This window comes from Microcaecilia unicolor, chromosome 3, assembly GCF_901765095.1.
Source record: "Microcaecilia unicolor chromosome 3, aMicUni1.1, whole genome shotgun sequence".
Taxonomy (NCBI): domain Eukaryota; kingdom Metazoa; phylum Chordata; class Amphibia; order Gymnophiona; family Siphonopidae; genus Microcaecilia; species Microcaecilia unicolor.
Window position 1 is genome coordinate 426,171,744 of NC_044033.1, and position 285,949 is coordinate 426,457,692.

At 45.6% G+C, this 285,949-nt stretch overlaps 1 protein-coding gene and 1 long non-coding RNA gene across 2 annotated transcripts; one reads left to right on the plus strand and one right to left on the minus strand.

Moving 5' to 3' along the window:
• Positions 1 to 8,063: 8,063 nt before the first annotated feature.
• On the minus strand, positions 8,064 to 231,707 carry DDX1 (DEAD-box helicase 1). Its single transcript, XM_030198848.1, has 26 exons — positions 231,594 to 231,707; positions 210,363 to 210,414; positions 198,894 to 198,957; positions 193,864 to 193,893; positions 179,701 to 179,797; positions 175,344 to 175,391; positions 152,257 to 152,340; positions 133,947 to 134,030; positions 108,938 to 109,014; positions 90,235 to 90,307; positions 90,081 to 90,157; positions 80,259 to 80,373; positions 73,913 to 74,051; positions 57,945 to 58,005; positions 55,260 to 55,358; positions 53,610 to 53,699; positions 40,699 to 40,887; positions 32,084 to 32,135; positions 29,079 to 29,225; positions 19,480 to 19,571; positions 17,893 to 17,965; positions 17,674 to 17,746; positions 17,524 to 17,566; positions 12,892 to 12,987; positions 9,146 to 9,266; positions 8,064 to 8,404 (listed from the first exon to the last, which is right to left on the minus strand). The coding sequence occupies exons 1-26, from the start codon at positions 231,607 to 231,609 to the stop codon at positions 8,274 to 8,276; spliced, it is 2,223 nt and encodes a 740-aa protein (XP_030054708.1). The 5' UTR covers positions 231,610 to 231,707; the 3' UTR covers positions 8,064 to 8,273.
• A 54-nt stretch (positions 231,708 to 231,761) lies between these two features.
• On the plus strand, positions 231,762 to 234,221 carry LOC115467131. The gene is made up of 4 exons (XR_003941646.1): positions 231,762 to 232,580; positions 233,139 to 233,327; positions 233,429 to 233,485; positions 233,628 to 234,221. It is a non-coding gene; the product is annotated as an uncharacterized LOC115467131 (long non-coding RNA).
• The last annotated feature ends 51,728 nt before the right edge of the window (positions 234,222 to 285,949 follow it).

The window sequence follows — 285,949 nt, forward strand, 5'->3', positions numbered from 1 at the left end:
TGCGCAAAACCCATGCCTACAGTACCGTGAGTCATTTTTCAGCGCACTTTAGTAAAAGGACTCCCTAGTCTAGAGGTAATGATATGTCAGCTGTCTGTTTTGAATTCTGGGAATATAATAGGGTTACCAGTAGTCTACAAACCACCTGGAACTTGGTCTTCAACATCCCTGTGCTTTATACTCAGATTTTAGAAGCTAGTGCTCAATTTCAAAGTTAGTGGTAGTGGGTGATTTTAATTTACATTTTGAAGATGATAAAGAAAAACCTGTGTGAGTTTTTGTCTTTTTTATAGGCTTTACAATTTTATATACCACCAATGGCTTCCAACTCATGAAAAGGGGCAGGCATTAGCTCTTCTCTCTCTGCCAATGATTTTTTGTAAATGGGAACCAGTGATTTGGTCTGATCATTTTTGCTGTAATTTTATGCTGAATGTTAATACTTCTGATAGTATGCAAACTTGTTTATGGAGTAGCAGGATGAAGGGGGTAAGGCTGATAAATCTGTTTACTGGTCTAGGGTAATTCCTCTGATGGACACATCTAAGGTACATCCAGATGTCTTTTTATCTAATTAGAAGCATGCCACCCAATGACATAGAAAAACATCCAGAAAGATGAAATCCCCTTGATTTCTAATGAGTTACTATAGCTTAAAAAGAAATGTCAAAGATTAGAACGTTATTGATGTAAATCTAAGAGTGAATTTGAGAAGGTTTGCTGGAGGAGTACTCAGACTAAGTATAAAAGTGGCATTGATTTAGCTACACGGACAAATTCCCCCAGATTCTATATAGCATGCCTAGAGATCCACACTAAAATCGGCGCAGATTCTATAGCAATGTGCATAACTTACCAATCTTAACAAGCTAATGAGCACTGATAACAGCACTTAAGCAATAATGTGCACTAATCTGCATTGATTTGAATTTGCACACACAATTCGCTAAGTGTATTCTGGAACAAAGTGCGCTGAACTTCTAATGTGTGCAGGCAAAAGGGGTGTGGTTATGAGCAGGGAAATGGGCGTTTCATGGGTATTCTGAAAATTTACGTGCATGGTTATAGAACATGGCCCCGTGTGCCTAAATCCTATGTGCTTAGATTTATGCCAGGTTTTCGTTCATGTAAATGGATGCAGATAGATTTAGGCACTGATGTATCAACAAAATGTATTCTATATACTGTGCCTAAATCTAGGCACCGATTGTAGAATACACTTAGTCTGCACTTATTTTGGTGCCAATTTGTTAGGCACCATATATAGAATCTCCCCAATTCTAAGTTGGTGGGAATAGAGAGGCCTAATTTAAGGAAGTTATTTGGTTTGTTACAAGAAAATTTATCACTACCAAATTCTTTTGTTTCAGCTCAGCCTTCTATAGAGACTTTGGCTAGCCATTGTGCTTCTCAAGTAAATAATATTCATCAATCATTTAAGATCTCTCTGGAATTTGATTATTATGATAAATTGGATTTGGATAATATGACTCTTGCAAACATTCTGATAGATTATGGACTACATTTGAACCTGTTTCTCACTCTTTTTTGAGTCCTTTAGTGACCAGGTTGTCTAGATCTGGTTGCCCTTTAGATGTAATTCCTCCTTATTTGTTGAGGGATCCAACTGCAGAGCTATTGAAATAGCTTTTTTGGTTGTTAATTCTGCACTGAAATTGGGATGGTGGTCTCCAGATATTGGACACATTGGGCTAGATTCTCTATATGGTGCCTGAAAAATCAGCACAGAAAAAAATTACGTCTAGGCCTATTCTCTACAGTATGCCTAAATTGTATAGAATAAACTTAAATTTCTGCATAGTATATAGAATATGCTGAGTGGCTCACCATGTGAACAAATTTGGTCGCATCCATTTACGCCATGTTTTACTTGGTGTAAACCCCAACACCTAAATAAGGCACAGATCGAGTGTATTCTATAATAATGCCCTTAGATTTTAGAAATGCCCATGCTCCGCCCATGGCCACACCCCTTTTCAACTATGTGACTTAGGGGGGATGCACTAAAGTCCTTGTTAGAGCCGTTCCGTACCGAATTCCATAACGAATCGGTACGGAACAGCTATGCACGAAGGAAAGGGAATGCAAATGAGCTGCCCGTTGCAGCTCACTTGCATTCTCTAACCCTTCGTAAAACCGTCATAAAATCGGCCCATAGAGCATGCGCACAGCAGCAAAGCGTTATGCTAGCTGCTCTGCGCATGCCAAGGACGTCAGAAAACAAACAAACAAACACGTCCTTTATGGATGTCCTTGCCCCCCCCCCCCCCCCAAGGTTGCTGCTGCTCCCCGCTCCTCCCTGCATTTAAATCATAACTTTAGGCAGCCCCGACCCCCTCCCTTCTCCTCCTTTCTTTGAAATGACAGCTCCCACCATCCTCCGCCCCCGTGCCCCCCCCCCCCCCCGAGGTCATCGCCGCCACTCCCCCCCTCCGTCTGATACCGGGCCCTCACAGCGCCTCTCACCTCTGTGTGAAGGTGCTGCACGGGCAAGAACAGCTGATCACCTCTTCGGACGTCCCTCCTTTCCTCCTGGGCCCACCCTCGTCTGACGTAAGTAACCTCAGCTGTTCTTGCCCTGGCTGAGTTGTTTCATGAAAAGGTTCACAAGATTAAACTTGAATTCTCAACCAGGTCACCTCCATCTCTCCTTCCCTTAGTCCATTCTCCCAACCCTCCAACCCCTGCCTCCTTTTCTGAAATCACTGAAGAGGCAACTACACATCTTATTTCCTCCTCGAAACTAACTACCTGTTCCTCTGATCCGATTCCCACCTGTCTACTTAACACTCTCTCTCCTACTGTCATCCCTATTATCTGACATATCCTCAATCTTTCACTGTCCACTGCGACTATTCCTGATGCCTTCAAACATGCCGTAGTCACACCACTCCTTAAAAAACCTTCATTGGACCCTACCTGTCCTTCCAACTATCGCCCCATCTCCCTCCTCCCTTTCCTATCCAAGATACTTGAACGTGCTGTTCACTGCCGTTGTCTTGAGTTTTTCATCTCAAGCTATTCTTGATCCACTTCAACCTGGCATTTGCCCCCTTCATTCAACTGCTTGCTAAAGTCTCCAATGATCTGGTTCCTGGACAGATCCAAAGGTCTCTATTCTATCTTCATCCTTCTTGATCTATCTGCTGCTTTTGACACTGTTGATCACAGCCTACTCCTTGATACGCCATCCTCACTTGGATTTCAGGGCTCTGTTCTTTCCTGGTTTTCTTCTTATCTCTCCCAGCTTACCTTTAGTGTATACTCTAGTGGATCCTCCTCTACTTCTATCCCACTGTCAGTTGGTGTACCTCAGGGATTTGTCCTGGGACCTCTACCTTTCTCCTTATATAATTCTTCCCTTGGTACTCTGATCTCATCCTATGGTTTTCAGTATCATCTTTATGCTGATGACTCCCAGTAGTAGTAAGTGCTTGGTAAAATGGAAGTGGTTTTGCAATTTTCACCATGTTTGATCCCCCAAAGCAGGTCATGAAGACTGAAAACGCCTGGGATAGGCAGTGGGCGGCAGGAGCTCTTTAAGATCTTGCAGTGCTGTACTCACAGAAGTGGTTATTGATTTATAGTTCTTTATTTTATTGCTGGTGTGTAAAGTGTTAGATGTTGACACACAGCTTGTTATTTTATGGCTTTAGAGGCAAATGATTGATGAAAATTAAAAAAAGAGCTCGGATTTGAAATAGCTGTGTGCTATAGGAGATATCTGATGCCCCTAGGCTTTATCTCTGCTACTGCTTGAGTCCTACTCCTCTTTCTTTCATATTATTTTGTGGGAGTATGATTTTTTTTGTTTCTCCCCCCCCCCCTTTTTTTTTTTCTTGGAGTATACTAATTGGGTTTATTCCAGATACTTCTGACCTGGATTGGACACTGTTGGAAGCAGGATACTAGGCTAGATGGACCACAGTCTGACCCAGTATGGCTGTTCTTATCTGTTTTCAGAGGCTTTTAAGAAGCTGACTGTAGCTGTCTGAGGGTCTGTTTGAGTTATTTTAAAATGTGGCAATTACTATGGTAAAAAATATATATTGTATTAATTGTTGTATACCATAGTATCTGCTTTTAGTACAATTAAATGATCTAGTGTTTCTCAGCTGTTCTCCCTCAGCCTTCTCCAGCTTTATTCTACCTCTCTGACCATTATTTCATAGACCTACCATCCTTCTCCATCTCAACCAGTCGTCACCAAAAGCTTCAGAAAGTTATCTGACTGATACACCCTCTTCACCATGGTATCGTCTTTCCCTTCTACCACTAGCTTACTGGTCTGTTGAAGAGGTATTTTATTCTTCCAACACAATGCTCTCCTCTGTCTCAAAACAGCTTTGCCCCACCCATCTCCCTGCTGTAAAATTTATCTAGTCCCAAACCTAAACCACTTCCATGATTTGCTCTCTACATTCCTGTATGCGTTCTGCAGAAATATCTTTGGTAAAAATCTCATCCTCATTCTCCCTTCACAAATCTCACATTCATGCTAACCATCATCCAGTTGCCTATTACAATGGCAAAGCAATCTTACATTCATACAATAAACAACCTTGACACTGATCCTCAGCCTCACTTTGCTACATAAAGGATAAACGCAAAGGATTCCTATATGGGAAGAGAACGGAACCAAAACAACTTAGCCGTTCTTAAGCATCAAATCCAGAAGGGAAGTAAGGCTAGTGCCGGCAGACTTCTACAGTCTATGCCCTGATAATGGCTAGATATGGGCTGGAGCAGGCTTCGACAGCAACTTCAGTAGTTAGAAATTAAGCCAGTGTCAAGCAGACTTTTGTAGAATGCCCTGAAAATGGCAAGGACAACTCAAGAGGAGTGGCCTAGTGGTTAGGGTGGTGGACTTTGGTCCTGGGGAACTGAGTTCGATTCCCACTTCAGGCACAGGCAGCTCCTTGTGACTCTGGGCAAGTCAACCCTCCACTGCCCCATGTAAGCCACATTGAGCCTGCCATGAGTGGGAAAGCATGGGGTACAAATGTAACAAAAAAAAAAAATATGAATGTGTTATTTCTTGTTGGACAATTCCTCAAACCCCCCTCCACCCAGACTTTGGCTATTCAATAAAATTCACCAGATCCATCTTGTGTTCAAAAGCAAATCACCCAGCTCCACACACACACAACCTTTGCTTATACCACCCCTTCTTCTTTACTAAGATTTCAGGAAATATATCTTCTTGGCTCTTGTTCTTTTGATTCCATTCCCACTAAACTACAAAGTTTGCAATCTCCAATTCTGCCTACAGCCTTTAAGGTAATAAATAAAAAAGGATTTGAGTGCAATAGTCTGTTTTCCTTAGAAGTGTCTGAAAGCTTGTCTATTTGCCCAAGCCTATTATGTTAATGACTCAACAGGGCTTCATTTTTTTCTTTATATTAATGCTTTTATTTATGATTGTAAACCATTTTGATTGTATTTTCGATATAAAAATGGTAAGAAAACCTTAATAAATAAATCCTTGTTAGATCTCCATACCCTGCTCCCTCCCTCCTTTCACATCCAAAATCTTTCAATGTGTTGCTCAGGTATGGTGTCTTGACTTCATGACACCTCAAACTATGCTTGATCCATTCAGTCTGGCTTTTGCTCTCTTCATTCTGAGAAATTTTATATGATGTCTTCATGGCAAAAACTAAAGGCCACTAGTCAGCACTTATATTTATCAACTTATCCCCATCCTTTGGCACTGTTGAGAACCACCTACTCTCGGGATACACATTCCCTTTCTTGTTTCATGACTCAGCTTTATCCTGGTTCTCTCCTCTTATTCCTTTCATTATACATTCAAGTGTTACATCTGAGAGAGAGAGAGAGACAGCACTCCTCCATAATTATTTTACTTTCAGTCCTTGTCCCTCCTTAGCCTTTTCCTGTTCTCTCTGCTCAATCCTTTAATGACTTCACCCCCACCCCCTTCCCCAGGGATTCTGGAACCACCTTTATAATAATGATACCAAGATTTAATTCTCTCACCTAAATTCTTAACCAACACTTATTCACAAATCTCAGCTTGCCAGTCTAACACTGCTGCTGAATGCCCTGCTACCACCTAAAGCAAAGCAGTTTCTCACTTTTTACACCAAGCCCACCCTGTCTTACTCCTCCTCCTCCACTTCTGCAGCTAATGCTACATCCCAAGTTCCCTCAACCCATAACCTCAAAGTCATTTTCTATGTCTCTCTCTCCTCTGTTCATATCCATAGCAGAATAAAATCACATTGCTTCATTCCTATTAACACTTTCAAATTCTGCTGCTTTCTCTCTCAGCATACCACGCAATCCCTTATCCACTCCCTCATCATATTCCTACTTAGACTACTAAACTTAACTCCTAGCAGGACTCCCTACAATTTAGTCTGGTTTACTATGATGCTTATCTTCTGTCTTCATTGTTACAACCACAAACTTCTCAGGTCACAGCTTTAGCTCTGTATCCACTTCCTCATCCAGTTCAAGCTTCTTATCCCACGTACATAAGAACAGCAATGCTGAATCGGGCAAAGGTCAAGGGAGCCCAGCATCTGATTTTTGACACTAGCCAGTCTGAGTCACAAGTAGCAGAGAAGGGGGCAGCCCGAAGCATTGCAGCTCATTGTGACCCTGGGCAAGTCACTTAACCCTCCATTGTCACAGGTACAAATAACCTTAGATTGTGAGCCTATAAGGGACAGAAAAGTATCTGCAAAAACAGTATATGTAAACCACTTTGACTGTACCTACAGAAAGATGGAATAAACAAACACTTCTGCTCTTGTCCTCCTGAAAAACTGATTAGGCACTGGATAGGTAGTATTAGTAGGAAATATGGGAAGGACCATCATCACTGCACCTTCCACCTGCCCAATGAATATAGGAAAAGCCAGATTTCTGCAGACCTTCCCATGGCATCGCAGGAGTCCAGGGGCAGTGCAATAGTCATATCTTCACAACAAAACTTAAGGTGACTATTGCTTATTTTGGCTTGGCAGTTTATTTCTGTTCATCTTAGGTCTCAAAAAACTGAATTAAACCCAGGTCTGGGATCTGACACCGTAGGGCTTTGTTCACAATAGCCGTGAGACTATGCCACTACCTCCCACGCCACAATTCACTTAGCTCACTCACTGCACTAGTGGTAACAGGTGAACACGGACAAGGGCTCCTTCAGAAACCCTGTAATCATGGGCCCCAAATCATAGCCTTTATGGCTGCTGCTGTGCAGTGTCTGGACTCCTCCCTCCCTTCCAGGATCTGTAAACACTGCTTCAACAGCACCCTCGGCACTAGCCAACCTAGTCAGAAGATCTTACTCAGAAACGGACGATGTATAATCTTTTATATCCATAAGCATCAGTGCTGAACATTTAAGTATTACTGTTAAGTCCATTAAGATGTCTAATTTGCCAGTACCTCTGATAGTTATTCCTTTATATACAGCCCCCTTTATGCTAGGCCAGTTTGGGCCATTATTTGCCAGCCCAGGGACCATAAGTACAGATTGGGATAAGGGAATGACTAGTGACAGCCTGTTCAAAAATGCTCTTCCAGGTATACATCATTTTTAAACTTTACTTTTAAACAATATTCTTGTCCTCATAGTCACTCAGCCAAAAGGTCAACACAATAACTACTATTCTAATACAAAGCTTTTTCAGGATACCAATAGACTGAACAGCATGTTAATTTTGTATTGCCACCACCTCGGTTGTCAATAGTATTAAAATAATGAATTAGGTCAATTAAACCGAGGTTTACAGACCACAGTTCTACCAGTTGCTGAAATCAAGCAATTGTTATTTCATCACAAATCATTTTTCTGTTCAGCAAAAGATAGTCTCCAGACTGTCTTAATACAGTGACAAAATTCTTCCCTAAAATGGGACACCAAAGATTACCACAAATGAGGGAAAAATTTAACATTCCAATTACATCTGGGATCAATGCTAAACAGATTGTTTTTTCAAAAAGTTTCAGAAGCTGTGTGACAAACTATCCGTAAAGCAGATTCAGTAGGAATAAGTAATAGGGAAACTATATTGGCAGAAAACCCCAACTTTATTTAATATTTCAGTTTTCAAAAACAGCTAACATCACAGTTATCCTATTATTGACTGTTTAACATGCTTGAGTAGAGTACAAATTTGATGTTAATACAACTAAAAACACTACTACTGAGCAATACACCATTTCTTTGAGTTTCACACTGTGCTTCTAGTAGCTGTATTTATGGTTGTGAGTTGTAGGATTCAGAATGTTCTGAAGAGCTGATTGGGAAGGTAGCCAAGATGTAGGAAAGATGTCTGAGCTTCTTTTTCAAGGGAAGACAGCTCTTGTACAGTGGGTGCCAAAACATCTACATGACCTTTGTAAAGTCCACCTGTCAAAGAAGACATATGCTTGAAGTTTTCAACAATAGTTTATGTTCAGCTGCAACAAGAGAGGAGGCACATTACTCAAAGTAATGGCTACAACTAACTGCTGTACTTTAATGTGAAATGGAAATGTGCCTTTTCTTAGGACTAGATCTTATATACAAAAAAACAGATAGCCATTAGTTTAAAACACAATCAAAAAAACAATTGTATGCCAACACAGAAAACAGCAAATCCTTATTAAAAATGTGATCAATAAATATATTGGAAAGGGAATTAGGACTTGATACCGCCTTTCGGTGGCTTTTGAAACTACATGCAAAGCGGTTTACATAGTATATACAGGTACTTATTTGTACCTAGGGCAATGGAGGGTTAAGTGACTTGCCCAAAGTCACAAGGAGCAGCAGTGGGAATCAAACCCAGTTCACCAGGATCAAAGTCCGCTGCACTAACCACTAGGCTGCTCCTGTGTAAGCTCTAGATTTACAATGAAGTCCAGAGCCACACATTACAAATTAGTACGCATTCACTTATGACAGTGGGAAAAACTGGCACACTACACAGCAAGAAAATGTGCCAGCCAAGGTGTCACATTTACGCATCCACAAATACAAAAATATAGAAAACAAATTTAGAGCCAAAATCAAATGTCAGTGCACTTATTCTCTCCCTTATTTACCTTTCAATTCACCTTTAAAAAATGAGCAACCTGAAAGACAGTGTGTTACTGAGCTTCAACTTACCACCACCAGCTCTTCTTTGTCCATAGACCACCTTTCCATCAAAATCGTCCAATGGTACTTTCAGATCGGGTTCCACTTGAGATATGGTACAGGTCAGATGTTCCTCAATCTCCCCTAGTAGCTACAAACAATACCATGATAAATAGAAAGCTATTTTTATTAAATATGTTTGGAAAAATCCTATACCTACTACTACTACTACTTGACATTTCTAAAGCGCTACTAGGGTTACGCAGCGCTGTACAATTTAACATAGAAGGACAGTCCCTGCTCAAAGGTGTTCTGCTTACATTCTACTACTACTACTTAACATTTCTAGAGCGCTACTAGGGTTACGCAGCGCTGTACAATTTAACAAAGAGAGACAGTCCCTGCTCAAAGAGCTTACAATCTAACAGACAAGTGAACGGTCGGTCTGATAGGGGCAGTCAAATTGGGGCAGTCTGGATTCACTGAACGGTAAGGGTTAGGTGCCGAACGCAGCATTGAAGAGGAGGGCTTTAAGCAAAGACTTGAAGACGGGCAGGGAGGGGGCTTGGCGTAAGGGTTCAGGAAGGTTGTTCCAAGCATAGGGTGAGGCGAGGCAGAATGAGCGGAGCCTGGAGTTGGCGGTGGTGGAGAAGGGTACTGAGAGGAGGGATTTATCCTGTGAACGGAGGTTACGGGCGGGAACGTAAGGAGAGATGAGGGTAGAAAGATAGTGAGGGGCAGCAGGCTGAGTGCATTTGTAGGTAAGAAGGAGAAGCTTGAATTGAATGCGGTATCTGATCGGAAGCCAGTGAAGTGACCTGAGGAGAGGGGTGATATGAGTATATCGGTTCTGGTGGAATATGAGACGTGCAGCAGAGTTCTGAACAGACTGAAGGGGGGATAAATGGCTAAGTGGGAGGCCGGTGAGGAGTAAGTTGCAGTAGTCCAGGCGAGAGATAATGAGAGCGTGGACGAGAGTTCGGGTGGTGTGTTCAGAGAGGAAAGGGCGAATTTTGCTGATGTTAAAGAGGAAGAAGCGACAGGTCTTGGCTATCTGCTGGATATGTGCAGAGAAGGAGAGAGAGGAGTCAAAGATGACTCCGAGGTTGCGGGCAGATGAGACGGGGAGGATGAGGGTGTTATCAACTGAGATAGAAAGTGGAGGAAGAGGAGAAGTGGGTTTTGGTGGAAAGACGATAAGCTCGGTCTTGGACATGTTCAGTTTCAGGTGGCGGTTGGACATCCAGGCAGCAATGTCGGATAAGCACGCCGATACCTTTGCCTGGGTCTCCGCGGTGATGTCTGGTGTGGAGAGATACAGTTGGGTGTCATCAGCATAGAGATGATACTGGAAACCATGAGATGAGATCAGGGAGCCCAGGGAAGAGGTGTAGATTGAGAAGAGAAGGGGTCCAAGGACCGATCCCTGGGGAACACCAACAGATAAGGGGATGGGGGTGGAGGAAGATCCATGAGAGTGAACTTTGAAGGTGTGGTGGGAGAGATAGGAGGAGAACCAGGAGAGGACAGAGCCCTGGAACCCAAATGAGGACAGTGTGGCAAGAAGTAAGTCATGATTGACAGTGTCAAAAGCGGCGGATAGATCCAGGAGGATGAGGATGGAGTAGTGGCCTCTGGATTTGGCAAGGAACAGGTCATTACAGACTTTAGAGAGTGCCATTTCTGTCGAGTGAAGAGGGCGAAAACCGGATTGAAGCGGATCGAGGATGGCATGAGAGGAGAGAAAATCAAGGCAGCGGCTGTGGACTGCGCGCTCAAGTGTCTTGGAGAGGAAGGGTAGGAGGGAGATGGGGCGGTAGTTGGAGGGACAGGTAGGGTCTAGTGATGGTCTTTTGAGGAGTGGCGTGACTACAGCATGCTTGAAGGTGTCGGGGACAGTTGCAGTGGAGAGAGAGAGGTTGAGGATATGACAGATGGAGGGGGTGATAGTAGGAGAGATGGTGTTAAGTAAGTTGGTGGGGATGGGATCAGAGGAACAAGTGGTGCATTTTGAGGAGGAAAGAAGGCGGCCGGTTTCCTCCTCGGAGATATCAGGAAAGGAGGAGAAGGAGGTCTGGGTTGGTTGGTTGAGGGAGAGGGTTGAAGGGTGAAGAGGAGGAGGTGGCTTGGTAGTGAACTCAAGGTTGATCTTTTGCACCTTGTCGCGGAAGTAGTCAGCCAGTGATTGAGGAGTGAGGGGGGGGGGGGGGGTGGGAGCGGAGGGCACTTTGAGGAGGGAGTTAAGGGTGGCGAAGAGACAACGAGGGTTAGAGCTGAGAGAATTAGTCAATTGGGTGTAATAGTCCTGTTTGGCAAGGAATAGTGAGGACTGGAAGGAGGATAGCATGAATTTGTAGTGAAGGAAATCTGAATGGGTGCGAGATTTCCTCCAGAGGTGTTCAGCAGATCGGGCGCAGGAGCGAAGGTAACGGATACAAGGGGTCAGCCAGGGCTGGGGATTAGTACGCCTTGTGGGACGGGAGGTGGATGGTGCACTATTAATCACTTCTATAGTGCTACTAAATATAAGCAGCGCTGTACACATTATATGCAAGCACTTTCTCTGTCCCTAGATGGCTCACAATTTAAGTTTTTTGTACCTGGGGCAATGAAGGGGGTTAAGTGACTTGCATAAGGTCACAAGGAACTGCAGTGGGAATCGAACCCAGGTTGCCAGGATCAAGGCCTGCTGCACTAACCATTAGGCTACTCCTCCACATTCAAATCATGGACCCAAGGTGATACTACCATGTAAGAGTTTTTCTTGGCAGTCTTTATTCCCATCACCTGGAGTCTAAGCAATAAAGCAAAACAGTGCTTATGCTGTTGGTGGATCATAATCATGCCTTGTGTCTTCAAATACCCGATAAATATCAACATCCCAACTGAACATGCACCATGGAGAATACACATACACGCTCTGTTTAGGTCAACTTTGCAGAATCTTGGGCAACAAGTCAAAATTTGGGATTCCAACTGTTCTACCATATTAATTAAAGCTTCGAATGAGAGGTAGATTAAAATAGGTACAAAAAACAGAAATAACCTTTGCTCCAAGACTGGCTGCTTAAAGTTCTGTCCCATACTACTGTCATAACATAACATAGGGTCATGCCTTACACCCACATAAAACAGGACTATAGTATTTTTTTTTAAAGATTACTACTCTAAGACTATAAAAGAACACGAGCAATTTTGAAAATCTTATTTTATTTTTATTTACTGAATTATATAAATTATAATTCAAGTAAACAGAACTTGGACAGAATAATCATATTCTTTTTAAGACTTTTTAAAAATATTTTTAAGGCAACATGAGCATGGCTTTTAATGTAACTGGAGCAATTAAATGTCTGCAGTCACATTCCATACATGGAGTTGGCATCTCAGTTTCAACTACAGCAAAGCTACTGGGAAACCTTTCAGAAACAGGATGCACCGAATGCAAATTTCAAAAAAACCTTTGAAAAATGCCCCCCAAAATGTACCTGCAGACATTTCCACCTGTTTTTATACAGGCACTTTATCTGTAAAAAATGTGTAGTTTTAAAAATACAGAACTGCATACATTGTTGCCTCTTCCAGCCTAACCTGGAAATACCTCCACAACATGCAAGCAAAAAGTATGGCACAAACAAGGTAGGCAACTTTCAGATTGCCATTTACTCTGGTAAATGGTTTTGAAAATTTATCCTGAAAACGCACAAATTATTAGAGGCTACAAACTCATGCTTCTGACTGCTCAACAAGTCTTTCCTTAAAAAACGGAAAACTACCTGCATCTCATTGTACCATATGGTACAACCCCCTTCTTCCTTCAGTCTGGTGTTATAGCAACCCTTTCCACGACTACTGCATACATGATACCAAACCTGTAGCAAGAGAAAATATTAACATCTGTGATGATATCAAGTCAAGGCCTGAAATCTCCATACTACCACTAAACTGTAGAAGTAGATCTCTTCATAAAGGCAGTTAATAAACTCAAATCAATCATGATGCATAACAAATTTGAAGCATTATACAGATCTGGAAAACTGAACACTTTCGGATACAGCTAAAAGAAAATGTGAAAAGTATGTTTCTTTAATGCAGTACCTATTGGTTGCCATCAGTTTGAAACTTGGTGCACGCCACCAATCCACAATTAGCTAGAAAGTTGGTGTGTTCAACACCCATTCTCCTGAGTCCAGTTCCCAACTACTGAGATAGCTGGCTTATATATTGTCTACCCCCACTATGTACATGTCCAAATCCCTGTGAGAACGGCTCCACCCAACAGCACAACCAGTGGATCTTCTATACTGCTCATTTCTACCATGACAGTAGACATATACAACTGCAATTACGTTGTTCATGAGCACACATACTGCTTTCCCTTAAGTAGAGGGAAAAACTCTTGCTGAATTAAGCAAATAGATCTCACTTCCACACGACTGAAGGCCCAAGTGGTTTTTGGTTTTAGCCATGTTCCTTGTAAGTTTTGACTTCTGCAATGAGTTCCTCAGTCCCTGAAGCTGGCATCAGTTGTCACTCCAGGGCAAGCAGGGAGACACCTTTCAAGAGCTGAGTTGGGAGGTCCTACCATCCTAGCTGAACACTGAAGGATGCTAGCAAGGTGTGTGTGTATGGGGGGGGGGGGGGGGGGGTGGGGGGGCTCGAAATCCTGTATCTGGGGCTCCAAACTTACTAGAGTGCTCTCCAGAAACTCACATATGCTCTTGCCTAGGATGGTGACCATCAAACCCAGGAGCTGCATATAATTCCAAGCTCTTGGAGCTGACTGCAGAATTCCCTTTTGGGACTGCAACTTGACCATCTTCTACTGTGTTAAAAACACATGCCCCTGTTCAGTGTACAAACAGATCCCAAGTTACTCCAGTTCTTGAAGGAGGAAGGGGGAGGGGGGAAGAGTGACTTCAGGTGGTTTATCATCCAGTCTAAAACCCTCTAAGGTCTGAATGACCTCGTTTGTAATGGTCTGGGGCTCCTCTGCTGAGAACGCCCAGATAAGCTAGTTGTCCAGATAGGGATGTACCCAGACACTATCCTTGGGAAGAGAGGACACGACCACCATCAGGACCTTAGAGAAGGTAGTGGGGGCAGTGGCCAGACTGAGTGGGAGAGCACAGAACTGATAGCCTTAACCAAGCAGCAGAACAAACTGCAAACCTAACTAAGTTAGAAGTAACAAGAAGGCATTAATTAGACCAAAGACATACTAAGCCTGATGTGGCCACATTTCACCTACAAAGGCTGCGTCAGGGGCATTGACTGTCAATTGAATACAATAATAAAAATTTAAAACATACATATGAATAAATAAAATCTCAAAAATGAAAAATGAATACATAAAAACGTGCATATCTTTAAAAAACCCAAACATTCTACACATTTTGAAAAGTGCACTTTGTATTGTGACTCTTCCAATGGAGTATATGAGCACAGCTACTACTGTAAATGTTTCTGACACTGCTTTATCAGTTTTGATTATGTGAGACATTAATTTTGCATGTTTGTTTGAACCTTTTTGTGTTTTACTTTATAAGGTTTTAATCTATGGTACATTATGCATGTCTACAGTCTTAACCAATCTCCAAAAAGGATAAGCTGAACTTATAACTAATGTTGGCTAAGGATTCCAATGTTTAGCTATCTGATAGGAAAACAGACTAGAAAAAATTAGTTTCAACCACAAACTCTTAATTCCTGAGCCCAAAACTTTAATCAGAGAGAACATATAAGCTGGTGCATATCCCTGAACTATTTTATAAATAAAACACCACAATTTAAAAATTATTCTGCCTTCTATTTACCAGTGTCAAACATAATAAGAAGAAACTGTGCAATTTCTTCAAAGAACAGATGAGCCGTATCACAGTGTTTTGAATAGTCTGCAGCTTTTTCAGTTTGTTTCTAGTATAGCCCAAATAAATTATATTACAGTAGTCTAACTTAGCCAAAATTAGGGCTTGCACCACAAGCCTAAATTTATCTTTTGACAGGTATTTCCTAATGAGTCTAAGATTATACATTATCCAAAAGCATGTCTTGGCAAGGCCTTTCACTTGATAATCCCAAGTAAAATTCTGACCTAACATAATACCTAAAATCTTTAAAAAGACGATTCCAATCTGTAATTTATAATATTAACAGAAAAAGTGTAGTCCAGAGGTATTGATTCTTTTTGACCTATAAGAACAAATTATGTTTTATTGCCGTTCGACTTAAGACGGTTATTGGCCATCCAAGCAGCGATTATGGAAAAGCGAAGATAACTTACCTGTAGCTGGTATTCTCCGAGGACAGCAGGCTGATTGTTCTCACAATTGGGTCGTCGTCGTCCACGGCGGCCCAGGAACCGGAAGAAAAATTTTGCCAGCAAAAATGAAGATTTTCGGGAACATTCCGTCGCGCGAGCAGGATGGACTGCGCATGCGCGAACAGCTTCCCGACTGCCGAACAAGCGTGTCTCCTTAGTCTTTTTTTCTCCGCGGTTAGTGTTTTTTCGCTCCGATCGGCCCAGGATGAAGACTTCTTTAGCGATCCTTGTTCGCTTTCTTTTTCTTTTATTTAACATATCTCAAAAAAAAAAAATTATTAGTTTCCCGTACTTTCTTAGTCTTTTTATTTGCCATTTTAAAGTTTCCTTTCTTTTTCTCGCGGCCGACCTTTAGGTCGCTCGGTTGAGTTTTTCCCTTTTTGTGCCCTTCCTTTTTGGCACAATCGCGTCGTTTGATTTTGCCGAGGCTGTGTTTTCGTCCATGTCATCAAAGACACCCAGCGGCTTCAAACGTTGTACTCGGTGCAACCGGACCATCTCAGGTACCGATACCCACGCTTGGTGTATCCAGTGCCTTGGGCCCGACCACAACCCAGCAGCTTGTAGTCTGTGTCTTCGTATGAAGAAACGGACCCAAGCGTCTCGAGAGGCTCAACGGGAAAACATTTTGGAGCCGGGCCTGGTCCTTCAACATTGACAACAATGACCCAATTGTGAGAACAAGCAGCCTGCTTGTCCTCAGAGAATACACCTTTCAATATCTTATCAAACTGAATATTAGTAGGGGTTGTAATTTGGTAATATCATTCGCATAAACACCCAGAAGCCTGCTGCCTCAAGTTCAAATCCTAATGAAGACCTAAGCACCTTAAACAGAGCCCCTGTGGAACTCTGCAGAATGCTGTCCATTTATCTGAAAAAGATCCGCTTATTTTAACCAGGTATGACCTCCTTGTCAAGAAACCCCCTACACCAATATAAATCGCAGCCTGTTATACCAAGATTAATGTAATCAATAATAATTCAGTCTACTACATCAAACACGCTTGACATCACCGAGGCTAACCAATACAACCACAAGGCAGGAAAAGGACTCCTTCACTGTTCTTCAAAAATGCACCTGCTCCCACCCGATGGCAGGAGCAGGTGCATTTTTGTACTCTTCAAGATGATGTCACCAAGGCCGACCAATGCAACCACAGGGCAGGAAAATCCTCTTGAGTCAAGACTCCTTGCTGTTGCTCACAGTTACCACATTCTCTCCTTCCCAGTTATGTATACTGATTTTTGCACCTTCATCTGATGATATGTTCTTGAGCAGCAATCTTTTAAGCAGGGAAATATGTGCACCCCCCAGTCTGTGTAGAGGTGCCAAAATGACTGCTTGGCCATTTTGTAAATAATCTTGATGCTACAAGACCAAATGGCAGAAAGTGATATGAACCTCAGACACTTCCCCAACTTGGTTTTATCCGAATATAAACATCCTTTAAGTCCAGAGAGCATAACCAATTCCTTTTTTGAAGCATGAGAATGAGGGTGCCTAAGGAAACCATACTGAATTATTTGGCCAGATGTTTGTTCAGAGCACTTAAATCTCCCTGTCTTCTTTGTAATCAAGAAGTTCTTGGAATAAAATCCTTTCCCTCTTTCCTATGATGGAATGGGTTAGACAGCATTGGTCTGTAAGAGAGAAGAGTTCCTTGGTAAACAATTCCTGATGCTGAGAGCTTAACTTTAATTCTCTCAGTGCACAATATGGAGGATATTTTTTTTTTTTTTTTTTTTTAAATTATGGAGCATAACCTTCCGGACAGTTTTTGGAACCCACAGGTCTAAGGTTATAAGGGGCCACAAGCTATAGAGATATGCAATCAACCTAAACTGATATCCAAGAAACGAAGGTGTTGCAAAGGACAAAATACCGACTGACTTAAGCTGCAAAATATCACAATGAAAATACTAAGACAATGTAGAATCAATGAACAATATTACCATATTGTTGGGACTGCTAAAGGACAAAAGGTTAAGGCCTAGCTCATTGAGCCTTAGTGAAATCAAGCTTATAAGGGTGATGTGAATTCCTAGGTCAAATGAGGTGAGGTACACGAGTGCAATTGCTTACCTTCTCTTTTTCTGCTGCCACAAGAGAAATAGCCAGACCCATTCTGAAACAATCCAAAAACAAAAAAATTCATGAAATGCATTTTTTCCAAATGGTTTCTAACACCATAAAGACCATAAAACTAACAATGGCTTAAACTTCTCAACATACCTTTCAGCTCTGCCAACTCGTCCAATGCGATGAACATAGTTTTGTTTTTCGTCAGGAAGGGTGACATTGATAACTGCATAGAAATGAGAAAATTCACTTAACAAGCTTGGATATGGCACATGCTGGTCAAATTATGAATCTGGTGTACATAGAATATAAAAGTATAGCTATTTCTTTGGCAAACTCATGATCACTCAACCATACAAAGAGTTCTCTTACCATAGGGGACACCACGGATATCAATCCCTCTGGCAGCTACATCAGTACAGATAAGGAACCTTGCCTCTCCTTTCTAATGAAAAAGGAATACAATTTTTGTCAGTGAATAGCATAGAGCTCTAAATGGAAAATATTACACATGCAGATATAATGAGCACCAACTCCTCACTGCCAGATTATGCTATTTTATTTACATGTTTAGAAGCTGCCTATCTTGTGAAATGATAGGCAAAGAACATTTATAGAACTCAAAATATTAAAAAAAAAATCACCATCAAAAATGCACATCACCACAAAAGACATATAACAAGCATTAAAGAATCAAATGACCTCTAAAGGAGTATATCACAGCAAACAGATGTAAACAAGATTTCAGTCTCTTCCTAAACAGAATCACATCAGTCTCTAAATGGTCATGAAGGTGTAAATGCACGACACCCCCTTGAACCAGCTATTGACAGGCATGTGATTACTTAACAGTGATGCAAGGTTCACTGACACTGTAAAAATATAACTCTGGCTCAATCCTAAATCAATTGATATTGCTAGGCTCTCATCCTATGAAACCTTGGAAGCTAAGCCAAGTAGGGTATGGCCAGGACTCAGATGAGAACCACAAACAACATAGGGTACTGGCAACAGCTTTTTATTTCCTCAAATTTATGTTGAGAATTCATGTAGCCTGATGTTATGATGTACTGTACACTACTGAGTGGGATATATTTTGCATAATATATTAAAACTAAGGTCTTCCTGTTTCATGGACACTTAGGGCCAGATTATATATATGGTGCCCGAAAACTCCACATAGGAAAAAAAAAATACACATAGGCATATTCTCTAAAATACGCCTACATTTTATATAATAGGCTTATATTTCCATGCAGTATACAGAATACATCAAGCGTCTCTCCACACAACCAAATTTACTTGCGGCCATTTATGCCAATTTTATTTGGCATAAATCCTGATGACATTGGGTGCAGACAGGTGTAGTCTATAACAATAGGCATAGATTTTAGAAACACCCACGTCCCCTTTTCAACTATTCGACTAGAATTTACACGTATCATATTACAGAATATGCTTAGTGAGTTGTACACGTAAATCTTAATGCCAATTAGTGCTGATAATTGCTTAACATCCAATTGACAGCGCTGATTAGCTACTTAACCAATTAGTTTACACACATTGTTATAGAATTCACTGCTATTTTCGTACGGAAATTAAGGCGCGTTATATAGAATCCAGCAGTTAATCCAAATTTTGCAATTATACACACACAAAATATATGCATACTTTGGTAAATTTGCAATGCTGAAGTGTACACTACTTAAAAAAATCACCTCACAGAATTTCTGCAATTACATTTATTCCTACTCTTTGGTACACACAAATTCCCTAGGTTAATTTGCATATCTGTAAAGTATAGGCATAAATGCAACCCCTCTCCAACCCCACATAGAAACTCCCACATTATGATCAGAAAACAACAACTTCATTATAGTACCGTCACCTCCCACTTACGGGACTGATTCATTCTGCTTGTCAACAGAGAATGCCCTATCTCACATATTAACCAATTACCTTAAATCTTTCCAAATTTTGTTTTCTTTCATGGGGTTTTCTGTCACTATGCAGGCATACACATGAAAACTGATGCCCTTTTCTATCAGGACCTGCAAAGAAATGTCAAGCAACAATTAAAGGGAGACAGTAGGGGAAAAAATTCATTTCTAATACAAACTGAATAAATTTAGAGCCAAGATGTCTTTAACCAAACAAAACAAGCAAAATACACACCCAGAGTCACTCTACCTCTAATTGTTAAAGATTCTTTCCTTGCAGAAGGAAAAATTATGTCTTGCCTGATAATTTTCTTTTCTTGAACCACAGCAGATGAATCTAGAGTCTACTCACTAGTGGGTTGTGATCATCTACCAGCAGATGAAGATAGAGAGCACTGAACTCTGACTTATAGGCATTAACAGTAGAAAACAGCAAAAATGTTTAACACCTAAACTGAGAAATGAACAAACCGTGAGAACAGAGCACTGAAGAAGGCTGGGATTCTGGATTTATCTGCTGCGGTTAAAGGAAAAAAAAATTATCAGGTAAGAATTTCTCCTTCCTTAAAACCTGCAGCAGATGAATCCAGAGACTTGTGGAATGTAGCAAAGCAGTCCTCATGTAGGGTCGGAATCCGAAATTCCCATGGACAGAGCACCAAACTGCGTCTGCTTGAGCCACAGCATACAGATGATGCTTAGAAAAAAGGATGCAATAAGGACCAAGTGGCTGCTTTGCATATGCCTTCAAGAGAAAAAAAACTCCTGATTCCATAAGTACATAAGTATTGCTACAATGGGACAGACCAAAGATCCATCAAGCCCAGCATCCTGTTTCCAACAGTGGCCATTCCCAGATATTCTACAGTCTGTGTTGGGATCAGATGACTTGTGCAGATTTGACAACCCAACCTCAAGACTGCAAAAGTGCCATGACCCAGGTAATCACTTAACCAATCGTCTGCTCCGCAAAGCCTTAAGTAGCCAGATGTTCAGAAGGGGATGCACTCTGACACAACCCCAGTGACGTTCCAGGGACATGTCTGCTGGGGGAGGGGGTGATATGGTTCCGCTACTTAGGGAGGGCCGGCTGTTATGCCTATCAGCGGGGAATTTTTTTTATGTTTAATTTTTCATTTATTTCTCAATGAATTGCAAAAGGATTCCAACTGCCAGTGGAACAGTGTGATTGTGAGAGAGCAATGTAGCCATTTTTGCGCTGAAAGGGGGAGGGGGGGAAGAAGCAGTACTTATAAAATGCTCACTGAGAAAAAGGCAGACAGATTGAACGAGCCACATTTACACCCTAGAAAAATAAGCCAGTACCCCCGCTCAGCTGCTGGCTCTGAAGGCCAAGCAGCATGTGTTGTCAGCATGCCCTACCCCATGGCAGACGCACACTGGCCTGCCTGTTACTACCAATTATTTTTATAGCGCTACTAGATGTACGCAGCGCTGTATACTTGAACATGTAAGAGACAGTCCCTGCACGACAGAGCTTACAATCCAATGAGGACAGATAAACAGGCCAAATAAGGGATAATTGAATTACTTAAGGTGGGAATGATACAACAGACACGGGTACTGAACAAGTGAACAGGGATTAGGAGTTAAAAGTAGCTTCAAAAAAAGGGGGGCTTTTAGCCTAGATTTGAAGACGGCCAGAGATGGAGCTTAACATACTGACTCAGGAAGTCTATTCCAGAAATATGGTGCAGCAAGAAAAAAGCAATGAGTCTGGAGTTGGCAGAGGAGGAGAAGGGCTAAATGCTAAACTTTTATATAAACTTCAATTAATCCAGAGTACGGCTGTCCAATTGATTTTCCATCTGAAGTAATTCGACAGCGTCTAGTCATACTCTGAGAAACTTCACTGGCTTCCTATTAGAGAATGGATTGTTTTTAAGTCAGTTTGCATAATATACCTCCGTTATACTTATTCAAATTTTTTCCAATCTCTTCTTTTCCTCATCCAGATTATGCGATATACTCCAGTTAAAACTTCCCACAGTTAAAAGTATTCGATTTAAACAACATTTTAATGCTCTATTATCGAGCAATTTTAGCTTGGAATGCTCTTCCAAGACAAACTCATGATGAACAGAATTATATGTATTTACGAAGAAAACTAAACTTTTTTGTTAGGAAAATTTTTGGTATAATTTTTATTTATTTTTTTTTATATTGTAATGCTTCATTAGTTATGAGTTTCTTAATTTGTAAACCGCTTTGAATCTCCAGCTGGGATCTGTGTGGTCTATAAATTGCAGAGTAGATTAATTAGAATAAGAGAGATTTACCCAATGAACTGAGTTCCTGGGGAAGAGTGTAAGAAGTGATAAGAGTGGAGAGGTACTGAGGAGCTGTACAGTGAATGCACTTGTAAGTCAGTAAGAGGAGTTTGACTACCCTAGCCTACTTTGGCTTGGGGCTGCAGCATCTCTGCTGTCCCCAGCCCTCTGGGTGCACAAAGAGGGAAATGCCCTACTGAGTACATTACAATAGCATTAGCCCTGACAAAGGGCATGAAGCTAGCCAAGTAATTGAATTAATTATTGTAAGTATTATCATTATTATTTGATATCTGTGCTGCCAAAGTGAGCATTTTTGGAATGCCTGGGAGCTACAGGGGGAGCCTATAGGGAATACACCCAAACAGGGTGAACAGGCAAGAAGGGTGGGGTAATAGGGACCCACACCCCTCAGCCAAGGCCCTGCAAGACCGAGATAAAAAGCCACACACAGCAACACTAAGAAATGCGACTGGGGGCTGTGGAGCCAAGCTCTGAGCTCAAACAGGTATGGCCCTTAGACTGTGATCTGGGAGCAGCTGTTAAGCTCAACCACACCATGCGGCCGTGGTCAGCAGAGTGGGGAGAGCCAGGCAAGGTCAAGAAGACTCCAATGTCCCATCCTGTATATCCTTTAAAGCCATTCCACCCTCCCCCAGCAAGGTTGTTGTTTTTTTGTGCCTGCAGCCACCAAAGAATCAACTTACGGTAATGTAAGCCTCCCAAGCTTGTACTGAGCAATAGAAGAAAAGTGAGTTGTGGCCCAGGCTGCCCTAAGACTGGAATCTGGGGTGGTCAACAGAGTCAAAATGTGCATGTGCATAGCCTCATGTACAGAGAACGCTTTAGGCAGCTTCCAGTGCGCTAGCCACCCCAGGAGTGGAAACTGAGGTTTTGTGACTCTGACCAATAAACATTCAGAGCCTTTGCTATAAAGGAATTTAAGTCCTCCTTGGGGAAAACAAATGTTGCAAGTATCAGTCATAATCCCAACCCTTCTCAACTCCCACAGAAAAACAGAAGGTAGTGAAGCTCCTGCCAAGCCTGATGTACACTGAGGGGAAGATAGAGGAGCCAAAGAATCTGCTTCAGAGATGGGTTCAAAACATCTTTTTTCACTCACAGAATCCAACTGCAGAGGCTAAGAACCTTACAAGGACCCAGAAACCTTCAATTGCCACTGAGAAAGGCAGGTATGCTGAGGAGACCTTTGCAGAATATAGGCTTGTGTTATGACCCGGTAGTAGTGAGCCCCTGTGCCCCGACTAAGCACGGCAGAGATGGAGTGACACCGCACTCGGTCAGGCAGCCAGATAACCCCTAGCTTCACCTGGGAAGCGACCACCGTTCACCGGGAGTTGAGCTCCCAGCTGCAGGTAGCCACCAGGAATTCTGGAACCGGCGGGGTTGCACAGCCACTGACCAGGATAGCAGGAAACAGACACAGTCCAGAACCAGAACTCCAATAGGCAAAGAGTAGTCAATTCAGTCCAGGGTCAAGGCAGGCAGCAAACAAGCGTAATCCGAGAAGACTAGCCAAGGTCCGGTACACAGGAAAACAAAAACAGAAGAAAGTCGGTGAACAGCACTTCGACAGCAACTCCTCAGAACAAATGAGGACGAAGGACTGAAGGCAGGGCTTAAAGTAGTGGAGGAATTAGGCTCAATTATGTGCAGCTGATTCAAGATGGCTGCCCCCATCAGCAGAGATGCCTTCGTCCAAATATGGGCTTCCTTCCTGACCTTGTTACTCCAAGATGGCTGCCCCCTCCTGAGCTAACCAAGATGGCTGCTTTCCTTGATCCAACCCGGATGACGGCTACCAGACTTAGGAAACTGAAACAGACCCTCCTAAGATTGAACCTTGTCCCTCTTGAACGAAGCTGAGGAATGACTTAGCCGGGAGGAGCATCGAACAGGTGAGGGACGTAACAGTATCCCCCCCCCCCCCCCCCCCCCCGAAAAGCCCCCTCTTCTCCCTGGCCCGGAGCATGGACATTGGTTGGTGGCTCCCAGGAGTTGTCTTCTGGTCTGAAGTGCTTCCAGGACAGCAGGTAGAAAAACTTCCCACCACGCAGCTTCGAGTCCAGGATCCGGTCTACTTCGTACTCGGGGCCAGGATCACTCTCTGGCGCAACCACCTTCTTGGGCTCCGGATGCCACTTGGACCTACGGAAAGGTTTCAGCAGAGACATGTGGAACGCACTGTGCACTCTGAGCTGAGTGGCTAGTTGCAAGCGGTAAGTCACCGCTCCAATCCTGGAGCGTACCGCAAACGGGCCGATGAAGCGGGGAGCAAACTTGAGTGATGGTAGCCGCAGTCTCAGGTACCGGGTACTGAGCCACACCTTTTCTCCTGGCTGGAACGTGGGAGCAGCTTGTCTCCTGCGGTCGTATGTTTCCTTGGCCTTGACTGCTGCCTGACGCAGCTGCTCCTGAACCTTCTTCCATGTCTCTTGTATAGTTCGGACTGTGGGCTGTACCTGAGGTGGGACCTCTGCGGGCGAAATGGGTGGAGGCAGACATGGATGACGCCCATAGATGGTGCTGAAAGGTGTAGTCTGGAAAGCTGAATGTAGACTGTTATTGTAGGTGAACTCAGCCCAGGGTAACAAGGAGGACCAGTCATCCTGGCGCTGGTTCGAGTAAGCCCGGAGGAACGCCTTCACCGTCTGGTTGACCCTTTCCATCATCCCACTGGTTTGCGGATGGTACGCCAACGAGAAGAGCGTGGTTACCCCAAAGGCTGAACACAATGCTCTCCAAAAACGAGAGGTGAACTGGGAGCCTCAGTCACTTATGATCCTTTGGGGCAATCCATGGAGCCTTAAGATGTGGGTGATGAAACTGGAGGCAAGCCTGGCAGCCGTGGGTAAGGTCTTCATAGGCACAAAGTGGGCCATCTTGGAAAACCGGTTGATCACCACCCAAATGACAGTGTAACCCTGGGAGGCCGGCAGATCAGTGATGAAATCCATGGACAGGTCCTCCCAGGGTTGCTGCGGTACCGGCATGGGCTGCATCAAACCCCACTGCTTCTGATGAGAGCTCTTAGTTCGGGCGCACACTGGACAGGTGGACACGTACTGCAGCACATCCTGTGCCATCCGGGGCCACCAGTATGCTCGGGAGATCAGATGGAGAGTCTTGCGGAACCCAAAGTGTCCGGCGAATTCGGAAGCATGCCCCCAGCGTAGCACCCTCCTTCGAAGACTCACGGGTACTGCCTTCTGGCACGTGGCACTAGCCCCGGGTATAGCGGGAATGCAGGTTGGGTTCAGCAAGGGATAGGGCTCCTCCTGGTCCCCAGGAGCCTCAAAACTGCGGGACAGGGCATCCGCCTGGACGTTCTTCTCCCCCGGCCTAAAAATCAGGCGGAAGTCGAATCTAGCAAAAAACAGAGACCACCGGGCCTGGCGTGGATTCAATCTGGTGGCATTTTGGAGGTAGAGTAGGTTCTTATGGTCAGTGATCACCCTCACCGGATGTGCTGCTCCCTCCAGCAAGTAGCGCCATTCCTCAAACTTTAACTTAAGCGCCAGAAGCTCCCAATCCCCAACCGTATAGTTCTGCTCCGCGGGGATAAACTTGCGGGAAAAGAAGAAGCAGGGATGCTTCTTCCCGGCAGCAGATGTCTGGGAGAGCACGGCCCTACCCCCAAGGCTGAGGCGTCTACTTCCACCACGAAAGGCTGGGTAGGATCCGGACTGCGGAGAACCGGTGCGGAAAGAAACGCCTCCTTCAGGGTGGAAAATGCAGCAACCGCCTCTGGCGTTCAGTTCTTAACATCCACACCCTTCAGTGTGAGGGCCGTTAAAGGAGCCGTGATAAGGGAGTAGTCCTTGATAAACTGCCGGTAGTAGTTGGCGAATCCCAGGAACCTCTGCAAGGGCCGCAGACTCTGGGGAGCCGGCCAGTCACGGATTGCAGCCAGTTTCCCAGGGTCCATTTGCAATCCAGTGGCAGAGACAATATATCCCAGGAAAGGCAGACTCTTCTTATCGAAAGAACACTTCTCCAGCTTGGCATACAGCCGGTGCTCCCGAAGGCGCTGGAGCACCGTGCGGACGTGGTCAACATGCTGTGACAGCGAGGTGGAGAAGATCAGAATGTCATCCAGGTACACGATCACGGAGGTGTAAAGCAGATCCTGGAAAATGATGTTGACAAAATTCTGAAACACCGCGGGAGCATTACATAGGCCAAACGGCATCACCCGGTACTCGAAGTGACCCTCATGAGTGTTAAACGCCGTCTTCCACTCATCCCCCTCCTGGATCCGCACCAGGTTGTAGGCCCCGCGCAGATCCAGCTTGGTGAAAATCCAGGCTCCTTGGAGGCGATCAAACAGCTCCGGAATGAGAGGAAGTGGGTACCGGTTTTTCACCGTGATCTTCTTCAGGCCCCGATAGTCGATGCAGGGGCGAAGTGACCTGTCCTTCTTTGACACGAAGAAGAACCCGGCCCCTGCAGGTGAAGTAGAGGCCCGGATAAAGCCCTTGAGGAGATTCTCTCGGATGTATTCCCTCATAACACGGGACTCTTCACGGGACAGGATGTACAGGCGCCCTCGGGGCGGATCGGTTCCCGGCAGGAGGTCTATGGCACAGTCAAAAGACCGGTGAGGCGGTAACATGTCAGCCGCCCGTGCACTGAACACGTCCCGAAAATACTGGTAGTCCTTGGGCAGCCCGGGCAAGCCCTCTTGCGGTGCTTGGAGCGGAGCAGAGCAGAGCGGCAGAGGGGGCTTGACCTGCTGGAGGCAGTGCTGGACACATCGGGAGCCCCATTGCCCGATCTCTCCGGTGGCCCAATCGATCACAGGGGCATGCAGACGGAGCCAGGGCAATCCCAAAATCACCGGATGGATGGCTCGGGCGAGAGCCAGGAACTGGATCTTCTCCTGATGTAAAGCCCCCACCTGCAGATGTATAGGTGAGATAATCCGAGTGATAGTCCGGGGAAGACTATCCCCCTGGATGGAGGTGACCCGAAGCTCAGGCTGACAGGGCACCGTGGAACTCCCCAACTGCGCCAGGAACTCTGCGTCGATAAAGTTCCCTCCGGCCCCGGAATCCAGTAGGGCCCTGGTATAAACCTGATGTTCCTCGTCTTGGAGCAGGACAGGAACGGAGAGCAAATTGTCCAGAATGGAGGCCAACCGGCCCAGAGCCACTCCCTTCATGGGGCTCGGGCCGGGGCATTTCCCGACCTCTCAGGCTTGTTTGGGCAGCTGCCCGAGAAATGACCGGCCTCCCCACAATACAAACATAGATGGTTTTGGAGTCGATGATTCCTCTCCTCCCCGGACAGGGTTCCTTCTGAACCCTCTTCGAAGGATCTGGGCATCTCTGGGCGGCGGGGAAGGCCTCTGGATCTCTGCGGTGCCGGCTGCGTGGCCCTCTCTTGGGCTCGCTCCTGGAACTGGATATCGATTCGTGTGCAGAGTGCAATAAGGGCATCCAAAGTAGTGGGAATCTCTCTGCCAGCCAATTCATCTTTTATCTGGCCGTCCAGACCCTGCCAGAAAATGGCTGTTAAGGCCTCCTGGTTCCACCTGAGGTCCGCGGCCAGGGTACGGAACCGGACGGCATACGCCCCAACTGACCCGGAGCCCTGCTGGATCCGCAGCAGCTCCCCTGAGGCAGAAGAAGGTCGGCCAGGAACGTCGAATACCATCCGGAACTGCCGCAAGAACTCCTCCAGGTTTGCCAGAACCGGACTCCGCTGTTCCCACAGCGGGGACGCACAAGCCAGCGCGGCACCGGAAAGCAGGAAGATGATGTAGGTCACCTTTATTTTGTCAGACGGGAAAGCCTCCGGTTGCAGCTCAAACAGGATCTGACACTGGTTCAGGAACCCCTGGCAAGCTGCGGAAGTACCGTCAAAGCGAAGTGGCTCTGGAAGTCGCAGACGTGCAGCGGAAGCCTCCGCTCTAGAGCCTGGAGGGGCCACAGCTGCCTGCCGCTGGAGTCCTGGTAGCTGACTGCAGACCTCCTGCAAGGCGCTGGATAGGCGGGTTAGTTGCTCCTGCTGCTGGTGGAGAACCTGAGCCAGGTGAGACAGCTCGGACCTGTCTGGCGAGCTCATGGCTTCGGCCTACTGTTATGACCCGGTAGTAGTGAGCCCCTGTGCCCCGACTGAGCACGGCAGAGATGGAGTGACACCGCACTCGGTCAGGCAGCCAGATAACCCCTAACTTCACCTGGGAAGCGACCACCGTTCACCGGGAGTTGAGCTCCCAGCTGCAGGTAGCCACCAGGACTTCTGGAACCGGCGGGGTTGCACAGCCACTGACCAGGATAGCAGGAAACAGTCCAGAACCAGAACTCCAATAGGCAAAGAGCAGTCAATTCAGTCCAGGGTCAAGGCAGGCAGCAAACAAGCGTAATCCGAGAAGACTAGCCAAGGTCCGGTACACAGGAAAACAGGAACAGAAGAAAGTCGGTGAACAACACTCCGACAGCAACTCCTCAGAACAAATGAGGCCGAAGCAACGAAGGACTGAAGGCAGGGCTTAAAGTAGTGGAGGAATTAGGCTCAAGTATGTGCAGCTGATTCAAGATGGCTGCCCCCATCAGCAGAGGTGCCTTCGTCCAAATATGGGCTTCCTTCCTAACCTTGTTACTCCAAGATGGCTGCCCCCTCCTGAGCTAACCAAGATGGCTGCTGTCCTTGATCCAACCCAGATGGCGGCTGCCAGACTTAGAAAACTGAAAGAGACCCTCCTAAGACAACAACGAAGCTGAGGAATGACTTAGCCGGAAGGAGCGTCGAACAGGTGAGGGACGTAACAGCTTGATGCACTGAAAGAACAAACGTTGGAGAAAAAAAAGGCACCTGTGGCCCAGGAGTTACAATACAGTCAGAAACCTTACCAACACATATATATGGTCCAAAATATGCCCAGCTTGAAGAGGCTGCATAGATCCCGCAAAAAATGGAAAAAAAGAAAGAGGGGGCATACAACAGAGATATTAAAACACCTCAGCAGCCAAATGCACTGAAGGCGAGCCTTCTTCAATTGAAAGGAAGCTCTGGAATAAAGGGGCATGTGCTGAAGGATAGGAGATAAGACTCAGGAGTAATCTACTTCTTTAGAGAAGTGTGGTGGATGAATGAAACAGGCTACTACTACCTCTTCCTCTCCGTTAGAGATCCTCTGTGCTTGCCATGCCTTCTTGAATTTTTTCTCCACCACTTCCATGGGGAAGAGATTTGATGGTATGGAGAACATACTAGACAGGCCACATGGTCTTCATCTGCTATCCTTTTCTGTTTCCAAAATAAGTAGTACATTTTAAAGCAGAAGAAAAATAAAACTTACCTCCTCCTTGTTGGATGAGATATTGTTCCATATTATCACAGTCTAGTTTTGTTCTGCAAAAAATTATTGCTTGATCCATCTTGTGTTCTTTGATTGCTCGAACAGTATATTCTCCCTTCAGAATTTTAATGGCTTCAGAATACATTTCTGAAAATAAATCAGAAAGGATTTTCAGCCCTATAATCAAGTTAAGGTTACATGTACCTACAACATAAATTTGAGAGAAGTATTCATAAAATTCTCCGTGGCCAATTCACCTCTACATATACAAATTATGTGCTCAAGACTACATATGTGAATACTGTTACCCGCCTTGGATAAAGACAGGATATAAATGTAGTAAATAAAAATGTAGTTTGAATATTTACCCTTCCCCCTACTACATATACAACTATGCACACGGCTTCACCAGTTATGAAAAGTGGGAGTTAGGTGAAGGGAAGGAAAGACACACAAATTAATTTTATTTCGAAATTCCCAAGGTGACAACGTACATAGCTTTAGAACCTTTGAGTACAAAATTATATGCAAATTCTACCTCTGGTCAAATTATGGGCCCTGTTTACTAAGCCATGCTGTAGGCGTGCTAACATTTTAGCATGCGCTAACGCTAGAGACACCCATAAGAATATATGGGTGTCTCTAGCATTAGTGCACGCTAATTTTTAGCATGCTAAAAATTTAGTTAGTGCCCCTATAGTGCAGCTTAGTAAACAGGGCCCTATGTTTCAATGACTAAACTTGGTCTCTCCATCTTCAAGGGTCACCAATAGATCAGGTTTTCAGATTATTCCTAGTGAAGATGCATGAGAGATTTGCATACAATAGAGATAATGAGCATGCAAGTCTTTTCATACATAATCGTTAGGGATATACTGAATATTGCCACTATATGGTGATCTGTGATTCCTGCCCATGCTTGCCTTAACTCCACCACAGCCTTATATGTAAAGGGGGGGGGGTCCCTTGGTTTGAGGTAGCCTACCAATTGACCTAGAATGGAAATGAAGCGATGCAAGGACCTTTTTCTGCTCAGCCAGTAACAATGTACATTCTGGAACTTAGATCAATCTGCTGCACCCCAGAAGGCAGTATTGGGCTTATCTTTCAGAAACCTCTTGGGCTTTGCTTCCTCCAGATACTTAACCAACTTTCTTGAAGGCCATATCTACTGCCCAGTTCTTGACCTATGGCATGTGCCTAGCTGAGACCACAACCACTGTAGGTCTGGCCAAGGTTCTAATAAGATCATACAAAGCATCTACAACATATACCAAGCTTACCTCCAGGCAAATCTGTCTTCTCAGACTTCCATCTTCATTGCCTCAGGTACAAAACTTCCAGGGACAGAAAAATACCTACTACACCTGCATGAATACCTGGTTCCACACGAGGCCACTTAGCTTGCACAAACTCCTGTGTGTCCAGCCCTGGAACCTTCAGAGTGCCCTAGACGAACTCCATTTAGAGTCCTTTCAGACTGTAAAAACTCTTAAGGGAACAGTAGAACAAACTCTAGGGGCTTGCCTCAAGCAGACATTTTTCCTGTGTCATAGCCATAGGTCTTGTAATGGATCCTCCCTGGAACAACAAACTATCCCACAGAATCTGCACCCAGAAGAGCAGGGGCTGCCAGCCTGAGTGATAAAGGTTCCAAAATGGCTACATTCCCACATTTTCAGCCCCTTCTATGCCACCCTGAGAGGCAGTTAGGTCCCACCTCTGCAATTGTCAGTGCAGAGAGACCTTCCTTTCTCCTGGAACAAACCTTTTGGGGCTTTTACTCATCCCCAGATGCCGACAGACCTCGATCTGCCCATGACGCTGCTCCCCCATGGCAGGCCTGCATTCTATCCTTATGGACAGGGCCCACTTTAACTGCTATACTTGTGGCCTGCTCCCAATGCAAAACAAATAAGTAGTGCCAGCTCCAGAGACAGCTGCAAACAGGAGCTCCCTCTTGTTGTCCCAAGGCACGACCGGAACAATACTGTGCCCTCTTACTGCCTGTACCACAGAAAACAAGGGTGTAGACAGAAGTCCATTTTTAGAGGTTCTCAAAAGTGGACTGAGGTGACCCAATATACTTGCCCACTTCCCCCCCGCCCCAACTGCAGTAAAATATTATCTTTGCTGGTGGGGATTCCAAGCCCCGCCAGCCAAAGATGTCTCGTGCTCAAGTCACATCTGTGCTGAATGAGCAGAACTTAATTCATCAGGTGTAACTGAGCAGGTGTGGGAGAGCCAGCCTAACAGTTGAAGCACACCTGCTGAATTAAGTATTGCTAGTTCAGCACAGGTGCGTCTCAGGCCTGGGAGACATCTTCAGCTGGCAAGACTTGGCAATCCCGCCAACCATGAAAGCAGAGGGAGTCCAATCCGAAGGTAAGGGGACCCAGGACCCCCCCCCCCCCAATGGCTACACCACTTACAGAAAGGCGGTATATCAAATGCATGACCCTTACCCTTCTCCACATGGAAGACACTGGTCCCCACAGCCTTCTTACCTTCAAATGTATTTATTTCTTTAAATTGTGGCTTGGTGGTGGGAGCTATGGAAGAGGAAGAAGGCAACAGGCCACATTTGAAAGACTGAGGGTAATATCCCCAAAACCTACAGGGAGCCTGGCAGGATCATGGGCTTTTCCCTCTCAAGGACCAACTCTCCTGCTGGGCCCAGCAGCAACCCCCACTGGATGAGTTCAAAGCCAGCTGCATTTTACATGGATCATCTTCTGCTGGAGACAGACTATACTGGTGAGCGCAATCTACAAGGTGCTGTTATAGGGGTGTGGCTCACAAAATCTTGCCATCTGTCCTTGTCTGCTGGTTGGGGACATAACCCATTGGTCCTGGACCAATCTGGGGAACAAGGAACCTTATTTTTCATTAAAACTTCTATTGTAAATAGGTCTAGTTTGGTTGTAGTATTTATGAATGCAAAAAAAATATTTTACCACATCATAATGTGCCCTATGTATGTAGCAATGCATTATTATTGTTACCTGGACTATTAGCACCAGGTCTTGTGTTATCCTTTGCATGAACGTCATCGGTCTAAAAATAAAAACCACAATTAGCAACCTGTAGGCAAAATTAGAATTAGCAGCCATTTCACTGATCACTTCTGCTCCCTCCTCCACCTCTTTCTGTCGCTGCTTCATTTAATTTAATGTCAGCATTTCTAGTCGGCTTAACCTTTAAGTTCAAGGTGGAGTACAGACCAGTTGGAAACTATATTTTACACCAGTACATTGCAACATGCTCATACATAGCACAAATAGATGTACAAGGCAATTAAGAAACAAGTGTGTGTGCGCTTTCAGACACAGTAAAAGCAATTAAGGCAAGAGTAATCACAAGGATTAAGAGTTTGTATTCATGATCATATAGTACCTAAACATTTAAGTGGCTCCAGCGAATGTGGGATGAGGGTGTTAGTGTTAGTAGTATGACAGTTGTACAACTAGTCCTGGGGGTCAGTGGGATTGCACATTCACTACACTGTCCACCCAACTCCCTTCAAATAAGAAAAACGTTGCAGGCAATTCATGTTGGGACAAGAAAAAATGGGCACAAAACACCAAGCTAACTTTTATCCACCCCAAACCACACAGTAAACTGCCTGTGTTAGAAAACTAGGCATTAAAGACTCCTGTTTGGGGTGGGGGGGGAGAGACAAATATAACAAAGGACAAATTTTCTGCTTCCATTGAAAACACATGGTCAGTTTCTGCCTAAACCAAAATGAAGGCCGTAGCCTTTCAACTGAAACTGGGAAGAAAAAGAACTTTGGCCAGATTTGGTGCTGAAACTGACCAGAAATCTTGTAAAGGCCCTGGTCTAGTAGTGATTTTGGGGCAGGAGAGTCCCGAGTTGCAGCCAGAACTGGAACAGAGACTGTCCCCACAGGCCAGTCTCTCCCCACTCCCTCTGATAGAAAATATGCTCCTCCCCCCTCAGGCCACCCACCACTGTGCCCTCCTTTCTCCCCCCCCACTTGAGGGTAGGCCCTCCCCAGGCTTACCTTGTAAAGGTCCTGGTGGTCTAGCAGTGTCCTCAGGGCAGGAGAAGATAAAATTATGTATCATACCTGATAATTTTCTTTCCATTAATCATAGCTGATCAATCCATAGACTGGTGGGTTGTGTCCATCTACCAGCAGGTGGAGATAGAGAGCAATCCTTTTGCCTCCCTATATGTGGTCATGTGCTGCCGGAAACTCCTCAGTATGTCGATATCCAAGCTCCATCCGCAGCACTCAGCACTTAGAGAATTACACCCACAAAGGGACACTCTGCCCAGCTCACCACCGCCGAAACGGGGGAAGGGCATTAACCCAGCTCATCCCCACACAAGTGGGGGAGGGGAATCCGTCCAGCTCATCCCCGCGGAGCGGGGGAGGGACACCACCCTGCTGATGCGGGGGGGATCTGGCTTATCCTGCAACCGCAACCGCGGGAGGAGCTGACTGACCCTAACACCGCCGAAGCGGGAGGGGTACAAAGCTGCCCTACAGCCGCACGAAGCGGGAGGGAGCGCCGGCAGAATTTATGTCTCAATCCAGCCCCGTAAAACGGAGGGGAGAGGAATGCAGCAGCTCACTGTAACACAAACTCGTCTCAACTCTTGAAGAATCCTCCTGAACAGGAACTGAAGACTAAACTTGAACCTGAAATGCAACCAGAATATAAACAGTACAGATATCTGGGAGGGGCTATGGATTGATCAGCTATGATTAATGGAAAGAAAATTATCAGGTATGATACATAATTTTACCTTCCATATCATCATGCTGATCAATCCATAGACTGGTGGGATGTACCGAAGCAGTACTCACCCAGGGCGGGACATTAAAATCCCTGACCGCAACACTGAAGCTCCAAACCGGGCCTCCGCCTGAGCAGCCACAGTCAAGCGGTAATGCCTGGAGAAGGTATGGGCCGATGCCCAAGTTGCCGCCTTGCATATCTCATCCAAGGAGACGGACCCGGCCTCTGCCATCGAGGCCGCCTGAGCTCTAGTGGAGTGAGCCTTCAGCTGGATAGGCGGCACCTTCCCCGCGGCCACATAAGCCGCTGCAATGGCTTCCTTGATCCATCTTGCCACTGTAGGCTTAGCAGCCTGCAGACCCTTACAAGGACCTGCAAACAGGACAAACAGATGATCCGACTTCTGGAAATCATTGGTCACTTCCAAGTATCTGATGATGACTCGTCTCACATCCAGATATTTGAGAGCAGAGTATTCCTCTGGGTAGTCCTCCCTACGAAAGGAAGGGAGACAGAGCTGCTGATTCACATGGAAGCGAGAAACAATCTTGGGTAGGAAGGAAGGCACTGTGCAAATAGTCACTCCTGCCTCAGTGAACTGCAGAAAAGGCTCTCGACATGAGAGTGCCTGGAGCTCGGAAACTCTTCTGGCTGAAGTGATAGCCACCAAAAAGACTGCCTTCAACGTCAGGTCTTTCAGAGATGCCCTCGACAAGGGTTCAAAAGGCGGCTTCTGCAAGGCTCTTAGCACCAGGTTGAGATTCCACGCAGGCACCACTGAGCAAAGGAGGGCGCAGGTGATTAACTCCCTTGAGAAAACGCACCACATCTGACTGCGAAGCCAGGGAAGCACCCTTCAGGCGGCCCCTGAAGCAAGACAGAGCCGCTACCTGGACTTTAAGGGAACTGAGCGACAGGCCTTTCTCCAGACCTTCTTGCAGGAACGCCAGCACTGAAGAAATTGGAGCAGTGAAGGGAGAAAGTGAGCCTGCTTCACACCACGCTGCAAAGGTACGCCAAACCCTGGCGTAAGCAGTAGAAGTAGAGCGCTTCCTCGCTCTCAGCATAGTGGCGATGACCTTGTCTGAGAAGCCCTTCTTCCTCAGACGCTGCCGCTCAATAGCCAGGCCGTAAGACCAAAGGGGGAGGGATCCTCCATCACCACGGGACCCTGATGCAACAGACCCTGCTCCACTGGCAGTCGCAGAGGGTCGTCCACTGAGAGCCTGATCAAGTCCGCATACCAGGGACGTCTGGGCCAGTCCGGACCCACCAGGATTATCCGGCCCGGATGCTTTGCCACCCGGTCTAGCACCCTGCCCAACATGGGCCAGGGCGGGAACACATAGAGAAGCTCCTGTGTCGGCCACTGTTGGAGAAGAGCATCTACTCCCAGAGATCGAGGGTCCCGTCCTCTGCTGAAAAAGCGCGGCAGTTGGCAATTGGCCGATGACGCCATCAGATCTAGGCTCGGCTGGCCCCAGCGCTTCGTGATGTCCAAGAACGCCTGAGCTGATAACTGCCACTCTCCGGGATCCAAGGTATGGCGACTGAGAAAGTCCACCTTGACATTCATGACTCCGGCAATGTGGGCCGCTGACAGCTGTTCCAGGTTCGCTTCCGCCCACTGGCATAGATCCATGGCCTCCTTGGCTAGAGGGGCGCTCTTGGTACCTCCCTGGCGGTTGACATAGGCCACAGCCGTGGCATTGTCCGACAGGACCCGTACTGGCTTCAACGCCAGTACCGGGAGGAACTCCAAAAGCGCCAACCGAATGGCTCTGAGTTCCAGGAGGTTGATAGACCACTTTGCCTCCGCAGGAGACCAGAGCCCCTGCGCTGTCCTTCCCATGCAGTGGGCTCCCCAGCCCGTCAAAGAGGCGTCCGTCGTGACGACAAACCACTCCGGGGGCACAAGAGGCATCCCTGCAGACAACTTGTCTGTCTTCAGCCACCAGCTCAGCGCCTTGCGCACTGCTGGGTCCAAGGGAAGGCGCACAGCATAATCCTCCGACACCGGAGTCCAGCGCTGCAGCAGAGAGTGTTGCAGTGGTCTCATATGAGCCCTGGCCCAGGGCACTACTTCCATCGTGGCCATCATAGAGCCCAACAGCTGCACATAGTCCCAAGCCCGAAGAGGAGAGGCTACTAGGAACTGGTCCACCTGAGCCTGAAGTTTGACAATCCGATTGTCCGGCAGGAACACCCTGCCCACTTGGGTGTCGAATCGAACTCCCAGATACTCCAGGGACTGAGTCGGGCGCAGCTGGCTTTTCTCCCAGTTGATGATCCACCCCAGGGAGCTCAAAAGAGCAATCACCCGGTCGACAGCTTTGCCGTACTCTGCATAAGAGGGGGCTCGGATCAACCAGTCGACCAGGTAAGGATGGACTTGTACTCCTTCCTTCCGCAGGAAGGCCGCGATGACCACCATTACTTTGGAGAAGGTCCGCGGAGCAGTAGCCAACACGAACGGGAGGGCTCTGAACTGGAAGTGTCGGCCCAGGACTGCAAAACGCAGAAAGCGTTGATGAGGAGGCCAGATGGGAATATGCAAGTACGCTTCCTTGATGTCCAAGGATGCCAGGAACTCCCCTGCCTTCACTGCCGCTATAACAGAGCGGAGAGTCTCCATGCGAAAGTGCCGAACTTTCAAGGACCGATTGACCCCTTTGAGGTCGAGGATAGGCCGTACAGAACCTCCTTTCTTTGGTACCACAAAGTAAATGGAGTAACGTCCCTTGCCAAGCTGATTTTCTGGCACCGGAACGACCGCACCTAGGCGGATCAGATTGTCCAAGGTCTGCTTCACTGCCACAGCTTTGACCGGAAACTTGCAGGGAGAGAGTACAAACCCGTCTCTTAAGGGTCGGCAGAACTCTAGCTTGTAGCCGTCTCTGATGACTTCCAGCACCCAAGCATCTGAAGTTACCCTGGTCCACTCGCCCAGAAACGAGGACAGACGTCCTCCAATCTGCACTGGGCCAGGACCCCGTCATTGGGTACGAGACCCTGGGGGAGGACCGGAGGGTGCACCTCCGGGACGGCGGTCTCTGCGAAAGGAATGCTGCTTGGGGGAGAAGTTCCTCTTGAAGGAAGAGGGGGCAGAGGAGCCCGACTTGCCCGGGCGGTACCGACGGGCTTCCTGAAACCGTCCTCTGGAGTTACCGGGGCGAGCACTGACCCGAGCCCTGACCTCTGGTAACCTCTTGCCCTTAGACGTGCCGAGATCGGTCACAATTTTGTCCAGCTCAACCCCAAAGAGCAGCTTGCCTTTAAAAGGCAACTTAGCCAGGCGGGACTTAGAGGCATGGTCAGCAGACCAATGCTTCAGCCAAAGCCACCGCCGCGCAGAGACTGTCTGAGCCATACCTTTAGCCGAGGCTCTCAAGACATCATACAGTAAGTCTGCCAAATAAGCCAAGCCCGATTCCAGGGCCGGCCAATCAGCCCTCAAGGAAGGATACAAGGGGGAAGCCCGCTGCACAATCGTCAGGCACGCCCTGGCCAAATAGGAGCCGCAAACTGAGGCCTGCAAACTTAAGGCAGCCGCCTCGAAGGACGACCTTAAGGCCGCCTCCAATTTTCTGTCTTGGGCGTCCTTTAGGGCCGTGCCACCTTCCACCGGCAACTCCGTTTTCTTAGTCACCGCAGTGATTAAAGAATCCACGGTAGGCCAAAGAAAAGCCTCCCGTTCACTTTCAGGCAAAGGATAGAGGCGGGACATAGCCCTAGCCACTTTGAGGCTCGCTTCCGGGACATCCCATTGAGCCGAAATTAAGGTGTGCATGGCATCATGCACGTGGAAGGTTCTAGGCGGGCGCTTCGTCCCCAGCATAATGGCGGAGCCAACAGGGGCTGAGGGAGAGATGTTCTCCAGAGAGGAAATCTTCAAAATGCTCATGGCCTGCACTAACAGGTTGGGCAAATCCTCTGAGCGAAAGATCCGCGCTGCAGAGGGGTCATCCGCTCCATCCGAGCGGGAATCCGTCTCCTCCAACGAATCCCCAAAGGACCGTTGGGAGAACTCAGATACGCTGCCCTCATCTACATCAGAGGAGACAGAGTCCTCTAAGGCCTGGGAATCCACCTGAGGGCGTTTACTTCCGGGGGCCTCAACCCCTTTATCGGACAAGGGAGCAGGGGCAGCGTTTTGCATAAGGAAGGTCTGATGCAGCAGCAAAATAAACTCGGGGGAGAAACCCCCCCCCAGACTGTGCACTTCAGCAGCCTGGGCCACAGCCCTAGACGCACCCTCAACCGGCGCTCACAAGAGCGGGGGAGAAACATGCTGCGCATCCAAGATGGCGTCCGGCGCGACACTCCGCGAAGGAGCCGCGCGGGAAGAACGGCGCTTAACTTTAGCCGCTTTTTTGCCGTCGCCCAAATCAAGGGCGGCCATGGCATTAACGTCTCCCAGCTCAAGGGCAGCCCAAGAAGAAGCCGTCCGAGCAGAGTGGCCTGCCAAGATGGCGGAGGCGAGCAGTGGGGGATGGGCGTTTATGGCGGGAAAAACCGCCGCACCGGAGGAAGAACCGGGACACTGACCGGCCTCCAAACTGACACCCAACAAGGGCAAATCAGACTTTAAGACCCCCGCATCCCCGCTAGAAGCGCACACGCGGTCCGGGGAGCGATTCTTCACGCCCTCGCCCTCCGACGCCATAGGCCACGTGGAGATCGATCGGGGAACCCCCTGCCCGCTACAAAAAGGTAAAAATTACCTGCTTCTCGCTCCGAGCTGTAACGAACCGGTGTCCCAGTGAGTAGCTGCAATAAATGTTTAAATAAACGTTGAAATAAACGCCCTTAAGGACGTCCAAAATTTTTTTTTTTTTTTAAACAGAGCCAGCGGGAGGGGGGAGAAAAGGAGGGACCTGGCACCACCAGGTTTGCACTTGCTCAAGAAGAGCCCTCAACCCCAGGCACTCAACAAAACCTAAAAATTAGGCTTGGAGACCTAGCCAGTGCTGCTGCTGTGTGTGACCACCACCTGCTGAGATAGAGAACATACTGAGGAGTTTCCGGCAGCACATGACCACATATAGGGAGGCAAAAGGATTGCTCTCTATCTCCGCCTGCTGGTAGATGGACACAACCCACCAGTCTATGGATTGATCAGCATGATGATATGGAATCCCGAATTGCTCCTGCTCCCTTCCTCTGTGCTGAAAAAATAGTGGCTGCAATTTCCTGCGGCAGTCTCATAAGGCTACTGTGGGAAGTTGCAACCACTATTTTTCCAGCACAGTGGACAGGGGCAGGAGCAACTCGGGACTCTCCTGCCCCAAAATCACTAGTAGACCAGGGCCTTTACAAGATTTTGGCACCGAATCTGGCCAAAATTCTTTTTCTTCCCAGTTTCGGCTGAAAGGCTACGGCCGTGGTTTTGGTAGAAACTGACCCTGTGTTCTCAATGGAAGCTGAAAATTTGTGCTCTCTTATGTTTGTCTCCCCCCTCCCCCCCCCCCCCCCCCCCCAACAGGAGTTGCCCCCCATGTGCCTATCTTACAATCCCTGGCAGTTAAGGGGTGTAGTCAGGGCAGGCGTGGTCCCCAGTCGTTCTTGCTCATGTCTGCTCTGCTTTCAAAATGGCTGCCATTACTTCTAGTGGCAATCTAAAGAGTGATTGTTTTCAAGCACAAGTACTGGTCAGCTTATAGTGTTAGTAGGGAAATTATATTACAATGAAATCAAGTGTGTATATTTATTAGGATTTATTTTAGAAAATAATTTGAGAAATGTATTGCTCTTGATTGTAATTTTTCAGAGCATATAGTTCTTATATTCAGTAACATCAAAGGGCTTTTGTCCATAATCAGTTTTACAACTAAATACAAAACGGGAAACATCTCAATGCTACTTTCTCTCGTTACTTGTGCGCAGTTTGGGTAAGCATAAAAACCTGGTGATGACTGATGATTTTTGTTTTGTTTTTTTAACACCTTCTCACAAAGTTTCAGTCTCAGAAGATATTTAACAACATCTGCATTGACTTGGGAACCTAAGTGTGCCAGACTTGTTGAGAAGTCCTTGTTAAAATTGCTCTTGCAGTTGTCAGCCTGTGTTTGCAGCTCCTAGGTCTGGAGGGTAATCCTAGCTCTGGCCTGCAAGCTCTGACAATCCCCAGTGAACTCATTGGTTATGTGAACCAATCTTTACTTTTGAAGTCAAAACCAGGTGATACGTTTCAGCTGCATTTTTGGTAACGGTTTTAGTTTGGTTTTTGCTGAAACTGAAAAGGACAAAAAAATAAACAACAATACTACTACTACTACTATTAAACATTATACAGTTTCGGTCAGCCTCTAAATCCGAAACCTAACTTCAGACAGCCTCTACCTACAGGTGGGCGGGGAAGAGGAAACAGACAAACAGGACAAAAACAAAAATTTTGGCTTCCACCAAAAACAGTGTCAGTTTTGGCTGAAATCAAAACCATGACCGTAGCCTATTGGCCAAAACCAAACAGGCAGAAAAAAGATTTTGTGCTAGTTTTGGCACAGTAACCAAAACCAAAATTTGGTAGGCCTCTAACTGGATTTAAATGAATAATGTGATATCCATACAATGTTTTGATATTTTCTGCATTAAACTTGTAGACATAACAATGCAGGAAACTGTGTGGAGAACCCATGCTAAGCTGTGCACCAAACCTTCCATGCTTTACATTGGCTCCTGTGTTGTGTCAACATTAGCATTATTATTTAAACACTAATCTTTCAAGGCAAAATTCATAGTCATAAAACAGAATTCAACAGAATTCAAACGCAATAGTCCACTTAATTAAATGAAGACATAACTCAACCACCCCATCTTTTAACACAGACTAGCCATATAATGCTTACTTTCACGTGATTTCTGCCAAGCCGTTCCCACAGTTTGTCAGTTTTGGGATTCACAGGAACAACAACATGGTGTACAGTTTCTGGCACTGAATCCTCGCCCTTTAGATCCACCCATGTTGGGAAATGCATAATCTTCTCTGACAATTTCTTCACATCAAAGGAGTGGAGAGTTGCAGAGCAGACAATCACCTAAAAACAAAATTCTGCCTGTATTTTTGATTTCTAAAACAGGAAATGTTATTCAGAAGAATCACCAAAACACTGCTGCTTTTCTATGTGAAAGTAGCATAATTTTTGATCTCACAATGTTTTGTTTTTCAGTTGCAAGCATTACAGAAATCAGGAAGCCATATAACATATTTTGGAATTAATTTGCAGACATGATTAGTGACAATACTAAGCAATACTATCTTGAAAAACAAAATTGGATTCTTTGGAAACATATTTCTTTATCCACAGATGATGTGTATGAGCTTCTGAGACGAGATATATTCGAAGACTGAGCTGACTCGTATAATTTTTATTTGTTACATTTGTACCCCACATTTTCCCACCTATTTGCAGGATCAATGTGGCTTACATAATACCGTAGTAGCGTTTGCCAATTCGGTTGATAACAAATACAAAGTTATATTGTGGTTAGATGAGTTAGGTGTGGATGAGACATCATGGGGTCGAAGGAAGTGAAGATTATAAATTGTCCAGTACGATCGTTAGTTATGCTGTGTTGCTGGGTGTGAGGATTTACATTGGATCTGTGGGATAGGCCTTTTTGAAGAGGTGAGTTTTTAGTGATTTCCTGAAGTTTAAGTGGTCAAGAATTGTTCTCACAGCATTTGGGAGTCCATTCCATAGTTGTGCGCTTATGTAGGAGACGCTAGACGCGTAAGTTGTTTTGTATTTTAGGCCTTTACAATTTGGGTAATGTAGGTTTAGGTATGAGCGTGATGATTCGATTCTGTTTCTGGTTGGTAGATCTATGAGGTCTGTCATGTAGCCTGGGACTACGCCGTAGATTATTTTGTGGACCAAAGTGCAGATTTTGAAGATGATCCGTTCTTTTATTGGGAGCCAGTGCAACTTTTCTCGTAGGGGTTTGGCACTTTCGAATCGAGTTTTGCCGTATATCAATCTGGCTGCTCTATTTTGGGAGGTTTGGAGTTTTTTTGTGAGTTGTACTTTACATCCCGCGTAGATTCCGTTACAGTAGTCTGCAAGGCTTAGGAACATTTATTTTATTAGGTTTCTAAAAGTTTCCCTCGGGAAGAAAGGTTTTATTCATTTTGAGTTTCCACATTGCATAGAACATTTTCTTTATTACAGTATTTACTTGGTTCTCGAGAGGTTGCGATCAATCGTGACGCAGAGTATTTTTAAGCTGTCTGAAGTAGGGAGTGTGTGTCCTGGGGTGCTTATGGTTGCGGGTTTGTAATGGGTTATGTTGAGATGAGAGGATGAGGCAGTGTGTGTTTTCAGTGTTCAGTTTCAATTGGATTGAGTTTGCCCAAGAGTCCATGATGTTCAGGCCATCATTGATTATTTCTGTCACGTCATGTCTGAAGGGAATGTAGATTGTTACATCATCTGCATAGATGAATGGGTTGAGACCTCGATTGGACAAGGACTTTGCCAATGGGATCATCATCACGTTGAAGAGTATTGGTGATAATGGTGATCCTTGAGGTACTCCACAAGGTGCTTTCCACGGTGGTGGTATGTTTGCGTTTGATTTTACTTGTGGTAAGTTCTGGTGGTTAGAAAGCCCTTGATCCAATTAAGTACGTTTCCATCCATCCCGAAGTGGCCCAGGAGTCTCAGTAGTATGTTGTGGTTTACCATGTCGAATGCGCTCGACATGTCAAATTGAATAAGCTGATGTATAATGACTCATATACATCAGCTTTTGATAATTTTCATATTGATTCAATATATGGTATCACAACAAAGCACAAGGGTAGGCAGAAAATTTGAGACAAATGATACAAGACATGCTTGCAGACCACACAATGTAGGGGAAAGAAAAATATAGCCATACCTCCTCTCTTGGATTACGAAGTGCTGCCTCTAGTGTTGACAGTGCCTGTGTTCTTTCAAAGACAAGTTCTGCACATGCTCACCCTTGTTTAAACAGAATTTAGCACGAAAGGAAGATCCAACGATTGCACAAAACTTATTTCTCTACACTGTGTTTTATATTGTCAGCAAGCATGTTTTGTTCTTCTTGAACCGTACGCAGATAGCAAAGTTACTTAACTGTAGCAGATGTTCAAAGACAGAAGGCATATGTTCTCACATGTGGGTAATGTCAACCACAGAGCCCAGTGCAGACAATGCCATAGTGCACCGTCACTTTAAAACAGTGAGGCAGTGCCCCCACCGTGCAAGCATGGGGTGCCTGACGCCTGAGCATGGGACAAGCAATATAATACTAAAGCTAAGACAACTCCAAGGGGGGGCAGGAGGGATGTGAAAATATATGACTGAGGTCCTCAGAGAACACCTGTAACAGGTAAGTAACTGTTTTCTCCGAGGACAAGCAAGCATGATATTCTCACATGTTGGACTCACTAGCTGCCAGACTCACAAATATAATCATCATCTTGGGAACTAACAAGCCTGGTGGAAAAAAGGGTGACATTGAAGTAGTAAAAAGATTTTACAGGACTACTTGTCCAAACCAGCTATCCCGCCTAGAATGCTACTCCAGACTGTAGTGAACAGTGAAAGTGTGGATAAAAATCCATGTCGCCCCCTTACAAATTTCTTCAATGGAGGCAGAGTGGATAAAAGTCCATGTCGCCCCCTTGCAAATTTCTTCAATGGAGGCAGAGTGGAAATCGGCTACTGGAGCCACCATGGCTTACATTGCAAGCCGTGAAACAACTATCAAGGGTTGGCCCAGCCTGAACACACGTGTAGGAGATATAGAGGGGCATTTTCAAAAGAAATGTCTGAGTGTGGATTTGGATGTCTTTGTAAAACGTCCACATCCGGAGGCGGGGAAAACCGTATTATCGAAAAAAGATTAATGTCCATCTTCCGTTTCGAACATACCATCAAAGACATCCTTAAATTTGGACATCTTTGACTTACAGCGATTTTTGAAACCAAAGACGTCCAAGTCAAAAATGTCCAAATGCAAACCATTTGGATGTGGGAGGAGCCAGCATCTGTAGTGCACTGGTCCCCCTGACATGCCAGGACATCAACCGGGCACCCTAGGGGGCACTGCAGTGGACTTCATAAAATGCTCCCAGGTACATAACTCCCTTACCTTGTGTGCTGAGCCCCCCCAAAACCCACTACTGTACACCACTGTACAGAGGGTTTGTGGTGGGTTTTGGAGGGCTCGCAGTTTCCTCCACAAACAGGTAGGGGGGGTATGGGCCTGGGTCTGCCTTTCTGAAGTGCACTGCAGTACCCACTAAAACTGCTCCAGGGACCTGCATGCACTGTCATGGACCTGAGCATGACATCTGAGGCTGGCACAAAATATTTTTAAAGATATTTTTTTTGAGGGTTAGAGGGGGTTAGTGACCACTGGGGGAGTAATGGGAGGTCATCCCTGATTCCCTCCAGTGGTCACCTGGTCATTTTGGGTACCTTTTTGTGCCTTATTTGTAAAAAAAAAAAAAAAAACACGTCCGGGTGAAAATGTCCAAGTTTTACTTTAGGACGTCCTTGCTTTTTTTGATTATGGCTCAAAGACATCCAAGTCTTAGGCACGCCCAAGTCCCACCTTCACCATGCCTCCGGCACGCCCCCTTGAACTTTGGCCGTCCTTGCAACAAAGTGCATTTGGGGATGCCCTAAATCGGCTTTCGATTATACCTAGAAGAAGGACATCCATCTTCCGATTTATGTCTAAAGATGGACGCCCTTCTCTTTCGAAAATGAGCCAAACAGTGGAATTAGAAAAGGTACAGAGAAGGGCGACGAAAATGATAAAGGGGATGGGACGACTTCCCTATGAGGAAAGGCTGAAGCGACTAGGCCTCTTCAGCTTGGAGAAAAGACGGCTGAGGGGAGATATGATAGAGGTAGAAATGATAAGTAGTAGTAGTAGTGGTAGGTCTATAAAATAATGAGTGGAGTGGAATGGGTGGACGTGAAGCGTCTGTTCGCGCTTTCCAAAAATACTAGGACTAGGGGGCATGCAATGAAGCTACAAAGTAGAAAATTTAAAACGAATCAGAGAAAGTTTTTCTTCACTCAGCATGTAATTAAACTCTAGAATTTGTTGCCAGAGAATGTGGTAAAGGCAGTTAGCTTAGAAGAGTTTTAAAAAGGTTTGGACGGCTTCCTAAAGGAAAGTGCATAGACCATTATTCAATTGGAGTTGGGGAAAATCCACTATTTCTGGGATAAACAGTATAAAATGTTTTGTACTTTTCTGGGATCTTGCCAGGTATTTGTGACCTGGATTGGTCACTGTTGGAAACAAGATGCTGGGCTTGATGGACCTTTGGTCTGCCCCAGTATGGCAATACTTATGTATTTATGTAAGTCTGCAAGGAGATTATTCTGTATTAGAAACTTGAAGTAAACTGTGGAATAAAGTTGATAATCTAATATGTGCTTGGTTAGCATAGAGGCTTGCAATATTCTCCTGCCAAAAGAGTCTAATGTTCTAGATTCTCTACCTGGAGGGGCAGAAATATGAGATCTTGAACAGCAAGTATGTTTCAAAGCAGACTCCACAAATAAGCAATGATAAGGTAATTGCATTTTTTCAAACCTAGTGCAATTCTATATCCTATACATTGTATCAATTTTCTTTTTTGGAGCATGGAGTCTCCCAGTTTTTGAACAGAGTAGTCCTCATGACTGTATGAAGTGGAACAACAATTATCACTCTAGGAGGAGAATCATAATCTAGAATGGCTTGGGCCATCTCATGGATAAAGCCAGGAATGGATATACTTTCTGGAAGAGACTTATCTCAGGCGGTGCAGAAGAGTCAAATGGGATACCACAGGACTCCTCAGCTGGAGGTCCTGTGAGTCCTGCTCCATCTCCCAGGAGAGGTCTCACTATTGAAAGTACAACTCTTAGGAAGTACTTGGAGGTGTGTGTGTTGAGGCAGATGAGTCCCAGAAGCTGGAGAAAGCTCCTCTGCCAATGTCAACACATGCGTCAGCCGGTTTCGCAGTGACTCCGAAGGTCAACGTCAAGCCCGTGTGTAAGACCTCTCCCGTGACCATCTCTCCAATGAATCTATCGGCTGAGCTAAGGCTGGCGCAAGCACCCTGTAAACCTGAATAGACTGTGTATACAATAGTCCTGAGACCTCCTCTTTGAGCATAGCCTAGATTTCCTCCTGTAGGAGTAGGAATCGGTACCAGCTGAGAAAGTGGTGTGCCGGCATAGGAGATCTCGAGGACCTCAAAGGCTCTCATTCAGAAATATGTTGTAGAGAACGAGAGAAATCACTGCCGCATGGATGATTCCCATGCATCGAGGATGTTGATGTAAGGGAGGTGTTGGCAGAGTGTCTGAAGGGAAAACAATGGCCAGTTTTTATGTTATTTAGTTTTTATTGTAAACCGCCCTGACTTGCTTGTTCAGAGAGGGCAGTACAGCAAAATGTAAAATAAACAAACATCTTAGACCTAAGAAAAAGGCCTCAACTGTGTGAACACCAATTTAAAAGGAGAGTCTAGCTATTCCCGGGAGAAGGGTGCAACAGGGAGAGCAATCATCTCTTGTGGAGACTGGGGAAAGGCAAGTTGGAGGTGGCTGTGAGCAACTCAAAGTAAGTTTAGTGGCAGGAGCACTGCTGGGAGCTGGAGTGACCTGTCCCTGCAGGAGAGTCACTGTATCTTGGACAAACCTAGATCACAATTAGATTACAGTTAACTGCTCCTGTTGAGAAGAGACAGTAGAAAGATGAGGAGATAAAAAAAAAAAAAAGAGGCATTAACAAGTTTACCTCATTTCTCCTTAATTATTTAAGAGGAGATACAGAATGAGAAGATAAGAGCTGAAGTACTATGAGGCAGATGCACTAAAGCTAAATGAGCCTTTAATGACTCTCCAACGAGGAAAATTTGATCCGTTGCATGCATCAAAGGGCTTTTACCGAGGAAGCCAGCAGCTAACGAAAACGGAATGGAGATGAGCAATTAGTGTGAAAACCCCATTGAAACGACATGCACTAACCTTTTCCGATTGCCTTTACGCAGGAAAAAGGCAGGAAAACTAACGAGAGGTCTGGACCTCTCGTTAGGACAGCTCTGTGCCAGGAAAAAGTGTTAAGTGAAAAAATAAACAAACTTTGAGCCAATCCCAGCGCATTAGCAGAGCTAAAAGCGCTGTGATTGGTCCAAAGGACCTCAGAAAACACATAAAAAAATAAAAATAAAAAAAGGATCGGGAGGGTCCTGTACGGACGGCCTTGCCCCCCCCCCCCCCCCCCCCCGCTGCTCCCCACTTTCCGCCGCTCCCCCACCCCGAAAAAGCAAACTTCTAGAAGCCCCTGCCCCCCTCCCTTCCTCACTACTCTCTCACCTCAGCTCCGCCTCCCGACATCCTCCGTCCGTGCCCCGCCCCCTTTTGGGGTCGTCGCCGCCATTCCCCTCCTCCATCGGGCCCCCCTTCCTCTTACCGGGCCCGTGCAGCGCCTCTCTCCTCTGTCCGAAGGCGCTGCACGGGCAAGAAGAAAGCTGAATCAGCTGATGCCTGCCTTCGCGATGGCGCGTCTTTCGCCTGCTGCGCCCGCCCCTGTCTGACGTCAGTAACCTACGTAGGTTACTGACGTCAGACAGGGGCGGGCCCAGGAGGAGAAAGACGCTCTATCGAAGCTAGGCGAAGGCAGGCATCAGCTGATTCAGCTTTCTTCTTGCCCGTGCAGCGCCTTCGGACAGAGGAGAGAGGCGCTGCACGGGCCCGGTAAGAGGAAGGGGGGCCCGATGGAGGAGAGGAATGGCGGCGACGACCCCAAAAGGGGGCGGGGCACGGACGGAGGATGTCGGGAGGCGGAGCTGAGGTGAGAGAGTAGTGAGGAAGGGAGGGGGGCAGGGGCTGCTAGAATTTTGCTTTTTCGGGGTGGGGGGAGCGGCGGAAAGTGGGGAGCAGCGGGGGGGGGGGGGGGCAAGGCCGTCTGTACAGGACGCTCCTGATGAGCGCCCTTGCCCCTCCCGACCCTTTTTTTTTTATTTTTGTTTTTATTTGGGAGCCATGTGCTTGCGATTTGACTGTGTTTTGACTGTTTGTGGCATGCGCAGAGCAGCTAACATAACGCTTGGCTGCTCTGCGCATGATTTGGGGGCCGATTAACGATGTGTATTGTGATTCTTTGATACATTGTACGTTTCACTACCGATCTCAGCATGTGTGACTTTTTTTTTTGGTGCATTTTTCGTTATTTTAAAATCGTTAGGGACTTTAACGATTTAGAATTTTTTACGTTTGGTTGCTGCATCTGCCTCTATGTCGCTTTCATTTTTTCCCACTGGAAGAGCTGCAAAGCTGCATTTACAATGATGTGAGGAAGGTTCCCTGCCTCCTGATTTCCCCTATCATTGCATATATGTTAAAAATCAGAAACCATTCCATGTAACAAAAAGTAATATTAAGTCAAAGGGAATCTGAGAAAAAACAGATTTTAAATTATTTCCTAATTTATGGCAACCTTTATCCAATACCCATATCACCCATGTCAAAAATTAACTGCCCACTTATTCAAATGACCAAGTGTAACTGATATTAAAGTCAGCTGACTGAACACAGCCAGGCTTGATTGCAGCAAGTCCTATTGAATGTAAACCTCACTATATACTGATTCCATGGGAGTGAACTAGTCACCACAGGTTCTAAACAATGCTATGAAATAAACAAAGGAAGTTCTAGAAGAAATAAGAAAAAAAAAGTTTTTAAAATATCAATTTGGAAAGGGTTACAAAGCCATTTCTAAAGCTCTGAGACTTCACCAAACCACAGTGAGAGCTATGATCTCCAAATGGCAAAGACATGAAACAGAGGTGCCTATTTCCAGGAGTGGCTGGCCTGGAAAAATTACTCCAAGTGCGCAATAACAACTAATCCAGAAGTCATAAAACTTCCAAGAAGATCCAAACTACTGCAGGTCTCTCTACCCTCAGCTAAAATCAGTGTCCGTAATTCCACAATAAGACAGACTACACAAAAACAGGATTTTTTTTTTTTTTTTAGGATAATGATATACGGACAGACAGGTTAAAATTTAATTTAATTCTGGAATTTATAAATCTGCTTAACCATCAAGTTCAAGGTGGAAGACAATCGGATATTATAAGCAGGTACTTCTCTGCTCCTAGAGGGCTCACAAAGCAATGGAGGGTTAAGTGACTTGCCCAAGATCATAAGGAGCTGCAATGGGAATCGAACCCAGGAAACTGGGATCAAAGTCCACAGCACTAACTATCTGGCATAAAACAAATACAGCATTCCACAGTTAAACACACTGGTTGTAGTGTGATGGTTTGGGGATGCTTTGCTACCTCAGGACCTGAAAAATTTGCCATTATTAAAAATACCATGAATTCCGCACTGTACCATAAAATTCTTAAGAACATCTGGATCATCTGTCCATGAGCTGAAGATGAAGCAGCAAGAAACAAAATAAAAAATTTTTGGTTTGGCCTTGTCAACGCTCTGACGTGCTGTGGCAGGATCTGAAACAAGCAGTTCATGCATGAAAACCTACAAATGTGTCTCAATTAAAGGAGTTCTACAAAAAGTGGGCTAAGATTCACATAAAGACAGATCAAATTATATGAAATATTGGGTTACAATTATTGCTGCGAACAGTGGTGCAATCAGTTATTAAGTTTAGGTGGCAGTTACTTTTTCATATGGGTGACAAAGTTGTTGGAAATTTGCACCTTAAATAAATGTAATATAATAATTTGCTATGTGAACATTCTAAAGTGTCTCACTGGGATCGTAACCACCTGCTGACGTCACTGGCCAGCAGTAGAACCCTGCTTTACTGACGTCAGCAGGGGGTTACGATCCCAGTGAGAGATGCGCGTTGAAGAACAGCGGGAGCGGGCAGAGACGTCCCTACGTGCACATTGCCAACCCCCCTCTGCAACCCTCTCCTCCCCCCTCTTACCGGGGTCCTGGCGGCAGCAGTGAAGAGCCTCACGAGTCTGCTGCCTTCCCTTCCCTTCGCTCTCAGCTCTGACTCTGGTCCCAACCTTGCGGAAACAGGAAATGAGGGCGGGATCAGAGTCAGAGCTGAGAGCGAAGAGAAGGGAAGGCAGCGGACTCGCAAGGCTCTTCACTGCTGCCGCCGGGACCCCGGTAAGAGGGGGGAGGGGAGGGTAGCAGAGGGGGGTTGGCGATTTTGGAGGGGGGGGGCACCGTGCACGTAGGGGGATGGGCGGGGCCAGTGTCGGGGAGGGGAGGGCCGCGGGTGGAGGCATCGCAAGGACGTGTCTGTGAGACAGAGAGGAGGGGGGACTGGAACTCGGGGGAGGGACAGAGGGAAGGAGAGAGGGAGGGCCTGGACATCGGAAGGGAAGAAAGGGGGCCATGGGACTTGGAGGGGACAGAGGAAGACAGCGAGGGAGGGAGGGAGGGAGGGATAACCTTGCTAGCGCCCATTTCATTTCATACCGAAACGGGCCTTTTTTACTAGTGAAGTAGTAATTTAAAAACTGTGCTGTGTGATTATTATTCAGGTTCCTTTTCTGCGATATTAGATTTTGTTTAGAAATCATTCAGTGTGACATAAGGTAAATCAAGAGGGGGAAACTTCACACATCACTTCACTGTTTAAAAATGTATTTATTTTTTTTAAAAAGAGTTATGGGCATCCTTATACTTAGAAAGTGATATAGCTCCAGAGTCTCTATAGAATTAGGCTTGTACTTCTCTTTCTTTTTATGAGAAAACTGAGGTGCTGTTCTGTGTCTTTTTCAGCAAGATTAGTGGAAGGAGATATGCCCGCAAGATACAGGGTTGGGGTAGAACTCTGGCCCCGGTGAAGGTACAGCTTAGCTTTCACAGACACAGCTGGCCCTGACAGAATAACTGCTACCAAAGACTCAGTGCAAGCTGCTACATCTAGAGGTATCCCTGTGTAGCGTGATATGTCAGTTCAACTGTCAGAATTAAAGATGCAGCAGAATTATTGAAATATGTAGAATTGTGCTGAATCAGGTACCAATATAAAAATGCAGCAGAGAAACTGGTCTGGCTTTCTGGCCTGGCTTTCATCTCCCTCCTTCCTCCCCCTCAACAAAAGACTACTGATCAAAACCATTGTGGGTGTAAATATCAACACAGCAAAGGATCAAAGAGGGATAGCAGAAAAACAGACCTAGGAGCTACTACAATAAACTCTCTGCTAGGATGCTTGCAATAAACCAACAGGAAGCCATAAAACCTTTTTGCCTGCTTGCTGGCTACAGACAAAGGACCCAGCACACATGTGCAGAAGATAAGGACTTATCATGTTACAACTACACACCAACCAATGAAACCAGGACCATAATGCTTTGCAAATACCCAGAGCCCAGTACAAACCAGGAAGCAAATGATCCAGGACTTGCACTCATTTCTCCCTGCAAACTAAGAATATAAAAGGAAGAAGTGTTCCACACAACGCAGATTTCTTCTCTTCAAACTGCGACTCAGATCCATCTCTGCAGAAGCTGTGAGGATGTCCAGCCTCCTGCTATGCCTCTGCCACCTGGCTCATCACTCAGCTGAATAATAGAACTTTTCCAAAAGACTTTTTCCGCTCTCAGCTGCCATAACATGGACTTGTAAGTAACTGGTGATTTAAGTCTGTTGTGTTGTTTCCTAAGCACAAATTCTTCTGTTCTAAGATCCCTAAAGTAGCTCTTGCTTGTAGCAAAACTAATTTTGTATTATAAATAAAACTTTTGAAGTTAAACGAATGGTCGTTTGTTACGTCCTGAGCACAGGTGTTTTTAAAACTTGTTATGCAGCAAGATCGCCTTAAAACTCAGAGGTAGATGCACTAAACGTTTTTCATCGTTAAATGAGCCCTCAGGGAAGAATTTCCTATCCTTTCCATGCACTTAAGCCTATTTTCCGACAACAGTAGCAGCTAACGAAAACGGAATGGAGATGAGCAATTAGTGTGAAAACCCCATTGAAACGACATGCACTAACCTTTTCCGATTGCCTTTACGCAGGAAAAAGGCAGGAAAACTAACGAGAGGTCTGGACCTCTCGTTAGGACAGCTCTGTGCCAGGAAAAAGTGTTAAGTGAAAAAATAAACAAACTTTGAGCCAATCCCAGCGCATTAGCAGAGCTAAAAGCGCTGTGATTGGTCCAAAGGACCTCAGAAAACACATAAAAAAATAAAAATAAAAATAAAAAAAGGATCGGGAGGGGGCAAGGGCGCTCATCAGGAGCGTCCTGTACGGACGGCCTTGCCCCCCCCCCCCGCTGCTCCCCACTTTCCGCCGCTCCCCCCACCCCGAAAAAGCAAACTTCTAGAAGCCCCTGCCCCCCTCCCTTCCTCACTACTCTCTCACCTCAGCTCCGCCTCCCGACATCCTCCGTCCGTGCCCCGCCCCCTTTTGGGGGTCGTCGCCGCCATTCCCCTCCTCCATCGGGCCCCCCTTCCTCTTACCGGGCCCGTGCAGCGCCTCTCTCCTCTGTCCGAAGGCGCTGCACGGGCAAGAAGAAAGCTGAATCAGCTGATGCCTGCCTTCGCCTAGCTTCGATAGAGCGTCTTTCTCCTCCTGGGCCCGCCCCTGTCTGACGTCAGTAACCTACGTAGGTTACTGACGTCAGACAGGGGCGGGCGCAGCAGGAGAAAGACGCGCCATCGCGAAGGCAGGCATCAGCTGATTCAGCTTTCTTCTTGCCCGTGCAGCGCCTTCGGACAGAGGAGAGAGGCGCTGCACGGGCCCGGTAAGAGGAAGGGGGGCCCGATGGAGGAGGGGAATGGCGGCGACGACCCCAAAAGGGGGCGGGGCAAGGACGGAGGATGTCAGGAGGCGGAGCTGAGGTGAGAGAGTAGTGAGGGAGGGGGGCAGGGGCTTCTAGAAGTTTGCTTTTTCGGGGTGGGGGGAGCGGCGGAAAGTGGGGAGGGGGCAGGGGCTGCTAGAATTTTGCTTTTTCGGGGTGGGGGGAGCGGAGGAAAGTGGGGAGCAGCGGGGGGGGGGGGGGGGCCAGGCCGTCTGTACAGGACGCTCCTGATGAGCGCCCTTGCCCCCTCCCGACCCTTTTTTTAATTTTTGTTTTTATTTGGGAGCCATGTGCTTGCGATTTGACTGTGTTTTGACTGTTTGTGGCATGCGCAGAGCAGCTAACATAACGCTTGGCTGCTCTGCGCATGATTTGGGGGCCGATTAACGATGTGTATTGTGATTCTTTGATACATTGTACGTTTCACTACCGATCTCAGCATGTGTGACTTTTTTTTTTGGTGCATTTTTCGTTATTTTAAAATCGTTAGGGACTTTAACGATTTAGATTTTTTTACGTTTGGTTGCTGCATCTGCCTCTCAGTGCTGTACTTGGAGCAATTTCCCCTGTTCTTAACTTCATATTAGAACTGTGACATTTTTGTAACATTTTAATGGATATTAAGAACTGCTCATAATATTTTTTGTAACAGCTGAAGGAGCAAAAGCCACACTGTTTTGACCATTCATGTTGCAATTTGTGTCTTATGAATTTTCCTTTGCTACTTTCTATATGTGAAGACTTTCTCCCACAATGTTTTATGTTAGTAGTGGGATACTGTTACTACCTTTTGGCTTTTTGTTTCCTTGGGTCTGTAGTTTGTTGTCCACTTACTATGTGCGCTATAATACTGATTTTTTAATTAAGCTTATTCCTTTGCTGTATTTTTTGGAAATGTAATTAACAAAATTAAAAGAAATGAATCATACTACTCCAATTTGAAAATCATACATTACCATACTGAAGTTTATACCTGCAGCCTCTTCCCATCTGACGTGATCTGAGGAATCTGGGTATGCATCCTGTTGATAAAATCTGAATAACCTTGAGAAAGAAGGCCATCCTATTGTTTAAAAGAAAGAAAAAAAGTTTCAAAGTTGGTGAAATACTTTCTTAAATTTTAAACATGTAATTTTGCTCATCTAAAAGCATACAAAGAAAACTACAACAGCAGCAACAATCTATATAAATAAAATCCCCCCTCAGACGTTCTGAAGCTCACTCCATCTGTCCTGAACTCCTGTCCTCCTGGTAGGCTAGGCTATTCGGACTACTCACCCTCAGTCTCAGCCACGCCCATCTGGGCCGTAGGCCACGCCCCATCTGCACATAAAAAGCACCCTCAACGTTCTAAAGCACACTCTGAGGCTTCAACAGTTCATATGTTCGAAGTTCTGTAACCATTTTTCAGCACACTACATCTCTGCCCCGCCCTGACCTATCAGAGAAGGGAGGAGTGTCACAGCTGCACCGCTCTGACCTATCAAAGGGAACTGAAACAGGAAAAGGGAGGAGTGTCACACCGAATGACGGACCTATCAGAGGGAAGTCAAATAGAAGAAGGGAGGAGCGTCAGAGGCCAAGGGGACGGCCGTATCTACGTCTCATAGGTTTCCTTGCTTTCTTTTCAGTGTATTGCAGCTGCAGCCACTTAGGTAAGTCTAGCAAGCCTGTCAGCTACTGAATACAGAAAGCAAAAGATAGCATGTGGGAACTTGCTCCATTTTGTTCTCTGGAATGCAGTGATTATTATACAAATGGTCTTGCTTTCATTATTTTGGTAGGGGCTGCCTTCATGACTGTCCACAGTCCCCCCAGTCCTGACACCTGACAGGGGGGACAGGGAAGAACACTCACTGTCTCACATACGCACTCGCACACACTCATTCTCACATACACAAGCTCTCTCACAGACACACTCACACCCACTCTCTGTCACACACACACACTTGCACATTCTCACTCTCACACAGTCACTCTCACAGACACTCTCTCAAACATACACACTCCGCGCAAAACATTGCTAGCGGCCGTTTCATTTCAGCCAGAAACGGGCCTTTTTTACTAGTGTGTATATATATATATATATATATATATAAAGTATGTGCATACTTTATATATATATATATAAAGTATGCACATTTGAGGCTCAAAATCCAAACATTAGCATTTCAATTTCCAGGGATATAAGGGCTTCAAATTCTACAAATAACTGCCATATTACCAGTGAATCTCTCTCTTATAATACTAGCCTAGTAAAAAGATGTAAACTAGTTCAGTATATTTTTCGTAAGATTTTCACTGTAAGCAATTTATTTTAAAAAGCCGGAAAGGCAACATTATCTCAGACGTGACAACTTCAAACTTTAAAGAAGGAAATCATAGCTCAATCACAAGATGTGTGTATAAAGAAAAATGAAGCACAGGTATTGATCATGTAAGATTTGTATTTCAAAGACATTTATCTGATTCACACTTTGGTAGCTCTAACCACAGCAGTGTAGCAAGATTTACAGTTTACTGAAAAACATTCTTCAGGGCTCAGTTTCTCTTATCTCATCTCTCCCCACACAACAGTCAAAACACCATAAAATAAAAATTGTCAATATAATTTTCAACGTACAGCTTCATCAAGAACCAGAAATCTAACTTGAGACAAGTTGAGCTTTCCCGTGGACACTAGGTCATCCACTCTCCCAGGAGTTCCCACAACAATATCTACCTGTGAAATACAAAAATAAACACAGAGAATTAATCTACATACTGTTCCTTAATATTTTCTGTTTACGCATTTTAGGTCTGAAGAACTTATTATTTTGGATTTAGCTCACACCTTTTCAGTGGTAGCTCAAGATGAGTTACAGGGGTAGTTCCCTGTCCTCAAAGGGTTTACAATCTAATTTGGTACCTGAGGCAATGGTGGGTTAAGTGAGTTGCCCAAGATCACAAGCAGCAGTGGGATTTGAACCTGGCTCTGCTGTGTTAGCCTGTTACTCTAGGCACTGGGCTATTCCTCCTTTCATTAGAAAAAGTAATGCAAGGTTAAGGCTAAAATCAAGATCCTCATATTTTCATAAGTTCCATTCTCAACAATAAAAGTTAGACAAGAGAAAGATTTTCCATAACAGTGATCAACATTTTAGCTGTGGGGTACAGATTCAGAAGAGACTGCCAGATGCCTAATTTGTTAACTGAAAGCTAGCATTTCACCTATATAGCAAACAAATTAAGGCTCACTCACAACATCTTCTGCTAGTCAGATCCCAAGGGTTATAAATATCTCCTTTATGTAGCAATGTAATAAATGACGACATAAGCAGACTAGTGAAATCCATTCAGCCTGCCCAGTAAAATGATCAGGGTTTTTAACTGCCACTCTGTGCTGCTACCTCTCTCCCCATCCCATTCCTTTATTTATGATTGTAACAGAAATTCCATTCAGGTTAACTTGCCTCTTATCCCCTATACCATTTATAATGTGCAAAGAAACATTACTTTTGCTTTCAACAGAAATGATCTATGTTGGGACTACAACCTCTTACTACTTAGGGATGTACTCAGTTTACCTACATATATATATTTTTTTAATTCCACCACTATTTTTGTCTCCACCATTCTTTGTATGAAAAACGTTTCCTGCTCTTTAGCAAGTAAACGAGAATTCCCTTAAATTTTCCTCAAACTGCTGAAATATATCAACCCCCCCAAAAACAATCAACCTTACAAGATGATTTTCACCAAATCTACTCTGAAGATTTGTTTATCCTTGATGTCTTTCACTTATTTATATTTCTAAGACTTATTTATATTTCTAAACTCCCAATATTATCCCCAGTACAGAAATATTGCTAAATCCTTCCCCTGATATATTCCAAAAGGAATCACAATTATAGAACTCTTCTTTGTATGAACAGGCTGTTTTGTTAGAAAGATATAGTGGAAATAAAATTATAATTTTTTTTTGGGGGGGGGGGTTAAGATGTAGTATTTTTATGTCAGAAGAACTGTTCTAGATTTAGGCTTCTTATATTAAGTTGTTTGGTTTATGAAATATTCCTGGGTTCTATAATACATTGGGGTCCAGTGAATGGCTCCCAAACCTACCCTGGGGAATCCCCAAGTCAGTCAGGTTTTCAGGATATCTATAATGAATGCACATGAGAAAAAGGATTGGACCCTAGGACATTTTGGCAACCACTGGTCTACTGGGTTCCAGTATCCAAGTTAGGTGACAGGGCTTGTACAAGACACTAAACAATTTTGCCCACATGTGATTTGAATTGGTTCTAAGCAGCAGCATCTTTCTAGTCCATTAATTTGAGAAACAAGGATCTGTAGACAAAATATAAAGGCCCAGGTGGGATGATGAATATAAGATCAGCCAGGGATAAAAGGTCCTTTTATCAGCAAAGTTACAGAGAATTTTAAGTTAAATGCATTACATTAACCCATTAGTGTTCAATGTTCCCAAAATAAGCCATATGGGAACACACTGATTTGCTGAACAAAACTTGAGCTTGTAGAAGGGGACGATGTAGGGTTATCAGCAATATGCCCCCCTCTCCCACCAAGCTAACTCTCAGGTATGTTCCTAGTTTGTCAATGCTTTATTTAGCACTGCCCATGACAACAAATATTAGCAACCAATAAACACAGTATGATTCAGACAGAAATGTAAACAGTAGAAATTATAAAGAAAGTGAAATATATCTTATATGAATAAATTAAAACTCAGTACATTGCAGCTAGATAATCAGAATAGTTTGTGAAATGGTGGGTCAGATGGAGGAGAAGAAGGCTGTTTTCAGGGGTGATACAGATTGCAGGGTAGAGGGAGAGTTGCAGATGTAGTTTTTAGGGGTGGGGCAGTTTATAAGGTAGTAGGGCAACAATGGGGTGGCATGGGGCAGTGAAGGGAGATGGAAGAGTAGAGAACAGAAGTTAGGTTGTTTGAAAAAATGACTTCCCCAACTGTTAAGTTCCAGTGTATGTAAGTTTCTATGCTAGAGAAGTTGGAACTCCTTCTCCCATAGGCATGGCCATATTTCTATGGAGCTTATTTCTCTGGAACCCCCAGCACAATTTGGCTCATTCCATGACATTTTCAGAGAGTTACTTTGCCCCCAAATGGCTATACATTCACAACCACTTTTATATAATTCTTCCCCACTTCCACTGAATTGGAAAGAATAAGAAATAGTAGTGCCATTTTTCATTTCATAATTGTTAAAAAAATTTTTTTTTTAAAAACACGAAATTTACGTCAAGATTTAAAACAAGATAATTCAACCATTACAATAAGACTTACTCCTTGCTCCAAAGCAGATAGTTGCTCTTTTGCAGCCACACCACCAATTATCAAGAGTTCCCTTAAAAAAATAACATAAAATAAAAAATTAAAATCCAATTAAAATTAGTTACACAAAGTAGAACTGTATCAAACTAATTAGAATAAATCTACACTAAAGTTTTTCATTAGGATATAATTTTATAACAGCTCTCATTGGAAATCTGCCAAATTTAGATTCAGATAACTATTTGCAAGTCAATTTTCCATATGTTGGGGATGTGAAATGGAATTATAGGTTTATTGATCAAGACAGCTTGAATTTAAAAACAGCAAACTTTATAAACTAGTTTCCATAGTGTACAACCCTTTTCCCCATATGGTATTAAATTGAAACTTTCTGCCATAGCCTACAATGCACAGTAGGGCCTAGTTCAGTCTATATACCCACCCATCCCTACCCCCAACTACCACCAACCCCTAGCACATTTCTATTTATAGTCTTAATTTATAATCAATTAATCTAATTAGGATAACAAAAGGAGAGTTTTCATTGCAGAGTTTTAATTACTTTTCATTACTTTCTGAGAAGCAAACACTAAATAAATCACACAATATACCATATAATCTTAAAGCTCTTTATATTAGTCAAATATCTCTAGAACCTTTACAAGTTTTATTAAAAAAAAAACCCCTGAATAATACTAAGACGCAGACAGCAGTCCAGCAGCAAGAGGGGTACTAGCCAATCTTCTACACTGAGTGTCACATGTATGATTATCTCCCAGTTTGTAAGAGGTTATGTGTGTGTGTTCAATGCAAAAAGCTCTAGCACTCAGAGAAAAAGTCCCTTCTCTTGAGGTTAAATAGCAGACTTGAAGGAGCTAAGAGACAGAGTTACACAGAGAAGATCTACAGGGATGTTTTAGAGAAGTCCTACCTCCAGTCTGGCAGCTCTTGTGCTGCCTTAAAATAAGGGAAGTCTCCTAAAAGGAGAGCACCACACTGATGAAGTAGGAAGTAATCCTTTAGCCAGGACCTGCCCACCAGGTGATGAAATATCCTCTCACACCGAGGATGTGTGTCCAAGAACTTCTGTCCAGGATGGAAGGGTTAAAACAGCTGTTGTAGCTGGTGATTTGATCATTAAGCATGTAGATAGCTGGGTGGCTGGTGGACATGAGGATCACCTGGACACTTACCATAATAATGGTGCCAAAACTGAGCCCTGCAGAACTCCACACGGAGTGGCATAGGGAAGAGAGATGGATTCATTACAGTGAACTTGACTTAGTCTGTTCTGCAGAAATGACTACATCTGTCTGAAATTGGCATTCAGGTAAATACTCTAGCTTGGATGCGGAGTATGGTCCACAGTATTGAAGACCATAGTAAGGTCAAACGAGTTTAGAAGCACTGACTCGTTCCTGTCATAACACTCGAATATGAATGTAATAAGAACCAATAGAACTGTTTCTGTACTTTTTGAACTTCCTAAACCCAGTCTGTTGGGGAGTGAAGGACTGGACACTGTTCTAGATGACGTTCAAGTTGAAAGCGAAACTGTGCAATATGATTATGATTGGTGACTAGTGTAGAGCCTGTCTCTCTCTTTCTGTTTCAGCATGATAAAGGTATGTTTACAGCCCTGAGGTACGTTGCCCTGGGTTGATGAAGTCACAACTAGCAGATGAAGAAAAGGAAGTAGAGTGATCCAAACCATTTTATGAATATATTTAACATGGGGCGAACTCTGGCAGAAGTGATTGCTACTAAGATTAATACTTTACACTAAAAATTCTAAACCTAGTCCTTAGTGGAGCACATGATCTGTTGCGGGAGGTAATGGTGCTGGGGCCACTTGATAACAGTGATATGATATGATCAGGTTTGATATTAGCTTTGGAGTAAGTACACACAGGAAATTCAATAACATTAGCATTTAACTATCAAAAAGGAGACTATGAGAAAATGAGAAGAACAGTGGGGGAAAAAAAAAAAAAAAAAAAAACTTTAGAGCAGCCGCCGCAAGGTCAAAATTTTACATCAGGTATAGATGCTGTTCAAAAATACCATCCTGGAAACCCAGGCCAAATATATTCCACGTATTAAAAAAGGAGAAAGGAAGACCAAACGACAGCCGGCATGGTCAAAATGGGAGGTGAAGGAAGCTATTAAAGCTACAAGAAAATCCTACAGAAAATGGAAGGATCAGACTGAAATTAATAAGAAACAGCATAAGGAATGGCAAGTCAAATGCAAAGCACTAATAAGGAAGGCAAAGAGGGACTTTGAAAAAAAGATTGCGTTGGAGGCAAACACACACAGAGGGGAATAATCGAACGTCGCCAGCGAAATAGATCACCGGCGATCTATTTTGGCGGTGGCCCAACAGCTGGCCGGAAACGTATTATCAAAAAGATGGCCGGCCATCTTTTTTTTTTTTTCAATAATACAGTTTAGACCAGCCAAATGCCTTGGATATCGCTGGGTTTGAGATGGCCGGTTTTGTTTTTCAGCAATAATGGAAAAAAATGTTGGCCATCTCCAACCCGGCGACATCCAAGGTATTTGGTCGTGGGAGAAGCCAGCATTTGTAGTGCACGTACATGCCAGGACACCAACTGGGCACCTAGGGGTCAGTGTGGTGGACTTCAGAAACAGCTCCCACATGCATAGCTCCCTTACTGTGGGTGCTGAGCCCCCCCCCCCCCAACCCACAAATGTGCACCCAATAAAAGTGCTCCAGGGACCAGCACACACTCAGGCCTCTAGGACTTGTTACTGCTGTATAACCTTGGCACACCAGTTGACACCTGAAGACTAATGTCTTTGAAAAAGTGCTTTATTTGAATAAGCACCTTTACTCACAGTTAACTGCAGATCAGAGGTTGTGCCCCACTGGCAAAGAGTCTCCCTGATAACGAGATTAGCAGTAGGTCCGAGCTGGCAGAATGGTGTACAATGCCCTCTTTCAGCCACATTCAAGGTAAGAACTAAGTTCTGTAACGTGGCTAACACGTGAAAGGGATCTAAAACTGGCTTACAAAAGGTAAAATTATGTATCATACCTGATAATTTTCTTTCCATTAATCATAGCTGATCAATCCATAGACTGGTGGATTGTGTCCATCTACCAGCAGGTGGAGATAGAGAGCAAAGCTTTTGCCTCCCTATATGTGGTCATGTGCTGCCGGAAACTCCTCAGTATGTCGATATCAAAGCTCCATCCGCAGGACTCAGCACTTAGAGAATTACACCCACAAAGGGACACTCTGCCCAGCTCACCACCGCCGAAACGGGGGAGGGGAATTAACCCAGCTCATCCCCACACAAGTGGGGGAGGGGAATCCGTCCAGCTCATCCCCGCGGAGCGGGGGAGGGACACCACCCCGCCGATGCGGGGGGATCTGGCTTATCCTGCAACCGCAACCGCGGGAGGAGCTGACTGACCCTAACACCGCCGAAGCGGGAGGGGTACAAAGCTGCCCTACAGCCACACGAAGCGGGAAGAAGCGCCGGCAGAATTTATGTCTCAATCCAGCCCCGTAAAACGGAGGGGAGAGGAATGCAGCAGCTCACTGTAACACAAACTCGTCTCAACTCTTGAAGAATCCAATTGAAAAAACTTGAAGACGAAGTCCTCCTGAATAGGAACTGAAGACTAAACTTGAACCTGAAATGCAACCAGAATATAAACAGTACAGATATCTGGGAGGGGCTATGGATTGATCAGCTATGATTAATGGAAAGAAAATTATCAGGTATGATACATAATTTTACCTTCCATATCATCATGCTAATCAATCCATAGACTGGTGGGATGTACCGAAGCAGTACTCACCCAGGGTGGGACATAGAAATCCCTGACCGCAACACTGAAGCTCCAAACCGGGCCTCCGCCCGAGCAGCCACAGTCAAGCGGTAATGCCTGGAGAAGGTATGGGCCGATGCCCAAGTTGCCGCCTTGCAAATCTCTTCCAAGGAGACGGACCCGGCCTCTGCCATCGAGGCCGCCTGAGCTCTAGTGGAGTGAGCCTTCAGCTGGATAGGCGGCACCTTCCCCGCGGCCACATAAGCCGCTGCAATGGCTTCCTTGACCCATCTTGCCACTGTAGGCTTAGCAGCCTGCAGACCCTTACGAGGACCTGCAAACAGGACAAATAGATGATCCGATTTCCGGAAATCATTGGTCACTTCCAAGTATCTGATGACGACTCGTCTCACATCCAGATATTTGAGAGCAGAGTATTCCTCTGGGTAGTCCTCCCTACGAAAGGAAGGGAGACAGAGCTGCTGATTCACATGGAAGCGAGAAACAATCTTGGGCAGGAAGGAAGGCACTGTGCGAATAGTCACTCCTGCCTCAGTGAACTGCAGAAAAGGCTCTCGACATGAGAGTGCCTGGAGCTCGGAAACTCTTCTGGCTGAAGTGATAGCCACCAAAAAGACTGCTTTCAACGTCAGGTCTTTCAGAGATGCCCTCGACAAGGGTTCAAAAGGCGGCTTCTGCAAGGCTCTTAGCACCAGGTTGAGATTCCACGCAGGCACCACTGAGCGCAGAGGAGGGCGCAGGTGATTAACTCCCTTGAGAAAACGTACCACATCTGGCTGCGAAGCCAGGGAAGCACCCTTCAGGCGGCCCCTGAAGCAAGACAGAGCCGCTACCTGGACTTTAAGGGAACTGAGCGACAGGCCTTTTTCCAGACCTTCTTGCAGGAACGCCAGCACTGAAGAAATTGGAGCAGTGAAGGGAGAAAGTGAGCCTGCTTCACACCACGCTGCAAAGGTACGCCAAACCCTGGCGTAAGCAGTAGAAGTAGAGCGCTTCCTCGCTCTCAGCATAGTGGCGATGACCTTGTCTGAGAAGCCCTTCTTCCTCAGACGCTGCCGCTCAATAGCCAGGCCATAAGACCAAAGGGGGAGGGATCCTCCATCACCACGGGACCCTGATGCAACAGGCCCTGCTCCACTGGCAGCCGCAGAGGGTCGTCCACTGAGAGCCTGATCAAGTCCGCATACCAGGGACGTCTGGGCCAGTCCAGACCCACCAGGATTATCCGGCCCGGATGCTTTGCCACCCGGTCTAGTACCCTGCCCAATATGGGCCAGGGCGGGAACACAGAGAAGCTCTTGTGTGGGCCACTGTTGGAGAAGAGCATCTACTCCCAGAGATCGAGGGTCCCGTCCTCTGCTGAAAAAGCGCAGCACTTGGCCGATGACGCCATCAGATCTAGGCTCGGCTGGCCCCAGCGCTTCGTGATGTCCAAGAACGCCTGAGCTGATAACTGCCACTCTCCGGGATCCAAGGTATGGCGACTGAGAAAGTCCGCCTTGACATTCATGACTCCGGCAATGTGGGCCGCTGACAGCTGTTCCAGGTTCGCTTCCGCCCACTGGCATAGATTCATGGCTTCCTTGGCTAGAGGGGCGCTCTTGGTACCTCCCTGGCGGTTGACATAGGCCACAGCCGTGGCATTGTCCAACAGGACCCGTACTGGCTTCAACGCCAGTACCGGGAGGAACTCCAAAAGCGCCAACCGAATGGCTCTGAGTTCCAGGAGGTTGATAGACCACTTTGTCTCTGCAGGAGACCAGAGCCCCTGCGCTGTCCTTCCCATGCAGTGGGCTCCCCAGCCCGTCAAAGAGGCATCCGTCGTGATGACAATCCACTCCGGGGTCTCCAGAGGCATCCCTGCAGACAACTTGTCTGTCTTCAGCCACCAGCTCAGCGCCTTGCGCACTGCTGGGTCCAAGGGAAGGCGCACAGCATAATCCTCCGACACCGGAGTCCAGCGCTGCAGCAGAGAGTGTTGCAGTGGTCTCATATGAGCCCTGGCCCAGGGCACTACTTCCATCGTGGCCGTCACAGAGGGCAACAGCTGCACATAGTCCCAAGCCCGAAGCGGAGAGGCTACTAGGAACTGGTCCACCTGAGCCTGAAGTTTGACAATCCGATTGTCCGGCAGGAACACTCTGCCCACTTGGGTGTCGAATCGAACTCCCAGATACTCCAGGGACTGAGTCGGGCGCAGCTGGCTTTTCTCCCAGTTGATGATCCACCCCAGGGAGCTCAAAAGAGCAATAACCCGGTCCACAGCCTTGCCGCACTCTGCATAAGAGGGGGCTCGGATCAACCAGTCGTCCAGATAAGGATGGACTTGTACTCCTTCCTTTCGCAGGAAGGCCGCAATGACCACCATTACTTTGGAGAAGGTCCGCGGAGCAGTAGCCAACACGAACGGGAGGGCTCTGAACTGGAAGTGTCGGCCCAGGACTGCAAAACGCAGAAAGCGTTGATGAGGAGGCCAGATAGGAATATGCAAGTACGCTTCCTTGATGTCCAAGGATGCCAGGGACTCCCCTGCCTTCACTGCCGCTATAACAGAGCGGAGAGTCTCCATGCGAAAGTGCCGAACTTTCAAGGCCCGATTGACCCCTTTGAGGTCGAGGATAGGCCGTACAGAACCTCCTTTCTTTGGTACCACAAAGTAAATGGAGTAACGTCCCTTGCCAAGCTGATTTTCTGGCACCGGAACGACCGCACCCAGGCGGATCAGATTGTCCAAGGTCTGCTGCACTGCCACAGCTTTGACCGGAGACTTGCAGGGAGAGAGTACAAACCCGTCTCTTAAGGGTCGGCAGAACTCTAGCTTGTAGCCGTCTCTGATGACTTCCAGCACCCAAGCGTCTGAAGTTACCCTGGTCCACTCGCCCAGAAACGAGGACAGGCGTCCTCCAATCTGCACTGGGCCATGGACCAGGACCCCGTCATTGGGTACGAAACCCTGGGGGAGGACCGGAGGGCGTACCTCCGGGATGGCGGTCTCTGCGAAAGGAATGCTGCTTGGGGGAGAAGTTCCTCTTGAAGGAAGAGGGGGCAGAGGAGCCCGACTTGCCCGGGCGGTACCGACGGGCTTCCTGAAACCGTCCTCTGGAGTTACCGGGGCGAGCACTGGCCCGAGCCCTGACCTCTGGTAACCTCTTGCCCTTAGACGTGCCGAGATCGGTCACAATTTTGTCCAGCTCGACCCCAAAGAGCAGCTTGCCTTTAAAAGGCAACTTAGTCAGGCGGGACTTAGAGGCGTGGTCAGCAGACCAATGTTTCAGCCAAAACCAGCGCCGCGCAGAGATTGTCTGAGCCATACCTTTAGTCGAGGCTCTCAAGACATCATACAGTAAGTCTGCCAAATAAGCCAAGCCCGATTCCAGGGCCGGCCAATCAGCCCTCAAGGAAGGATCCGAGGGGGAAGCCCGCTGCACAATCGTCAGGCACGCCCTGGCCAAATAGGAGCCGCAAACTGAGGCCTGCAAACTTAAGGCAGCCGCATCGAAGGACGACCTTAAGGCCGCCTCCAATCTTCTGTCTTGGGCGTCCTTTAGGGCCGTGCCACCTTCCACCGGCAACGCCGTTTTCTTAGTCACCGCAGTGATTAAAGAATCCACGGTAGGCCAAAGAAAGGCCTCACGTTCACTTTCAGGCAAAGGATAGAGGCGGGACATAGCCCTAGCCACCTTGAGGCTCGCTTCCGGGACATCCCATTGAGCCGAAATTAAGGTGTGCATGGTATCATGCACGTGGAAGGTTCTAGGCGGGCGCTTCGTCCCCCGCATAATGGCGGAGCCAACAGGGGCTGAGGGAGAGACGTCCTCTGGAGAGGAAATCTTCAAAATGCTCATGGCCTGCACTAACAGGTTGGGCAAATCCTCTCAGCGAAAGATCCGCGCTGCAGAGGGGTCATCCGCTCCATCCGAGCGGGAATCCGTCTCCTCCACCGAATCCCCAAAGGACCGTTGGGAGAACTCAGATACGCTGCCCTCATCTACATCAGAGGAAACAGAGTCCTCTAAGCCCTGGGAATCCACCCGAGGGCGTTTACTTCCGGGGGCCTCAACCCCTTTGTCGGACAAGGGAGAAGGGGCAGCGTTTTGCATAAGGAAGGCCTGATGCAGCAGCAAAATAAACTCGGGGGAGAAACCCCCATACTGTGTATTTCAGCAGCCTGGGCCACAGCCCTAGACGCACCCTCAACCGGCGCTCGCAAGAGCGGGGGAGAAAACATGCTGCGCATCCAAGATGGCGTCCGGCGCGACACTCCGCGAAGGAGCCGCACGGGAAGAACGGCGCTTAACTTTAGCCGCTTTTTTGCCGTCACCCAAATCAAGGGCGGCCATGGCATGAACGTCTCCCAGCTCAAGGGCGGCCCAAGAAGAAGCCGTCCGAGCAGAGTGGCCTGCCAAGATGGCGGAGGCGAGCAGCGGGGGATGGGCGTTTATGGCGGGAAAAACCGCCGCACCAGAGGAAGAACCGGGACACTGACCGGCCTCCAAACTGACACCCAACAAGGGCGAATCAGACTTTAAAACCCCCGCATCCCCGCTAGAAGTGCACACGCGGTCCGGGGAGCGATTCTTCGCGCCCTCGCCCTCCGACGCCATAGAACCCCCTGCCCGCTATAAAAAGGTAAAAATTACCTGCTTCTCGCTCCGAGCTGTAACGACCTGGTGTCCCAGTGAGTAGCTGCAATAAACGTCGAAATAAACGCCCTTAAGGACGTCAAATTTTTTTTTTTTTTTTTTTTTAACGGAGCCAGCGGGAGGGGGGAGAAAAGGAGGGACCTGGCACCACCAGGTTTGCACTTGCTCAAGAAGAGCCCTCAACCCCAGGTACTCAACAAAACCTAAAAATTAGGCTTGGAGACCTAGCCAGAGCTGCTGCTGTGTGTGACCACCACCTGCTGAGATAGAGAACATACTGAGGAGTTTCCGGCAGCACATGAGGGGAGATATGATAGAAGTGTATAAAATAATGAGTGGAATGGATCGGGTGGATGTGAAGCGACTGTTCACGCTATCCAAAAATACTAGGACTAGAGGGCATGAGTTGAAGCTACAGTGTGGTAAATTTAAAACGAATCGGAGAAAATTTTTCTTCACCCAACGTGTAATTAGACTCTGGAATTCATTGCCGGAGAACGTGGTAAGGGCGGTTAGCTTGACGGAGTTTAAAAAGGGGTTAGATAGATTCCTAAAGGACAAGTCCATAGACCGCTATTAAATGGACTTGGAAAAATTCCGCATTTTTAGGTATAACTTGTCTGGAATGTTTTTACGTTTGGGGAGCGTGCCAGGTGCCCTTGACCTGGATTGGCCACTGTCGGTGACAGGATGCTGGGCTAGATGGACCTTTGGTCTTTCCCAGTATGGCACTACTTATGTACTTATGTACTTATGACCACATATAGGGAGGCAAAAGCTTTGCTCTCTATCTCCACCTGCTGGTAGATGGACACAACCCACCAGTCTATGGATTGATCAGCATGATGATATGGAAATGGCTACTACCTCATGGACTACCGGAAACAAAACAGGGCACACTCTGACCCAGTAAGCAGAGGGAAAAGCACCATGGGAGTATAGCCCAGTACGCTACACCCACCACAATGCATTGCTGATGTGACTCTGCAGGGCACCTAACAGAAAAGGTGTCACACTCACCCGAGAGCTACATCGCAACCACGGAAAGGCTGTCAGACGATACAACACATTCTGCTGTCATGGAGGTGGGTACGGGATTTGAGGCTGGCATACAGGCTGGCAAAAAAGGTTTTCATTTTAACTTTTGTAGTATGGGAGGAGGGTTGGTGACCACTGGGGGAGTAAGGGGAGGTCATCCCCCATTCTGTCCGGTGGTCATCTGGTCAGTTGGGCCATCTTTTTGAGACTTAGTCGTGAAAATAAAAGGACCAAGTAAACCCAGCCAAATACCGCTTAACGCCGCTTTTTTTTTCCCCCATTGTCGCCGAAAGCTGTCCATCTGGTAGCCACGCCCATGCCCTGCCTTCGCTTCGCTGGCGACACGCCCCCTTGAACTTTCGCCGGCGAGGCGACAGGAAAGCGGCGATGCTGTTAAAAAGCCAGCCTTCGATTATACTCTTTTAGCCGGTTTTGCGAAATCACCGGCGATCTCCCGATTTGTGTCAGAAGATTGCCGGCGAAAAGTTTCGATTATAAGCTAGATAGTAAACATTTTTTTTTAGGTATATTAAAAGCAGGAAGCCGGCAAAAGAATCGGTTGGACCGCTAGATGACCAAGAGGTAAAAAGGGGCACTCAGGGAAGACAAAGCCATAGCAAAGAGATTACATGAATTCTTTGCTTCGGTCTTCACAGAGGAAGATTTGGGACAGATACTGGTGCCAGAAATGGTATTCAAAGCTGATGAGTCAGAGAAACTGAATGAAATCTCTATAAACTTGGAAGATGTAATGGCGCAATTTGACAAATTGAGTAGCAAATTGCCTGGACCGGATGGTATTCATCCCAGAGTACTGGATAGAATTGAAAAACAAACTTGCAAAACTATTTTTAGTAATATGTAATTTATCTTTAAAAATCAAGCATGGTACAGAAGATCGGAGGGTGGCCAAAATTAAACACCAATTTTTTAAAAAAAGGTTCCAGACGTGATCTGGGAAATTATAGACCACTGAGCCCGACGGTTGTGCCAGGCGAAACGGTAGAGACTATTATCTGTTCTGATTTGCTGTGTTTTCTAACTTGTTTATTGTCTATTTTTATTTGATATCTGTTAATCTGAGCACTAGATTTAAAAACTGCTATAACTCTTTATTAGATCTTTTTTCTTTTTCCTTATAGTGTGTTGAGCCCTCCTCGACAGCTTGTATAGCTTAGGTGTGGCTAAAACTTCTGCTTTGAGAGTGCTGAAGGCTACCACAAGGTCTCTTGTCTCCTGCCTGAAGTGCTGAAAGCTCACAGATAAGACTTTTTCTGGCATTATTTCTGGTTATCCCTACCTTAGAGCTGTGGGTTTGGGGCATTTCTGCTGCTTTTCTTAACCTTGTCTTCCCCTAATCCCAACCAGCTGTGTAGATAAGTGGCTTAATACAGCTTTAGAGATAGGTTTTACTGCAAACACATTCCACAGTTTGGCACAAATGATACAGCTAAATATCCCACTGAACATATCATACGAGAATTCGTGGCTTTGGGTCAGAGGGTGAAGCATCTAGGTGCGCAGGCAGTGTTCTCATTGATCCTCCCTGTCAAAGGTAAAGGTCGAATGAGAGAAGCTCGCATCTTGGAGATAAATGCGTGGCTGCGTGGTTGGTGCTGACGAGAGTGCTTTGGTTTCGTAGACCATGGGATGACTTTCCAAGAGGTACTGAGTGGTGATGGTGTCCATCTGTCAAGGAAGGGAAGGAGTATCTTCAGCACCAGTGTCTTCAGCAACAGGCTGGCTAAAGTACTAAAGAGGGCTTTAAACTAAGATGGGGATGGGTATAAAAGGCCACAAAGCCATAATTAACCCAAGGAAGGTAGGACATCTAATGCCTCTATAGAAGAAAATATAAACAGTAAAATCTGGAGAGCCTTGTATACCAATGCCCGTAGTATGGGAAACAAACTTCTATATCTTGAGGCTACAATGATGGAAGCAAACTTGGATTTAGTGGCGGTCACAGAGACGTGGTTCACAGAGAACCATGACTGGGATGTTGCTATACCTGGCTATAATCTATTCAGGAAGGACAGAGTAGGAAAAAAGGGTGGAGGAGTGGCATTATATGCTAAGAATGATATCCAAGTGACAGAACTGCAGGACATGTGGGGTATGGCAAAAGCACTGTGGGTTAAACTGGAAAGAGGGAAATGAAAAGGAAAATTTATCTATATCGGAGTGATATACAGACCACATTCACAGTTGGAGGAAATGGACAGGGACTTAATTGAAGACATCCGCAAGATAGCTAGGAAAGGGGAAGTACTACTGATAGGTGACTTCAATATGCCGGATGTTGATTGGGGTGTCCCAGCTGCGGGGTCGTCTACAAGCAAAGAGATCTTAGATTCCCTACAGGAAGAATTGTTCCAGCAGTGGGTAACGGAACCGATGCAGGATGGAGCTATTCTGGACCTGGTGCTTACGAAAGGGGAGTATGTTTCTGACATCAAGGTGGCGGACCATTTGGCATCTAGTGATCATCGTATGGTATGGTTCAATATTAAAACAGAAGAGAGGACTCATTCGAGATTGAAGGTCCTGGATCTCAAAGGAACTAACTTTGCAGAGCTGGGGGAATTTCTCAAGGAACAGTTAGCGGGATGGGAACAGCTGAAGGATGTAGAACAGCAATGGACATGACTGAAAGGAGCTATATTGAAGGCAACTAACCTTTATGTTAGAAAATTACATAAAAGTAAGAGGAAAAAAAGGCCTCTCTGGTACTCTAATGTAGTAGCTGAAAAGATAAGGGTAATGAGGTTAGCCTTCGCACGTTATAAGACAACTCAGAAAGATGAAGACAGGAGAGAATACCTGAATAAGCAAAGAGAAGCTGGAAAAGCTATCAGGAATGCAAAGCGGCAAATGGAGGAAAAGATAGCTAATATGGTAAAATTGGGGGATAAGACCTTTTTCAGATATATAAGTGACAAGAGGAAGTGCCACAATAGCACTGTGAGGCTCAAAGCTCAGGGAGAGAAATATGTGGAAGATGATAAGGATAAAGCTGAACTGCTTAACAATTATTTTAGCTCCGTGTTCACAAATGAAAGACCGGGGGTAGGGCTGCAGAAAACAAAGGATAAAGGGGATGGGTGTAAGGTAGACCAAGACCCGTTTACGGAGGACTGTTCGTGAGGAGCTTGCCAAACTAAAAGTAGACAGAGCGATGGGGCCAGATGGGATACACCCGAGGGTGCTTAAGAAACTTGGAAAAGTTCTGTTGGCTCCGCTGACAGAACTCTTCAATGCTTCTTTAGAAACTGGAGTGGTACCGGTGGACTGGAGAAGGGCGGATGTGGTTCCTTTGCACAAGAGTGGAAGTAAGGAGGAGGTTGGGAATCACAGACCTTTCAGTCTGACCTCGGTGATAAGCTAATGGAAACGCTTCTAAAGAGGAGGATTGTGAGATTTCTTGAACTAAATGGAATGCGGGACCCGAGGCAGCATAGCTTCACTAGTAGCAGGTCGTGCCAGACGAATCTGTCTTCTTCGACTGGGCGACCAAACAGCTGGATGTGGGAGGGGCGTTTGATGTAGTTTACTTGGATTTCAGCAAAGCCTTTGAAACGGTTCCGCACAGGCGACTGATAAATTGAGCGTCCTCGGTATGGGACCTAGAGTAACTGATTGGGTTGAAAATTGGTTAAATGGTAGGAGACAGAGGGTAGTGGTAAATGGAGCTTGCTCTGAAGAAAAAGGATATCGTCAGTGGAGTACCGCAGGGATCGGTCATAGGGACGGCTCTTTTTAACGTCTTTGTGAAAGATATTGCAGAAGGGCTGTCTCTTTGCGGATAATACTAAACGCTACAACAGGGTGGACACCCTGGAGGGTGTGAATGACATGAGGAAGGACCTAGCGAAGCTGGAGAAATGGACCGATATTTGACAACTAAGGTTTAATCCCAAAAAATGCACGGTCAAGCACTTGCGTCGCAAGAATCCAAGGGAACGGGGTGAAGTGCTTCAGTGTACGAAGGAAGAGTGGGACTTGGGGGTGATTGTGTCTGATGACCTTAAAGCTTCCAAACAGGTAGAAAAAGTGACGGTCAAAGCCAGAAGGATGCTAGCATGCATAAAGAGAGGCATGACCAGCAGGAAAAAGGAGGTGACAGTGCCTTTGTATAAGTCTCTAGTGAGGCCCCATTTGGAGCACTGCGTGCAGTTCTGGAGACCGCACCTACGGAAAGATATAAACAGGATGGAGTCGGTACAGAGGGCGGCTACAAAATTAGTAAGCGGTCTTTAATGCAAAAATTATAGGGACAGGCTTATGAACCTCAACATTTATATGCTGGAAGACAGGAGACATGATAGAGACGTTTAAATATCTCAAGGGCATTTCTGTACAGGAAGAGAACCTTTTTCAAATGAATGAGAGCTCTGGAATGAGGGGGCATATGACAAAGTTAAGAGGGAATAGGCTTAGAAGTAATCTAAGGAAGTACTATTTCACAGAAAGGGTGGTGGAGGCATGGAATGGCCTCCCGGTGGAGGTTGTGGAGTCGAGGACTGTTCCAGAATTTTAAAAAGCATGGGATAAGCATGTGGGAACAGGAAGAATTAGCGGTTACAGAGGATGGGCAGACTGGATGGCCTTTTTCTGCCGTCATGTTTCTATGTTTCACTATTTCTATAAATAACAAAATTATTCAACATATTCAAAAAAACAGACTAATGAGACAAAGCCAACATGGATTTAGTAAAGGGAAATCTTGCCTCAGTATTCTATTACATTTCTTTGAAGGGGGTGAACAAACGTGGCTAAAAGTGAGCCAGTCCATATTGTGTATCTGGATTTTCAAAAAGCATTTGACAAAGTCTCTCATGAAAGCCCCCAGAAGAAATTGGAGAGTCTTGGGATAGGAAGTAGTGTTCTATTGTGGAATAAAAACTGGTTAAAAGATAGAAAACAGACAGTAGGGTTAAATGGTCAGTATTCTCAATGGAGAAGGGTAGATAGCAGGGTTCCCCAGGGGTCTGTGCTAGGACCGGTGCTTTTTAACGTATTTATAAATGACCTGGAGATGGGAGTGAGGTAATTAAATTTGCTGACGACAAAGTTACTCAAAGTTGATAAATCGCAAGAGGATTGCGAAAACTTACAAGAGGACCTTATGAGACTAGGAGTCTAAATGGTAGATGACGTTTAATGTGAGAATGTGCAAAGTGATGCATGTGGGAAAGAGGAACCTGAATTATAGCTATGTAATGCTAGGTTCCACGTTAGGAGTCACTGACCAAGAAAGGGATCTAGGCGTTATCATTGATAAGTTGAAACCCTCTGTTCAGTGTGCTGTGGCGACTAAGAAAACAAATAGAATGTTAGGTATTATTAGGAAAGGAATGGAAAACAAAAATGAGGACGTTATAATGCCTTTGTATCGCTCCATGGTGCGACTGCACCTCAAATATTGTGTTCAATTCTAGACGCCGCATCTCAAAAAAGATATAGTGGAATTAGAAAAGGTACAGAGAAGGGTGACGAAAACGATAAAGGGGATAGGATGACTTCTCTATGAGAAAAGGCTGAAACGGCTAGGGCTCTTCAGCTTGGAGAAAATACGGCTGAGGGGAGATATCATAGAGGTCTATAAAATGAGTGGAGTGGAACAGGTAGACGTGAATTGTTTGTTTACTCTTTCCAAAAATACTAGGACTAGGGGGCATGTGATGAAGCTACAAAGTAGTACATTTAAAACGAATTAGAAAAAATATTTCTTCACTCAACGTGTAATTAAACTCTGGAATTCATTGCCAGAGAATGTGGTAACGACGGTTAGCTTAGCGGGGTTTAAAAAAGGTTTGGACAGCATCCTAAAGGAAAAGTCCATTGACCATTATTAAAATGACTTGGGGAAAATCCACTGCTTATTTTTCAGATAAGCAACACAAAATGTATTGAACTTTTATGGGATCTTGCCAGGTATTTGTGACCTGGATTGGCCACAGCTGGAAACAGGATGTTGGACTTGATGGACCTATGATTTGCCCCAGTGTGGCAATATTTATGTAGTTATGTAGATTACAGCTCTGGTTCTGATTCAGATGAAGTCCAAAAGGAGCTGCTGTTAGGAACACACAAAAACAGAACTGTAGCTATCCACGGAAAGGACCAAAAACACATTCAGAAATATACTTAGTGGAAGGCTTTGAAGGTATTAAATGCCACCCAAGTGGGTAGATGCATAACTCCTGCTGGGTTGGGTTGGAAAGGGAGCACTACTGGCATGTCTGTTATACCACCTCATGCATTCCACACTTTTCTTTTCTAACTGAGCCAAATATGTTTTGATCAGTTTTATATTTACTACAAGTAAACACATGACACAATCATCAACAACAACAACAAAAACATCTGGTACTACTTGCCAAGTGAACCACACTTCAGGGAGTCAACTGGCCTCTAATTATTATTTACCTATAAATATGAGTATATAGTTCACAAAATGTTTACTGTACCTTATTTTAGGATTATCCACATCTTTTTTAAATTGCTTGATGTTGTTCAAGGTCTGCTCTGCTAATTCTCTGGAAGGTTCAATGATCAGTGCTTTTGGAGCATTAGGAAGATTCTTTGTTTGACCCACTTGTGCACTTCCTAATTAAAAAAAAAAGTTAATATCTGTTTTACCACACCTGAGCACACAAGTGGGGCAATATTATCAGATGGTGTCAGGACAGAACAATTCTCCCAGAGCTCAAAACTAGCGTAAAAGTTCTAAACTTGCACGGCCCTCCATATAGGCAGCAGTCCCCCTCAATCTCCTGCTACTATAGGTAAGCAGCCTTGCTTTCTCTGTTGACAAGTGGGCGAATCTGAAGCTCAGGATTGCTCAAGTCTCATAAGAAATTAAGAATAGCCATACTGGGTCAGACCAATGGTCCATCTAGCCCAGTATCCTGCTTCTAGCAGTAGCCAATTCAGGTCACAAGTACCTGGCAGAAAACCAATTAATAGCAACATTCCATGCTATCAATCCAAGGGCAAGAAGTGGCTTCCACTTATCTATCACAATAGACTATGGACTTCTCCTCCAGGTACTTGTCCAAACCTTTTTTAAACCCAGATATACTAACTGCCACTAACACATCCTCTAACAAAGAATTCCAGAGCTTAACTATTATTCTGAGTGAAAAAATATGTCCTCCTATTTTTGTTTTAAAAGTATTTCCATGCAATTTCATTGACTGTCCACTGGTCTTCGTACTTTTTGAATGAGTGAAAGGTTGATTCACCTCCACCTGCTCCACAGCATTCAGGATTTTGTAGATCTCAATCATATCCCCCCCCCCCCCCCCAAACAGTCTCTTTTCCAAGCTAAAGAGCCCTAATCTCTTTAGCCTTTCCTCATATGGGAGAACTTCCACCTCCTCTATCATTTAGTAGCTCACAAGTACGTAAGTATTGCCATACTGGGACCAAAGGACCATCAAGTCCAGCTTCCTGTTTCCAACAGTGGCCAATCCAGGTTACCTGGCAATATCCCAAAACAGTACAATACATTTTACGCTGTATATCCTAGAAATAAGCAATGAATTTTCCCAAAGTCCAGAATGGCTTATGGACTTTAGGAAAATATCCAAACCTTTTAAACCCCGCTAAGTAACTACTTTTATTACATTCCCTGGCAACGAATTCCAGAGTTTAATTACACATTTGAGTGAAGAAATATTTTCTCCAATTTGTTTTAAAATTACTACTTTGTAGCTTCATTGCATGCCCCCTAGTCCTAGTATTTTTGGAAAGAGTAAACAAGAAATTCACGTCTACCCATTCTATTCCACTCAATATTTTATACACCTCTATCGTATCTTCCTTTAGACATCTTTTCTCCAAGCTGAAAAGCCCAAGCCGCTTTATCCTTTCCTCACAGGGAAACTGTCTCATCCCCTTTATCAATTTTGACGCCCTTCTCTGTACCTTTTCTAATTCCACTATACCTTTTTTGAGATGCGGTGAGCAGAACTGCACACAATATTCGAGGTGCGGTCGCACCATGGAGTGATACAAAGGCATTATAACATCCTCAATTTTGTTATCCATTCTCTTCCTAATAATACCCAACATTCTATTTGCTTTCTTAGCCGCCACCGCATACTGAGCAGAGGGTTCAACACATCATCAACAATGACACCTAGATCCCTTTTCCTAGTCAGCAACTCTCAGTGTGGAACCCTGCATTACGTAGCTATAACTCGGGTTCCTCTTTCCCACATGCATCAACTTTGCAATTGCTCACATTAAACATCATCTGCCATTTGGATATCCAGTCTCATAAGGTCCTCTTGTAATTTTTCACAATCCTCCTACCAAAAGAAAAAAGCAACACTGGGCCTTCAGAACTAGGACAACAGGAGTACTTTATTGATCAATGACCCGACACGGGCCGTGTTTCGGCGCCAACAAAGGTGCCTGCCTCAAGGGTCTTTTCCTCCTTTGCTAGTTCTTGCTTTGCTTTGGTATCTGTGACCTTTCCTCCAAGGCCTCTTTGTTGAAGTTTTGCATGGACGGTTTTCCAAGCCACTAGAACTCACACCTGGGGTAAGTTCTGACATCCATTGAGCACGAAACATCTGCAGTTCTGCCTGAAGGTTAGCTTCAGTTGGCCTGTCATTGTCATCAGCTTTCAAGATGTCAGGGTAACAATCTTCATCACCTTCTGCATGAGACTAGGGTCCTCTCCATAGTCCAGCACGTCATCCCCATCCAAGGCCAATAACACCTTTACCTCAATAATCTCTAACTTCCTACCTCCCCTCCCGTCCTACCTTCAAAATCGTATCTAAAGTCGCCCGCCCCGCCAGTCACCACCAGCCTCTCAGTTTTCTTTCTCAGAAATACTAGCCTTCGAACAACCTCCACACCCTCACATATGTCATATGCATGAGCCTCATGCTAGGTAGCACGGTTCCTCCATGAGCACTGGAACTTGCTTCAGTAGGCTGTGTACTGTGGAAGATGGAAAGGATCCCCATCCAGCAGTCAAATGAGGTCCGAATACCACAGCCTAGCCAATCCAGTGCTATGATAATTATTTGACCCAGGTGCAATATGATCCTTTTCAACACGCGGTCTACCATGTTCCAGTTCTTCAGGGTCCAAGGAGTGCATGCTGAGAAAGTTCACCTCCACATTCAAGGACCCAGTGATGTGAGCTGCCGACAAGCTGGGAAAAGTTATTTGTTCAGCTCATAAGGGAGCTGTGACTTTCTATGTCAGTTAAGAACTGGGATTGCTGTTGGTATAAGTTTGTTTTTAAGTACAGTAAAGCTTTTTTTGTATAAAATAATGAAGTTAGTGTCAGAGGCAGATGATTAAGAAACTCAATAGTGCTGCAGATCTGGAATGGCTGTGCGTCATAATTGATCTCATAGCCAATTAAACAGTTTTATGACGACTCTGTCCTAGCCCGAATGGTCTATAGATAGAAATAAGAAATAAAAATTAAAGTAATTCGTTTTTTGTTGAATGGAATATGAGACTCATTTAATTTTGGCTGTTCAGTTTTAATACTCCATTGTTCCTTTTTGATATATTGTTGTGGAGTATTTCTATTTCCCTGTTACATTTTTGACTATTTGGGTTTCTGCCAGGTACTTATGACCTGGATTGGTTACTGTTGGAAACAGGATACTGGGCTAGATGGACCACTGGTTTGACCCAGTATGGTTATTCTTACGGCTCTTCCAACTCTCAGCCCCGGGTCCGGTAAGACCCATTCCACTGTAATCATGTCTTGAATGTCTGGATGCATCAGGAAGAGCTTAGAAGGACCTCTGAGCCCACTTAATGAAGATGGAACTCCTGACACAGAAGCAGAAGGCTCCACAATGGAAAGCACTGCCAATGCCTCATAAGAGTACCAAGCTTCTCTTTATGAAAGAACCTCAATATTTTTGGTTCCTCCCTATTCAGGAGGGAGCTCTCCCTCTTCTAACAGCTCCTTCAATGATGGGTCCTCTGAATAGACCGAGGATATATCAGGTAAGGAGAGAGAAGCAGAGACAGACCTCCAAGAGTGGACAGATGAGGATAACAAGATATAAGAGCCAGTGGGTGAAAAACTGAAGCACCTTGCAGCAACTCCGACTGTCCCTGTTTCAGTAAATAGGCAATATAAAGTACGGAGAAAACAGATTCCTGTGCAGCTAAATGCTCTATTGGGCCCTGAGGTTGTAAAACAGCAGATGTGCCCTGCACATGATCAGGGGTTGTTCCTCATTGCCAGTCAGCCCTGACAAAATGGTGTCCGTTCCCGTGCTCTCCTGCAAAAAATCTGCACACCAGCCTTGCCAGAGGGCCTGAAGTCCCTGGCCTATTTGGATGCTGTGCCAAGTCTGAAGACCTGCTGCCGCCATTGCCCCCATTTACTGCAGGATTCCCGGCTTGCAAGCACAGCAATGCCCCGATTCTGGCTGATGGGTCCTATAGCAAGAAAACTGCTAACCTGCCTCTGCAATTCACCCAGACTGGTACAAGTGCAGCACAACACAATCCCAAGAGGTGAGTCAGGATCCTTCCCCTCCACCAGGTAGAACTTGCAGCCCTCCAAACGGTTCTAAGTCAAACTTTAGTTGGGCTTCCACTGCCCGTTGCACCACCCCCACTAAAGCTCACAGTTTCCACATGTCTTAATCCAGATGAGAAAGAATCAGGACTGATAATCTGCTCTCCAGCAAACCTCTTTCCTTCTCCCTTTTTTTAAGGTTCTGCTGGAAAAGGAGAGATCCACAGGAAAAGGGCATAAAAAGACAAGGATCTGAAGACCTCCAGATGTGACTGCAGACTCAAAACCACCTGCAAAGCTCAACTACTGACCAGCTGACCAACTGGACCAGGAGCAAATCACTCAGAACCAGAAGCTGAAAAGTGTGTCCATCCACCTGCTGGAGACGGAAAATATTGAGGAGCTGGACTGGATACCAAGAAAGTTATGTCAAAGCTCAGTTTTCATTTCTCTATCTCCACCTGCTGGTTGATGAATAGAACTATCCCCACAGGTTCTCAAATACTGAAAACCTATGTAATGGAAGCATGCTTAGGAAACCCTGTGCAAAGGAAAACCAAAAACTCGTTTAAAAAGTAGGTCTCAAGATTTTTGTAAAATGACAAAACTTTTGAGCGAAGCCCTCATGCAGAGGGTTAGAGCCATTTCATTACACATGCTGTCACCATCAATCAGATTCCATCTGGGTAGAAAAGATTGGGGTGGGGAAGAGGATCGAACTTGAAAACTAACAGACCATCCCTGAACATATAACATAGTAGATGACGGCAGAAAAAGACCTGCACGGTCCATCCAGTCTGCCCAACAAGATAACTCATATGTGCTATTTTTTGTGTATACCTTACCTTGATTTGTATCTGTCTTTTTCAGGGCACAGACCATATAAGTCTGCCCAGCACTAGCCCCACCTCCCAACCACCAGCCCCGCCTCTGCCATCCAATCTCCGCTAAGCTCCTGAGGATCCCTTCCTTCCAAACAGGATTCCTTTATGTTTATCCCACGCATGTTTGAATTCTGTTACCGTTTTCATCTCCACCACCTACTGCAGGAGGGTATTCCAAGCATCCACCACTCTCTCCGTGAAAAAATACTTCCTGAGTCTGCCCCCCTTCAATCTCATTTCATGTCCTCTCGTTCTACCGCCTTCCCATCTCCGGAAAAGGTTCGTTTGCGGATTAATACCTTTCAAATACTTGAACGACTGTATCATATTACCCGTTTCTCCTTTCCTCCAGGGTATACATGTTCAGGTCAGCAAGTCTCTCCTCATACGTCTTGTAACGCAAATCCCATACCATTCTCGTAGCTTTTCTTTGCACCGCTTCAATTCTTTTTATATCCTTAGCAAGATACGGCCTCCAAAACTGAACACAATACTCCAGGTGGGGCCTCACCAACGACTTAAACAGGGGCATTAAAACCTCTTTTCTTCTGCTGGTCACACCTCTCTCTATACAGCCTAGCAACCTTCTAGCTACGGCCACCGCCTTGTCACACTGTTTCGTCGCCTTCAGATCCTCAGATACTATCACCCCAAGATCCCTCTCCCCGTTCGAACCTATTAGACTCTCCCCGCCTAACACATACGTCTCCTGTGGATTTCTACTCCCTAAGTGCATCACTTTGCATTTCTTCACATTGAATTTTAATTGCCAAACTTTAGACCATTCTGCTAGCTTCCTGAGATCCTTTTTCATGTTTATAGAAAAAAAAAATCCTGTTCAAAAACTGAAGAAAAATAAATCTTAAGAATAGAAACAAATACAGATATTACCTTAAAATCTTTGCCACCGAGTTCTAGCCAGTCCTTGTGACAAAAAAATCTCCTCGTAATGGAGTGAAATTCAAAAATAGCAAAAATGAGAACATTGCCAAGATTACTGCTAGGTCTAAAGAGGCAACAGAAAAATAAACACAGATTTCTAAACTTGCTCAAGAAGGTAGGAAATTTTAGAAAACTTAATAGCCAAATATTTATAAGGTGCCAGAACATTTTTTTTCTTTTATCCCTTTTTTATTCTTTATTATTGCTTGTTATTTTGTTTGTTGGTTTTCCGAAATTTAGGCACCCAGGTGGCCTATCACCTAGGATGTTTCCAGCTCTATATGCTCAGAAGCTTCATTCTAAAAGATGTGGAAGATCATGTACCCAGGTGTGGATTGCTGCTCATTTCTATAAAAGAACATACCTTAAAGGAAACAAATATGTTAACAATGTTTACTCTTACATCCACACTTATGCTTTAATATGTAAATTTTAAAAAGCCGACAGGATACATCTCTCACCATTACATACCTGTCTGCTGTGACTTCACAACATGACCATCAGGAGCCTTAGTGAGTGCAACAAAATCATCTTTTGGTGGAAACTTGAAGTCTTCATCACCGAAGTTGAATTTCAGTTCTGCATTCTAAAGGACAAATACACTAATTGGTGTGCCTGCAAGTGGTACACAACTTGCTACTTTATGAAGAACAAATCAAAATCCAATGCCCTGCAATTAGATCTGTTATTTCTTCCAATGCTCATCTGAAGATAACTAAAACAAGCATCAAATCATCCTATGAGCAAGTGATTTGAGCTCTGGCACACTCATCTCAAGTAGGGCTTAGCACTATAAAATTAAACAGTATTTCATCCCCAAAAGCAATCCAGAGATGTGGCAGCTGCACTTTCAGGGCACCAATATGGCTAACAAAGCATAGTGGTTAACTTGAATGAGTTTACTTAGTCAATGACGACTCCACAATGGCGGAAGGCCAACAAGATGGTGGGTGTTGAGACCATGAGGCACAAAATGAAGGAGAAACATGAGGTCCGTGAATCACCTGCATTTCTGATTCTGATGATCACTACTTACCAGGCAAACTCTGCAAACTGCTTTTCAGTTTAAGAAGTGATTGTCGTGGCGGTTCCAGATGAAATTTAATTAATGGTAGCAGATCTCTGCTTGGACAAAGCACATGTGGGCCACCAGCTGAAGGACACTGAAGCTCAGGCTGACAAACATGCAGACACCTTCAGCGATGGAGAGCTTGGTACAGGAATTGTGAAATGTGAATATGGACTTTAATGTTTAAATTGAAAGACCTGGAGAACCTACAGCAATCTGCAGTTCCACAGGGTGCCTAACACTAAGGGGTAAGGAGATGTGGAGACTGTGGTGCAGAACATGACCAGGGTAGTTCTGTCTGGAGAAGAGCAGCAGGAGGGTGAGATCAGCATTAATCTGAATCAAGTGCATAGGTCACTGGCACCAAGGACAAATTTCCCCGGAGACATTATTGCTTATTACCATAATAAATCAATTAAAGGATCGAGTGGCACCCAAAATGAAAGCAATGGTCTCAGTAACTTGGGAAGGTCATAGGATTGAGGAGTTTGCAGACCTCACCCTTATTACCTTGAAGAAGTGTCAGGACACTTAAGGGCATAACTGGGAAACTGAAGGGGATTTGGGGGGGGGGGGGGTCTGGAAATACAAAACAGCTCCACCCTTTTGGATTGACCCTTACTATCCAAGAACATATAGGGTCCATACCAAGGAGGCAACCCTCATGGACATGAAAGAGAAGGTCCAGCTAGCTAAGCAGTCGCCAGTCCAGGTGCAGACCCAGTTGCAGAGAGTGCACAAGGGAAAGAGAAGTCAACATTATTATTAAAAAGAGCCTGCTTCTTAGAGGCCAAATGAGTGGCAGGGGTTGCCCTGACTGGTGAGGATTTTCTCTGGTCATGTGTGGACTGTTGTACAAACAGGCTCACCCAAGGATGTTTAATTGACAGGAAATGGTGTCATGTGTCAAGGCTGAAGCCATAGCCGCCACCTTGATAAACTCACAGCAAGGCAAACTAATGGTCCACACCAAGGTGGTTGGAGAAAGAACAGGAGATGACATGATGCCACAAAGCTGAAGCCAGTCTACCCAAGGTGGTTTTCATCCTCTCCAAAGCAGCTGCTGCTATCTTGGTACATCCAACACAATCTAATTGATAGGGCGGCAAGCCTTGCCCACTGACTTCAGGCCAGATAATGGGCCAAGTACGCTCCCGCCAGCTCCTGTCAATTAAACCTCCTTCGGCTCACCCCCTCACAGGGGGAAGAGGATGAACAATGGCAATCTGGCGTAGTGTGCCAGAACAGTGTGTTTTAAGGCTGTGATAATTATTTTGATATTTTTCTGCAATGCAATTCTCTAGTTTGGCCAGCAGGTGGTGCAACTTTAAGCTTAAACCTGTTACAAAGAAATGACCTTTCCTTATTTAGTTAACACAGAGAAAGGGGAAATGCCTGCAGTGATGCAGCCAGCTATTTTCAAATATTATTGTTCTGAGCTCTGATTGGCCTGGAGTTTGAAATTACTCAGGAGTTACTGGCTTTTGCTCCTACTACTACTACTTAGCATTTCTATAGCGCTGCACAATTTTAGCATGGGGAAGGACAGTCCCTGCTCAAGAGAGCTTACAATCTAAAGGTTACAAACTATGTAGTCAATGTAGGTAGCTTACAATCTAAAGGTTATAAGCTATGTAGGGAAGGTGGTTAGGCGCCAAAAGCAAGGGAGAAGAGATGGGCTTTGAGTAAGGACTTGAAGATGGGCAGGGAGGGCGCATGGCGTGTGGGCTCGGGAAGTCTGTTCCAGGCATAAGGTGATGCGAGGCAGAAGGGGCGGAGTCTGGAGTTAGCGGTGGTAGAGAAGGGTACAGATAGTAGTGATTTGTCCTGAGAGCGGAGGTTACGGGTGGGAACATACGGGGAGAGGAGGGTAGAGAGGTAAAGGGGAGCTGCAGATTGAGTGCACTTGAAGGTCAATAGGAGAAGCTTGAACTGTATACGGTAGCGGATCAGGAGCCAGTGAAGCGACTTGAGGAGAGGGGTGATATGAGAGTATCGATTCACGTGGTAGATAAGACGTGCGGCGGAATTTTGGACAGATTGAAGGGGGGATAGATGGCTAAGTGGGAGGCCAGCGAGAAGAAGGTTGCAATAGTCAAGACGAGAGGTAACGAGCGAGTGGACGAGGGTTCGGGTGGTCTGTTCAGAGAGGAATGGGCGAATTTTGCTAATATTAAAGAGGAAGAAGCGACAGGTCTTAGCTGTCTGCTGGATATGGGCAGAGAAGAAGAGGGAGGAGTCGAAGATGACTCCGAGACTGCGGGCTGAAGAGACGGGGAGGATGAGGGCGTTGTCAACAGAGACGGAAAGTGGGGGAAGAGGAGAAGAGGGTTTGGGTGGAAAGACAAGGAGCTCGGTCTTTGCCATGTTCAGTTTCAGATGCCGGTTGGACATCCAGGCAGCGATGTCTGAGACGCAGGCCGAAACTTTGGCCTGGGTTTCGACTGTGATGTCGGGAGTGGAGAGATAAAGCTGGGTGTCATCAGCATAGAGATGGTAATGGAAACCATGTGATGAGATCAGCGAGCCCAGGGAAGAGGTGTAGAGCGAGAAAAGAAGCGGTCCAAGGACAGATCCTTGAGGAACCCCAACAGAGAGCGGGATGGGGGTGGAAGAAGAGCCATTAGAAAATACTCTGAAGGTGCGTTGGGAAAGGTACGAAGAGAACCAGGAGAGGACGGAGCCCTGGAACCCGAATGAGGACAGTGTGTCAAGAAGTAAATTATGATTAACGGTGTCAAAGGCGGCCGATAGGTCGAGGAGGATGAGGATGGAATAGTGACCTTTAGATTTGGCAAGGAACAGGTCATTGCAGACTTTAGAGAGTGCTGTTTCTGTCGAGTGTAGTGGGCGAAAGCCAGATTGAAGCGGATCGAGGACGGCCTGAGAGGAGAGGAAATCAAGGCAGCGGCTGTGGACAGCGCGTTCAAGTAATTTGGAGAGGAAGGGTAGAAGAGAGATGGGGCGGTAGTTGGAGGGACAGGTGGGATCAAGTGAAGGAGTATTACTCTCAACTAACCAATTCTCTTGGCTCCAACCCTCGTCGCCTCTTCGCCACCCTCAACTCCCTACTTAAAGTGCCCTCCACTCCCACCCCCCCTTCACTCTCTCCTCAAACACTAGCTGACTACTTCCGCGATAAAGTGCAGAAGATAAACCTTGAATTCACTTCCAAGCCTTCTCCTCCCTGTGACTTCTTAACCCACTCCCTCAACCAACCCAACCTGGCCTCCTTCTCCTCCTTCCCTGAGATCACCGAAGAGGACACTGCTCGCCTACTTTCTTCCTCTAAGTGTACCACCTGTTCCTCTGATCCCATTCCCACCAATCTGCTTAACAACATCTCTCCTACAGTTATCCCCTCAATCTGTCACATCATCAACCTCTCTCTCTCCACTGCTACTGTCCCTGACACCTTCAAGCATGCTGTAGTCACACCACTTCTCAAAAAAAAAAAAAAAACTACTGGCTTTTGATCCACTCTTAGCCAGTAAGAAAAGGGAGTAGGATCTATATACTGAGGCTCTGTAAGTTTAAAACTTTATGTCTGATCTTCAAGGCCCTCAAAGGAAATGGCCCCAAGTACCTGAAGAATAGATGATCCTCTACACACCGCCAATGACACTAAGGTCCTCTCAAGAACTATCACTAACCACACCCTCTCCACAAGACATTACATGATGTGATACCTGCAAGTGAGCCTTCTCCAGAGTAGCCCCCACACTCTGGAATGCACTGTCTGAAGTGCTCTGCTTAACACAAGACTATCTCTACTTCAGGAAACTTGGCTTTCCAACCAGGCCTTTAATGGAAGAAATAACTAACTTGTTAGTCTCACTCACAAACACAAGAGTGACTCGGGCTGCACATACTGCAGCAAGACATTGATCACAGCCTACTTCCTTGGCACGCTGTCCTCACTTGGATTTCAGAACTCCGCTCTTTCCTGGTTTTCTTCTTATCTCTCCCAGCGTACTTTTAGTGTATACTCTGGTGGATCCTCCTCGTCCTCTATCCCGTTGTCAGTGGGTGTACCTCAAGGATCTGTCCTAGGACCTCTCCTTTTCTCCATCTGTACTTCCTCCCTTGGTGCTCTGATCTCATCCCACGGTTTTCAGTATCGTCTTTACGCTAATGACTCCCAGATCTACCTCTCCACACCAGAAATCTCAGCAGAAATCCAGGCCAAGGTATGTGCCTGCCTGTCTGACATTGCTGCCTGGATGTCTCACCGCCACCTGAAAGTTAATATGTCCAAAACTGAGCTCCTTATCTTCCCACCTAAAGCGACCTCTCCCCTTCCCCCATTCTCTATTTCTGTGGACAACACGCTCATTCTTCCTGTCTCATCCGCTCATAACCTTGGGGTCATCTTCGACTCCTCCCTCTACTTCTCTGCACATATTAAGCAGATTGCTAAAACATGTCGTTTCTTCCTCTATAATATCGCCAAAATTCACCCTTTCCTTACTGAGCACGCTACCAGAACCCTCATCCACATTCTCATTCACCTCTCGCTTGGACTACTGCAACTTGCTTCTCACAGGTCTTCCACTCAGCCATCTCTCTCCTCTTCAATCTGTTCAAAATTCTGCTGCATGACTAATATTCCACCAAAGTCGCTATGCTCATATCAGCCTTCTCCTGAAGTCCTTCACTGGCTCCCTATCCGTTTCCGTATACAATTCAAGCTCCTTTTATTGACCTATAAGTGCATTCACTCTGCAGCCCCTCACTACCTCTCCACCCTCATCTCCCTACACTCCTTCCCATGAACTCTGTTCACTAGATAAATCTCTCCTAACTGCACCCTTCTCCTCCACCGCTAACTCCAGACTCCGTTCCTTTTATCTTGCCGCACCTTATGCCTGGAATAGACTTCCTGAGCCGCTACGTCAAGCTCCATCTCTGGCCGCCTTCAAATCCGGGCTAAAGGCCCACCTGTTTGATGTTGCTTTTGACTCCTAACTTTTCACTTGTTCGTAACCTTTATCTTGTCTTCCTCTCTTCAATAGTCCCTTATCCCTATGTGTCCTGTCTGTCCTACCCTTATCCCTTATTTGTCCTGTCTGTCCTGAATTAGATTGTAAGCTCTCTTGAGCAGGCACTGTCTCTTCATGTTCAATTGTGAAGCGCTGCGTACGACTGGTAGCGCTATAGAAATGATTTAGTAGTAAGACATGTTTATCCACTCCTACCCTAGCTGAGATAATATTTAATTATCTCTCTGACCTTATGTACAACTTCCTTTAAATCAGTCACCTTACTTTCTAACTCTTCTTATTCTCTTACCTACCTATATGTTCCATCTTTGCTTTACCCTTCACTATCAATTAAAATGTTCTATTACGTATTGTGTTGACATTGTAAGTAGTATACTGTCATACTTTGTACTGTTATTTGAATATTTTTACTGCTGTAATTGCCTATTGCTCATGTTTAATCTATTCTTACTGTATACCGCCTTGAGAGAATTCCTTCAAAAAGGCAGTAAATAAATCCTACTAGATAAATAAATAAATAAAATAAATAATAAGTGCAAGAACAAAGTGTAAACGGTTTTCTATGTATCTTTACTTTTTTTTTTTTTAAGAATTGATATAACAACTGCCTCCTTAAGTTTATCTTGAACCTCATCATATTGAAAAGATTATATTACCCATAACATTAGGGCAGATGTATAAGTCCCAAGCACAAGCACTTAGGATAATAACATGAAGAGAAGTTCAATGGAACAACATATACACACACCGTACAGGCAAAAGCAAACTAAAAAACCCAGCTAGTAGCGATCACAGAACTTCAACTATCATACAGCCTCAGTCTACTGGTATCAAGTCGTTTCCTCACATAGGCAGCTGGAACAGAAGGTGCAAGGCGGTGGTAGTCTTCTGTTATATCAGTGCACGTCATGGTTGTTGCAACATTGATGAGTTGATGGTGAGTGTCTTGTACCTTTTTGCAGGTGCATATTATATATGCTTTCTAAGAAGTGGTCTTCACTTCTCGATATCATCACGATAGGCGATTGGTTGGTGCCCTACAGCTATAGTTACGGCAAACTACAAGAATGTTTGATGTCATCTTGACTATCTCCTATAATTTCTGGGGCACCTAGTAGTCTGGGACTGCATTACCAAGTCCTTATCCAAAGCTTATCTGTATGCCGCGGTGGCGGCGTCGGGCTATTACTTTCGCCCTCCTGCAGTTTTCAACCTCTCCTCCTACCACAGTCTCACTGCTTCTCATCCTTCGAAGTCCACTCCATCCGTCTATTCTACCCGCTGCCACTCAGAGTTGCAGTCATTTACCGCCCCCCTGATAAGTCCCTCTCTTCCTTCCTTACCGACTTCGATGCCTGGCTCTCCGTTTTTCTTGAGCCCTCATCCCCAACCCTCATTCTTGGTGATTTTAACATACACACTGATAACCCTTCCGACTCATACGCTTCTCAATTCCTCACTCTAACCTCCTCCTTCAACCTCCAATTGAGCTCCACCACCCCTACTCACCAATCTGGCCACTGGCTTGACCTAGTCCTCTCTTCTACCTGCTCACCCTCTAATTTCTGCGCCTCAGCTCTTCCTCTCGCTGACCATCACCTGATCACCTTCACACTTCATCACCCTCCCCCTCAGTTCCGCCCAATACTAACCACTACTTCTAGGAATCTCCAGGCGGTCGACCCTCCCACCTTATCCCTCTAGTATCTCTGATCTCCTCCGAGACTGTCGACAAGGCTGTCTCCACATACAATGCCACCCTCTCCTCTGCTCTCGACGCCCTTGCACCGTCCATCTCCCGTCCCATAAGGCGTACTAATCCCCAGCCCTGGTTGACCCCTTGCACCCGATACCTTCGCTCCTGCGCCAGATCGGCTGAACGCCTCTGGAGGAAATCGCGCACCCAAACCAATTTCATTCATTATAAATTCATGTTATCCTCCTTCCAGTCCTCCCTATTCCTTGCCAAACAGGACTATTACACCCAATTGACTAACTCACTCAGCTCTAACCCCCGTCGTCTCTTCGCCACCCTTAACTCCCTCCTCAAAGTGCCCTCCGCTCCCACCCCCCCCCCCCCCTCACTCTCTCCTCAATCACTGGCGGACTACTTTCGCGACAAGGTGCAGAAAATCAACCTCGAATTCACGACCAAACCATCTTTCTCCTCCTCCTCACCCTGTAACACACTCCCCTCAACCAAACAACCCAGGCCTCCTTCGCTTCTTTTCCCCGATATCACCGAAGAGGAAACCGACTATCTTCTCTCCTCTTCGAAATGCACCACCTGTTCCTCAGACCCCATCCCCACCAACTTACTTAACACCATTACTCCTACTGTCACCCCCCCCCATCTGTCATATCCTCAACCTCTCTCTCTCCACTGCAACTGTTCCTGACACCTTCAAGCATGCTGTAGTCACACCACTCCTCAAAAAACCATCACTTGACCCTACCTGTCCCTCCAACTACCGCCCCATTTCCCTCCTACCCTTCCTCTCCAAGATACTTGAACGCACCGTTCACAGCCGTTGCCTTGATTTTCTCTCCTCTCATGCCATCCTCGATCCGCTTCAATCCGGCTTTCGCCCCCTACACTCGACGGAAACGGCACTATCTAAAGTCTGCAATGACCTGTTCCTTGCCAAATCCAAAGGTCATTACTCCATCCTTGTCCTCCTCGACCTATCCGCCGCTTTTGACACTGTCAATCACAACTTACTTCTTGCCACACTGTCCTCACTTGGGTTCCAGGGCTCTGTCCTCTCCTGGTTCTCCTCTTATCTCTCCCACCGTACCTTCAGAGTACATTCTCAGGATTCCTCCTCCACCCCCGTCCCGCTCTCTGTTGGAGTTCCTCAGGGATCTGTCCTTGGACCCCTTCTTTTCTCAATCTACACCTCCTCCCTGGGTTCCCTAATCTCCTCCCATGGGTTCCAATATCACCTTTATGCTGACGACACCCAGCTTTATCTCTCCACACCAGACATCACTGCAGAAACCCAGGCTAAAGTTTTGGCCTGCTTAACCGACATTGCGACCTGGTTGTCCAACCGCCACTTTGAACATGGCCAAGACCGAGCTTGTCGTCTTCCCTCCCAAACCCACTTCTCCTCTCCCTCCACTCCCTACCTCTGTTGATAACACCCTCATCGTCTCCGTTCATCTGCCTGCAACCTCGGGGTCATCTTTGACTCCTCCTTCTCCTTCTCTGCGTATATCCAGCAGATAGCCAAGACCTGTCGCCTCTTCCTCTATAAAGTCAGCAAAATTCGCCCCTTCCTGTCTGAGCACACCACCCGAACTCTCATCCACTCTCTCATTACCTCTCGCCTTGACTACTGCAACCTACTCCTCACTGGCCTCCCACTTTGCCATCTATCCCCCCTTCAGTCCGTTCAAAACTCTGCTGCACGTCTTATCTTCCGCCTGAACCGGTACACTCATATCACCCCTCTCCTCAAGTCACTTCACTGGCTTCCGATCAGGTACCACATACAGTTTAAGCTTCTCCTTTTAACCTACAAATGCACTCGATCTACAGCCCCTTCCTAGCTTTCTACCTCATCTCCCCTTACATTCCTACCCATAACCTCCATTCTCAAGACAAATCCCTCCTGTCAGTACCCTTCTCCACCACCGCCAACTCCAGACTCCACCCTTTCTGCCTCGCCTCACCCCATGCCTGGAATAAACTCCCTGAGCCCATATGCCAGGCCCCCTCCCTGCCCATCTTCAAAGCCTTGCTCAAAGCCCACCTCTTCACTGTCGCCTTCGGCACCTAACCATCATACCTCTATTCAGGAAATCTGGACTTCCCCTACTTGACATTTCGCCCATTAGATTGTAAGCTCCTTGGAGCAGGGACTGTCCTTTATATTAATCTGTACAGCGCTGCGTAACCCTAGTAGCGCTCTAGAAATGTTAAGTAGTAGTAGTAGAACTAGTACCTGCTCATAACCATGTGGTGCAGGATAGTACAAAATGTTAAATACAAAGGTCATACTATAAGAACGAACTGTCATCTATATAAGGAGTAGAAAAAGCATTAAGGAAAACAACACGAGTGTCTATTAATACAAATGTTGTGTATTACTACAAACATTAAATAGCACCTGTAAAGTTAAAAAAAAAACATTAAAACATTAAAATACTGTTAACCAGCTAAAAAGGAATTATGTATTTTACAAATCTTCCCAACAAAGATTAAAACACACCTACCTTCAGCACACAAGATGCAAAAAACGTCTGGTCTTTCAAATGTGATGGAATATCAAAGGCATGACCAAGATCTTTTCCTGAGGGAGAAAACATATACAAAGAATTATAATAAACAAACTTAACATTATAATCAAATAAAAAGAGCTCAGCTTACCATTTTTGGAGAACTTGACTGTGCTTTTGTCGAAATCTAAATAGCAGCCAATAGTATCATGCATAGTGAACTCCTAGTAAGAGAAAAACAGTGAAACAACTTAACATACAGTACTAATTTTATAAAATATTGTGATTGGTGCTATGTGGATCAATTCTCTTCAAGGTGACCTGAACTCAAGATGAAACCAAATGTAGCCAGGCACTGCATATATATAGAAAGGGTTCTCAACACATTCTTTGGGATACACCCAGCCAGTCAGGTTTTCAGGAAACCCACAATGAATATGCATGAAATAAATTTGCATACAATGGACATGGTGCATACAAATCCTGAAAACCAGACTGGCTTGGTGTGTCCAGAGGACACAGAAACAGAGAAAAATATGGCAGATAAAGACCACATGGCCTATCCATGCCATCTACTCTCCCTATCACTCCCTTAGAGATCTTATGTACTTATCCCAAGCTCTATTGAATTCAGATACTATTTTCATCTTCACCATTTTCACTGGGAGGCCGTTCCACAAATTCTGTGAATAAGTATTTCCTCAGGTTATTTCTGAGTCTATCCCCTTTCACCTTCATCCTATGCCCTCTCACTCCAAAGTTTCCTTTCAATTGAAAGACTCATCTCCTGTGTACTTGCACGACGTAGGTATATGTCTCTAAATCTCCCCTCTCCTGCCTTTCTTCCCAACTATACATATTGAGATCTAAGTCTGTTCCCATACGCTTTAAGACAAAGACCACTGACCATTGTAGTAGCTGGCCTCTGGATTGACTCCATCCTGTTTACATCATTTTCAAGTGCAATCTCCACAACTGTAAACAATATTCTAAATAAGGTCTCAGAGTCTTATACAGGGGCATCATCATCATCTTTTTCCTACTGGTCATTCCTCTCCCTATGCACCCAAGCAACCTTCTATCTTTCACTGTCACCTCTTCTACTTGTTTGGCCACCTTAAGATTATCACATATTACCATACTCAAGTCCCGCTCCACTTTTGTGCACAATAAGTTCTTCAGCCCCTGAACTGTACAGTTGCTTCAGGTTTTTGCAGCCCAGATGCATGACCCCTACATTTTTTAGCATTAAATCTTAGATGCCAAATTCCAGGCCATTTCTCTAGCTTCACAAAGTCTTTCCTCATGTTATCCACACCACCTGGGGGTGTCTACCCTTTTGCAAATTTAAGTATCACCTGTAGAGAGGTGTGGTAGCCGTGTTAGTCCACTCTTAAAGGTTATCAACAGAAATCAAACAAAATAAAACATGGAAAAGAAAATAAGATGATACCTTTTTTATTGGACATAACTTAATACATTTCTTGATTAGCTTTCGAAGGTTGCACTTCTTCCTCAGATCGGAAATAAGCAAATGTGGTAGCAGATAGTATATATGAGAGAAACATCAAAGCATTACTTTGACAGTCTGACAGAGTGGGAGGGTGGGGGTATGCATGGGGACATCAAAGCATTTCATTGATATTCTAACAGAATGGGTGTTGGTAGGTGAGAGGAGGGTAATAAACAGAGAAATACAGCTTCATGTTTTATAATGAGTTAGAAAACCCAGATCCTTATTAAGTCCTGTTTGTTGGGGGTCAAAATATTCAATCATTCTTATTTCACCTGCAAAGAAGCAAACCTTACCAGATTTTCCTCATTGCTTCCACACATTTGCTCGCAGTGACTTTCTGAACTCACCTGCTCATTTGCCACCCACATCATCTAATTTAAAAGTCTCTCTATATATATATAATCTGAATTTTTCACCAAGGACCCTCTTCCCTGCCACAGAAAGATGTAGCCTGTCATTACAGTATAGCCTTTTATTTTTCCATATACTTCCCCAGACTCCTATGTATCTAGAATCTTTCTGATACATTGAGCTTCTCTGTTTATGTGTTCTCCACCGACAAGCAGGGGAGATGCAGGCACACTTGGTGGTGCAATCATCTGAGGAAGATCAGTGTGCGGTGCTCTATCTAGCTCAGGGGAACCCCGTTTTGTTGTTTTTGGTTTTTTATAAAGGATCCCCCAAGTATGTGCAGGTACTGCCACACAGAATTGGCTTCTTCTTGCCTCAGACTTTCTCCACTGTGCAGCTCTCCTCTCCTTTACAAACCAAAAGGCATACTAAGCTAGCCCTATTTAATTTTTCTCATTATTTTCTCCTCAGATGGCTACGCTTACTCTCTCATTCTTGCAATAACCTCTACTCAATGGGAGCTGAAGAAAAGTTTATAACTGGCGAGAAGAGTAAAATGCCTACTTCAGTGTTCAATGCAAGGTCTGGGGGCCAATGGCAGCCTCATCATCATTGGGGTTTTTTGGTTTTTTTTTTTGCTACTATCTGCCTCTCTATCTACACAGAAAGGGGGAAATGGATGTTGGAGGAGGGGGCAGAAAAGACTAACACGCTTGCTTGAAGGAAAAGACATTTCTCAATATAAGAGAATGCACTTGGAGATGCCGACCTCTTTGAGGATATAATCCCAATAAAACGTTTGAAAGTGGGCTGGTGGGAATGGATATCATAGACACACAGTGGTCAGCCATGCCGTGGCCTCATTCAGGAAGATATCTGGTGGCTGTCCTTCAGCTCACTTGGATCCAAAGTGGCCCCAACTTTAAAATTAGTGAAGACCATTGGTCTAGTCAAGTACCTCCTGGAAGATAAGAAAGGCAGGTATAAGTGGCTACAGAGAAGATCTGAAGCAACTTCCTTGACCTCATTTCTAAAAAAAAAAAAAAAAAGGAGATCATCTCTCATGCATTAGCCCCACAGCGATGAGAGTCTACTACTACTAAGGACCAAAACTCACAGCAGAGGGTGTCAATGCCAATTCAAAATTATCACAGGTCCATCTGACCAAATGTTTCTCACATTCCTTTCTCCTCTCATTACTGACCTCAGATTATCTCGTATGTCTTGAGAAAGCAAACTAGATATATCTGCTAGCTTGTGCAGAATGTTTTGCATGTCTGTCTATGAAGAGCTGGTAAGAACATAGTAACATAGTAAATGACGGCAGAAAAAGACCTGCTTGGTCCTTCCAGTCTGCCCAACAAGACAAACTCATATGTGCTACTTTTTGTGTATACCCTACTTTGATTTGTACCTGCCCTCTTCAGGGCACAGACTGTATAAGTCTGCCCAGCACTATCCCCGCCTCCCACCACTGGCTCTGGCACAGACCGTATAAGTCTGCCCAGCACTATCCTCGTCTCCCACCACCGGCTGGCTCTGCCACTCAATCTCGGCTAAGCTCCTTAGGATCCATTCCTTCTAAACAGGATTCCTTTATGTTTATCCCACGAGTGTTTGAATTCTGTTACCGTTTTCATTTCCACCACCTCCCGCGGGAGGGCATTCCAAGCATCCACTACTCTCTCCGTGAAAAAAATACTTCCTGACATTTTTCTTGAGTCTGCCCCCCTTCAATCTCATTTCATGTCCTCTCGTTCTACCGCCTTTGCACCTCCGGAAAAGGTTAGTTTGCGGATTAATACTTTTCAAATATTTGAACGTCTGTATCATATCACCCCTGTTTCTCCTTTCTTCCAGAGTATACATGTTCAGGTCATCAAGTCTCTCCTCATACGTCTTGTAACGCAAATCCCTTACCATTCTCGTAGCTTTTCTTTGCACCGCTTCAATTCTTTTTACATCCTTCGCAAGGTACGGCCTCCAAAACTGAACACAATACTCTAGGTGGGGCCTCACCAACAACTTATACAGGGGCATCAACACCTCCTTTCTTCTGCTGGTCACACCTCTCTCTATACAGCCTAACAACCTTCTAGCTACGGCCACTGCCTTGTCACACTGTTTCGCCACCTTCAGATCCTCAGATACTATCACCCCAAGATCCCTCTCCCCGTCCGTACCTATCAGATTCTCCCCGCCTAACACATACATCTCCCGAGGGTTTCTATTCCCTAAGTGCATCACTTTGCATTTCTTCACATTGAATTTTAATTGCCAAACCTTAGACCATTCTTCTAGCTTCCTCAGATCCTTTTTCATGTTTTCCACTCCCTCCCGGGTGTCCACTCTGTTGCAGATCTTAGTATCATCCGCAAATAGGCAAACTTTACTGTAGTGGTCAGCAGTTCAAAGGTGAAACCCTATAAGATTTGAAAAACTAAACAAGCAGCTTTGAACTTGAGTCTTCCTGCTATGGGAAACCAGTGCAGCTTGTTAAGATGAGCTGAAACACTAGTATATCTATTCAATCTGAATATTAGTATAGCAGCCATATTCTTTATTATTTGCAGTTTTTTTCTGATATTGACACTTAATACCAAGAAACAGAACATTACAGTAATCCAAGTGAGGTAGGACTAACATTTGGACTAGTAGTGAAAAGGCTTTTTTGTCGAAGAATGATCTGACTAGACATAGCCTATGAAGGGCATGGAAGTAAACCCCTTGACAGGAGAAGACAAACCACTGAGAAAATCTTGCGTTCCTCAGGTATTTAAGCTTAGAACCAACAATAAAAATCTAGCTAGCCCCTCAGCAGGAGGACATCCTTGCATCTAATCAGGCCTGGTTTGAGAAGTTGCTAACAAATCACTGGTAATCTTAAACATTTCTCTACATTTATGTCCCGTCTTCTTGATCCAAGCAAAAAAAAATTTTTTTCCTTCTGCTTCAGTCCAGATTAGTGTGGTATGTCTCCCTGTCAGCAGCAGGAGACAGAAAAATAAAAAAATCACAGTCAACTTCACACCCCTTATAGATTCTGGTGCTACCTTTATCTACTCAGCATTTACCTGCCTCCAGCAGACAGCGTAAACATGTGGCCTAATGCAAACAGCTAGAAGTAGGCCTTTTCTAGGAAGGCTGTAAGTGCCAATTTTCTTGGTGAAGCATAGACAGTCTGGGGTCTCTCCAGGCAACATTCCTGTTGGGACCAATTTCTTTTACTCCTTGGAAATTGACAGGTCCCATGCACCTGCATTGGATGAGCCCAGCATTGGATAGTCCATGACGACATTTTACCCTTGAGGAGTCTATCATCAGGAGTTACTGATAGCACACTGCACACACTCGCTTAAAGGGAAGACAATGAGGCATATTTTCAAAGCACTTAGCCTTCCAAAGTTCCATACTACTACTACTACTTATTTCTATAGCGCTACTAGACGTATGCAGCGCTGTACACTTGAACATGAAGATACAGTCCCTGCTCGACAGAGCTTACAATCTAATTAGGACAAACAAGAGATAAGGGAATATTAAAGTGAGGATGATAAAATAAGGGTTCTGAACAAGTGAACAAGAGTTAGGAGTTAAAAGCAGCATCAAAAAGGTGGGCTTTTAGCTTAGATTTGAAGACGGCCAGAGATGGAGCTTGACATACCGGCTCAGGAAGTCTATTCTAGGCATATGGTGCAGCAAGATAAAAGGAACAGAGTCTGGAGTTAGCAGTGGAGGAGAAGGGTGCAGATAAGAGAGATTTACCCAGTGAACAGAGTTCCCGGAGAGGAATGTAGGGATAAATGAGAGTGGAGAGGAACTGAGGAGCTGCAGAGTGAATGCACTTATAGGTCAATAAGAGGAGTTTGAACTGTATGCGGAAACGGATAGGAAGCCAGTGAAGTGACTTGAGGAGAGGGCTAATATGAGCATAAAGACACTGTAGCACATAAGTCCACTTAGGCACCAATATCATGTTATAAAGTGCAATTCTTCCTGAGAGGGACAACGGAAGCAAGTGCCAACCCCGCAGTGCGTGCTGTGTACTTTGCCGAAGCGGTTCAATATTCACGTCGTACAGATCAGATAAATCAGCAGGGATTAGTACTCCCAGATATTTTAAGGGCCCCGTAGACCACGTAAGGGGGAACTCTCCCTCCCACGTCTCCCTAATTGAGCTCTGCACTGGAAACGCCACTGACTTCTGTAGATTAAGGGTAAACCCCGAAAAGAAGCTAAATTCTCCTATGGTATCCAGAAGGTGCGGCAACGACCGGCAGGGGCGTGTCAAGGTCAGCAGAATATCGTCTGCAAATGCCAAAGTTTTCACTGGAAGGGAGGGCATCTCAACTCCCGCAATCCCAGGGTCTCTTTGAATCGTACGCAATAGAGGTTCCAGATAAAGCAAAAACAACAACGGGGAAAGTGGACACCCCTGCCTCGTCCCCCTCGCTATTGGGAACGTGGCGGAACGAGTTCCATTTACTAATATAGCAGCCTGGGGGTGGAAATACAGGGCCGCAATTGCGTTTGCAAACCAGCCCCTTAAGCCCACGTAGTTGAGAACTCCAAACAAGTAATCCCAGCATACTTTGTCAAACGCCTTTTCGGCGTCGAGGCTCACCAAAAGCAAGGGTTCTTGTGACAGTTGACTATAGGCCACAGCCATGCAAACTTTACGGACATTAATAGAGGAATGTCTGCCCCTCACAAATCCCACCTGTCCTTCTCCCACCAATGTGGTCATATGTGGGCTTAGCGTCTCCGCTAACACCCTAGCTAAGATTTTGAGATCCACGTTAAGGAGAGAGATCGGTCTGTATGACTCTGGACGTTCTGGGTCTTTCCCCGGTTTCGGTATCAGTGTGATCCACGCCTCGTTGGAGTTCCGTGGAAACCCACCTCCCTCCACCGAGGCGTCAAAAAAGGAAACCAGGGCGCTACATAGTTGTGGCCACATACACTGATAGTATTCTGTCGTGTACCCATCGGGGCCTGGGGCCGTACCCCTTTTCAGCGCTTTGACCACTTTCTGAATTTCCTTAGCTCTCAAAGGGGAGTTCAACTGATCTATTACCTCCGCTGATAATCGTGAGATACCCGAATCTTCTAAATAGTCTACCAAAGCGGGTCCACTCCGCTCGCCTGGAGTGCTATAAAGGGATGCATAGAAATCATGTAGAATCTGTACTATCCCCTCAGGTCGGGCTCCATGCGAGCCATCTGGCTTTATCAAAGATGGGCCGAACCTATTACCCCCCCCCCCCCCAATTCCTTACTACTTTTGCCAGCAATTTCCCTGATTTGTTGCCAAATCTATGGAAGGTGAATGATCGGTGAAACAGCTGTTTTTTTAGTACGCTCGTGGATTAGAGAATTCAATGCTGCAAGCGTCAACACCATCTCTTCCCTACTCCTAGGTGAGGGGGCCGCTAAATGTTTACGTTTTGCTGCCTGGAATTTACGCTCCAGCTGGACAATACCCTGTGCTAACCTCTTTGCCCGGGCATACATGTAGGAGATGACCTCCCCCCCTCATAACTGCTTTTGACATTTCCCAATAGAGAAGGCCTTCATCCTCATGCTGTACATTGGTATCCGCAAACAACTGCCATTTCTGTCAAAGATGTTCTTGAAAGTGTACATCCCCCACCAAATGTGACGGGAATTTCCACTGGTGTCCTCTAAGTCTACCGCTCCTAGATCCATATCCACCCATATCATAGCGTGGTCTGAAATCTCCATTGGCCCCACCTCTGCTTTCGCGATCTGTGGGAAAAGGGTACCCTCAGCTAAGATATAGTCTAACCTAGACCACGTGCCGTGCGCTCAGGAGAGGTGGGTATAATCGCGCGCAGTAGGATTGACCAAGCGCCATGGGTCAACTAAGTTCAGTGCCCTACACAGGTGTTGTATGCCCTTACCCCTACCCAATGCCATCCCCGCTGAAGGCGCCGACCGGTCTAATTGCCCGTCCATCACCTGGTTGAAATCTCCCACTAAGAGCCAGGGGGCAGTTGTGTGTTGGAGACCCAGACGAATTATGTGCTGAAAAAATGTATGATCGTATACATTTGGCCCATAAATGTTAAGCAAGAATACTTCCTGTCTCATTATGTTCAAGTGTAAAAGTATATACCTCCCCTGTGCATCCCGGGCTACTAACCGGGCCTTAGATTGTAGAGTTTTGTGGATCAGGATTGCCACTCCCCCATTCGCCCCTGTGCTGGTGAGAAAAAGCATTCCCCCACCTACCTTTGCTTAAGCTTTTGACTTTCCTCCTCAGACAATTTTGTCTCCTGTAAACATGCTATGGAGGCTTTGTGACGCTGCAAGACTGTTAAAATTTTTGCTCTTTTTATTGGTGATCCAATCCCAGCCACATTCCACGATATTAATCTAGGCGGATGCATGTAACCCGGATCCCAGGACTCCATCTCAGCTTCCTTCAAATTCAATGGTGATGTTAAGGCCCCCGGGTGCCCAGCCCCCACCCCGGAGCCATCCTCTCCTGACCACTCCACATAGTGCATAGTTTCCCCTTCCATCAAGTGCAAATTTCTGTGCAACACTCTCGTACCCCATGCTCCCCAAATAAAACCCTCCTTCCCAGCCCACCCACCCCCCTCCCCCCTCCTTCCTCTCCCCCTCCATTAACCCACAACTGAGAAACCCCCATGATATTTGAGTCACAACATGCTGCGATCCCCACCCCACCTCCCGCCCGTCAACCGCACTTTTTAACCAAATGGAATTTTCCTGAACACAAACTTACAAAACAGTGCATACTTGCTCCTGTGTTCTGCAATTATATAATTTCTTTCATGTCCGACTGACCCAGCAGTCCAATGCTTTCTTTCAAGTAGGGGTCCCAGTTGTGTTCAGTTCTCTATTGATAAACTGCATGGCTGCTTGATCTGATACAAAAGGGATCCATTTCCCCTCATGTTGGATCTTTAGAGTGGCTGGATACAACAACATAAAGCGCTGATTTCTTTCCACCAGCGAGGCGCAGACTGGATGAAACTTCCGTCTCCTCTCTTGCAAGCTGGTTGAATAATCCTGAAAGATTCGTATTTGTACTCCAGCGTATGTCAGGGATTCCCTTTTTAAGCGATATCCCCTAAGGATCTCTTCTTTATGAATATAGTTCAGTACTTTAATGATAACGACTCTGGGGCGCTGGCTGTTCTGGTGCTGTCTCCCGATCCTGTGTGCTCTCTCTAAACAGAGCAGCCCCCGGCTGTCTGACAAAGCAAATTCTTTCACGAGCCACTCCTCCAAAACCGTGCTCAAATTTTTCTCCGGGATAGTTTCTGGCAACCCCACTAACCGGAGATTACTCCGTCTAGCCCGTTTTTCTAGCTCGTCCAGCTTCTCTGCCTGCTGGTTCAGTTTTTCTTTAAGGCTCTTCAACTCCGGGTTACACTGCTGCCATGCGTCCTCTAGCGCGGGCACCCTCGTTTCCACCTCCGTTGCGCGGCTCACTAGCGTTGCCATCAGCCCATCCACCTTTCCCAAGCGGTCATTCAGCGACGTGAACCTGGGTTCCAGCGCCGTTTCCACCGCCGCTACCAGCTGTGACAGTTGGCGGGCCAAGAACTCCGCTTCGTTTCTTGGCGTTCCGGGCACCATCTTGGATTCGCCGCTAGCGCCAGCCGTTTTTTCCTTCTCTGGCTTTGCATTTTTACGCGATGTTCCTGGCGACATGGACACCAGATATTGGTCCATGCACTCTCAGCCAGCTATAGTTGACCAGGTCAGTCGATTTCGGGGCTATTTGCAGGCAGTATTGGGCGGGAATCGGGCAGGGATCCCGGAGCAGTGCGAAACCGTGGCTACTGCTCCCTCAGCATCACGTGACTCCTTTTTTTTTTTTTTTTTTTTTTTTTTTAATCAAAGAGACTAAACTATAACAGATGTTAACAGCTACACCTCGCAGCCAGAACCATGAGCAGAAACAGAAAACCTCACCTTCCACCAAAGCGTCCACAGCATCAACCGTGCAGAAATAAGGACAAGGGTGGGGCTCTGTCCTGGTCTGGAGGAACTAAATGAAAATTAGTAGGTAAGATCTAATTTCTCCTTCTACAGCATCCCTCCAGATAAGCACACATGAATGGGAAGTACCAAAGCAGTGACCATTCAGGATAGGACCTCCAAAGCCCTGCGCACAAGACACTCACTCTGAAAACTGCATCCTGCCTTCTCTGCACAAAGTAATGATACATAAAGATATGGAAGGAAAACCACCACCACACTGCTGCTTTACAAATGTCCTGAGGTGGAATCAAAGAACTTTTCCAGAGTCAGTCAGACAATATCCTAATGTGTGCCGCTTAGTAATAGTGAAAAAAAGAGGGTACTCTCATACCCCCCCTTAGCCTGCAGCTGGTATAATACATCCCGGCGAACCCAAAGCAGCCTTCTCCACCAGATAAATGCAAAAACCTTATGGTGCAAACCCAAAGAGAACTTTTTTCGGATGAAAGATAGGAAGGGACATTTATTTATTTATTTTATTTGTTGCATTTGTATCCCACATTTTCCCACCTATTTGCAGGCTCAATGTGGCTTACATAGTACCAGAGAGGCATTCGCAGACTCCAGTGTGAACAAATACAAATTGATGTTGTGGTACAGTCTCGTTAGGGTGTCATAATGCGGAAGGATTGCGTTGTGACCATTACGTTCTTTGGTTTTGATGTGTTGCAGAGTTTGAGTATTTAGGTTGGATCGATAGGGTATGCAATTTGGAACAAGTTAGTTTTTAGTGATTTCTGGAAGTTTAAACAGCCGTGCTGTTTTCACAGCTTTCAGTAGTGCATTCCACAGTTGTGTGCTTATAAAGGAGAAACTGGATGCGTAAGTCGATTTGTATTTAAGTCCTTTGCAACTTGGGTAGTGGAGATTTAATATGTTTGTCAAGATTTGGATATGTTTCTAGTTGGCAGGTCTATGAGGTCTGTCATGTATCTCGGGGCTTCGCCGAAGATTATTTTATGAACTAGGGTGCAGATTTTGAAAGCGATACGTTCTTCGATTGGGAGCCAATTTAGTTTTTCACGGAGGGGTTCTGCGCTTTCAAATCACGTTTTTCCAAATAAGCCTGGCTGCCATGTTTTGAGCTGTCTGAAGTTTCTTTAGGATTTGTTCTTTACATCCCGCATAAATTCCGTTACAGTAGTCAACGTGACTTAGTACCATTGATTGTATCAGGTTGTGAAATGTTTCCCTTGGGAAGAATGGTTTCAGTCGTTTGCGTTTCCACATTGAGTGGAACATTTTCTTCGTTGTGGATTTCATTTGGCTTTCTAGTGTTAGGTTGCGGTCTGACACCAAGGATTTTCAGGCTGTCTGAGATAGGGAGGGTGTGATCTGGGTTGTTGATGCTTGTAGGGTTGTTTTCATTATATTGGGATGAGAGGATGAGGCAATGTGTTTTTTTCTTTATTGAGTTTTAGTTGAAATGCGTTAGCCCATGAGTCCATGATGTTCAGGCTGAGCTTGATTTTGTTGGTGATTTCTGTCAGATTATGTTTGTATGGAATGTGTATTGTGACATCGCCTGCATAAAAAGGGTTAAATGAGTATATCAATTTCAGAAGCAGCATCATTTTAATTGCATAAATACGACATATCCAAGTTTAAGCCTTCCAAACACTCCTTAGGGGGAAAGTTTGCCACAGAGACCATCCAGTCTATTGGTCAAATTGACCCCTAGGTAACGGATATAACTGGGTGCCCAACGAAAGTGAAAGCGAGATTTTAAACTAGACACCTGGTGATCAGGGAGGGTGATATTCGAAATCTCAGACTTGCTCATATTAATTTTAAACCCCGAGATGCAGCCATATCTCTGCAATTCTGTCACCACGGCAGGAAGGGCAAGCACCAGGTCAGCCAGAGCCAGAAGAACATCGTCAGCAAAATCTTAACTCAACAGGGCACCAACGTAAGCCCTGAATATCCAGATTCTCATGAATTGTACTAGCCAATGGCTGAACTGATAAGAGCAAAAGAAAAGGCAAGACTGCACCCCTGCCAAGTACCCCAGTGTAATGTAAAAGAGGGAGCATATTATCCATTTACACATATTGAGGCTCAGGGAGCAGTATAGACGAAGCCAGCTAAGAAAATGTCCTAAAACGCCCGCTCAGTCTAAAACTGCAAACAAAAACGGCCAATGCACCCAGTCAAATACTTCTTCCACGTCAACTGACAGAAAACAAAAACGGATTTCTCTAGACCGGGAACTATACACATGATGTAATGCTTTCCACACATTGTGAAATGTCTGGTGACCATGAACAAAGCCAGTCAGAATTTTTTTTTTTGTTACATTTGTACCCCGCGCTTTCCCACTCATGGCAGGCTCAATGCGGCTTACATGGGGCAATGGAGGGTTAAGTGACTTGCCCAGAGTCACAAGGAGCTGCCTGTGCCTGAAGTGGGAATTGAACTCAGTTCCCCAGGACCAAAGTCCACCACCTTAACCACTAGGCCACTCCTCCACTCTGGGTCCACCTGCCTGAAGTGTACTGCACCCATTAAAACTGCTCCAGGGACCTGCAATCAGAACCTAGCAACAAAATGGAGCAGTAAGAACTACAAAACTGGAGTCTCTGCTCAGCTTTGATTAAACAGTTATATTCACCAGAGACGTGGACACTGGTGATGGTTCCCCCTCATCAAACAAGTTAAACACTCACAAAAGCACAGGAGCCACCAGGCCCCTGAAGGTCTTATAAAACCTATCAGTAAAACCTTCAGATCCTCGTGACTTAGAAGTAGGTAGATCTCGAATCGCCCGATGGATTTCTTCTACATCATTGAGATTAGAACGCATTCGTTGTTCTGCTTCTATAAGCTGCAGTAACACCACCCTTTCTAAATAAGAGGAGACACTATCTATAGAGGGATTAATATCTGGAGTATAAAGGCTATCTAAGAAATGAACAAACATGCTCTGCAAGATATTAAGATCAGTAAGTAGAGCACCCTGGTCATCACGAAGACAAAGAATATGAGTACGAACTACTTGTTTTAAGTTTATGGGACAGAAGCCTATTAAACTTATCACCAAATTCAAAGTGAGCCTGGAAGACCCATAGCAATCGCTCTGAGATATCCGCCAATTCTAGATCATGCAGCTCAAGCTGAAGCTTATGTGCCTTACCCTCTAGCTGTGACAGACCTTCCCCCTCCTAATTTGAGGTTCCAGACTTGTCAAGGAGTGGAGGAGTGGCCTAGTGGTTAGGGTGGTGGACTTTGGTCCTGGGGAACTGAGGAACTAAGTTCAATTCCTACCTCAGGCACAGGCAGCTCCTTGTGACTCTGGGCAAGTCACTTAACCCTCCATTGCCCCATGTAAGCCGCATTGAGCCTGCCATGAGTGGGAAAGCGCGGGGTACAAATGTAACAAAAAACAAACAAAAAAAAACAAAGTATGTCCAAAAGGTCTCATCTGCCGCAAAATGTGTTTTTCCTCAGGTAAGCTTGCAAAGCTACCAGATGACCTCTCATGACTACTTTAAGAACCTCTCACAAAATTCCCAGGGAAACCTCCCCAGTATCGTTAAATCGTGGAGGTGGCGCTCAAGCCAAGTAATATTATTCACATCCAATAGCAAATAATCATCTAGACACCAACTCACACGGTCTTGCAAACTGGGCAGATTCAGTTCTTTATCTGCCATCACTTACTAAGTTACTATCAGGCTTATTTTCGAAAGAGGAGGATGCCCATCGTTCGACACAAATCAGGAGATGGGTGTCCTTTTCCCAGGGTCGCCCAAATTGGCATAATCGAAAGCCGATTTTGAGCATCCCCAACTGCTTTCCGTCACGGGAACGACCAAAGTTCCCGGGGGCGTGTCAGAAGCGTAGCAAAGGCAGGTCTTGGGCATGCCTAACACATGGGTGTCCTTGACCCATAATGGTAAAAAAAAAGGGCATCCCTGACAAGCACTTGGACGACTTTACTTTATCCTTTTTTTTTTTCTTACGACCAAGCCACGAAAAGGTGCCCAAACTGACCAGATGACCACTGGAGGGAATTGGGCATGACCTCCCCTTACACCTCCAGTGGTCACTAACCCCCTCCCACCCTCAAAAAATTTTTTTTTTTAATATTTTTTGCCAGCCTCTATGCCAGCCTCAAATATCATACCCAGCTCCATGACAGCAGTATGCAGGTCCCTGGAGCAGTTTTAGTGGGTGCAGTACACTTCAGGCAGGCGGACCCAGGTCCATTCCTCCCCTACCTGTTACACTTGTGGTGGTAAATGTAAGCCCTGCAAAACCCACCACAAACCCACTGTATCCACATCTAGGTGCCCCCCTTCACCCATAAGGGCTATGGTAGTGGTGTACAGTAGTGGGTACTGGGTTTGGGGGGGGGCTCAGCACACAAGGTAAGGGAGCTATGTACCTGGGAGCAATTTCTGAAGTCCACTGCAGTGCACCCTAGGGTGCCCGGTTGGTGTCCTGGCATGTGAGGGGGACCAGTGCACAACAAATCCTGGCTCCTCCCACGACCAAAGGGCTTGCATTTGGTCATTTCTGTAGTTTCCGTTATCGCCGAAAATCAGAAACGACCAGGTCTAGGGACGACCTAAATGTTAAGATTTGGGCGTCCCCGACAGTATTATCGAAACAAAACATGGATGCCCATCTTGTTTCGATAATACGGGTTTCCCCGCCCCTTTGCCGGGACAGGAAAACTTGGGCGCCCCTTTCGATTATGCCCCTTTACGTATCACTATATCTAACCCATCCTCTTAATTATTCTTCAATTTTTTGAGAAGCAGAATAACTGAACTTAGAGATGCCAATATTGATACACTCATGAAAATCCAAGACCTCGGGAAAATTTCTTAAGCAGTCTTAGGAAAATTGAGGAAATGAAGACTCTTCAACCTCACCAAATTCTCCAGAGACGCCAATGGATTGTAAAGTTTGAACCCAAAGCTCCATTTGGAAAGCAGAGCCTCCATCTGGCTCACTTTCCTGTCCATTTCAGATAGCAGGACAACAGTCTTGTTAGATGCCCAGTTTCCCAGTCTCGTAAGATCGTCTTGTAATTTTTCACAATCCTCATGAGATTTAACAACTTTGAGCAACTTTGTGTCGTCAGCAAATTTAATTACCTCACTAGTTACTCCCATCTCTAGGACATTTATAAATATGTTAAAAAGCAGCGGTCCCAGCACAGACCCCTGGGGAACCCCACTATCTACCCTTCTCCATTGAGAATACTGATCATTTAACCCTACTCTCTGTTTTATATCCTTTAACCAGTTTTTAATTCACAATAGGACACTAACTCCTATCCCATGACTCTCCAATTTCTTCTGAGGTACTTTGTCAAACGCCTTTTGAAAATCCAGATACACAATATCAACCAGCTCACCTATATCCACATGTTTGTTCACCCCTTCAAAGAAATGTAATAGTTTGGTGAGGCAAGATTTCCCTTCACTAAATCCATGTTGGCTTTGTCTCATTAATCAATACTTCTGAATATGCTCTGTAATTTTGTTCTTTATAATAGTCTCTACCATTTTGCCCGGCACCGACATCAGACTCATGGGTCTATAATTTCCCGGATCCCCTCTGGAACCTATTTTAAATATCAGCATTACATGGGCTACCCTCCAATTTTCTGGTACCACAATAGTTCTGCAAGTTCATTTTCAATTCTATCAGTACTCTAGGATGAATACCACCCGGTCCAGGAAATTTGCTACTCTTCAATTTGTGAAATTGCGCCATTACATCCTCTAGGTTTACAGAGATTTCATTCAGTTTCTCCGACTCATCAGAATTGAATACCACTTCTGGCACAGGTATCTCTCCTTAATCTTCCTTGGTGAAGACCAAAGCAAAGAATTAATTTAATCTCTCCGCTATGTCTTTGTCTTCCCCGATTGCCCCTTTTACCCCTTGGTCATCTAGCGGTCTAACCGATTCTTTTGCCAGCTTCTTGCTTTTAATATACCTAAAAAAAAATTTTTACTATGTGTTTTTTTGCCTCCAACGCAATCTTTTTTTCAAAGTCCCTCTTTGCATTCCTTATTAGGGCTTTGCATTTGACTTGACATTCCTTATGTTGTTTCTTATTATTTTCAGTCGGTCCCTTCTTCCATTTTCTGAAGAATTTTCGTTTAGCTGTAATAGCTTCCTTCACCTCACTTTTTAACCATGCCGGCTGTCGTGTGGTCTTTCTCCCTCCTTTTTTAATACACGGAATATATATTGGCCTGTGCTTCCAGGATGGTATTTTTGAACAGCATCCATGCCTGATGTAAATTTTTGACCCTCACAACTGCTCCCTAAGTTTTTCTTTTCACTTTTCTTCTCATTTTATCATAGTCTTCTTTTTGAAAATTAAACGTTAAAGTATTGGATATCCTGTTTATACTTATTCCAAAGCTAATATCAAATCTGATCAAATTATGATCACTGTTATCAAGTGGCCCCATCACCATTACCTCCCGCATCAGATCATGAACTCCACTAAGGACTAGATCTAGAATTTTTCCTTCTTTTGTCGGCTCCTGTACCAGCTGCTCCATAAAGAAGTAGTCCTTGATTTTGTCAAGGAATTTTACCTCCCTAGCATGCCCTGTTACATTTACCCAGTCAATATCAGGGTAATTGAAATCACCCATTATTATCGTGTTGCCCAGTTTGTTAACCTCCCTAATTTCCGATAACGTTTCTACATCCGTCTGTTCATCCTGGCTAGGCAGACGGTAGTACACTCCTATCACTATCCTTTTCCCCTTTACACATGGAATTTCAATCCATAGGGATTCCAAGATATGTTTTGTTTCCTGCAGAATTTTCAATCTATTTGATTGAAGGCCCTCCTTAACATACAATGCTACCCCCTCCACCAATTCGATCCACCCTATCACTACGATATAATTTGTACCCTGGTAAGACAGTGTCCCACTGGTTATCCTCCTTCAACCAGGTCTCAGAGATGCCTATTATATCTCATCTTTCATTTAGTGCAATATATTCTAACTCTCCCATCTCATTTCTTAGGCTTCTGGCATTTGCATATAGACATTTCAAACTATGTTCATTGTTCCTATTTACATCATGGTCAGTACTTGACAGTATTAATTTGTAATCTTTTGTCTGATTTTTTTTTTTTTAAGGACACCTGATCTACTATGGTCTCTTTTGCAACCTCACTATTGGGATATCCTATCTTCCCTGTTTTGGTGATATCTTTAAAGGATACTTTATTCCGAACCATGCACTTTTGAGCAACTGTTGGCCTTCCCCCAGTCTCTAGTTTAAAAGCTGCTCTATCTCCTTTTTAAATGCCGATGCCAGCAGCCTGGTCCCACCCCTGGTTAAGGTGGAACCCATCCTTTCGGAATAGGCTCCCCCTTCCCCAGAATGTTGCCCAGTTCCTAACAAATCTAAAACCCTCCTCCTTGCACCATCGTCTCATCCACACCTTGAGACTCCAGAGCTCTGCCTGTCTCTTGGGCCTGTGCGTGGGACCAGTAGCACTTCAGAAAACACTATCCTGGAGGTTCTGGATTTGAGTTTTCTACCTAAGAGCCTAAATTTGGCTTCCAGAACCTCTCTCCCACAGTTTCCTACGTCACTGGTGCCCACATGTATCAAGACAGCCGGCTCCTCCCCAGAACTATCTAAAATCCTATCTAGGTGGCGCGTGAGGTCCACCACCTTCACACCCAGCAGGCAAGTCACCAGGCGATCCTCAAGTCCACCTCCCACCCAGCTGTCTACATGCATAATAATCACCAACAACAACAGCTGTCCTAACCCTTCCCACCTGGGCCCAGCTATCTCCTCCACCTGTCCATCAAGTCAGCTTTCCAGAGCCCCAAATGGGCTCCTCAACCAAAACAGAGTATTGAGATTCTATCCTTTCAGGTAAATGCCTGTATGGTCTAACCATTAATCACCAAATTCCCACCCATGACACCTTTTGGAAAATTGCTAACATAGATAATTCATGGAGTCCAAGACACATCATGAGTGTATGTAAAGACGTTATCTCTGGGCACTTGCTACATCCTCTGAAGCCAATGACATCTCATTTTCATTAGGCCATCACCATAAAAACAGTCAAAGCAAAATCAAAACAACCCGATGATAAATTTTCCTGACTAAAGCTATTTGATGCACCAATACTAGTGTAGATCACAGCCATAACAAAGGAAAAATTAGGACAATCATAAAACTGGGAACTCTAAGCTGGGACAGATTTAAATAAAATAAAATGAGTCAACTCACTATAAGTACAGCAACTGTGTCCTCTAGGATGCACAGATAAAATGAAATTGAGCTGGTCCCCTTCAGAGGCATCAGGATGGGAACCAGTCCATGCACATAAGTGATAAACAGCTCTCAAAAACTTCCGTATATAATAGTTTTGATTTATGGCCCAGGCTCCATCAGATGACATCACCTATATGTGAGGGCTTGCTATTCTTCTCCACAGAAAATCTAAATTATTTTCTTTGAAGTAACAAGGGTGGCAATGGATGAGGCATAACTCTTACAGCATTACTTGGACACTAAACAGCCAGCACTGGCAATATAGCAGGCTAAAAATATCCAGAAAAAAACTTAACCTTTAATAGATTAAACATTCAATAAATTACAATGAAAATAATGTTGAGTACTTTTACTAGCCTTCTCATTGCCAGATAATCTGCTTTTAGGCTGCACAAGGAAGTTGTCCCACCACCTGCTGAAGACTGAGAAACAGTGAGCAGCCAAGCGGCTGCACAGAATTCTTAGAAATGACATCACAGTTTAGTTCTCAATTTCCACCCGCAGGCAGGAAAGCATAAGTGAAACAACTGGACTGGTCTGGTGGGATGATGAGGAAGATTAGAGATTCAATAAAATACAAATAAAATAATATTTAGTGCTCTTACTAGCCTTTTCATTGCCAGATATTCTACCTAATTTGCTTCTAACTTACCTCTCCATAGCTATCAAACTGCTTGTTGTGAGATTTCTTTCCAGTTCCACCAAAGCCAAAGCCAAATTTGTCAGTACCTGAACAAAAACAGTATTTTCACAGAATGAGAAAATGATTATGTCTCTTCCAATATTTTGTGTGAACTGAAAATAGTTATATAGCCAGAATCTAGATACTAAAACATTTTAAAAGGTTTTAGGAGTCTTAACTTTTGGATGTTAAAATAAATTTACTTTTTTGAATACTGAACAGGGCTGAGTTCTCAGGACAGATTTAGTTTGCAAAATGTTATTAGCTCAGTACTAGGTACTGATGGGACAGAGCAGAGAGCCCCTCGACCAGGAAAGAGGGGCATCACCCAGAGGGGGATCGATAATCCTTCAAACCGGAAAATGAAGATACATACCTGTAGCAGGTATTCTCCGAGGACAGCAGGCTCAATATTCTTACTTATGGGTTGTCGCCTGCGACGGCCCAGGAGTCCTGAACTTAAAAATCAAAAAGAATTCTCCAGAATGCACAATCACGCAGACTGAACGCACTGCACATGTGTGAATGGGTTCCCGCCTGTGACGCGAGCGTGGCTCAATTAGTTAGTAAAAAGCAAAGTATAGAACTGTAACAACTCCAACGGGGAGGAGGGAGGGTTGTAACAATATTGAGCCTGCTGTCCTCGGAGAATACCTGCTACAGGTATGTATCTTCATTTTCTCCAAGGACAAGCGGGCTCAATATTCTTACGTATGGGGTATCCCTAGCCCCCAGGCTCACTCAAAATAATAAACATTGGTCAAGGACATAACAGAGATTGACCTGGAAAGAAACACAACTAGAAGAGTGCAGCCTGGAACAAAACAGAAATGGGCCTAGGAGGGTGGAGTTGGATTCTAAACCCCAAACAGATTTTGCAGCACTGACTGCCCAAACTGACTGTCGCGTCGGGTACCCTGCTGAAGGCAGTAGTGAGATGTGAATGTGTGGACTGATGACCACGTTGCAGCCTTGCAAACCTCCTCAATGGAGGCTGACTTTAAGTGAGCCACTGACGCAGCCATGGCTCTAACATTATGAGTCGTGACATGGCCCTGTAGAGTCAGCCCGGCTTGGGCGTAAGTGAAGGAAATGAAATCTGCTAACCAATTAGATATGGTGCGTTTTCCGATGGCAACTCTCCTCCTGTTGGGATTAAAAGAAACAAACAGCTGGGTGGACTGCCGATAGGGCTTTGTCCGCTCCACGTAAAAGGCCAATACTCTCTTGCAGTCCAAGGTGTGTAACTTGTCCTCAGCAGGGCGGGTATGTGGATGGGGAAAGAATGTTGGCAAGACAATTTACTGGTTCAGATGGAACTCCGACACCATCTTCGACAAGAACTTAGGGTGAGTGCGGAGGACTACTCTGTTGTGATGAAATTTAATATAAGGTGCATGTACTACCAGGGCTTGGAACTCACTGAAACTATGAGCTGAAGTAACAGCCACCAAAAAAATTATCTTCCAGGTCAAGTACTTCAGATGGCAGGAATTCAGTGGTTCAAAAGGAGGTTTCATCAGCTAGGTGAGAACGACATTGAGATCCCATTACACTGGTAGAGGTTTGACAGGGGGCTTTGACAAAAGCAAACCTCTCATGAAACGAACTACTAAAGGCTGTCCAGAGATAGGCTGACCCTCTACACGTTGATGATAAGCACTAATTGCAGTAAGATGAACCCTTACGGGGCTGGTCTTGAGACCAGACTCTGAAAAGTGTAGAAGGTATTCAAGCAGGGCCATTGTAGGACAAGACAAAGGATCTAGGGCCTTGTTGTCACACCAGATGGCAAACCTCCTCCATTTAAAAGAATAACACTTTTTCGTGGAATCTTTCCTGGAAGCAAGCAAGACTCAGGAGACACCCTCTGAAAGGCCTAAAGAGGCAACTTCTAAGTTCTCATCATCCAGGCCGTGAGAGCCAAAGACTAGAGGTTGGGATGTAGAAGCGACCCCTCGTTCTGAGTGATGAGGGTCGGAAAACAGTCCAATCTCCACGGTTCTTCAGAGGACAACTCCAGATGAAGAGGGAACCAAATCTGACGGGGCCACAAAGTGCAATCAGAATCATGGTTCCACGGTCTTGCCTGAGTTTCAGCAAAGTCTTCCCTACTACAGGTATGGGAGGATACGCATACAGAAGACCTGTCACCCAATGTAGGAAAAAGGCATCTGACGCTAGTCTGTCGTGGGCCTGAAGTCTGAAACAGAATTGAGGGACTTTGTGATTGATCTGAGTGGCAGAAAGATCCACCGAGGGGGTGCCCACGCTCGGAAGATCTTGTGGACAACGTCCATGTTCAGAGACCACTCATGAGGTTGCATTATCTTGCTCAACCTGTCGGCCAGACTGTTGTTTACGCCTGCCAGGTATGTGGCCTGGAGAAACATACCGTGATGGTGGGCCCAAAGTCACATCCTGATGGCTTCCTGACACAGAGGGCGAGATCCGGTGCCCCCCCCCCCCTTGCTTGTTGGTGTAATACATAGCAACCTGATTGTCTGTCTGAATTAGGATGATCTGGTTGGACAGCCGATCTCTGAAAGCCTTGAGAGCGTTCCAGATCGCTCGTAATTCCAGGAAGTTGATCTGAAGATCCTTCCCCTTAAAGGACCAAGCTCCCTGAGTGTGAAGTCCATCTACACGAGCTCCCCACCCCAGGAGGGATGCATCCGTCATCAGCACTTTTTGTGGCTGAGGAATTTGGAATGGACGTCTCAAGATCAGATTGGATCGAATGGTCCACCACTGAAGGGATTTGCAAAACACGGTGGAGAGATGGATTACATCATCTAGATCCCCTGTGGCCTGGCACCACTGGGAAGCTAGGGTCCATTGAGCTGATCTCATATGTAGGCGTGCCATGGGAGTCACATGAACCGTGGAGGCCATGTGCCCTAAAAGTCTCAGCATCTGCCGAGCTGTGATCTGTTGGGACGCTTGAGCCAAAGACATTAGAGCCAAGAGATTGTCTGCCCTTGCCTGGGGAAGATAAGCTTGAGACGTCCGTGTGTCCAACAGAGCTCCAATGAACTCCAATTTCTGCACTGGAACAAGATGGGACTTGGGATAATTGATTACAAACCCTAGTAGCTCCAGCAGTCGAATAGTCATCTGCATGGACCGTAAAGCCCCTGCCTCCGAGGTGCTCTTCACCAGCCAATTGTCGAGATAAGGGAACACATGCACTCCCAGTCTGCGTAGCGATGCTGCGACAACTGCCAAGTATTTTGTGAAGACCCTGCGCGCAGACGCGAGGCCAAAGGGCAGTACACAGTACTGAAAGTGCCAAGTTCCCAACTGAAATCGTAGATACTGCCTGTGGGCTGGAAGTATCGAAATGTGAGTATAGGCATCCTTTAAGTCCAGAGAGCATAGCCAATCGTTTTCCTGAATCATGGGGAAACCATCTGAAACTTTCTCAGACTAGGAATTTGTTCAGGGCCCTTAGGTCTAGGATGGGACGCATCCCCCGTTTTCTTTTGCACAAGGAAGTACCTGGAATAGAATCCCAGCCCTTCTTCCCCTGGTGGAACGGGTTCGACCGCATTGGCCTTTAGGAAGGCAGAGAGTTCCTCTGCAAGTACCTGCTTGTGCTGGGAGCCGAAGGACTGAGCTCCCCAGTGGGCAATTTGGAGGCTTGGAGACCAAAGTGAGAGGGTATCCTAACCGGACTATTTGAAGAACCCACCTGTCGTAGGTAATAAGAGGCCACCTTTGGTGAAAAATATCAACCTCCCCCCGACAGGCAAGTCGTCCGGTGCGGACACGTTTTCCGAGGCTATGCTGAACTGGAGCCAGTCAAAAGCCCATCCCTTGCTTCTGCTGGGGAGCCCTAGGGGCCTTAGGTGCATGGCGTTGACAAGAATGCACATGCTGGGGTTGAGCCTGAACTGGCTGCCGAGAAGAAGGAGTGTACCTATGCCTGTTATAGGAATAGGGGGCACTCCTCTCTTCCCTCCAAAAAACCTCCTAGAAGAGGAGGCAGTAGCAGAAGTCGTCCGGCAGGAGAGAGAATACATGGCGTCATGATGCTTTTTGATCTGATCGACCATGTCCTCTACTTTTTCGCCAAAAAGATTATCTCCCCGGCAAGGAACATCCACCATTCGCTGCTGGGTCTTCTGATTCAGGTCAGAGACACGCAGCCATGAGAGTCTGCACATCACTATACCTTGAGCAGCTACTCGGGATGCCACATCAAAAAAGTGTCATAAGACCCCCTGGCCAGGAATTTGCAACACACCTTCTGCTGCATGACCACCTGGTGAAAAGGTTCAGCAAGCTCCGGAGGAAGTGCTTCAACTAAACTGGACAGCTGCCTCACCGAGTTCCGCAAGTGGATGCTCGTGTAGAGCTGGTACATCTGGATCTTGGCAGCGAGTATAGCGGCCTGATACGTTCATCTACCAAAAGAATCCAAGGTCCTAGACTCTCTGCCTGGGGGTGCCGAGGCATAGCCTCTAGTACTCTTGGCTCTTCTGAGAGCAGAGTCCACCTCCATGGAATCGTGAGGAAGTTGGGCCTTCACCATTACAGGCTCTCCATGGACTCTATACTGGGACTCTGATTTTTTGGGGACAACTGGATTAGATAGAGGGCACGACCAATTTCGCATAAGCACTTCCCTCAGTGTATTATGCAAGGGGGCTGTAGCAACCTCAGCAGGCGGAGAAGGATATTCAAAGACCGCGAGCATCTCGGCCCTGGGCTCATCCACAACCTCCATAGATAATGGAATGTCCTTAGACATTTCCCTAACAAAAGATGAAAAGGAAAGACTCTCAGGTGGTGACATTCTACTCTCAATTGGCGGAGTAGGATCAGAGGGAACCCCACATGACTCTTCCTCCGAAAAGTATCTGGGGTCTTCCTCCTCTTCCCACGAGTGCTCCTCATCGGTGTCGGACAAAAGCTCCCTAACAGCTGCCCGAACCCGAGCCTTTGATGTCGAGGATCGACGACCTCGCAGGGGGGTGTCGAGAAGTCGACCCTGCCTAGACTCCAGCGAAGCTTCCTTCACCGACGTCAAGGGGGAATCGACCCGCGTGGCAGCCGACGCCAGTACTGCAAGCAGCACCGAGGACGGGGACCTCCTCATAGGCGATGGCTCAGATGGCAATTCTTCAGTCTGTACGGAAAGCGCAAGAACCCCCGACACCGAGGCAGATTGGCGCAGCAAACCTTCCAGGAGCTCTGGAAGAAGGGCCCGGATGCGCTTGTCGAGAGCTTCCATCGGAAAAGGCTGGGGGGCCAGTGGAGGAGTCGGTTGCAGAATCCAAGGGGGCTCGAGAACCAGTACCAGGCTGGCAGGTGACTGACACATCGGCACCTCCTGAGTTCTCAGTACCGTGCATGGAAGGAGATCGATGACGGTGCTTCTTCATCTTTGCCCGTCATCAAGACTCCTCGGTACCGAAGAGGAGGACGTGGAATCCTCACGCCTCCTCGGGCCGGGTCCGACGAAGGTCCGTCCCGGGGGGACTGCATAGCAGTAGGCCTCGAGACAGGTGGTGACCCGCTCGATGCCTCGCTGCTCCCAGCACCTTGTGATCTTTCGGCAGCCATTACCTGAACTCCCAATGTCAATGCTTCCCTCGACGCTGACATCGAAGCCGCCGACCTCGGTACCGATGTCGATGCCAATGTCGAAGGATCGGACCGATCTGGAAAAAGTTTCTCACACTGAGCCTCTCGAGCCACCTGGGTCCGCTTTTTCATCAACTTACACAGCTTACAAGAAGCTGGCAGATGGTCGGGCCCAAGATACTGGAGACACCAGGCGTGGGGGTCGGTACTTGAAATTGTCCGGTTGCACCGAGTACAACGCTTGAAGCCGCTGGGTGTCCTCGATGACATGGAGGGAAAAACAGCGGTCGCGAAATCAAAAGGCTCGATGGTGCCAAGAAAAAAGGGCACAAAAAGGGGAAGACAGCCCGACAGAGCTGCCTAAAGAACGGTCGCGTCGAAAAAATAAGGAAACTTTAAAGAGGAAGAAAACCTAAGAAATAAATAACCGGGACAAAGAAAAAAAAAAAAAAGAAGAAGAAAAATAAAGCGATAAACGCCAAAACCACGGTTCTCCTGAGCCAAGAAGGAACGAGGCAAAAAACAACTTTCCTCAATCGCGGATAAAGAAGAACTAATTGAGCCACGCTCGCGTCGCGAAGCCATTTGCACATGCACAGTGTGTTCGGTCCGCGCGACGGCGCACTCTAGAGAGTTCTTTTTTTATTTTTACGTTCCAGACTCCTGAGCCGTCGCGGACGACAACCCATACACAAGAATATTGAGCCTGCTTGTCCTCGGAGAAAGAAGGATATCCTAGAAACCAACCCTGCGTGGCGCCAAATGGTAACCGGTATCCCTAGGCAATCTAAAACAGTCCATGTCAAAGCCTCCAGATTCCCATCCATTAACACTTTTAAAGAACTAAATAACCAGTTCCCATAGCATTATAAGAAAGTGTTTGTTTCAGCACTGACAGAGACTCAATTAGATTGAGTCTCTGTCAGATTTGCCGTTAAAACTACAAGCTTAACATTATACCTTATATAGTGTTACAATACTGTGATTTCCATAAGTAGAACCCAGGATAATATATACATGGCTTGTTAGTATATAACTGTAGTACTGATCAGTAACCTAACACTTGCAAATCTTTTTGAATGTCTCTCGCTAATGGGGGATACCCCTTTAACACTACCTTTTTGGCAGAAGATGCATAAAATGACAAGTCAGACGTGTATTTAACAAAATAAAGTCAGGGAATAACTTGAAGAGGTCCAAAGTCTGACCTCTCATCTTCACACACTTCTGAGGAAAACAAATTCTGCTCAAAACCAGTTTACACATGTATGATAGTGCTATTATGTGGCATGTATTTAACATATTTTACAAATTTAGGAGCACAGCATATCTTGAGTAGGCCTCAGGCATCGACAGCTGATCACTTCTGTACTAGAAAGTTATTGATAAGACAAACATATTTTTGTATTCAGAGAGCCAACCCCAAACTTCTCAAAGAAGCGAAACCAATACCAGGAATTTCAAACACTAATATAAGATTCCAATCAAACCGATTTTCTCTTGAAACAGGCTACAAAAAAAAAAAATTTTAAATACGGATGAAAGTACTGTTGCTACTTAAAATTAAAATATGAGTCTAAACCATTTTTGACACCTTATGCGTCGTGGGGGGGGGAAATTTAACAAAGAATCAGAAGTCAATTTACTCTTAATAGCTCTCAAATACAGAAAAATCACACATTTAAAACTCCACAATGACTGAAACTGAAGCCATAGGTTAAAATGGAATATACTAATTTGATGTATTACATACAGGATTAAACCATCATAAAAGATAATGGCAGATAAATATCTGAAATTGATTTAATTTGGGGAAAAGCACATACAAAAATCCCTTATGTAAACTAATACCAACTCCACCCCCCCGCCCCCCCAAACAGTCCTTCACTCTGCTACCTCTTTTCAAAGCCCTGTGCTCCCAGGCATGTCCAAAACATTTCTCAGTGATGACCTCCACTAATATTCCATTCAGGCTTTGCCATCAACTTTGCTTAGAAGACCAAGTGCTTAAGCAAAACACCCAGGCCCCTCTCCCTGACTTGTTATCAAGTTTTGCAATAGTCCACCAAAACAAAGGTCAGTAAAACTGTAGTAGTAAACATGCATACTTTCCATGCTCATAAAGTCTGGGTTTCTTTTTGCAGATCACACCAGCTTTCTTGGAAATATGTTTTAAAGCTGCAACCACTGCTCCTTGCAGATTTATTCAAATGCTTTCTCAAAGGTGCTGCATAATCATACCACTGCTGCTTATATTTGTAATCACCACTGTATGCAGTTTATTTTAGCATACTCTGCTAGTTACACTCATGTTGTATTTTCACCTTACTTCAGGGATCCACTGTTTGTGGTCTTTTTTGTGCTAGGGGAGGAAGCGATTGACTGACCATGTTCTAGGCCCCTGGGCAGAGGTGATCACTGGGGCCCTCTTGGCACCCCACCACCTCCCCCACCTTTGCTTCCAGCACCCCCTCTGCACACTATAGCCCCTAGGCCTACCTTGAAGAGCCCTAGCAGTCTAGTGGCTCTTTGGGGGCAAGAAAGAACCCCACTCTTTCCTGCCCGCTAATCTACTCGGCGCTGCTACATCTTAATGGCTGCCGAAACTTCAAACTTCATGCGGTCTCGGCAACTATTTTGAAGATGCAGTAATACCAGGCACAGCAGCGACGGCAGGCAGGGAAGAGTTGTGCTCTTTCCTGCCACAGAGGCCACTAGAACACCAGGGCCTTTCAAATGCCCACTGAGGCTCAGGGGGGAGGGGGCTATAGTGTACAGGGAGAGAGAGGAACTGGGCCCCCTCAAAGCCTCTGGACCCTTAAGCAGACACTCCCAGTTGACCGTATAATCAGTCCGCCCCTGGGGGGGAGGGAAGTGGGAGTTAATTATCTTAACTAGGGGTGGAAAGAACAAAAACTAAGTTGGAAGAGTTATCCAAAAGGGGTTCAGAATATGCATCTTGGGGCAAAATCTCTCTGAAAATGTAACGGAATGGGATAAAACTTAGCATAGGCAAAAAATAAACATTAAAAAGACATGAATTCAACAATAGGCCAAATCAGCCTGGAGTTTCCAGAGGAATAAGCTCCCTCCACAATAGCTCAATGTATTTCTATAAGAGAAGGAGTCTGCAAAGCATCCCAAATTGAGTCCATCTTGACAACTTTTGGTCTAACTAGCTCTGGCAGCACAGCATCACCTAGCAGCAATACCCCTCCCTATGGTTTTTTTTTTCCTACTTTTAAACCATATTGAAACTGAACTCTGCCTTTTGTACAGCTTTTCAGAACACATCCCTTGACTGCTCATATATAGTGCTACATGATACATCTATTAAAACACATTACTTCAGTATTTTGATAGAGGCAAGGCGGTTTAATAACAGGAGACGGCATGAGCCTATCTGGCCCATTATCTGGGCTGAAGGCAGTGAGTGGAGCTTGCTGCCATATTGGTGACACCAAAACAATAGAAGTCACTACTGAAAACAATAGCAAAATTGTGAGGTTTATATTGTTCTATTAGACCTCCTGAGTTCTGCATTCTCTCTGTTAGGAGGGGGATCGGGGAGTGGGGAGGGGGAAGATATAAGGAGAGTTTGAGGAGTCTGAGTGGGGGGGGGGGAGAGAAGAGCTATATTCAAAATGTATTTGTCAGTGCTACAGAGCTTACTTTGTTATTTGCAATGCTGTATTATGGATTTCAATGCTGTACTATAAGCCTTTATTTTTGCTTAGGATGATAATAAAGATAAAAACACTAGCAATGCTTATGACTGTCTATGTGCATTACTTTTATTTGAAAGCTTCCAAAACGTAGATATATATCATGAAATAAAACTGAAAATCAACAAAACAGCATTAAAAATTATTGTAGCTTGAAGAAACAGCAGTAATAAACTCTTTGTATTTTTCTGGCTCAACTAGCACAACTGCCCGGCATTAAAGCCACCTCTCCATCTGTCTTCTACCTCCAATCACTGAAATAGCTCTACCTCTCAGATCCAAGGGAAAAATATCTGAACATCTAGTCATTTTTAACCAATTAGCCCGCTCACTAATATTATAGGGCCTCAGAGCCACTTCAGACCTCCATAGATAACATCCTAAGAATAAAGCCCAACAACATAACCATCAAACACTGTCATCCAGCAGCCCAAAGCGAACCAACACCAGAATGAACACCGTCAAATTGCTCCTAATAATTCACTCAGTATCCCTGATCCACCATACACTAACCACCCCTATCACAGAAACCAACATCATACCCAAAATACACAATTTCAATAGACTGTCCACATACAATACATCCCACCAAACTACCAACCAAAATAATGGAAGATCTCCAATACGCGGGAAAATCAACACAAAGGAAAGAAAGGTCATAACAAGCCCATACTACAAGAGAATAGACAACTAACAAACATCAACACAACTTCGAACATAGCTGACCCCTACCAAAAAATTCAAGTGGGATACATAAACGCCAGATCAGTAGTTAACAAAGCAACAATAATAACAGATTGGACTATGTCAGACAACCTTGACCTACTATTCATCAGTGAAACCTGGATCCACAATCAAAAGGACCCCAATAAGGGAAAATTAGGTTCTTACCCTGGTAATTTTCTTTCCTTTAGTCACAGCAGATGAATCCATTAACTGATGGGTTGTATCCGCCTACCAGCAGGTGAAGATAGAGAACACTGAAGAACCACAGTGACCCTGGGAAGGCTAACCCCATCTGCCTTCAGTATTTGAAATTTCCAAAGCAGAGTGAATCATAAAGGTAGAACAACAAAACCTTTCCTCATAGCGAACGAACGCCCCAGAACCGGAGCAATAACCACACAAAGGAGGGACGAACTCAACCTCCCGTAATAAAACAGCATGTAGAAGCTCTGAGAGCTGGTCTTCAACTCCTCCTAATGAGATACAATATCTTCATGAAAGATCTGAACAAAAAACAAAGTCAGACAGGGAGGGATCATGGATTCATCTGCTGTGACTAAAGGAAAGAAAATTACCAAGGTAAGAACCTAATTTTCCCTTCCTTGTCATCAGCAGCAGATGAATCCATTAACTGATGGGATGTACAAAAGCACTCCCTACTTAGGGTGGGAACTGGCCACTCTGCGAGCAAGCACTTGCGCTCTAAAATGCGCGTCCTGCTTCGCTGCAACATCCAGCCTGTAATGCCGGACAAATGAGAGCTGAGAAGCCCAAGTAGCCACACTACCGATCTCTTGACGAGAGAGTGCACCCGTTTCAGCCCATGAGGAGGAAATCGCTCTCATGGAATCCGCCCTAAACGCTTCAGGCGGAGACCGTCCTGAAAGCAGATATGCAGAAAAAATGACTTACTTGAGCCAACGGGCTATAGTGGCCTTAGGCGCCGGACACCCGCGTCGAGGACCTGACAACAATACAAAAAGGTGATCAGAAGTCCTGAAGTCATTTGACATCTGTAGATACTGCAACAGAGCCCTGCGGACATCCAAAAGATGTAATTGTCCAAAGGAATCTGGAAAATCTTCCCTAGAAAAGGAAGGAAGAAAAATGGGCTGGTTCAGGTGAAACGCTGAAACCACTTTGGGCAGGAAGGAAGGCACTGTACGTACCGCTACTCCAGACTCCGAGAATTGTAGAAAAGGGTCCCGACAAGACAGCACCTGAAGCTCAGACACGTGTCTAGCCGATGTCATGGCCACCAAAAAGACTGTCTTGAGAGTCACATCCTTCTCCGAAGCTCGCTTAAGCGGCTGGAGAGCCTTCAACACCTGCCCCAGGTTCCAGGCAGGACAAGGCGACCGTACAGGAGGACGGAGCAGAAGCGCCCCTCTGAGAAATCGGGCAATGTCCGGATGAGCCCGAGACTTTCCCTCGACGGCATGCCAATGCTGCCACTTGAACCCGCAAGGAATTGTAAGCCAGACCTTTTTGTAAGCCATCCTGCAAAAAGTCCAGCACCGGCGAGACTGTAGCCTGCGTGGGTGTGATCGCCTTTGAAACACACCACGCCTCAAACTTGCGCCAGATCCGAGCATATGCTGCGGAGGTAGACCGCTTGCAGGCCTGCAAGAGAGTGTAGATGACTTTGTTAGAGTAGCCCTTATCTCTCAATTGCACCCTCTCAAGAGCCAGGCCGTAAGACCAAATCAGCAGGGATCCTCCATAGACACCGGACCTTGAACCAACAGGTTCGGCACCAGAAGAAAAGGAAATGGAGCCTCCACCATCATCCGACGGAGATCCGCATACCATGGACACCTTGGCCAGTCTGGAGCGATGAGAATCACCAATCCCCGGTATAGTCGAGGGCCAAGGAGGGGACACATACAGGAGGCCTGTGGGCCAGGGTGAGCAAGTGCATCCAACCCCGCCGAGCGAGGATCTCTCCTTGTGGTAAATCACGGCAGAAAAAGACCTGCACGGTCCATCCAGTCTGCCCAACAAGATAACTCATATGTGCTACTTTTTGTGTATACCCTACCTTGATTTGTATCTGTCTTTTTCAGGGCACAGACCATATAAGTCTGCCCAGCACTAACCCCGCCTCCCAGCCACCAGCCCCGCCTCTGCCATCCAATCTCCGCTAAGCTCCTGAGGATCCCTTCCTTCCAAACAGGATTCCGCCACAATGACGGACCACAGGGTTTCCATGCGAAAATGACACACTCTTAGAGCCTCGTTGACTCTCCGTAAGTCGAGGATCGGTCTGAAAGACCCGCCTTTTCGAGGCACCACAAAATAAATTGAGTAGCAGTCGCAGCCTGCTGGTAGGCGGATACAACCCATCAGTTAATGGATTCATCTGCTGATGATGACAAGGAATTCTAGATCTATGCCCCCCAGGTTACAAAATCACACACTGGACAAGAAAAGAAAAAAAAAAAAAAAAAAAAAAAAAGAGGCGGAGGTATAGCACTAATCCATAGATCCCACTTCACAGTAGAAACCGTAGCCGAGTCCATAACACCCCAACTTGAAATCGCCTCAGTTAGAATCCACCATACAACCTTGCTTGACCACCTAAACTATGTCTTGTTTTACAGACCACCAGGGAACTGGTACGAATGCCAATCACACTTCAAGGATTTCATATCAAACACCTGTGTATCTAACTCCAATCTACTTATAATAGGTGACATAAACCTACACCTAGAAGACCCTAACTCTACCAATGCACGTGAATGCAAGGAATTCCTCCAATTATGGGGCCTTAATTGGCCACATATGCAAGCAACCCATGTCAGAACCTTATCACACACAAATTGTCCTCAGACCTGAACCTAATACTATCAGATATAAAATGGACAGACACACCATGGTCAGACCACCACAAATTAAGCCTATCCCTACAATGGCAAAAAAAAGGCACACACCACACACAAGAACACACAACCTACACCATGAGAGGCCAAGTAGACTGTAAGATTCTGGCAACAGATATACAATAATGAATGACAGCACAAACGGACTCGATACACTATCTCCTAGATTGGGATAACAGATGCAAAAGCATATCAGACAAAATAGCACCACTACAAACAAGAACCTCACGAAGACACAACTCGATACCATGGTATAACGAAGAACTGAAAAAAACTAAAAACACAAGCTAGGAGGCTTGAATGAGCATGGAAAAAAATAAAAGATGTACACACACTCAACGCATGGAAACAAATGCAAAGAAAATACAAATATGCAACAAGACAAACCAAAAGATCTTACTACAAAACCAAAATAAGGCCAGACTACAAAGACACAAATAAACTATACCAACTCGTGAATAAATTACTAGATACCACATTGGTTACCACAAGCAACACAGACACCCTATCAGCTGACAAACTTGCTAAATACTTTAACGAGAAAATTGTACACCTACGCAATACGTTACCACAGAACACCACATCGAAAAATTCATTGACTGTATGGACCCAATCCTCAGTGAATAGCCAGCAGACCGAATCTGGACAAACTTCAATCTCCTTACCGATGAAATCGTCACCCAAGTGATTAACAGGTTCACCAAGTCCCACTGTAAACTGGACACATGCCCCAACTACCTAATAAAATCCGCCCCTCAACGCTTCATAGCAGACTTCACATCACACCTAAACTACATGCTGCAACATGGACTCTTTCCTAAGGACAAAGGCAACATACTACTCACCCCAATACGTAAAGACTCAAAGAAAACGAAAAAAGCAAATGAAATCACCAACTACCGCCCGGTAGCATCTATCCCTCTGGTAGTCAAATTGCTGGAAAGCATGGTAACCAAGCAACTAACCGACTACTTAAACGAATTCTCAATATCACACGAATCACAATCAAGATTTTGCTCCAACCACAGCACCGAAACAGTACTAATCACACTACTAACCAAATTCAAACAAGAAATTGCAAATGGCGAAAGTGTACTTCTCCTACAATTCGACATGTCTAGTGCGTTCGACATGGTAAACCACAAAATACTACTAAGCATCCTAGAATACTTTGGGATCGTTGGAAGAGTTCTTAGTTGGATCAAGGGTTTCCTAACCACAAGAACATAGCAAGTGATATCAAATTCGAATATATCATCACCATGGAAACCAGAATGTGGAGTACCCCAAAGATCACCGCTATCACAGACCCCTTTCAACCTAATGATGACCCCACTAGCCAAATCCCTATCCAACCAAGGCCTTAACCCTTACATCTAAGCAGACGATGTCACAATATAAATCCTGTTCAAATACGATCTAACAGAAATCACAAAGGAAATCAAACTCAGCCTGCATATCATGAACTCATGGGCGGATGCATTTCAACTAAAACTCAACGCAGAAAAAACACACAGTCTCATCCTCTCATCACAATACAACTCGAACAAACTCACCAACATAAACACCCCAGACTACACCCTTCCTGTTTCAGACAGCCAGAAAATTCTCGAAGTTACAATCGACCGAAACCTCACACTAGAAAGCCAAGCGAAAACTACAACAAAGAAAATGTTCCACTCAATGTGGAAACTCAAACGAGTAAAACCTTTCTTCCCGAGAGAAATATTCCGCAGCCTGGTACAATCAATGGTGCCAAGTCAATGCAATCTATGCCAGATGCAAAGAACAAATCATTAAGAAACTCCAAACTGCCCAAAACACCGCAGCCAGACTCATATTTGGAAAAACGAGATACAAAAGCGCCAAACCCTTACGAGAAAAACTACACTGACTCCCAATCAAAGAACGAATTGCATTCAAAATCTGCACCCTGGTCCATAAAATTATTCACGGCGAGGCCCCGGTTTACATGGCAGACCTCACAGACTTACCAACCAGAAACACAAAAAGTTCAGCACGCACATACCTAAATCTCCACTATCCAAGCTGCAAAGGACTAAAATATAAATCAACATATGCATCCAGCTTCTCCTACATAAGCACACAACTATGGAATGCACTACCAAATGTCATGAAAACAATGCACGACCTAACAAACTTCCGGAAATCATTAAAAACCAATTTGTTCAAAAAGGCATACCATAACGATCTAACCTAAACACCTGAACCCTGCAACACAAAGCGAATGCTACATACCTGTAGAAGGTATTCTCCGAGGACAGCAGGCTGATTGTTCTCACTGATGGGTGACGTCCACGGCAGCCCCTCCAATCGGAAACTTCACTAGCAAAGGCCTTTGCTAGTCCTCGCGTGCCGATGCGCACCACGCACGCGCAGCCGTCTTCCCACCCGAACCGGCTCGTGTTCGTCAGTCCCATATGTAGCAAGACAAAGACAAGGGAAGACACAACTCCAAGGGGAGGCAGGCGGGTTTGTGAGAACAATCAGCCTGCTGTCCTCGGAGAATACCTTCTACAGGTATGTAGCATTCGCTCTCTCCGAGGACAAGCAGGCTGCTTGTTCTCACTGATGGGATATCCCTAGCCCCCAGGCTCACTCAAAACAACAACCATGGTCAATTGGGCCTCGCAACGGCGAGGACAGAACTGAGATTGACCTAACAATTTATCCAACTAACTGAGAGTGCAGCCTGGAACAGAATAAACATGGGCCTAGGGGGGTGGAGTTGGATTCTAAACCCCAAACAGATTCTGAAGTACTGACTGCCCGAACCGACTGTCGCGTCGGGTATCCTGCTGCAGGTAGTAATGAGATGTGAATGTGTGGACAGATGACCACGTCGCAGCTTTGCAAATCTCTTCAATAGTGGCTGACTTCAAGTGGGCTACCGACGCTGCTATGGCTCTAACATTATGAGCTGTGACATGACCCTCAAGAGCCAGCCCAGCCTGGGCGTAAGTGAAGGAAATGCAATCTGCTAGCCAATTGGATATGGTGCATTTCCCCACAGCCACTCCCCTCCTGTTGGGATCAAAAGAAACAAACAACTGGGCGGACTGTCTGTTGGGCTGTGTCCGCTCCAGATAGAAGGCCAATGCTCTTTTGCAGTCCAATGTGTGCAGCTGACGTTCAGCAGGGCAGGAATGAGGACGGGGAAAGAATGTTGGCAAGACAATTGACTGGTTCAGATGGAACTCCGACACAACCTTTGGCAAGAACTTAGAGTGAGTGCGGAGGACTACTCTGTTATGATGAAATTTGGTGTAAGGGGCCTGGGCTACCAGGGCCTGAAGCTCACTGACTCTACGAGCTGAAGTAACTGCCACCAAGAAAATGACCTTCCAGGTCAAGTACTTCAGATGGCAGGAGTTCAGTGGCTCAAAAGGAGGTTTCATCAGCTGGGTGAGAACGACATTGAGATCCCATGACACTGTAGGAGGTTTGACGGGGGGCTTTGACAAAAGCAAACCTCTCATGAAGCGAACAACTAAAGGCTGTCCTGAGATCGGCTTACCTTCCACACGGTAATGGTATGCACTGATTGCGCTAAGGTGAACCCTTACAGAGTTGGTCTTGAGACCAGACTCAGACAAGTGCAGAAAGTATTCAAGCAGGGTCTGTGTAGGACAAGAGCGAGGATCTAGGGCCTTGCTGTCACACCAGACGGCAAACCTCCTCCATAGAAAGAAGTAACTCCTCTTAGTGGAATCTTTCCTGGAAGCAAGCAAGATGCGGGAGACACCCTCTGACAGACCCAAAGAGGCAAAGTCTACGCTCTCAACATCCAGGCCGTGAGAGCCAGAGACTGGAGGTTGGGATGCAGAAGCGCCCCTTCGTCCTGTGTGATGAGGGTCGGAAAACACTCCAATCTCCACGGTTCTTCGGAGGACAACTCCAGAGGAAGAGGGAACCAGGTCTGACGTGGCCAAAAAGGAGCAATCAGAATCATGGTGCCTAGGTCTTGCTTGAGTTTCAACAAAGTCTTCCCCACCAGAGGTATGGGAGGATAAGCATACAGCAGACCTTCCCCCCAGTCCAGGAGGAAGGCATCCGATGCCAGTCTGCCGTGGGCCTGAAGCCTGGAACAGAACTGAGGGACTTTGTGGTTGGCTCGAGATGCAAAGAGATCTACCAAGGGGGTGCCCCACACCTGGAAGATCTGGCGCACTACTCTGGAGTTGAGCGACCACTCGTGAGGTTGCATAATCCTGCTCAACCTGTCGGCCAGACTGTTGTTTACGCCTGCCAGATATGTGGCTTGGAGCACCATGCCGTGACGGCGAGCCCACAGCCACATGCTGATGGCTTCCTGACACAGGGGGCGAGATCCGGTGCCCCCCTGCTTGTTGATGTAATACATGGCAACCTGGTTGTCTGTCTGAATTTGGATAATTTGGTGGGACAGCCGATCTCTGAAAGCCTTCAGAGCGTTCCAGACCGCTCGTAACTCCAGGAGATTGATCTGCAGATCGCGTTCCTGGAGGGACCAGCTTCCCTGGGTGTGAAGCCCATCGACATGAGCCCCCCACCCCAGGAGAGACGCATCCGTAGTCAGCACTTTTTGTGGCTGAGGAATTTGGAAAGGGCGTCCCAGAGTCAAATTGGACCAAATCGTCCACCAATACAGGGATTTGAGAAAACTCGTGGACAGGTGGATCACGTCTTCTAGATCCCCAGCAGCCTGAAACCACTGGGAAGCTAGGGTCCATTGAGCAGATCGCATGTGAAGGCAGGCCATGGGAGTCACATGAACTGTGGAGGCCATATGGCCCAACAATCTCAACATCTGCCGAGCTGTGATCTGCTGGGAAGCTCGCACCCGCAAGACAAGGGACAACAAGTTGTTGGCTCTCGTCTCTGGGAAATAGGCACGAGCCGTCCGAGAATCCAGCAGAGCTCCTATGAATTCGAGTCTCTGTACTGGGAGAAGATGGGACTTTGGGTAATTTATCACAAACCCCAGTAGCTCCAGGAGGCGAATAGTCATCTGCATGGACTGTAGAGCTCCTGCCTCGGATGTGTTCTTCACCAGCCAATCGTCGAGATAGGGGAACACGTGTACTCCCAGCCTGCGAAGCGCCGCTGCTACGACAGCCAAGCACTTCGTGAACACTCTGGGCGCAGAGGTGAGCCCAAAGGGTAGCACACAGTACTGGAAGTGACGTGTGCCCAGCTGAAATCGCAGATACTGTCTGTGAGCTGGCAGTATCGGGATGTGCGTGTAGGCGTCCTTCAAGTCCAGAGAGCATAGCCAATCGTTTTCCTGAATCATGGGGAGAAGGGTGCCCAGGGAAAGCATCCTGAACTTTTCCTTAACCAAATATTTGTTCAGGGCCCTTAGGTCTAGGATGGGACGCATCCCCCCTGTTTTCTTTTCCACAAGGAAGTACCTGGAATAGAATCCCAGCCCTTCTTGCCCGGATGGCACGGGCTCGACCGCATTGGTGCTGAGAAGGGCGGAGAGTTCCTCTGCAAGTACCTGCTTGTGCTGGAAGCTGTAAGACTGAGCTCCCGGTGGGCAATTTGGAGGTTTGGAGGCCAAATTGAGGGTGTATCCTTGCCGGACTATTTGGAGAACCCACTGGTCTGAGGTTATGAGCGGCCACCTTTGGTGAAAAACTTTCAACCTTCCCCTGACCGGCAGGTAGCCCGGCACTGACACGTTGATGTCGGCTATGCTCTGCTGGAGCCAGTCAAAAGCTCGCCCCTTGCTTTTGCTGGGGAGCCGAGGGGCCTTGCTGAGGCGCACGCTGCTGACGAGAGCGAGCGCGCTGGGGCTTAGCCTGGGCCGCAGGCTGTCGAGAAGGAGAATTGTACCTACGCTTACCAGAAGAGTAGGGAACAGTCTTCCTTCCCCCACAAAAACGTCTACCTGTGGAGGTAGAAGCTGAAGGCTGCCGGCGGGAGAACTTGTCGAAAGCGGTATCCCGCTGGTGGAGCTGCTCTACCACCTGTTCGACTTTCTCTCCAAAAATATTGTCCGCACGGCAAGGCGAGTCCGCAATCCGCTGCTGGATCCTATTCTCCAGGTCGGAGGCACGCAGCCATGAGAGTCTGCGCATCACCACACCTTGAGCAGCGGCCCTGGACGCAACATCAAAGGTATCATATACCCCTCTGGCCAGGAATTTTCTGCACGCCTTCAGCTGCCTGACCACCTCCTGAAATGGCTTGGCTTGCTCAGGAGGGAGCTTGTCCACCAAGCCCGCCAACTGCCGCACATTGTTCCGCATGTGTATGCTCATGTAGAGCTGGTAAGACTGGATTTTGGCCACAAGCATAGAGGAATGGTAGGCCTTCCTCCCAAAGGAGACTAAGGTTCTAGAGTCTTTGCCCGGAACTCTTAGCCTTCTTTAGGGCCAGATCCATAACTCCAGAGTCATGAGGCAACTGAGTGCGCATCAGCTCTGGGTCCCCATGGATCCGGTACTGGGACTCGATCTTCTTGGGAATGTGGGGATTACTTAGAGGCTTGGTCCAGTTCGCCAGCAATGTCTTTTTTAGGACATGATGCATGGGTACTGTGGACGCTTCCTTAGGTGGAGAAGCATAGTCCAGGAGCTCAAACATTTCAGCCCTGGGCTCGTCCTCCACAACCACCGGGAAGGGGATGGCCGTAGACATCTCCAGGACAAAGGCCGCAAAAGACAGACTCTCGGGAGGAGAAAGCTGCCTTTCAGGGGAGGGAGTGGGATCAGAAGGAAGGCCATCAGACTCCTTGTCAGAGAAATATCTGATGTCCTCCTCCTCCTCCCACGAGGCCTCACCATCGGTATCAGACACAAGTTCACGAACCTGTGTCTGAAGCCGTGCCCGACTCGACTCCGTGGAAACACGGCCACGGTGTGAGCGTCGAGAGGTAGACTCCCTCGCCAGCACCGGCGAAGCTCCCTCCGCCGACGTCGTCGGGGAGCCCTCCTGGGAGGCGACCGCAGTCGGTACCGCAAGCGGCACCGATGTCGGAGACCTCACCCCGGGCAAGGGGCCAGCCGGCGCCTCACTCGACAGTACCGGTGGCACAAGCACCCCCGGTACCGGAGGGGAAGGGCGCAACATCTCTCCCAGGATCTCTGGAAGAACGGCCAGGAGACTCTCGTGCAGGGCGGCTGTGGAGAAAGACATAGAAGCCGATGCAGGCTGTTCCGGGCTGTCCAAGGTGGAGCGCATCGACACCTCCTGAACAGAGGGTGAGCGGTCCTCCCAGTGCCGATGCCTACTGGGTGCCGACTCCCTCGGCGACCCAGAGCTCTCGGTACCGATGCGGGAAGGAGACCGGTGTCGATGCTTCTTTGACTTTTTCAAACGAAGCATGTCACCGGAACTTCCCGGTACCGACGAGGAGGACGTAGAATCCATCCGTCGCTTCCTCGGGGCCGAGGCCGAAGAAGGTCGGTCTCGGGGGGGCTGTACCGCAGGAGCCCTCAGGGTAGGGGGAGACCCACCCGAAGGCTCACCGCCACCAGCAGGGGAATGGACAGCCCTCACCTGCACTCCGGTCGAAGCACCACCGTCCGACGACATCAGCACTAGTGGAGGTCCCGGTACCACCGACGCCGACGCAGCCTTCCGATGTCTCGGTACCGACCATGCAGAGGGTCGATGCCTCGATGCAGTCGATACCGCCGATGCCGAGGTCGGAGGTCTTGACGCTGTCGACGTCGATGCACTCGATACCCCCGGTGCTGTTGCCGACGAAGAGCCCGAGAACAACACGTTCCACTGGGCCAATCTCGCTACCTGAGTCCTTTTCTGTAAAAGGGCGCAAAGACTACAGGCCTGTGGGCGGTGCCCAGCCCCCAGACACTGAAGACACGACGCGTGCCTATCAGTGAGCGAGATTACCCGGGCGCACAGGGTGCACTTCTTGATGCCGCTGGGAGACTTCGATGACATGGGCGGAAAAATCACGCCGGCGAAATCAAAACTCGTAATTGCGCTAAAGGCACCAAAAAGAGGGAGAGAAAAAAACTCGAACCGAGGCCTCAAAAGGGCCTACTCCGAAAACGAAAGTAAACTTAACTGGGCAAAAAACTGGAAATACGGGAAGGGAAAAAGACCGAAAAGGTCTCTCTCTAAAATCCCTTTTTTAATTTTTTTACAGTAGCGAAAAGCCAAAAGACGCACGAGGGTCAACTTAAGGGGCGCGAACGGCGTAAACACGACCGTCCCGAGCGCGGACAAAAGAAGACTGACGAACACGAGCTGGTTCGGGTGGGAAGACGGCCGAGCATGCGCGGTGCGCATCGGCGCGCGAGGACTAGCAAAGGCCTTTGCTAGTGAAGTTTCCGATTGGAGGGGCTGCCGTGGACGTCACCCATCAGTGAGATCAAGCAGCCTGCTTGTCCTCGGAGAATGAAACTTATACTAGAATTGGACAAAACCTAACTCTTTCTCCTTGTCTACCTAATTTACTCTGTCACTCCTGAACTTTAACGCAATACTCCTCTGTATTTCTTATACTGGAACTGGCAATCACCATCATGGAATTATGTAAGCCACATTTAGCCTGCAAATAGGTGGAAAAATGTGGGATACAAATGCAACAAATAAATAAATAAGCACAGGAAAAAAAAAAAAAAAAAAGATTTTAAATGCTGCCGGGTTTCAACCTAATTAAAGTTTTTTTTACAAACCTTTGTATTTTAAAACACTAACTCAATGTTGAGCACCTGATTCTCATAACATGATCTCTGTTTTTGCGGCCCTTTATTAGGTGAAAACATCTCAGCACCAATACAATGCATGCAAGGGTGTCCCTATAACCAGCCCCTCGAAATACACAGTGATTGATTTAGAAGTAATTACTACTCTAATTGATGCAAGGTTATTCTGTTTTGACAGTTCCTATGTGTTAATGTGCATAAAAGTTGACTGAAGAGAAGCTAATTATCATCCAATCTTTACTGCTATATTTGACTTCACATTGCTCAGTTTTAACCAGAAGAAATTTTCAAAAGGAAATCAATGGAAGGAAAAAGCCTCAGAGTCCAGCCTCTTAATATAATCACGATGAAAGAGCTCAATGGGCAATTACTTCATCAGCATAAAAAAACCTTACATGATAAAATAAACTTTTAAAGTACATGGCAAGTGTTTTGAACCCATCTGTGCTGAAGGTGCAATGCAGACATTAATCCAAAAGTATTGACCTCACCAACGGCAGCCAGCGTTTTGCTCTACCTCTGCATCAAGGTGTTACAGGACCATTCTGATGCAGGACTACAGAATGAAGCAGTTCAGAGGAAAGCGTGATTATGTTAAAGAGGCTGGGCTCCAGGCCTTTTCTTTCCATTGACTTCCTCTTTGAAATTTCTTCTGGTTAAAACTCAGCAGTGTAAAATTCAAATACAGCAGTGAAGTATTGATTGGATAAGCCTCTGTGTTTATCTCAGGTATTTGGATTTCTTCATCATTTCCAACACCTCTATTCTAGTTTTCAAAACATATTTCCTGATGTTACTCCTAAGCAGTAACATGACACTGGGTCTTCCCTCGCCATATCCCGCCCACAGAAAACTGCATTCGAGGATGCAGGATGCAGCCGAGAGAAGATCCAGGGGCTGGCCAAAGGCAGCCTATCATGCTAATGCTGAAAGCCAGTGACCAATGTAAACTTTACAGGACCATGAAGAAGTGAGAAAGTGAGGGAGCAGTGCCAGATCTATGAGGAGGGGGACAGAGGGGGTTCTAGAAGCGATGCAATTGGGGAGGGGGCACACTGCCAAAGAAGTTGGCTCAGGGTGCCACTATACCTTGAGCAGACCCCTAGGATCACGTCTTCTCACTTCTCTTATGTCCTCCCAATGCATGAGCTCTTTCTTCAAGCACTGCCTCATCATCCTATGTATCTAAAACATTCTGACATCAAATTTTTAACAACCTACCGAACTTCTCTGTATTATGTGGAGGGGCATAATCGAACGGAAATGCCTATCTCCATGGGCGTTTATCGCCGAGAATGGGTCCGTGAAGGGGCGGGCCGAACCGTATTTTCGAAAAAATGGACGTTTTTGAGCTGGGCGTTTGTTTTTTTTAGCAATAATGGAAACTAAAAACGCCCAGCTCAAAAACGTTCTAATCCAAGCCATTTGGTCGTGGGAGGGACCAGGATTGGTAGTACACTGGCCCCCCTGATATGCCAGGACACCAACTGGGCACCCTAGGTCAGTGCGGTGGACTTCAGAAAAAGCTCCCACATGCATAGCTCCCTTACCAAGGGTGCTGAACACCCAACCCCCCTCCCCCAAAACCCACTACCCATAAATGTACAACACTACCATAGCTCTTAGGGGTGAAGGGGGCACCTACATGTGGGTACAGTGGGTTTTGGAGGCCTCCCATTTACCAGCACAAGTGTTACAGGTGGTGGGGGGAGGGGGAATGGGCCTGGGGCCACCTGGCTGAAGTGCACTGCGGTACCCACTAAAAGTGCTCCAGGGACCTGCATACACGCAGGCCTCTAGGACTGGTTGCTGCTATATAACATTGGCACACCAGTTGACACCTGAAGACTAACCTCTCCGAAAACGTCCTTTATTGGAATAACCGTGTTTACTCACAGTTAACTGCAGATCAGAGGTTGTGCCCCACTGGCAACAAGTCTCCCTGGTACTGAGATGAGCAGTAAGTCAGAGCTGGCAGAATGCTGTACAATGCCCTCTTTCAGCCACATTCAAGGGAAGAACTAAGTTCTCTAACGTGGCTAACACAGGAAAGGGAACTAAACCTGGCTTACAAAAATGGCCACTACCGCATGGACTACAACAGGAAACACAACAGGGCACACTCTGACCCAGTAGGCAGGGAGAAAAGCACCATGGGAGAAGAGCCTACCAACTACCAACATTGTGAGACTGTAACACAAGCTAATGAAATCACGGAGCCCAATACCCTACACCCACCACAATGCAATGCTGATGTGACCCTGTACTGCACCCGAGAGCCACATCTGACCCAGGAAAAGGCTGTGACAGGATCGAACACATTCTGCTGTCATGGAGGTAGGTACGGCATTTGAGGCTGGCATACAGGCTGGAAAAAAAGTTTTTAAAGTGGGGTTTTTTTGGTGAGAGGGGGTTAGTGACCACTGGGGGAGTCCGGGGAGGTCATCCCCGATTCCCTCCAGTGGTCATCTGGGCAGTTTTGGTGCACCTTTTTGGGACTTCGTGAAAAAAAAAAGGGTCCAAAAAAAGTGATCCAAAATCGCGGTAAAAACGCCTCCCCCCCCCCCCCCCCCCCCGATTATCAGCTAAAGACGCCCATCTCTCCTCGGCTGTTAACCACGCCCCAGTTCCACCTCCACCACGCCTCCGACACGCCCCCGTCAACTTTATTCGTTCCGCGACGGAGTGCAGTTGGAAACGCCCAAAATCGGCTTTCGATTATACCGATTTGGGCGCCTTTGCGAGACAAACGTCTATCTCCCGATTTAGGTCGCACTATAGGCGTTTTTCTCTTTCGAAAATAAGCTGGATAGTTTCTCATTTCACAAAGGCAAGTAATATTTCACATAAAGTTACAGTCCACACCTAAGACTTTACCCCTCCCTCAAGCTTCTAGAAAAATGTCTGTACACAAGTGTGCTATTTTTGGCCAGGTCATTTGTGTCCAGATGGATTATCAACTTTAGAATCCATATTCTTTTCTTTGATCATATGGGGGGGGGGGGGGGGGGGGAGAAAAAAAAAAAAAACAAGAATTACCTCCATTTTGAGTCAAGGGTGATGGGTTTAACCCTTTAGGTCAGAGCTGATACAAAAAGAGCCCCCACTTCCAGGAACTGCAAAACCTTGACGATGTCAGGTCTCATATGAAAACAAAGAGTTTGCAAGGTGGAAGAAATCTGAGGCAAACAAGTCTAATGCTCAAGTAATCACAGTGCAATTTTAAAATGTCTCCATTTCACCAAAATTATATGCACAAACATTATGGGGACATTCACTTGAGCTTTAGGAAAAAAAAAATCTTACAGCATTTAAGTGCAGAGCTAGGGTTTTTTTTTTTTTGTTTTGTTTTTAAAAATTAACTCACCTAGGTCCAAGGAAGCCTGCGAAGTAGACCATCCAATTCTGCACAATCCTTGGTCATGACAGGACACTTCGTAATAGTATTTACCTAAAGTTAACATTGAATAAAAAGTACATTCATAATGCACATCAAGGACTTAGAATTCATCCACAGATCACTGATTCACAACCAGCAGTCTATATTTGATATGCAAATATATAACAAATGAAAATTATATCATCAAAGGTTGAAGATTGGACGTAATATTACTACAAGAATCCTTTCGGCATCCTCACTAATCCAGAAGAAAATAAAACAGTGGATGCATTGATTAAAGATAAATTATACTTAGAAAATTAGAAAATATTGAACATTTCTTGAGATCTTAATTTGAGAGTTTTGGATTTTCCTCGAGTCACTGGTCAGGATCCTATAACAAGGAAAAAAATATTTGGTTGAAGTTCTGGGTTTACTCTATTCATCTATCCCTTCTTTCAATAAGGTTTATTTTCTTCCTGCGCTCAAACCTAGAGATTAAGGGATCGATAGTTAAGATTTGGATATTTCAGCTATATTAGAGACCTCAGCAGATGTGATACAAGAAAGAGCCACTTTACTACTGAAATTTGTGTTTGAGCAGATCTGAATGCAACACAGACTTTAGGAAATCAACGGCTCTATTCTTGGGCCAGAGCATGCGGATTTATCCAGATGTGTCTTGTCCTATACAAGAAAGAAGGAAGTTATTACTGTAGATTAATCTTTTTTCCTGCAATATCCTTGTAAATGTTTGGTTTAAAAAATCCCCTTTTACTAAGGTGCACTGAAAAGTGACCTGCGCTGGTGTAGGCGCATGTTTTGGATGTGTGCTGGTCCATTTCCTGAGCATGCCTAGAAAAAAAGGGGATTTTTTTTAATGTGCCGGTAAACGGACATGCGGCAAAATGAAAACCAGCACGTGTCCATTTTTGGCCTGAGACCATAAGGTCACCAACTGACTCAGCAGTAAGGTCTCACATGCTAACCGGAAGGTAAATATGCAGTGCACTCCTACTGCCGGATAAGAGCCCCACAGTAGAAAATATAAAATATTTCCTACCGCGTTTTGGGCGTGCGCCAAAAATGGAATTACCACCGGAGGCAAGAGGTAGCTGGGCGGTAGTGCCAATCTGACGCACATTGGATGCGTGCAGGCACTTACGCACCTTTGTAAAAGGTCCCCTTAATGTTCAGTACATATTCTTTGTCCCTGAACACTTACATTCTTTTCTTGATATTAAAAAGTTGTCCGGACCACCGGCAGTACCAAATGGCTGAATTTTGTGTAGTAGTGAGTTTTATTTAAGGGAAATTTAAACCATGAAGCTTATTTCTTTTTTTATTCTTCACCGATAGTTCTCAGCACCCTCTTATTTGAGCTCTGAGAGAACACTTAAGGCATTACAATATAACGCAAAAATAACATAAGAAAAATTAACCTTATTTCTATTCTCTGTTTCTGTAAGCATATGGATACTTGTGAAATGTATTTAAAACTACTAAAAATAAAAAAGGTTTGGTCTTTCCAGTTAATCAATCAGCAGATGGAGACAAGAGTTAACTATGAACTGTAAGCTCTGTGTATAAGAGGCAATATACAGCATTAGGTATCTGAGAATAGAGACCATTACCCACCTCCTAACATTTCTACAGGAGAAAGGGGCCCAGAGTCCTTCAACAAAACGTACACTCATCCAGGAATCCCCAAGATCCCCTTGGCTCCTCCCAAACATGTAGAAATATACTAATTACTCAGAATTATCACACACCAGGTAATAGGGTGGCCCTCTGGACTGGTCTCAGACTCCAGAAAAGAAAGTAAAGGAAAAAATTTGGTCTTACCTACTAATCATCCACTAGACCAGTCGAGAATACATGAATGTAGCAAAGCAATCAATCATTTTACTAGGCAAGATATTAAGAACCCTGCCACCAGAACTCAAGCACCAAAAGTTGCATCTTCCCTAGTATCCACATCCAACCTAAGCTGTTTCGAGAAAGAATGCAAGGAAAAAGAACAAGTAGCTGCCTTGCAAATCTCTGCCGGAAAAAACGAGCATGATTCTGCCCAGGAAGCCACCAAACCCTTGGTTAAGTGTGCACAAAGACCTTCCAGTGGCTCACAACCTTTGACTTCATATGCCAAACTCACTGTTCTCTTGAGCCAACAAGCATGTCAACTTTGGTAGCTGCCTCACCATTTTACACCACCGACAATAAACAAGCAGTCCAACCAAAATGAATTGGTCACCTCCAAATACAGAAGCAGCACTCTACGGACATCCAAAAACCACAGAAGACGAAACTCATCACCTCAGTACTTCAACAGAAGGCAGCCAACACCGTCATTTGATACACATGGAAAGCAGAACACAACTAATGGCAGAAAAAAGGGAACAATCCTAATGGAAACCTCTACATTAGTAAACCACAGAAAGGGCTCCTGACGAGATAAGGTTCGTAATTTTGACACATGCCTTACTAAGCAAATTACTACCTTCATGGTGAGATCCTTCAAGAAGGATATATTTAGTAGCTCAAAACAGCACAACTGTAAATGTCCTTAACAGCAAATTAAGTCAGAATTGCAGCCACAAACTATGCCTTTGGAGGAACCTTATGATATCTGGGTGATAGCCTAACAGAGTGCTTTCCAACCGATTCTTGTAACAAGCTAATACTGCCACCTGAACTCTTAAGGAGACCAAGGCTATGGCTGTCCTTAGGCCAACTAGTAGAATCATCAATACTTGGGCAACAAAATCCTGAAATAAGCAATTACACCACTCTGTAAACCATCCTTCACATATTGTGCAGACCTTTACCTACGTTAACAAGGTAGACCTTTTCCTAGCCTACAAGAGAATTATAATGATCCCGTCCATATAGCCCTTATGTGTGAAATGTACCTTCTCAAGGGATAGGTCATTAAGACAAACATGAGAGAGGTTGTTCATGAGTACTAACACCTACCCAAGAAGGCGGAACCTCTCCTGTCTCTAAGGATCTATTAAATAAATCTTTAAGAGGTCCAGCCAGGACCTCTCCGAGCTCCCTCAGTATCCTGGGATTTATCCCACCTGGCCCCATAGCTTTGTCCATCTTCATATTCTCAAGCGGTTTATAAACTCTTTTTACCATAAAGAGCACAGTATCCACTCCATTCCCTGATATTCCCTCAGCAGCAGACCACGGTCCTTTTCCAGGATTTTCCTCCGTGAACATCGAAGAGAAGTAAATGTTTAGCACATTCGCTTTATCCTTATCGCACTCCCCATAGCCATTCTCATTATCTTTCAGTCTTGCGATTGCATTACTATCTTTCCTCCTTTCTCCAATATATCAGAAAAAGGTCTCAGCAACTCTTTACATCTTTAGCCATTTTTTCTTCCATTTGTGCTTTCGCTAGCCGTATTTCCCTCTTCGCTTCTTTGAGTTTAATCCAATAATCTTTTCCGTGATTCTCTCATTGCGTTCTTCTGTATTTCTTGAACAAAGTCTCTTTTGTTCTTATTTTTTCAGCTACTTGGAGAACCATATAGGCTTCCTGTTTCTCTTGTTTTTGTTTACTTTCCTTACGTAAAGATCAGTTGCCATATTTATAGCTGCCTTTAAGCTTTGACCACTGATTCTCCATTTCTCCTACGACCTTCCATGCCAACAGATCCTTCTTCAGGAATTCCCCTATTTTATCAAAACCAGTACGTCTGAAAAACAATACTTTGAATTTTATGCATCTGCACTCCGCCTTTGCCCTTATATTTATTTGTTACATTTGTATCCCACATTTTCCCACCTATTTGCAGGCTCAATTTGGCTGCAATATATCAAACCATATCGTGTGATGCTCACTATTACATAGGTGGGCACCCACCTGGATACTGGAAAAACTTCCTCTATTTGTGAGCACTAGATCCAGCATAGACCCTTCCCTCGTGGAGTCCGTCACCATTTGTTTGAGAAAGGCACTTTTGACAGGCATTCACAATCTCCCTACTTCTTTCTGATTCTGCAGACAGGACGCTCCAATCCACATCAGACAAGCTGAAATCTCCCATCAGTTGCACCTCCCCTTTCATACCAATCTTTTGAATATCTTCTATCAGATCCCTGTCTAGCTTCTCCGTTTGTGCCGGAGGTCTGTGTGGATACAGGTTCCATCTTCTCTTTCTAGGACGATCCATAAAGATTCTTCCTTTCCCCAGGTTCCTCTCATTTTAGCTGCTCTGATACGGTCTCTCACATACAGCGATACTCCTTCACCTCTTCGGCCCTCTCTAGCCTTCCTAAAAAGATTATAGCCCAGTATGGTTACATCCCATTCATGGGAAATCACTGAACCACGCCTCTGTAATAGCAACAATATCCAAAACACCAGGGCTTGCAAGTCTTGAACCTTTTGTGCTCATTGCTTTCCATGTGTTTAGTGAGTTTAGGTGCTTTTCTATATTTAGACGACTTTTCCCTCTGTTAGGTGACTTTCTGAATTCCCTTCTTTCCTTTTGTCACCCCACCCTCTAGTTTAAATGTCTAGAAACATTACTGTCTGAATTTCTCCCCAAGGATCCTTTTCCCCATCATAAAAAGATGTAGCCCACCATTACAATACAGTCTGTTATTTTTCCACATATTACCCCATGCTCCTATGAATCTAAAACCTTCATCTTTACACCAAGACTCAAGTCACTTATTTTATTCCACTGTTTTGTGTAGTCTTTCATCTCCCTTCCCCCATGTAGGAATCACTTCAGAAAAAGCCACAGTCTGACCCAAAGATTTCAGTCCCTCCCCAAGCGTCTGGAACGCTCTCTGTGCTGTAAACTTGCTATTATTGGCCTGGTCATTTGTCCCAGTATTTTAAGCCTTGCTCTCTTCTTCAATCACTTTCAGTATTTGGTGGGTACATCTGGTAGCTAAAGATCCTGGAAGGCTTTCCACTAGTTTGGAACCCTTTAATTGTGTTCCTAAGTTAATGCCTCTGATAAAGGAGTATCTGAGCAGTAAGAATTTTCTGCTTTTCACCAATCTCTCATTGTTTGGGGGATGTTCTTGGTTTGTGCTACTTTCAATGCCACTGGTTCCACCACAGTACTTCTTTTTTCAGCATCAAAATAATGCAGCGCAGCAATAGAATTTGACATGGGCAAAGGTTGAGAGGATGAGTGCTTCTGTGTCACAGATCTTAGTCTATCAGAGCCTACTGTAATTCATTTATTCCTCTGTTTCATTCTCTGTGGCAGTGGTGAATTGGCTGGAAATTGAGTAACCCTGGATACTTCTAAATTGTAGCTAATTCCTTCTTGAGTTTGTTGATCTCATCTTTCAAAGCTGATATTTGGAGACAGATAAGACAAGCTCTAAGGTTCCAGATAGTTTGCCTTAGGCTTAAAGCAGAACATGTATTGCACTGAATGAAGGTCATATTGAGGTGATTCACAAGTCTGAAAAGATGAACTATAATAGGGGATAACAAGGAGTAGAATTGACCAATTATGGTGTAATGAAGATACTTGTCCCTTGATTGCCCTATATAAAAGGAGTTCAACTAGGGGTGGGTGGGACTATAAAGCCAGACCCTCTGCAGGTTTTTTTTTTTTTTAATAGGCTAGAATAGAAGGAACTAGAGTCAGCAGTTTATCAGGAAGATAATTAGGAGGAGGAGAATGGTAGTATTGGGCAGATACATTTAGCTTTGGTAACGCAATAATGGTGGGGCTGTGAGCTGCACAGGGTTCACTTTGAAACTAGTAGTTCTCAGTCTCCGTCTGTTGGTAGTCCGTACGTCTGGACTAATTAAAGGAAATAAAATTAGCAAGTAAGATCTAATTTCTTTATCAAGCGTTGCTGTAGTGGGTACCTTTTTCTTTTTTTCTCGCCCTTCTTAAAAAAAAGGGGGGGGGGGGGGAGAGAGAAAATTCATCCAAGATATTAAGAGCAGGACATACATAAAATCAGTTTACAATCAAACCAAGTCTGAAAATGCCCAGCTTAGCTCAGACAGCTGTGCCATGCTAGATGCCACAGAGCGCACTTCCCAGTCTCCAGGACCCTCCAAACGAGGTCTTTTCAGCACTATGGTCCCCCTTTGAAGACCATGGCCTTTCTCTGGCATTCAGATTCCCTCCAGTCCTCTGCACTTGCTTCAACAAAAACATTTTATGAAGCAGGAGTACAAACTAAAGAAAAACCTCTGTTCTGGTTCAAACTGAATCTGTAACAGTATTCCCTGGAACATCCTGCATGAAGGAGCTAACCCTCAATTCCTATATGGGAATATTTATGAACATGTGAAAATACTTTGTGTGAGAAGACTGCAAATTGCGTTGTGTTTGGATGAATTTTCTCTCTCCCCCCCCCCCTTTTTTTTTTAAGAAGGGCAAGAAAAAAAGAAAAAGGTACCCACTACAGCAAACGCTTGATAAAGAAATTAGATCTTACTTGCTAATTTTATTTCCTTTAATTAGTCCAGACGTACGGACTACCAACAGACGGAGACTGAGAACTACTAGTTTCAAAGTGAACCCTGTGCAGCTCACAGCCCCACCATTATTGCATTACCAAAGCTAAATGTATCTGCTCAATACTACCATTCTCCTTCTCTTAATTTTTTTTTGTTAAGGGGAACATCCCACTTCCCCGTTACCTAAGGAACAGAGAGCAATGGACAAAAACCTCACCCAACCAGAGCAGCAGAAACAACCATGCCTTCCAAATGCTTCCCAAATCTCTGCTGACTACATCATCCTTCTTCCTCCCAACTTATCTTGCCCAACACCAATCCTTAACACAGACAGGTTCCCGACTAGTCTAGAGGTAGTAAAAGTAAAGAAAATTTGCAGGTATGATTTAATTTCTCCTTCTTATTATCCATCTAGACCAGTCCAACATGTGGGAAGTACCTCAGCAGTAACTACGGGTGGGCTACCATTAATCCCACATCAAATATATGTGTTACAATTTCAACATTGGGGTGGCTTACAGACTAAAGAAAAAGAAAGAAGAGGGAGGAGACACGGACAGGGAAAGAGAGAGGGGAAGTGGGGAGGAACTACAATATCAGAAAGGAATGGGGGGAGGGAAAGAACAAAAGGGCAGGTAGGTTGGCAAATTCCGAGTTTCCCCACTCCAAATGATAATGCTTCACAAAGGAATGCAAAAACAACCAACTAGCTACCTTACTAATGTCCTTTGGTGGAACAAGACTCCGCTTCACCCCGCCCAAGAGGCCACCTGTCCCCTGGTCTAACACAGCTTTAAGACTGAAAAGACCAAGACACCCCTTAAGAATATATGCTGAAGCAATTCCTCTTGTTCCTTCAAGCTATTGTAGCTTTAGAGGCCACTTCTCCCTTTTTCTGGCCCCCAAGCAAAACCAAGAGGCAATCTGACCAAGAAAAGTTTTATTTCCACTTAAGATATATGCAGCGCTATTCTGATGTCCAAACTATTTAGGCAGGTCTGCTCCTTATTCCATCTTGCCTCTCCCAACACTGGAAGAGTGATGCACTGATTAACATGAAGAGATAACCCCATCTTTGAGAGCAAAGAGGAAACCAGCCAAAGAACCACCCTTTTTTCAGAAAATACCAGAAGATGATTTCTCTCTATGACAAGGCCTTTAACTCCCAGATTCTTCTCGCTGAGGAATTTGCTGCCAAAAATAGTGCCTGCAACATGACATCTTTCAAAGTAGCCTCCCTTAAGAACTCAAAGGAAGAATGCACTAGAACTGAAAAAAGTAGATTCACATTCCACAGAGGCACACTTGGTGCTATGGTGTCTAAATACTTTAACTCCTCTCCAAAAAAATTCACCACATTCAAATGAAAAACCAACAGCTTACCTCTAATGAATCCTCAACACCAAGTTAAGGCTGAGGATTTACATTTTATAGGAGAGGGCCAACCCTCCGTCCAACCCATTTTGACAAGAATTCTAATCCCTCCATTACAGAGGCCTGTTATGACGCTCTGAACAGTCCAGACAAAAAGTATACAGGACTCTCAAAAATGGAACAAGTGTGCTTTATTAAAGACCTGACACAGGCTGTGTTTCAGCATAACTAACACCTGCCTCAGGAGTCAGTTTAAACAAAACTATGTAGGGAAAGAACCCTGCATAAAGAACTACCATGAAGCACTATTCTACGTTGTAAACTTTACTTTTACAGACTTGGGCCACTGTCAACTCTCATGCAGAGGCTTGATACTGTAAGAAGCCTCTAAGACAATGCAGAGGCATCCAGTCTGACAAAGGTAAAACAACTGTTTGCAACAACTACTTTTGTTTACTGTACTTGGAACAGAACAAGAACATACAGAACACTGGGGAACATCCTGACATAGTATTCCTGTCAACCTGACACTAAGATCTGAGGAGAGGGTATAAGATCCCCTTCCTTGAAGCTGTTATCAGCTAGCTGTTATCTAATTTGGCCGAAACAACTGCCACCAGCTAGCTCCAAGCCTGCCACAGGATGAAGGCTCGTTTATCTGGGGCATCACTTCTATGCCTACTCTTGACCGGATAGAAGAGCTACCTGCTGCCCAAGTTCCAGGTTGTGTTTCATCATCAGCTCCTGACTACTGGGGATCCACTGTTTTTGAGATCATCTGTCTGGTTGAACGGCTATCTCCTTTGTTCCTGGTAGTGCTTGGGGTGTAAGACATCTTATTGATTTCAGGATTAGGCTAGTGTGTGCTATCTTAGTTCCCTTGACAAGTACTGACATCCTGTACCATCCTTTTGGGTGATTTTGCATAATCTACTGTCTCTAAATATCTGCCATTGCGGCCAATTTTGTCTAATAAACAGCTTTCCCTATTTTTTATAACAACATCTGAATTTTGTGCTTGTTTTTCTCAGTATAAGTATAGATATAAGGTATCTATAATGTGGACTGTGAATAAGGACTGTGAGCAAGACGTTTGTGAGGTAATCCAGAGTGCTAAGATAAATTTGTTATTTATTTTATTTAGTTATTATATTTGCATCCTGCTTTGCCCAAAGCAGGTAACAAAAACACATAAATCAATAAAACACACACACACAAAAAATAATCAATACATTCATCAACTAAAAAAAAAAAATTGCAATACTCCTCATTCTTATGTGATTTGTCCCCACAACTAGATCAGTTAGATTTTACTCAAAATACAGCAACTCAACACTAACCATTTTCTTAGTGTTTTGTTCTGCAACCAGGCATTATTTTCCTTCTTCAAGCGGAAAAAACTCATCTAGTGTTGCTTGAACTGACCCGAGGCAGACGTTAGTTACGCAGAAACATGGTCCATGTCGGGTCTTTAATAAAGAACACTTGTTCCATTCTTGAGAGCCCTTTTCACTTCTTTCTGAACTGCTTATGCTGTGTACTTTGACCCTCTTCATTGCATGACACTCTGAACACCATGGCGAAAAGCACATACAGAAGACCATAGGAGAGCCAAGGATGAACTAATGCATCCATTCCCTCTGTACGGCTCTCCCTTCTACGACTTAAAAACCTTGGGGCATGATGCCATCAGATCCATCACCAGCCCACTCTAGCAATGAACTATCACTGCAAAGGCTTCCTCTCCAGGTTTCATTAGAAAATGGTCGGACCAGGCCAACTTCAGAAAGTCCACCTGAACACTCTTCTCAGCAACATGAGCTGCCAAGAGGTCCAACAGATGCTTTCTGCCCAGTCTATCAACAGAGCTGTTTCCCATCACCACCCGAAGACTCCTTGGACCTCCGTGGCAATTCATATAAGGTACTGCTGTGGCACTGACCCCTGGACAGCTTTGCCCTGAACCAAGGACTAGAAGATCTGCAGTATCAAACTGATTGCCCTGGTATCCAGATGGTTTGTTGACCACATCTTTTCTTCCTGTGACCACAGCCCTTGCACCACTTGCCCCAGTCAATGCGCCCATTACCCCCACCCTCCCAGCCCTTTTAGGCAGGCCTTTGGGTTAACACAATCCACTTTGGTGCTATTCACCGCATTAGAGTGGGGAACCGGGTTCTATTCCACTGCAGCTCTTTGTGGCTCTGAGCAAGTCAATTAACCCTCCACTGCCCCAGCTACAAAATAAGTACCTGTATATAAACCACTTTGATTGTAACCACAGAAAGGCAGTACATCAAATCCCAACCCCTTTCCCCTTCTCCAAATTCATCTCTCGCAGCTACCAGACTAGACTCCTCCTTGCTTCCCAATGCAGAGGGAGCCACGCCTTCAACTCTTGTAGTTGCAAGGCCCACTGAGACAGGAAGGCTCTGTGAATGGGATACATGGGTGCTCTGGCACAGGAGAACACCTCCAGTATCACTGCAATGGAGCCCAACACCTGCAAATGTCTTCTGAGGAGATGGTAGAGACTTGAAAACACAGGTTCTGTGCCCTCTCTTCCATCATGAAATCCTTCTTCTGACCAGTGCTGAGGCAAACTCCCAGGTATTCTACCACTTGCAAGGGCCTTAGTTGCCTCTTGCCAGGATTGGATACCCAAGAACTGGACCATCTGAGATGTAGCCAAAGTACTTCCTTGAAAATATTTTGCTTGAATTAACCTATGTCCAGATAAGGGTAAACCAAAATACTCTCCTTGTGCAGGGCTGCAACTACCAACGTCACCTTGGAAAAATTTCTTGGAGAAAATTCTTGGAGTCATTGCTAACACAAACAAACCCAAAATTGGAAATGCTGCTCTAAAATAGCAAAATCAAGATACTTTGTCGTCCTTCATACTAGAATATACAAATATGTCTCCGTTAAGTCCAGATTGCCACAACTACTAACTGCAAGATTTCTGTGTGGAACTTGAGGATCCTTAGGGCCCTGCCGACGCTGGAGATCTAGGAAAGGCGGAAAAGCTCCCTCCTTTTTGGGAACTATGAAGTAGACTGAGTATCTCCCTGCACCACACCCTTCCTGCAGTATGGGTACTACCACTTGGGGTTGCACTACTACTACTACTACTACTACTTAACATTAGAAGGTACAGTCTTCCTTGACTGCTGCCACCTTCAGACAGGACCGACAGGGGAACTCAAGGAGGCATACACCTTATCTCCATAACCCACTGGTCCTATGTAATCTGGCCCCACCTTCATAATAACATACAGTAACATAGTAAATGATGGCAGATAAAAACCTGAAGTCCATCCAGTCTGCCCAACAATCATACTCAATATGAATTCAAGTTAAACCTACAATTAAAGTGATAAAACAGTTGATCAGTGTCTTTCTTAGAAGTTTACCCGCCTTTGTCCTTACATTCTGTAGTGGAAGTGAATTTTAAAGATTGTTTTTCAACTTTGCCTTGACCAACATTGCACTCAGGGTCTGTATTTTTGATTAGAAGTAATTCTGTTTAAAAATGATTATTTATTTATTTTAATTTATTTATTGCATTTGTATCCCACATTTTCCCACCTTTTTGCGGGTTCAGTGTGGCTTATAATACGAGTTGAATGTTGGAAATACAATTTGTTACAGATAGTTATGGATTACATTCTGCAGAGTTATGCGAAACAATTGAGGTGTCGTTAAGGAATGTAATAATGAAACATAGACATTGCAACTTTGGAAGGAAACAATGGGAGCTTAGAGGGCGATAAAAAGGCATGAAGGCGTATGGTATATATCTTTCTGTGAGTAAAGGTATGAGTGATGTGATTTAACTTTGATTGTGTGAAAATAAGTTGGAATGTAGAAGATAAGATACAGCTCTAATTAATTTGGTACGTGAAGGGAGAGGTGGAGCCTGTTTTGAGTTCAGATTGGCCACCTGGACTGAGAAACATGTGACCACATTCCCACAGTATGGTTTGTTTACCAAAACAGAAATTCTCAAGCATTCTGTAATTTTCCTTAGCTCTGAACATGAGTTCTATGCCTAATAAAAAAAAGGGGGCCTTTTACAGTGAAGCTGGAAGCTCATCTATGGGTGAACATATCGCATAGAACCAGACTCCTGGTCAAGATACTCCGCCTTCGCTAAAAAAAAAGGGGCTTCTCAGCTGATGTAAAAAGCCTGGATTTAGAGATTAAGGACCAGTGATGATGTATGTATAGTGTATTATTGCTTCTTTGCCTGGTCTAGAAACTCCTAGCATTGATTAGATGTAGGGACCAGTGATGTAATCACTGTTTATAGGTATTGTTTTTCAGTTATATAGCTAATCATTGTGTATATAGCTTAATCATTGTATAGATTTTAATCACTGTGTATTTTAGAATCTCTAATAAAAGTCTCATTTACCTAATACAAATCCAAAAGAATCCACAGTAATTACTGTGTAGTCTGTGTCAGTAAAGCAGGCTGTAAAACCAGATCAGAACACATTCCAACAAAAGTTCCTTAGCTTTCCTCCCACTGATACCTGCCAGCCCCCTCACCTTCATTGAGCTCTTCTGGTCTGTCCTGGGATGACTGCTCCGCTGTCACAGACACCTCTGTGACTTCCTTGAAAGGACTGGCCCCTCTTGAGTGCCACTGGATCTTCCTGGATGATCGCGCTGGGCCTCCCAAAAACATCCTTTAATCATCAAACCTCATTCAACACATATTACTTGATCCTCTAGCAGGCCCAGGACCTTAGATTCTCCTAACCAGCTTGTCCAGATCCTCCCTAGAGAACGTACCCTGGAAAAGAAGCTTACTCAACTTCACCTATGAGGCCACATCGGCCGACCAGCTGCACAATCACAAAGATCTATGGGCAGTGACCACTAGTGCCAACCCCACTGCCAAGGTTCTAATGAGGTCAATCAAAGAGTCTGCCAGGAAAGATGAGTCCATCTCTTGCTTTGCTCACCTCCCTGATAACCACACTAGGGGACTCTCTCAGAGAATCCAGCACGTGTTCCATCCAGAGGAAGTACACTCTAGCTAGATAGCCCCTACAGACTGCAATATGAAGAGCCAGGGCCAAAACATCAAAGCCTTCTTCAGCAGAGGTCCTGAGGATTCTTCAAAGAAGCACTGCCTTCTACTAGAACAGTAGTCTTCTTGGTCACCGCTGGTACCACAGCATCCACTTTAGACAGTTCAAGTTTTCCATGTCCTCTATCGGTAGAGGATACTGTCTCCCCATAGACTGACTTACTGACTTTAAACCCCAAATCTGGGATTTCCCATTCTACTGAAATAATCTCCTGGATGGTTAGATGCATGAAGACTTAGGGGGCCACTGAATCCCCTAAAATCAGGGGATCTGTGTATGCTTGCTGTGCTCTTGCAGACAGCTTAAGACCCACTACTACCTGGGAGATCAGATCCTAAAGCTCATCTCTTTAAAAGATCTACAAAATAGAAGGGTCTTCTCCTGGGGGCATCTCCCCCCACCCCCCAGGGCTTCTCCCTAGCCCCTAAAGCATTCAGCAGGTCCAAATCCTCCAAAGAACTCCCTGAACTGTCTTATGCCAACTCCTTAGAACAATCCAGCCTCTAGAACTTTAGAGCCAAGGTCCTTCTCAGAGTCTTTCCTGCTCCAATAACAGTTGATCCCTGGAATGTTTAAGGAATAACGCCTGATAAACCAAAAGAATACATTCTCGGGGAAGCCAACCCCTCCACGGAATCTTCCCCCATATCACCATCCCCAGTAGCCTAATGGTTAGTGAAATGGCTTGGGAACCAAGTTCGATTCCCGATGCAGCTCCTTGTAACTCTAGGCAAGTCACTTAACCCTCCACTGCCCAAGGTACAAAATAAGTACTTGTATATAATATGTAACTGTTTTGATTGTAACCACGGAAAGGCAGTATATCAAGTCCCATGCCCTTTCCTTTTCCCTTTACTGGGAACAGAGACACTATTGGGTCCAGACATGGTAGAGTTTCTGACACAGCTTCCCAGTTTAGGCACATTTAGAACACATAATTACCCTAATTATTGGTTATAGGCTAACTCGCTTGTCTAGAGGATGATTTGCACTTACGTATTCATCAGCTTCTTTGTAACACTGGCATAAAGGTCAGGCAAGGACCACATTCTGGAAAGTATATATTTTGGTGATAGTAACATAGTAGATGATGGCAGAGAAAGACCTGTATGGTCCATCCAGTCTGCCCAACAAGATAAACTCATATGTACTACTTTACATTATACCTGACCTTGATTTATATCTGCCATTTCAGGGCACAGACCGTAGAAGTCTACCTAGCCCTAGCCCCGCCTCCCAACCATTGTTGTTGCCATCCAATCTCTGCTACGTTTCTGAGGATCCATTCCTTCTGAACAGGATTCCTTTATGTTTATCCCACACATTTTTGAATTCCTTTACTATTTCATCTCTACCACCTTCCGCGGGAGGGCATTCCAAGTATCCACCACTCTATCTGTGAAAAAATATTTCCTGACATTGAGCCATGTCTGCGTGATTGCAACAACGTCTAAGTCTGCCTCTAACATCAGAGCTTGCAGGTCATGAACTTTATTGCTTAGACTGCAAACATTTGTGGTCATTGCTTTCCATCTACATTTCAGTGGCATTTTTATCTTCTGTTCAGTTTTTTGTTTAGTCTCACTTCCTGCTGTGTTGGTAAGAAGAAATTTTGCTAAGATTGTTGTTTACATTGCTTTCTTTTCTACTGTCACATCTTGTCTTTAGCTGAGGGTGAGCACTTGAAGTGACCTGCCTCCATATGCCACCCCCGCCTTTTAGTTTAAATGCCTAGAAATATATTGTCTAAATTTCTCCCCAAGGATTTTTTTCCTGCCACAGTGAGATGCAGACCATCATTACAATATAGTCTTTTGTTTTTCCATGTATTTCCCCATCCTCCTATGTACCTAAATCCTTCTTGGTGACACCAGGCTTGGAGCTAACTACTGAAATTTTCAGTACTTCGCAATCTTCTCTCCCATTCCAAAGGTAGGTAGTACTAGAGCTGCAAGTGGGGTATTACTGTTGTTCCCAGGTGGATAACAATATATCTATATCTATATCTATATATATAATTATTAGTCGTACTGCTATCACTTCCTCGCTGTTCGGACAACTACTGAAGTTTATATACAACAAAGCAATTATAAAACTTAGCAGCAAAACTTCTCAGTAGTTGTCCGAACAGCGAGGAAGTGATATCAGTACGAATAATAATTATTCCTAATACACAGCTAGTATTTCCCAACAAAACAGTGATAACCTAAGGAACCACATGCCAAAGGTCCTGAATCACACTTGGAACTTAGCAATGCTTTCTAACCCCCTAGACCATAGGAAGGAAAACACTGGCCTCACCCAAATTAGGAGATGCACGTGGAAGAATCCTTGACTACCTCTTGGACTTCAAGCTGATGTTTCATAGCTGGCTCCTGGATCAGATGTAGCTGACTGCACAAGATCATGTAGATAGGATGCCTCTGCTGAACAGTGTCTGGTCTGTGTTCCTGGTGGAAACTATTTCAGCAATGAAGTTGGAATGACCACAAACTTTCCCTGAAACTAATCTTAGATGTAACCAAGATGACAACTGGTACTGGTTCTTACTAAGTACAGCACATTCTCGTAGGTCAGGTTCATTTATGAGCCCCGAGTGCTTAGGCACTCAAATGAATTTGGATGATAAAATAACACCCATTAGAGAAAAGCATCAGCCCAGAAGATCCACAGCGAAGATCCACATCAAGTGTCTCTCTATGGTCTTACATCTGCACTCTTCCTTTGCTCACACTCTCTCCCCTTTGCTTCCTATGTGTCCACAAGCTCTCAGCAACAGTCCATGACATAGAGGACATCGTACTACACAAAGAACAGTTCTACGACTGGATGAGCTGGGCCCACAACATCTGGCTTGCACCAAGTGGGTATGTGGAGAGTAGATGAGGTAAGGCCTTGGCTAATGAGGACTAAGCTAGCCAGATGGTTACCATCAGATTGGTACAAGATGGCTAACGAGCATTACCTCAGATCTGTATCTCCTTGAACCCCTCCCCCCCCCCCCCCCCCCACACACACACACAACATATCACAGGGGGTTAAAACTGCAAAAACTGTTCTTTCTCAGAAAAAAAAATATATAATTGGATGATGTTAGTGTCCCAGGTGCAGTGCACAAAGGAATCCATGACAGGATGGTTATGTTGCAATCAAGAATTTGATTCATAGGCCTCAGTTAGGCTAATGCAGGCCTTATGCTCACAAACAGGTATGGGCAGTATATATTCCTACAGATTCCAAGATGGTAGAGGTTCCTGCCTAAATCAGAACCACCACCTCAGTCACACAATGATCCCCTCCATGCCCAATACCATCTGGGACCATGCTGTTCTCTGCTCCCTATACCACAACTACCATCACAGCTGCGGAGCATACAACTTTACATCTACCGCCAGCCACATCGACTCAGTGGTAGCCAAAAGACCCTCAGCACCTCAATTTCTCTGCCATGTGAGACCTCAGACAGCCAAACTAGCAGTGCACGTCCTGTCCTTGCAGATATCTCCCCCCTCCTTCTTGCTTCCAGCATGCTCACCAGCACTCAGAAAGAGTTGATTGTCAGAAAGTCAACCAAGCTGATTTCCCCGATCTGGGAGGGGGTGTCTGTCTTTTTCCGCCAGTCTGTCTCAACCAGGCACCAAGTTTTCTCCCTCCTCGGTCTGGAAAGAGATGCTGAGGCACACACTCGCTCAACCAACAAAGCTGGAAAGGGTGGAAAGATATGCAACACCAGGTGTAACCATCCCAAGGTCTTACGTGGGTCATACCGACCCTTGTCTTCTCCACACTATGTTTGCCCAACTCTTTAGATAACACCAAATCTTAAGACCCCATGGAAGACTGACCTATTTCTACCAGACTGGGCTGCACAGGTTTACCCATGTTTACCATCTGCTGGAGACGGAGAACCACTGGGTAGGTGTGGGCTGCACAGAGTTCTTATAGAGTCATTTTGAAGCCAGTAGTTCTCAGTTTTCATCTGCTGGTAGGAGTGCATAAACCCATGAGCTTGGCAGATCTAGAGGGATACTAAGTAGGGTTTAATCCTGAGATCCTTTTTCTCCTCAAAAGTGATAGTGATAAATTACCAAGCTTGTTCTTTGGATGAGATTTTTTTCTTCTGTAATTTCTTAACAAAGACAATTATTTGTTTAGGAGCAAAATGTAGACCGAGAGGACATGAAATGAGATTGAAGGGGGGCAGACTCAAGAAAAATGTCAGGAAGTATTTTTTCACTGAGAGAGTAGTAGATGCTTGGAATGCCCTCCCGCGGGAGGTGGTGGAAATGAAAACGGTAACAGAATTCAAGCACGCGTGGGATAAACATAAAGGAATCCTGTTCAGAAGGAATAGATCCTAAGGAGCTTAGCCGAGATTGGGTGGCACAGCCGGTGGCGGGAGGCGGGGATAGTGCTGGGCAGACTTATACGGTCAGTGCCAGAGCTGGTGGTGGGAGGCGGGGCAGACTTACACGGTCTGTGCCCTGAAAAGGACAGGTACAAATCAAGGTAAGGTATACACAAGAAGTAGCACATATGAGTTTATCTTGTTGGGCAGACTGGATGGACCATGCAGGTCTTTTTCTGCCGTCATCTACTATGTTACTATGTTCTCTCTCCCACCACTACCAACAACCTGGAAATGGAGAGCAATTGTGCATTCTTCCAATTCAGCTTCACCTTTTCATTATAATCCAGGTGAAAAAATTATCCCATACAAGCTGTAACCTCATACCGTCACTGCCCTATGTTCAATTTTAACAATCTTCAATGACCATCTATCAGCATATTTTCTACTGGCATAACTATTCTGAACATAACCATATAATAAGAAATAACAATACTTGTATGCATCACGTTAAGAGGCTGATATTTAAAAGCTTTGCCTAACCAAACTTCTCCCCCCCCCCCCCCCCCCCCACTCAGCTAAATTCTTTCTGGACTAATTATTGCTTCCATAAAATATATCCCAAAAAATAAAAAGCAAGCAGCGCTGAGGCAGAATGTGGTTCAAGTTAACTGTTCAGTGGTAATATTCATTGCTGGCTAGCTAAAATTACCTGGGTAATTATGGTTAATGATTAACCAACAGCTGTTCTAAAATTAACTAGAGACATGTGACACTAAGGAAGGAAGTTATCAAAGTGGGCTACCGATAAGATGAGTTATTAGTAACTAGGTCCTCACTGCATAAAAGAGAGATATGTGCTAAAAACAGAACAAGTCATTAGTAAAATAATCAGTTTTTAACAGTAGCCCACGCTACTAACTTATCAAATATAATTAGAGGGGAAGTTATCAGAATGATTTGTTGTACCTTCAAAATTGTTTTACAGCAAACATTGATGAATTTTACCTTTATTCACTCCTCTAGTTGATCTACATCCATGCCACTCCTTAACTTCTCTGCTTTGGCAAGAAAGGCCATCGGAATCAATTGCTGGGAAGAAAATAAATAAATAAAATACACTCAGGTCTTGTTAGTCATACTTGAGATTTACTTCTGTTTAAGCACAAAACAGCTCATTCATATTTTCAGTTACCACTATCATGAAGGGCCACCTTTGGTGTGAAAGCTGGTACTTATGCTGTGCCAATTTTATGCTCAACTTTAGTATGGTAAAATTATGTATCATACCTGATAATTTTCTTTCCATTAATCATAGCTGATCAATCCAAAGACTGGTGGGTTGTATCCATCTACCAGCAGGTGGAGATAGAGAGCAATCCTTTTGCCTCCCTATATGTGGTCATGTGCTGCCGGAAACTCCTCAGTATGTCGATATCCAAGCTCCATCCGCAGGACTCAGCACTTAGAGAATTACACCCACAAAGGGACACTCTGCCCAGCTCACCACCGCCGAAACGGGGGAGGGGAATTAACCCAGCTCATCCCCACACAACTGGGGGAGGGGAATCCGTCCAGCTCATCCCCGCAGAGCGGGGGAGGGACACCACACCCGCCGATGCGGGGGATCTGGCTTATCCTGCAACCGCAACCGCGGGAGGAGCTGACTGACCCTAACACCGCCGAAGTGGGAGGGGTACAAAGCTGCCCTACTGCCGCACGAAGCGGGAGGGAGCGCCGGCAGAATTTATGTCTCAATCCAGCCCCGTAAAACGGAGGGGAGAGGAATGCAGCAGCTCACTGTAACACAAATTCGTCTCAACTCTTGAAGAATCCATTGAAAAACTTGAACACGAAGTCCTCCTGAACAGGAACTGAAGACTAAACTTGAACCTGAAATGCAACCAGAATATAAACAATACAGATATCTGGGAGGGGCTATGGATTGATCAGCTATGATTAATGGAAAGAAAATTATCAGGTATGATACATAATTTTACCTTCCATATCATCATGCTGATCAATCCATAGACTGATGGGATGTACCGAAGCAGTACTCACCCAGGGCGGGACATTGAAATCCCTGACCTCAACACTGAAGCTCCAAACCGGGCCTCCGCCTGAGCAGCCACAGCCAAGCGGTAATGCCTGGAGAAGGTATGGGCCGATGCCCAAGTTGCCGCCTTGCAAATCTCTTCCAAGGAGACGGACCCGGCCTCTGCCATCGAGGCCGCCTGAGCTCTAGTGGAGTGAGCCTTCAGCTGGATAGGCGGCACCTTCCCCGCGGCCACATAAGCTGCTGCAATGACTTCCTTGACCCATCTTGCCACTGTAGGCTTAGCAGCCTGCAGACCCTTACGAGGACCTGCAAACAGGACAAACAGATGATCCGATTTCCGGAAATCATTGGTCACTTCCAAGTATCTGATGATGACTCGTCTCACATCCAGATATTTGAGAGCAGAGTATTCCTCTGGGTAGTCCTCCCTACGAAAGGAAGGGAGACAGAGCTGCTGATTCACATGGAAGCGAGAAACAATCTTGGGCAGGAAGGAAGGCACTGTGCGAATAGTCACTCCTGCCTCAGTGAACTGCAGAAAAGGCTCTCGACATGAGAGTGCCTGGAGCTCGGAAACTCTTCTGGCTGAAGTGATAGCCACCAAAAAGACTGCTTTCAACGTCAGGTCTTTCAGAGATGCCCTAGACAAGGGTTCAAAAGGCGGCTTCTGCAAGGCTCTTAGCACCAGGTTGAGATTCCACGCAGGCACCACTGAGTGCAGAGGAGGGCGCAGGTGATTAACTCCCTTGAGAAAGCGCACCACATCTGGCTGCGAAGCCAGGGAAGCACCCTTCAGGCGGCCCCTGAAGCAAGCCAGAGCCGCTACCTGGACTTTAAGGGAACTGAGCGACAGTCCTTTCTCCAGACCTTCTTGCAGGAACGCCAACACTAAAGAAATTGGAGCAGTGAAGGGAGAAAGTGAGCCTGCTTCACACCACGCTGCAAAGGTACGCCAAACCCTGGCGTAAGCAGTAGAAGTAGAGCGCTTCCTCGCTCTCAGCATAGTGGCCATGACCTTGTCTGAGAAGCCCTTCTTTCTCAGACGCTGCCGCTCAATAGCCAGGCCGTAAGACCAAAGGGGGAGGGATCCTCCATCACCACGGGACCCTGATGTAACAGGCCCTGCTCCACTGGCAGCCGCAGAGGATCGTCGACTGAGAGCCTGATCAAGTCCGCATACCAGGGACGTCTGGGCCAGTCCGGACCCACCAGGATTATCCGGCCCGGATGCTTTGCCACCCGGTCTAGCACCCTGCCCAACATGGGCCAGGGCGGGAACACAGAGAAGCTCTTGTGTCGGCCACTGTTGGAGAAGAGCATCTATTCCCAGGGATCGAGGGTCCCGTCCTCTGCTGAAAAAGCGCGGCACTTGGCAATTGGCCGATGACGCCATCAGATCTAGGCTCGGCTGGCCCCAGCGCTTCGTGATGTCCAAGAACGCCTGAGCAGATAGCTGCCACTCTCCGGGCTCCAAGGTATGGCGACTGAGAAAGTCCGCCTTGACATTCATGACTCCGGCAATGTGGGCCGCTGACAGCTGTTCCAGGTTCGCTTCCGCCCACTGGCATAGATTCATGGCCTCCTTGGCTAGAGGGGCGCTCTTGGTACCTCCCTGGCGGTTGACATAGGCCACAGCCGTGGCATTGTCCGACAGGACCCGTACTGGCTTCAACGCCAGTACCGGGATGAACTCCAAAAGCACCAACCGAATGGCTCTGAGTTCCAGGAGGTTGATAGACCACTTTGCCTCTGCAGGAGACCAGAGCCCCTGCGCTGTCCTTCCCAAGCAGTGGGCTCCCCAGCCCGACAAAGAGGCGTCCGTCGTGACGACAATCCACTCCGGGGTCACCAGAGGCATTCCTGCAGACAACTTGTCTGTCTGCATCCACCAGCTCAGCGCCTTGCGCACTGCTGGGTCCAAGGGAAGGCGCACAGCATAATCCTCCGACATCGGAGTCCAGCGCTGCAGCAGAGAGAGTTGTAGTGGTCTCATATGAGCCCTGGCCCAGGGCACCACTTCCATAGTGGCCGTCATAGAGCCCAACAGCTGCACATAGTCCCAAGCCTGAAGAGGAGAGGCTACTAGGAACTGGTCCACCTGAGCCTGAAGTTTGACAATCCGATTGTCTGACAGGAACACTCTGCCCACTTGGGTGTCGAATCGAACTCCCAGATACTCCAGGGACTGAGTCGGGCGCAGCTGGCTCTTCTCCCAGTTGATGATCCACCCCAGGGGGCTCAAAAGAGCAACCACCCGGTCCACAGCTTTGCCGCACTCTGCATAAGAGGGGGCTCGGATCAACCAGTCGTCCAGATAAGGATGGACTTGTACTCCTTCCTTTCGCAGGAAGGCCGCGATGACCACCATTACCTTTGGAGAAGGTCCGCGGAGCAGTAGCCAACCCGAAAGGGAGGGCTCTGAACTGGAAGTGTCGGCCCAGGACTGCAAAACGCAGAAAGCGTTGATGAGGAGGCCAGATGGGAATATGCAGGTACGCTTCCTTGATGTCCAAGGAAGCCAAGAACTCTCCTGCCTTCACTGCCGCTATAACAGAGCGGAGAGTCTCCATGCGAAAGTGCCGCACTTTCAAGGCCCGATTGACCCCTTTGAGGTCGAGGATAGGCCAGACAGAACCTCCTTTCTTTGGTACCACAAAGTAAATGGAGTAACGTCCCTTGCCAAGCTGAATTTCTGGCACCGGAACGACCGCACCCAGGCGTATCAGGTTGTCCAAGGTCTGCTGCACTGCCACAGCTTTGACCGGAGACTTGCAGGGAGAGAGTACAAACCCGTCTCTTAAGGGTCGGCAGAACTCTAACTTGTAGCCGTCTCTGATGACTTCCAGCACCCAAGCGTCTGAAGTTACTCTGGTCCACTCACCCAGAAACGAGGACAGGCGTCCTCCAATCTGCACTGGGCCATGGACCAGGACCCCGTCATTGGGTACGAGACCCTGGGGGAGGACCAGAGGGTGCACCTCCGGGACGGCGGTCTCTGCGAAAGGAATGCTGCTTGGGGGAGAAGTTCCTTTTGAAGGAAGAGGGGGCAGAGGAGCCCGACTTGCCCGGGCAGTACCGACGGGCTTCCTGAAACCGTCCTCTGGAGATACCGGGGCGAGCACTGGCCCGAGCCCTGACCTCTGGTAACCTCTTGCCCTTAGACGTGCCGAGATCGGTCACAATTTTGTCCAGCTCAACCCCAAAGAGCAGCTTGCCTTTAAAAGGCAACTTAGCCAGGCGGGACTTAGAGGCGTGGTCCGCAGACCAATGTTTCAGCCAAAGCCAGCGCCGCGCAGAGACTGTCTGAGCCATGCCTTTAGCCGAGGCTCTCAAGACATCATACAGTAAGTCTGCCAAATAAGCCAAGCCCGATTCCAGGGCCGGCCAGTCAGCCCTCAAGGAAGGATCCGAGGGGGAAGCCCGCTGCACCATCGTCAGGCACGCCCTGGCCACATAGGAGCCGCAAACTGAGGCCTGCAAACTTAAGGCAGCCGCCTCGAAGGACGATCTTAAAGCCGCTTCCAATCTTCTGTCTTGGGCGTCCTTTAGTGCCGTGCCACCTTCCACCGGCAACGCCGTTTTCTTAGTCACCGCAGTGATTAAAGAATCCACGGTAGGCCAAAGAAAGGCCTCACGTTCACTTTCAGGCAAAGGATAGAGGCGGGACATAGCCCTAGCCACTTTGAGGCTCGCTTCCGGGACATCCCATTGAGCCGAAATTAAGGTGTGCATGGCAGCATGCACGTGGAAGGTTCTAGGCGGGCGCTTCGTCCCCAGCATAATGGCAGAGCCAACAGGGGCTGAGGGAGAGACGTCCTCTGGCGAGGAAATCTTCAAAATGCTCATGGCCTGCAGTAACAGGTTGGGCAAATCCTCTGAGCGAAAGATCCGCGCTGCAGAGGGGTCATCTGCTCCATCCGAGCGGGAATCCGTCTCCTCCAAGGAATCCCCAAAGGACCGTTGGGAGAACTCAGATACGCTGCCCTCATCTACATCAGAGGAAACAGCGTCCTCTAAGGCCTGGGAATCCACCCGAGGGCGTTAACTTCCGGGGGCCTCAACCCTGTTATCGGACAAGGGAGAAGGGGCAGCGTTTTGCATAAGGAAGGCCTGATGCAGCAGCAAAATAAACTCGGGGGAGAAACCCCCCAGACTGTGAATTTCAGCAGCCTGGGCCACAGCCCTAGACGCACCCTCAACCGGCGCTCGCAAGAGTGGGGGAGCAACATGCTGCGCATCCAAGATGGCGTCCGGCGCGACACTCCGCGAAGGAGCCGCGCGGGAAGAAGGTAAAATTATGTATCATACCTGATAATTTTCTTTCCATTAATCATAGCTGATCAATCCATAGACTGGTGGGTTGTGTCCATCTACCAGCAGGTGGAGATAGAGAGCAAACTTTTGCCTCCCTATATGTGGTCATGTGCTGCCGGAAACTCCTCAGTATGTCGATATCAAAGCTCCATCCGCAGGACTCAGCACTTATAGAGAATTACACCCACGAAGGGACACTCTGCCCAGCTCACCACCGCCGAAACGGGGGAGGGGAATTAACCCAGCTCATCCCCACACAAGTGGGGGAGGGGAATCCGTCCAGCTCATCCCCGCGGAGCGGGGGAGGGACACCACACCCGCCGATGCGGGGGGATCTGGCTTATCCTGCAACCGCAACCACGGGAGGAGCTGACTGACCCTAACACCGCCGAAGCGGGAGGGGTACAAAGCTGCCCTACAACCGCACGAAGCGGGAGGGAGTGCCGGCAGAATTTTAAGTCTCAATCCAGCCCCGTAAAACGGAGGGGAGAGGAATGCAGCAGCTCACTGTAACACAAACTCGTCTCAACTCTTGAAGAATCCAAGTGAAAAAACTTGAACACGAAGTCTTACTGAAGTAACTGAAGACTAAACTTGAACCTGAAATGCAACCAGAATAAAAACAGTACAGATATCTGGGAGGGGCTATGGATTGATCAGCTATGATTAATGGAAAGAAAATTATCAGGTATGATACATAATTTTACCTTCCATATCATCAAGCTGATCAATCCATAGACTGGTGGGATGTACCGAAGCAGTACTCACCCAGGGCGGGACAGTGAAATCCCTGACCTCAACACTGAAGCTCCAAACCGGGCCTCCGCCCGTGCAGCCACAGTCAAACGGTAATGCTTGGAGAATGTATGAGCCGAAGCCCAAGTTGCCGCCTTGCATATCTCTTCCAAGGAGACGGAACCGGCCTCTGCCATCGAGGCCGCCTGAGCTCTCGTGGAGTGAGCCTTCAGCTGGATAGGCGGCACCTTCCCCGCGGCCACATAAGCCGCTGCAATGGCTTCCTTGACCCATCTTGCCACTGTAGGCTTAGCAGCCTGCAGACCCTTACGAGGACCTGCAAACAGGACAAACAGATGATCCGATGTCCGGAAATCATTGGTCACTTCCAAGTATCTGATGATGACTCGTCTCACATCCAGATATTTAAGAGCAGAGTACTCCTCTGGGTAGTCCTCCCTACGAAAGGAAGGGAGACAGAGCTGCTGATTCACATGGAAGCGAGAAACAATCTTGGGTAGGAAGGAAGGCACTGTGCAAATAGTCACTCCTGCCTCAGTGAACTGCAGAAAAGGCTCTCGACAAGAGAGCGCCTGGAGCTCGGAAACTCTTCTGGCTGAAGTGATAGCCACCAAAAAGACTGCTTTCAACGTCAGGTCTTTCAGAGATGCCCTCGACAAGGGTTCAAAAGGCGGCTTCTGCAATGCTCTTAGCACCAGGTTGAGATTCCACGCAGGCACCACTGAGTGCAGAGGAGGGCGCAGGTGATTAACTCCCTTGAGAAAGCGCACCACATCTGGCTACGAAGCCAGGGAAGCACCCTTCAGGCGGCCCCTGAAGCAAGCCAGAGCCGCTACCTGGACTTTAAGGGAACTGAGCGACAGGCCTTTCTCCAGACCTTCTTGCAGGAACGCCAACACTGAAGAAATTGGAGCAGTGAAGGGAGAAAGTGAGCCTGCTTCACACCACGCTGCAAAGATACGCCAAACCCTGGCGTAAGCAGTAGAAGTAGAGCGCTTCCTCGCTCTCAGCATAGTGGCGATGACCTTGTCTGAGAAGCCCTTCTTCCTCAGACGCAGCCGCTCAATAGCCAGGCCGTAAGACCAAAGGGGGAGGGATCCTCCATCACCACGGGACCCTGATGTAACAGGCCCTGCTCCACTGGCAGCCGCAGAGGATCGTCGACTGAGAGCCTGATCAAGTCCGCATACCAGGGACGTCTGGGCCAATCCGGACCCACCAGGATTACCCTGCCGGGATGCTTTGCCACCCGGTCTAGCACCCTGCCCAACATGGGCCAGGGCGGGAACACATAGAGAAGCTCTTGTGTCGGCCACTGTTGGAGAAGAGCATCTACTCCCAGGGATCGAGGGTCCCGTCCTCTGCTGAAAAAGCGCGGCACTTGGCAATTGGCCGATGATGCCATCAGATCTAGGCTCGGCTGGCCCCAGCGCTTCGTGATGTCCAAGAACGCCTGAGCAGATAGCTGCCACTCTCCGGGCTCCAAGGTATGGCGACTGAGAAAGTCCGCCTTGACATTCATGACTCCGGCAATGTGGGCCGCTGAAAGCTGCTCCAGGTTCGCTTCCGCCCACTGGCAAAGATTCATAGCCTCCTTGGCTAGAGGGGCGCTCTTGGTACCTCCCTGGCGGTTGACATAGGCCACAGCCGTGGCATTGTCCGACAGGACCCGTACAGGCTTCAACACCAGTACCGGGATGAACTCCAAAAGCGCCAACCGAATGGCTCTGAGTTCCAGGAGGTTGATAGACCACTTTGCCTCTGCAGGAGACCAGAGCCCCTGCGCTGTCCTTCCCAAGCAGTGGGCTCCCCAGCCCGACAAAGAGGCGTCCGTCGTGACGACAATCCACTCTGGGGTCACCAGAGGCATTCCCGCAGACAACTTGTCTGTCTGCATCCACCAGCTCAGCGCCTTGCGCACTGCTGGGTCCAAGGGAAGGCGCACAGCATAATCCTCCGACATCGGAGTCCAGTGCTGCAGCAAAGAGTGTTGAAGTGGTCTCATATGAGCCCTGGCCCAGGGCACTACTTCCATCGTGGCCGTCATAGAGCCCAACAGCTGCACATAGTCCCAAGCCCGAAGAGGAGAGGCTACTAGGAACTGGTCCACCTGAGCCTGAAGTTTGACAATCCGATTGTCTGGCAGGAACACTCTGCCCACTTGGGTGTCGAATCGAACTCCCAGGTACTCCAGGGACTGAGTCGGGCGCAGCTGGCTCTTCTCCCAGTTGATGATCCATCCCAGGGAGCTCAAAAGAGCAACTACCCGGTCCACAGCTTTGCCGCACTCTGCATAAGAGGGGGCTCGGATCAACCAGTCGTCCAGATAAGGATGGACTTGTACCCCTTCCTTTCGTAGGAAGGCCGCGATGACCACCATTACTTTGGAAAAGGTCCGCGGAGCAGTAGCCAACCCGAATGGGAGGGCTCTGAACTGGAAGTGTCGGCCCAGGACTGCAAAACGCAGAAAGCGTTGATGAGAAGGCCAGATGGGAATATGCAGGTACGCTTCCTTGATGTCCAAGGAAGCCAAGAACTCTCCTGCCTTCACTGCCGCTATAACAGAGCGGAGAGTCTCCATGCGAAAGTGCCGCACTTTCAAGGCCCGATTGACCCCTTTGAGGTCGAGGATAGGCCGGACAGAACCTCCTTTCTTTGGTACCACAAAGTAAATGGAGTAACGTCCCTTGCCAAGCTGACTTTCTGGCACCGGAACGACCGCGCCCAGGCGGATCAGATTGTCCAAGGTCTGCTGCACTGCCACAGCTTTGACCGGAGACTTGCAGGGAGAGAGTACAAACCCGTCTTTTAAGGGTCGGCAGAACTCTAGCTTGTAGCCGTCTCTGATGACTTCCAGCACCCACGCGTCTGAAGTTATTGTGGTCCACTCGCCCAGAAACGAGGACAGCCGTCCTCCAATCTGCACTGGGGCGTGGACCAAGGCCCCGTCATTGGGTACGAGACCCTGGGGGAGGACCGGAGGAAGCACCTCCGGGACGGCGGTCTCTGCGAAAGGAATGCTGCTTGGGGGAGAAATTCCTCTTGAAGGAAGAGGGGGCAGAGGAACCCGACTTGCCCGGGCGGTACCGACGGGCTTCCTGCAACCGTCCTCTGGAGGTACCGGGACGAGTACTAGCCCGAGCTCTGACCTCTGGTAATTTCTTGCCCTTAGACGTGCCGAGATCGGTCACGATTTTGTCCAGCTCGACCCCAAAGAGCAGCTTGCCTTTAAAAGGCAATCTAGCCAGGCGGGATTTAGAGGCGTGGTCAGCAGACCAATGTTTCAGCCAAAGCCACCGCCGCGCAGAGATTGTCTGAGCCATGCCTTTCGCTGAGGCCCTCAAGACATCATACAGCAAGTCTGCCAAATAGGCTAAGCCCGATTCCAGGGCCGGCCAATCAGCCCTCAAGGAATGATCCGAGGGGGAAGCCCGCTGCACCATAGTCAGGCACGCCCTGGCCACATAGGAGCCGCAAACTGAGGCCTGCAAACTTAAAGCAGCCGCCTCAAAGGACGACCTTAAGGCCGCCTCCAATCTTCTGTCTTGGGCGTCCTTTAGGGCCGTGCCACCTTCCACCGGCAACGCCGTTTTCTTAGTCACCGCAGTGACTAAAGAATCCACGGTAGGCCACAGATAGGCCTCACGTTCACTCACAGCCAAAGGATAGAGGCGGGACATAGCCCTAGCCACTTTAAGGCTTGCTTCCGGGACATCCCATTGAGCCGAAATTAAGGTGTGCATGGCATCATGCACGTGGAAGGTTCTAGGCGGGCGCTTCGTCCCCAGCATAATGGCAGAGCCAACAGGGGCTGAGGGAGAGACGTCCTCCGGAGAGGAAATCTTCAAAGTGTCCATGGCCTGTATCAACAGGTTGGGCAAATCCTCTGGGCTAAAAAGCCGCGCTGCAGAGGGGTCATCTGCTCCATCCAAGCGGGGATCCGTCTCCTCCAAGGAATCCGCAAAGGACCGTTGGGAGACCTCAGACACGCTGCCCTCATCTACATCGGAGGAGACAAAGTCCTCCAAGGCCTGGGAATCAACCCGAGGGCGTTTACCTCTGGGAACCTCAACCTCTTTACCAGACGAGGGAGCAGGGGCAGCGTTTTGCATGAGGAAGGCCTGATGCAGCAGCAAAACAAACTCGGGGGAGAAACCCCCCAGACTGTGCACTTCCGCAGCCTGGCCAACAGCCCTAGACGCACCCTCAACCGGCGCTCGCAAGAGCGGGGGAGAGACATGCTGCGCATCCAAAATGGCGTCCGGCGCGACACTCCGCGAAGGAGCCGCGCGGGAAGAACGGCATTTAACTTTAGCCACTTTTGTGCCGTCGCCCAAATTAAGGGCATTCATGGCATTAATGTCTCCAACCTCAAGGGCGGCCCACGAAGAAGCCGTCCAAGCCGCGTGGCCGGCCAAGATGGCGGAGGCGAGGAGCGGGGGATGGGCATTTATGGCGGGAAAAACCGCCACGCCGGAGGAAGGACCGGGACATTCATCGGTCACGAAACTGTCACCCAACAAGGGCGAATCAGGCTTTAAGACCCCCGCATCCCCTCTAGAAGCGCTCAAGCGATCCGGGGAGCGACCCTTTGCGCCCTCGCCCTCCGACGCCATATGCCACGAGGAGAAGAATCGGGGAACCCCCTGCCCGCTATAAAAAGGTAAAAATTACCTGCTTGCCGCTCCGAGCTGTAACGACCTGGTGTCCCAGTGAGTAGCTGCAATAAACGTTTAAATAAACGTCGAAATAAACGCCTTTAAAGACGTTCAAAAAAAATTTTTTTTTTTTTTAACGGAGCCAGCGGGAGGGGGGGAGAAAAGGAGGGACCTGGCACCACCAGGTTTGCACTTGCTCAAAAGAGCCCTCAACCCCAGGCACTCAACAAAACCTAAAAATTAGGCTTGGAGGCCTAGCCAGAGCTGCTGCTGTGTGTGACCACCACCTGCTGAGATAGAGAACATACTGAGGAGTTTCCGGCAGCACATGACCACATATAGGGAGGCAAAAGTTTGCTCTCTATCTCCACCTGCTGGTAGATGGACACAACCCACCAGTCTATGGATTGATCAGCTTGATGATATGGAACGGCGCTTAACTTTAGCCGCTTTTTTGCCGTCGCCCAAATCAAGGGCGGCCATGGCATGAACGTCTCCCAGCTCATGGGCGGCCCAAGAAGAAGCCGTCCGAGCAGAGTGGCCGGCCAAGATGGCGGAGGCGAGCAGCGGGGGATGGGCATTTATGGCGGGAAAAACCGCCGCGCCGGAGGAAGACCCGGAACACTGACCGGCCTCCAAACTGACACCCACCAAGGGCGAATCAGACTTTAAAACCCCCGCATCCCCGCTAAAAGCGCACACGCGGTCCGGGGAGCGATTCTTCGCGCCCTTGCCCTCCGACGCCATAGGCCACATGGAGATCAATCGGGGAACCCCCTGCCCGCTATAAAAAGGTAAAAATTACCTGCTTCTCGCTCCGAGCTGTAACGACCTGGTGTCCCAGTGAGTAGCTGCAATAAACGTTTAAATAAACGTCGAAATAAACGCCCTTAAGGACGTCCAAAAATTTTTTTTTTTTTTTTGTTAACGGAGCCAGCGGGAGGGGGGAGAAAAGGAGGGACCTGGCGCCACCAGGTTTGCACTTGCTCAAGAAGAGCCCTCAACCCCAGGCACTCAACAAAACCTAAAAATTAGGCTTGGAGGCCTAGCCAGAGCTGCTGCTGTGTGTGACCACCACCTGCTGAGATAGAGAACATACTGAGGAGTTTCCGGCAGCACATGACCACATATAGGGAGGCAAAAGGATTGCTCTCTATCTCCACCTGCTGGTAGATGGACACAACCCACCAGTCTATGGATTGATCAGCATGATGATATGGAAACCTATGTTTCCAGACTGTTGCCATTTTATGTCATCATCCAGACCTCTCTAAGTGCATTCCTCTATTTTGCCTTCTACCATGTCCTCCACTATTAGAATAGCTAATCTGCGTTGACATACAAAACAGCAATTCTAAAATGTATGCCTGCAGTTACACATGCCTTGAGTGCTAAGTGCCAAGAAAATTAGCACTTGTGCACGTAATTGAACTATACACTATTCTATAAGTGCAAGTGACTTAGCATGTAACTGCAATGGAGATGCTCATGTAGGCAAAGCGTGAGAAAGGCATGGCAGTGTCTCCAACATATGCCCATAACTTGTACAATACTATGATTTGTACGCTTTGTTTGGCACACTTAAGTGCTCCCATTTATACCTGTCATTGACCTGGTGTAAATGATCTTGCCTAAATGAAGACACACCAATAAAGTTTACACTATTTTATAATGGCATCTTGGCACATATATGTCGTTATAGAATTGGAGCACCTAACTAGAGGCACCAAGTTATACAATTACCTCCAAAGTGTTAAAACGTAGTTAAGAACTTATTACATCTTAATTATAGCTTAAAAATTTGTGCTGAAGACGCTACAAGACTGGAATTTTATAGTTCATTACACGTTTCCATTAATTCACTCATATTAGAAACCTTTATGGCACTTAAAAGCTAAAACGCTGAAAGAACTTCTCCAAGCATTAAACTTTTTCCCATTCTGTGCCTACAGTAACAGGATTACAACATAAGTAATTTAAAGCTAGCAGGTGATTTCTCCTGTGGTAGCTGTTCATCTTCCCTGAAGCCCATTTACCCAAAATCAAACAGACCTTTACCACGTGCAGGAACACCCCAATGGCCAAGAGGGCATAAAAAGTCAAATTATTAAAAAAAAAAACCAGTAAAACAGGCCCGTTTCTGACACAAATGAAATGGGCGCTAGCTAGGTTTTCCTCGGAGTGTGTACGTTTGAGAGAGTGCGAGTGCGTGTGTGTGACAGAGAGAGAGTGTGAGACTGCTGGGTGCGAGTGCGTGTGTGTTTGTGACACAGAGAGTGTGAGACTGCTGGGTGCGAGTGCGTGTGTGTTTGTGACACAGAGAGTGTGAGACTGCTGGGTGCGAGTGTGTGTGTGTGTGACACAGAGAGTGTGAGACTGCTGGGTGCGAGTGTGTGTGTGTGTGACAGAGAGAGAGTGTGAGACTGCTGGGTGCGAGTGTGTGTGTGTGTGACAGAGAGAGAGTGTGAGACTGCTGGGTGCGAGTGTGTGTGTGTGTGACAGAGAGAGAGTGTGAGACTGCTGGGTGCGAGTGTGTGTGTGTGTGACAGAGAGAGAGTGTGAGACTGCTGGGTGCGAGTGTGTGTGTGTGTGACAGAGAGAGAGTGTGAGACTGCTGGGTGCGAGTGTGTGTGTGTGTGACAGAGAGAGAGTGTGAGACTGCTGGGTGCGAGTGTGTGTGTGTGTGACAGAGAGAGAGTGTGAGACTGCTGGGTGCGAGTGTGTGTGTGTGTGACAGAGAGAGAGTGTGAGACTGCTGGGTGCGAGTGCGTGTGTGTGTGACAGAGAGAGAGTGTGAGACTGCTGGGTGCGAGTGCGTTTGTGTGTGACAGAGAGAGAGTGTGAGACTGCTGGGTGCGAGTGCGTTTGTGTGTGACAGAGAGAGAGTGTGAGACTGCTGGGTGCGAGTGCGTTTGTGTGTGACAGAGAGAGAGTGTGAGACTGCTGGGTGCGAGTGCGTGTGTGTGTGACAGAGAGAGAGTGTGAGACTGCTGGGTGCGAGTGCGTGTGTGTGTGACAGAGAGAGAGTGTGAGACTGCTGGGTGCGAGTGCGTGTGTGTGACAGAGAGAGAGTGTGAGACTGCTGGGTGCGAGTGCGTGTGTGTGACAGAGAGAGAGTGTGAGACTGCTGGGTGCGAGTGCGTGTGTGTGACAGAGAGAGAGTGTGAGACTGCTGGGTGCGAGTGCGTGTGTGTGACAGAGAGAGAGTGTGAGACTGCTGGGTGCGAGTGCGTGTGTGTGACAGAGAGAGAGTGTGAGACTGCTGGGTGCGAGTGCGTGTGTGTGACAGAGAGAGAGTGTGAGACTGCTGGGTGCGAGTGCGTGTGTGTGACAGAGAGAGAGTGTGAGACTGCTGGGTGCGAGTGTGTGTGTGTGACAGAGAGAGAGTGTGAGACTGCTGGGTGCGAGTGCGTGTGTGTGACAGAGAGAGAGTGTGAGACTGCTGGGTGCGAGTGCGTGTGTGTGACAGAGAGAGAGTGTGAGACTGCTGGGTGCGAGTGCGTGTGTGTGACAGAGAGAGAGTGTGAGACTGCTGGGTGCGAGTGTGTGTTTGTGACAGAGAGAGAGTGTGAGACTGCTGGGTGCGAGTGTGTGTTTGTGACAGAGAGAGAGTGTGAGACTGCTGGGTGCGAGTGTGTGTTTGTGACAGAGAGAGAGTGTGAGACTGCTGGGTGCGAGTGTGTGTGTGTGTGACAGAGAGAGAGTGTGAGACTGCTGGGTGCGAGTGTGTGTGTGTGTGACAGAGAGAGAGTGTGAGACTGCTGGGTGCGAGTGCGTGTGTGTGACAGAGAGAGAGTGTGAGACTGCTGGGTGCGAGTGCGTGTTTGTGTGACAGAGAGAGAGTGTGAGACTGCTGGGTGCGAGTGCGTGTTTGTGTGACAGAGAGAGAGTGTGAGACTGCTGGGTGCGAGTGCGTGTTTGTGTGACAGAGAGAGAGTGTGAGACTGCTGGGTGCGAGTGTGTGTTTGTGACACAGAGAGTGTGAGACTGCTGGGTGCGAGTGTGTGTTTGTGACAGAGAGAGAGTGTGAGACTGCTGGGTGCGAGTGTGTGTGTGTGTGACAGAGAGAGAGTGTGAGACTGCTGGGTGCGAGTGTGTGTGTGACAGAGAGAGAGTGTGAGACTGCTGGGTGCGAGTGTGTGTGTGTGTGACAGAGAGAGAGTGTGAGACTGCTGGGTGCGAGTGTGTGTGTGTGTGACAGAGAGAGAGTGTGAGACTGCTGGGTGCGAGTGTGTGTGTGTGTGACAGAGAGAGAGTGTGAGACTGCTGGGTGCGAGTGTGTGTGTGTGTGACAGAGAGAGAGTGTGAGACTGCTGGGTGCGAGTGTGTGTGTGTGTGACAGAGAGAGAGTGTGAGACTGCTGGGTGCGAGTGCGTGTGTGTGTGACAGAGAGAGAGTGTGAGACTGCTGGGTGCGAGTGTGTGTGTGTGTGACAGAGAGAGAGTGTGAGACTGCTGGGTGCGAGTGTGTGTGTGTGTGACAGAGAGAGAGTGTGAGACTGCTGGGTGCGAGTGTGTGTGTGTGTGACAGAGAGAGAGTGTGAGACTGCTGGGTGCGAGTGTGTGTGTGTGTGACAGAGAGAGAGTGTGAGACTGCTGGGTGCGAGTGTGTGTGTGTGTGACAGAGAGAGAGTGTGAGACTGCTGGGTGCGAGTGTGTGTGTGTGTGACAGAGAGAGAGTGTGAGACTGCTGGGTGCGAGTGTGTGTGTGTGTGACAGAGAGAGAGTGTGAGACTGCTGGGTGCGAGTGTGTGTGTGTGTGACAGAGAGAGAGTGTGAGACTGCTGGGTGCGAGTGTGTGTGTGTGTGACAGAGAGAGAGTGTGAGACTGCTGGGTGCGAGTGTGTTTGTGTGTGACAGAGAGAGAGTGTGAGACTGCTGGGTGCGAGTGTGTTTGTGTGTGACAGAGAGAGAGTGTGAGACTGCTGGGTGCGAGTGTGTTTGTGTGTGACAGAGAGAGAGTGTGAGACTGCTGGGTGCGAGTGTGTTTGTGTGTGACAGAGAGAGAGTGTGAGACTGCTGGGTGCGAGTGTGTTTGTGTGTGACAGAGAGAGAGTGTGAGACTGCTGGGTGCGAGTGTGTTTGTGTGTGACAGAGAGAGAGTGTGAGACTGCTGGGTGCGAGTGTTTCTCCTCTGTCCCCTGCCCCCCCCTCCAGCCACCCAGCGATTCTCCACTCTCCCCTGCTCCCCCTCCAGCCACCCAGCGATTCTCCTTTTACCCTTACCTCCCCCCCTCCAGCCACCCACCGATGCTCTTCTCTCCCCTGCTCCCCCTCCAGCCACCCAGCGATTCTCCTCTCTCCCCTGCCCCCCCTCGTCACCCAGCGATTCTCTTGTGTCCCCTGCCCCCTCTCCAGCCACCCAGCGATTCTTTTTCCCTTGCCCACCCCTCCAGCCACCCACCGATGCTCTTCTCTCCCCTGCACCCCCTCCAGCCACCCAGTAATTCTCCTCTCTCCCCTGCACCCCCTCCAGCCACCCAGCGATTGTCCTATGTCCCCTGGCCCCCCCCCCCTCCAGCCACCCAGCGATTCTGCTCTCTCCCCTGCCGCCCCTCCAGCCACCCAGCAAGCGAATGATACATACCTGTAGCAGGTGTTCTCTGAGGACAGCAGGCTGATTGTTCTCACGACTGGGTTGACGTCCACAGCAGCCCCCACCAACCGGAACAAAACTTTGCGGGTGGTCCCGCAAGCAGGGCACGCCCACCGCGCATGCGCGGCCGCCTTCCCGCCCGTGCGCGACCGTTCCCGCTCAGTTGAATGACAAGCAAAAATGATCAAAACGCAACTCCAAAGGGGAGGAGGGAGGGTAGGTGAGAACAATCAGCCTGCTGTCCTCGGAGAACACCTGCTACAGGTATGTATCATTCGCTTTCTCCGAGGACAAGCAGGCTGCTTGTTCTCACGACTGGGGTATCCCTAGCTCTCAGGCTCACTCAAAACAAGAACCCAGGTCAATTGAACCTCGCAACGGCGAGGGTATAACAGAAATTGACCTACGAAGAACAACTAACTGAGAGTGCAGCCTGACCAGAATAAATTCGGGTCCTGGAGGGTGGAGTTGGATTTAAACCCCAAACAGATTCTGCAGCACCGACTGCCCGAACCGACTATCGCGTCGGGTATCCTGCTGGAGGCAGTAATGTGATGTGAATGTGTGGACAGATGACCACGTCACAGCCTTGCAAATCTCTTCAATAGTGGCTGACTTCAAGTGAGCCACCGACGCTGCCATGGCTCTGACACTATGAGCAGTGACATGACCCTCAAGAGTCAGCCCAGCCTGGGCGTAAGTGAAGGAAATGCAATCTGCTAGCCAATTGGAGATGGTGCGTTTCCCCGACAGCGACCCCTTTTCTGTTGGGGTCGAAAGAAACAAACAATTGGGCGTACTGTCTGTGGGGCTGTGTCCTCTCCAAATAGAAGGCCAACGCTCGTTTGCAGTCCAATGTGTGCAACTGACATTCAGCAGGGCGGGTATGCAGTCTGGGAAAGAATGTTGACAAGAGAATTGACTGGTTAAGATGGAACTCCGACACCACCTTTGGCAGGCACTTAGGGTGAGTACGGAGCACTACTCTGTTATGATGAAATTTTGTATATGGAGCATGAGCTACCAGGGCTTGAAGCTCACTGACCCTACGAGCTGAAGTAACTGCCACCAAGAAAATGACCTTCCAGGTCAAGTACTTCAGATGGCATGAATTCAGTGGCTCAAAAGGAGGTTTCATCAGCTGGGTGAGGACAACGTTGAGATCCCATGACACTGCTGGAGGCTTGACAGGGGGCCTTGACAAAAGCAAGCCTCTCATGAATCGAACGACTAAAGGCTCTCCAGAGATGGCTTTACCCTCCACACGATAATGGTGAGCACTAATCGCACTAAGGTGATTCCTTACTGAGTTGGTCTTGAGGCCAGACTCTGATAAGTGCAGAAGGTATTCAAGCAGGTTCTGTGCAGGACAAGAACGAGGTTCTAGGGCCTTGCTCTCACACCAAAAGACAAACCTCCTCAACTTGAAAAAGTAACTCTTTTTAGTGGAATCCTTCCTAGAGGCCAGCAAGACACGGGAGACACCCTCAGACAGACACAAAGAAGCGAAGTCTACGCCCTCAACATCCAGGCCGTGAGAGCCAGAGACTGAAGGTTGGGGTGCAGAAGCGCTCCGTCGTTCTGCGAAATGAGAGTCGGAAAACACTCCAATCTCCACGGTTCTTCGGAGGACAACTCCAGAAGAAGAGGGAACCAGATCTGGCGGGGCCAAAAGGGCGCTATCAGAATCATGGTGCCGTGGTCTTGCTTGAGCTTCAGTAAGGTCTTCCCCAACAAAGGTATGGGAGGATAAGCATACAGGAGGCCGGTCCTCCAATGGAGGAGAAAGGCATCCGACGCTAGCCTGCCGTGTGCCTGTAGTCTGGAACAGAGGCAGCTTGTGGTTGGTCTGAGAGGCGAAAAGGTCCACCGAGGGGGTGCCCCACTCTCGGAAGATCTTGCGTACCACTCTGGAATGGAACGACCACTCGTGCGGTTGCATGACTCTGCTCAGTCTGTCGGCCAGACTGTTGTTTACGCCTGCCAGGTATGTGGCTTGGAGGAGCATGCCGAACTGGCAGGCCCAACGCCACACCCCTACTTGTTGATGTAATACATTGCAACCTGATTGTCTGTCCGAATTTGCATAATTTGACAGGACAGCCGATCTCTGAAAGCCTTCAGTGCGTTCCAGACCGCTCGGAGCTCCAGGAGGATGGATCTGAAGATCTTTTTCCTGGAGGGACCACAGACCCTGGGTGTGGAGCCCATCGACATGAGCTCCCCACCCCAGGCGAGATGCATCCGTCGTTAGCACTTTCGTGGGCTGAGGAATTTGGAATGGGCATCCCAGAGTCAAATTGGTCCGAATGGTCCACCAGTGCAGTGAAGTGCGGCAACTGATGGAGAGGCGGATGACATCTTCTAGATTCCCGGTGGCCTGGCACCACTGGGAAGCTAGGGTCCATTGAGCAGATCTCATGTGAAGACGAGCCATGGGAGTCACATGAACTGTGGAGGCCATATGACCCAGAAGTCTCAACATCTGCCGAGCTGTGATCTGCTGAGACGCTCTGGTCTGGGAAGCCAGGGACAGAAGGTTGTTGGCCCTCGCTTCGGGAAGGAAGGCCTGAGCCGTCTGAGTATTCAGCAGAGCTCCTATGAATTCCAGAGATTGGGCTGGCTGGAGATGGGACTTTGGGTAATTTATCACAAACCCCAGCAGCTCCAGGAGTTGAATAGTGCACTGCATGGACCGGAGAGCTCCTGCCTCCGAGGTGTTCTTGACCAGCCAATCATCGAGATATGGGAACACGTGCACTCCCAGCTTGCGTAGATATGCCGCGACCACCACGAGGCACTTCGTGAACACCCGTGGGGCAGAGGCGAGCCCAAAGGGCAGCACACAATACTGAAAATACCGTGTGCCCAGGCGGAATCTGAGATACTGTCTGTGAGCTGGCAGTATCGGGATGTGAGTGTATGCGTCCTTTAAATCCAGGGAACATAGCTAATCGTTCTTCTGAATCATTGGCAGAAGGATGCCCAAGGAAAGCATCCTGAACTTTTCTTTGACCAGATATTTGTTCAGGCCTCTCAGGTCTAGGATGGGGCGCATCCCCCCGTTTTCCTTTCCACAAGGAAGTACCTGGAATAGAATCCCTGCCCTTCCTGCCCGGGTGGTACGGGCTCGACCGCATTGGCACTGAGAAGGGCGGAGAGTTCCTCTGCAAGTACCTGCTTGTGATGGGAGCTGAAGGATTGAGCTCCCGGAGGACAATTTGGTGGAGGGGAGGCCAAATTCAGGGCGTATCCGCACCGCACTATTTGGAGAACCCACTGGTCGGAGGTTATAAGAGGCCACCTTTGGTGAAAAAATTTTAACCTCCCCCCGACTGGCAGATCGTCCAGTACGGACACTTTGATGGCGGCTATGTTCCCGTGGATCCAGTCAAAAGCCCGTCCCCGGCTTTTGCTGTGGAGGTGCAGGGGGCTGCTTAGGCGCACGCTGTTGACGGGAACGAGCGTGCTGGGACTGTCCCTGTGCCTGATAACCTTCGGGCCAGCTGGGTGTACCTACGCTTGTTGTAGGCGTAGGGCGCAGCCTGCCTGGCCCGGGAAAAACGTCCACCTGCAGAGGTGGATGCTGAAGGTGCCCGGTGGGAGAGCTTGTCGAGGGCGGTTTTCCGCTGATGTAGTTGGTCCACCAACTGCTCGACCTTCTCACCAAAAATATTATCCCCCCGGCAAGGGACGTCGGCCAGTCTCTGCTGGGTGCGGTTGTCCAGGTCAGAGGCACGCAGCCATGAGAGCCTGCGCATCACTATACCTTGGGCCGCAGTACGAGATGCCACGTCACAGGTGTCATATATACCCCTGGACAGGAACTTTCTGCACGCCTTCAGCTGCCTGACCACCTCCTGAAAAGGCCTGGACTGCTCCGGGGGGAGCTTGTCGACCAGGTCCGCCAGTTGCTTCACATTATTCCGCATGTGGATGCTCGTGTAGAGCTGGTAAGACTGGATGCGGGTCACGAGCATGGAAGATTGGTAGGCCTTCCTCCCAAACGAGTCCAGAGTGCGAGACTCCCGCCCCGGGGGCGCCGAAGCGGTATCCCTCGAACTCCGTGCCCTCTTGAGAGCAGAGTCCATGACCGCCGAGTCATGAGGCAATTGGGGCCGCATTAACTCTGGGTCCGAGTGGATCCTGTATTGGGACCCCACTTTCTTGGGGATGGTGGGATTAGATAATGGTCTCAACCAGTTCCGAAGCAGTGTCTCTTTGAGGACATTGTGCAACGGCACCATGGAGGACTCTCTAGGTGGTGATGGATAGTCGAGGACCTCGAGCATCTCAGCCCTCGGCTCATCCACCGAGACCACGGGAAAGGGAATGGAAATGGACATATCCCTGACGAAGGAGGCAAAGGAGAGGCTCTCAGGTGGTGAGAGCTTTCTCTCTGGTGAAGGAGTGGGGTCGGAGGGAAGGCCCACAGACTCCTCTGAGGAGAATTATCTAGGGTCCTCCTCCTCCCCCCACGAGGCCTCTTCCTCGGTGTCGGACATGAGCTCCTGTAACTCAGTCCTCAACCGGGCCCGGCTCGACGTCGAGGCACCGAGGCCTCGGTGGCGTCGTCGAGTGGTGGAGTCCCGTGCCGGCGGGGGTGAAGCTCCCTCCATCGACGGGGACTCCACCTGCGTGGCGGTCGAGACCGGCGCCGCAAGCGGCGTCGAAGGCCTTGGCACCGGGCTAGAGCACGCCGGCGCCTCCATCAACGGCGCCGAGGGCGCAAGCACCCCCGGCACAGTCTGGCGCATCAGCCCTTCCGGGATCCCCGGAAGGATGGCTCGGAGGCACTCGTCCAGGCCCGCTGTCGGGAAAGACGAGGGGGCCGGTAGAGGTGTCGGTGCCGGAAGCTGCTCGGGTCCAGGAGACTGCACCGAAGTGCTGGCACCCTGACGTGCTGATACCTCTACTACAGAAGGGGACCTCTCCTCTCGACGCTGCCGCTTCCTCGGCGTCGACTCATCCCTGGCGCCGGGAGCCGGATGCGTCGTGGGCGACCGATGACGGTGCTTCTTCGCTTTTTTACGGTGCCCGTCATCGGCGCTCGGTGGGACAGAAGAGGAGGAAGTGGATCCCCCTCGGCCTCGAGGAATCGGGTCCGACAGGGTTCGGTCCCGAGGGCCCTGGGTAGAGGGAGTGACCGGGGCCGATTGCCCACGCGGCCTCTCACCCCTGCCGTCTCCGGAGGACCGGCGGGCCGACGGGACCTGTGCTCCTGGGGTCGGTGCCGTCGGTGCCGATTTCGTGGACATCGATACCGGTACCGAAGATCCGGCCGTCGATACCGATGCCGTCGAAGTCGACGTCGAGGGGCCGGCGCAAGTTCCAAAAAGACGGTCCCGAAGAACTTGCCTCGCTACCTGTGTCCGTTTCCGGAGACCGAGACAAAAGGTGCACGTCTTGGTATCGTGCTCCGGCCCGAGGCACTGGAGGCACCAAGCGTGGGTGTCGGTCTGCGAGATATGCCGGCCGCACCGACCACACTTTTTAAATCTACTCGGGACCTTCGAGGACATCGACGGAAAAATCGCGTCGGCGAAGTCAAAGTCGTCGATGGTGGCGGTAAAATCACACCTCGAAAATAAATCGACCGCACGCCCCCGCTAAAAAACGAGGGAAAAACAAAGTTCAGCGTTTTGTTTTGTTTTTTTTTACACAAAATAAAAGATAAAAACGGAGAACAACGAAAGAGAAAAAAGTTCGCGGCGAAAGCGCGATTCGGTTTCCGGGGCTGACAGAGAGAGAGAGACGAACGCGGCTCTCTCCAGCGCGGAAAAGAAAAGACTGAGCGGGAACGGTCGCGCACGGTCGGGAAGACGGCCGCGCATGCGCGGTGGGCGTGCCCTGCGTGCGGGACCGCCCGCAAAGTTTTGTTCCGGTTGGTGGGGGCTGCCGTGGACGTCAACCCAGTCGTGAGAACAAGCAGCCTGCTTGTCCTCGGAGAAATTCTCCTTCCCCTTACAGCACCACAAAACACATGCAAACAACGGCCGCGCCACAGCCCTACTCAGTGGTTGGTTTCCACAGCGCCTGCACACGCCCACCTTAGCAGCTGGGCGCGCGCATTACACAGCAGCCCCACCCATCGACCTCTCTGGGCGCACTCTGCACAATGAACCAGCCTACCCGTCAACCTGCCAATCGGTGCTATGTACACTGCTCAGCGCCCTGCCCACCAACTGCCACAGCGTTTTGGGTCTAACGATACCGCCCAAATCTCTGCCCCTCCGCCAACCGCCCAACCTCCACTGCTGTGCACAGCTCAGCGTGCATGCCCACTGAACGATAAACCCAATCGCCGCCGTGCACCCACCCTCCCACCTGTGGTTAGTCGGTGCTGCGTGACGTACCCGGAAGTAAGCTGACGTCAATTCAGGAGATGGATACAGCCTTACAGAGAGCACAAATGCTTCAAGGCTTCACTGCCACGGAGTCAGCTTCAGAATGTTGGAGGTGCTTTTTATTATATAGGATATATGCTATGCCATATCATCTCACAGCAGGGTATTAGATAGCTTAACACATCTGAATATAATCAGAAACTAAAAAATTATTATAAATATTATATAAACATTTAGTACATGCCCTCCAAACCCAAAATTAAAAATCTGAATTTCAGCTCAGTTTCATAGCACTAGTACACAGCAGCAGCCAGTCTGATTCTAACTACCTGAATAATGTTCAGTAGCAATTTTATACTAGCTTACCAAATGCTGATCCTCTGTCATAAGGGTTCATCTGCCACTTGTTGAAAACTACAAAACATGAAGAGGCAAAGAAATTGTTTTAGGACTGCTAACCAGAAACACCACATTACAAGGCTAAAATTGTTTGACCTCATGACTCGTACATGAAACACTAAAAACTGGTTAAAAGATAGAAAACAGAGAGTAGGGTTATGGGGATGTTAAATTCCTGCAGGTAGTGATCTCACGAGATGAGGGGTGATGTGGTTCATCATGAGTGTTTCGGGACAAAGATGGCATCTAATTAATGTCCATATCCCCCCCCCCCCTCCAAACACTCCCCAACTCAATCCCCAGTCTTCTGCTCTGTTCCCCTAGCCCTTTCTTCTGCTCTTTCAAGGGTCTCCAGTCCAATGGACATTTCTTCTCTCCCTATGTCCATTATCAGTCCCTCTGTGTCCTGTCCAGCACCTGCCTACTGTGTCCCCACTCCTCCCTGCCCCTTCTAGTGTCCAGCTGTTCTCCCTCATCGAGGGGCAGGAATATCTCAAATTTTTCTGTTTTCATTTTTGGGTTCAGTGTCTTTCTCACTCTTCCCTCTGCCTTCCCCCCTTGGCATCTCTCTCCTTCCCTCCATTACTACAGCCTCTCTCACTCACTCCTGCATCAAATCTCTCTTCTCTCCAGGTCACCTCCCCCTCCCCTCTCTCTCCATCCCTGCCTGCAGCATGGTTAGACATCTTTGTTTCCTCTCCCCCCCCCCCCCCACAAGGTCAGGCATCTTCCACTCGCATGTGCCCCCCTGAGAACCAGCATCTTCTACTCACCCCCCCCCCCCCCGAAGAACTATCATCTTCCACCCGCACCTGCCCCTCCCCAAAGAACCGGCATCTTGCACTCATGCACCCCCCCTCCCCCGAGGTCCATCAACTGTTTTCATGCCTTTCCTCCTCCCCCCCAATGCTCTTCCAACCTTCTCTTTCAATGCCAGCCAGCAGTGTCGGCGATCGAGGCAGGCCAGTCCCTGAAGATTTTTTCTGCAGCTCCCACCTACGCAGGAATAGGAAGTTGCGTCAGAGAAAGTGAGTGCTGCAGAAAGAAAGCTTCCAGGATTGACCCTGCCTTGATTGCTGACACTGCGGTGCTGGCACTGAATACAAAGGTTAGAAGAGGTGCAGGGTGAGGAAGAGAGGAATAAAAACAGTTGGCGGACCTCAGTGAGGCGTGGGTAGAAGATGCCGGTTCAGGTGGGGATGCAAGGCATGGGTGAAAAATGCAACTTCATATCTCTAAGAGGAGATCCACATGGGATTCCCGCAGTACACCGGTTGAAAAACACTGATTTTAAATCAACCAAAAAATATACACCTCGCATACCTTCCTTAAACTCAAATAATTAATCAACCGTAAAAATGCACACAATGTACAAATCAATAATTCAGGAACACGCTACAAGTACCGTAACCAGACCTAACAGACATACCACTACAGACATAAACCAAAACCGACCCACACCTATATGGAGAAGAAAAGGATCATATAGACACACACCAATGATCCAACATCCAAACATTGAACTAAGTATTAACTATCATAATCTGACTGTGGCAGAAGAGCAGTAACCTAATCCCAACCATAAGAGTGGACTGCAACAACAGAGACAGCAACCTGATCCCAACCATTATAATAGAAAATAATACAAGGATGGTACAAAATTTAGGAGGGAAACACTCATCACACCACCCAGGCTACCAAAACAACACGCACAGGAACACACATGCACGGCACTGACTTCTATCACACAACTATTTCAATACCAGATCTGCAAGAAATAAATATATTATAAGAGATCTCATAGAAGTAAAACACTTTAATCTGCATTGTGGAAACTTGGATGGCCAAAGAGGACACAGTCATACATCAACTGTGCCTCCAGAGCTATTTAATACATTCTATACACAGAAGTGAGAAAAAAAGTAGTCGTCTCTGTAATCCACCACTCTAACCTCTCACTTGAACTAATCGACACTACAACAAACAAAAGCATTGAAGGAATTTTTCTAAAATTTAAATCATGCCTCCACTCACATACCCATGGACTGATAGTACTATACCAACCCCAGGACCACCGCTGTGGGTGATTTCAACCTCCATCTAGAAGATGCTGAATGCTTAGAGGGTCTTTCACTGATTAACTTCCTTTAGGAACTAGACCCTCAGACTAGTGAACATTGGCCCATCACACAAATGATGGGCCAGTATTCACTAGTCTGAGGTCTAATTCCTGAAGGATTGGAGATTAAGTTGGGGAGTGCTTAGGGGGACTATGGATGGGGAGAGACGTTTGAGGATCTGGCAATTTAATAGATAAGAGTGAAGGTGTGTTGATGGGTTGGGAGAATGAGTGAGAGTGTGAAATGAAAGGGGGGGAGGGAATAAGAGAGAGGGGATGAACTGCGGGGGAAGGCCGAGACATAATGTGAGTGACCTGGTAGACTGGAGAGAAGATGAGAGGCATTGAAAAGGGTTCAGGGTCCTGAGGAGGTATATCGGAGGAAGGGGATAAGTTTCTGGAGGGGTTCATTGAGGGTGGAAATTGGGTTAAAAAGGTGGTGAAAGAGGAAATACGAGTGGAGGTAGAGTGTAAGAGATTAAAAGCATAGCATGGAGGCAAGAGAAGAACGAAGAGACAGGGATGGAGCTGGAACTGGTGAGGGAATGAGATCTAGTGCAGGGTAGGTGAGGGCTGAGAGGGAATGTGCAGAGGATATAGAGCAGACTGGATGGACTGTTCATGTCCTTATCTGCTGTCATCCACTGTGTTACTATGAAATGGAGGACTAGGGAGAAAGAGACAAAGGAAGCAAGGGGAGTGCTGGAGAGGGGATGAAAGGGAGATGAAAATAGTCAGTAGGCAGATGAAAAACGAAAAGGAGGCATCTAGAAAGAGTGAGAGAATTAAATACGTAAATAAAGGCAGAAAAAATATAGATCAGAGGCAAACAGATGTACAGAATGAAAAGAAAACAGGAGAGAAGACATGGAAATAATTTTGAAGACTGACACAAGGGGTCAAGAAAGGAGAGGTTCTGCATGAGGGGCAAGGAGGTCAGTTAGGGAAGAGATCCAATAACGTAAGGGAAGAGGGGAGACATGCTGCACGTAAGGAAAGGGAAGAGGGGAGACATGCTGCACATAAGGAAAGGGAAGAGGGGAGTAGTAGTAGTAGGAGACATGCTGCACGTAAGGATAGGGAAGAGGGGAGTAGTAGTAGTAGGAGACATGCTGCACGTAAGGATAGGGAAGAAGGGAGACATGCTGCACATTACGGAAGGGAAGAGGGGAGACATGCTGCACATAAAGAAAGAGAAGAGGGAAGACAGGATGAACAAGAAGGGAAAGGAAAACAAAATAGATTTGAGGAGGCGGCAGAGAAATTGGTGAAACCTGAATGCGACAGATCAGTGCCAAAAAGACACAGGACAGGAGGTGAGAAAAGAAATTGCAAATGGAAAGGAGGCCCTGGAAACAGAGTTAAGAGGAAAGCAGAACCAAAGATTGGGAACAAGATAATTGAAATATCACCACCAGACCACAAAGGTAGGGAAAATAATTTTATTTTCAGTTTAGTGATTGAATTATGGCTGTGGTGTGGAGAATTTACATCTGTCAGCTTTATTTTGCACTGTACGGGAGGATATGCATATCTTTCTGTTTTTCTGGTGATGCACGACATGCCGAGTGGAATCTCTGCTTTTAGTTTCTGTCTGCATATTTTTTGCGGTTCTCCATTTTGTATCAGGTGAGAGTCATGTTCTGCATCTGCAACGGAGGTGAAGGATTCTGCTGGCATGTGGTGTCTGTGTAGGGATCTGTAATAGTTCATCTTGCTCCAGTTTCCCAGTGGCAGATATATTGGTGCTCTAATGTATTTCAGTAGCACAATTAAATGAAATAACTACTTCTGAAGTTTACTGGTACGGGTAGAGATGGAGACGATTACTTGAGGGGATGGAATGATCTTAGCAGGATGGGTGGGTATGGGTTAGATTCCAGTGGTGTGCCTTGACAATTTTTAAGCCTTGTAATTATTCCGCAAGTTGAAAAAGGTTGAAAATCACTGATTTAGATTTATGTTGCTTCTCAGGTTGTGCCTTAGTACCCCCTTGGGCTCTTACAGCTTTCCTCCTTTGAAGTTCAATGCAGCACCAGGAAATATACAATCTCTTTAAGCTGCCATTCTTCCAGAGGGGGTTGTGCAGCTTTAAGCTCTATAGCTAGTATTCAGCATAGGAAAATGCTTACTTAAATGATACACTTCTGAGGTCGAAATCTGATAAACAGTTCAGTTCAAAAAAAAGATCAAACACAAATTTACCTGCACCACCAGTCTTGACTGTGGCTTTGCCCTTTTTCCCTTCCTGATGGTCCTTGAGTGTTTCATAAACTATCTGAATAATAGGGATACTGAAAGCCTAAAATATAAACATAAAATTCATTATAAAAAATATTTTAAAAGGCATTACCCATGCCAAAAATTTGTAAAGTAACATACAATGTGCTTTTAACCATATTCTCTATTTTATAAACAGGTTGCCTAAAGTTAGACGCCAACTGCACAACTGCTAGAATTCTAGCACTTGTGCATATAACTGTAACAAGTTCTTGTTGCCCATTAGGCAGTATTCTATAAACTAAGCATGCAACTTGTTTAGTGCGTAAATATAAGGGGGGTGCATAGGGAGAGGTGCATGGGTGGGTCCCACATTTACGCACGTATCTTACAGCACAGTGTACCGTATTTTTCGGACTATAAGACGCACCGGACCATAAGACGCACCTAGGTTTTATAGGAGGGAAATAGGGAAAAAAAAAAAATTTTCCTTTTTCCCTCCTCTAAAACCTAGGTGCTCCGGTGCATCTTGTCCGAGTTCGGGATCGCCCTCCCCTACTCACGTCACGCGATGTTCTCTGGTGGTCTAGTGACGTCGGGGCAGGAAAGAGCCCCCTCTTTCCTGCCCAGCGCGCTGCTCTCCGTCCTCCTGTATGTTGCCTGACGGTCTCGGCGAGATTCAAAATGGCCGCCGAGACTTCAATTCTCGGCGGCCATTTTGAATCTCGCCGAGACCGTCAGGCAGCATACAGGAGGACGGAGAGCAGCGCGCTGGGCAGGAAAAAGGGGGCTCTTTCCTGCCCCGACGTCACTAGACCACCAGGGAACATCGCGTGACGTGAGTAGGGGAGGGCGATCCCGAACTCGGGGGGAGGGCGATCCCGAAATCGGACCTCGCTACCTTCGGACTATAAGACACACCCCCCATTTTCCTCCCAAATTTGGGGGGAAAAAAGTGTGTCTTATAGTCCGAAACATACGGTATGTTACAGTACTGCGTTTTAGGCACCCACACTTACACCTACTAGTGATATATATTTGCATTATTTATACCCCACCACAACCTACGTGGTTTACAATAAAACACTCAAACACGCATATAATAAAGTTACAAGCTACACACTTCTGACATCCCACACATAGCAGAAACACACAATAGACCAGCGTTTCCCAAACTGTGCGCTACGGCAAACTCACAGGGTAGCCGCGGTGCACAGACGGGAGTTCATGCCAAGTGGCGTCAGAACAAGTGTTGGCAGCCAGGGAGTGCAACTCCTCCTCCACAACCCCCCCCCCCCCCCCCCCCCGCAATAATCCCCACTACCTTTGTAAAGGCACCGATGTGAGCTACACATGGCTGGGGCAAGCTCAGCTATGATTGGTTACAGAGCCTGTCTGGCGCCTAAAATAGTGATCCTGATTGGGAAACAAAGAGCCCCATTCCTTGCTTCCCAATCAGGATTGCTCTTTTAGGAGCCAGACAGGCTCTGCAACCAATCACAGCTGAGCTGTGATCAGTAGCTTTACAAGTGTGATTCTGAGGAAGGCAGCTGACGTACTGGTAGACGAAGGAAGCCTGCAGGGCTGGTTAGGCTGGAATATCTGTCGGTGATGGCTTGCAGGTACACCGGAGAGGGAGAGAGAAGCAGATGCCAGAAAGCGAGTGCAGGCAATCAACAACACTGGATATTAAAAACTACTGCAACAGCCTCAAGTGCAGGCAACAATCTTTGCAGGCAGAAGGCTGTGCAATGGAAAGATTTTTGAACAAGAAATGCACAGCTAAAGAAAAGGAAGATGAACCACAGACCAGTGGTAAATTTGTGAAAAAATGAAAATATTGGAAATATGACGATACTTATCTACATTTTGGTTTTACTTGGTAAATGTCAATCATACAGAACATCCGCAGTGTGTAATATGTCTCAAAATTTTGGCTCTAGAGTGCATGATCCCAAGTAAACTAAAACACCACTAGAGATCAAACATCCAAACATGGGTAGCAAATCCCATGATTATTTCACAAGTTAAAAGAATTAAAAGACAAAAAAAAAAAAGTGTGAAGATATGAGATCTGAGCACACATCACTATTGTACTACTGTAGCTCATGATGGCTCTCCCATGGCAATATATTGCCTGTGTGTTCGATTTAAGGCAGGAACTTTATTCTCATCTCAAAGAAGAAGAACATGAGTGTGCCAGAAACTTCTTGGATACTGATTTTTTTTTGTCAAAATTAGGATACCTATGTGATTTCAAAAAACTGAATATGTTCAATCTCTCATTTCAGGGAAACAACACACATATATTCTGAAACTCACAGTGAAGGTCTCGGCCTTCAGAAAAAAGTTACTACTATGGAGAAAAAAATTAAATGAAGATGGCTGCAAAGACTGTTTCCCCTTGTTGGAGCACTTTTTTACATCCAAAGATGTTTACTTGACCAACAAACTGAAATATGTTTTTGAGGAGCACCTAACAAAGCTGAGCCACTGGTTTTAAAAATACTTTCCTGAAGATATGGAGAAGTTTGCATGGATCCAAGACCCATTCAGTGCTAAGGCCCCATCTGAATTTACTTCTACAGAAGAAGAAAATCTTAATGAGCTATCTTGTGACAAGACCTTAAAAACAAAATTTGGCAGCATGGAACCAACTTGAGTTTTGGATATTAATAAAAAATGAATATCCTCTGCTAAGCACTAAAGCTCAACGAATTCTAATTCCATTTGCGACATCATATCTTTGTGAAGCAAGGTTTTCAGCAGTTGCTGTGATAAAAACCAATTATCGCACAAAATCAATGTGGAACAGGAAATGAGGGTGGTGGTGTCCAATCTGATTTCAAGGTTTGAGAAGTTGTGCAGTGCCCAACAGGCATATACGTCCCATTATAAAAACTAAATATGTTGAATCTTTGACTGCATGGTTGCAAAGATTGCTTCCCTCTGTTGCAGTAGTTTTTACATTCAATGATGTTTATTTGACCCATAACTTAAATCTGTTTTTGAGGAGCACCTACACAGTTTGAATGGATCTTACTGAGCTGTCTACAGACAACCGTAAAAAAAAAAAAAAAATTGGCAGCATGGAACAAACAGTTGGTATTAATAAAAAAAGATAAATATCCTCTGCTAAGTGGCAGGGTCCAATCTGATTCCAAGTTTAAGAAGTTGTGCAGACTGCAGTGCTCAACAGGCGCATACGTCTCATTAGTAAGTAATTATGGTTATTTAAGAATAAAATATTTTTCTTTCAGTTTAATTGTTGGACCTAACTACTTTAATAAGAACTGTTATGATTTGTTACAATATTTTTTTAGACTTAGGAGTGCCGTGAAAAATTACTCATACACTAAGGGTGTCTTGGCCCAAGAAAGTTTGGGAACCACTGCAATAGACAACTGTCTCACCAGAGTAAATAATACACAATAATATGTATCTACTCCTCCAACCTATCCCATTAAATAATGTAATCTGCCTCCCACAGGCAATACAGTAAGTAAAAAAAAAAATCCCTGACAAAGAGCCCCGTTGTTTTGTTACGCTGTGTCAAGAAGAAACTCTGAATTATTCTGGCACAGCGTAGCAAAACAAGGGGACTCCTTGGGGCTTTTTTTTTTTTTTTTGGGGGGGGGGGGGGTTTACTGTGTTGTAGCAATATGCTCCAGTTGAAGATGGATAGACCCAACCAAACATGGAGAATAAAAGATTAAAGAAGTCACTTCAGTTAAGTGTTTTTGGATTTTTGCTGTGCACAGCAAAGTATTACTGCCACAGGGACCGATCAACAAGGCTGTTAAAACTTCTCAAAGCAACTGAAGACCTGTGTTAAAGCTGGGGGTGGACACTAAGAATGCACAGTGATTGCGAAATTCAACTGTATCACTTGAATAACGTTAATTTTACTGTTTTAGCTTGAATATTTTTAAACTGCAAAAATCATTAGGTAGCAATGCTATAAAAACATCAACACAGCTAAAGATAGTTAAATATTATTAAACAATATTTAAGTATGATGACTAAGTATATAAAAGTTCTAATTAAAATTCAAAGTGTTTGCTAATAAAAAAGCATTAAAAAAACTCTAGGGTGTTAGCTTTATTGTCTCACAGTATAGTTTTGACAAGACTAAACTTTGTAGTAACATTCAAAATTAATAGCGAGTATATGTCTTCAATCTTCACCCTTCAACCCTCTCCCTCAACCAACCAACCCAGACCTCCTTCTCCTCCTTTCCTGATATCTCCGAGGAGGAAACCGCCCGCCTTCTTTCCTCCTCAAAATGCACCACTTGTTCCTCTGATCCCTTCCCCACCAACTTACTTAACACCATCTCTCCTACTATCACCCCCTCCATCTGTCATATCCTCAACCTCTCTCTCCACTGCAACTGTCCCCGACACCTTCAAGCATGCCGTAGTCACGCCACTCCTCAAAAAACCATCACTAGACCCTACCTGTCCCTCCAACTACCGCCCCATCTCCCTCCTACCCTTCCTCTCCAAGATACTTGAGCGCGCAGTCCACAGCCGCTGCCTTGATTTTCTCTCCTCTCATGCCATCCTCGATCCGCTTCAATCCGGTTTTCGCCCTCTTCACTCGACAGAAACAGCACTCTCTAAAGTCTGTAATGACCTGTTCCTTGCCAAATCCAGAGGCTACTACTCCATCCTCATCCTCCTCGATCTATCCGCCGCTTTTGACACTGTCAATCATGACTTACTTCTTGCCACACTGTCCTCATTTGGGTTCCAGGGCTCTGTCCTCTCCTGGTTCTTCTCCTATCTCTCCCACCGCACCTTCAAAGTTCACTCTCATGGATCTTCCTCCACCCCCATCCCCTTATCTGTTGGTGTTCCCCAGGGATCTGTCCTTGGACCCCTTCTCTTCTCAATCTACACCTCTTCCCTGGGCTCCCTGATCTCATCTCATGGTTTCCAGTGTCATCTCTATGCTGATGACACCCAACTGTATCTCTCCACACCAGACATCACCGCGGAGACCCAGGCAAAGGTATCGGCCTGCTTATCCGACATTGCTGCCTGGATGTCCAACCGCCACCTGAAACTGAACATGTCCAAGACCAAGCTTATCGTCTTTCCACCAAAACCCACTTCCTATCTCAGTTGATAGCACCCTCCATCCTCCCCGTCTCATCTGCCCGCAACCTCGGAGTCATCTTTGACTCCTCTCTCTACTTCTCTGCACATATCCAGCAGATAGCCAAGACCTGTCGCTTCTTCCTCTTTATCAGCAAAATTCGCCCTTTCCTCTCTGAACACACCACCCGAACTCTCGTCCACGCTCTCATTATCTCTCGCCTGGACTACTGCAACTTACTCCTCACCGGCCTCCCACTTAGCCATCTATCCCCCCTTCAATCTGTTCAGAACTCTGCTGCACGTCTCATATTCCACCAGAACCGATATACTCATATCACCCCTCTCCTCAAGTCACTTCACTGGCTTCCGATCAGATACCGCATTCAATTCAAGCTTCTCCTTCTTACCTACAAATGCACTCAGTCTGCTGCCCCTCACTATCTTTCTACCCTCATCTCCCCTTACGTTCCCGCCCGTAACCTCTGTTCACAGGATAAATCCCTCCTCTCAGTACCCTGCTCCACCACCGCCAACTCCAGGCTCCGCTCATTCTGCCTCGCCTCACCCTATGCTTGGAACAACCTTCCTGAGCCCTTACGCCAAGCCCCCTCCCTGCCCGTCTTCAAGTCTTTGCTTAAAGCCCACCTCTTCAATGCTGCGCTCGGCACCTAACCTTTACCGTTCAGTGAATCCAGACTGCCCCAATTTGACTGCCCCTATCGGACAGACCCTTCACTTGTCTATTAGATTGTAAGCTCTTTGAGCAGGGACTGTCTCTCTTTGATAAATTGTACAGCGCTGCGTAAGCCTAGTAGCGCTCTAGAAATGTTAAGTAGTAGTAGTAGTAGTAATCTACTCAATAATTACAGTCTGAAATAACAATTCATCATATTATTCACGTAAGATTTTGTAGCCAAAGGTGGAATCTATCTTAACTCCTCAACCACACTTTTGCTTTGCGAAAGATACTCTGATCAAATCTCAACACGAATATATAGATCACTCAAATCTGTCTCCTCTACTTGTTCCAGTTGTAAAAGCACAGTCCTTTGCTCCCTTCGGGTCTGTGACCTCTTTCTACCTGCTGCCTGTAACTTGCATGTTCCTGTGGCCCAGAAACTATTCACATAGGCCAGCTCTGTGGCCTTCGTTCTGCCACATCCCACCCTCTCTACTGCAACTTCTTGTTTAATGATCAAAACAGGAAGTTGCAGTAAGAGGGCGTGATGCAACAGACGGAAGGCAATGAAACTGGCCTGTGTGAATCAATGCCGAGCCACAGAAACATGTAAGGTACATGCAGCGGGTAGAAAGATCACAGACCTGCAAGGAAGAGGATGAGAAGGGAAGTGCTATCTAGACCTATAGGGGGAGAAAGGTGCTGAACCCATGGGGAGGGGAGCTGGAGGGAAAGGAGAAAGATGCAGGACCTGTGGTAGGGAGGACGGAAAGGAAGAAAAAGAGATGCTGGACCAAGGGGGTGAAGGGAGAGGGAGTCAAATACTGAACCCATAGCAAGAAGAAGAAAGGGAAGGAGAGCAGGAAGGTAAGCCAAATGCTGGGAAGAGGGGGGAGGAAATAGAGGGAGAGAAGTTGGGGGAGTTGGATAGGAAGACGACACATTGGTGTGGAAGAGAAGGGAGATGCTAGACACAGGGAGGTAACAGAGAGGAACCAATGTACATGGGTGGGGGGGGGGGGGGCAGATGAAGCGTGAAGATGATATATGGACACAGAGGCCGCATCAACCCAATGACTGAACACAGAGTCTCCATCCAAAAGTGGCTGGACTTGAGGCAAGCCTTGATCCCTTTGAGGTCCAAGATGGGCCAAAAGGAGTTGCCTTCTTTGGGACCATGAACTAGATAAGCCATATCGGTTCCACCGCTCTAAGAGTACATAGGTGTTGCAGACTGGAGGCAACAGCCTGCTGCTTCAGAGGCAATCTGCACGAAGAGGCCATGAAGGCATCATATACCGGCTGGGCAAACTTTAGAGAGAACTGCCATCCTGACCACCTCCAGGACCCACTGATCTGAGGTGATACTGGTCTGCTTGTTAAAGAAGAGACAGCCTCTCTCTCACCTGGATGAACGAGGGGTCCGGCGCACCCTCACTGGGAAGGATGACCAGTCACTGTTCCTTCCAAGGAGCTTGCGACACAAGTTCTTGGAGGACCATGAAAGGAATCTTGCTTGAATGACCTGCCTTGGCTAGCCCTGAGCTGAGAAGCGCAGACCGGCACAGCAGTCACTTTCATGAACACAATAACCAGGGCATCCACCTTAGAGAATGTGCAGTACCTATTAATCTCCCCTGGAACGAAGGAATAAAAGTGCTCAAGAGCCATGGTATCCCAAAAGGGGCCATAAAGATTCTACCTCTCTGCCAACATCATGCAGACAAGAGCCTTGAGTAGGGAAAAATGCTTCAGGATGTCCTGCAAGGTCCTCCAGTAGAGGATCCCCCTCGAAAAAGTCCCCAGCCAAAGTACTGAGTATGGAAATGGCCCTCATAACCTTGTCAATCAGACAAGATAGCTCCTCTTTCCAGAAGACAATTACATGGGACTGCTCTTCATCTTCCCAACATGGCGGGGGGGGGGGGGGGTTCCTTCCAAATCCGAGTCCGCAGGGGACCAGGAATCCGAGACGACCTCCGAGTTGAGCAGAGCCTCTGGTGTTGTCGCCTCTGTCATATGCCTTTTAAAACCCAAACCAGGACCCCTCCCTGTCAGACTAATTGCACCAAGCTCTGAAGCCAAAGAGCTCCTGGAGCCCTCCACAAAAAAAAAATGGGGGTGGGGGGGGGAGGAGGAGAGAGAAAAGGAAGACTCCCAACCAAGTCCCACTGTCACACCAAAACATGCATCTTCCCATGCCACCACGTCAACTCTGTAATGTTTAACAAAAGAATGCCGAGAAGCCCAAGTAGCTGCTCAACAAATGTCGTCCAAAGAAAGGATGCCAGTTTCTGCCCAAGAGGCTGCCTGCGCTCGAGTTGAATGTGCATGCAACACCTCTGGAGAAACCTGACCTTTCATAAGATATGCAGAGAAAATGGCCACCTTAAGCAACCAGGCAATGGTCGCTTTGGATGCAGCATAACCTTGCCTGGGACCCGACAACAGCACAAAAAGATGGTCCGAGCAACGGAATTCATTAGACATCTGCAGATACCAGAGAAGAAATCAATGAACAACCAAAGCCAAAACACAGAAAAGTTCTCTGGAAAATCCAACCTCCAAAAAGAGGGAAGAAAAGTGGCCAAGTCAAATGAAAAGCAGACATGACATTTGGCAAAAAGGACAGAACTGTCTGCAGAGTAATACTCGATTCTGAAAATTGAAGAAAGGGCTCCCAACACGACGGAGCCTGAAGTTCAGAGACCCAGCATGCTGAGAAAATATCTACCAAAAACACTGTCTTCAGTGTAAGATATTTATCAGAAGCCAGAAACAACGGTTCAAAAGGTGTGCCCTGAAACGCACTACGCACAAGATTCAACTTCCAAGAAGGGAACGGACGATGTACCGGAGTTTGAAGGTGAAGAGAACATTTCAAAAACCGTGCCACATCCAAATGAGCTGCAAGGGAGAAGCCTGACACCCAACCTCAGAACAGGCCAGGGCTATGACTTGTACGCCAAACCATTCTGCAACCCTTCTTGCAGAAAAGCCAAAACCTGCAAAACAGACGCCTCAAAGGGGGACCAAGCGTGATCCGCACACCATGCCTCAAAGGTACAACAGACTTTGGCATACACCATCATTGTGGAATGTTTCCGGGCTCAAAGCAAAGTGGCGATAACCGCCTCATCATAGCCCTTCTTCCTCAGCCTCGCACTGTCAAGAGCCAAGCCGTAACACCAAAGTGGACGATGTCCTCCATCTGTACTGGACCCTGATGGAGGAGTCCGGGCATGACTGGCAGTGATAGAGGAGGTTCTACTAGCAGTTGAGCCAAATGGCACACCACGGATGGTGTGATCAGTCTGGAGCTACTAAAACCACCAGTCCTCGATGAAGTCTAATCTGATGCACAAGACGCCCGATTAAAGGCCAAGGGGGGGAAGACGTATAGAAGGCCTACCTTTGGCCAGGATTGCAAGAGAGCATCCAGTCCTGCTGATTCGACCTCTTTTCTTCTGCTGAAGAACTTGAATACCTTGGCATTCACCCTGGTCACCATCAGATCCATCTCTGTTGTGCCCCACTGTTGACAGCTCAAATGGAACACCTCCATTGCCAGTTCCCACTCCGCCAAATCAAGGAGATGATTGAGAAAATCAGCTTGAACACTGGACTAGCCTGCAATGTGAGCCACTGACAAGCAGAGAAGATAAGTCTCCACCCACTGCAGAAGGAAGGTCACCTCCATGGCCAACGCCACGCTCAGAGTACCACCCCGGCGCTTGATGTAGGCCACAGCTGTGGTGTTGTGCGAGAGAACCCGGATCACCTGACCTTCCAAGGAACTCCTGACAGGATTCGAGGGCCATCACCACCGCTCTCAATTCCAGCTGGTTGATGGGCCAAGTCACTTCCGTCTCTGACCAACGGCCCTGTGCCACGCGATGAAGACAATGAGCTCCCCACCCCGTAAAGATGGCATCTGTGACTATCATCAAACACTGTGGTGACACCAAAGGAATTCCCTTCCGAAGACTGGAGGCACACAGCCACCAGGCCATGCTATCCCTCACAAGAGGAAGCCAAGGCAGGTGACGTTGATAATCCTAGGACACCGGAGACCAGCAACACAAAAGTGCGCACTGGATCAAGATATATGAGCCCTCGCCAATGGTACCACCTCCAGGGTGGCTGTCATCGAACCAGGACTAGAACATAATCCCAAGTTCAAGGAAGGAGAGAACTCAAGAGGCCGTGAACCTAAAATTGAACTTGAGCCTCCTACCTTCCAGTAGGAAGACACATCCCTGAGTCATGTCGAACAGCACTTCCAGATACTCCTAAGACTAGGAGGGTACTAAGCGGCTCTTGGGAAGATTGATCAACCAACCCAGGGACTGCAGGAACGCCAAAACTTGATAGGTGATCACCCAGCTGGCCTGTTCTGACTCCGCTCAAATCAACCAATCATCGAGATAAGGATGAACTTTTGATCTCCTCTTTCCGGAGGAATGCCACAGCGACTACCATCACTTTGGAAAACATGCGAGGGGCCATAGCAGGCCCAAAAGGAATTGCACAAAACTGAAAATGGCCTAATACCGCAAACCTCAGATACCTCTGATGAGAAGGCCAAACTGGGATGTACAAATAAGCCTCTTTCAGATTCAAAGCCACGAGAAACTCTCCCGGTTGCACAGACGCTATCACCAACCACACGGTCTCCATGCAGAAATGTCGCACCCGCAGACACTCGCTCACCTTCCTGAGGACGAGGATAGGTCTGAAGGAACCTCCTTTTCAAGGAACCACAAAGTAAACTGAATAGCACCCAGTGTGCACCTCAGCAGGCGATACCGGAACTACCATTCCAATATCTAGTAATTTTCTGGTCACTGAGGCACATCGAGATTCCAAAAAAAAAATGTCTCCAATGGGCAATGCAAGTTCGAGTCTAGAACCATCTCTGATGAAGTGGTCTGAAGTAATTTTAGTCCACTCTTCATAAAAGAGGATCAGATGACCCCCTATGGAAACAACCAAAGAGCGGACCTGCGCCCTATCATTGGGCAGGACATCCTGGAGAATGAGGTCTGGCTACTGCTCCCGAAGTCCGCTTTTCATTCCAAAAGGACTGCTGCTTGAATCTAGGACACTGGAAGGTCGAACCACGACCAGGATGATAGCGGCACGCCGCACGAAAACGAGGCCTCGAAGAATTTGGTCTCACACTGGCCCTGGGTCTATCTTCCAGAAGATGCTGGAATTTCAACTCCCAAGTCTTTCACAATCTTCTCAAGATTCTCACCGAAAAGCAGCTTTCCTCTAAATGGAAGCCTCATAAGAAGCTGCTTGGAAGCCATGTCCGCCGACCAGAGGGAATCTGTCAGATAGGCAAGGCCCGACTCCACAGGAGCACTGGCAACCGAAATAGAAGCAGAGTTGTGGTCCTGTTCCAGATCCTGCTGAAATCAGGAAAGAGATGCTCTGTTCACATAAGAACTACAGATGGACACTTGTAAGGCCAATGCCGCCACCTCAAAAGAACGCTTAAGAGAGGCTTTGAGTCACCTAACCTGAATGCCTTTAAGAGCAACTCCCCCTTCCACCAGAAGAGTGGTCTTTTTTGTGACCGCAGTAACCTTAGGCAGGGAAAAAGTGTCTAGCGTAGCTGCGGACACTGGACAGAGGCGAGCCCTAGCCCCTTTCAGGGTCAGACCACTGAGCGGTGATTAACTCTTGAACGGACTTTTACATCGGGAAGGCATTAGAAGGCTTCCATTTACTTGCCATCTTAACATTGACCGAAGATGTAGCTTATACCTCTGGGTCAGTAATATTAATGGGCTCCAAGGCCTCTGAAACCAAAGACAGGAGCTCATCACGATGAAAAATCCAACCTACTGTCAGATCATCCTGCTCACCTAGGAGGAGTTCACCTTCCTCCACCTCCTATAGCCTAGAGGGGCGCCCTGAGTTCCCTGATCCCACCAAAATGGAAAGAGGAGGAAAATGGGGTCCCAAAGACCCTCCCCCCTCAGGAAAGGAAGCCAACCTTTCGCACTTTATAGCAGGGTCCTCTAAATGGAGAGGTGGCACTAAGTCACCCTGGCTAGCAAGAAGTTCTTTGCCCTCCAGACAGGCAGACTTAGTAAAAGGAGGCTGCACCGAAGAAAGACCTCTCTTCATCAAAAAGGCTCGATGTAAAAGCAGAATAAAATCCAGGGGAAAATCTATTCCCGCCATGCCAGCGCCAGAAGAATCTAAAATAGAGCCAGATGCTGCCCCTGCGCTGCAATCCCCGTGACGGCAGAACCGGAAAGGTGGGAAAGTTCACCCAAAAGCGCGGGATCTGCAACCAGTTCAGGCAGAGCCACCAAGGCATGCGTGTCAACTTCCAACGCGTGGGAAAACTCCCCCCACAGCCTCAACAGGCCCCTGGACCTGGAGACAGTCTCAGAGCACCTAGCTACACAGGCACCCGCTGTGGAACGGCGAGAGCCACAGCGGGAACATCTCTTCACCACTTCCGCCGCCACAGTGCAGTCCGCCCCACCGGAGCCGAAGCAAAAAAAAATAAAAAATTTGAATAGACACTCACCGGGGCTCAAAGGAATCCCCAAAGGCAGCAGCAGCTCTCAGAGGGAGCCCAAACAGCGCTCCCACTCCCCACAGCCTGGCAGTCATTAACAGAGAGAGGAGTCTAAATCTTCCTTTTTATTTTTTTTGCTGGCTGAAAGCTGTAGTGTTGTGAGGTTTTTTTTGTTTTTTTTAAAGCAAAGCAGCTTAGAAACAGCAGCATAGGGAGCCCTCAGAGAGCAGGGGGAGACAGGGTAGGACAGGGACCTGAAGCCCAGTATATCCTCAAGGTTGGCACCATCAGCCACACGCCCCCACACTCAACTGGCAGAAGCGCCAAGGAGCCTCCCAAGAAAAATCCAGGAGCTGGAATGAATCCAGCCAACACCTACTGGAGATAGAGATATATTGACGTGAAAAGGAGCTGGACATCCAGGATCACTGCTTTCTCTTCAGTGTTCTCTATCTCCACCTGATGGCAGGTGGATCTAAACCATGAGAGAGCTTTGCATGTAGCAGAAGCAGTTCATACAAATCTCTCTCTCATGAATATTCATTGTGGAAATCCTCAAAATCTGACTGGCTGGGATGCCTCTAGGACCAGGTTTGGGAACCACTGCACTATCCTATAAAGGCCTAACTGTGAGGAGGGTGTATTTCCTCTGCCTGTTGAGGATGGATACAGTCCTCATTCTCCCTTGATCTTCCAGTCAGTTCCCTTGAATATGGCTCATCTTACCCTAGTTAGTCACTATCAGGATTAGCAGTCATCAGCTAAGGCAAGATTTAAGATTTGTCACTAATAAGTATGACAGAATAGTGAACCTTAAAGAGCAGCATGGGGTGGCAGTGGGAATTATGAGCAATACCATATACTGGAGATCCAGGAGAGGAATAGGAGGAAGGTCACAGTGGTGCCCTTTTAAGCAGCATAAGGCCCCAAAATAAGCAACAGCAAGCCCCTCTGTGGTCCGGATAAATGTTATCTTCAAAAATGTGGCATCCTGTGCAGTTGCCTATGCCTAAATCTGAGCCTATTTTCTACGCCCTCATCCTTGTAGCCCACTAGTACCATGCTGGTGCCTGACTGAGGAGCATCACATCCCACTGCTGCAGCTCCTGGCAGAGTAAACCATGAAGCTGATCTCCTGGATCAAGCAACTTAGCTGGCTCTATGTTTCATATTCTGCACGACACTATATACTCCATTGGGGTTACTCTCCCAGATTGTGCAGTCATGACTAGCCACCCCTAAACATTATCTCCTGGCTACAACCCATTGCCTCTCCCAGCACAGTGCCCCCATATGGCACAAGGAAGAGTACTGCATGTAGGTGGACACAGAGACACACAGATCCAGGAGAAGCAGCATTCTTTTTTGGAGGAAAAACACCTTAAAAACCAGCTTTCAGAACATTTGTTTCCCTTAACCCAGGGGGTAGGCAACTCCAGACCTCGAGAGCCGCAGGCGGGTCAGGCTTTCAGGATATCCACAATGAATATGCATGAGATAGATTTGCATACCATGGAGGCAGTGCTTGCAAATCTATCTCCTGCATAGATTTGCAAGCCCTGCCTCCATGGTATGCAAATCTATCTCCTGCATATTCACTCTGGATATCCTGAAAACCTGACCTGCCTGCGGCTCTCGAGGACCGGAGTTGCCTACCCCTGCCTTAACCCAAAGAATTCTTTAAAGCTGGACAACTTATTTGTATCTTTGAAAAATATTTGTTGCAAGGGTATTATAGCAATATTTTTGATCTCACTACATGAAAAGTACAAACTGTTAACACACATTTTAAATAGCCAATATTCCACTTCAGTACATACCCCTGTCTTTCCGCTTCCAGTTTCTGCAGCCTGCATTTAAAAGAATTTACATAAATTTTAGTTGAAACAAGTTTTATTATAAATTATTCATTGAAAGCAGTAAAATATTTCCAGATGTTTAAAACAATAGATTACAGTTTGAGATTACACAATACCACAAAAACAACACCATGACAGCTCAAACATGTGAGCAACAAAATCAAGTTTAACTGGAGTTTATAAGGAAAAATTGTACCAGCACTAGTAGCCTGAGAAAAGTGATTTTCCCCAAACTCATTTTTCACAGAAATGATCTCTTGAATATGTAAAGTTCACATCCGCTTTTTCTGACTTTATGAAACTTGATAAAAGAAGACTCTTACAAAATGTTAAGACACAGCATTTGTCAGAAAAAAAATCTCCTATTTAGTCCTACCCCCAAGCTCTTTTGCTTTCTCCCCTAATAAAGGCTTTTTCAATTGCAGTTTCTGATTTTAACCAATAATCCCTATTTTTTTGGGGTGTGTAACTAGATAAAAACCACTTCCCCTACTACGTTTTCACCCCTTCCCCTTGTCTGTATTAGATCCTGTTTTTGTGCCTTCTCTGCAATGACAATTCCTCAGCAGCACAAATGTACATACCGATTCATTCAGAAAAAAGGTATCCAGTATGCTTACACTGGGCACACTACAAAACTTACAAGATTCTTACACTCTCAAGCTAGTCAAAAAATGTATTGAGTTAGTCTGATAAAAAAAAGGTATCTTATTTTCTTTTATTACACTCTCAAAAAACACTTAGGAGGATGAACACCTGAAAAGTATGTGCCTTCCCATCATGAAGGTAATCTTGAAATTTTCATCACAATTTATGCAGAACTGTAGTGTTTCTCAACTTTAAGCCAAGTACCTCTTAACAAATTCCAAATGAGTACCCTGAGTTTCAATCAGCGGAGAGTCTGAAAAGGACAATATTCCTTGGTCAGATCATTTCATATCGAGGACTGGATGCAGGTAATAAGCACTGAGCCCAGAAAAGCTTTCCTCCCAAACAAGTCTAGTGTCCGAGCCACTCTACCTATGGGCGCCAAGGCACATGTCCTGGAGTTCCTAGCTTGTTTGAACGCAGAATTCGACCACCAGAGAGTGGTGAAGCAGCTGAGCCCTCTCGAATACGGGAGCCTTCAGGATACGATAGTGCGTATCCACCTTAGGTGCAACCTACAACAAGAGGGAAGACCCCAGTTCCTCATCAGTGCATCTTTAAGGATAGGGAGCAATGGTACTGTAACCCCTACCTTAGGAGACGACTCGTAGAGCAGCACAAGTAACATCTCCGCCCTGAGCTCTTCCTTGGTCTCTAACTTAAATGGGATGACAGATACCATCTCCCTAACAAAAGTAGTGAAAAAGAGACCCTCAGGTGGAGATTTACCATCTCTCTTGTGGTGAGGAGGGATAAGAAGGTACCCTGTAAGGCTCCTCCTCTGAGAAATAAGGAGAGCCCTCTTCTGTGTCCAGTAAACAGTCCCATTCAAATTCTTCACCATATTCAGACTGGGCTGAGTGAATCAATGCCTGCATTGGCTGAGTGAAACCCTGTCCACACCCCAAAACAGAGTTACTATTTGAGCAAAGAGTTAGAGATATCTCCAGCAAGCTTTTACTTGTTTACTGAGATAGTCTCCTGTCATTAAAAAAGTAGTGGATATCCTTTAAAAAAACAAACAACAAAAAACAACACTGGCAAGTTCATGCATTGCAACTTGTTTTTCAGGAAGAAATTTTAAAGTTTTCCTACAGACACCATAATTTGAAGGAATTAAGCCCATCTGATGTAAGGAGGCAGGCTCCTTATGAAAAGATGTCTGGCAACCATCACAAATTTAGTGAATGCTCAGATTGTGATAGTACCCTGGAATTAGATGCTTGGTTTAAATGATCCTGTCTCCAATAGAAAATGTCTTTTAAAGCATACAACTACTTGTAAGGCTAACTTTTTATATACACAGTGCTCTGTGTCCGAAAGTACATATAGGACAAAACACCTGTCCTTTTAAGACAGGTGTGATGGAACACAAAAGCTGTTTAAAGCACAATAGGTTGCAGGCTCCTCTTGTTCACCATTGTTTAGAACATGGACACGTTTATTCCTCATTACGCTGTTGTGTGTTAGAACATATAGCTGCAGATGTACAAATCCGACACAGAAATGTCTATATGTAAATGCCAGAAGCCTAAGAAATAAGATGGGAGAGTTGAGTATATTGCACTAAATGAAAAGACAGATATAATAGGTATCTCTAAGACCTGGTGGAAGCAAGATAACCAATGGGACACCATCATATCAAGGTACAAATCATATCATAGTGACAGGGGGGACCGAATTGGTGGAGGGGTAGCATTATACGTTAAGGAGAGCCTTGAATCGAAGAGACTAAAAATTCTGCAGATAACAAAACACTTCTTGGAATCCCTACCATTTGTGTAAAGGGGAAAAGGATAGTGATAGTAAGTGTACTATCATCCTCCTGGGCCAGGATGAACACAAATGCAGAAATATCAGAAATTAGGGAGGCTAACAAACTGGGGAAGAAAAATAATGGGTTATTTCAATTACCTCGATATTGACTGGGTAAACATAATATCAGGGCATGCTAGGGAGGTAAAATTCCTAAAGGAAACTGAGGACCACTTTACAGAGCAGCTGGTTCAGAAACCAACAAAAGACAAAACAATTCTAGACCTAGTCCTTAGTGGAGCGCATCTGATGCAGGAGGTATTGGTGCTGAGTCCACTTAATAACAGTGATCATAACATCAACAGATTTGATAGAATCTCTAGAGTAAGTACACACAGGAAATCCAATACGTTGGCATTTAACTTTGAAAAAGAAGACCACGATAAAAATGAGAATGGTCAAAAAAACAAACAAACAAAAAAAAAAACAACCTTAAAGAGGAACAGCCGCAAAGGTCAAAAATTTACATGAGGCATTGATGCTGTTCAAAAATACCATCCTGGAAGACCAGCCCGGATATATTCCATGTATTAAAAAATAAGGAAGATCACCAAATGAGAAACAGCACGGTTAAAAAGTGAGGGGAAGGAAATATTAGAGCTAAAAAAGAAAATCCTTCAGAAAATGGGTGAAGGATCGAACAGAAAATAGGAAACAGAATAAGGAATTGCAAGTCAAATACACAGCATTGATAAGGGAGACAAAGAGACCTCAGAAAGAAGATTGCATTGGAAGCAAAAATACACAGTAAAAACTTTTTTTGCTATATTAGAAGCAAGAAGCCAGAAAAAGAATTAGTAGACAACTAGATGACCAAGGAGTAAAGGGGGCACTCAGGGAAGACAAGGCTATACAGGAGAAAAGATGTGGGAGAGAGATACCAGTGCCAGAAATGGTATTCAATGCTGATGAGTTAGAAAACCTGGAAGATATAATGGGGCAATTTGACAAACTAAAGAGTAGCAAATCGCCTGGACCAGATGTTATACAACCCAGAGTACTGATAGAATTAAAAAATGAACTTACAGAGCTATTGTTAGTAATATGTAAATTTAGCTTTAAAATTTAGCATGGTACCGGAAGATTGGAGGGTGGCCAATGTAATGCCAATTTAGTTCCAGAGGTGATCTGGGAAATCAGACCAGTGAGCCTGACATCGGTGCCAGGCAAAATTGTAGAAACTATTATATAGAACAAAATTACAGAGCATATACATAAGCATGGTTTAATGGGACAAAGCCAACATGGATTCTGTCAAGGGAAATCTTGCCTCACCAATCTACTACATTTCTTTGAAGGAGTGAATAAACATGTGGATAAAGGCGAGTCGATATTTTGAATTTTCAAAAGGCATTTGACAAAGTACCTCATGAAAGACTCCCGAGAAAATCAGAAAGTCATGGGAAAGGAAATACTGTCCTATTGTGGATTAAAAACTGGTTAAAAGATAGAAAACAGAGAGTAGGGTTAAAATGGTCAGTATTCTCAATAGAGAAGAGTAGATTGTGGGGTTCCCCAGGGGTCTATGCTAGACTGCTGCTTTTTAACATATTTATAAATGATCTAGAGATGGGAATAACTAGTGAGGTAATTGAATAACTTTGTATCATCAGTAAATTTAAAGTTGTTAAATCACAATAGGATTGTGAAAAATTGCAAGAGAACCTTAAGAGACTGGGAGATTAAGCATCCAAATGGCAGATGACGTTTAACATGAGCAAGTTCAAAGTGATACATGTGGTAAAAGTAGTTATTTTATTTTATTATTTTTATTTATTGCATTTGTATCCCACATTTTCCCACCTCTTTGCAGGCTCAATGTGGCTTACAGTACATCATGAGTGGTGGAAATATATTAGAAAATAGACATTTAGTGTTACAGAAGGATCTTGGGTAACATGATAATGAAAAAGAAAAACATGATAGTAGTATATAACAAGTAGATACTATAAGACAATTCTGAATATATGTGGAGGAGTTGTGTATATTCACATTGGATTATCTTTGTGGTATGCCTTGTTAAAGAGATAGGTCTTCAGTAGTTTGTGGAAGTTCGTTAGTTCGTAGATCTTTTTAGTTAGCTTAGCAGGCTTTAAAAAAGGTTTGGATAATTTCCTAAAATAAAACTCCATAAGCCATTAAGATGCACGTGGGAAAATCCACTGCTTATTTCTAGGATAAAGCATCATAAAATCTGTTTTGGTATCTTGCCAGGTACTTGTGACCTGGATTGGCCACTGCAATAAACAGGATACTGGGCTTGATGTACCTTCGGTCTGTCCCAGTATGGCAACACTTACGTTCTTATGGAGATTTAAAAATGCAGAGATCAATCATTTTATTTGCCATGACAAATTATTCATTACTTTAGTACTGCGAGCAGTAGTTATAATTAACATTTCTAATTTTTTAATTTAAGGTTTTAACTTTCATACCTTTAAATTAATAGAAGATCATTTTAAGAGACATTTTTCAATAAAACTAGACCATCTTGAAAATATCTTAATTTTAAAGGTGAAATAACATACCATAAGCACATCACCACCTCCTAAGATCAATGGGATAGACTCAGCTTGGATATCTGTGGGCAAACTAAACAACCAAAAAAAAAAAAATAATAAATAAATAAAAAGTCACATTCTCCAACAACTTTGTAGTTCAGAACAAAGTTACAGCAGATCTCTGCTTCACTATATACTAGTTCATATAAAACAAAAAAAAAAATAACGCTACAGTAGAAACATTTGAAAATTTATGCCACAATTATTATTGATAGTAGATTACTGTTAACATTCTTTAATGTTGGGTCTATCACATAAAAGTATAATGAAGCTTCAGCACATCCAAACTATTACAGCACTAAGTAATAAGCACAGACAACCGAGCATCTCTCTTCTACTTAAAATGTTTTAAATTGGCAGCAGCATTCTTATAAGGAAGCCAGTGTAAATGTTTTAAGTTTTTAAAAGCTCATTTGGGATTGGCATCACTGTATATTCCAAGAAAAGCAGTAGCCTTATGTACCCTCTCTAAGGTAAAACTAGTTCTTACCTAATAATTTTCTTTCCATTAGTCCCAACAGATCAATCCAGAGGCTTGTGGGTTATGTCTCTCTGCCAGCAGGCTGGGGTCTCAGTATCCCGCCCTACTTGAGGACTGCTTGGTTACATCCCACAAGTCTCTGGATTGATCTGTGGGACGATATGAAAGGTAAAATTAGTCCTTGATGATTTCTTTCCATTAGTCCCATTAATCGGTTAGCATAGCTACATTGCCGCATACTGATTAGTGCATAAGCCTTACTGCCTACAAAATAGGTGGTAGTAAATGCTCACACACTAACGTGAAAATTAGTGTATGGCCATTGATACTGAAAACAGAACTATCAGCCATTTTACCCCTGTGGAAAAAATGGCCTTAGCGCGCAATGACCCTTTTAAGGATGTGTGAGGCCACTTTTCACTGCAGTTTGGTAAAAGGGCCCCTTAATATGCATGCCTACCAAGAGGCTGTACCATCTTTAGCTTTGTGTGGTAGCTAATGGAATTCAGTGGCACTTTTTATAAAGCAAGAATTAGATATGAAGTTTCAGCAATCAAGTTTCAAGTTTTTCATCATTTGATATACCGCCCATTAGACTTTCAGAGTAGTTTATAAAATATACAAGTTCTTGAAGACCCGGCCTTTTCAACACAATAAAAACAGTAACATTAGTTAAAAGGAACTGCTATATTCTACTAACTATTGTATCATGTTTGATCATTTCATGTAACAATATACATCCCTTTCAAACAAGACATCAAAGAAATCTACAACGAAATCAATCAAAGTCTACACATCATGAACACATGGGCAGATGCATTTCGTCTGAAATTAAATGCAGAAAAAACTCAATGCCTGATACTCACCCTCCCAATACAACACGAATGAATTTACCGCTATAAACACACCAAAATTAAACCTTCCAATCTCAGAAACGCTAAAAATCCTTGGAGTCATTATCGACCGCCACTTAACACTCGAAACTCATGTAAACAATACAACCAAAAAGATGTTCTACTGCATGTGGAAACTGAAAAGAATAAGACCATTCTGCCCAAGATCCGTCTTTCGCTGCCTAGTGCAATCCCTCGTACTAAGCCATCTGGATTACTGCAACTCACTATACGCAGGTTGCAAACAGCAAATACTGAGGAAACTTCAAACAGCCCAGAATACAGCAGCCAGACTCATCTTCGGAAAACCAAAATATGAAAGTGCAAAACCCTTACGAGAGAAGCTACACTGGCTTCCACTCAAGGAACGCATTACTTTTAAAGTATGCACATTAATCCACAAAATCATTCACGGCGAAGCTCCAGCCTACATGTCTGAGTTAATAGACTTACCACCCAGAAACGCCAAAAGATCATCCCGAACTTTCCTCAACCTCCACTTCCCTAATTGCAAGGGCGTAAAATACAAGACACTACACGCGTCAACCTTTTCTCACGTGGGCATGCAGTTCTGGAATGCACTGCCGTGCAACCTGAGAACGATCTACGAGCAAACCTCCTTCCGCAAATTATTGAAGACCCATCTTTTTGAAAAAATTTACGGAAAGAACCAAAACACAAAGTCCACACTCACTGTTCACTAATGCATCAATACATCCACTTCTGAACTCTCATCCCCCGTAATCTCACCTCACTCATACCTTTACTCATAGAAATATGTATACCATACATAATGCCCTTTTAGCTTCCCGCTGTCTCCTTCCAATGTTTCAAGGTTTTGTTCCAGTGTTATATTCCTTAACAATTCTTTGATTGTCTCGCATAACTCTTCACAATGTAATCCATAACCAAGTTGTAACAAATTGTATTTCCATCATTCATATCGTATTGTAAGCCACACTGAGCCCGCAAAAAGGTGGGAAAATGTGGGATACAAATGCAATAAATAAATAAAACTGCTCTGTTTTATAACTGACTGAATACTCTACTTTGCAATTTGAAAAAAGGTACATAATAAAAATGAAATTACTAGGACTTTACACCCAAGCATAAAAACCCATATATTTTTTTTTTTATTATTATTATTCCATGTCAGCAAATATTGACAGAGCAGCATGCCAGGACTTTACACCCAAGCATAAAAACACATATTTTTTATTATTATTATTCCATGTTCATTATTATTATTCCATGTCGCCAAACCTTGACAGAGCAGCATGCCATCAAGAATTTCTAAAGGCTGGTGGCAAAAGACAACTTCTACAGCAGAGCATGTCAGTGTCTCATACTTATCAGTACTTTAATGCAAAACATCACATAAAACATTTAGTAAGCGATAGCATTGAAAAATGCCTCCACTGGTTGTCTTTGCTCACTCACTTTCAATCACACTAATATGTTTAATACCATACATACATACACATTATCAATATTAAAATAACTTTGCACTCTCTCTGACCTAAGTAATGAAGTTACAGCAATGTTCGAATCATTTCACAAATGCTTTGTTCCTTCAATTATTACAATTCTTTTTCAACAGTCTATAAATTGTTCATGTGGAAGATCCACTCTCTTTAATTGATCCTATCCCATGCAAAACCATATCAATTAAATATAACATGCTTGCTGGCGTGCATGTCCATTAGGTATTCCTGTAATCGACAAATCCTTCAATCGAGCATTACTCTTAGAATCACACCGTCAACCGTTATTTCTTTCAGCTCCAGTTCTTGGTGTCAGATATTTAAAGTCTGGAATACCTAATGGGCATGCAAGCAAGCACGTTATATTTAATTGATATGATTTTGGATTGGATAGGATCAATTAAGGAGAGTGGATCTTCCACATGAACAACTTATATTGTAACTAGTAAAAAAAAAGGCCCGTTTCAGTTTTAAAGGAAACGGGCGCTAGCAAGGTTTTCCTCGTAGTGTGTATGTTTGAGCGAGTGTGAATGTGCGAGTGTGTGTGTTTGTGACAGAGAGAGTGAGACTGGGTGCGAGTGTGTGTGTGAGAATGAGAGTATGCGCCAGGGTCCTCCCTCTCTCCCAGTTCCAGGGTCGTCGTCCCCCCGGTATGTCTCCCATTTGCAGGGGTGTCCCCCCTCCCTCCCTTCCTTCCTCCCAGTTGCAGGGTCTCCCCTCCATCCCTTCCTCCTTTTTTCCCAGTTGCAGGGTCCCCCCTCCCTTTTTCCCAGTTGCAGGGTCCTCCTCCCCCATCCCTTTTTCCCAGTTGCAGGGTCCCCCCCCCTCCCACTTGCAGGGTCTGTGTGTCTCCTCACCTCCTTTTGTCCAGTGGAAAAAGCTGTAAAAACGGCAATGAGAAGCACCTCCTAGGTTTCTTTTTTTTTTTTTTTTTTTTTTTGAGTGTATAGGAATGACAGCTGCTTTGGGGAGTGGAATCAGAGATTAACCAATGGGCTTCCTTGCTTACCATAGACTTGCTTTGTTCACTTCCACTCCTGTCTATTGAACGTTCTGCAGCATGTCACAGCAGCCAATCAGTGGCATTTCAGGAATAATGTCACTTTTATCTACTCCACTTTCCTGAGCAGCTCTGGCAGGAAACCACGGTTCCAGGCAGCCTCAGAACGTTGGAGGTGAGAATTATAATATAGGAGGATAATTGAAAGAACAACGCATTTGTGAAATAATTCTAACATTGCTGCAACTTCATTACTTAGGTCAGAGAGATTGATAATGTGTGTGTGTGTATGGTATTAAAGCTGTTAGTGTGATTGAAGTATGAGTGAGCAAAGACAACAAAGGGAAGCATTTTTCAATGCTATCGCTTACTAAATGTTTTATGTGATGTTTTGCATTAAAATACAGATTAATAAAGGAATATTATAAGTTTGGTAGAGTATTTATATTTGTAACTAGATTGAACTTTTTACTCATAGAAATAATAGTGTTATACTTATTATTAGAGGATCAGCAAGGCACACCACCATCAGAATGCTGCCCACTGAACTAAGGCAACAGTGGTTCTCTAACTTTACCATATGAAGTCTTCCGAAATCTGCAGTCATATGACCCTTTCTTTCTTAGTCCTTCTGCCTCCGATTGGCAAGAAAATGGCACATCACACCTGGATCCTGCACTGTTCTTGGCAATGTAATTTCTACTGCACTGTTTAGAGATAAACGCCATCACCTTGCGTTCAAATACAGTCCTCGAGCATTATACCCATCATCTTTTCTAGAAAGTTTTCCACTATTACTTATGCGTCCCACCAATATTTGCTAACAAATTTAATTTACCACTCTCCTTTCTGGAGTGGAGTAGCCTAATGGTTAGTACAGCGGCCTGGGAACCATGGGAACTGGGCTCAATCCACACTGCAGCTTCTTCAGACTCTAGGCAAGTCATTTAAACTGCCCCAAATACAATCAAATAGTACCTGTATATAACATGTAAACTGCTTTGATTGTAACCACAGAAAGGAAGAATATAGGAAGTACAAAACTGCATACGCCACCTCCTTCTCTTTCCTTGGGACTCAGTTTTGGAACTCTTTACCAAGGTTCATCAAAACCATTGCAGATCATCCGACATTCCGGAAATCACTGAAGACCATGTTATTCCGGAAAGCCTACCCTGCTGGCTTTCCCAGTGACTCCACTGCTGGAAGCCAACCAATCTGAAGACATTTGGACATATTCCCTTCCCTAACAGCTTGCTCTTTATCGCCCTGCCTACCTATTTATTTGGTTTAAGATTGTACTTATATTCCCTTCCTTTATCTCTCTGTTCCTTCTACCCTCTCAGTTCTCATTGCATTTATTTTAATGGTTCATTGTAAGCCGCTTTGAGGCTGCAAAACTGCGGCAAAAGGCGGGGTATAAATGATCAAAATAAATAAATAAATATCAAATCCCATCTCCTATCCCTATCTCACTTGGCTTAGAATAAAAAAAGACCATATTCCCCAGAACCAAGAAAGGTTAGCTGATACATCTGATCTAGATCCCATGCACAGCCAACCCTCAGTCTATCTGCTAATGCTGTCATCTTCTGGGAGCCTGTTAGAGTCGCTTTTGACTTGGGTTTGTGGATCTCATAAGATCATTTATTTATTTATTTAGATTTTGCTCACACCTTTTTCAGTAGTAGCCCAAGGTGAGTTACATTCAGGTACTCTGGATATTTCTCTGTCCCAGGAGGGCTCAAAATCTAATTCTGTACCTGAGGCAATGGAGGGTTAAGTGACTTGCCCAAGAACACAAGGAGCAGCAGTGGGATTTGAACTGGCCACCTCTGGATTGCAAGACCGGTGCTCTAACCACTAGGCCACTCCTCCACTGTGCACAGGACCTCAGCAAAGAGATCTTTCTCCCTTTTCTCCCTGGCTAAGGCTGGAAAAAAAGCAAGTAAATCCCAGCTGAATTTTGAGCTCCTGGGCCAGAGTACATAAGTAATGCCATATTGGGAAAAGACAAAAGGCCCATCAAGGCCAGCATCCTGTCCCCTACAGCGGCCAATCCAGATCAAGGGCACCTGACAAGCTTCCCAAACGCACAAACATTATACATGTTATTCCCGAAATTGTGGATTTTTCCCAAGTCCATTTAGTAGCGGTCTATGGACTTGTCCTTTAGGAAACTGTCCAAACCCTTTTTAAACTCTGCTAAGCTAACCGTCTTAACCACGTTCTCCGGCAACGAATTCCAGAGTTTAATTATGCGTTGGGTGAAGAAAATCTTTCTCCAATTTGTTTTAAATGTACTACACTGTAGTTTCATCGCATGCCCCCTAGTCCTACTATTTTTGGAAAGCGTGAAGACGCTTCACATCCACCTGTTCCGCTCCACTCATTATTTTATATACCTCTATCATGTCTTCCCTCAGCCGTTTCTTCTCCAAGCTGAAAAGCCCTAGCCTCCTTAGTCTTTCTTCATAGGGAAGTTGTCCCAACCCCGCTATCATTTTCGTCGCCCTTCACTGCACCTTTTCCAATTCCACTATATCTTTCTTGAGATGCAGCGACCAGTATTGGACACAATACTCAAGGTGTGGTCGCACCATGGAGCAATACAACGGCATTATAACAGTCTCACACCTGTTTTCTATACCTTTCCTAATAATACCCAACATTCTATTCGCTTTCCTAGCCGCAGCAGCACACTGAGCAGAAGGTTTCAGTGTATTATTTTTATTTATTGTACATTTCTACCCCACATTTTCCCACACATGCAGGCACAATGTGGCTTACATAGGATTAAGTAAAATAACAATACAGTAAGAGATATGGGAAGAGGTAATTTGGCAAGGAAGGGGAAGAGGGCATATCAATGGGACTATTAATTGGTAAGAGTATAGGGGGAGTAGGCCAATCCAAATAGGTGTGTCTTCAGCAGCTTCTTGAACAGTTGGTGATCCATTTGTAGTTTTAAGTATTTCGGCAAAACATTCCAATTCTTTGGCACTGGAGTAGTGGAAAGACGAAGTGAAGATCGACTTGTATTTGATGCCTTTACAATTTGTGAAGTGTAGGTTGAGATACGAACGCGAGGTGGCTACTGCGTTTCTGGGTGGAAGGTCAATAAGGCAAAGCATGTACTCCGGAGCTTTCCCGTAAATGATTTTATGAGTTAGTGAGCAAATTTTGAAGGAGATACGTTCCCTCATGGGCAGCCAGTGAAGAAGGAAGCGCAGAGGTTGTGCATGTTCAAAACGTGATTTTCCCAGGATTAATCTCGCCGCAGTGTTTTGTGCAGTCTGGAACTTTTTCAAAAGATATTCATGGCAACCTGCGCAGATCCCACTGCAGTAATCTAGGTGAGATAGCACTAACCAATGAACAAGGGTACGAAATAGTTCTCTAGTTAGGCAGTATCTAATCTGCCGAAGCCTCCACATTGCATTGAACATTCTTTTAGTGACAACTCTTACTTGATCGTCCAGATGCAAATGCTTGTCCCAATTCACCCCAAGGAGCTTTAGACTACTAGAAATAGGGAGGACGTAGTCTTTTACAATGAAGATATCTGTTGGGAGTGAGTAGAAGGGGGAGTGGAGAATAAGGCACTGAGTTTTATCCTTATTTAACTTGAACCGAAACACCTTCGCCCAATGTTCCATTGTGGAAAAGCTTGCAGCAATCAGATCTGAGATTTCAGCTACTGTGTTACAAAAAGGAATGGAGATGGTGACATCGTCAGCATAAATGTACGGATTTAGACCAAGGTTGCATAGGGCTGTAGCAAGTGGGATCAACATGATATTGAACAATGTAGGTGATAGGGGTGAGCCTTGAGGCACCCCACAGGAGGCTCTCCAGGAAGCGGAAATGGTAGATTTCACTTTGACCTGGTAAGATCTAGACGACAGGAAGCCGTTAATCCAGTGCAAAACAAAACCACCCACACCAAACGTATCAAGTAAGTGTAAAAGGAGTTCGTGATCCACCATATCAAAAGCACTGGACAGGTCAAACTGCAGTACAAGAACTTTTTTCCCCAACCGATATCTCACATTTGAAGTTTGACAGGAGAGTAACCAGCACTGTTTCGGTACTGTACTGGGTGCGGAATCCAGACTGCGAATGGTGCAGGATATCAAACTTCGTCAGGAATTCATTCAGTTGAGTGTTGACTATACTCTCCATGACCTTGACCAACAGTGGTATGGAAGCTAAAGGACGGTAGTTTGTGATTACATCAGGTTTAACCTTAGGGTTTTTGCGGATGGGCGTGAGACGTATGCGTCCATGGTCCGGTGGGAACAAATCCTTTGATAGTAAATTATTGAGGTGGGTTGTCAAGTCAACTACAAAGCAGTGCGGTGCAGTTTTTTAACAAATGATTGGGACAAACACCAAGGCCACAGTATTTGCTGGAGAACCTTCGCAATGTTTTGGATACCGTTTCAACCGGAATACCACTAAAGGCTGTCCAAATGCGGTCGGCCAGACAATGGTCAGCAAATGGTACTAATGAGCTAAGGAAGTCGTCCACAGCAGATAGACAACTTACTGAAGTAGACCTTAGAGTTAAAATTTTATCATTGAAGTAGGTTGCAAGCTGGTCAGCTGGAGGGAGGTCTCCACTAAAGGCCTCCTCCTTATTATCAACGACGACACCCAGATCCCTTTCTTGGTCCGTAACTCCTAACGTGGAACCTTGCATGATGTAGCTATAATTCAGGTTCTTTTTTCCCACATGCATCTCCTTGCACTTAAACGTCATCTGCCATTTAGCCGCCCAATCTCCCAGTCTCTCTAAGGTCCTTCTGTAATTTTTCACAATCCTCTCGCGAGTTAACGACTTTGAATAACTTTGTGTCATCAGCAAATTTAATTACCTCACTAGTTACTCCCACCTCTAAATCATTTATAAATATATTAAAGAGCAGCGGTCCTAGCACTGACCCCTGAGGAACCCCACTAACTACCCTTCTCCATTGTGAATACTGCCCATTTAACCCCACTCACACTGTTTCCTATCCTTCAACCAGTTTTTAATCCACAATAGGACGTTACCTCCTATCCCATGACCCTCCAATTTCCTCTGTAGCCTTTCATGAGGCACCTTGTCAAACCCCTTTTGAAACTCCAGATACACAATATCAACCGGCTCTCCCCTTTGTCCACATGTTTGTTTACTCCTTCAAAGAATTGAAGTAAATTGGTCAGGCACAATTTCCCCACACTAGAGCCCAGAACAACAAGTTTTAAAAGTAGCTGGCCACGTCACTGCAGGTTACCTCTTATCTGTGTTAACTAAAGAAGAAATAGTCAGTTCTCTGAAACAGTTTTAAACATAAACATGCAGCACCTGCTGGACAAACTAGAGAAATACACTTCAAGAAGTAATACAATTTACAGGCTTAAAACCAGGCCCACCCCTCAAGGCCCGCGCCAGCCCCAGCTTCCATTGCCAGCCACTGCTGCTTTTCCTGATGAGCAGCAGGGCCGGCGCTACAAAAAGAAGCGCTCAGCTGACTGAGCTGAGCGCCAACGCGACGAGAAAAAATGTTTTTTAAATAACGCGGCACCGCAGGCAGCCTCGAAGCATTGGCTGCTGGCTCTGCAGGCTCCTCCCATCTCTTACGTCACTGCCCCTGCTTTGCTCCAGGGGCAGTGACGTAAGAGACGGGAGGAGCCTGCAGAGCCAGCAGCCAATGCTTCGAGGCTGCCTGCGGTGCCGCGTTTTTTTTAAAAACATTTTTTCTCGTCGCGTTAGCGCTCAGCTCAGTCAGCTGAGCGCTTCTTTTTGTAGCGCCGGCCCTGCTGCTCATCAGGAAAAGCAGTAGTGGCCGGCAATGGGAGCTGGGGCTGGTGGGCCTGAATCGGGAGAGGGAAAACAGACAGAAGGATGGGGAGAGAAAGAGGGAAAACGGAAGGATGGGGAGAGAAAGAGGGAAAACGGAAGGATGGGGAGAGAAAGAGGGAAAACGGAAGGATGGGGAGAGAAAGAGGGAAAACAGACAGAAGGATGGGGAGAGAAAGAGGGAAAACAGACAGAAGGATGGGGAGAGAAAGAGGGAAAACAGACAGAAGGATGGGGAGAGAAAGAGGGAAAACAGACAGAAGGATGGGGAGAGAAAGAGGGGAGATGGATGAAAGGATGCAGAGAAAAAGGGGAGCGACTGGAAGGATGTGGAGAGAGAAGGGACACTGAACAGAAAAGGGTAGAGAGATAGACACTGGTTAGAAGGAGGGAGAGAGACATTAGATTGAAGGATCAGGAGAGAGGGTAGATGGGTAGAAGGATGGGGAGAGAAACAGGGAAGACACTGGATGGAAGGGTAGGGAGAAAGAGGTGACACGACGGAAGGATGCAGAAAGAAAGAGAGGAGACTATTGGAAGGATGGGGAGAGAGAGAGGGGAGACACTGGAAGGATGGGGAAAGAAAGAGGAGAGCTGCTGCATGGAAAGGGGGAGTAGTGAAAGATTGGAGAATAAGAGGAAGGGGCACGGGGAGAACAAGGGTGAGAAAAAGATGAAAAGCCATTAAGTAGATGAAGGAAATTAAAGAACGGATAGTAAGAATGAATTAAATCTGGACACAGAGAGAGGCAGAAAAATATTGAAGAAAGCAAAGAAAAAGGAGAGAAAAATGACAAATGGCCAGGAAACCCTGGCAGAAGAGAAGCAAAAAACCAAGGAAAGCAGAATCTAGAGACTGGGAGCAACACAATGAGAAAAAGTAAATGGCCATACAACAAAGGTAAAGAAAATAATTTTATTTTTAATTTAGGATAAAGTAATATGGTGTTAATAAAGTTTCAGAGACCAATACTTCCTTCCTTAGGTCAGGAGAGGATACCGTAACAGCATTATACTGACCTGAGGCAGGAGGTTTTGGCCTCTGAAAGCTCACTGAAAAGGATTAGGCTATTAAATAAATTGTCTGAAATCTGATGCACTGAAAAGCAGCACTTTAACCTGTGTGACAAATGCACCTGAGTGTGACTAAATTTTGCTGGGGGAGTGGGGGGTAGAGAGAAAATTTTGTGCCCACCCACTTTGGGTTCAGGCCCACCCAAAATTGGCAGTCTGGCTACACCACTGCTTAAAACCCACTGTTTTCTGCACACATTATTAATAGCTGCCTGACTCTCACATTTGATTTACAACACCGTACGAACCAGAGGTACCCCCTCTCTCCTCTCCTTTTTTGTTATCAGTGGAGCTGTTGGCAACCAAACACCCTGAGCTCCAGGGAATTTGGGTAGACACTCAAGAGTACCGAATTAGTATTTATGCTGACGTCATGCTGTTATATGTATTGCATATAGACCACTTAGTGCCAAGAATTATGCAGCTGATTGATAGCTTTACAGGGCTTAAGATTGCTCCTGAAGCTATGACAGAGGCTCTTCCCTTATAGCTGGAGGTGGGGGCCATTAACCCATATCATTAGTTGAATGATAAGTGATAACTGTTTTCCATCACTAGCAACCTGTGTTCTATCAAATGCAATAAAATAAAGGACTAGGGAATGTTATACATCAGGTGATTTTAGATCTAAATCAGTACAGGAAAAGAGTACTTACAGCCAGTCCATCTGTTCCACAGCCTGAGCTATCTCAGGCATCACACCCATCTCTATGAAAGAGAGATTTAAAAAAACATGTTAAATAGTTAGGTCTCCAGATATAAATACAGAATCTACTCAACCACTTAAAATATTAGTAATTCAACAAGATTTATTGATTATATGCAGAACAAGAAATACAACACAAAAAAGTGAGATGGATCCAAAGAGTATATCAAAATATGTAAGAAACTTTATTGTAAAAGTCAAACATTTCTATGACTTTTACAATAAAGTTTCTTATGTATTTTGATATCGTCTTTGAATCCACCTCACTTTTTTTGTTTTGTTGCTCATGATTGCATAAGACTTTTTGATTTCCTCCTTTTTCCTTTTGAAAAACAAATACAAGCCATAACCACATCAGATCCAACTTTTGCTAGAGAAAGGCACTATAAAGAAACAAAATACCAGAAACAAAACACTGAAATATTTACAGATACAGTTAGTTAATTTATAGCCCACTGTTTCCCATATAGTTCACAGAGGATTACAGCAAGATTCTAGAGTACAATAGTCTAGGAAATTAAATAATGTACATGCAAAATAATACATAAACCTTAAAGCAGTATAACATAATAATGAAAAAAAGAAACAATAGTGTCTTCAAACATTTCTTAAATATCATATACTTGGTAATATTTCTAAGATTATCTAGTAAAAATTGCCAGAATTTTGCAGCTTGAAAAAGCAAACAGACAATTAAAAAGCTTTTGTTTAGGTAATGCCTTTAAGACTCGGGAAATAAAATAATGACAATTTCTGGAAATTATATAGATGGTTCATTAATGTATAATGTACAAGACTGATCATGTATAATGAAACTTGCCCAAATGTAATCTTCCATAATAAACAACCCATCTTAAAAAATATCCTTGCCTCAACAGTCAACCAATGAATCCTAATAAAGTAAGGAGCAATTCTATCTGTTTTATGTACAGAGAATATTAGGCGTAAAGCAACATAGTAAACTTGGACTGTTGAGGTCTGTGTATGCCTAATTTCTTGTAAGGGCCTAAGACATGTAGTGCAAAAGGCCTCATTCTCTGGAAAGAGAAAGCTGCACAAATAAAGGCGCTAAACTGCTTAAGTCTTCTGTTATCCCTGAAAGCCATACTCTGTGGACTAGCACTGTGTCTACTGTTGTCCACAAGCTGAAGCCATTTGGGAAGAGCCACCAATGTGTTGTTCTTGTGCCTGAAGTTCAGAGTCACAGTCAGGATTGCTGCTAATTCCTTCCTGCAGTAATGGAGGTAAGTAGCTATGGTACAATGTGTGCTAGTATGGGTACGAGCTGTTTTTGGATTGCAAGGGGCTTTGCTGCTTTGCCTGCTGCAGATATAGCATATGCCAAGTGCCAGTGGCTGGTGAGGGTACAAGACATCACTGGGACCCAATACTTATATCAAACTGTGGGCAGCAACTACTTATAGCCAAGAGTATGGTTTGGAAGGTGGAAAGAACCCCTTGTGGCAACCAGGAATATACTGTGCCTTGTAAAAGTCTCTACACCCTAGCACATTTTCATTCTCCTGTTTTAAAACTACACCTCAGCTTGCACTGAAGTAGGAGTTTGTTTCACCGAATTGCACAACACTCTATCCATTTAATGTGAAATAACAATTAAACTTCAAAAAAAATTAAGAAACCAAAGAGTCTCCTATGACTGTAGGAGGAGTGGCCTAGTGGTTAGGGTGATGGACTTTGGTCCTGGGGAACTGAGGAACTGAGTTCGATTCCCGACACAGGCAGCTCCTTGTGACTCTGGGCAAGTCACTTAACCCTCCATTGCCCGCCGCATTGAGCCTGCCATGAGTGGGAAAGTGCGGGGTACAAATGTAAAAAAAAAAAAAAAAAATTACTTTAATTTCCAAAAACTACCTTAACAAGCCCCCTAATAAATGAAATGACAACTTATTTCCAATTACAGCAAATGGTCTGATTTGAAAACACCTGTATGAATATAGCCATGTTATAAATTGCAAACCTGAAGCAAAACGTGCCAAATGTGAATCCATCAAACAACTCTGATAAAAAGTTATTCAAAAGGAGAAATTAGATGTTACCTGCTAATTTGCTTTCCTTTAATCCCTCCGGAATGGCCCAGGATTGGACTGATGGGTTGTGCTCGCCTTCCAGCAGGTGGAGCCTGAGAAAAAACTCTGCCTCTAGAGAGCCAATAGGAGCCCTGGTCATGTGACCCTAGCCTCAGTATTTGAATAACAAAGCAGAAAAAAGTAGAAAAAATTGCTACCCTCTGTCCCCCGAGGAAGTTCAGCAGCCAGGAAGCACTCAGATAAACATGCTTAACGACGGCTCACCGGCAACTCTCACCAGAGCAGCGGTATGGCCTTTCTATATACTTATGCCATACATAGACAAAGTATGTAAATAGTGATGTATATGATTACATAATGATACATAACATTAACTGATAAGCTGCAACAAAACAGCTTATGTATTTATCTATGTGATAACTCGTAAAACAGCTCTGCCAACCAAGGAACAATTGAATATAGAAACTTTGAATGTAGACAGAAAAATAACACGGGAGGGACCTGGGCCGGTCCGGAGGGATTAAAGGAAAGCAAATTAGCAGGTAAGATCTAATTTCTCCTTCCTTAGTATCCCTCCGGACCGGCCCAGGATTGGACTGATGGGATGTAACAAAGCAGTAGTCCTACCGGAGGGACCCCAGCAAACCCGCTGTGAGTACTCACGAAGCAAAAACCACCTCCTGTCGACACTGAACATCAAGTCTGTAATGTTTAGAAAAAGAATGAAGAGAGGACCAAGTCGCCGCCTTACAAATCTCCGCTGGAGGCACGAAGGAACACTCAGCCCACGACGCTGCTTGCCTTCTAGTAGAATGAGCTTTAACAGCCTCCGGGACTGTTTTGCCCGCCAAGAGGTAGGCCGATGCTATCATTTCTTTGATCCACCTAGACAACGTGGGCTTAGAAGCTGTCAAGCCCTTATGGTGGCCACCGAACAGAAGAAAAAGACGATCCGTTCGACGAAAGTCCTCAGTAACTGCGAGGTATCGTTTAAGCACTCTCTTAACATCCAGAGTATGCAACCGCCTCTGCTCCTGCGTCCCTAAGGCCGATCCAAAAACAGGAAGGAAAACCGACAGGGACAGATGAAAACGAGAGAGTACCTTAGGCAAAAAGGAAGGAACTGGATGAAGGACTACTCGCTCCTTAGAAAATTCTAGAAACAGAGATCTACAGGAAAAAGCTTGTAACTCCGAGACCCTCCTAGCTGACGCAATAGCCAGCAAAACACTAAAGCGTCAAATCCTTCAGAGAACATGTTTGTAATGGCTCAAAAGGAGGCCTCGTTAAGAGTGGAAAGAACCAGATTAAGGTCCCAAGATGGAAAGACCGGTCTGACCGGTGGACAAAGGCTAACCCCCTTCAAAAAACGGACGACATCGGGAAGACTAGCCAAAGCCTTACCCCAAATCCGACCTCTGAAACAGGAAAGAGCTGCCGTCTGCACTACCTCGCTGTAGAAAATCTAACATCTGAGCTACGGAAGCCCGAAAAGGAGCAATCCCAGCATCTGCACACCAAGCCTCAAAGATTCTCCAGATGCGAATATAGCTTAGAGAGGTGGAGCGACGACGAGACCGAAGTATGGTGGAAATCACTGAAGCTGAAAAACCCCTCTTAGCTAAACGGGTTTGTTCAAGAGCCAAGCCGTAAGACAAAAATCGAGCCGGGTCTGGATGTGAAATTGGCCCTTGTACCAGCAAGGCCTTGTGCACCGGCAGACAAAGAGAAGAGGCCACCGTCAGACGTTGCAGATCAGCGTACCAAGGACGCCGAGGCCAGTCTGGAGCCACTAAAATTACCGGCCCCCCGTGCTGCTCGATCCTTTGTAGGAGACAGCCTATCAGTGGCCATGGAGGAAACGCGTAAAGAAGATCGGAGGGCCACTGCTGCGAGAGCATCTACCCCTGCCGTTCTTGCATCTCTTCGGCGACTGAAGAAACGAGGAACTTTGGAGTTGAGACTGGAGGCGAAAAGATCTAGAACTGGAGGGCCCCATCGCTGCACTATCAACTGAAATGCCCGATCGCTGAGAGCCCATTCGCCTGGATCGAGAGTGTGACAACTGAGGAAACTGCTTGAACGTTTTCTACTCCTGCTACATGCGAAGCTGATACGGCCGTGAGGTGACTCTCCACCCACGCCATGAGACTCTCCACCTCGCGACATGAGACAGCATCTCGTTCCTCCTTGGCGGTTGATGTAGGCCACTGCCAAGAGAACTCGCACAGCTTTGCCCTCCAGGAGATGTGTGAAGTGCTGCAGAGCTAACTGAATCGCCCTGGTCTCCAAGAAGTTGATGGATTGAGCTGCTTCCAGCGGAGACCAGAGACCCTGGGCCCACCTTGTCTAGGCAATGATTTCCCCAGCCACGGAGACTGGCATCTGTCGTTAATGGTATCCACCGAGGAGACTCCAAAGGCATTCCTACCATGACATTCTTCATCCATAGCCACCAAAATAGAGAGATGCGTTCCCGGTTTCGCAGAGACAACTTCATCAGAAGAGAATCCGTTTGAGCAGACCACTGGGACAGAAGCAACCACTGAAGCAACCTCATATGAGCCCTGGCCCAGGGAACTACCTCTATCGTGGCTGCCATGGAGCCTAGAACCTGAAGATAATCCCGAGCAGAAAGCACTTTCTGATGCATCAAATTCAGTATCTGAGACCGGAGCTTTAGAATCCTGCCCTGCGGAAGAAAAACTCTCCCCCACGCCGTGTCAAAGGTGACTCCCAAATACTCCAGAGACTGGGAAGGAACCAGACGACTCTTGGCTACATTCACCACCCAACCTAGGGACTGCAAAAATGCCACCACGCGGTCTGTGACATGACAACTCTCCTGATAAGACTTTGCTCTGATCAACCAGTCGTCTAAGTATGGATGAACAAGGATCCCCTCTTTCCTGAGTGCCGCTGCCACCATGACCATAACTTTAGTAAATGCGTGCGATGCTGTCGCGAGGCCGAAAGGCAAAGCGCGAAACTGGCAATGTCCTCCTAGAATCGCAAGAACCGGTGATGAGCCGAACGAATAGGAATATGTAAATAAGCCTCTGTCAGATCTAAAGCTGTTAAATATTCCCCTTTGCGAACTGCCATTATGACCGACTGAAGGGTCTCCATACGAAAACTTGTGACTCGGAGGGCACGATTGACAGCTTTGAGGTCTAGAATTGGACGAAAAGACCCTTCCTTCTTGGGAACCACAAAGTACATGGAATATCGGCCCTGCTTGTGCTTGGAAAGAGGGCGGAGAAATAGCTCGAAGATCTATAAGCCTCTACAGAGTGTCCCAAACCGCCCCCGCCTTTTGATGAGAGCGGCAGGGAGGCTCCAGAAAGGCTTCTGAAAGAAGCCTGGCGAACTCTAAGGCATATCCTTCTCGAATAACTTCCAATACCCACTGATCTGATGTGATTTGGGCCCACCTCTGATAGAACTGAGAAAGTCGAGCTCCTACAGGGACCTGAGGAGAGGCCCTCGCACCTTCATTGGGAAAAACGCGATTGGGATCGAAAACCTGCGCCAGAGAGACCCGCTCCTCTGAAGGAACCCCGAAAAAACTGAGTCCTGCTGAAAAAACGAGATCTCTGAGGCTGAATGCCCCGAACAGCCTGAAAGCTTCGGAAACCTCTCATTCTACCACGACCAAATAACGTGCCCTGACTGGACAGACGAGGCCTATCTTCTGGGAGACGAGGAACTTTAGAATCTCCTAAGGAATGAACCAGCTTATCCAATTCTTCTCCAAACAAAAAAGAACCTTTAAAAGGGAATTTACTTAACTTAGACTTGAAAGCCGCATCCGCCGACCAGCCTCTCAACCAAAGAGATCGGCGAGCCTCGACACCCAAGGCCAAGGACTTAGAAGATGCTCGTAGAAGATCATAGAGAGCATCAGCAAGAAAAGCAGAACCCGTCTCAATCTTGGCCACTTCTACATCGACAGCTTGAAGATCATCTGTAGACCTATCCAGGACTCTCTCCGCCCAACGAAAACAGGCTCTAGCCACCAAAGAACCATAAATGGCCACCTGTACTGCCAAAGAAGAAACATCAAAACTATTCTTGAGCAGAGAATCCAACCGCCTGTTCTGAACATCACGAACAGCCGTTCCCCCGTCCACGGGAACAGTGTTACGCTTAGTAACCGCATCAACCACCGGAACCCTAAGAAGCGCTCTATCTGCCTCCGGAACTGGATAAAGACGATCCATAGATCTGGATGGACGAAAAGCAGCATCTGGAACTTCCCATTGCGCATTAATAACATCCCAAATGTCCTGATGCATAGGGAAAAGTTTTACCAGAAGACCTGGAACCTTTAATCAACACATCAATCTTACGGACGTCTGAAACTGGAGGAGCATCCTCAAAATGCAAAGTGGATGAAGGTGTTGGCTAATCGCCTGGGGAGTGTACTTCCCAGCTTGGTCCACCCGGACCAGGTGGGATTTATAGCCAAGAGACAGGCTATGGACAATATACGCTGTACAGTAGACCTCCTATATACAACACAGATAAAAGCACGACCCACGGTGTTACTCTGTCTGGATGCGGAAAAAGTGTTTGACTGGGTACACTGGGGATACTTAGACAAAGTCTTGCACAGAGTGGGAATTGGACAGCACTTTAGAGCTTGGATTCAGGCTTTGTACTCCTCGCCGCGGGCTTGTGTGACAGTGAATGGGGGGAATTCGGCGGCATTTGCGTTGGGGCGAGGAACCAGACAGGGGTGTCCGTTGTCCCCATTATTGTTCGCTCCAGCGATGGAACCCTTGGCAGCAGCTATTCTACTACTACTACTACTAAACATTTCTAAAGCGCTACTAGGGTTACGCAGCGCTGTACAATATGATATTGCTGGAGTGCAGGTTGGAGAACAGGAGTATAAAATCGCGCTCTTTGCAGATAACATGCTTTTGTCATTAACGGACCCACTGGTCTCATTACCTAACTTAATGAAAGTAATAGAGGAGTACACACGGGTGACGGGCTACAAATTGAATGCCAGTAAATCTACGGGATTAGCCGTGGGAGTACCTCCGGGATTGTTGGAGATACTGAAGACGCCTTTCGCATTCAAGTGGGAGAGTCGTGAACTATGTTACCTAGGAGTTAAGATTTCGAGCGATCTAACAGAGCTGTTTGCAGCTAATTATCCGGCTCTTAAGAGGGAGGTGTAGAAAGATTTAAACAAATGGGCGTCTATGGGATTATCCTGGTTCGGGAGGATCGCGGCGATTAAGATGAACATTTTGCCCCATCTTCTGTATTTATTTCAGGTCCTTCCATTGCGGTTGTCTCGAACCTTTCTGTCGGGATTGCAGGATATGTTGATCAGTTTTGTTTGGAATCAGAAGAGACCACGGGTACCTCGGGCTCTCCTATACAAAAGTAAACGTTTGGGAGGGCTGGGGGTGCCGAACTTGTTCTGGTATTACTGTGCAGCACAGAGCAGAGCGGCGGTGGATTGGTTTAGGAAGGAAGGTCACAAATTGTGGATCGATATCGAACAGGCTCTAGTAGGATCTCGGAAATTAGCCCACCTAATGTGGCTTGCTAATAAATATAGGGGAAGAGTGGACAGGTTTCCGCCCACAGTACAAGCTACTTTCTACTATTGGGACCTTATGTTTCCCAAACGTCAACCACCGGTGTCAGGTCTAGCTCCTATAGTAGATAACCCTATGTTTGAACCTGGTATAGGTAATACTACTTTCAGCAGATGGGCAGACTCCGGATTGGACTTGTTGGGACAGTTGCACGTGGGGGAGAAAGTGGTACCTTTTGAACAGTTGGTGGATGACTTTGGGATCAGGCCTAGGGATTGTTACGCCTACACACAGTTGCAACACTTTTTGACAGGATAGGTCTACATAGGATGTTTGCAGCGGGATATACACCCAATGGAAGAAATATGTGTAGACTTGAAGACTGAGCGAGGAATGATATCCTTCTTGTATGCTCATCAGGTGGTAAGTGCTAAACCAAATGTGCAGCACAGGAGGAGGTGGGAAGAAGAACTAGTTTACCGGAGAAGGGTTGGTTGACATTGGAAAAAAGGATTTTGAGATCAGCTTTGGCAGTGAGCAAGCAAGAGAACGCTATCAAAGTGTTTTACAGATGGTATCTGACTAAGGTGCCCAAGGGCTGTTGGCGGAACTGTGGGGGAGAGGGGACCATGGGGCACATTTGGTGGTCTTACCCTAAAGCAAAGGCCTATTGGAAGGGGGTACAAGCTCGCATCCAGGGGTGGGTTGGCAAGTCTGTAAAGTGGCATCCTTTAATTTTCTTACTTGGGCAGCGACCAGAGGGCTTAAGTCAGATCAGTGGCTTCTGTTGAGAGGATTCCTGCACGCAGCTCGTTTGAACCTAGCACAGCACTGGAAGTCACCATTGGTTCCCTCAATGGTGAGATGGAATACTAAGGTGAGATACATATGCGAAATGGAGAGATTAACAGCTGAGAGACGAAAAACTTTGCCTGCATGGGAAAGGGTGTGGGAACCCTTTCTAAAAAGTTGTTCTGACTAAATGGTTTGTTTACAGAGCAATAAGGAAGGTGGGGGGATTAGAGTAGGGGACATTACATGTATTAAAACCCAAAAAACTTGAAGTAGAACTGGTGTTTCTTATAACATTATTATCTAGTTGATGCTTTCATTGTTATATACTCATGGAGTGTTTGCGAAGAAGTGCGCCATATTGTATTGTCTTGAATTGAGTTGACATTGTACTGGTTTTGCAATGATTAATAAAGATTTCTATAAAATTAAAAAAAAATGCAAAGTGGATGAGACCATAGCAATAAGCTCCTGCAAATCATCCTTATGGAATACTCTAGCTACAGAGGGATCATCCCCTTGGGGAAAAGACCCAGCGTCAGGTTCCACAGATGATGGATCTTCCCAAAACTGCTCGGCCAGATCCTCTTCCTCTTCTAGGAAGGGCATCTCGTGATCCTGGTCCGACCAAAGATCTAGTTGGACATCACATTCTCTAGACCTCTTAACAGGGGGCACTGACCTGACCGCTTCTCCTGAGACCCCTGTCCCTGAGCCGTCCTTCTGCATCAGGAAAGCCTGGTACATCTGGAGGACAAACTCAGGAGGAAAACCCCCTGGCTGAGCTGTCCCAGACTGCACCAGTGCTCCTGCATCAGCAGCCCCTAAATTTGTAATATGACGAGAAACAGAAATATCACCCGCAGGAGACGTTGGAGCAAAATTCAAAATGGCCACCGTTCGCACCAATTTCGATGTAGCAGGCTCCGGGGGCGCTGCTGATACCTCCGAACCACCTGTAGCCGACCAGGACGGTGACGCAGAAAAACTACCAAAGAAGATGCAGAGACCGCAGGCAGGGCAGGGCTCGAAGCACCCTCCAGCGCTGAGCAAAACTTACAGGCGCCGGAGGCATTAACCCCCCAGCGCTGACAAACCGCACATCGCTTGAGTTTCTCAGACATGTCGGAGACGCACGTGCACACGTGTAGCGGTTCGCGCCTTTTTTTTTTCTAAAGGCTCTGCTCCGAGAACCGTCCACAAACCGAATAACCGAAAAAATATAACCCCAAAGCAGCAGAGCAGCGATAGTAAAGTACTGAAATTATTTATTGTTTAAACAGCTGACAAGGTAAAAGAAAAAACACTCACACAGAGCAGTAAACGGAGCTGCTTGCTCATTATGTCAAAGGAGAAAGCAGAGGTCTTTCTAGTCCCTTAGGTTTTAAATAATACTGGCTGCCTCTCCCAAAGGCAAGACCCCTTTCTACCAAAGGGGTAGCCCTTCCCTCTGAAAGGTTTTTAATTTTTTTTTTTTTGTTAGAGGGAGATGGGGAGGAAAGGGGGAGGGACCCGGGACACCCGAGTATAACACCCCTGTGGCTGAAATATGAAAAAAACAGAATGCCTAACAAGCCTCTATAGAATTCCTCTGGCAGCGAATAAGAACCCAATAAATACCAATTAGGAAAAAAACTATAAACTACCAAGAGAGACTAATGGGCTCACTTCCAACCTGCTGGGAGACTGAGAAAATACTGAGGCTAGGGTCACATGACCAGGGGTAAAAGGGGCGATCAAGGAAGACAAAGACGTAGCGGAGAGACTGAATTAATTCTTTGCTTCGGTCTTCACCGAGGAAGATTTGGGTGGGATACCGGTGTCGGAAATGGTATTTCAAGCAGACGAGTCGGAGAAACTTACTGACTTTCACGGTAAACCTGGAGGACGTAATGGGGCAATTCGGCAAACTGAAGAGTAGCAAATCTCCTGGACCGGATGGTATTCATCCTAGAGTACTGATAGAACTGAAAAATGAGCTTGCGGAGCTACTGCTAGTGATATGCAACTTATCCTTAAAATCGAGTGTGGTACCGGAAGATTGGAGGGTGGCCAATGTAATGCCCATTTTTTAAAAAGGCTCCAGGGGAGATCCAGGAAATTATAGACCGGTGAGTCTGATGTCGGTGCCGGGGAAAATGGTAGAGGCTATTATTAAAAACAAAATTACAGAGCACATCCGAGGACATGGATTACTGAGACCGAGTCAGCACGGCTTTTGTGTGGGGAAATCTTGCCTGACCAATTTACTTCAATTCTTTGAAGGAGTAAACAAACATGTGGACAACGGGGAGCCGGTTGATATTGTGTATCTGGATTTTCAAAAGGCGTTTGACAAGGTACCTCATGAAAGGCTACAGAGGAAATTGGAGGGTCATGGGATAGGAGGAAATGTCCTATTGTGGATTAAAAACTGGTTGAAGGATAGGAAACAGAGAGTGGGGTTAAATGGGCAGTATTCACAATGAAGAAGGGTAGTTAGTGGGGTTCCTCAGGGGTCTGTGCTAGGACCGCTGCTTTTTAATATATTTATAAATGATTTAGAGATGGGAGTAACTAGCGAGGTAATTAAATTTGCTGATGACACAAAGTTATTCAAAGTCGTTAACTCGCGACAGGATTGTGAAAAATTACAAGAGGACCTTACGAGACTGGGAGGCTAAATGGCAGATGACGTTTAATGTGAGCAAGTGCAAGGTGATGCATATGGGAAAAAAGAACCCGAATTATAGCTACGTCATGCAAGGTTCCACGTTAGGAGTTACGGACCAAGAAAGGGATCTGGGTGTCGTCGTCGATAACACACTGAAACCTTCTGCTCAGTGTGCTGCTGCGGCTAGGAAAGCGAATAGAATGTTGGGTATTATTAGGAAAGGTATGGAAAACAGGTGTGAGGATGTTATAATGCTGTTGTATCGCTCCATGGTGCGACCGCACCTTGAGTATTGTGTTCAATTCTGGTCGCCGCATCTTAAGAAAGATATAGTAGAATTGGAAAAGGTGCAGCGAAGGGCGACTAAAATGATAGCGGGGATGGGACGACTTCCCTATGAAGAAAGACTAAGGAGGCTAGGGCTATTCAGCTTGGAGAAGAGACGGCTGAGGGGAGACATGATAGAAGTATATAAAATAATGAGTGGAGTGGAACAGGTGGATGTGAAGCGTCTGTTCACGCTTTCTAAAAATACTAGGACTAGGGGGCATGCGATTAAACTACAGTGTAGTAAATTTAAAACAAATCGGAAAAAATGTTTCTTCACCCAACGTGCAATTAAACTCTGGAATTCATTGCCAGAAAATGTGGTGAAGGCGGTTAGCTTAGCAGAGTTTAAAAAGGGGTTGGACGGTTTCCTAAAGGACAAGTCCATAAACCGCTACTAAACGGACTTGGAAAAATCCAAAATCCCAGGAATAACATGTATAGAATGTTTGTACGTTTGGGAAGCTTGCCAGGTGCCCTTGGCCTGGATTGGCCGCTGTCGTGGACAAGATGCTGGGCTCGATGGACCCTTGGTCTTTTCCCAGTATGGCATTACTTATGTAGGGCTCCTATTGGCTCTCTAGAGTCAGTTTTTTCTCAGTCTCCACCTGCTGGAAGGCGAGCACAACCCTTCAGTCCAATCCTGGGCCGGTCCGGAAGGATGCTAAGGAAGGTCAGTTTGGAGGAAGGCTATAACAGCATTTCAACTTAGAAATACAGAAAAATTTAAATGTAGGCAGATGACCATATGGCCTATCCAGTCTGCCCATCCGTGCCACCTACTCTCCCTATTACTCCCTTAGAAATCCTATGTACTTGTCCCAAGCTCTCTTGAATTCAGATACTGCTTTCATCTCCACCACTTCCACTGGGAGGCTGTTCCACGCAGGGGCGTAGCCAGATACCTAATTATGGGTGGGCCTGGGCCCAAGTTGGGTGGGCAAAACCCCGCCCTGTCCCACAGGTGATTTGGTCTCTCCTTCTCTCACCTGCATGCAATATAGTTTTTCAAACATCCCCCCTCTCCAGCATATCTTTTAAATAGCAGATTTTCACCAGCAGCAAGCAGCAACTAATACACACTGCTCATGTTGGCCCTACAGCCTTCCCACTGATGCAACTTCCTGTTTCTGCATAGGCGGGAATATGTCAGAGGGAAGGCTGTGGGGCCAGTGCAAGTTATGTATCAGTTGCTGCTTTTGCAGGTGAAGATCTGCTATTTACAAGGTATGCAGGAGGGACAGTTGTTGGGAGTTTTCAGCTGGTGGGGCTTGGGAATCCCTGCCAGCCACATTATAGGTTTGCTGCTACTGGGCGGGCCTGGGCCCACCCTTGGCTACGCCACTGGTTCCACGAATGCACCACCCTTTCTATTAATAAGTATTTACTCAGGTTACTTCTGAGTTTATCCCATTCACCTTCATCCTATGCCCACTCGTTCCAGAGATTCAACTGAAGGATACTCACCTTCTGTGCATTTATGTTATATAAGAATTTAAATGTATCATATCTCCCCTCTCTCTTTTCTTCCAAAGAATATATATTGAGATCTTTAAGTATGTCCTGAAACACTTCCTGACGAAGACCACTGACCATTTTAGTAACTGCCCTCTGGACTGACTCCATCCATGTACTTTATTACCATACTAGTAAAAATGGCCAGTTTCTGGCGGCGATGAAACGGGCGCTAGCGGGCAGGGGACTCCCTTCCCCTCCCCTTACGCGTGTCTCCCTGGTGGTCTAGAGGTACCTGTTCGGTGGGGGCAGGAAAGAAAGAGCCCCCTCTTTCCTGCCCGTAGCGGTGGTGGTAGCATTCTTGCTACATCGTGTGGGAGTCCGGCTCTCGGCGTTTCAAAATGGCCGCCGAGAGTTGAAGTCTCGCGATGCAGCTTGAACTCTCGGCGGCCATTTTGAAACGCCGAGAGCCGGACTCCCACACGATGTAGCAAGGATGCTACCACCACCGCTACGGGCAGGAAAGAGGGGGCTCTTTCTTTCCTGCCCCCACCGAACAGGTACCTCTAGACCACCAGGGAGACAGGCGTAAGGGAAGGGGAGGGGAGGTGACAGGGGGGAGGGACGTTGCTGAGGGTGTGTGTGGTACCGTGGGCGGGGCGGTAACTTCTAAGGGGCGGGGCTATGTGGGGAAAGGGGCCGGGTTGATGTGGACGTCCTGGGCGGCTGGGATTTTTTGGAAAGGGAGGAGTAGGGAAACCGTGCGTTTATTAGCGTTGTTTTCGTGTTGCGCCCTCGACGTCATCACGTGTGACGCGAGGGCGGGGCATGAAGATGTTGTGTGGCTTCACCACCATGAAACCACGAACCGGTGTGTGAGTGACTTCAGCGACGTCAGTGTCCTCAGAACGTTGAGGCTGCGTTTTATTATAGTAGATATCATCCCTTTAAGGGGTGGGGGGGGGGGGTGAATATATATATTTGTTTCTATAGATATAGATCAAGAGACAGAAAAAGAAAATGTAAATGCAATTATGGATGGCCCCAAACCCACATTACCCATGTACAACATCATTAAGTCACAAGTACTATTTAGCATTACTACACAGGTATCTTAAGTACATGGGGGGCAGAAAGAAACACAACCTAGGAACACAGCAGGCCATAAAGTAGCTGAGTTGGCACATGCAGGCTACAACTCCTCCCCAAACACAACTGGTTTGCTGATAGAGTTTAAAAAAAAAAGGGGGGGGGGTAAAGAATCATAAATGTGATATACTACCTTTCTATTATACAAGCACAGTGGTTTTAATATATATCTGTAGGTATTTTCTCTGTCCCTAGTGGGCTCACAATTTAAGTTTTGTACCTGGAGCAATGGAGAGTTAAGTAACTTGCTCAGGGTCACAAGGATCCACAGTAAGGATTGAACCCAGTTCCCCAGGTTAACCCACTGCACTAGTCATTAGGCTACTCTTCTACTCCACAGGTTGATGGTAGCTAATGGTACTATTCAATAAGGCCATGGTTTCCTAGGAGACCAGATGATGAGGTTATAGTCTTGTCAGTTTTGGTACCTGTTTAGATAACTAAAGATCTTGATGGTAAGAGGTGGGGGTGGCCTGGATGATAGTTCATGCTCAACTACCCATGATGGTGGAGACCTAATGAGAAAAAAAAAAAGAAACAAACGCTAACTAGGAAAACAAGTGACAAGTGATGTCTTGCAGGTGGGCAGGCTTCTACGGCTGTCAGCTGGAATATATCTGTAACCCCTGGCTTCCTATGGTATCATGTGCCAACTTATACTTATCTGAATATCTATGGGGGCACTGTCAGGTCCATCACTGCAAAGTGGAAACAGTGACACACCAAGACACTACCTTGACCAGGCCATCCCTCCAAAGTCAGTAGCAAGAATAAGGAATTTGCTAATAGAAGTCACCGAGGCCTCAAATTACTTTAAAAGAAATACAATGGTCTTTGACTAAGACTGGGGAAAATATTGACAGTTCAACAATTTCAAAATTACTCCACAAACAAGGCTGGTATATTTGGAGTAAATTGGAAAGAAAATCAGTGATGAAAAGTCATACAAAGTGCAGAACAGCATTTGAAAACAAACACTGATGGAACACTGCAAGCATGTGGTAGGTTTTATGGTCCAAGACCAAAATGGAACTTTTTGCACTCAATACTAATGTGCTTTGTTCTATAACACACATCACCTGCCAACACCAACCTTATAGTAAAACATGCTGGTGACACCATTATTTTGTTAGGATCTTTTGTAGCAGCAGGGACAGAATAGTGTACCATTAATCTTTCCCTCAATATACACAAACTGACAGATCCAGAAAGAAAACCGGTTCCAAACTACCATAGACCTGGAACTGGGAAGGATATTCACCTTTCAGCAAGCAATCTTAAGCACAAAGCAAAAACAAATAATCTTACAAGTTTGTGTTTTTTTAAATATACCACTTACAATTAGGGCTGCATTTTGATTAAAGATTGTAATTGCAATTAAAGGCAGGGCATAGCAAGCAGTCCATGAGGGAGGGGATGAAGGGGAAGGAGCATTTCCTCTCTACCCTCCCCCCCCCCCAACACACACACATATTAGATATCATACCTTAGGAGGTGGGGATGCTGAAGACCCACCAGTCAAAGAAATCCACAGCCAAAGCAGCCCACCCTTGCTCCTCGTGCTGCCTCAGGAGCGAGGAAGTCAATGGGGTGCCTCCAGCCACCAATGCCGGCACTTTCTGAACTCCCAACTAGAGAAGAGACAGAATCTGAGCTACAAAAGGAGAGGGGAAGACCTGCAGGGCCAACCAGACTGTCCCAAATTCCAGAAGATTGATTGACCACTTTACCTCCACCTTATGCTACATAGCTCTGATATGCAACACCATCCAGAGAGGCTGGCATCCGTTGTAACCACCTCCCAATGCATCACAGGAACAGGACACCCTTGCTGAGGTTGTGCTCCAACATCCACCATCTCAAACTGCTTCTGGCCTCCCAAGGACAACAGCAGGCGAACACTATAATCCTGGGAGAACAGCAACCATCAGGGAAAAAAGCAACCTCTGAAGTGGATAAATATGTTACTAAGGGATTGTTTCCATTGCCGCTGTCATGGAGCCCAACACCTGAACATAATCCCATACTTAAGGCTGGCTCTGAAGAAGGTGCAGGTGAACCTGCTACCAGGGCTTCCATCTCTGCACTTCGGCAGAACAGCTTCCTCTGGTCAGTGTCAAAGATCACTAAGAGATACTCCAAGGAGTGAGAAGGTGTCAAAGTGCTCTTGTTGAAACTGATCGCCCATCCTAAGAGTTGCAGATGATGAACTACCAACTCATGGACATGTCCTGCTTCAGCAGAAAGGCCTGGTGAAGCAGAAGAACAAACTCAGATGAGAACATCTCCTCCAATGAGAAAAGAGAAACTGTATGCTGGTGAAGCCCCAAATCCTCCCTTGGGGAAAGCGCAGGAACCGCCAACCATGTGGCCTTCTGTGAAGGAACAGTGTGTTAAGCCTGTATGTATTAGATATTTTTCTGTCTTAATTATGTCCTGAAGTGTATTTCTCCTATCTGGCCAGCAGGTGGTGTTTCTTTGCTATAAAGGTGTTACAGAGAAATTAATCTTATTTTCTTTAGTTTTAGTACTCAAACAGGAATAAAGAAGCAGTATATGTTTGAAATTTTCGTGTTCTGGGCTCCGATTGGCCCAGGAGCTCATTTTCATTTGGAGAGTACTGGCTTCTGATCCAGCCTTAGCCATGAAGGAGAGAGAGACAGATCTCTTTGGTAAGGCCGTGTAAACAGTTACATTTGATCATTTGTAAGCAGCTATATGTCCTGATCTTCCCAGGTACTTTTCAGAAAGTATACAAATGTTTAGTTAGTGTTATAATTGATTCATATTTCAGTTATCTGTTATTGTTTGCTGATTAAACTTTCTCTGTCCACTATTCAATATTTTTATGAGAATAAACGGAATCATTTGTTTGCCCTGCTTGTCTGGACTGATAAAGAATCCTGGTAGTTTGTCTGTTGGGTCTGTGAGTGCTTTCTGGGAACTGTGGGACCACTAGGAGTGTGGCTCCAGTAACCTAGAAATCACTGGGGATAATTTGAGAGTGGAAGACTTGCCCAGAGACTGTTGTGACCCAATCGGTGGGAGGAGGGTGCTAGTGTAGAGGACAAGCAGCAGGTGTAGGCGGTCCTGAGTTGTGCTGGGGATAGACCCTCTAAAATGGCCATGGGGTAACCCCAGGAGGGTGGAAAGGCGTTTTGTGACACCTTCTCTCTGTGGCATTTTGTAAAATGGCCACCATTCCCACGCTCTACCAGGGACAGAAAGAGACAGGCGTGTTGTTTGAGCCTGGCGGGTCTCAGAACCAGGACCCAGCCCCTCCTCAAACAAACAAATTCCCCAACTGAATTTCTTGGAACTACCGACCTGGTAAGTAACAAAAAAAAAACTACAAACAAAAGAATCTTCTCACGTTAGTAAAGTTTATTCTTACCCAAGATTATGAACAATAAGAAATTAGTAGCAGCAAATAAAAGCAGGATAATTTGGAAACATATTTCTCCATCAACGGAGACCGACAGAGAGACTTTCAGTGTTCTCCTTTGCCTTACAGATCAGGTAACTTATATACCGATTGCATTAGCCCAAGGCACAAAAATTGCTTCAGGAATAACATCATTTGGCATAATCTTTAGGCATAACCGCAAGAAGTATATAAAAAAATACATTTCCTAAAAGATTTTATTTGTATTTTTTATTTTTGTTACATTTGTACCCCGCGCTTTCCCACTCATGGCAGGCTCAATGCGGCTTACATGGGGCAATGGAGGGTTAAGTGACTTGCCCAGAGTCACAAGGAGCTGCCTGTGCCTGAAGTGGGAATCGAACTCAGTTCCTCAGTTCCCCAGGACCAAAGTCCACCACCCTAACCACTAGGCCACTCCTCCACATTTCAGTTTCCTGCTTTTTAATTAAGCACGTGCTCAGTAGAAACTTCTTATCCCAGTTCAAAAGGTCAGGGTCTTATTCTTACAGTATGTTTTTCTCCAATGCTTTGGGCCTACCAGGATTGCCTATCACCTCCTCCCCGTGTCCATCCCCTTCATCCCTTCACATGGCAATTAGTTCTCAACAGATGGGAAAACCTTAAGCACCCAGCTTATCTGCAAATGACTTCTTTAAATCACACATTTTGAGAACAGTGAATTGGATGACTCATTGCCTTTCAATTACCTTACATGAAAAATGGAGGGGTGAAAGGGGTGCTTATCCTTGTGTGCTGGTTACTAAATGGTCTTTGTTGTAATACACAGAAGGAAAAAATGTCTCCACACCTTACTGTCTGTAATTATGGCTTTCTTAGTACTATGCATTATCAGCACTGGACCCACATATTCTAGGCCTTCACATTTACACCCCCCCCCCCCCCCCACCAACAACAGTGTCCAATGAATCCAACTGCTTTGAAGGGACTGAGTGTGGCAGAACCTCCCATGTGGTGACCTCACCCTAATATTACCATTAGCTGGCACTAAACTCCTAACATTGGCAATTTCTCACCTGAACACACATTCAACAAAATATGCCTCACTTCTTACATAAGAGGGAATGGCTCAGCTCTGAGAAGTCCCAAGCTGGAAGAGAAGTTATGCAACTCTGCACATCCTTTGAGCCTCTAGATCAAGAGTGGAGGAGTGGCCTAGTGGTTAGGGTGGTAGACTTTGGTCCTGGGGAACTGAGGAACTGAGTTTGATTCCCACTTCAAGCACAGGCAGCTCCTTGTGACTCTGGGCAAGTCACTTAACCCTCCATTGCCCCATGTAAGCCACATTGAGCCTGCCATGAGTGGGAAAGCGCGGGGTACAAATGTAACAAAAAAAAAAAAAAAGAGCCGAGTATCTTATCCAGGGCTGTAGAAACACATGAATGAACACGTAATGCTTTGAGGTTATGGAAGTTTGCAAGATTAAGCCTCCTTGCTCGTTTACATAGAATATTACTACTTGTCTGCACTCATTAGTACTGCTTTACCCTTGAATACTATGTGCAATTCTGGTCACCACATCTCAAAATAAATAGTGGAATTAGAAAGGGTACAGAGAAGGGCGACAAAAATGATAAAGAGTATGGGACAACATCCCTATAAAGGAAAGGCTAAAGCAGCTAGGGCTCTTCAGCTTGGAGAAAAGACGGCTGAGGGGAGATATGATAGAGATTTATAAAATAAATGAGTGGCGTGGAACGGGTAAACGTGAATCGCTTGTTTACTCTTTCCAAAAATACTATGACTAGAGGCCACGCAATGAAGCTACAAAGTAGTAAATTTAAAACAAATCAGAGAAAATATTTCTTCACCCAACGTGTAATTAAACTCTAGAATTCGTTCACAAAGAATGTACTAAAAGCAGTTAGCTTAGCGAGGTTTAAAAGAGGTTTGGATAGCTTCCTAAAAGTCCATAAGCCATTATTAAAATGGATGGGGAAAAGACACTGCTTATTTCTAGGATAAGCAGCATAAAATGTATTATACTGTTTTGGAATCTTGCCAGGTACTTGTAACCTGGATTGGCCACTGTTGGAAACAAGATGCTGGGCTTTGCTGAAAGACCCAGCTCGATTTTTCCAAGTTCGTTCTTCAGTCTGAGAAGAACCAATTCTCCTAACCTGTATGAAGCATCATACTCTTGAATCTCTCCCTGCTGCAACTGTGACTAATCAGCCCTATCAGGGGATTTTTTTTCTTTGCTTTTGTCTTGCCAAACTCAAGAGGAATAGGGATAAAGCTGCAGTCCCAAATTTATGGGGGCCTGAGATCTGCCAACACTGACCTCTGCCTGAAATGAGAACTGCCTCCAGCTCCATAGTGAGAAAAGTTGTCATGTTTTGTGTAATCCTCTGGTATTGAGAGACCTGGGCCTGTCAGGGTTTGAGGAGGAGGTATTGCATTCACTGTCTGCATAGGAGCCAACTTTTCAAGATTAATGGGGGCGCTAAGCCCAATGGAAATAACCCTTCCCTGGACAGATACAAGGAATTTTCTCAATATTAGGGGGGGCTCAAGCACCCACAGAGTCGGCTCCAATGACTGTCTGTGCAGAGTTCGTCCACAAACACAGCTGTTATTTGGTGCTTTTTTTAAATTTCAGTTTCCTTCTGAGGATTATCTGTGGCAAAGAAGAAAACACATGCACCCTGCAGGACTGAAGAAATTAGGGGAGGGGAAGAGAAGAGTAGTGACAGTAGGGAGAGCTAAAGCACACAGCCAATGTGAGAATGGCATCATGGAGCGTGCCTGCATCCCCCTGCTTGTACACCTATTTATCACTCCCCCCTGATCCAACACTTTGGTAATCCAAAGCAACTGACCAAATTCTTCTGACAAGACCTACCACTACTGAAACCATACTGCCTTGGATCCTATAGTCCACTGCATTCTAGAAACTGTAGTATCCTCTTTTACAGCAATTACATTAATTTACTCACCACCAGCAACTTTTTCATATTTCCTTTATAACAATAATAAAAAAAAATAATCGACCTTATTTCACACATATCAAAGTTTAGTTTTTATTATGGACCTATGTCTTAAATTTCCCAAACGGTACAGCAGCTCTTTGTGACCCTGGGCAAGTCCCTTAAAACCTTTCATTGCCCCAAGTACAAAAAAAACGACTTAGATTGTAAACCACTAGGGAAAGAGAAAAGTACCTGCATATAACGCGTACAGCGCTACGTGCAATGAGTAGTAATAGAGTTGTTGTACTCCTGGCTCAAAGCACAAACATTTTTACTGAAAACAATGTTATTTTACTTCTGATACAAGTCACAATTGTACATCACAGCACTGCGACTCTGCCTCCAAATTGTACCCATAGCCAGCCGACGGGAGGAGCTTTCTGTAGCTTACAGCACCGGCGGTCAGCTGTCGCATAATGATGTCACCAGCTGACATCAGATACTGAAAGAGCAATACTCATTCCCTACGGCGAATTCGGCTACTACGGTTGGGCGCAACAAAAAAAAAGTTCCACTGTGTTCTTCGCAACACAGCCAGCTACAAAAGCGGAGGCGCTGACGCAGCAACGCTCCCCCCCTACACGGGGACTGAAGCTTGAGCCATCAAGTCCACGTTTACAGTGGAGAGGAGAAAAAGGCCTGGTGTTCAACAACCACTGTAGCCCGGCGGATGAAGAGCACAAGCAAGGGAAGGGGAATGGAATACGTTATTTGGTTTTTTTTCCCCTCACTAACACCCAGTTCGCGGCAGGAGAACGGACTGCCATGCCTTTTCTTACCTGAGAAAGCCGCCATATCTACCCACTATTCGCGTTCCCCTCACCGGAAACAAAGGAGCGCGCGTCTGTAGTGCCCCGGATGTAACTACGAGAGGAAGACACTCTTCTGCTGCCCCCGGCATAAGGGGGGAGGGGGTGGGGGAAGAGAGTGTGTGTGTGTGTGTGTATATTTGTGTGTACATCCACGCATGCGCACTGTTTGCTACTACTTCAGCCACTCATAGCACGGCAAAGCTGGCACGGCAGTGAGTGCCGTGCTCTCAGATGATTACTTACCTTAGGAGACTGCTGAGCCGCCCGAGCCCTAAGCCTTTGCATTCGCAGTTCAAACTGGAAGTCTAACAGTCCAGACTTCATGTATAAAGAAAAAGTATATTGGGGTTGATAGCTTAGAGATTAAAGGGGGGGGGGGGGGGGGTAAGGATATCTTGATGTCATTTCTGCAGATAAATTCTTTGTTTGGAAAATTAAAGGATTAATAAGTATAAACCAATCATCAGCTGTTGGAGCGATATAACTCCTTGAGAGTGGAGTGGGAATATAGTACAAAGGTAGTTACAGAACAGATGTTGGTTTCTGCTAAAATAAACAATTTTGTAAGGAAAAAGCATAAGATAGTCCTACCTACTGAGACTAGCATAACTGAGAAATCAGTATTACATGTGAAAACTGAAAACACAAAATGTCCTGTTGGCCTTCTCAAGGTTGCACAACAACATAAAACAACAGTTAATGATACTGTGGTACATCAACACAGAAATTCACAGTAGTAGGTTGCACTTGCAGACACTTTCCTCCAGATGGTGAAATAGAGTTTATAATTTATTGCACATGTGCAATAAGCCAAAATCAGTCCCTGAATGAATAATGTCAGAGCAACAACCAATGGAGGGGTATGGAGCAGGTTTACCTTCCCGCCTATGGTTCCACCATCAATGGTGCTACAGGGACGAGAATGGGAGGGCCTGGGAGGCCATCTTAACTGAGGTAAGCTCTGTTGCACATGAGGTTACTGTACCACATCTAAAAAAAACTGACCCCTTTTAAGCACAATATAATCATCATTTTTAATAAAGACTCGTATTTTCTTCATTCTGATCAGCCAAAACTTTAATCTGACTTTATGTGTTTCATTGAGTAAATTAGAACATGGAAAATGACACCTGTCCAATTGTTGAAACTAGATTCTGAAGGACTCTGAATTGTGTATATTTATTATTCTTTCTTTCTTACTGTTCACACAAAGATGTCACCTTTATCCATTTGTTGCGAACCTCATTAGACCTTTTGTTTGTAATAATGATTGAAGACAGGTTTGATGATTTGTATCCAACAGAGAAAGGACTTTTCCCTACTTACTTCAAATCTATTCCTAACATCAGGTTTTAAGAATTTTTAGAGCACTGCATTTGTTAAGATCCAAATGATCTGCTTGACACAAAACAAGAATTTTGTTTCAGATCTCATCAGCCATTTTGGTATACTTTTGCTCAAACTGAACTGAATCACACATTCAGCAAGGTTGACTATTATGTTTTAACCTAGGGGCCTGAAACCACTGTAGAGCTGCGGGTGAGACAGACTGAGGTGCCACTTCAGGAGCCAACTCTGCCCCGACATGCATCAAGGCCATACATCAGAAACACACCCATGCCTCTTATACTTCAAGTTTACCCAGACGGCCGGTATCGAGATGAAAGTAGCAGATTTTGGGTGGTCACATCACATGACATTGTAAGCTGCAGTGTAGTATGGGATTGTCAGATGATGACTCAAATACATTAATGATTCCGAAGCTGACCTTCGAACTTCTGTTTCCTGTTCTCCTTTCACAGCTAAACGGAGGTGCACTGCAGTTCATTCTCCATCACACCGAGGGAGAGGATGAATGAGTAAGTCAGCATTAGAGCATTTCTCAGCATAGGCTGATATACACTCACTTGTCCACTGCCAGTACAATTTGTTTTTATTGTAACTTCATTCTTCAATTTCTGTATTACAGCAAAACTAATCTGATGCTTTTTTCTGTTTCAGGAGGTATCTAGCTGGTAACACTTGTGTGTTATTGCAACAAATCATATGAGAAGGGACAGCACTACTTTATTTTTACATTTGGCACATTGTTTTGTGCTGGACTCTGAATGACTACAGTCTGGGATAGATGCTTCAGTTCCTGTTTTTTTTTTTTGCTTTTTTAATTCCATCCAGTACAAATGCAGAAAATATATTCAACTATATGTGCAGTTTGAAAAATACAGAGAAGGCCCAAAACTGACCGTTAACCATTTAGAAAGTTTAACAGTATAATGATTACTCAAAAAGCCAGGTTTTAAGCAGTGTGATAAAATAATGAACAAACAAATAAAATAGAATCTTTAATTATAGTATTCATAACTTCCAGCACTTAAGACCCATAAATAGGTTTTATTAAACATGGATGTGTGAAAAAATAAAGCCTAGTACACCTTAGAAATAGATTTTAAGCACAGTTATAGGGCAGCAGAGCCTGGAGATCACTGTAGTCAGAGAGGTTGCTGTTTTCAAAAGACTCTCATTGTGATGCGAGCCTTGCATTGATGATTTCAAAACCTGATGAGCTTAAGCTTCTGATCATCCACAGAGTTTCCAGGGACCAGATGCATCAAGCATTTACCAGCAGACACGAAATGAAACCTAAAAGGCCTAATGACCTATTTAATTACAACCTAAGACTTAAGAGATGTAGCTGCAGTTGGAGAATATGCTTACAGATGCAGCCCTCAGTTCTCCATTAGTACTAAGAAGAGAGTGGGAAGGGGATTTTGATGAAATTCTTGTACATGTGTTAGAAATGTGAATGGAACATACTGTACATGTTTTGGGACTGGAGAGGTTGATGGAGGGGAGGGGAAGGGAGGATTGGATGTTGGGTTATTGAGAGTAAGTCACTTCTGGCTGCTTAACAGAAATGACATATAGGTTAGAACAAATAATAATACCCAAGAGAAGAGAACAGAAGCTTTACTCAAAGGCAAAAGAAGAAGTAAATAAAAGTTACGTGCAAACAAAGACATTTTCTATTATGCACGATCCTAAGAAAGGGTTTACTGCACATAGGGACAAAAATACACAAGTTCATTCTGTAACCACAACTCTTATTTCATTTATTTAAAAATAAATCACTATATCCATTCATATATCTACATGTACCTTTCCAAATGTATGTATTTATGTATATAGACATAATATATATACATGTATAAGCAAATGTATATTATTAAATATATGTATAATACGTTGTGTGACTATGGGGCTCATTTTTAAAGCACTTAGACTTACAAAGTTCCATAGGTTACTATGCAACTTTGTAAGTTTGAGTGCTTTGAAAAATACGCCTCCACATATATAGATATATATGGATATACATATATGTAAAAAAAATCCAGTTTGTTAAATATGTGCCAAATATTTTGAATGGGCTGTGTCGGCAGTGCCGCACAACTAAGTAAACAAATCCCTATGTGTTTGGCACAAATTTAACAAAGTGGATTTTTTTAAAGTAATAATGACATTATAGTTTGTTGCCTGAGTGATTAGATTGTTTATACATATATGTATACATAAATTTTGTGGCAGAACAGAGTATCTTCTTATTTAAATAGTTTATTTGTATAATGTACAGTATGAGTACAAAGTTTTATTTTTCTAATAGGGAGTAAATTCTGCACGTGAAAGACTATGTATTTCTTATAATAAAACACTGTTATAATAGTCATACTGCAAGACCTTTCTCTGAATTCACTTCATTGTACATTTAAGTATTGCTCTTGCTGTAAGCCTTTCTTAAGCACCAACCCACCTACATCTTATCCATGTTATCATTTCTTAGACTATAAGGTGGCAATTCTATAAATTGGTGCCAAGACTTAGGTGCTCCAATGCTATGCATGTAGCACTAATTCTATAACGGCAACTGGGTGCCAAAATTCTGTTACAGAATATGTGTTTAAGTGAGCAAGTGTGCCTAAAATTAGGCAACAGCAGTTATGCAAGTCAATGGCAGTCATAACTGTTAGTGCCTAAGCATGCCATGAAGTAGGCATAACTTATTCTATAAGTTATACATGTAACTCAGAGACACACCCTTGCCCCCCTCCCCCACTCTCCACCCACATGTGCCTCCTCCAAACATATGCACTACGTATACTAAGGGCAATGTTTACTAAGCCACTCTGTAGATGCACTAGAGTTTTTAGCGCACACTAACATTAGAAACATCCATGTATTCCTATGGGTGTCTCTAGCATTAGCGTGCACTAATTTTTAGCACACGCTAAAAATGCTAGTGCACCTTAGTAAACAGGGCCATAAATGTACGAGAAGTGGTAAGCTAAAGTTGATATAGACAACCTGTTGAGCTTTGTAATATTTACAGCAAATTTTGTCTTGTGCTGTTTGGTTTTGTCAATAAAGTTTGTTTGTTTTTTTTTAAGTCATGTGCTAAGTGATTTTGGCTTGTATGTTATAGAATAGCACCTAACCTGTGGCTAAATGCCAATTTGTGGCACCAATCACACGCTTCTATAACTTATGCACACAATTAGTACCTATCTTTTATGCACCAATTTATAGAATTGTGCTTTAAGCTCTTTGGGAGAGGGATCTTCTTTGTATTCGAGCCCTCAGAACATCTATATTTAGAGATTAACTTTATAACAGTACACCTAGGCAGAAAGTCCAAAAAGGCACATATTTTGTAAAGACGACATAGGCACCTATGTGCGTTTATAAAATAGGAATCCAGAACTATTCCCCAAAATGCACAAATTCTCACATACAAGTTTATACCTGCATGTACTCCCATATTTTATAAAATATGCAAGTACATCACAATTCTGCTCCTGCTTCACCTAAACTATACCCCAGGGAAGGTCTGTGCATGGCACTTATATAAACATATTGGACATGCATGCCTAGATACATGTGTATGTATGGCTGCATAATGTTATAAAAGCCCTTTTCCACATGCTGAAAAATCATAATATTACTGCTTTAGTGTTGTAGTGGCCAACTTAAATTTTTTTTGTAAGATACTATTTGATGATCTGCACTTGCATTTTGTCACTCTCACTATAAATGTCTATTTACTGCACGGATCAACCTTCGCTTACATGAGCACGCAATTCTGGAATACATTACCACGCAACCTGAAAACGATCTACGAATTAACCGACTTCCGCAAACTACTGAAGACTCATCTCTTTGAGAAAATGTACTGCAAGAATCAAAACACATGAAGTCCATACACACTAATAGATACGCATCAATACACTCTCTTCTGAATTCTCTTCCCCCGTATCTTCACCACTCTTAAAACTCTAACCAAAGATAAAATTGTTTAGACCTTTATGTTCCCTTGATACTATTTTATCGCCCTCTCTATTCCCCACTGTTATATTCCATTGTTCTTTCCTAAATGATGTTTTATTCCCAAATGATATCCTGACTTTACTCTGTCTTCCCATAACTCTTCACAATGTAACCCATAATCGTACTGCAACAAATTGTATTTCCATCATTCACAATGTATTGTAAGCCACACTGAGCCCGCAAATAGGTGGGAAAATGTGGGATACAAATGCAAATAAATAAAAATAAATAAATAAATTTGCACTATACTGCCGTGAAAAACCAAAACACGGTAACTGTTGAGAATGTAAGTACGAGAAAAGTCCCCCCAAAATATTTCTTTGATGTAATTCTTGAACAAAACTAATTTTATATTTTAGTTGTATGTAGGTGTGATGTTTATTCTGTACTGGAATCAATTTGTCACTTTAACCCCCTTGTTTACGAAGCCATGCTAGCAGCCGCCAGTGCACTAATTCTAACACAGCCCATTCACTTTGAATGGGCTGTGTTGGCATTGCCGTGTGGCAGCCACTAGTGCATCTTTATAAATGGGGGGGGGGGGGGGTATGTGAATTTGAGAAGTTTGATTCATGCTGTAATTCAAACATTTCAGTAAATGTGTTCTGGCTTTTGAATTTGATTTGATTTAATTATTTGATATACCGCATTACACCGTAAGTCACCAAAGCCGTTTACAATACAACATTTCACAATAATAACATGAGTTATACCTTTCCAAAACAAATTAACAATAAAAACTTAGAATATTCCAGAATAATTATAGATTAACTATACAAACTAAACTTATTATATCATAATGAATGGCAGAAGGTAGATATATAAAGCATGGTTTTCAATACTTTTACTGTAATTAATTTTCAATGTTCCTTATTTCTTCCGGTTACTGGTTCTACAAGGCAGGGCCACAATGACAAAAGGCCCACTTCATGGTAGTTGTTAACCTAACCAAAGTAGTACATGTTTAGGACACTATTTGAGAAACATATTCACGTGTAAATAGCAGCATTTACACATGTGAATCTTTCTATAAAGGCAGTTAATAAATCCCAATAAATAAAATAAATATATATCATAAATACTTATAAATGCCTCAGAAAGCTGCTTTTTACATGTTGAGATCTACTGCATGTAGAGATTTCAAAGGGGAATGGTTTGCGCGGAGCTATAAGCTACCCCCCCCCCCCCCCAGATTCTTTAAAGGGTGCCCAAATATCCTTACCCAATACTGAGATGTGTATGCAACTTAACTGATTAACAAGCCAATTTACATCAATAATTGGATGTTAATTATTGATACTAATTGGCACCAATTAGGGATTGCGCACACATCTGACTGTGTGCTAGTCAATAAGCCTGGGCTCCCAAATCTCATAATGTGGAACCCAAAAGGAGGCATAGCCATGGGAAGGGCATGGGTGGATCAGGGGCATTCTCAAAAGATTCACACAGTGTTATAGCATTCCTGAGATCCACGCACAACTTGTGCACCAGGATTTACACCAGGTTTCAGCTGGCATACATCCTCGCACCCAAAGTTGGACGTGGGAATCCCCACTAGGCACTTTTCTATAAAGGGCATTCATCCTGGAGCGCCCTTTATAGAATAACACTGATTTTTCCTGGCACCTATTTTTCAGTGCCATTTACTAAATCCGGCCCTACATGTGTTTTACTTATTTTACAAAGGGCCTACATGCATGGGAAAAAAATGTTTACATTGGGTTTTACACCAGGTTTGTAAAAAATGGTTCTGGGCTTTACATGAGAGAATATGGGAATCATTCTTCTTAATCCTATGTAGTTTATTTTCTCCTCCTCCACAATGAAAGCAAATTAAAATTACAACATCACTACTTAATAGTAGCACATAACACGAGTTTGTAAAATGGGACAGCTACACATGTAAATGACAGAATCACCACTTCCACATGGAAGTTGTGAAATCATTACCTACAGTTTACAGTTTATTTCAGATTTGCTATACCACCTCTGCTAACTAGCAGATCAAAGCAGTACATTTCAAAAATTAAAACAGAATGGAAAGGAACTATAAAATATTAAAGGATAGTGTCAGTTTCATTCACTGAAAAAGCTAAAGAGACAGGCAAAGAGTAAGTTATAAAGAAATGATAGGGACAGGGGGAGGAAATAGAGGGCAGGGGTGGAGAAGGGATAAGTATTTACTGGCATGGGATCACATATTGACTTAAGAGGGGGCGAAAGCACATTGGAAGAGCCAAGTTTTCACCTCAATTCTAAATTTTTTGAAAGAAGATTCTGCTCGCATAGCAAGGGGCATAGAGGCGCATTCAGCTTTTAATTGTACAGCGCTGCGTACGTCTAGTAGCGCTATAGAAATGATAAGTAGAAGTAGTAGTAGTAGTAATTCCACAGAAATGGGGCTGCAAAGTAGAAAGCCCGATGCCTAGTGAATTCAAGATAAGCCAGCTTTTGTCAAGGTAGCACAAGACGATGGTCATTGAGGGAACAGAGCATATGTGCAGGAGAGTATGATATTGTAAGAGAAGATAAATACAGTGAAAGACTTATCTTGCAGGATTTACTACTACTACTACTACTACTTAGCATTTCTATAGCGCTGCCAGGGTTACGCAGCGCTGTACAAGTTTAAACATGGGGAGGATGGTCCCTGCTCAAGAGAGCTTATAAGCATGAGAGTTTTGAATATGATGCATTGCTCCACTGGAAGCCAGTGGTGTTCCTGGAATAAGGGGGACACATGGTCGTAGTGATGAGCGTGGCAAAGGAGCCTGATAGCTGTGTTTTGGAGGGATTGCAATTTCTTTAACAGAACACAAGAGCAGCCTAAATGAACTATGTTGCAGTAGTCCGGTCTTGTGATCAGTAGGGAAAGAATTAAAGACACCTCCACATGGAAGCTGCTTGGTCTATGCCATTCATTTTTTCAAGGTGTATATTTGTTACAAAGCTATCCCCAGCAATCCTTTTCTAAAATAACATCAAGATGTGAGCATGTCCTGACATCTTAATTACAGCCTCTGTGACCTAGGTAAAATGGGGCTCTTAATGTATCATTCTTGCTGTTCCAAGATAGCACTTGTTGAGGTGGGATGACTATAAAGAAATGGCTTCAAGATTCTGAAGAATATGTTTTGTGATATGGAGAAGATTTAAATCTCTCAATGGATAGGAGAGGTCACCATTAACCTTCATAAGTGTCCACACCACTACATCCCAAAATACAGTGTCAAAGGGTATCATGCTATGTCTGATATGGTAATTTATAATACAACAAAGAGAGGGAGCAAAGTACAGACACAAGTCCACATAGCAAAAAAAAAAAAAAAACCAGTACCAGAAGTCTTCAAAATAGGGACACGGTTCTTTTAATAATACACTTAGGTAAAATAATCCTCAAACAGACCCGACATGGTAATTCAGACATCCAAGAGCAGATGGACTTGGGGAAAATCCACTGCTTAAGCAGCATAAAATGTATTGTACTGTTTTGGGATCTTGCCAGGTACTTGTAACCTGGATTATCCACTATTGGAAACAGGGTAATGGGCTTGATGGACCTTTGCAGGCTTATTTTCGAAAGAGAAGGACGCCCATCTTTCGACACAAATCGCAAGATGGACGTCATTCTCACAGGGTCACCCAAATCGGTATAATGGAAAGCCGATTTTGGGCGTCCCCAGCTGCTTTCCATCGCAGGGACGACCAAAGTTCCCGGGGGCGTATCGTAGGCATAGCGAAGGCGGGACTTGGACATGCCTAACACATGGGCGTCCTCGACCCATAATAGAAAAAAAAGGGTGTCCCTGATGAACACTTGGATGACTTTACCAGGTCCTTTTTTTTCTTACAACCAAGCCACAAAAAGGTGCTCAAACTGACCAGATGACCACCGGAGGGAATCGGGGATGACCTCCCCTTACTCCCCCAGTGGTCACTAACCCCCTCCCACCCTCAAAAACATTTTTAAAAATATTTTTTGCCAGCCTCAAATATCATACCCAGCTCCATGACAGCAGCATGCAGGTCCCTGGAGCAGTTTTAGTAGGTGCAGTGCACTTTAGGCAGGCGGACCCAGGCCCATCCCCCCCACCTGTTACACTTGTGGTGGTAAATGTGAGCCCTTCAAAACCCACCAGAAACCCACTGTACCCACATGTAGGTGCCCCCCTTTACCCATAAGGGCTATGGTAGTGGTGTACAGTTGTGGGGAGTGGGTTTGGGGGGGGGCTCAGCAGACAAGGTAAGGGAGCTATGCACCTGGGAGCAATTTCTGAAGTCCACTGCAGTGCCCCCTAGGGTGCCCGGTTGGTGTCCTGGCATGTGAGGGGGACCAGTGCACTATGAATGCTGGCTCCTCCCATGACGAAAGTGCTTGCATTTGGTCGGTTCTGAGATGGGCGTCCTTAGTGTCCATTATCGCCGAAAATCAGAAGCAACCAAGTCTAAGGACAACCATCTCTAGGGACGACCTAAATGTTAAGATTTGGGCATCCCCGACCGTATTATCGAAACGAAAGATGGACGCCGATCTTGTTTCGATAATACGGGTTTCCTTGCCCCTTAGCTGGGACATCCTGCGAGGACATCCTCAGGAAAACTTGGGCACCCCTTTTGATTATGCCCCTCTTGGTCTGTCCCAGTATGGCAACGCTTATGTTCTTATGCTAATGCATAGGCAGCAGAATGGGGTAAGCTTCTGAGGCAATGGCCCCAACCAATATTTTGCTCAACACAACATTGGCAACTAAAGAGTTTGGGGACCAGGCCAGAATGTGTTCCGCTGCCCTTGATTAATGAGATGCAATAGATTCATGTATTACCACAGATGCAGAAGTACACGTTATTAAATTGGAACATAATAGAAATAAAATCTTCTATATTGCTGGTCCAGTGCTTTGGAATAAAATCCCAAAACGATTGAGAGGAATTGAAACTATGGCTGATTTTAAGAAACAAATTAAAACATTGTTATTCATTAAGAATTATGGGGGAATCTAGCTTGTTGATACGAGAAGCACAATGTGTTGACATATTTTAACAATAGAATACTGAGAATGATGTATACTGTAAAGTAGATTATCCTGCTTATAATCGAACGAGAAAAACGCCCAAGTTCCGACCTAAATCGGGAGATGGACGTTTATCTCACAAAACCGAATAAAGCGGTATAATCGAAAGCCGATTTTTGGACGTTTTCAACTGCACTCCGTCGTGGATGCGGACAAAGTTGATGGGGGTGTGTCAGAGGTGTGGCGAAGGCGGAACTGGGGCGTGGTTATCTGCCGAACAAAGATGGGCGCATTTCACTGATAATGGGAAAAAAGTATGCGTTTTTAGCTAGAATTTAGGACACTTTTCCTGGACCCTGTTTTTTCACGAATAAGGCCCCAAAAAGTGCCCTAAATGACCAGATGACCACTGGAGGGAATCGGGGATGACCTCCCCTGACTCCCCCAGTGGTCACTAACCCCCTCCCACCACAAAAAAATGATGTTTCACAAATTTTTATTTTCACCCTCAAATGTCATACCCAGCTCCCTGGCAGCAGTATGCAGGTCACTGGAGGAGTTGTTAGGGGGTGCAGTGGACTTCAGGCAGGTGGACCCAGGCCCATCCCCCCTACCTGTTACAATTGTGCTGCTTAATGCTTATTAGTCATCCAACCCCCCCAAACCCACTGTACCCACATGTAGGTGCCCCCCTTCACCCCTTAGGGCTATAGTAATGGTGTAGACTTGTGGGCAGTGGGTTTTGAGGGGGATTTGGGGGGCTCAACACACAAGGGAAGGGTGCTATGCACCTGGGAGCTCTTTTACCTGTTTTGTTGGTTTTGTAAAAGTGCCCCCTAGGGTGCCCGGTTGATGTCCTGGCATGTGAGGGGGACCAGTACACTACGAATCCTGGCCCCTCCCACAAATAAATGTCTTGGATTTATTCGTTTTTGAGCTGGGCGCTTTCATTTTCCATTATCGCTGAAAAACAAAAACGCCCAGCTCACACATTGTTGAATAAAACATGGGCGTCTATTTTTTTCGAAAATATGGTTCGGTCCGCCCCTTCACGGACCCGTTCTCGGAGATAAACGCCCATGGAGATAGGCGTTTTCGTTCAATTATGCCCCTCTATGTGTGTCTGGATTTTGCTTGTAATGTCATAAAAATGATATGAACTGACTTATTGCATATGTAAGATTGTAAACCTCCTTGGATAGTGTGGAATATAAATGTTTTAATAAATAAAAATACATTAAAAAAATAAATTCATGGGTATGCAGATGACATCACAAAACCTTTACTTGTAAAGAAAAGTAAACACCTGTTTTTCATTATAGAACAGGCTTGAACCAGCATCTTTAGTAGGCTCCCTGTTATAGAATTACCCGCATAGTGGTCTAATTTCAAAAAGCTATAAGGGTAATTCTGTAAATGCACATCCACATTTATGCATCCCTTGTGCATGTAAAAATACTAGTACATATGTGTGTAAGTGTACACTTACCTACAAAAGGCTAACACTGCGCCTAAGCGATATTCTGTAAGGATGTGTATAAATGTAAGGATGTGTGTAAGGGAGGGTGGTGTACACATGGATACTTAAAGGGTAGGGTTCCCTGTTAGAGAACACTGTAAGTTATCCATGTCTCTGCTACAATTAGGTGCCTGTGGTTACATGAGGTCCATGACTGGTTTAAATGTGGACGAGTAAGTGTAAGGCACGCCAATACCAGTTACATGAGTATTTTATAATGGAATAAGGGCATCCAGCTGCTGTTATAAAATAGGGTTTCACTGCTCTGCATCAGGGCACCTAAATGAAGACACCCACTTATAGAACCGCTCCCTATCTACTGGATTCTAAAGTGGCATGCCCAGATTTCTGAGTGTGCAAATTTGGGCCTGCAAGTTATGAAACAGTGCCAGCTGCATGCCTAATTTAATTGTTAAATTAGGATCTGATTGGCCTTAAGTACCAATAATAGCCCTTAAGTGGGGTTAATTGGCACTAATTTGTAACTGCACTTAGGCACAATTCTATAAACTGGCTTCCCATGTCTGAGCAAATAAAGTTCAAAACTACCTGTTTAATCTTTCAGATCCTCCACAGTATCACTTAACGAGCTATTAACGAACAAGTAGTAAACCCTGGCATGCACTAAAGACTTTTTTCCGACGACGGTAGCAGCTAACGAAAACGGAATGCAGATGAGCAAATTGTGTAGAAACCTTATTGTAATGAGATGCACTAACCTTTTCCGATTGCCTTAACGCTGGAAAATCTAACGAGAGGTCTGTACCTCTCGTTGGGGCTGCATGGGATTGAAAAACTGCTACAAAAGTAACAAAAACAAAAAATTGAGGGGAAAAAAGTCAAGTGCTCATCAGGGACGTCCTTCATTCATCAAAAACAAACAAAAAAAAAAATAGTGCTCCGCTTCAAAAAAGACATCTATTTTGGCCGTCATCCCCCCCCAAGATGCCGCGCCGCTCACCCCCTCCGATGTGGCTCAACAGTGCAGTTGAGGATGCCCATCCCCCCCCAAAAACGTCCATTTTGGCCGTCATTCACACACACCCCCGCCAAAGACGCCGTGCTGCTCACCCCGTCCGATGCGGCTCGATCCAGAGGACAGTGCAGTTGAGGACGCCCATCCAAAAAATGTCCATTTTGGCCGTCATTCCTCCCCCCCCCCCCCTCGCAATAATAAAAACATCTTTTTTGGCAGTGCTTCACTCAGCTGAGAGACCTGAACGCATTGTGATTGGCTCAGGGACTTCCAGGTCTCTCAGCTGAGTGAAGCACTGCCAAAAAAGACGTTTTTATTATTGCGGGGGGGGGGGGGGGGGGGGAATGACAGCCAAAACGGACATTTTTTTTTCGATGGGCGTCCTCAACTACACTGTCCTCTGGATCGAGCCGCATTGGAGGGGGTGAGCAGCGCAGCGTCTTCGGGGGAGGGGGGAGAATGATGGCCAAAATGGTGGGTTTTCGGGGGGGAGCGTCCTCAACTGCACTGTCCTCTGGATCGAGCCGCATCGGAGGGAGTGAGCAGCGTGGCGTCTTCAGGGGGGGCTGACGGCCAAAATGGGCATTTTGGGGGGATGGGCATCCTCAACTGCACTGTCGAGCCACATCGGAGGGGGTGAGCGGCGCGGCATCTTTGGGTGGCACAGGGAGGCGTATTTGGCATGTGCACAGCAGCCACCATAACGTTATGCCCGGAAATTCAATGCTGGGTTTATGGAGCTGCTAAACCATAGCCAGTTAAGTGCGATATTCAGCACCTAACTGGCTATGGCGAACCACATAAAGATAGGATTGACTTTTATGTAGTTGTATTTATGCAGTTACCTTGGCTGTTTAAGTGCTGAATATTGGCACTTAGTTGGCCAAGTGCTAATTCTGCCCCTGGAATGCCCTCCCCCCCTTCCCCCAATAGCTGGTTTTCAGTTAGGCACTAACCAGTTAAATGCTACTAAAAATGAGCGGTTAGTCCTGAACAAATGATTTAACTGGTCAGGAGTCATTTTTTTTTTAATTTAAGATTTTAATATCATTACAAGGAAATAAACAAAGAAATAAAACATCAACAAAACAAATTCTTCACAAAACATATCAACATATCGTGGGAATATCTAGACCTATCAATATTGAGGACAAATTAACAAAGGTATAGTATCATCACAGGCTTAGCATTATTACCATATCTAAATGAACTGAGTATTCAAACTGTGAACTATATCAAGAAAATCATTTACTGCTCAGGCCTCCATGTTTGGTTTCTCGGCCAGGAAGGCCTCAAGCTGCAGAGGGTCCAAAAACACATATCTATTATCCTCCTATACTATTAAACATTTACAGGGAAATTTGAGAAAGAAGAAAGCCTCTGTAACCAAAACTTTTGTTTTAAATTGAAGAAAGGTTTTTCCTTCTGAACTGAGTTAATCTAGAGACATCAGGAAACATTAAGGCCCAGATGCATCAACCAAACGTAAAAAACTGTATGTTCACAAAACAACAAAGCCTTCTTTGGAACATATGACTTCAAAACAGTCAATTTCTGATTTTCTGTCTGAAAAGTTACCAATAAAGCAGCTCTTTTACTCATAACATCCTGTGATGACTCTAGAAAACCAATAACTCTGAGAATTAAACTTATATCATGCTACATATTTCCCTCTCTTGATTCTTAGAGACAATATTTACACAATATTGGAACGGAGAATCACAAATAACTATAACAATAGAAGTAAAAAGTTACAATCTCAACACTAACATCAAGCAGAATTCAAATAAAACAATAGCAAAGATATTGGACTATTTACATGGGCATGTGTATTTGGAAGAGGTGAATCTTTTAATAATGGACATTGAACAGACTGGACTGTGCAGGTATTTTCCTGCCGTCATCTACTATGTCACATCACTATGAATCTTGGAATATGTCCTTAGCTGGAATATGACTGTTATAAGCAAAAAGACTCATCATTATTACTTTTGTTTGCTCATGACTTACATTTAGGCTGCTAGGGTTAAGTTTTCTGTGGTCAGTTTCATTAGGCTTCCGTTCAGTCAGGTGGCAGAGTATGGCTTTGCTCTGGTTTAAAATAGGATTGCAAGTACACTTTATATGACTTCAGCCACAGAAGTGCCATTTTGCTCTATTTCCAGAGACCACCTCTTTTTGTGTCACCTGCTCAGGGGCATAGGCTGCTCCCAAGTTTGTGCCACAGGATATCTTACCCAGTATGCTAGCCAAATCAATAGCATGAGAGTGCACAATTGACCAATTTACCACCGCAATGGGATGGACCAATCTATTCAGTCATATTTTCAGCGTTTGACATTCCAAGGAAAAATATTCCATGAATGTTTCCTAACACTGTGAATGTTTCCCTATATTCTCTATCTCAGAGGCTAACTGAGGTATTCACAGCAGTGATAAAAGGACAGATAGTTCTAAGCAAGAGTGTAAATGTGGAGCTATTATACTACTGTTTCATTAGAAACAAGAAAGACATATGTATGCAATTATAATAATTTCCTAGGTTACTATTACACACAAACAATTATTCCTATCAATCCTATGCAATAATATTTACTTAATCATTGACCAAATAAACAAAAACAGAGTCATGGTACAGTGCCATGAACTACCTTTCAGAGAGAAACCTTTTATTCTTCAGAGAGAAACCTTTTATGGGTAATGAGTGTGGTAAAAGGTTACCATATTTATCTGCTTTAGCAGTGTTTAATGTAGCACTTTAATAGACAATACTCATGTGTTTAATGTTGTAAAGAATTTAGAAAAGATATGTTAATTTTGCTTTGCACACAGCCAATATTTCATTCCAGGGAGAGACATTGTGTGTGTACTGGCTGTAATCAGAAACATTCACTATACTGACTGTATCTGGTAGATCATGTAAAGAGAAACCTTTGCTCATATTTTCAAATATATACATGTGAATATATAACCTTAGATAGCAATTAGTAGAACTTATTATACGTGAGCCATAGCTTGAATGATTCTTTTCTATAGCTTGCCTGCCAGTGAAAATGGTCTCTCTTTTTTTTTCTTGGGCAAGGACATGGTACAATGTGAACTAATGGAAGGACTGTTAGTAGGGAGGGTCTATGAATGTCTGTTTATAGTTCTCTGTGTACCCCATAACATAAAACAAACATATAAACATGGAGACCACATGACAAACAAACAAAGAGCTCTATTAGGCCTTTAGGTCTCTGATCGTCCATTGCAGATCCAGGGTTGAGCTTAACCTGTAAGTAGAAAACAAGAAGACAGAAGCAACGTACGTGGCATCCATCTTGGATTGCCAAAGCAGTTTCATTCTTTTAGAATCATTTCTTATGCATACAATAAGCAAAAATTAGCAAATATTAATAGTAATTAGAAAGGCGCACTATCTCATAAGTAGAACAGGCATCGAGATAGCCATGTATGCATTAATTCCTAGCACCATAAAATCTTAGATTTAATCTTAGATTTACACTCGAACTCTGAAAAAGACAGAAAAACACATTATACATTAATTTAGCAGGTCACATGGCTCTCCGGTTCTGGTAGGGGTTCCCTCTCTTGGTTCACAGTTCCTTCTCAGGGTCTTAGATCACGGCATACAAGCTGAATATAGCTTAGGCTTTAGTTTCCTCTACAAAAATAAGCATATCTTATTAATTCACATTAAAGCACATTATTTAGTTTTAGCTCAAGTGGGAGTTACCTATTAGAAAGAGACAATTTTAAAACTTCACAGTATTCGGTTTCAGCTCCAGTGGGGGTCACTTATCAGAAAGAGACAATTTTAAAGCTTAGACGTTTTAAATCTTACTTATTGCAGAGAGACATAATTAAATCTTACACATTCAGAAGAACAATAGAAGCTACATTTTTAAACAAAACATTGTTACAAAGGGCCATTGCAAAAAACTTTTTCTATTTTCCTGTCCAACCTATACTAAAAATCAACCACCTGGATCCCACTGCCATCTGCAGAGCGGGTATTTCTGTGGAGAAGTCCAGTCCAGGCTGGACGCGTCTCCTCATGTTTCATTGAAATACATTTCAGGGAGGCCTGAGAATATGTCAGTGTCTGGCACGGTAGGACCTGCAGTTATAGGTTTCTGCTTATCTGGGGGCAGGTTTCTCTTGTTATTGTTGTAAGAGTTCTGGGCAGGTGTCTGCAATATCTGCAAGGCTCTTGCAGTAAGGGTACTAGTGGGTTTATTTTCCCAATATGAAAGATTCTCACCATGAGATTTTAAAATGTCACATGCTTGCTTGTGGGTTTCAGTATCTACATATTGAGGAGCTGATTTCTTTATTAGAGGTTTGCTTCTATGGGAGCTTAGATCAGAATGCGGCCTAGGTTGTGCATCTGTGTGTTGAGGAGCTGAATATTTAATTGAAGGCTCACCTTTATGAGTGCCTAAATCAGAATACAGAACAGGCTGTGTTCCTATGCACTGGGGTTTTGGATGCTGTGAGGGGGCCTGGGTGGCCTGCTCTTGGTATGGAGCTAAATCAGGGTATAGAGCGGGTCCAGCTGCTGCCACTGGGTACGAGGCATAGGGTTGATACCTTAGTACATTTCTGGCCTTCAGGCACAAATTCCTAGCAGAGGCAGGCTCACCTGGGGCCCAAGAGCAGAGAGCTCTTGCAATAGTAGGATGCATGCCCTGACAAATTTCTCTCAACCTCTCATCATCTACGTTTACATCTAGTAGATCTCCTGGGATCTGCCTTCTGGAATCTCTTCCTTTCACTTCCCCTGTCATAATTAGCAAAAGAATTGCCCTCCTTACATAATCTTCAATGCTCTCATTTTTGCCCTGCTGGACATATGTACTTAAGATCTTGAACGTTCTCATGCCAAAGGATACACTTGCAGCAATAGCCAAATTTAGCAAAGAGAAACCCCTTTGTCTTGCCAATTCAATAGCTCCCTCCATCTGTTCTGCAAATTCCGGTTTAAAACAGAGACGGATCACTTTAATTGATTCGTCTGCATCAACCCTCCCTTCCTGTTCTAATTTCCATAGCGCTATGCAAGCATGGGGGAACTTATCAGGGTCTATCTTGCCTATTTGTCGTGCTATTACTTCTATATCTGTCTGTGAGAGGGCCTGGGAACTGATCGTCTGGGTGAGTCCTCCCGGTAGCGGTCTAGACTCAGATATTTTTAGCACTGCTGAAACAGGCATGGCTGTGGCTATATTTGGAGGGGCATATGGAAGGCCTGAGATAGCTGATATCTGCACATGAGAATCCTGTATTTTTTGTCTTACATGGTCTGTGTTATTCTCACCTATAGGGGACGTCTGCAGTATTAGCTCTCTGGTTAGTTGTTTTAGGCCTGGGACCTGATTTGCCTGCACTTCTAAAGCTAAAATTTGGGTCTTCATTTTATTTTCCTGAGTTTGCTGGTGCTCTATCTGCTGCTTAGAATAGTCTAATTGATAATTTAAGCAATTAGCCATTGTGATCAAAAAATCCTTTTCTGTGCCTATCTGCTTGCATTCTTTCTCTTTAGCTAGTAATTTATCATTCAATTCTGCATGCTCTTTTAAGGCTTTCTTACACATTGCCCACATTAACCAAGTGCATGCAGAGATTCTCTTGCTCCCTTCCTTAATTGAATATAAATTACAATATTTCTCGAATTTGCTCTCCATATCAGAGATGCTACTAATGTCCTCCACTACGCTAGGGGTCCATGGATTGGGGCCCGAGGATACTATGCATTGTTTGAGCAAAGTAGGGTTATCTACCCCTAGAATAGTGTGTTTCTCTGTGTGTGTATTCTCTTCAACAGAAGCTGTGAAATTGGTTTTTATTTTATGCCAGAGTATGGCTAAAATTTTTGTTATACAGTACATAAAGTACATAATTGCGTAAGTACTTAAGTATTGGCATGCTGGCAGGGACCAAATGTCTATTACGTGCAACATTCTAAATATTCTAAATGCCCTGAAAACCCTATCAATTTATCAATTGGAAATTTAATTAATGAAACCCGATAACTTTCCACAAGTTGGTATGGGGAGAAAGCCGGGGAAGGCTTTATGTATTAGAAAATGCTTCCTTTTATGAAGAAGGGAGGCTTAGAATGATAGCCGGATAAACACAACTTTCAGGGAGTTCAGCAAGAGTTGCTGGCATGAAGACCTTCCCTTGAAAATGTGCCTGAATAACAAGTGGTCCAAAAAAAAATGGAAGTTTAGGAGTGAATATAGAGGAGGGTTAGAAGATCAAAGATTTGCTAGGCACCGGTTCCAACACATTCAAGTGTGTTTTCACCAAGGCACATGCTAGCAGGAAATTGAAAACAGAGACACAGGGATAGTGAATTAGATTGAGTTATTCAGCAAAGACATGTGGTGAGTGTTTTCACTTTTACCAACTGGAAGTTAATTAATGAAACTAGATACTCAATTGTCTTATCAGGCAGCAAAAATACAATTTCAGTAACAATATAATTTTTAGAAGAACACTGTTATCTTGTGCACACTGTTCCTTACCCACATTCTCCACAATTAAAAATGGTACAGGAAATGTTACAGTTCCAAAATGATGTTTAAGAATAGAGGGGATCGCTCAGAGCATGTGGTCGCAACATGTGTTGTATTTATATTTTGATTCTATTCTGTTTTATTATTCCCCAATTACTTATAAGGTAAGGAAAAGGGGAAGTAAATACACTAAATTTGAATTAATTACATTAACCTGCACTGTACGTTTTGGAACATGTGCTCAAAGCATGGCACTAAGTTTAAAAAGCGACCATGTGCTATCAGTGTAACTTTAAAAGGTAACATGTGCTTAGAGCATTTGGAGCTTGCACATGTGAGAACATGTGCTTTTCCCAATATAAAGGCCAGATAGTTAACTTTAAAAAGAAAATGTTTATTTCTAGTACAGTCAAGGTAATAAGTTTACAATAGAGAGGCAGCTTTAGAGAGGATCTTTTACCAATGGAAGTGTGCTACAAAATAACAGGTTTGATTGTAAATTAAACCGGATAACTCACATTGATGGAGGCTGCTATGGAGTGATGCAGGAATCCTTGCTGGAACAGGAAGTTTCTTTGTAGATTTGCTGTCTGATGAGCAGTTTCTTTTAGGTGGGTGTGATGTCCAGCTTGGGAAGTCAGGATTCCAGGAGATTCTAGCTTGCTTTTAGATTTAATCACTTCAGGGCAGCAGCGACTAGGACAGGAGCATGAGCATCAGGAACAGCCAGGAACAGGAAGAACTAACTTTCTAAAGAAAGAGCCCCTGCTTTTAAAGTGTCTGAACTGGGCATTTATCGTCAGGTGGTTGCCCTTGGTCCAATTAGAAAGCTCCTGTGTAGCTGAATTCTGGGCATCTGGCTTTGAGATGGAGCATGGCAACAGGTCACATGCTCAATGACATCACAAGACTTCCTGCCTGGACATCTGCTAGTCCATTGTCTGAGAGTGATTGAGCTTAGATGGGCTTAGTCTTTGTCTGAAAATAGGTGGAGGTGTAGTCTTTTGTTACTGCAGTCTCTGAGATAGCTGTCTTTTGAAAGGAACATCTGCTGGTCCATTGTCTGAGGGTGATTGAGCTTCTTTTGTCTGATAGATGGGCTTCTGAGTCTGAGTAATAGATGGAGTTTCACTGTCTTTTGTTACTGTATCCTCTGTGATTGATTCTTTGGATAGGTGTTGATGGGCTTAGGTAACCACCCAGGCTAGTAGTTTTCCAGAGGAGAGGGGGGAAGTAAAGTCTTTGCAGCTGTATATTTTATATGATTTGGATCTGATCCAGCAAAACCAATAACTCTGAGAATTAAACTTATATCATGCTACACATCAAGGCTATCTGGAGAATCAATTACATCTTTACCACCTTCTTCACCAACCACTTTTACTTCCCTAGGCAAATAATACAAATTAAAAAAAAATGTACTTTAATTATTTATTAGTTTCAAATTTTTTTTTAACAAATAATACATTTGAAACAGAAAATGTACCTTCGTCAATTTTACAAAGAAAATCTCATTCCAAAATTAACTTTATGACTAAGTACACTCCAGTCCACAACGTCTGATCCAAGATTTACTACTAAGAGGGATTACAACTAAATTAAATAAAGGAAAAAAAAGAGCCGGTCTATTTGACGGTGTCCTTTTTCATTTAAGAGCTTTACCTCATAGAACTTCTGGCGGCTATGAATTCAGATAATTGAACAGATTCATAAAAAACATTTAACCGATTGATGACAAATTATGCATTTACAAGAAAATCGTAACATAAAAGTAGCTCCCAGTTGAAGCACCCCTGGTTTTAACAAAAGAAATTGTTTACGCCTCTTTTGGGTATCTTTACATACATCCGGAAATATACGGACCTTAAGTCCTAGGAAATCTTTCTCTCTACTTTTAAAGAATTTTTTCATGATTAAGGTTTTATCCATGGCTAAAGCCAAAGTAACTAGTAAAGTTGCGGAACTTGTTAAATCTGCTGTTGGTGTTTCTAAAATTGCAGAAACGTCCAGTGATTGATCCATCTGTTGTTCAGGTTCATCGAAATTTTTATTAGGTAAGTAATATACTTGAGTTATTGGAGGTAAAATGTCATCTGTAAAACCCAGAATTTCTTTCAAATATCTATTTATCATTTCTCTAGGAGTAGTAGTAACTACCCTAGGGAAATTCAAAAACCTCAGATTGTTAGATCTTTGAGCATTTTCCAGGTTTTCAATTTTTCTTCTCAAATTAGAAACATCTTTTACAATATTATTTTGCAAATCTCGTGATTTCTCTGAGTTTTCAATCACTGAATTTATCTTAGCCAGCATTTCTTCTTTTTCCAATTCCAAACCCTCAGCCTTCTCTTCAATTTTCCTTACCCGGGACTCAAGACCTTGAATTTGAGGGCATATAGCTTTACCCAAGTTAGTAATTAATACCCAGAGACTTTCCAGGGATATCTCTGCTGGTCTCTCTTCTAAAAAGGATAAAGTACCTTGCATTTGTAATCCTCCGGTTTGTATCTTTCTCACTTCTGAGTCCATAGCCTTCTCCTTCGTTCCTCCCGCAATTAAAGTTGTATTCTCCCAGTTTAATTGAGGGCTTTTGTCTCCCTCAATTCCTTCTCTCTCCAGGCTGATTTCTCCAGCTCCCGCTAGCTCCGGAATGCCAATTCCTGGCTGTTTCGGGGTCGACGCCATCTCTGGAGAGGAAACACACTGGGGTTGCGGGGGAGGAGCCCGTTGATCGGGGCTGAGAGTAACCTCCAGCAGGGGTGGCGTCTGAAGCCCTCCATTTGTCGCAGACGCCGCCAATCTGCCACCCACTGATCCCGTCGGCACCGTCGGTGTCAGCACAAACAAGTCCATGGGGCCAGTCTGCGAAGAGAGGGGTCGGTTCGGGGGAGCAGTTGCCGCCGCTTTCCCTCTTTGTTTAGGCATCACGAAAAGGTAAGGAAACGTGTAGACAGACGATCGGTTCAAGCGGCCATCTTGGATTCACAAATTAAAAATTTTAATTTAATCATAATCAGGCAATTGAAGAATACCTTTCAGATTCATTTTAAATAATTCCCTAGGAGAGAGGTAATGAGTCATTGGGAAGTTTGACAGTCATAGATTACACCACACACCCTAGCAGAGTTCTCCAAAGCCTCTATTTGCATATGAATCATTAAATTATCCTTAGTAACAGCTGCAAGAGCAGCCTGTGACAGTTTCAACAGGGACTCTGCTTTAATCATCTGTTGTTCCACCATATTAATGCTCTTATCATGTTCTTCAAAGTTTGTTTGTTTGTTTTTTTCCACACTCCAACTTTATTTGACCTGTGAAAAATTTGCTAAATGACTGCACAATAGATGCCATACTTTTAAATCCACCAATCTGCCAATCTGTGGTGCTCTGCACTTAAAGGGAAATTACCCCAACATAAATATATTGCTACTGCTTTGTTATTTTTTGAGGTCCGGTTGTGGACTCTACGTGGTGCCCTTCCTGAGGCAGCCAATAATTGTGCAAAATGAGGCGCACTTATTGAAGGGTGACACGGGATGGTGTCATGAATTTATGCTGAATAGCTGGATTATCTCTCCGACTACACTGTGAACAGCCTGACTTTCAAAGGACACTACAGTCTGATGATGTCATTAACTTATGCTGAATAGTTGAATGATTGTTTGGATTATCACTGTGAACAGCCCAACTTCCAAAGGACACCACAGCGTGGAGCCAAGCATTAAAGGATAAGTGAATGATGATATTTTTAAATTTCACTATTTAAGGACTTCCATGAGATTAATAACGACATAACCATTCTTTTTAGGTAGAACAGCTTGGCTGCAAGCTAGAGGCCCTAGGTGGTAACGGAAGGTAGAGGATTGATGTATCAGTGTGAGCATGGGGGTGGGGTGTTATCCTAAGCTAATATACATTGAATCGTGTGTAGCTTTTCCGGGTTTATTCCCGGCACTTTTGGCTTTGTAGTTTTATGTCTCACTTTGCTAATTCAAATAAATAGTGAAGGAAAAAGAGAGTTTTTTAGATCATTAATTTTTCTCATGTACACATGAGTTTTTTTCATTTGGTCTCTTTTTCTCCTCTCAATGGGACCTATGATAGTACTCTACTCCTGACTTTAATAGTGGATTGCATAATACATTTAGTATTTTTCCCTATTAGGAGCTTTGAGGTTCCCTGTTGATTAATTTAAAATTAAGGATTTTGTGGTTTTAATCCTTAAATAACAAAGAGAGACATCTACAAAACTTATGTTTCAAACTCTTTTTTATGTAGAATTTATATTGAAAAACATACAGTCATTTTGGCAAGACAACCATACAATTTATCCAGAGAAAGGGTTAATTAGATCCCTAAATATCTGGTGACCTCACCTCCCCACTGAAACAGAAATTGCGCCCCTGCTAAATCTTCACGAGTAACATTGATAGGAATAGCTACCATTTTTTGCCAATTTGAATGATGATTTTAAAATGAACAAAAGAAAAACCCATTTTTGTACACATTGCAATTGTCTTAATTTAAGACTCACCTTTCAGACCACTTTATTTACTTGAGCTACCAAAGATAAATTAGAATCTAGAACCACTCCCAAGACTTTTGCGAAGATATCAGAAAAAATTCCTTATTTTGAATAATTAGTTAATTACACTGAGTTTCAAGGTAGGAGGCCTCAGCTAAAGTATTCTGATTTTATTTGTATTCAGTTTTAAACAATGCAAATCAATAGTTTGTTCCATAAAAAATACTTCTACTACTACTACTTATCATGTCTATAGCGCTACAAGGCATACACAGTGCTGTACACCATACACAAAAGACAGTCCCTGCTGAAAGAGCTTACAATCTAGAAAGACAGGTAAACAGACAGAACAATTAAGGGTAAGGGAATAAAGAGGTGAGGATAAAGGACAGGGCAAGTGAGTTAGGAGTCAAAAGCAGTGGTAAAGAGGTGAGTTTTGAGTCTGGACTTGAAAACGGCCACAGACGGGGCTAGTCGTATAGGCTCGGAAAGTCTATTCCAGGTGTGAGGTGCAGCAAGATGAAAGGAACGGAGTCTAGAATTAGCAGTAGAGGAGAAAGGGACAGATAAGAGAGATTGATCTACAGAACAGAGTATTCGAGGGGGGACATAGGGAGAGACAAGAGTGGAGAGGTACTGGGGAGCGGCAGAGTGGATGCACTTATAGGTCAATAGGAGAAGTTTGAATTGAATACAGAAACGGATAGGGAGCCAGTGAAGTGACTTAAGGAGAGGACTAATGTGGGCATAGCGACTTTGGCGGAAGATGAGTCGCGCAGCAGAGGTTTGGATTGATTGAAGAGGAGAGAGATGGCTAAGAGGGAGGCCGGTGAAAAGTAGGTTACAATAATCAAGACGAGAGGTGATAAGAGTGTGGATAAGGGTTCTGGTAGAGTGCTCAGAGATGAAGGGACGGATTTTGCTAATGTTGTAGAGAAAGAAATGACAGGCTTTGGCAATCTGCTGAATGTGAGGAGAGAAGGAGAGAGAGGAGTCAAAGATGACCCCAAGGTTACGAGCAGATGAAACAGGGAGAATGAGAGTGCCATCCACCGAAATAGAGAAAGGGGGGAGAGGGGAGGTAAGTTTAGGGGGAAAGATTAGAAGCTCGGTTTTGGCCATGTTGAGTTTGGCCATGTTGAGTTTCAGATGACACTGAGACATCCAGGCAGGCTGAGACATTGGTCTGGATGGTGGTTGAGATTTCAGGGGTAGAGAGGTAGATTTGGGAGTCATCAGCATAGAGATGGTATTGAAAGCCATGGGATGATATCAGAGAGCCAAGGGAAGAAGTGTAGATGGAGAACAGGAGAGGACCGAGAACAGAACTCTGAGGTACACCGATTGGTAGAGGGATAGAAGTGGAAGAGGATCCACCAGAGTGTACACTAAAGGTGCGAAATGAGAAGTAGGAGGAGAACCAGGAAAGAACAGAGCCCTGGAATCCAAATGAAGATAGCATTTCAAGGAGTAGGCTGTGATCAACAGTGTCAAAAGCGGCGGATAGGTCAAGAAGGATTAGGATAGAGTAGAGGCCTTTGGATTTGGCCAGAAACAGGTCGTTAGAAACTTTTGTAAGTGAAGTTTCAGTAGAATGAAGAGGGCGAAAGCCAGATTGGAGTGGGTCAAGAATAGCATGAGATGAGAGAAAGTCAAGGCAGAGGCGGTGAACGGCGTGTTCAAGTAACTTGAAAAGGAAAGGGAGGAGGGAGATGGGTCGATAATTGGAAGGACAGGTAGGGTCAAGTGAAGGCTTCTTCAGGAGTGGTGTGACCACAGCATGTTTGAAGGCATCAGGAACGGTTGCAGTGGAAAGGGAGAGATTGAAGATATGACAGATAAAAGGGGTGACAGTAGGAGAGATGGTGTTAAGAAGATGGGTAGGAAAGGGGTCAGAGGAACAAGTAGTTCGTTTGAGGAGGAGAGAAGATGTGATGTTTCTTCATCAGTGACCTCAGGAAAGGAGGAAAAGGAGGGAGGGGTTGAGGAAATAGGGGAACGGACAACGGGAGGGTGAGGCGGGGGTGGATTGGTAGAGAATTCAAGGTTTATCTTCTGAACCTTGTCATGGAAGAACTCGGCTAGGGTCTGGGGAGATAGTGAGGGGGGAGTTGGGGGTGGAGGCACTTTGAGGAGAGAGTTTAGCGTGGCGAAGAGAAGTTGAGGGTTTGAGCCGAGAGAATTAGTCAGCTGGATGTAGTAGTCCTGTTTGGCAAGCAAGAGAGCAGATTAGAAGGAGGTCAACATGAATTTGAAATGAGAGAAGTCAGCAAGGGCACGAGATTTCAGCCAGAGGCATTCGGCGGAATGGGTACAGGAACGTAGATAGCGGATTTTAGGGGTTAGCCAGGGCTGGGGTTTGGTACGTCTTATAGGACGGGGCATGAGAGGTGCAAGAGTGTCTAAGGCAGAAGATAGAATAGTATTGTAGGAGGAGACGGCATAATTGACAGATTTGGATGGTGTAATGGTAGAGAAGAGGTTCGAGACATTGGAGGATAGGGTAGTAGGGTCAATGACCTGGAGATTCCTAGATAAATTGGTTAAGATTGGATGGGATTGGGCGGGAGGAAGTTTGAGTGTGAAGGTTATTAGATGATGGTCAGAAAGGGGAAGATTAGAGATAGAGGAATTGGAGGGGGAGCAGTTATAGGAGAAGATAAGATCAAGAGAGTGACCATTTTGGTGGGTAGGGGAAGTGGAGCATAATTGAAGATTGAAGGAGGATGTTAAGGTGAGGAACTGAGAGGCGTAAGAGTTGGAGGGATCATTAACATGAATGTTAAAGTCGCCAAGGATAAGGGAGGGAGAGGAAGGATCATGAAAGAAGGAAAGCCAAGCGTTAAAGTCGCTGAGAAAGGATGAAAGTGATTTATCAGGGGGACGATAAATAACTGCTATTCGAAGAGGCAAAGGAGCAGGGGCGTATCTGCGTGGGGCCTCAGGGGCCTGGGCCCCCGCAGATTTTGCCCTGGACCCCCCTACCGCCATCAACCCTCCCCCGCTGCCGTTCTTACTTTTGCTGGCGGGGGACCCCAACCCCCGCCAGCCGAGGTCTGCTTCCACCTGCCGCTGCCGTAAAAACTTCTTCTTCAGCCGGCGGGGGACCCCAAACCCCCGCCAGCCGCCCCGCGGTGTTTAAAATTCATCTTCGGCCTCCGTGGCCGTGCTGCTGTGATAGGCGCTGTTGAAATCCACTTCGGAGTCTGACGTCGCAGCACGTACAACGACGTCAGACTCCGAAGTGGATTTCAACAGCGCCTATCACAGCAGCACGGCCACGGAGGCCGAAGATGAATTTTAAACACCGCGGGGCGGCTGGCGGGGGTTTGGGGTCCCCCGCCGGCTGAAGAAGAAGTTTTTACGGCAGCGGCAGGTGGAAGCAGACCTCGGCTGGCGGGGGTTGGGGACCCCCCCCAGCAAAAGTAAGAACGGCAGCGGGGGAGGGTTGGCGGCGGGAGGGGGGTGGAGAGAGTCATTGGTGGCGGTGGGGGCTCGGCGGTGGGGGCTCGGCGGCGGGGGGGGGCTAAAATGTGCCCCCTCCCTCTGGCTCTGGCCCCCCCTACCGCCGGAGTCCAGATACGCCCCTGCAAAGGAGTAAATAGGTGGACAGAGTGGACTTCAAAGGAAGAAAAACAGAGAGACTGAGGTGGTAGAAGAGATTGAAATTTGGAAGAGGGCGAGAGTAATAGACCAACACCATCACCACGGCCAATAGGGCGAGGAGTATGGGAGAAGAGATAACCACCATGGCAGAGGGCTGCGACTGAGGCAGAGTCATCAGGGCAGAGCCAAGTTTCAGTTATCGCAAGCAGATGGAGACTACAAGTGATAAAAAGGTCATGGATATAGGGAAGTTTGTTGCAGATGGAGCGGGCATTCCATAGGGTGCATGAGAAGGGCAGAGAAGAGGGGGGGACGAGAGGAATAGAGATGAGATTGGAGAGGTCACGGTGCGACCTGAACAAATAGGATGAGGGTTGGTGTGGGGGACCAGGATTAGGATTGATGTCTCCGGCAGAGAGAAGAAGAAGGAGTAAGAGAGTACGGAGGAGAGTAGGAGAAGAGTGGTGATGAAGGCGACGAAGGCGAGATGAGTTCAGATAGAATGGGGAAGGTAAAATGGAAGGGATGAAGTGTTGAAGGTAGAAAGCAAGGAGGGAGGAAGAGGACAAGAGAGATGGAAAGGTAGTATAATGACCGAAGGGGCAATGTATAACTGCAGTGCTCAGTGATCTTGGGTGGTGGAGCAGACTGGGAAGGGACAGCACCAGGAGAACGTGAAATGGAGCCATATATATAGACTCAGGTAGTCCTAGGCGTTAGCTAACAGTCACAAACAAAGTGAGGCAGCTGGAGCTGAGGCTGAAGACTGGAACAAAGGAGACGAGGTTGCAGGACTGGAGTTTAGGCAGGAGCAGGCTGGAGCAGATGATAGAGGTAGGAGCAGAGGATGCAGGCAGGAACAGATGATGTAGGTTGAGGCAGAGGATGCAGGCAGGAACAGATGATGTAGACTGGACTGGAGTTAGGCTGGAGCAGATGATGCAGGTTGGAGTAGAGGATGCAGGCAGGAACAGATGATGTAGGCTGGACCGGAGTTATACTGGAGCAGATGATGCCGTTTGGGGCAGGGGACGCAGGCAGGAACAGACGATGCAGGCAGGGACAGACGACGCAGGCAGGGACAGATGATGCAGGCTGGATCAGAGGATGCAGGCAGGGACAGATGATGCAGGCTGGATCAGAGGGTGCAGGCTGGGGCAGAGGACACAGGCAGGAACAGATGATGCAGAAAATACAAAGATTAAGGGAAATGCCATGAAATACAAAGTAGTACATTTAAAACAAATAGCAGAAAACATTTTTTGCTTGATGTAAAGTTAAGCATTGGAATTTTTTGCCAGAGGATGTAGTAAACGTAATTAGCATAGCTGAGTTTAGAAAAAGTTTGAACAAGTTCCTGGAGAAAAAGGCAATAGTATGTTATTAAGACAGACCTGGGGAAAGCCACTGTTTATTCCTGGGGCTAGATGGAATCTAGCTACTTGGGATCCTGCCTGGTACTTGTGACCTAGATTGGCCACCATTAGAATCAGGATACTATTGGTCTGACCTAATATGACAAAAACAAAAACTAAGAACAATTCCGCTTGCAAAGCTTAGATTAAAACAAAAAAAATTGTGGACCTCTGATTCACCTATAGAAAAACTACCATTACAAAATTCAATTCTTTCCTTTTCAATGTTGTAGTGCACAACTTTTAATTTGTAAATATCAATACTAACAGGAAGAAATAAACGTCAGCAGTCATATGCTCATGCTGTGGAAATCCATCATTGTCGGAGTTGATTGGACAATGCCTGATATCCACAGCATGAGTTTATGACTGCTGAAGTTTTTCTCCTCCTGTTAGTATTGATATTTACATATTTACAAATTAAAAATTGTGCACTACAACATTGAAAAGGAAAGAATTGAATGTTGTAATGGTAGTTTTTCTATAGGTGAAGAGGTCCATGATTTTTTTGTTCTGACCTAGTATGGCAATTCTTATTTTTATATGTTCTCCCCTCAGCCACTTCTTTTCCAAGCAGAAGAGCCCTAACCTCTCTAGCTGTTCCTCATATTGGAGCCATTCTGTAGCCGCAAAAGCAAAATTGCATCTTTATGAATGGATTAATCAGACATGTAGACTCGTGAGTGTAACTTGGATTAGCAAAAGGAGATTATTAGGTGAGAAAATAATATTCACAGCAGGAAGAAATCATACTAAAAGTGCTTCTTTCGTGAAACTATGTTTCTATAGCAAATCTTAAACATTATTAATATCAGATTGGCTAGGACTTGCACCTTAAAGATAACGCTTCCTAGACTAAATAGTCCAGCATGAAAGAACAAATAAGCACAGTCTTACTGTTTATTTTAGTATTCTTTCCATATGGCAAAGGACAGTTTTCAGGTGTGGACTTGCAATTGAACTCAGCAGTTTAAGGTCATAGTTCTTCAGAAGGAAACAACATGCCAGGAGGTGTTCAGACTGTCCTAATACTGACAGGTAGGTGGGTGTAAGAAAGAAAGGTTTATGATCCTTTCTCACAATGAAAAAATAGTAGCTAGCCTGTGTGAGATACTACCCGCAAAAGCAGTGTGATATATATAAACTTGACATTATGTGAAAAATCAACTCTGAACGTAAGATGAATTTTGTACTGCTTGATGCGTGATGGAAAAACAACCCTGAGCTAGAAATGAACCTGGTATGTGAAGGAGGGGTGGAATAGCTCCGAAGCTTGCCAGTCTGCTTGATTTGCATTGGTACTTCATCTAGGGCTTGTCAAGGTTCCAAGATGGCCTGTGCAGCCATCCTGCAGGCTAGTAATGGGATTCCCTCAGCACTGAAAGTGCAGAAATGTGGTAGTTCATCCGTACAGTACAGCACAGTAACAGTGATGTTACTTGTGATATTGTTATTGTGGTTTTTTTTCTTACTATTCTTGTACCTATTGTGCATGATAAAATTATATTTTTGCCGATTTTATCACTCATATCTCTTGGTTATTTTAACAGTAGGATTGGTAGCAAAATTAAAGCTACGTGTCCATTAAAATGTCAGCACAAAGGAGTCCACAGCTCATTATAAAAGTTACAGTAGAAGTTTTGGAGCTCTGCGTAAAGGAATTTCATCATAGTAATCTCTCTCTCATAGAAGTCCCTGGTGGCTATACAAAAGAAGTTTGATAACAGGTGATGGCATGATGTCACAAGATTGAAGCCGGTCTTCACCAACTCCACCCAAGGAGGTTTTAATTTTCCCCAATACAGCTACTGCCGCCATCTTTGTACACCCAAAACAATGTAATTGATAGGGCGACAAGCTCCGTCTATTGGCTTCAGCCACATATTGGGCCAGATAGGCTCATGATGTCTCCTATTATCAAACCTACTTGGGCTATACCACAGTTTATGACCTAGCCCATTCCCATCTTAGAACGTTTTGCACTGAGAATGTTCTGGAAAGGCTATTTTTCATTGATCAGCTAGAACTTAATATACTCATGCAAAGTTTAGATGCAGTCATGGGAACGTTGTTAAGTCACTGTGTCAGCTTTTCCAATTGCTCAGCTAAATGTGGAATTATTAGTTAGCAAGTCCATATTCCACAAAATCTTGAAATCACACTTTAACAGGAGGAGCATGGTTGGGTATGATATTAAATATTTATTTACTGGGATTTATTAACTGCCTTTATTAAGAGATTCACCCAAGGGAGTGTACAGCAGGTACAGTTTAACAAAATTTACAATTTTGTCAACTGCATACCAGTAGTAAAATGACCAAATCCTATATAATAATTTGGACCTCTGCACATCCGTCCGGATGCCTGGGTTCGTAACACAGTTCCCATTGGTGCGCCATGGGGATGACGTCACAGGGCGGCCCAATGGGAAGTGAGAGGGAAGGGAACCCAGCAGCAGGCACCGGAGGTGAGTAAACAATCGCCCCCCCTCCCTCCCCCTACCCTCCCCTTCTGAGTTGCAGGACGCCCCCCTCCCCTTCAAGTTGCAGGACGCCCCCCTCCGAGTTCCACACCCTCCTCTCCTCCGAGTTCAAACGCCCCCCCCCCTCGCCTCCCTCCCTCGAAGTGCAAGCAGGACCTGTCCTCCGGCAGCCCCTCGCCTTCCTGCGTGCCGGCTCTAATTTAAAAATTGTTACTTCGGGGTCCGGCGTCAGCATTCAAGCCGCTCACACTGCCTTCCCATCTGTCTGAGCTCTGCCTCTGGTCCCGCCCTTCCGGAAACAGGAAATGAGGGAGGGACCAGAGGCAGAGCTCAAATAGGTGGGAAGGCAGTGTGAAGCGCCGCTCGCCTTCAATGCTGACGCCAGACCCCGAGGTAACAATTTTTAAATTAGAGCCAGCATGCAGGAAGGCGAGGGGCTGCCGGAGGACAGGCCAGGTTGCACTTCGAGGGAGGGAGGCGCGGGGGCGTTGAAATTGGAGAGGGGGGGTGTCCTGCAACTTGAAGGGGTGGGGGGCATCCTGCAACTCGGAAGGGGAGGGGGCCGTCTAACTGGAAGGGCAGGGGAGGGGGGTCCTGCAACTGGAAGGGGAGGGGGGCCTGGAACTCGGAGGAGACGGAGGGAGGGGGGCTGGAACTCGGACAACAGACAGGGAGAGAGGGAGGTAGGGAGGGGGATGTGGAACCTTGCTAGCGCCCGTTTAATTCCTCTACAAAACGGGCCTCTTTTACTAGTATATAAATAAAATAAATGACTTTGATCCTTCTCCCGAAGAAAAACAATATAGTATACTGTCCAAACAGAAGGATGAAAAGGATAAAAATGGCATTTATCACAACACATACGTAGAGGAGTGTGGTAGCCGTGTTAGTCCACTCTTAAGGTTATCAATAGAAATCAAACAAAATAAAGCATGGAAAAGAAAATAAGATGATACCTTTTTTATTGGACATAACTTAATACATTTCTTGATTAGCTTTCGAAGGTTGCCCTTCTTCGTCAGATTGGAAATAAGCAAATGTGATAGCTGACAGTGTATATAAGTGAAAACATTCAAGCATTACTATGACAGTCTGACAGGGTGGGAGGATGGGGGTGGGTAGGAGGTATGCATGGGGACATCAAAGCATATCATTGATATTCTAACAGGATGGGTGTGGATAGGTGAGGGGTGGGGTGATCAACAGAGACAGAGACAATATTTTGCAGGACCAGGACACTGTACCAGTGACTTCACAGTGAGAATCCTGAAAGGTAACTTTAAAACCATACAAGAACGTAAGACCTTTGAAGTCAGAATGATTGAATATTTTAACACCCAACAGAAAGGACTTAACAAGGATCTGGGGTTCCTAGCCCATTATAAACCATAAAGCTGTATGTCTCTGTTGATCACCCCACCCCTCACCTATCCACACCCATCCTGTTAGAATATCAATGATATGCTTTGATGTCCCCATGCATACCTCCTATCCACCCCCATCCTCCCACCCTGTCAGACTGTCATAGTAATGCTTGAATGTTTTCACTTATATACACTGTCAGCTAGTACATTTGCTTATTTCCAATTTGACGAAGAAGGACGACCTTCGAAAGCTAATCAAGAAATGTATTAAGTTATGTCCAATAAAAAAGGAATCATCTTATTTTCTTTTCCATGTTTTATTTTGTTTGATTTCTATTGATCACAACACATACAAAATTTGCAACACACCACTGTTAACGTACTGACTAGAATGTATTCCATGAATTTACTAAAAAGGGTAGCTGTTTCATAACTGCTCTCCTTTCTTCAATCATCTGCTTAAAAAAAACTCCCTTTATTTAAAAAATTTCTCAAGGAAATAGGAAGTTACATCAGAGGGCGGGACACAGTGAAGGAAGGGCCGATGCGAACGCGATGACGGAGGCGATTTGCTTGCTTTACAGCTGCAGTGCCAAGCAGAGCAAACGCTGGGCGCTTCACGGCCTTTTTTTTTGTTTAAGGCTGGGTCAGGTCAGGTGCCGGGTGGCAGGGGAAGAAGACGGTCGTGTCCGTCGGGGGAGCTGGTCGGAAGGTGGGGACTGCGGTGCCAGCGGAGCACCGCCCCACCTGCTGACACCCGGGATGTTGGCTGGGCGGGCCTGGAGGAAAAGTGGCTGAGCCTGGGCCCATCCAGGCCCGCCCGTGGCTACGCCCCTGATCCACCTTATAATTAGACCAGGGTGCGGGAGCCTTTTTCCACCCTCCAAGCGACCGCTTTCCCTTGCAAGCTTGAGTTTTCACACAGTTCAGGTCAGGGTATAGAAATGAGCCGGTCCAGGTTTTGTGGTCTTTATTTTTACCACAAACTTTTCACTTTCAAATCCTTATAAAGGGTCCCAAACAATAAGAAAAAGGGTCCAAACATGTAAAGAAATGTTCTTAGAGTCTTTGCAATCTCTCGAGAAGAGCTGGCATCTCATCTCCCTCTACACAGCTTGATTCCATTTGTGTTCTCCCACAGCTGCACTTACTTTTTAGACCTGGTTTTTCTCAGTGGCTTCCCACTCCATTTCACTGTTCTCTCTAGCTGATTCTAGTGGTATCTCCTTCTCTTCCTTTGTGTAGTCCATCAACTCCTCAGTCCTCAGAAAGTCACTAGTTGTTTACCAGCTGGGCTGAGAAGAACTTCTCCCTCTGCTCTCCCTGCGTAGGAAGGATCACATACTGTCTTTTTATCCAGGGAAACTGGACCTCGTCCCTATGACCCCCTCTAGTGATAGTTTGTGGTAATAGCAACCCTTTCTCTAAGAGATTCTTCCTGATATCCCCTCCGAGAGTACTCTCCAGGTCTTTCACCTCTCCTTTCGGTTTATTTGCTTACTTTATTTATTTTTTTGTCTATTAGATTGTAAGCTCTTTGAACAGGGACTGTCTTTCTTCTATGTTTGTGCAGCACTGCGTACGCCTTGTAGCGCTATAGAAATGCTAAATAGTAGTAGTAGTAGTAGTAGTTTATACTTCCAAAGCGGTTCTAGGAGTTCAGTTCTCTTATTGTCTCTCCTTCTGGTGGGGTTACCTAACCTTGCCTCATCACAACCTCCAGCTCCCAATATTAGAAAAACTCATTAAAACAAATGAAACCTCAAACCTCCCAGTAGAGAAATTTCATAAAGAAATTTTGCCCACTACTAAAACAGGAGTCCAATCCTATCATCAGTTTCCATAATAGAGGAAAAAAAGGAACCAGTGGGAAAAACTCCATATCAGAGAAAAACAATTGGTTCCAAAAAAATCCCCCGCACAACGTTACTTACAATCAAGGAACAGAAGGTCAATACACTTTAATTTGTACAAAAACAAAAATTTATAATAATGATCAAAAAATCCAAAATTTAAAAACAGCAGGCCTGTCTAAAATTTCAAACCTAGTGGCCACAATGTCCAAATAAACTAACTAAAATGTAAAAAACAATCACACTTATCTCAAACAGATGACTTTAAAGCAGTTATGTAGCACAATTATGAAAATCCACTTGTAACGGAGCATTCCATTTCACTTCTTTATCATAGCTCAAGCTGCTGTCTGAACATCGTCACAGTTCTCCCTGACTCCGTTCTCCTACTCCCAGGCTGGGCCTTACTGTACCCACCCGTAGCACACTATCTCCCAGTTGCCACCTAGTGGAGCCGCAACCTGCCTCTCATAGCCAGTGGATCTCTCCAATTATCAGGACTCCCCTCTCTCTCCTCCTGGTCAATGGCAGGGGATATACAGGCTACTCCACAGGGCCGTGCCTAGGGTCTCTGGCGCCCCCCTGCAGACTATCAGTTGGCGCCCCCCCCCCCCCCCCCCGTGAAAATGATCGCTCACCACTTGCCACACTGAAAGGAATTGTCAGCAATATTCTTAGAAACAAATTGCTATACATTGCAAAATAAGATAGCAGATGTAAATTCTCAAAGTGGACATATTCTAAACGCTAAAATGAAAATAAAATAATTTTTTTCTACCTTTGTTGTCTGGTGACTTTCTTTTTTCAATCATGCTGGTCCAGTATCTGATTCTGCTGCTATATGTCCTCTTAACTCCATTTCCAGGGCTTCCTTTCCATTTATTTCTTTACTTTTCTCCTTTCTTCTTCATTTCTTGCTCTATATCCATTTCCAGCAATTTCTCCTCTCTCCCTGGGTCCTGCCCTCCCATCCATGTCCATTCTTGTCCCTCTCTGCCCTTCCCTCCTCCATCCATAGCCAGCAATCCTCCTCTCTCCCCTCCCCTCCATTTCCAGCAATTTGTCCTCTCCCTGGGCCCCCATGTCCATCCTTGTCCCTCTCTGCCCTTCCCTCCTCCATCCATAGCCAGCAATCCTCTCTCCCCTCCCCTTCCCTTCCAGCAATTTGTCCTCTCCCTGGGCCCTGCCCTCCCATCCATGCCTCTCTGCCCTTCCCTCCGCACCCTGGGGCCTTTAAATCTTTTACTTCCGGTCGCAGCAGCGTCAGTGAAAGCGGAGCGCTGCCGACGTCTCTCTTCCCTTTGCGCTCTTGGTTCCCTCAGTGTCCGCCTTCTTCTGACGTCAGAAGAAGGCGGGACACTGAGGGAACCAACGAGTGCAAGGGAAGGGAGACGTCGGCAGCAGTGGCGTAGCTAGGGTAGTTGACACCCGGGGCCGGTCATTGTTTAACACCCCCCCCCCCCCAAATCCAGTACTAGGCATACCGAGAATACAAAACACTCACGACCTATAGAGCAATTTTACCATACCATAAGCAGTCGTTTCTACGAGTCACACAAGGAAAAGGAAAGCATCTTAAACACTACAGTCAGCACTAGAACATCAATTCACCTATTGTAAAACGAAACCAGACAGAATAGTACAGATCGTAGATCCTGCACAGTCAATGCCAACTGAAAGCCATGTCTTTTTCAAACACAGATACACCCTAATCCACTATAGGATAAGTAATCATAAACTTTCTATTTAGACAAAAATTAAACTGAACCCCCGATGCCAGACTCTGCATACAATGCAACACCACAGAAACAGAAAATGTCCCCTAGTACTGTGCAAAATATAAAGACAGCAGATGTAAATTTGAAAAAACTAACAAATACCAATCACCACTTTACAAATTAACAAATAGAAATAAAACAAATACAGAAAATAAAATAATACCATTTTATTGGACTAATACATTTAGCTTCCAGAGGCCAAAATCTCCTTCCTCAGGTCAATACAGTATAGTGCTGTTACAGTATGCTATCCTGATCTGAGGAAGGGGGTTTTGTTCTCTGAAAGTTAAGTCAAAATGTATTAAAATTAGTCCAATAAAAAGATTACCTTATTTACATGTTCTATTTATAAACATTTATTAACACAGCTAAAATACTATATCCTAAAGCAAAATAATAAAAATATATATTTACAGTTTGTCTTTGGTTTCTGCTTTCCTTATCTTCTTTTCACCGTCTTCCTTCCATCCAGCATCTGTCTTCGCTCTCTCTCTGCTCTCCAGTGTCTGCCCTCTCTAATGTCCCTTCCATCCACATCTGCCCTCTATTTCTGCTCCTTCCATCCACCATCTGCCCCAGTCTGCCATCTCTCTCTCCCCCTTCCATCCACCATCTGCCCTCTCTCTCTCCTTTCCCTCTAGCATTTGCCCTCTATCTCTGCCCCCTTCCATCCACTGTCTGCTCTTTCACTCCCTTCTATCTACTGTCTGCCCTTTCTCTCTGCTCCTTCGATTCACCATTTGCCCTCTCTCTTTCCCCCTCCCATCCATTCAGGGTCTGCCCTCCCTCTCACTCCCCATTCCATCCAGGATCTATCCCCCCTCTCTCACTGCCCCCTCTTTTCGGCTCCCAGTTCCCACCTGCGGCTGCCCCTAGTTCCAGATCCATTGATTCTCCCATCCACCCCTGCCCCAGGCATGACCCCATTCTCCCTCCTGCTCACTTTTCAGACCCCAGTTCCAGCTCCATGCCCCTTCTCCCATCTGTCTCCCACCCAGTCCCTTCTGCCCATCCGAGTCCCCCTCACCCCATCTGTCCCCCACCCTCGCCCTGCCTCGTCTTCTCCCTGCCACCCGTCTTTAAAAAGAAATTGCCGACGCGATAGCGAGCACAGCACCTCGTGTGCAAGTAAAAGAAGCGAATCCGATCATCTCATTGGGCCTTCCTTCACTGTCCCGCTCTAGAGGAAATAGGAAGTTGCGTCAGAGGAGGGCGGGACAGTGAGGGAAGGCCCAATGAGATGATCGGATCCGCTTCCTTTACTTCCACACGAGGTGCTGCGCTCGCTATCGCGTCGGCAAATAAATTTAAAGGGCTGGTGCGGGGGGGGGGGGGGTGCCAGGATGAAGAGCAGCGGGAGCGGCGGCACCCCCCTTTCTGGTGACACCCGGGGCGACCAAAAGATTTAAAGGCCTCGGCGGGCGAGGGTAAGCACCACGGCGGCGCCCTCCAGAGGTGGGCGCCCCCCTGCGGCGCTTACCTCGCTTACCGCATCGGCACGGCCCTGCTACTCCAGACCTACAGGCAACCAAAGACCCCCCACTAAAGGGCATAACTCTAGCTTTATCTCCTTCCAAATTCCTCCCCTGTCACTCTTCAGTACCAGGGCACTATTTCTCTGCATCTTATTTCAAAACTACTCCCCATGGGCTGGGCGTCTTCCCACCCAGGAACATCCTATCACTCCAGCCCTCTAGCAGGGACCTCTCTCCCCCCCCAGGGCTCTGGAAAAATCTATCACTTTAGTAACACCCAATCCATGGGATATTACACTGGCTATAATCTATTCAGCAACGACAGGGGCGGGAGGGAGGAAAAAGGACTAGCCCTATATATTAAGGAAACAGAATTGCAGGACCTACAAAGGTAAGGAGTAGGCACTGTAGGTTAATCTGAAAAGAGGTGTGATATGCAGACTGCTTCACAGGAAGAATATGTGGACAGAAATTTAATTAAAGACATTTGCATTATTGCTATAATGTACTCTTGATAGACGGTTTCAATTTGCTGGATGTTGACTGGGGTATCCCTACTACAGTGTCATCTAGAAGTAGGGAGATTGTGGATTGTGTATAAGGAGAACTGTTCCAAAAGGAGAACTTTTCCAAAAACTGGAAGGAGAACTGTTCCAAAAACTGGTACTAGAAGCCGTGTGGGGGGGGGGGGGGGGGGTGCATAGTGGACCCGGTGCTTGTGAATGGACAGAGTATTTCTGATGTTATTGTGGGTGATCATCTGGCATCAAGTGATCACCAGCTGGTGTGGTTCAGTATTAAGACACAGGCGGAAAAGGATAATTCAAAAGTGCAAACCTTGGACTTCAGGAAAACTAACTTTGGCAAAATGAGTGAATACTTCAAGGAACCATTTGCTGGATGGGAACATCTAGGGGAAGCATAACTATAAGGAGATATTTTAAAAGCAAAATCCATTTTTGTTATAAAGGTAATTAAGAGGAAAAAGAGGCCATTATGGTTCTCAAAATAAATAGCTGAAAAATGTAAGGAAAAAGAGGTGGTTTTTTTGTTACATTTGTACCCCGCGCTTTCCCACTCATGGCGGGCTCAATGCGGCTTACATGGGGCAATAGAGGGTTAAGTGACTTGCCCAGAGTCACAAGGAGCTGCCTGTGCCTGAAGTGGGAATTGAACTCAGTTCCTCAGGACCAAAGTCCACCACCCTAACCACTAGGCCACTCCTCACAAACTACAAGAAATCACAGAATAATGAAGATAAGCAAGAATATCTGGAAAAGATAAGAGAAGCTGGTAAAGTAGTCGGGAAAGCAAAGATGCAAATGGAAGTGAAAATAGCCAATAACAAAGTGAGGGGACAAGACATCTTTAAAATAAATCAGTGATAGGAAGAAGTGTGAAAGTGGTTTTGTCAGGCTTAAAGGTGAAGGGAAAGAATATGTACTTTAGGAGCTAATGAGGATAAAGCGGAATTTCTTAACAAATATTTCTGTTCTATATTCACTGATGAAAGGCCTAGAGGGGAATTGCAGAAAACAGACATATGAAGTTGAAGTGGATTTCAGAAGCCACACTGCAAATAGAGGAGGCAGCATTCAAAGATGGCAGCCAAGAGTATTCTAACAGAAAGCTGCTTGTGTCTTTATTGCCTGCATGCCACAGCAGCTCTCCTAAATTCTCTCATTCTCCTGTGTGTTCCAGCAGTATTTGCATGTGATGAGTTTCTGAACTAGCATCTATTAATCTACCTTCTCATTCTCCCTTCTGAGATTTGATAATCAAATTACAGAATCACAATCAGCCTTCTTTCCACTTATACACAAAATTGATCCTGTAAAAACACAGAACACTAGTATTTCTGAGATCCTAATAGCCATAAGGGAACAATTCTAAAAATTGGCACCAATTACACTTGAAGAGCAGAGGGGATACACCATAATGCTTAATGGCTAATTCTTCTGTAAGCAGTGATGTGCTGCTAGTATCTTATCAAAGGGTTCTCAACAGCTCCATTACACTTGGTGAGGCACTCCTTGTTTTCACAAAATTATTTAACCCTCCATCCTCTTTCCATCTAGCAAGATTAAATTGTGTATAGAATGTAGAACAACATAATACTGTGTAGAGCCCTCTAAAGGTCTGCCTTACTTAGAAGGCAGAGACCTGTACAGTGTCTCTACGAGCATATTGTATTGTGTAACCTTGCAGCTTCCAGAACAGGGGAAGACTCTCCTAACCAGTATGTTTTTTTCTAGCGAAAAAGGTGCCGATACTCAAATGCCAGGCCACCCTTCAGGGGCTGGATGATCACTGAGAGACCCACCCCATAATAGCCAGGCCCCCACCAGTCACAGAATCTATGACAAGGCAGAATTGGTGTGTAGAGCCTGAGATCTTTCATTAAAACTTGGGTACCATGGGTCAATTTTAGCAGACAATGGAAAAGGTGCCAGTACTCAGTACCCCGAAGTCCCCTCAAGAAAAGCCCTGCTCCTAACCAATGAGTTAACGGTGGGAGGAGAAAACTGGTACTGGTATAAAACACCAGACCCAAAAGTTATCTGGGTGTTTTGATGGCTAAGCCACTGAACCACTTCTGTGGCTATTTAAGCCAAAACCCCAGAAGAGGGAGTCTTTGACTGGATAAGCCAGTTAGAGGCTGATTTAAACTAAAACTGCCACTCATCTGGTTTGGCCAGAGCTGAAACAAATACAAAAACAAAAGTTTGGGTGTGTGAATGTGAAAACTGAAACAGTGCTTTTACGACTGACTTTATGCCACACTTAGAGTGACAGCTAACACTATAACTTCACAAAGAGCCTAATTCCTAATGCTAAACATCTGTATCAAAAGCATTTATTTGGAGCACTCTATTTACCATATAAACTACTATGCAAGATCATACCCACACACACACAAAAGAATGGAAAGAGTAGTCCCCCCCCCCCCCCCCCCCCCCAGACTACCTTACAATCCCTGGTGGTTTACTGATGTAGTCAGGGCAAGAGTGATCCCCAGTCGCTCCTGCACATGCTGGCTTCAATCTCAAAATGGCTGCCATGACTTCTTGCAGCAGACCACCAGGGACTATAAGGTAGGCTCCTATTCAGGGGGGAGGGGAGGAAAGTGTGGAAAAGGCTAGTTTTGCTCCTGTTCAGGGAGGGTGGTGGGAACAAGAGTGAGGAGCATGGGTGGAAGCGCTATGTGTAGAGCGTGGTAGGGGCTACCTTTGTTCTGAGGATGAGAGATGGAAGAGGCTGTTGTTTGGGGGAACAGAGAGAAAGAAGAGGAGGTTGCAATGGTTCGGGGTGGGGCTAGTTTCAATTTCAGCTTTGGTTTCTGCTGAAACCATGTGGCGAATTTCACCTGCAGATATAGTTTCAACTGAAACCTGAAACCCCCCCAAAAATGGTTTTAGTCATCCTCTAAAGCCCGCACGGTAATGGTAATGGTAACGGTAACAGTGCTTGTAAACTGCCAAATCTTTGTCAAAGGTTTAAAACGGTTGACACAAGAATTAACTATTACACAATAATGAAAATAAACAGATACCAGAAAAGATTGTTGTCACTAAAGCAGAAAGTTTTTAAACAGATAAGCTTTCAACTGTTCTCAAAACAACAGAATTAATTCTTTCTAATACAACTAGGAGTGAACACCACATAGAAACTGCTTGATATGAAAATGTAGTCGATAGAGATTTCTAAAATTTTACATAGTAACATAACATAGTAGATGACAGCAGAGAAAGACCTGCATGGTCCATCCAGTCTGCCCAACAAGATAAACTCATATGTGCTACTTTATGTGTATACCTGACCTTGATTTGTATCTCTCATTTTCAGGGCACAGACCGTAGAAGTCTGCCCAGCACTAGCCCAGCCTCCCACCACCGGCTCTGCCACCCAATCTCTGCTAAGCTTCTGAGGATCCCTTCCTTCTGAACAGGATTTCTTTATGTTTATCCCACACATTATGAATTCCTTTACCATTTTCATCTCCACCACCTTCCGCGGGACGGCATTCCAAGTATCCACCACTCTCTCCATGAAAAAATATTTCCTGACATTTTTCTTGAGTCTGCCCTCCTTCAATCTCATTTCATGTCCTCTAGTTCTACCGCCTTCCCATCTACGGAAAAGGTTCATTTGCGGATTAATACCTAATACTTTTACAAATGATGGAACATAAAGAAAGTATGAATCTATAGCATGTGATTAAATAGGAGATAACAGAAATGAAAATAAAGAGAATAAGTATTCTGGACATATACCATAAAACATCTTATATACCCAACACGCAAGATTAAAAATAATTCAGGCTTTAATAGGTAGCCAATGGAGATTAATTAATATAGTTGTAACATGATCCAATCTCTTGTTATGATTCTGCTGAGACAGGCAGGGGAATGACTGGGACTCGCTTCTGATTGGCCTGTCAGGGATTGAGCTGAGGTCTGAACGTCAGAAGTCAGATCTATTTAAACTTACCTCTCCCTACAGCTGAGCCTGATTCCCTCTCTCAGTCTGTGCTTGTGGCACAGGGTGTATTCTGTGGAGTTTGCTTGCTCCTCTCGTTGCTTGTGGTTTCTGTGTGTGCTGGTTGTTACCAGCGTGTGCTTGATTGCTTCACTACACTGCACTTGGGTCTGTTCTCTGCTTGGCTCTGGTGTTGTTTTGTCCATTCCTGCTTTGCTTGTTTAGTTCCCCTTTCCTCAGTGTTAACCCTTTATGTGCAGAGCTTGGTATTTGCCTTCTGTAAGTCCTGCCTCTGTTGGCAGCCTCTCTGTCCGTTGTAATCCTTCCTGTTTGTTTGTTTAAGTTTCCCTTTCCTCAGTGTTAACCCTTTATATGAAGAGCTTGGTATTGCCTTCTGTAAGCCCTGCCTCTCCTAGGCAGCCTTTCTCTGGTGTCTTCCTTATCATAAGTACATAAGTGTTGCCATACTGGGAAAGACCAAAGGTCCATCAAGCCCAGCATCCTGTTTCCAACAGTGGCCAATCCAGGTCACAAATACCCAGCAAGATCCCCAAAATGTACAAAACATTTTATACTGCTTATCCCAGAAATAGTGGATTTTCCTGCTTTTACCACATTCTCTGACAACGAATTCCAGAGTTTAATTACACGTTGAGTGAAGAAACATTTTCTCTGATTCGTTTTAAATTTATTACATTGTAGCTTCATTGCATGCCCCCTAGTCCTAGTATTTTTGGAAAGCATGAACAGACGCTTCACATCTACAGGTTCAACTCCATTCATTATTTTATAGACCTCTATCATATCTCCCCTCAGCCACCCGAAGAGCCCTAGCTGCTTAGCCTTTCCTCATAGGGAAGTCGTCCCATCCCCTTTATCATTTTCGTCGCCCTTCTCTGCACCTTTTCTAATTCCACTATATCTTTTTTGAGATGAGGCGACCAGAATTGAACACAATATTCGAGGTGCGGTTGCACCAAGGAGCAATACAAAGGCATTATAACATCCTCATTTTTGTTTTCCATTCCTTTCCTAATAATACCTAACATTCTATTTGCTTTCTTAGCTGCAGCAGCACACTGAACAGAAGGTTTCAACGTATCATCAATGACGACACCTAGATCCCTTTCTTGGTCCGTGACTCCTAACGTGGAACCTTGCATGACATAGCTATAATTCGGGTTCCTGTTTCTCACATGCATCACTTTGCACTTGCTCACATTAAACATCATCTGCCATTTAGATGGCCAGTCTCCCAGTCTGGTAAGGTCCGCTTGTAATTTTTCACAATCCTCCTGCGATTTAACGACTTTGAATAACTTTGTGTCATCAGCAAATTTAATTACCTCACTAGTTACTCCCATCTCTAGGTAATTTATAAATATGTTAAAAAAGCAGCGGTCCCAGCACAGAGCCCTGGGGAACCCCACTAACTACCCTTCTCCATTGAGAATACTGACCATTTAACCCTACTCTCTGTTTTCTATCTTTTAACCAGTTTTAATCCACAATAGAACACTACATCCTATCCCATGACTCTCCAATTTCCTCTGGAGTCTTTCATGAGGTACTTTGTCAAATGCCTTCTGAAAATCCAGATACACAATATCAACCGGCTCTCCTTTATCCACATGTTTGTTCACCCCCTTCAAATAAATGCAGTAGATTGGCGAGGCAAGATTTCCCTTCACTAATCCATGTTGACTTTGTCTCATTAATCCATGCTTTTGAATATGCTCTGTAATTTTGTTCTTAATAATAGTCTCTACCATTTTGCCCGGCACCGATGTCAGACTCACCGGTCTATAATTTCCCAGATCTCCTCTGGAATCTTTTTAAAAAATCAGCGTTACATTGGCCACCCTCCAATCTTCTGGTACCACACTCGATTTTAAGGATAAATTACATATTTATAGCAATAGCTCCGCAAGCTCATTTTTCATTTCTATCAGTACTCTGGGATGAATACCATCCGGTCCAGGAGATATGCTACTCTTCAGTTTGTAGAACTGCCCCATTACATCCTCCAGGTTTACAGAAAATTCATTAAGTTTCTCCGACTCGTCAGCTTCGAATACCATTTCTGGCACCGGTATCCCACCTTTCGGTACTCTTGTGTGCCTGCTTCTTTCCTGTCTTTATGCGAGTGCAGTCTTTTCCTTCAGCCTGTTTTTCCCTGTTTAGCCATTCATGTGGAGCTTCGCTCTTGAAGAGTCCGTGTCTACAGTGTCCCATTCTGTCCCCGGCTTTCCCTTTTTCCCTGTGGGCTCTGCCCTCTGCTACCTGTGTTTATGTGTAGCCTTTGTTTGCATTCTCTCCCTCTGGTCGTAGTCTGTATCTGCCAGCTTTTTGTCTGCTGCCCTTCCCTTGTGTCACTAGCTAGCGCTGTAGGCGTTGCATGAGCTCCAGTCCCTTCGGGGACTCCTCATTATTCTTTTCCCTTCCCTAGTGTATGACTCGGTTCCAGTTCGGCCGTGAGGCCCTTACGATTGAACTCTGTACGAGTGGGTTCTGGATCGGCAGTGAGGCCCGCCTGAGTGGTCTATCTCCCTTTTCTGGTGGAGCTTGTTGATTGTCCTGAGTGTGCAGGGCTTTGTGGCCATGGTATTGCTTAGCACCTGTTTGGTCTACCCTAGGCCTTGGCCAAGGTCATTCCTAAGCCTCGGCCTAGGCACAAGGGCTCATGAGCAGATTAACATTTCTTTTGCCCCATTATCATCTTAACTGTTTTGCAATATTTGCAACCTAGAAGTCAAGTTGACTGGAAGAAGATAATATAGGCCATTACAATAATCTAATTTAGAAAGGATCACTGCTTGAACCAGAATCAAAAAAGTCTCATCTCAAACAAAGAACAAATTTGATTTAAACAATACAACTTATAAAAAATAGATTTCACAACTGCATCAACATGAGGCTTCAAAGATAATGAAGTATCTAAATATACACCTAATAGCTTTGACACCCTGCTAAACTTTAATATGGAGATATCGGGGAATGTTAAATGTGAAGGTATATTCTTGCCCACTCGATCTAACCAGAGCAATTTGATTTTATGTTTATTGAGTTTAAAACCAACCCCCTGCAACTGCACCAGCAGCCACTAATGTGGTTTTGTAAAAGGGAGGCATGTGAAGAACATAGCAACCAAAATGATAAAGGGCATGGAACTCGTCTCATATGAGGAAAAGCTAAAGAGATTAGGGCTCTTCAGCTTTGAAAAGAGACGGATGAGGAGAGATATGATTGAGATCTACAGAATTCCGAGTGGTGCAGAACGAGTAGAAATAAAGTACAAAGATTGGGGGACATTCGAGGAAGTTATATGGAAATACTTTTAAAACAAATAGGAGGAAATATTTTTTCACTCACAAATAGTTAAGCTCTGGAACTCTTTGCCGGAGGATGTGGTAACAGTGGTTAGCGTATCTGGGTTTAAAAAAGGTTTGGACAAATTCCTGGAGGAAAAGTCCATAGTCTGCTATTGAGAAAGACATGGGAAGCAACTGCTTGCCCTGGGATTTGTAGTATGGAGTGTTGCCACGATTTGGGTTTCTGCCAGGTACTTGTGACCTGCCTTGGCCACTGTTTAGAAAACAGGATACTGGGCTAGATGGACCATTGGTCTGACCCAGTATGGCTACTCTTATATTCTTATGTTCTTAAAACATTTCTAACTTCCTAATGCAAAACAAAATTTGTGATCAGGACAACTGTGCTAAGTCATGAACAGGCATCAACAGGAATATCTCAGCAGCATATGAAAAGACTTTAGCCCCAAAAGCAATGACCACAGATGTCATATATATATATTGAATAATATGGGAGATAATGATGTTCCCTGAGGAACTCCACAAGGTGGAGTCCAGTTGTTAGAAATTTGATCAGTCATTTTAACACTATAATATCGACATTAAAAAAGTTTTCCTATCCAAGACAACATTTTACCAGAGATTCCTAATGAACTCAATTTATACAAAAATATGTCATATCCAATCAGAGATGAGGGGGAGGGGGAGAGAGTTGCTGGAGAGCATTCTGCGATGATCACAGATTAAGAAAAGGAGTATATAGAACTAGGAGGTTTGAGAGATAGAGCAGGGGTTCTCAGTCAAGTCCTTGAGACATACCTAGCAAGTCAGGTTTTCAGGATACCCACAATGGATATGCATGAGATAGATTAGCATGCCCTACCTCCATGGTATGCAAGTTTATCTCATGTATATTCATTGTGGGTATCCTGAAAACCTGCTTGACTAGGTGTGCCCCGAGGATTGGGTGGAGAACCCCTGATCTAGAGCAGAAGGCCTTTTTGCATGAAGGTCAGGAGTTTACTTTACATTTGGCTCTATAATCTGGCTTGTAGTTTGTGGCATATTAGCAACTGTTTGTAGGTACTTACATACATAGTAACATAGTAGATGACGGCAGAAAAAGACCTGCACGGTCCATTCAGTCTGCCCAACAAGATAAACTCATATGTGTATACCTTACCTTGATTTGTACCTGTCTTTTTCAGGGCACAGATTGTTTAAGTCTGCCCAGCACTATCCCCTCCTCCCAACCACCAGCCCCGCCTCCCACCACCGGCTCTGGCACAGACCGTATAAGTCTGCCCAGCACTATTCCCCGCCTCCCAACCACCAGTCCCGCCTCCCACCACTGGCTCTGGCACAGACCATATAAGTCTGCCCACTACTATCCTCGCCTCCCAACCACCAACCCCTCTTTCCCCCACCGGCTCCGCCACCCAATTTCAGCTAAGCTTCTGAGGATCCATTCCTTCTGCACAGGATTCCTTTATGTACATCCCACGCATGTTTGAATTCCGTTACCGTTTTCATCTCCACCACCTCCCGTGGGAGGGCATTCCAAGCATCCACCACTCTCTGTGAAAAAATACTTCCTGACATCTTTTTTGAGTCTGCCCCCCTTCAATCTCATTTCATATCCTCACGTTCTACCATCTTCTCATCTCTGGAAAAGATTTGTTTGCGGATTAATACCTTTCAAATATTTTAATGTCTGTATCATATCACCCCTGTTCCTCCTTTCCTCCAGGGTATAAATGTTCAGGTCAGCAAGTCTCTCCTCATACGTCTTGGAACGCAAATCCCATACCAATCTCGTAGCTTTTCTTTGCACTACTTCAATTTTTTTTTACATCCTTAGCAAGGTACGGCCTCCAAAACTGAACACAATACTCCAGGTGGGGCCTCACCAACGACTTGTACAGGGACATCAACACTTCCTTTCTTCTGCTGGTCACACCTCTCTCTATACAACCTAGCAACCTTCTCGCTACGGCCACCGCCTTGTCACACTGTTTCATCGCCTTCAGATCCTCGGATACTATCACCCCAAGATCCCTCTCCCCCTCAGTACATATCAGACTCTCACTGCCTAACACATAAGTCTCTCGTGGGTTTCTACTCCCTAAGTGCATCACTTTGCATTTCTTCGCATTGAATTTTAATTGCCAAATCTTAGACCATTCTTCTAGCTTCCGCAGATCCTTTTTCATGTTTTCCACTCCCTCCCGGGTGTCCACTCTGTTACAAATCTTAGTATCATCCGCAAATAGGCAAACTTTACCTTCTAACCCTTCGGCAATGTCACTCACAGATATATTGAACAGAATCGGCCCCAGCACCGATCCCTGAGGCACTCCACTACTCACCTTTCCCTCCTCTGAGCGAACTTCATTTACCACCACCCTCTGGCGTCTGTCCGTCAACCAGTTCCTAATCCAGTTCACCACTTCGGGACCTATCTTCAGCCCATCGAGTTTATTTAAAAGCCTCCTGTGGGGAACCGTGTCAAAAGCTTTGCTAAAATCTTCTTATTATACGCCAAGTTCAATGGAGCATGAGATGGAGAGTCTGTAGTAAGTTTTGTATTACATGTTCACAGTGGCGTACCAAGGGGGGGGCGGTGGGGGCGGTCCGCCCCGGGTGCCAGTGGGTGGGGGGTGCTCCGCTCTCGCCGCCTCCCGTGGCCGTTCCCGCAGCGCCGCACATTAAAAAAACCGGCGAAGCAGCGTCGCAGGCAACGCCTCGTGCCCTTCTTGTAAAAAAAAAATCAAATTGCCTTCCAGTTCCTTCTCCTCCTCGTCTTGACGTCTTGACGTCGACTCGGGCCTGTCGACGTCAAGACGTCAAGACGAGGAGAAGGAAGGAGATTTGATTTTTTTTTTACAAGCAGGGCACGAGGCACTGCCTGCGATGCTGCTTCGCCGGTTTTAACGGGACTGAGATGGGGAAGGAGAGGGGCGAAAGGGACTCGGGTTGGGGTGTTCAGAGGGGAGAAGGGGACTGGGGTGGGGGGTCTCAGACAGGGGAGGGGAGAAGGGGACTGGGGTGGGGGTGTTCAGAGGGGAGAAGGGGACTGGGGTGGGGGTCTCAGAGGAGAAAAGGGGAGGGGAGAAGGGGACTGGGGTGGGGATCTCAGAGGGGAGAAGGGGAGGGGAGAAGGGGACTGGGGTGGGGGTGTTCAGAGGGGAGAAGGGGACTGGGGTGGGGATCTCAGACAGGGGAGGGGAGGGGAGAAGGGGACTGGGGTGGGGGTCTCAGACAGGGGAGGGGAGAAGGGGACTGGGGGGGGGGATCTCAGAGGGGAGAAGGGAAGGGGAGGGGAGAAGGGGACTGGGGTGGGGGTCTCAGACAGGGGAGGGGAGAAGGGGACTGTGGTGGGGGTCTCAGACAGGAGAAGGGGAGGGGAGAAGGGGACTGGGGTGGGGGTGTTCAGAGGGGAGAAGGGGACTGGGGTGGGGATCTCGGGGAGGGGAGGGGAGAAGGGGACTGGGGTGGGGATCTCAGAGGGGAGAAGGGGACTGGGGTGGGGGTATTCAGAGGGGAGAAGGGGGCTGGAACTGGGGGCTGAAAAAAGGGGCAGAGAGAGAGAGAGGGGACAGATCTTAGATGGAAGGGGGAGCGAGAGGGAGGGCAGACCCTGGATGGATGGGAGAGGGAGGGCAAATGGTGTATTGAAGGGGCAGAGAGAAAGGGCAGGCAGTGGATGGAAGGGACGGCAGAGAGGGCAGACACTGGATGGCAGAGAGAGAGAGAGAGAGTGAAGACAGATGCTGGATGGAAGAAAGACGGTGAAAAGAAGATGAGGAAAGCAGAAACCAGAGACAACAAACTAAATAAAATATATTTTTTTATTTTTTTTGCTTTAGGATAAAGTATTGTAGATGTGTTAAATGTTTATAATAGAACATGTAAATAAGGTAATCTTTTTATTGGACTAATTTTAATACATTTTGACTAACTTTCGGAGAACAAAACCCCCTTCCTCAGGTCAGGATAGGATACTGTAACAGCACTATACTGTACTGACCTGAGGACGGAGGTTTTGGCCTCTGAAAGCTAAATGTATTAGTCCAATAAAATGGTATTATTTTACTTTCTATATTTGTTTTATTTCTATTTGTTAATTTGTAAAGTGGTGATTGGTACTTGTTAGTTTTTTTCAAATTTACATCTGCTGTCTTTATATTTTGCACAGTACTAGGGGGCAGTTTCTGTTTCTGTGGTGTTGCATTGTATGCAGAGTCTGGCATTGGGGGTTCAGTTTAATTTTTGTCTAAATAGAAAGTTTATGATTACTTATTCTATAGTGGATTAGGGTGTATCTGTGTTTGTGAAAAAGACATGGCTTTCAGTTGGCATTGACTGTGCAGGATCTACGATCTGTACTATTCTGTCTGGTTTCGTTTTACAATAGGTGAATTGATGTTCTAGTGCTCACTGTAGTGTTTAAGATGCTTTCCTTTTCGTTGTGTGACTCATAGAAATGACTGCTTATGGTATGGTAGAATTGCTCTATAGGTCCTGAGTGTTTTGTATTCTCGGCATGCCTAGTACTGGATTTTTTTTTTTTTTTTTGGGGGGGGGGGGTTAAAAATGACCGGCCCCGGGTGTCAATTACCCTAGGTACGCCACTGGGTAGTTGTTTGAAGGTTTCTGTTACGAGATGATCGGTATACTATAAGCAGTCAGATTGGTTTCTCCTCTTTTAGCTGGATTAAAAGAGATTCTATTCATTTAGCTGGGGGATGGCAATTCTGCGCAGTTTAATTGTATCCTGAATCAAGACTGCTACCCCTCCACCCCATTTTCCTGGTCTTGGTTGATGATGGATGTTAAAAACTGTTGGGCATAGTTCAGCCAGCTGTAAGCTCATACTTTCATCTAGCCAGGTTTCACTTATTCCTAAAATGTCAAGATGCTGTTCATGGATAACAACATGGATCACTGAGGATTTCTTTGCAGCTGATCTGGCATTCTCCAGTCCTATAGTTCCCAAGGGTCGTTTTGGGGTGCTGGGAGTAGCTTTGGTATGGCAGCGAGGTGATCTTGTAAGTACTGTTATGTAGGTATTTGGCCTCTTGCAGTTTCGTCTTCTCTTTGGTTGTTGGGGATTATAGTTTCCTCTCCCACACACTAATGGGGTCCCCGAGCTCTCTTGGTCTCCTGGGCCAAGACACATTCCTTGTGACAGACGTTCCTTAGGCAGATTTCACTGGGTGGCACTGCAGTCTACTCTGTGGATCAGCGATATTACCAGTTGGCAATGTAGGATTAAAGGTTTTAAGTAATCTGAGTAATCAGTAAGTAATCTGAGGGCAGAAAGTAGGCAAGCCCAGCACTAATTGATTAGTAGAGCTACATTGTCGCGTACTAACTGATTAGCACATGAGCTCTTACTGTCTAGAAAATAGGTGTAGTTAAGGGCTCATGCACTAATGGGAAAATTAGCTCATGGCCATTACTGCTAAAATGGAAAATGTGGCAATTTTACAGTCATGCTAAAAATGGCCTCTTAGTGCAGGCCACTTTCTAGCACAGCTTTGTAAAAGGGCCCCTTGATTTGAAATCATACCCAACACTGACTTAAATCCAACTAACAAGGCTTACTGGTCAGCAGGTTCTTCTACAGACTTAATCTATGCTATTTGCGGTTTTTGCATCACTATCCCTGCTTCGTGCAGGAAAGAAACTTTTCTTCTGGAAGGTGTAGTTGTTCACTTGCAAGGTCATACCGGTTCACTGGAAATCTCCTGACTCGTCAACCCTAGTTCAATGGAATTCAGTTCATTTTTGACTTGTTGCTTAAGCAACTGAAGTGGTGGAATTTCCAGGCTATATGAGAAATATACTGGGACTCTATGCCACATAAAGCTTCATTGACATGACAACGTCTGCCTCAAGGCTGAAGGTGCAGATTTCTGATTTGGTTGATCACTCATTGGTGGGAGGCTAGGGAGAGGGGTATGGGGGGATGTGGCATGGGTTTGTCTGATTTGTTTAATGTTGGTTACAGATATAATTGGGGAAAATGGAAAACAAATTGAAATTCTTGAAATTTTCTTTTAGCTGATGTGATGTGGAAAAAGGAAAATAAATTATTGTTGATTTTTGCTTTTCTATTAATAAAGTAACTTTTTTTTTAAAACAAAGGTTATAACTATATAATCCCAATACAGCATCTCACCTGTGTCCATGTCCCCTTGCTCCCACCCAAAGCCCACTATCTCCCTTCTGTTTCTCTATACCTCTCTATGTCCCCTTTCTCCCTCCCCCATACCAATATGCCCCTCTCCTCTCTGACCCCACCCCAACTAGTTCCTCTCCTTCTCTTTTCCCTCCCCCTTATGTAACTGGCTCATTCTCCCACTGTGGGTTCAGCATTTGACCCCCTCTTCTTTTATCTCCTTGGTCCAACATCCCTCTCCCTTCCCTCTAACCTTAACCCCCTCCCTCCCCCTCTCATAGTTCCAGCATCTCTCTCCCTTCGTTCTAGTCCCACATCTCTGCCCTTCCCTCCAGCCTTCCCCTACAAATCCAGCACCTCTCTCCCTTTGCTCCAGCCCCCCTTGCATGCCCAGCACCTCTCCCCCTGCCTGCCCGCCCCCCCATATCCAGCACCTCTCTGCCTTCCCTCCCCCTAAATATCCAGCACCGCTCTCTCCCTTTCCTCCCACCCCAAACCCACATATCCAGCAACTCTCTCTCTTCCCTCTCCTCCTACATATCCAGAACCTCTCTCCCTTCCTTTCTCCTACATATCCAGCACCTCTCACCCTTCCCTTCCCTCCCCTCACAGTTCTACATCTATCCCTTCCCTCCAGCATTCCCTTACATGCCCAGTGCCTCTCTCCCTTCCCTCCCGCCCGAATGCATGCATGTCCAGCGCTTCTTCCCTTCCCTCCAACCCCCCGCATGTCCAGCGCCTCTCCCTTCTCCCACAGTTCCGGCACCGCCACCTCCAAATCTTCCTTACCCTCCCCTCATCCCCGCCACAGCGCTTGCACTTCATGCTATCATCACTGCCCAGCAGTAACGCCACAGGCCTGCGTGCTGTCGGAGCCTTCTCTCTCTCTGCCGCATCCTGCCCAGCTTGCATAAACAGGAAGTTGCATCAGTGGGTGAGACACAGTAGAGGGAAGGGCCCGATGCACTGTGTGGAGCTCCTGCCTAGTGGAATGATAGCATTAAAGTGCAAGTGCTGCTGTGGCGGGAGCGGGGGAGGGTAAGAAAAATGTGGAAGTGCCAGAACTGCCAGAAGGGTGAGAGGCACTGGACATGCGAGGGTGGAGGAAAGGGAGGAGGTGATGGACATGTGGGAGACTGGAGGGAAGGAAGAGAGGGGATGTTCATTGGCTGGGGTGTAGTGCTTCTGGGTGGGCCTGAACCAAAACTGGTCAGAGGCGTAGCCAGACTCGGTATTTTGGATGGGCCAGAGGTAAATTGGATGGGTCCTTCCACGTGCCCCCCTCCTCCCCCAAACCACACAACACAAATATCTTCCCAGAGATATTTTTTAAGAACACAAGAGGTTTTTTTTTTAGTGACTTTGAATTTAATTCATTATGTTTTCTTTGACCCCAAGAAACTGATAGAATTTGTTAACTCTAAAGAAGATACTAGGGATACCCTGGTCGCACCCAATAATTAATTTGCTGTATATTGGCTGCGTGTGTTAAGCTGTCTACTGCTCTATTGATGATTTATTTTTTATTTTATGTTTTTTTAATTTCCTGGTTCTTGGATCCAAATTTTGTGGACAAAGTTGAAGATCTTGTTTTTCCATATAATGTTAAGTAGAGATATTGCTGAAACATTTATGTTAAATATGTAAATGTAAAATAAAAATATAATTTTTTAAAAAGAAAAAGAACATAAGAGGCTTTTTTTCACCTATCCTACATCTTCTCCCTCTCCTCTGTGGCATCTGCGCTCCTGTCTCTGAACTCCGTCCCTCTCCAATGTAGGTACAGGCGTCCTTGGCGCCTGCAGCAATTCATCTGCCATGTCTCACCCTCACTGATGTAATTGCCTGTTTCCTGTCTGGCGACACATGGCAGATGGAAACCTGCGGGGCTGGCGCAGGTAGCAATAAATCGCTGAAGTTGCCGAGAACACCTGTACCGACACCGGGGAGGGAAGAGGTTCAGAGACTGCAGTGCAGATGCCAGGACGCCACAGAGGAGAGGAGCAGTGTGGTGCTGCAGCTGGGTAGGCTTGTGCCCACCCAGGGTCACCCGTAGCTACGTCACTGCTTCCTGTGGGGGCGAGACCCGGCAGAGGATAGAGCACATGAGCATGACCAGAGCTGGTTGAAGGGACCCTGGGCCAACTTTTGCATCCTCCCTCCCAGTTATCTGGTATCTCTCCCAAGCCCCCCCCCCCCACCTTTTCTGGTGATAAAGGGTGTCAAAATTCTGGTCCAGCATCTCTCCGTTAATCCCTCCAAGATATGCTGGACCAGGGTTTTGGTGTCCTTTATCACTGGTGCCCTGACTCAGTGCCTCACCTGGTCCAGAGGCTGAGCTGGCCCTGAGCGCGGGGAACGCCATCTAAATGAAGGTAGCAGCAAGCAACAGTCAAAATAGAACTGTGCTCTGTTTTTAAGGTAGTCACTGAGGT

Bases quoted from the DNA above. Each gene is read 5' to 3' on its own strand.
- DDX1 (XM_030198848.1), bottom strand. The intron at 175,392-179,700 runs GTAAATTTGTGT...CATGTTTTGTAG, and splicing joins AGTCAAGACTGGTGGTGCAG to TTTTCAACAAGTGGCAGATG. The intron at 9,267-12,891 runs GTAGTTTTCCGT...TATTGTTTGTAG, and splicing joins TATGGTACAATGAGATGCAG to CTACTAGGGGAGATTGAGGA.